This window comes from Balaenoptera musculus, chromosome 2, assembly GCF_009873245.2.
Source record: "Balaenoptera musculus isolate JJ_BM4_2016_0621 chromosome 2, mBalMus1.pri.v3, whole genome shotgun sequence".
Taxonomy (NCBI): Eukaryota; Metazoa; Chordata; class Mammalia; order Artiodactyla; family Balaenopteridae; genus Balaenoptera; species Balaenoptera musculus.
In genome coordinates this window covers 38,781,067-39,067,516 of record NC_045786.1, presented here as the reverse complement: position 1 = coordinate 39,067,516, position 286,450 = coordinate 38,781,067, and the positions used below count along the sequence as shown (strand labels likewise).

Genomic DNA, 286,450 nt, shown 5'->3' with positions numbered 1-286,450 from the left:
CCCAGGCTCCCTGACTCCCAGCCCAAGGGTCCTTCCAGGGCTTCAGGCTTCCTTGAAAGGAGAGGCACCAGGATTCCCAGAGGAAAAGTTTTCCCAAAGGAAATCCCTAACCCGACTTCTTGCTTCTGGCTCTGGGGTTTGGATGCCCCCAGGGGAGAGAAAAGCTGTGGAGGCCCCCCTACCTCCCAGATGGGCCCCGAGGTGAGGCTCAGTCCCCAGAGGGCAGCGTGTGCTGTGGCCCCAGCCCCTCTCCCGGGCTCCCTGCCTCCTGCCCAGCCAGCTTCCCAGTGGAGGGAAGCACAGTCACGTGGGAAGCACATGGGTTGATGCTCTAGAGAGACCCCAGCTTCAGTCAGCCGACTTGGCTTGAGTGTCTCCCTCTGTGGGCACAGGGTCCCCGGCCATCAAAGGGGCTGAGAAGGGGACTGAGATCCCATAGGCAGGGTGTCCAGCCCGGGGCTGGGGGTGATGGGGGCCCATAAACAGCAGCATCACCACTGATCCTAATAAAACAGCTGCTCCTGCTGCCCCTCTAGACTCCTAACCTACCTGGGTCCCCACACACCTGGGGTCATGCTGCCTGGGTTTCCCTCTCTCCTCCTCACTCTCCTGTGAGATCCTTGGGGTCAGGGCTACTCCACCACTCATCTCATTATTCCCAGAACTTGCCACAGGCCCTGGTGCTCTGCCAGGGAGTGAGGAGGTGGATGGAGTGATGGAAGGGAGGAAGGACGGAGGGAAGAATCCATTCTTACCTGGCACTGGAATAAGAGGTCTCGTGTCTGACCTAAACATCCTTTCCTCCTTAAGCTGCCCCACCTGACAGAGCTCCTCTCCTTCCCTCAGCGAGCACACATCACACAGCCCAGCACAGCATGAGGACCAAGTAACACAGTGGCTGACGTTTCTCAAGGGCTCGCTCGACACCAGGCACAGTTCTAGGTGTTTCACACGTATGATCTCATGTATAGAAGATGCTATTATTCTGCTCATTTATGATGAGGAAGCTGAGGTACAGGGAGGTTGAGTAACTTGACCAAAGTCATACAGAGATTAAGTGTTAAGTCTGGGACTGGAATCACATTAGGGGAGAAGATGCTTGGGAATTCCTCACCGTGGAGGGGAACTGACAAATCCAATCTCCTTCTGTAGCAGCCCAAGTCCCATCCCTGGCTTGGAGAGGAAAGTATCCCAGGACAGTGGGTGAGTGAGGGTCAGCACTCAGGGAGCCTGGCTTTCAGCCCCAGACACTGGAAAAGGGAATTTAACCAATATTTATTGGCATCTGCTATGTGCAGTGCATGTTGTAGCTTCTCCTAGTTTAAAACAAAACAAAAGCAAACCCTCGATTCTACATCCTCCCAGCTATTGTCCTTTGCACCCTTTCTCCACAAGCATCCTGAACACGATCTACACGCCCCTCTCTCCATTTCCCCTCCTCCCATTTGCTCTAAGCCCGGCTCTGACTTCTGTTCCCACCTCTCCATGGAAACCGTTCTCACCAGGTCACCAGTGAGCACCATGCTGGCAACTCAAGATGTACTTCCCTTCTCATCACTAGACCTCTCAGCATCATTCACCTGAGTCAGGAAACCCTTCTCTGGAGTGATTTTCCTCCTGCTGCTCAGCCTCTCCTCTGTCTTTCTCCCCCTCCTCCTCCTCCTCTCCCATCGTCTGAGTGTCTCAGGTCCTCAGGACTTGGGCCCAGGCCACCTCTTCTTTGTGTGCCTTCTTGTCCTCGTCCAGTCCAGTGGCTTTAAGAGTCCACTCAGTCGACAAATGTTATTGTGCCCCGAGTGTGTGCCAGGCACTGTTCTAGGCACTGGACAGAGAGCAGAACAGAACCAATAGTTCTGCCCTCATGGAGCTTACACTCTAGTACAGGAGATGGAGAATATGCAAACCATATATATTATATCAGGTCTCTGCGTGATAAATGCCATGAAAAAAGGAAAACAAGTGAAGAGAGAGTTATTGGAGTGTGGAGGGTGGGCAAGGCGGCTATTTATGTGGGTGGACAGGGCAGGCTGCTCTACTGATGTGACATTTAAGATACTGAATGAAGTGAGTATGATGACAGTTACCCTATTTGTGCTTCCAGATCTGATCTCTGTTGAGATCCAGAGTCATATCCAACTGCCTCCTGATCTCTCCCCCTGGATGTCTCAGGACACCTCACACTCACCATGTCCAATCCCATCTCTTGAATCGCCCTGCCCCTGACAACACACACTGATCCTTCCTCACCTTCCATCTCAGTCAATGGCACCACTTTCACATATGCTCTTCACAAAATACTTGTGAATCCACCCACTCTTCTTCATCTCTAGAGTCACCACCTGGTCCAGATCCATCCATCCCTCTCACCTGGACGCCTGCCATAAGCCTCCAGCTGATGCCTCTATCTCCATTCTTTCCCTCAATTTCTGCTTGGAGTAAACTCAAACTAAGAGACCTTCGAAGGCTTCTCTCTGCTCCCTTAGGATGAAACACAAACACCGAAATGTCACCTCCAAAGCGCTGCAAGCTCAGACCCCTTTCTACCTCTCCAGACTCATCACCTCCCTCCCTCCCTCCAGCCGCTGAGAACTTCTTCCAATTCCTCTTTGTCATCTCAGAGCCTTTGCAAATGCAGCTCTCACTACTTGGAATGTTCTACTGTGAATAATAACGTTATTTTAAATGGAATATTTAAAGAACAAAACGAGCTCCTCACCATTAAAAATACCATCGCACAAATTTTAAATTCGATAAAAATATTGGGAGACGAAGTTTAGTCCATCTTTCAGAAAATAGACTGAGATGTTTAGAGATAGAAAATAAGACAGAACAGATAAGAAAATTAGACGCTCTAGGAATTTCATAGCTAACAATTAGGATTTCTAGAGAGAAGAAAGAAAACAGAGGAAAATTTCTCAGAGTTGAAGGGTATGAGTTCCTAAGACTCACTGCATGCTTGGGAAGAGGTCTCAAGTAAGACCGACTGGAAGACACATCACTGTGGAAATTAAATCACTGGGTGTAAAGAGAATACCCTAGACAGCCAAAGCAGTGTAATAAGGTACACATTGAAGACCAGGAGTCAGAAAGACATCAGACTTCTTAAGGCTGGAAGCTTGAAGACAATGATGTCATGTCTCAAAATTCTGAAGGAAAATTATTTACCTGCTAAAATGCCATAACTAACCAAACTACAGGTCCAATATGAAGACAAAATAAAGATTGTGTAAAAATTCTACACTTTCAAAAACTTATCTGCCATATTTCTTGTTAAAAAAGCTATTGGAGGATGTGGTCCACCCAAATGCAGGAGGAAACCAAAAAAAGAGAAGAACCAGTATGACAGGCAAAGGATGCTCCAGGGAGGATGGGGAAGGGATGTCTCCAGGTGACAGTGTATATTGAGTCCAGAGAAGAGACAACTCAGACTGCAGCAGGATTCCAGGGAGACCTGGATATCTCTAAATGAAAAAGGGAACCACACCGAAAGGAGATCTGTAGTTCTATTGGTTAGTCAATATCAGGCACATAGAAAACTAAGCAAAATAAAATATGAGATGATTATTAATGCTAAGAAACAAAGAATGTACAAGAATAGTAGAAATACACCCTTTTGTCAATATTTCTGTAGTCATACAAATATAAACATTGAGCATTGATTTAACCCTGCAAAATCATGATATAACTATTTTGAGAAGATAGAGAAAGGGGGGACTCCCCTGGTGGTCCAGTGATTAAGACTTTGCCTTCCAGTGCAGGGGGTGTGGGTTTGATCCCTGGTCTGGGAGCTAAGATCCCACATGCCTCCCGGCCAAAAAAACCAAAACATAAAACAGAAGCAATATTGTAACAAATTCAATGAAGACTTTATAAATGTCCACATCAAAAAAAAATCTTAAAAAAAAAAAGATAGAGAAAGGGTGTGCATACCTCTTACCTTTACATTTCATAGGAAGGAGTCAGGAAATAATATTCCAAATAGGAAAAGAAATAAACAACAGTATAAGCATGCTATATTGAAATATAGAGGTAACTATCATAAAAGAGAATTGAGTTGAAAATGCTTACCTTCGGGTAGCAGTTGTTGAGGATGGGGGGATTTGGCCAGGGGAGCATTGGTTTTCTATTGTAAGCCTTGGTATGTTACTTACTTTAAAAAAATGGTTTGGGTATTATTTTTAGAAGAACTTAAATAAAATGCAATGGGAGAGATAGGTAAATTGGACTGGAAAGAGAAACACAGGGAGCTTCAACTGTATTATTAATTGTTTAGGTGATAGGCGCACAAGTGTTTGTTATATTATTTATATGCCTCTCAATACCTAAAATATTCTATAATTATTTTTAAACAGCAACAGCAAAGTGATGCTATTCAGAGAGGGTAACTGAAGGTCCAGGGTTGTGGAGTTTAGGAGATGGGATAGAGCATAAATACAGAAGTTAACCATGGATAGAAGGAAGGACAGTTATGACTACACCAAAAGAAGAGGGGTTAGAAAAGGTGGAGATACAGAGATATTTTGAACTATAGTTGGGAGAAGTTGAGAAATTACAAATCCCATTGCAGGAAATAGAGCTGTAGTTCTGGTTTTCAGCTGAAGATATAGGAGCTATGGGAATATATTAGTCTCCTAAGGCTGCTGAAACAAGTTACCATAACCTTGATGGCTTAAAATGACAGAAAGTTATTCTCTCACAGTTCAGGAGGCCAGATATCTGAACTCCTGCTGTCAGCTGGGCCACACTCCTCTGGAGGCCCTGGGGAAGAATCTATTCCTTGCTCTTCTAGCTGAGGGTCACTGCTGGCATCCCACCGTGTTCCAGGACTTCTGGCAGCATCACTCCCGTCTCTGCCTCTGTCTTCGCACAGCTTTCTTTGTGTGTGTTGGTCTATAACCTCCATCTGCCTCTCTTTGTTTTATTTATTTATTTATTGGCTGCACTGCTCTGCATGCGGGATCTTTGTTCCCGACCAGGGATTGAACCCGTGCCCTCTGCAGTGGAAGCGTGGATTCTTAACCATTGGACCACCAGGGAAGTCCTGCCTCTCTTTGATAAGAATACTTATGATCCAATTTAGGGCCCACCCAGAAATCCAGGATTAGCTTCTTATCTCAAGACCTTTAACTTAATTAGATCCGCAAAGGTCTTTTTCCCAAATAAAGTAACATTCACAGGGTACAAGAATTTGACATGGAAATCTCTCCGGGGAATATTTTTCAGCCTACAAGAGGGACAGATGGAATTTAAGGAAACAGTAATTTTCTCACTATTCCCCAGGGGAAATTCAGTAAGAAATCAACAAAAGCAGAAAAGAAGTTGCTGAATAAAAACGAAAATGAAACTGACTTGAATCAACGAGCATGAATTTTGTAGTGGACTCTTTCAACAAAGTTGGTAGGCTCAATTTTGTGTCAAAAATCTCCTTTTCTGTGATTCCCTTATCACTTTGACTAGCCAAAAGCCTGAAACGTTTGTGTTGATTGTGTAATTTTCAGGTGTGGCAGGGAATGAAACAATGTGGAGAAAGATACTTTGGGTAAATGTAAATCAACTAAAGCCTGGGTTACAAATTTAAATTCTGACAAATAGAATTTGAGGTAACAAACATCATAAGGAACTAGGAGGTATTTTATGAATTGATAAAATGAACATCGATCAAGACGATGTAACAAACACAAACATATATGTATCTAACAATATAGCCTTAGAATATATGCAGCAGGGCAGTCCAGTAGAAATTTCTGCAATTATAGAAATGTTCTGTACCTGCCCTGTCCAATACAGTAGCTGCTAACAACATGTGGGTATAGAGTGCTTGAAATGTTGCTGGTGAAACTGAGGGGTTGAATTTTTAATTCCATTTGATTTTAATTAGTTAAAAATTTAAATAGCCACACATATCTACTGGCTGCTATATTGCACAGTGTGGATAAAATAAGAACTGAGAGAATAATGAGGAGATATACATAAAGCAGTGATAACAGTTGGAAACATTAATGTACTTCTCTCAGAATTGGGTTGATGAAGAAAACAAGAAGGATAACTCTGAGGTGGTAGCAGCAGGTTCCTCCACAATAACAGCTTTTACCATCTTCTTTATTTCCTGTTTTGACCCAAAAAGAGCTGAATGTTCACACTATTTGATAACAAATAAAGATATTCGCTATTTACTAACCGATTTCATCCACTATCCTCATGATTCATGTTTTATCATGTTGGGGGCATTAAAAAATATTTTTCCCCTTTGGACCTTGAGTCAGTATTTGGATATTCCATTGGGTTGAAGTCAAGCAATAGTAGATGGCCTTCTGCAAATTCATCATCTAGGTTCCCCTGACCCTTGGTTCCTCTCGAGCTATGACCATATCTCTCCTTCCCCTTACAGCCAGTAGCTACCCCAGGAGAAGCATATATTTACTGTCTTCCCTTCTCCTTCTCCCTCTCCAATACACTGGCTTCTGTCCTGAGAACTTCATGAAAAAACTCTAAGCAAGGCTCTCAATGATCTTCAAATGGTCAAATCCAAAGAACCCTTTTCAGTGCTTATCTCATGAGATCTCTGCTTATCTCTGCAGCATTTAAACATGTTGACCACACCCTCCTGGCACTCTCTTCTCTATTATTTTTTTTATGACATGAGCCTCTCCTGATTCTTTCCAGCTCACTGCCTACTTCTTTGCAGATTCCTCTTCTGCCTGCCACTTAAATATCACTGTTTCCTCCGTACTTTCTTCTCAGCCATCTCTGCTTCTCACTCTGCCTAGTCTCCCTGGGAATTTATACTTATGTCCATAACTTCAATTACCCCTTTAAGGAATGACTCACTAGCCTCTTTCTTAAACTCCTAACCTGTCCAGTTGGATTATCCACAGGCACTTCAAACTCAGCAAGTCACACAATTCTACCTGGAATCATCATTCCCATTTTACCTTCCTCATGTACTTCTCTCTTGGTTTCATGACTTGATACACCCATCCAGTCACTTAAGCCAGAATCCAGGGCTTTCCTTAGCTCCTCTGTCTCTCTTTCACTCCCCATATCCAATCATTCTCCAAATACCTCCTGCAGTTACTCTCAGTAACTGCAGGAGGTATTTGGAGTTATTCTCGTCTTCACTGCTCATGATCTCATCATCACTCTCCTGGATTTTATTTAAATTTTCTTCCACTGGCACCTTATTTACAGTCTTGCTTTCCTTCATTCCTTATTCCACTTTGTCTTCCTAAAAGTCAAAAACTTGTTATTCTTCTGCTCAAAATATCTTTCAAAGTCAAGTCTAGTGGATAGTTGTGTAACAACTATCCACTAGACTTGGATAATTTTAATTCTTTTTTTCTTTTAGAAATAACACTTCATCATTTCTTTGTGATCTACTCCTCTATAATACGCAGACCTGATGGGTATTATCAAGAATCAAGAGTTTCTGGCCTTCTTAAGCTACACCAATTGGTCCCTGTATCCAAGAGGTTTGAACACTGTGGATTCATTCAAGCCTGCAAAATGTTGCTCATTTATCCCATCAGCAGCACTCTGACAAAGCAGGTGTTCTCACTGCCTAGACCCTTAGTACTTCCTCAAGTTACCATATATTCTCCAAATAAATCAATTTTCTGATGAAATCAGCAAACATCAATTTCTGTTTCTTACAACCTGGCAGCCTGCTCCAAAATCCAAACTCATTAATAAGGCAGGCCAGGCCCCTCAGTAAGTGGCCTCCACCTTCTTCTCCTGCATCACCTCCTGTCATGGTCTCCCTCACCATTCACTCCAGCCTCCAGAATAACACTCGCACCCGTAACACTATACACCTAGAAAATTCCTCCCCCTCCTCTCCAAGTCTCAACTTGTGCCACTTCCTCTGTAAAGCCTCTCCTGCCACCCCCAGACACTCCACCTTCCCTGGCCCCTTGAGTAACTTTCGATCATGTTTTACTGAAACTGCCCCCTTACAGGTCTAATCTGCACCCCCTCCCACCCCTTGAACTGAGACCAGAGCACAGCCTGACATGTGGTAGTACTCTGCTCAGTCAATGCTACTCTAAGCCTCAGTTTCTTCATCCAGAAAATGGGGATAATAGCATTTGTGTTTAGACATGAAGGCTCTTGATTACACCCTGCAGAGAATATCTCTGGCAACTTAAGCAAAGAACAACTGTACTAGAAGGATGTTGAGTAGATTCAAGAATTATTAGGGAGGGACCATGCTTAGATCAGGCTCCCTCCGACCAGGAAGAAGGGCTGCTGGGCAGCCAGGGCACAGCCAAGGGCAGCTGGTCCAGGCACCATGGCCGCTGGAAGAAGCACACACTGGATGCTACTGTAGGCTCAAGTCGAATGAATTCCGATCTGACCTGGTGTCTGTGTGACCCCTGCTCCTTAGGTGTGTGTCCAGGCCCCATTGGTGGGGCAGGACAAATGTTTATCTGGCCTTTTAAGTTTCTTATTGACAGTGAGGCCCGGTCACTCACCAAAACTCACGCATCCTCAAATATGGGGGGAGTTCAGGTTCTCAGTGGTTCCCCTCCTTGGAGATATACATCACACAAGGTCATGGGGTTGTTAGGATGATTGAATGAGATAAAACATGATCCAATGATTCTCAAACATTTCCCCTAAAGGCAGAAGGGATGGAATGTATCCAGGTCAGGAGGTCCAGCCTGGATCCTGAGGCTGTAAGCTTGTGTAATATTCATTCAACAAACACCTCAATGTGCCAGGCCCTCTTCTCAGCACTGGGAATACATCAGTGAACAAAGGAGAAGATACCCCTACTTGGTGGATCTATATTCTAGTGTTTATATTTGAAGACTCATGTTTCACTTGAAAATGAATGTGAAGTTTTGCATTCTATTTGGTAATAGGACCCTTACAATATACCGATAACATATCAGGCTTGTTTCAATACAAAAGTAATGACTTCCTGCTAATGGGCTGGTGGCTGAGCTGTCCTATTTGCTTGAAGATACAGACAACTGTGTCTTTATGTGCCTATATTTGAGCAAGTTCTGGTTGACACCAAGAACAAAGCTTAACTGTGTGGGAGGGGAGAAGAGAAAGTTGAGGTGCCAATGCCCTTGGGAAGGGGGCAGATAGTGAGACATGATGGAGGGATCTGGGGCCCTGCCAGACTCTGCCAGTGTTCAAGAAGAGAATATTCTGGAAGTGCCTCCTTCTGCCTGAAGCACCAGAAGAACCACAAGCTCTTTCTTTTAAGGGATTTGCATAAGGAGTGGTCCCAGACTAGCAACAAGAGTGTTACTGGGGCACAGTGGTCAGGGCTGATGGGCAGCTGGCCCCAGCTCAGCACGGACTTGGACCACTGCGGTCACCAGGTGGCCTGAGGGATGCCGTACTGCTGGCAGCAGTGGGCAGCTGGGAGCCCGAGGGACAGGCGGGCTGCAGCCGGGACAAGGGGAGTGACTTCCCTTGGCAGTAGTGCTAAGAGGGTGTCATTGGCCCTGAGGCTTGTCAGGGCCAATGTAAGGAGGGAAGGAGGCCCAGAGAGACCCACACTCCCACCCCATGAGCAGCCTGGTTGCCCAGATGGGTGGTTTTGGAGAACTTTGTTTCCTGAGGAAGCTCACTCTCCTTCCAGGCAAAGCACTGGACCGTTTATGGGAAACAGATGCTGGTTGGAGTGGGGTTGAGGGGATGGGCTTGATCTGAGCACCCGCCCCCCATCTCCCCACCCCTGGTCAGAAGCAGACCCAGAAAAGGCCAACTAGGATGAACCCTCACCAGCCCAGCTGTCTCTGGAAGAGACCTCAGATTACAGCTCACATGTTTTGTCAGCTAAGAAAGGGTCCATGAGGACTTGGGCTGCAGCTGGGCTGTTGTTGACACAATTATGAGGTCACACGTGTCGTGCTCGCTGCAGGTCAAGCACTGCTCTGGATTCATTTATTCCTCCCAGCAGCCCTATGAACTATGTACTCACTGTCCCCATTTTCACAGGCACAGAGAGGTTAGCTGGCCTAAGATCACACAGGTAGTAAGTGGCAGAGCTGGGATTTGAACCCAGCCATGTGGGTTCAGGATCTGAAACTCTGCTTGGCGTTGGCCTTGCAAGTTATACTCAAGAGGGAGAGAATAGCCAATATTTCCTCAGCACCCACAGTCTGACTAGGTGACTATAACCTCTATTTCATTTCATCTTCAGGGATATTATTGTTGTCATCCCTGTTTTAGAGGTGATGAAACTGAGGCTCAGAGAGTACATTACATCATTTGCTCAAGGTCACACAGTTACTCCCTGACAGAGCCTGGATTTGAATACAAGTCTGTCTCACTGCAGAGCTCAGCTCATAATGGTACCTCAGTAAATGCTGAGCCCCTTCCCTCTTCTCTTGGGTCCAGGAATCATCTCCTGGACACCATCTGTCCTGCTCTGGCTGCAGTGCCCCATCCCAGCCAGACCACTGCCTCCTGGTGAGCCAGACAGAAAATGCCATAGAGAGCGTGGAGACCTCACACGGGGACTGACTGGAGCCTTGCCACCCTCTTTCGGGCCACCCACCTCCCTAGAGAGACCCGAGAACAGGAGCCAGCCACAGACCAGGGCCACATGGGTTGGCAGCCAGTGGCGTGTCCCTGGGGTGGGCAGCCAGGTGCCCGAGGCAGCATGAGAGAAGAAGCCAGCTCCGTGATTTTTCCAAGAAGCTGGTCCAGAGCCAGAGAACGGGAATGTTCATGCCCTGGACTCTGTTCTGGAAGCAGTGCAGGCCACAGTCTGGGGCTGGTGTGACCTGGAGTCACCCCTGTGTGGAAGAGGCTCTGGCTGGCCGGCTGATGAGGACAGCCTCAGGCCGCTGCCCTGGGAGACAGCAAGCCCAGGCCAGGCAGGGAGCAAGGGAGGGGCCTGAGGACTGGGTACCGGGGGGCTTCTCCATCAACTGTGTGTGCTAAGGAGCTGTGGGAGGTGCGAGCCACCCAGCAGGTGGGCTTGGGGGCCATGGCTCTCCCTCCCCAGACCCCCGCGCCCAAGGTGCCTCTCATCCCTCTGCCTTTTGAGACAGGGATGTGCGGACATCTCTTAGCTCCTCCCCCAGCCTGTCCATCAAAGCTGCACGGAATATGGAGACCATCTGGCCAACTATCCCTCCCCTGACCCTTCTTCTCCACTTGGCATATCTTCATACTTAAATTTTGTTTTCTTACATAGGTAATATATTTACATGGTTGAAAATCAAAATGCTCTAAAAAGACATATATTGAGGAATGTCATTTCTCCCTGAGACTCCATCCACTCTCCCCTCAGCTCCCTTCCCCCACCAGGACCAGGTAACTGCTCCACTGCACTCACGGGAGTCCTTCCCGCGCTTCTTGATGCAAACCAATTGTATACAGATGTATTTATTTGTATTTCTCCCCATTTCATTACATCAAATAGCATACTAGACATCATTCTGTATCTTACTGTTTTTACTTAATATACCTTGGATATATTTCCTCATCATTACTTTGAGAGTATCCTCTTTTTTCCAGCTGTATAGTACTCCCTCTTCTGTCTGTACCATGGTTTATGAACCAGCATCCTAAAGATGAGCACATAGTTGTGTCCAACCTGTTCAATCTTATTTTCAAATGAGATCTTGGGCGGAGCTTGATTCACGCCAGGCTGCTCGGGGTAGAGAAGGTGCTGGGTGAGGCCAACACCCTACTTGCTACCCCACTGCCTCACCAGAACCCTAGCACTCCAGACCACGATTTTAGCCCAATCTGCTCACCTTATGGGTGGGAAACTGAGGCTCAGAGCAGGGAGTAGACTCATCTGTGGTCATGAGTTACGCTGTGGCAGAATTGGAACTAGAAACCAGATCTCTTGGGCTCTTCCCTCCAGACTACTCACGGTTCATCCCCAGGGGGACCAGACCAGGGCAGTGGCACCACTTGACTGGAGTCAGAGTAGATGTGACTGTGGACCCAGCTGTGAACCCCAGATCTGCCTCTCTCTCGCTCTGGCCTTCCAACTCCTCTTTCATTATTTGGAATCAGCCCCTTTGTACTCCCAGCAGGAAAGAGCTCAGGGAAGAGGCAGGGTTGGGAGGGGACCAGGGGTCTCTGGCACCCCCTCCCCCATCTTGGAGATGAGGAAACTGACTCACCCAGCAGTGAGTGACCTCCTCAGGGTGACGTGGCAGGTTTGTGGCAGAACTAGGGTGGGTGGGGCACACGCCCAGCCTGGAGGACGCTGCTGCCACACTTGTAACAGGCAGCGTGGGGCAGTGGAAAGGCAGCCGGCCTGGGAACCAGGAAACCTGGGTCCTGTTTTTGATTCTGGCAGACACAGGGTGACTCTGGACAAGTCCTGCCCCCTCCCTGGGGTCCAGCTGCACTTCCTCTATGACAACAGGGTTGGACTAAGCAGAGGACCTTTACACTTTCTTTTGAGCTCCATAGTGAGGGGACTGGACCTTGCCTTGGAACTGTGACAAATTAAATTGTAACCTTTAATCCCTACCAAAGAGGAAGGATGGGGCAGCTGCTTTCATGAACCATGAGACTTGGACAATGAGTGCTTCAGCTGAGCCCATTCTGGGCAATTCTTGTACTAAACCACAGAGGCATTTCCATCCTCCTGGGAAGTGAAGTCCCAGGGTTGTGTTCAGTTTGATTTGGGAAATATAAGAATATGAAATTACTTGCACCAAGACTTGTGGATCAATGTACACTTGCTTTCCCAATGAAAAAAAATTAATCAATAGTCAATCTAAGAAAGAAATGGAAATTTTATTCCCACCAACCTGAGGATTATAACTTGGGACACAGTCTTTCAGAAAGCTCTAAGAACTGTTCCGAAGAGGTACGGGGTAGGTAGCCAGTATGCGTGTGATTTTGGTGAGGGGTGCATGCAATCAAGCACACATTTCGTTAGAAGGTCACTGTTATTTGCTAGGAACAGATACGTTAGTTACTGGCGTTCCTGTTTTTCTAACTATGGGAAGATGCAGGAAACTGGGTTCATAAAAAATTTCTCCTGCGAATATCTAACTGAGGGCCAGTTCTGCTAGTTTTCCCAGAGCGTAGAGTGCCTCATCCCGATCTTAGCCCTGAATTCCTTTCAGGGTGGATTGCAGGTCAGCGACTGCAGTGGCTAATGACTTGATTCTTGCAGAACTGGGTGGTGGGCAACATTTTTATTTCACAATCCTCTCCCTTTTGGCCTTAATTTTGACCAGGATTTGGGAGGCATTTCATCGCAAATTTGTCCCAAGGCGCTAGGAATGCCCATTTCAGGGCACTCAAGGTGCTGTTACTCACCTAGTCCTGCTAACAGTAGCCAAAATCCTCTGGACCAGCTGTCTTACTAGTCTGTCAGCTCCAGGAAATGGTTCCCTCCTGTTGCTTCTTCCCATATCTAGAGTCACACTATTACAATCATGGATCTTATAGACTATACATCAGGTCAATCGTTTCAACTCACTTGGTCATCATTATTTTTCTCATAGGCTCAGTTACACATTTGGTAATGCAAGAAATAATAACCTTGTAAAATAGGCAGAATACAGGTAATACAGCCAGTGATATTAATAAAGTCATAAGTAAGCATTGTTATCTTCTAAGGAGTTCATGGCTGGCACCAGAAGAAGAAAAATTCATCTTTATGGTGGAGCAGGTATTTCTTCCCTTGGGGAGGTCGGGTTAACACAGAATGCAGATGCACAATGCACACTAGAGGGGAGGGAGGAGGCCAAATGGGCAGAGAACATTTTTATGTTACATTTTTCTGGTCTTGCCTAAAAATAGCAATTTTACTTCATTACTTCTTAAGATTTTCTTGCCATGGGGACCACCTCCTGGGAGCCCTCCCCATCCACCCAACCTGCCACTGGGTGAAGAACTCATGCTTCACCCCAGGACTGGAGTGAGTGGCAGCCTTGGTGGGGGGGGTCCTTCCCCTGCCTCTCCCCCAGAGCTCTGCTTGCCTGGCCCCTCTGGCCCTGGTGACACAAGGATGCTGGGCTCTGAACATCCTGGCTGGGAGTAAGAGAGGAAGAAGGCTTATGATGCGTTTCTGACCACCAGTTACCGTAAAGGGCTGCTGGTCTGAATGCACAGGAGCACAGAGGCACACACACACACACACTCAGCATGCACACAAACACACACCTTTAAAGAGAGGCACCAGGAGCTGGCAGGGCTCCTTTAAGAGCTAGGGGACCAGATACGGGGCACTGGGGTGGGGCGCACCTCTCGTTTCCTAAGGCTGGGCCATTCCCTAGGATTTGGCTGTGGTGGTGGTGGGCAGGCTGGAGGGGTGGGGCGTGGTGGGGGAGAGACTGAGGGAGGGGTGCCTTGAGAGGGTGCTTTGGGTAAGGAGGGAAACCTGCTTGGCAGCGTCTGAGTTCTAGGCAAATTTGGCGCGATTAGGATCTGTGGATTTTGTGGGTTTTCTTACTTTTATCTTTAAAAGGTTTAAAAACTAGCATTATAGATGTGGTAGAAGGGACAAAGCTTCTCTCCGTGATTGACAGCAGGGGCTGATGGGGACCAGAAACTCCAGGAACTTTTAAAAAATTATGCACATTTATATAGATGCCATTATCCATGAGTCCCAGAGAAGCAGGATGCAGCAGCAAGAAGCAACTGGCACACAGAAGCACACGTGTGTGCACCACACGCAGTCACTGCAGTGTCTTTGACTATGGCAGCAGCAGTCTCCACCCCATTCAAACCACTCCACCAAAAATAAAATGAGAAGAAACTTTCCTTCAGAATAAGGCCACCCAGTAATTTGTGACCTCCTAACCAGGAAAAAAAAAAAACAAACCCAGTCTAACATCAGCTTTAAGGCCGGCAGTGGCCACGTTCTTCTCCCCGCACAGGCAGGACGTGCTGTTTTGAACACTGAGGCAGGAGGGCCACATCGCTGCCCCTCACAAACACTGCAGACGGTTGTCTTCAAGACCGTGCAGTTCTCTGCCAGCTCCTCTTTTGATTCCGCAGAGCGTAGTTGGGATGGAAGGCATCCACCCCTGGCTTCCTCTAAGAAGGTCTCTAGGCAGTGGGTTTAAGTAAGCCTGCAAAAATTCTGGAGCCAATTTCAGCTGGGGCTGAGTACCGGCTAGGGCCTAGGGATCCAGGGTCTCTGCTTTAATCCTCCTGTCACTGGAAATCACTGGCCTCCAGAGATTTTTTTTTTTCTCCACTGGGAGAAAGGGGTTCAAATCCCTAGCTACCCACGCCACTCCCCCTAAACCTATACACATACACCAACGAAGGCACCGCCAGGGGCACAGGCATGCTTTGGCTGTGAGGCCCCTCCGGAGGCCCGGGGTGTGAACAGCTGCACAGAGGGCTGTGTGATGTGGAGTCAGCACCTTAGGAGGTGGGAGGGGGGCGGTGGGCAGAGGAGGAAGAAGCTCAGGGTCCCGATGGGTCAGAAGAAGGAAAAGGGGAAGAGGCGGTCAGGACACGGGAGACGAGAAAACAAAGATGACCAGAAAAGGGCCAAAAAGCAGAAAATGTAGAAAAGATGAGAGCAGCAAGAGAAAGAGGCAAAACAGGATCTGGGCAACCACACAAAACAGGAAGGAGACAGAGCGGAAGGAGGGGAGGAAACAGGAAAGAGAGTGAGATGAATGGGGAAGGATGTGAGCAGGGAGAGAGGGGACAGGATGAGGACACCAGGGGACAGAAGAACTCAGAGAAAAGTGGGAATTGGGAGCCCCTGGGATGATCCTCAGTGCCTGACAAAAACGAGGCGGGCCCAGTACGCTGTGTCGGCCACGTAAGTCAGGAGGTTGATGGCTGTCAGGATGGCCACAGCCAGGTGTTGGTCGTAGATGCACATCGTGGAGGGGAGCTCATCACTGCAGCTCACATCGCTGGACCGCTGGGGCTGGCCACCGAACTTCTTGCTGAACTGGTACAGCAGCCAGAGGACCAGGGCACTGGCATAGAGGAGGACAGAGAGCAGACTCAGCCCCAACAGGAAAATGCAGAAGATGGGCTGCCTATTGTCGCAGTCAACCAAGCTCAGCAGGAGGGCCATGGTCCCCAGGAGGAAGCAGATGGGGTACACGGCCATGCACCACACCAGGGCCGGCTGGGGCTAGCACAGGTGGGGGCTGCAGATGAAGGCGAAGATGACACTGGCCACGAAATTCTGCAGAAGCTTGAGCAGGCTATGCATGGTACCCATTAAACTGGTGAGCTCACCTGGCAGGTAACAGGCCCAGGTCCAGACCACTTCGGTGGCATAAGCCATAGCAGCGATGCAGGAGAATGCGGTGGCAGCGATGGCGTGGTCCCGGGTGGGGCCCTGAGGCAAGAACTGGATGTAGGTGATGGCAAAGACGATGGAGGCCGAGAGGCAGAAGAGGGTGGCGTGGCGGGCATGGTTGATGGAAAAGTTGTACCAGTAGAGGGGGAAGCAGGACTGGAGCCCACATAACTCAACTATGAGGATGATGAGGGCCACGACGAAGCAGAAGCACCAGATGAACAGGTACCAATTACTTATGGCCCCGCTCCAGGTGCCCACGCGGGCCACCAGGGAGAAGGCCACACAGGTGGAGAGCAGCTGCAGGAAGCGGAAGAGTCTCAGGATTCAAAACCGGGGAGCCCAGACTGGAGGACGATGATTTGGAGGGCGTGGTAGTGGACATGGTCAAGAGGGTCTCCTCAAAGGCATGGCAGTGGTCTTCGCTGAGGACCCATCAGAGAAAGATCCGGCTCTGGAGGGGATTAAGTCACACGCCTGGAGAAGGCTCAGGGGCCTGTGGTGGCTGAGGCTCAGGATGTGTGGAGTTTGAACCAATGGCTCAGACACTTGGGTAACAGCACAGCCGCTCCAGAATGATTCTCCCCACACATCAACCTTGGCCTTGTCAGGAGACTGTCTTATCACAAAGCTCACAGCTGGGCTGGGTCTGGCCTCAAACCCATGAACATTTTTTTTTTTATCTCTTTGAGCTGTGGGCCATTATCTACAGAGACAAAGGGTACAATGGTCCTTATCTGCAATCCCACCCCTACAAGTCAATGAAAATGGAAAAGAATACTTAAAAAGTTGTTTGATAGGGCTTCCCTGGTGGCGCAGTGGTTGAGAATCTGCCTGCTAATGCAAGGGACACAGGTTCGGGCCCTGGTCTGGGAAGATCCCACATGCCACGGAGCAGCTAGGCCCGTGCGTGAGCCACAATTACTGAGCCTGCGCGTCTGGAGCCTATGCTCCGCAGCGGGAGAGGCCGCGATAGTGAGAGGCCCGCGCACCGCGATGAAGAGTGACCCCCGGTTGCCACAACTGGAGAAAGCCCTCGCACAGAAACGAAGACCCAACACAGCCAAAAATAAAAAAATAAATAAATAAATTAAAAAAAAAATTGTTTGATAACAAGGTTTAACCAGAAAGGACCTGAGACAATTTATGGTCTTTGCTTAATTCATTAGTGCGAATGTTCAAAAGTTCAGTTGCAGAAACACTAACATGTTTGATTACAAGGCACTTTCAGATCCCAGTGGGATGTTATGTCATATAGGGTATATGTACCAAGTCACCTGTCTGAAGCTGCAAAATTGTGAATTCTGGAGCATACCTGATCCGAAGGGTTTCAGAAATGGATTGTGGATTGTACCACTTAACCCCATTCTACAGGAGACAAGACTAAGGCTCAGGGAATTAAGTCCCTTCTCTAAGGTGGCATGGTTAGGAAGTGGGAACCCCAGATAAAAATACCAAAGCCATGGGTTTGAACCCTTTGCTCTACAACCCAGCATTTCAGCAGGGCCCGTTGGTGGGAGCCCAGGACCAAAGCTTGGGCTCTGGGAAGCCAGGACATGCCTTCAGGGCCATGGCCTCCTTCCACAGCAACCCGAAGAGACATGTGTCCCGGCCTTTCCTCCCTGCAGCCATCACTAGAAGGAGCTGCCATCTGAGGAGACACAGCCCCACCCGGAGGAGGGCAGCTTCAGGGGTGAACAGGGATTAGCCATGGGGTGAGAGCAAGGCAGTGGGGACAAGATGATATGGGAAGAAAGAACTGTTTTGAATCCTCCCACAGTTTTGCCTTAACATGTGACTCTTCCCCATTTGAGAAGGGAGAGAGGCACCAACCCAGCATTACTCCAAGGTGGAACATCATGGAGGAACCACAGAATAGATAACATAATGTTTGGCTTTTAAGCTCCAAAGCTGCCATCCAGGTGCTAGTCTGGAAAGTTCTACAAGTAGTACTACTCGAGCGAGGATTTTTCTGGTCTGGGAGACCGGTTAGCAGCTTCCAAGCCGGGAAGAAGGGAGTGGAAATGGACAAGGATGTTGTGTCTGGATGCTGATGCGGAGCCTTTCAGGGCATCCCAGGGAGGGGGTGGAGGATGGACGGATTATAAGCCCCCTCTTAAGGGCAGGAGCTGAAAGAGGAGGCACCTGCTGGACCTCTGGGAGGTGACAGCCCTGAGGATGCACTTGGGACTGGGGCGGGGGCGGCAGAGTGGAGATGAGCTGGGGAGGATTCCGGGGTCCGAGTGGCCCCGAGGCAGCCCGGTAGGTGTCTTCTGACCCAGAAGGGACGCAGGCATGGAGCCCACCTTCTCCATGGAGGAGGGGCTGGAGTGGAACTGAGGGAGGGAGGACGGGGGCCTAAAGGGGTTTCAGGGTTGGGACAGGGGACACGTGGCAAGCATGGCAGGGACCATGGAGACCAGGGAATTGCCCAGGTCACCTGCCCAAGACGGTCCCGCCAGCAGGGCTGCAGTCCTGCCTCACACAGGGCCTCCTGCAAGGGTCCCAGGGTGTGGGAGACTGAGAGCTCCGCCCCAGCCTGCTCCCTCCTCAGGGACAGCTGCCCTGTTTCAAAGGGACAATTGGCCGAGAGGCGCCCCCAGGGCTTAAGGGTCAGCACCCTGAGCCCGCAGCCAGCTTCCTGCCATCAGGGGCCTTGTCACCTTTGCTGATAATAAACCCTGGGGAAAGCTGTGGCTGGAAAGAGAAACACAGAGCAAACCCCGAGAACCTACCTGGACTCACACGGCTCCTTCAGCCCCAGTTGCCAGTGGAGCCCTGGAGCCTGCTGGCCTTCCAGTGGGCACTGCCAGGGGTGGGGTGTGGGCAAGAGGCACTGGATTTAAGGGAGGCTGGGGGTGTCACTCTGTCCCTGAGTTTCTTCCCAACTACTTCCCAAACTGACCCTGCGATTTACACCTAAGGCTAAATGACAGCTTTGGATGCATTTAACGCCACAGAGGGAGGGCTTGGAGAAGGAGAGGCATGGGGGTTCCAGCTGTGTGGCCCTGGGTAAGGCATGTGCCCTCTCTGGGTCTCAGTTCCCCCATCTGTAAAGCAAGAGGTTTGCCCGAGTTTCCCCAAAAGCCCCTCCTCCACTCTAACCTGTGAGCGTGGAAATGGTGCCCCCATCAGAGCACATCCTACATGTGGCTGAGCCCTGCCTGCCCAGCAGCCAGGCATGCTGGACTCACAAGACCGTGAGCCGGGAAAGTCACGGCTGGGAGAAAGGAAGGAAGGAGGAGGGGAGATGGACACTCGGAGTTACAGGGAGCCTGTGGGGCCTGGAGGAGACACTTCATAGCTGGATGATCCTGGGCAAGTTACTTCACAGAGTCTCAGTTTCCCCATCCGTGCAGTGGGCTTAATACCTACTTTGTGTCAATTAAATGTCTGAAAGAAAGTGAAGGGCTTATCAGAGGGCCTGGCACATGGCCCGCTCAGTTCATGCCAGCTGCCTGTTCCCCTCAAACAGGACCCAGAAGGCCCTGACCCCACTCTGGACATTAGCACATGCAAGCTTGATTTGCTCCAGATCAGGGGTTGCAAGCCAGTTCGTACTGGAGGTGGCCCGGGGATGTGTTTGTTTTTCCTTCACAGTGTTTTCAGGAAGAGATGGTGTAAAATCGGTATTATTTCTTCTCTAAGTGTTTGGTAGCTGCAGGTTTTAATGTCACATGAAAATCCAGATTTTCAGCTCCTTTTGAAGCGTCAGGAGATCTGGTGTCACTGCGCTGCGTTCCTTAGGAGGGGGGGTAGCTGGAGCTGAGCAGCTTCTACGCCCTTTACGTTATAATGTTTTTCCTTCTTCATCTCTGTTTAGTATTTTCTATATTTTCTTATTCTCATGTATAAGTGACATAAAGCAGGACTCTGATCATATCTCACGTGCCTGGTTTCCCCCCTTCAGCGTGGCCAGGCTTCCTGCCTGCTCACAGGCGCGTCCACCCCCGCCCCCCACCCAGGGAGCATCCACATCCTCAACCTCAGATAAAACCTTCAACACATTTCACGTGCTCTGAAACCATATTTAGACGTGTGTGTACATATATGCATACGTTTGTAGGGCGTATCTGTAGATTTTTTTCCCCCGATTATAATCATGAGACCATGTCATGCACACTGCATTGTGCTTTTCTACCATCCCCCGACAGATGCAGCTGGTCTTCTCCACTGGGCCTTGGTCCTCTCCATCTCCTTTACTTATCTCCTTCCTTCCCAGCTCCTGTGGGCATTTGGACTGACCACCCTTCTCTAATCAGGGAATCTTACTCTGTGAGTCTCAGACACTGGGTGACCACAGGATTATGACAAGGGGTCCCTTGGATCAATGTGCCCATGTGCTCTACAGCAGGAGGTCGGCAAGCTTTTCTGGAAACTTTTAAAAAAATATGACAAAGATTATATTTTTCATTTCTGGAAATTAATCTTGTTCTCCTAGGGCTACTGCAACAAATTATCACAAGCCTGGTGGCTTAAAACTACAGAAATTTATTCTCTCACAGCTTTGGAGGCCAGAATTTTGAAATCAAGTTGTCAGCAGGGCTTTACTGTCTCTGACGCCCCAGGGGAATGTCCTTCCTTTCCTCTTTTAGCTTCTGGAGGCCCCTTAGCTTGTGGCACTGTTACCGAACTCAGGCTCGGCGGCTCGTCAATCAAGAAGTCAAATACTGAGAGACAAGAGTTGGGCTTTGCCTAGAACGAGGTGCCGTTCATCTCTGTCAACATAATCGTCACCAACGCCTGTGCATCAGCCCATGTTGGGCAGTGACTTGAAAAAAATACTAATGAACGTCTCCACCATTTTTTGTGGATCATCTCAGTATGGAGGATTGGCGTTTTTACAGCTTAGTAGGTCTGAGGTGGAAAACGGAGTATAAGACTAATAACAGCCAACTGGCTGTCCTTGTGCATTCAGACCTCCTGCAGGGAACTGTCTTAGTGGAAATCCACCCCCCCCACCCCTCCGCCTCCCCCTGTAGGGGACACACTCTGGCCAAACTGAGCGCCCTGTGGGGTCTTAAAGGGAGAGACTACTCCAGACCTCGTTTCTTCCTTATGCTGTGAGGGCGCTGAGGCTCTGCCCGGTGCACTAGAACTCTTCCTCCTTCCAGAGACCGGGGGGAGGGACCCCGGGCAGCCCCTGCTTCAGGCATCAGGATAGGAACCACAGCAGCTGGGGTGGATTCAATTCCCTAAGAAGCTGACCCCCTCTTCTTCCTCCCTTGCCTGCAAAGACCCATCTGTAAAGGGGGTGGGCTTTTCACAGTGTAGTTTCCCTTTTTTAAGGGCAGTTTTCCCTTTTTTTTAAGGGCATTAATTTAGTGCCCTTGTTGGAAGAACCCTTATTATGGAGCAACAGGAAGGCCTGCACATGGAATTTCCTCCCACTTACCAGATCTTTGACAAAACAGTTCTAACTGCAAAATAGTGGAGTCATTTAGAGACCCATTCAGGGGTCACCGTTCTTCAGAATCGAAAACATACATGGGCCAGGCTCCATTAAAACAAAAAAATCAGGCTTCCCTGGTGGCGCAGTGGTTGAGAATCTGCCTGCCAATGCAGGGGACACGGGTTCGAGCCCTGGTCTGGGAAGATCCCACATGCCGCGGAGCAACTGGGCCCGTGAGCCACAATTACTGAGCCTGCGCGTCTGGAGCCTGTGCTCCGCAACAAGAGGCCGCGATAGTGAGGCCCGCGCACCGCGATGAAGAGTGGCCCCCGCTTGCCGCAACTAGAGAAAGCCCTCGCACAGAAACGAAGACCCAACACAGCCAAAAATAAATAAATTAATTAATTAAAAAAACAAACAAACAAAAAAATTAAAAAAAAATTTTTTTTTCTTCGTTATAAGGTCACAGCTACAGTTTTGCCAGGCTGCCAAGATACGTCCTAGTGGACTTCTAGAAGGGACGGATGTAGACCCCACTTCACTGGCTCCCCAGAACAGATTTCAAAACAAACAAACAAATTCTCCCTCGGGGAGATACTGGTGCAGAGTCATAAACAAGCCATTACCCACTCCTGCAGTGTCCAAACTGATCCCAAAGTCCCAAAGGGCAAAGAATATGCCCAAACGGGTGGGAAGGGGGCTCCGGGGTGCACAGCCCTGCACTCACTCAAGAGCTCGGCTGCTCCTTCGGAGGCCAGTTTCCTTCTCTCAACAGAAAGCAGAAGCAGGCTGTCAGCAAGGAGTGGGGAAAGACAGAGAAAGTTCTGGAAACGAACAAGTTCGGCAGCTTCTGGCACATGCCTGTAGATCCTGGCCAGAAGTAGCTTGGCGCCCTGACCTTCCCAGCTGCACTCCCCTCCTCACCCCAGGACGAGGTGGAGGGGCCGGAGCCTCGGGGACCTGACGCCTGCCCGGCTGCATGACATTGTCACCCAGCTCAGGCTCGGCTGTCGCTGAAGAAGCCAACACTGAGAGATAAGTGTTGGGTAGAAGAAAAGTAGGTTTATCTTAAGGAAGCCGGCAGCCAGGGGAGAAGGGGGTTTACTGCGCAAAAGAACCAACTCCTTACATGCAAGTTTCAGCCGGATTTATACAAGAAGGGAAGCAGGAAACGCTGCAGCCTGCGCGCTGGGGGTGCCCTGCTCTTCTCTTTTGGAGACCTTTACATTAACCGCGAGGCGCCTTGCTGGCTTTTAAACTTGAGTCTGGTCCTTACATTGTCCAGATCAGAGGGTCAGTGTTCTAGGGGTCAGTGGTCATATATTTCTGGAGAAAGAAGAACAAAGACAGAGCAAAGCAGGCAAAGCAAAACAGGAAGCAGTCCATCAAACCCCAGAGCTGTGTTTAACTATTCACAAGGCTTTGGTTGTAAAACAAGCAAGGTTACACCACCGGTGACGGTGACCTGCCTGACCATCACCATTACCACGTGCTCATCATCCTCAGACCTGGGCTCCGTGCCCATCGTGGGCTTCCCCCTCCACCTGCTGCGGCTGCTCTCCACTTGCGTGCCCTTCTTGCTGGTGGCCAGTGAGGACACTCTGAAGGGTGACGTAATTAACTGGTGCATGTTCATCGGTGCTTCTGCTTCACTGTGTCCCACATCATCTTCATGGTGGAGTTTTGTGGGCTCCAGTCCCGCCTCCCTTGCTCCTGGGACGGCTCCTCTATTCCCACGCCGTTTACTTCGCCATCGTCTGCCTCTCAGCCTCCGTCATCTTCCGCATCACCTACATCCAGTTCTTGTCTCCAGGCCCAGCCGGGACCACGCCATCGCCGCCACTACATTCGCCTTCATGGCTGCTGTGCTTTACGCCACGGAAGTGGCCTGGGTCTGTGTCTGGCCTGGCGATATATCTAACTGTGTGCGCACGTTGCCAGGCGTGCTCAGGAGGCTGGAGAACTATGTGGCCTGTGTCATTTTCGTCTTCTTCGGCAGCCCCTACCTGTACCAGTCCCAGCCGGCCCTGGTGTGGTATGTGGCCGTGTACCCCATCTGCTTCCTCCTGGGGGCCATGAACTTCATGGTGAAGGGGTCTGACTGCGACGAAGATAAAAAGCTGCCTGTCCGCTTTCCCCGTTTCCTGTCGGGGAAGACTGTGCTCTCCATCTTCTTCTACACCACTGCCTGGTCCTCTGGCCTCTCTACAAGTTCAATGAGAAGTTTGGTGTCCAGCCCCAGCGGTCCAGCAATGGGAGCTGCAGAGACGGACTCACCTCCTTGGTGTGCATGTGGGACCAACGACTGGCTGTGACCATCTTGACAGCCATCAACCTGCTGATTTATGCAGCCGACATGGCATACTTGGCCCAAGAGGCTTTTGTAGGGACTAAGGATCAACCCAGGGGCTCCAGATTCCTCTTCTAACTGGAAGTTTCTACACGGAGTTCTGATGTGCCCTTCCTGGCTCCCTCTCTCCCTTCTCACATCCTTCCCCATTCATCTCGCTCTCTTTGCTGTTTCCTTCCCTCCTTCCACTCTGTCTCCTTCCTGTTTTGTGTGGTTGCCCAGATCCTGTTTTGCCTCTTTCTCTTGCTGCTCTCATCTTTTCTACATTTTCTACTTTGGGGCCCCTTCTGGTCATCTTTGTTTTCTCGTCTCCTGTGTCCTGACCGCCTCTTCCCCTTTTCCTTCTTCTGATCCATCGGGACCCTGAGCTTCTTCCTCCTCTGCCCACCGCCCCCCTCCCACCTCCTAAGGTGCTGACTCCACATCACACAGCCCTCTGTGCAGCTGTTCACACCCCGGGCCTCCGGAGGGGCCTCACAGCCAAAGCATGCCTGTGCCCCTGGCGGTGCCTTTGTTGGTGTGTGTGTGTGAAGGTTTGGGGTGTGGGGTGGGTAGCTAGGCACTGGGCCTCCTTTCTTCCAGTGGATGGGGGTGTACAGTGCACCTCCCCTTTAAGTTAAAAAAAAACCCTCTGGATGTCAGTAATTTCCAGTGGGCGGGAGGATTAAAGCAGTGACCTTAGATTCTAAGGCCCCACCTGGTGCTCAGCCCCACCTGAGACTGGCTCTAGAATTTTTCCAGGCTTACAAAAACCCACTGCCTAGAGGTCACCTTAAAGGTAGTTGGTATGCCTTCCAACCCAGCTACTCTCTGGGGAATCAAAACAAGGACCTGGCAAAAAAATCACAGGGTCTTGGAGACAAATGTCTGCAGTGTTTGTGAGGGGCAGCGATGTGACCCTCCTGCCTCAGTGTTCAAAATAACATGTCCTGCCTGTGCGGGGAGAAGAAAACAGCCACTGCCAGCCTTAACGGTGATATTAGCCTGGGTGTTTTATTTTTCTTTTCTTTTTTCAGAAAAATGGTGAAGATAACACTATTTACTTATGACCTGATTAACGTCACAGGCTCTATTATTTGTACTCGGCCTTTTTTACAAGATTATTGTTTCTTGCATTAACAAATGTGTGACTGAGCCTCTGATAAAAATAATGATGACCAGGAGGGCAAATGAGGGTCAGGAGGGCAAAAATTACTGGGTGATCCTTTTTGTAACAGGGAAGCTTCTTTTCAAATTTTCTTGGGCAGGTGGGTTGGGGGGTGGGCGTTGCTGCGGCCACAGTCAAACTGCACTGCTTGAATGTGTTTCTCTGTGCCTCTTGCTTTCTGCTTCTCTGGGACTCATGAATAATGTGACCTATAAAATGTATATAATTTTTAAAAAATTCCCCAGGACTTCCGTTTCCCATCAGCTCCTTCTTCCAGTAATAGAAAAAAATCTTGTCCCTTATCCCAAATCCATAATGTTCTTTTTTTTTTTTTTTTTAACTTTTAAATAAAAAGAAAGAAAAAACACAAACGCCACAAAATCACCAAATCCTAATTGCCTCAAATTTGCCTAGAGCTCAGAGGCAGCCCAGCTGATTTCCCTCCTCGCCCAAACCGCCCTTTCTCTGCCACCATCATTCCACCATCTCCTGCCCTCACCTCAGCCAGAGCCTATGGAGTGGCCCAGCCTTAGGAAAGGAGAGGTCAGGCCCCACCCCAATGTCCAATATCCTGTCCCCTAGCTCTTAAAGGGGCCCTGCCAGCTCCTGGATGCCTCTGTTTAAAGGTGTGTGTCTGTGTGCATGCTGTGTGTGTGGGCACACGTGCGTGTGTCTGTGTGCATGCGTGCATTGAGACCAGCAGCCCTTTGTGGTAACTGGTGACCTGGAAGTCACACCAAGACTTCTTCCTCGATTAAGCTCAGCCACAAAGGCTCAGAGCCCAGGATCCTTGTGTCACCAGGGCCAGAGGGGCCAGGCAAGCAGAGCTCTGGGGGAGAAACAGGGGAAGGACCCTCACTGCTGCCACTCACTCCAGTCCTGGGGTGAAGCATGTGATCTTCACCCAGTGGCAGGTTAGGTGGAGGGGGAGGGCTCCCAGGAGGCGATACCTATGGCAGAAAAATCTTAAGAAGCAATGAAATAAAATTCATATTTTAAGGCAAGACAAGAAAAACTTCAACATAAAAATTTTCTCTGCCCATTTGGGCCTCCTCCCTCCCTTCTGGTGTGCATTGTGCATCTGCACTGTGCCTTAACCAGACCTCCCCAAGGGCAGAAATACCTGCTCCACCGTAAAGATGAATTTTTCTTTTTCTGGCCCCAGTCACATAACTCCTTAGAAGATAACACTACTTACTTATGACCTGATTAATGTCACAGGCTATATTATTTGCACTCTGCCTTTTTTACAAGATTATTTTTTCTCGCATTAACAAATGTGTGACTGAGCCTCCGATAAAAATTATGATGACCAGGTGAGTTGAAACGATTGACCTGATGTATAGTCTATAAGAGCCATGACTGTAATAGTGTGACTCTAGATATGGGAAGAAGCAACAGGAGGGAACCATTTCCTGGAGCTGACAGACTCGTAAGACACGTGGTCCAGAGGCACTTGGCTACTGTTACCAGGACTAGATGAGTAATAGCACATTGACTGGTCTATCAATGAAATCCTCAGCTGACCTGGGAATCAGCATTCCTGGGACAAAATGGTCAGGAAATGCCTCGCAAACCTTGGTCGAAATTAAGACCAAAATGGAGGGGATTGTGTAATAAAGAATGTTGCCCACCGAATGTAAATTGATACAGCCACTATGGAGAACACTATGGCGGTCCCTTAAAAAACTAAAAATAGAATTACCATATGATCCAGCAATCCCACTACTGGGCATACACCCAGAGAAAACCATAAGTCAAAAAGACACATGCACCCCAATGTTCATTGCAGCACTATTTACAATAGCCAGGTCATGGAAGCAACCTAAATGCCCACCGACAGACGAATGGATAAAGAAGATATGGTACATATATACAATGGAATATTATTCAGCCATAAAAAGGAACGAAATTGGGTCATTTGTAGTGACGTGGATGGACCTAGAGACTGTCATACAGAGTGAACTAAGTCAGAAAGAGAAAAACAAATATCATATATTACTGCATATATGTGGAATCCAGAAAAATGGTACAGATGAACTGGTTTGCAAGGCAGAAATAGAGACACAGATGTAGAGAACAAACGTATGGACACCAAGGGGGGAAAGCAGTGGAGGGGTGGTGGTGGTGGAATGAATTGGGAGGTTGGGATTGACATATACACACTAATATGTATAAAATAGATAATTAATAAGAACCTGCTGTATAAAAATAAATTAATTAAATTAAATTAAAAAAAAAAAAGGAATGTTGCCCACCACCCAGCTCTACAAGAATCAAGTCATTTGCCACTGCAGTCACTGACCTACAATCCACCCTAAAGGGAATTCAGGACAAGTATCAGAATCAAACACTTTGTGATCTGGGAAAACTGGCAGAACTGGCCCTCAGATAGTTAGACATTTTCATCAGATATTTTTATGAACCTAGTTTCTTGCATCTTCCCATACTTAGAAAAACACTAAAACCGTTAACTAAGATATCTGCTTCTTGCAAACAACAGTAACCTTCTACCAAGCTGTGTGCTTGGTTGCATGTAACCCTTCCCCCAAGTCACATACATACTGGCCTCCCCCCTTACCTCTTCAGAACAGTTCTCAGAGCTTCCTGAGAGACTGTCTCCCCATTTACAATCCTCAGGTTAGCTAGAATAAAATTTTCCATTTCTTTCTTAGGTTGACTATTGACTAATTTTTAATCCACAGAAGCAAGTATGCATTGACCTCCCCAAGTCTGGGTGCAAGAATCTCATATTCTTATATTTTCCTGAATGAAATTGAACTCAACCCTGGGAGCACATTTCCCAGGAGGTTGGCAATGCCTCTGTGGTTTAGTAAAAGAATTGCCAAGGAAAGGGCTCACTTGAGGTGCCCATTACTCAAGCCTCATGGTTCATGAGGGTGGCTACTCCACCCTTCCTTTTTGGTGGAAGTTAAAGGTCATTTGTCACAATTCCAAGGCAAGGTCTAGTCCACTCACTTTGGCGTTCAAAAGAAAGCTTAAAGGTCCTCTGCTTAGTCCAACCCTCTTGCCATAGAGGAGGTGCGGCTGGACCCCAGGGAGAGGGCAGGACTTGTCCAGAGTCACCCTGTGTCTGGCAGAATCAAAGACAGGACCCAGGTTTCCTGGTTCCCAGGCCGGCTGCCTTTCCACTGCCCCACGCTGCCTGTTACAAGTGTGGTAGCAGCGTCCTCCAGGCTGGGCTTGTGCCCCATCCACCCTAGTTCTGCCACAAACCTGCCACGTCACCCTGAGGAGGTCACTCACTGCTGGGTGAGTCAGTTTCCTCATCTCCAAGATGGGGGAGGGGGTGCCAGAGACCCCTGGTCCCCTCCCAACCCTGCCTCTTCCCTGAGCTCTTTCCTGCTGGGAGTACAAAGGGGCTGATTCCAAATAATGAAAGAGGAGTTGGAAGGCCAGAGCGAGAGAGAGGCAGATCTGGGGTTCACAGCTGGGTCCACAGTCACATCTGCTCTGACTCCAGTCAAGTGGCGCCACTGCCCTGGTCTGGTCCCCCTGGGGATGAACCGTGAGTAGTCTGGAGGGAAGAGCCCAAGAGATCTGGTTTCTAGTTCCAATTCTGCCCCAGGGTAACTCATGACCACAGATGAGTCTAGTCCCTGCTCTGAGCCTCAGTTTCCCACCCATAAGGTGAGCAGATTGGGCTAAAATCGTGGTCTGGAGCGCTAGGGTTCTGGTGAGGCAGTGGGGTAGCAAGTAGGGTGTTGGCCTCACTCAGCACCTTCTCTACCTTGAGCAGTCTGGCGCGAATCAAGCTCCGCCCAAGATCTCATTTCAAAATAAGATTGGACACAGCCATTGCTCATCTTTAGGATGCTGGTTCATAAACCATGGTACAGACAGAAGAGGCAGTACTATGCAGCTGGAAAAAAGAGGATGCTCTCCAAATATTGATAAGGAAATATCTCCGGGATATATTTACTCAAAACAGTAAGATACAATACAATGTCTAGTATGCTATTTTTATGTAATAAAAGGGGGAGAAATAAAAATAAATATACCTGTATATGCTTGATTTGCATCAGGAAGCATGGGAAGGACTCCCATGAGTGCAGTGGGGAGTTACCTGGTCCTGGGCGGGGAGGAGAGCTGAGGGGAGAGTGGATGGAGCCCCAGGCAGAGGCCAGGTTTCTCAATGTGTGGCTTTTTAGGACATTTTAATTTTGAGCCACGTAAATATATTACCATTATAAGAAAATAAAATTTGTTTGAAAAATATACCACTAGGATAAGAAGGGTCAGGGGAAGGAGAGTTGGCCAGTTGGTCTCCATATTCCCTGCAACCTTGATGGACAGGCTGGGGGAGGAGCTAAGAGATGCCCGCATATGCCTATCTCCAAAGGCAGAGGGATGGGAGGTGACTTGGGCCCAGGGGTCTGGGGAGGGGGTTCTGTGGCACCCAAGCCCACATGCTGAGTGGCCAGGGCCTCCCGCTGCCTTTTAGCATACACAGTTGTTGGAGAAGCCCCCCGGTGCCCAAGCCTCAAGCCCTTTCCTTGCACCCTGCCTGGCCTGGGCTTGCTGTCTCCCGGGGCAGCGGCCAGAGGCAGCTCTCATCAGCTGGCCAGCCAGAGCGTGCTCTGTGCAGGGACGACTGCAGCTGACGCCAGCCCTAGACTGTGGCCTGAGCTGCTGAACAGAACCGGGTGGAGAGGTTCCCATTCTCTGGCTCTGGAACAGCTTCTTGGAAAAATCACGGAGCTGGCTTTCCTCAATCCACCTCTGAGTGGAGAGAAGAGGGTCTGTTCTGTCCTGTGGCCTTGGGCTCCTGGTTGCCCTCCTCAGGACCAGCTGCTGGCTGCCAATCCATGTCGCCCTGTCTGTGCAGCTGGCATCTGTCCGAAGGTGCCTGTAGAGATGCATGTGGTCAGAGGAGAGTCGGCCATGCTTCATCAGCCCGTCTGAGGTCTCCACACTCTGGAGTTTTCTGGCTGGCTTGCCAACAGGAAGTGGTCTGACTGAGATGGGATCGCTGCTGCAGGACCTCTGGGTGGGGCACTGCAGCCAGACCAGGACACACAGGAGCCAGGAGATGACTCCTGGACCCAAGAGAAGAGGGAAAGGGCTCAGCATTTACTGAGGTTTTATTATGTGCTGAGATTTGTAGTGAGACAGACTTGTATTCATATCCAGGCTCTGTCAGGTGTTGCTCTGTGACCGTGAGCAGAATACACAATGTAGTCTCTGAGTCTCAGTTTCGTCATCTATAAAATGTGAATGACAATAATAATATCCCTGAAGATGAAATGAAATTAGGTATTAAATCACATGGTAAGATAGCTGGTGTTGAAACAATATTGGCTGCTCTCTTCTTCTTGGGTATAAGGTACAAAGTCAATACCAAGCAGGGTTTAAGATCCTGAAGCCACATGCCTGGGTTCAAATCCCAGCTCGATCACTTACTACCTGTGTGATCTTGAGCCAGTTAACCTCTCTGTGCCTGTGAAAATGGGGACAGTGAGTACATAGTTCATAGGGCTGCTGGGAGGAACAAATGAATCCAGAGCAATGCTTGACCTGAAGTGAGCATGACACATGTGACCTCTCATAATTGTGTCAACGACAGCCCAGCTGCAGCCCAAGTCCTCATGGACCCCCTTTCTTAGCTGACAAAACGTGCGAGCTGTAATCTGAGGTCTCTTCTGGAGCCAGGCTGGGCTGGTGAGGGTCTGTCCTAGTTGGTCTTTTCTGGGTCTGCTTCTGACCAGGGGTGGGGAGATGGGGGGCGGGTGCTCAGATCAAGCCCATCCCCTCAACCCCACTCCAACCAGCATCTGTTTCCCATAAACGGTCCAGTGCTTTGCCTGGAAGGAGAGTGAGCTTCCTCAGGAAACAAAGTTCTCCAAAACCACCCATCTGGGCAACCAGGCTGCTCATGGGGTGGGAGTGTGGGTCTCTCTGGGCCTCCTTCCCTCCTTACATTGGCCCTGACAAGCCTCAGGGCCAATGACACCCTCTTAGCACTACTGCCAAGGGAAGTCACTCCCCTTGTCCCGGTTGCAGCCCGCCTGTCCCTCGGGCTCCCAGCTGCCCACTGCTGCCAGCAGCACGGCATCCCTCAGGCCACCTGGTGACCGCAGTGGTCCAAGTCTGTGCTGAGCTGGGGCCAGCTGCCCATCAGCCCAGACCACTGTGCCCCAGTAACACATTGCTGCTAGTCTGGGATCATTCCTTGTTTGAATCCCTTAAAAGAAAGCCTGTGGTTCTTTCTGCTGCAGCAGGCAGAAGGAGGCACTTCCAGAATATTCTGTTCCTGGACCCTGGCAGAGGCTTCCATCATCTCTCTCACTCTCTGCCCCCTTCCCACAGGGCCCTGGCACCCCAGCTTTCTCTTCTCCCCTCCCACACACTCGTTTGAAGCTTTATTCTTGGTGTCAACCAGTACTTGCTCAGATATAGACACATAAAGACACAGTTTTCTGTATCTTCATGCAAATGGGGCAGCACAGCCAGTAGACCATGAGTAGGAAGCCATCACTATCGTATTGAAACAAACCCTGATATGTTATGGGTGTATTATTATGTCCGTGTTACAAAGTAAAATGCAAAACTCTACATTCACTTTCAAGTGAAACATGAGGCTTCAAAGATAAACACTAGAATACAGATCCACCAAGCAGAGGTATCTTCTCCTTTGTTCACTGAGGTATTTCCAGTGCTGAGAAGAGGGCCTGTCACATTGAGGTGTTTGCTGAATGAACATTACACGAGCTTACAGTCTCAAGATCCAGGCTGGACCTCCTGACCTGGATACATTCCATCCCTTCTGCCTTTAGGGGAAATATTTGAGAATCACTGGGTCATGTTATATACCATTTACTCCCCCTAACACTCCATGGCCTTGTGTGATGGACACCTCCATGGAGCGGAACCACTGAGAACCTGAACTTCCCACCATATTTGAGGATGTCCCCACCGTGTGAGTCTTGGTGAGAGACTGGGCCTCACCCTCAATAAGAAACTTAAAAGGCCAGGTAAATATTTGACCTGCCACACAAGTGGGACCTGGACACACACCTAAGGAGCAAGTGATAGACAGACACCAGGTCAGATCAGAATTCCTTCTGCTGGGGCCCGCAGTAGCATCCAGTGTGTGCTTCCAATGGCCACGGTGCCTGGACCAGCTGCCCTTGGTTGTGCCCTGGCTGCCCAGCACCCCTCCTTCCTGGTCTGAGCCTGTTCTGAGCCTGGTCCCTCCCTAATAATTTTTCAAGCTACTCAGAATCCTTCTCGTACTGTTGTTCTCTGCATAAGTTACCAGAGATGTTTTCTGCAGCGTGAAATCAAGAACCTTCATGTCTGAAAGTAGATGCTATTATCTCCATTTTCTGGATGAGGAAACTGAGGTCTAGAGTGGCATTGACTGAACAGAGTACTACCATGTGCCAGGCTGTTCTCTGGTCTCAGTTCAGGGATGGGGGGCAGGTTAGGCATGTAAGGGGAAAGGCCCTGAGTTGACAAAGAGGAATTGGAAGAGTTCTCAGTGGCTGGAGGGAGGGAAGTGATTAGGCTGTAGAGGTAGAAAGGGCTCAGAGCTGGCAGGGCTTTGGCGGTGATGTTTCGGAGTTTGTGTTTCATCCTAAGAGAAGCCGTCCAACTATCTTAGATTGAGTTCATTCCAAAGCAGACATTGAGGGAAAGCATGGAAATAGAGGAATCAGCTAGAAGCTTATGGCAGGAGTGCAGGTGAGGGGATGGATGGATCTGGACCAGGTGGCGGCTCTAGAGAGGAAGAAGAGTGGGTGGATTCACAAGTGTGTTGTGAAGAGCATCTGTGAAAGTGGTGCCATTGACCGAGATGGAAAGATGAGGAAGGATCAGTGTGTGTTGTCGGGGGCAGGGCGATTCAAGAGATGGGATTGGACATGGTGAGTGTGAGGTGTCCTGAGACATCCAAGGGGAGAGATCAGGAGGCAGTTGGATATGACTCTGGATCTCAACGGAGATCAGCTCTGGAAGCACAAATAGGGGAACTGTCATCATACTCACTTCATTCAGTATCTTCTTAAATGTCACATCAGTAGAGCAGCCTTCCCTGTCCACCCATATAAATAGCCGCCTTGCCCACCCTCCACACTCCAATAACCCTCTCTTCACCTGTTTTCCCTTTTTCATGGCATTTATCACGCAGAGACCTGATATAATATATATGGTTTGCATATCCTCCATCTCCTGTACTAGAGTGTAAGCTCCATGAGGGCAGAGCTATTGGTTCTGTTCTGCTCTCTGTCCAGTGCCTAGAACAGTGCCTGGCACACACTCGGGGCACAGTAACATTTGTCGACTGAGTGGACTCTTAAAGCCACTGGACTGGATGAGGACAAGAAGGCACACAAAGAAGAGGTGGCCTGGGCCCAAGTCCTGAGGACCTGAGACACTCAGACGATGGGAGAGGAGGAGGAGGAGGGGGAGAAAGACAGAGGAGAGGCTGAGCAGCAGGAGGAAAATCACTCCAGAGAAGGGTTTCCTGACTCAGGTGAATGATGCTGAGAGGTCTAGTGATGAGAAGGGAAGTACATCTTGAGTTGCCAGCATGGTGCTCACTGGTGACCTGGTGAGAGCGGTGTCCATGGAGAGGTGGGAACAGAAGTCAGAGCCGGGCTTAGAGCAAATGGGAGGAGGGGAAATGGAGAGAGGGGCGTGTAGATCGTGTTCAGGATGCTTGTGGAGAAAGCATGCAAAGGACAATAGCTGGGAGGATGTAGAATCGAGGGTTTGCTTTTGTTTTGTTTGAAACTAGGAGAAGCTACAACATGCACTGCACATAGCAGATGCCAATAAATATTGGTTAAATTCCCTTTTCCAGTGTCTGGTGCTGAAAGCCAGGCTCCCTGAGTGCTGACCCTCACTCACCCATTGTCCTGGGATACTTTCCTCTCCAAGCCAGGGATGGGACTTGTGCTGCTACAGAAGGAGATTGGATTTGTCAGTTCCCCTCCACGGTGAGGAATTCCCAAACATCTTCTCCCCTAATGTGATTCCAGTCCCAGACTTAACACTTAATCTCTGTATGACTTTGGTCAAGTTACTCAACCTCCCTGTACCTCAGCTTCCTCATCATAAATGAGCAGAATAATAGCATCTTCTATACATGAGATCATACATGGGAAGCACCTAGAACTGTGCCTGGTGCCGAGCAAGCCCTTGAAAAATGTCGGCCACTGTGTTACTTGGTCCTCATGCTGCGCTGGGCTGTGTGATGTGTGCTCGCTGAGGGAAGGAGAGGAGCTCTGTCAGGTGGGGCAGCTTAAGGAGGAAAGGATGTTTAGGTCAGACACGGGACCTCTTATTCCAGTGCCGGGTGAGAATGGATTCATCCCTCCGTCCTTCCTTCCTTCCATCACTCCATCCATCTCCTCACTCCCTGGCAGAGCACCAGGGCCTGTGGCAAGTTCTGGAAATAATGAGATGAGCGGTGGAGCAGCCCTGACCTCAAGGATCTCACAGGAGAGTGAGGAGGAGAGAGAGAGGGAAACCCAGCCAGCAGCCTGGGGGACAGCTAGCTCTTCTTCCGCCTTGACTCCCCAGGGCCCAAGCTAGCCCTCAGCACACAGGAGATGCTCCACAAATAAGTACTGAGTGAAGGACAGCTTCATCATCACACTTTGGCTATTGTCTCTCGAGCACTTGCTGTGAGCCAGGCACTGGTAAGTCATTTCATCCCCACAACCACTCTCTGAGGAGGCCCCTGAGAGTGCCATGCTGGAGGGGTGTAAAGCCTGGAGAGTGTCTCCGAGATTCTGCTTGCCTGAGACAGGCTCAGAGAGGTGAAGAGGTGGGAGCGTTGGGAACAGAAGTCAGAGCCGGGGTTAGAGCAAATGAAAGGAGAGAAAATGGAGGGGGGTGTGTAGATGGTGTTCAGGATGCTTGTGGAGAAAGCGTGCAAAGGACAATAGCTGGGAGGGCGTAGAATCGAGGGTTTTCTCTTGTTTTTTTGTTTTTTTTTTTTCAGGTTTAAAAATACAATTTATTCATGATCCTTTTTGTACAATACAGCATGCATTCCTAATTATAAAGGAAACTTGAAAATAATGTGATACTTTATTTTCCAAATCTAAATATTTTTTTAAAAAGTCTTTGCATCAGTTTGAATATATGAACACTGAGGAACTTAGACGAAATAAAAATCTACTGATAGGGCTTCCCTGGTGGCGCAGTGGTTGAGAATCTGCCTACTAATGCAGGGGACACGGGTTCGAGCCCTGATCTGGGAAGATCCCACGTGCCGCGGAGCAACTGGGCCCGTGAGCCACAACTACTGAGCCTGCGCGTCTGGAGCCTGTGCTCTGCAACAAGAGAGGCCACGATAGTGAGAGACCCGCGCACCACGATGAAGAGTGGCCCCCACTTGCCGCAACTAGAGAAAGCCCTAGCACAGAAACGAAGACCCAACATAGCAATCAATCAATCAATCAATCAATCTTAAAAAAAAAACTACTGATAATTGTTAGTACAATTATATACAACTATCTTAAATAACATTACATAAAACATTTTTATTTAGAAATACAACATTTGTTTTCCTTTCTTGTATTAAACAATTTTATCTAGGCTCTTGACTTGCAGTACTGGCATCAATCATATAGCCAATTTTTGCATCATCTAACACAGTTTTTGCATTTAAAAATATACATATAGTTCTGTTTCCTTATGATGCTTTCACAAAGAAATCAAATCCTAAACCACATATCTAAATGTTACTAAAATTTATACCAGTTCCCCAAGCCTCCCAGTACTTAGTTGGCATGTGTTTGGTACATACACATCAGTTTGTTGCTTTTAAAGGTGAAATTTTAGAGACTTATTTACCATCATATAGAGACAATTACAATTGTAAACTTCATGTTAAATGTTTTATCTAATTTGATAGTGTTTCCATCAGCTGAGTCTTCTAATCATAGATATGTTGGGAAATATTTAAAACAGGCTCTGGCAGTGACGGGAAGTTCAAATCCTGATTTGTACTGTTTTCCAATTTCCAAAGAGTAAATACTCCTACTCTGGTTAATTTTAAACTACCAACGTGAAGTCAACTGTCTTGCAAACTTCCTGAAATTTTAACAGTGGGCCCTCCTGAGCCAGCGTGAGCCAAACCCACAACACCAATAAAAAACCACAAACATCTTTCTACCTACAAATCTGGTTCTTTTCCACTTAGCACTCCCAGGTGCTTGTCTTTAATCTGGGTTACTCCACAGTCTCCATCTTTACTGGCTGCTTCTCTTCAATACAAACTCACTTATATTTACTAAAATCTCTCACTCAGTCCCAGCTTAGGCTCATTTTAACAAAAATAATTTTCATAATATTGACAGTGACAATATTCAACCTCATGTTAATTCCAAAGCTTAGTGAAAGTTTTGTTCTAATCATTTACATTGCTCTCTGGTCACTAATTACCATGCCATGGCCAAATTTGAAGGTTCCTTTGCAGTTTTCCCAACTCATTTTATGAGACCAGTGTTATCCTGACACCAAAGACAGTACAAAAAAACAAACGGACCCCTCTGCAAAAAACCACTATGCAAAGTTGATTTAACATTTGAAAATCAAATTAAATCCACAATTCCAACATGCTAAAGAAAATTATTTGAGAAAATCCAGCACGATAAAAACTCTCAGAAAGTTACAGAGGAATTACCTCAACTTGATAAAGAAAATCTACAAAAAACAAACAAAAAAACCACTAAAACCAACATCCTACTTAATAGCAAAAGACACAAAGCTTTCCCTCTAAAACTGGAAACAAGGCAAGGACGGGGTCTCACAACTCTCATTCTCCTCACTACAGGAAGTTCCAGCTACTACAATAGGCAAGAAAAAGACATAAAAGGCACAAAGATAGCAAAGGAAAAAATAAAACTCTCCTTTGCAGGTGTCCATGATTATCTATGTAGACCAACCCAAGTAATTACCAAAAGAAAAAAACAAGAACAAGTAAGCGAGCTCTGTGAGGTCACACAATACAAGATAAACACACAAAAATCAATCGCATTTCTATATATTAACATAAAACAATGAAGAAAATAACGTTCTTATATTTTAGAGATAAGTACTGATATATTTACAAACAAAATAACAATTTCTGATATTCATTTGAAAACAATTTGCTGAGGAGGACGGGGTAGGGATATACATAAAGCAAGATTGGTCCTAGGCTGCTAGTAGCTGAAGTTGGATAATATAGAAATCTTTATAAGCACTAACCTCTCTTGTTCCGCTGTTCTCTAAGCGTGGTCCTTGCACCAGCAGCACCGTCCTCCCTGCGGAACTTGTTAGAAGAGCAAATGCTCCGCCCCCAACCTATTTATTTTGAATCAAAGGCTCTGCACGTGACGCCCATTACTCTGGGACTTAACAAGCCCTTCAGGTGATTCTGATCCAGGCTAATGATTTCAAACCGCAGCACGTCAACTGCTCTCACCTGAAGATGTTACCGAACCAAACTTGGGTCCGCCAGCCCACGTGCTGTAAAGCCAATCTACTGACCCTGGTTTCTGGTGAAGGAAAGTGCAGCGTTCACTGAAGGGCATCAAGCAAGGAGGCCAGGACAGCTAGTGCTTAAAAGACCCAAATTCCCCGAAGGCTTTCAGGGAAAAGATTTTAAAGACAGGGTGAGGGAGGGGGGTTTGGGGGTGTGTGATCCGCTCATGGACATTCTTCTGATAGGCTGGTGGTGAGGTAATCAGGAGTCAAGATCATCAAACTTTAGGTTCCAACCGGTCTGGGGTCTCCGTGCTTGTGAGCAGCAGACAGTTAACCTCTTCCACCTGGCGGGGGTTTCAGTATCATGTGACAGAAAGACTGCTTGGTGCTGGATGTGTCATCAAATGAAGCTGGATGTCTGCCATCATAAAACTGATGTAGATTCCTGTAGTTTCTCTCTCTTCCTCTTCTTTTTCTTACCCTTTCAAAAGACAGCAGTGTGTGTGGTGAGTCTGGCCTCCAGCCGCTGGGCCCGACGCTGACGCCCCCGCTCCCGCTCCCGCCTCAGAGCCTCTTGTTTTGTTTTAAACTGAGAGATGCTACAGTATGCCTGGCACATAGCAGATGCCAAAGGACAAAGAGCTTTACCTAAGGACAAAGAGCTTTTTATTGGCAGAATCTGACCAAAAATTCTGATCCTTTTGGTTCTTGGCCTGGCCTGTGGACCCGAGATGAAATGATTTTCCACCAGAATTTCAGACTCAGTAGTGACTTTATCCTAATGCTGAGTGCTGTGAACTGAATGTTTGTGTCCCTCCAAAATTCATACATTCAAGCCTAACTTCCCAATGTGAGGGTATTTGGAGGTGGGGCTTTTAGGAGGAAATTAGGTCATGAGGGTGGAGCCCACATGAATGGGATTAGTGCCCTTATAAGAAGAAATAGGAGAGATGATCTCTCTGTCTCCACCATGGGGAGGACACAGCAGGAAGATAGCTGCTTGTAAACCAGGCAGACAGCCCTCCCCACACACTGGATCTGCTGGCACTTTGATCTTGAACTTCCCAGACTCCAGAACTGTGAGAAGAAAATGTCTGTTGTTTAAGCTGCCCAGCCTAGGGTGTTTTGTTATAGCAGCCCAAACTGGCAAAACCCGGGGTCCTAGCAATACACCAGGAGGCACAATTTGTGTAGTTGGAGTGTTTTTTTCCAATCACAGCCTCAGGGGCAGGCATGACAGAGCTGGGATAAAGGTGTCATCTTCCACCAAGCATTTCCAGGCCTGGTGCCCTCCCCCACCCTCACTGGCCACCAGTCCTCAGCCCCCATCCCCGCCCCCACCCCGAGCAAAGCCGTGGTGCATCTTCGTTCAAGGCTGCCTTTCACTGGGCGCCCCTCTGTGCCTGGCCCTTTACTTCATTGTCTCTGACCCTCACACTAACCCTGAGAGGGTTATTATTATCCCCAGTCTACAGATCAGGAACCAGAACCTCAGCGGGGCTAGTACTCATGACCTCCCAGCCCAGAAACCACTGCACCGGGGCCTGGCCTCCAGCCCTTGGCCAGCCAGGTCTTGCCCTTCCCTCAGCTGCACCTCCGGCCAGTCTCTGGTATCCTTTCAAATGGTCTCCTGGGCTTCCAATTATTAAAAATCTACCGCTCCTTTCTGTAGACTCTAGTTGAGTCCAGAATGCAGTTAGCTCTGAACCACCAGGCCCTGCCAGCTTCCCATCAGCGCGAGTTCTTCCTCCAGACGGAGCGTCTTGGGTGGGGGTCCGTCAAGCAGAACTGCTCCCGCCTGCACTGGAGGACACCTCGGGAGCAGGGCTGGGACTGGCTGGCAGGGCGGGGTCTGTATCCCTCTCCCTCTGTCCGAGCCCTGAACACTGGGGGATGGGCAGGGCAATGAAGAGGTGAGGATGTCCAGTCTTGAGCGAGACACCAGCTTAGTGCCCTAAACTCAGGTCCCCAGCTGCATCCCCTGGGCTCCCCAGCACCTGGGAACAGAGGCCAGAGGTTCTGCCAGGAAACACAGCACATCGCTTGAACTCAGGGTGCTGGGCCCAGACCAGCGTTTGCCTTTTCCTCCACGTCTCAGCAAAGCTACTCAAACCCTCTCAGCCCCCAGCAGGAAAAGCATATGTTCTTTCCATATAGAGGAGAAATTGCTCCACGAGAGAGTAAGGTTCTTGGGCGCAGAGCCAGGCTCAGCCCGCAGCGCGCTGGGCAGGAAGCAGGCAGCATTCGTACCACTCCTGGAACCAGACTGGGCTGCATCCTCACCTCCCAAGATCTTTGGATGCGGCCGGGCTCTGGGGAGCAGGGGCGGGATGTGTACCTGAAGACAGTTAGCAGGTCAGGGTAGAGAATTCTTTCCCTGCATAGGAGCTCTTTTCTCCATTCGGGCTGGGCTGTGGGCAGAGGAGAGAGGGAAGGAGGGAAGGAGGGAAGGCTACGGGGTTTGAGAGGGGCGGGCGCCCTTTCCAATCCCTTCCTCATTCCAGCTGCAAACAGGTCTGAGTCAGAGGTGACCCAGGTGAGCTCAGAGAGGCAGGGCCACTTTAGACTGTCCTTTCCAAACACCCCAGATTCCCCTTGATGCCTTCAGGGTGACGGGGCAGGAGGTGATCGCGTCCCTGTGGCGTAGTTCATTCTGCCAGAGCCCCGTGAACGTACAGGTCTTTTCCAAAGCCAGCCCTGGGCTGGAGGGCACTGCTGGTTCCCTGGGCTCAACTGAGTCCTGGTGTCTTTTGGACTCATTTGTTAAGCATCCACTGAGAATGGGGCTGGGGAATTGGGCAGAGAAGGGACGGGGAGGCCAGTGTTGGGGTGGGTGGAGGGGCTGAGGGGAAATTGGGCAGGCTCCACATAAGGGAAAACATTGAAGAAATTGGGGATGTTTAACCTGGAAAGTCGGAGACTCAGTGTTGAGACGGGAGACATGAAGATGATGTGAAGATTGGTGACAGGTCACCATGTAGAAGTGACACTGGATTTATCCTAGTTGGAAGCTTCAGTGGGGAAGCTCTGCATGTATAGATCAGGGACCTCAACCCTCCCTCTGAGCAGTGCTTAGGAGACAGTGAATCATCTGTCCTTGGACATATCCAGGCCAAGGGTCCGTGGCCCCCAGGTGAAAGGAGTCAGGTGGAAGGTGGGAGGTGGAGTAGGGCTCAGGCCTCAACCTGGTGGCCTGTGGTCCAGAGACAGCCCTGAAGATGTTCCCATGGGCCAGGGTTTCTGCACAGCCAAGGTCAGCTGGGCCAAGTGGCAACCACCCAGCGCAGCCGGGCCTGAGTTCCTAGTTCTGACAAATATCAGGCCTGGGTCACTCACTTGTTCCTGGACGGGCCCCTTAGGCATTTGAGTTGTGAGCCCTGACCACACTCATCACCCTCCGCGTCTCTAGGTTCACCCACAGGCCCACCTGGGGCAGGAAGGGAGGCGGCAGGACCTTCCCACGGGCTCAGGTGGGAGCACATGGCATGAGTGCCCGGCCATGACTGTGATGCCAGATGGACCCCACCCGGCTCGAGACCCCCCACTGCCCGCTCCTCCTCCCCATCCCCACGCTGCCATCCTGCCAGGGTCTATCATGATCTCAGGGATTTGTTGTTTCCACCCAGGACAACAGAGTCACACATGGGGCCTCCTGCCCTGGAGCAGAGACAGTCTCCAGGGTGTTGAGGGACCGGGAAGGGCACCAGGGCAGGTGCTCTGTGAGCTGAGATGAGGGACAACATAAGGACGTGTGTCCTCCCTCTGGCCCAGGAGGATGGCCCAGGGCAGGATGCCAGCAGCAGTGGGGCAGAGGGAAGGTGAGGGGTGGATCGGGGGGCAAAGGGGACTGGACACTAACCGGGGGAAGCACAGTGGGGCAGCTAAAGGGATTGGGAAGAAGAGACCGGAAGGCAAAGCGGTGCTGAGAAGCCCAGCTCTTCCTTCTCCCTCTTGCCTGGGATGGACCCTGACCTACGCTTTTCAGATCTGAGGGCAGAAGACCAGGAGGGAGTGGTCTTCATGGGGAGGAGATTCCAGCTGATGCCTGACCAGACTGGGGCAGATTTCACCATGGCCCCATTTGTTTCCATGATAGCTATGGGAGTTGGGACTAATATCCCCATTTTACAGAGGAGGAGACTGAGGTGGGACTTGCCCAGGGATGAGTAGAGCCGCTAGGTAACAGCAGGGCTCCTGGGTGTGTCCCAGGTCTCCATTCTGAGGCGCTGCTCTGGGCCACCAGGAGAGGGTCTGCTGGGGAGGACAGAGCTTGGGCTCAGGAGCCAGGCTTGGTTTCCTAAAGGTAATATGGGAAATAAACCAGCCCCAGGCAGGGTCACTGGAGGACAGTGTACGATGATGTGTTTGAAGCACTGATCACAGAACTAGTCACAAAGCAGGTACTCAACAAACATCACCTTCCCTGCTTCCCTCCTTCACAACCTCGGTGAATAAAGCCAGCATTTGCAGGCATCAACCCCAGGTGTGTGGGGACCCAGGTAGGTCAGGAGTCTAGAGGGGCAGCAGGAGCAGCTGTTTTATTAGGATCAGTGGTGATGCTGCTGTTTGTGGGCCCCCACCACCCCCAGCCCCGGGCTGGACACCCTGCCTATGGGATCTCAGTCCCCTTCTCAGCCCCTTTGATGGCCGGGGACCCTGTGCCCACAGAGGGAGACACTCAAGCCAGGTCGGCTGACTGAAGCTGGGGTCTCTCTAGAGCATCAACCCATGTGCTTCCCACGTGACTGTGCTTCCCTCCACTGGGAAGGTGGCTGGGCAGGAGGCAGGGAGCCCGGGAGAGGGGCTGGGACCACAGCACACGCTGCCCTCTGGGGACTGACCCTCACTTCGGGGCCCACCTGGGAGGTAGGGGGGCCTCCCCAGCTTTTCTCTCCCCTGGGGGCATCCAAACCCCAGAGCCAGAAGCAGGAGGTCTGGTTAGAGATTTTCTTTGGGAAAACTTTTCCTCTGGGAATCCTGGTGCCTCTCCTTTCAAGGAAGCCTGAAGCCCTGGAAGGAACCTTGGGCTGGGAGTCAGGGAGCCTGGGGTCACCTTCCAGGCCAGGCTGTACCACTGCTCCCAGCCCCCACTGAGCCTCAGCTCAGTGGCTGAGTGAGGGCATCTAGAGGGTCCCTGGAGCAGCCGCCTAACCATGTTAAAGACCCAGCCCCTCACACCTCCTGACAGAGTGTCCCTCCCGCTGGTTCTGACTGCAAGGCAGCCTGGGGGCGAGACAGCCCAAGGGCTCCACCTGGTGGCCACGCAGCTCCAGACAGGCAGCCAGCCCTCCCTACCACCCCCCTCCACCAGCTTCCAAGGTTCATAAAAATAATAAGAGCAGAAGTCAAGACCCTAAACCCTAGACCCAGGGCAGGAGAGAGACCGGAGAGGTCAGGCTGTGCCTCCCCGCCCTCCCAGACCAGGTGCCCAGAGGTCAGTGTTGCAAATGGGAGGCTGCCATTGTAAAGATGTCTGACTGAAAAGTACTGGAGTTTGGGGTCGGATGGGCCTGGATTTGAATCCCTGGGGCTCTTAACCTCACCTGGAGCCCCCTTCCATACAGTGGGCTATTTAGGACACATCCTGCAAGGCTGTGGCCTCTCTCTGTATGAACAGGCAGCCAAGGGAGATGGCCCTACACCACTTCCCAAGGGGCGAGGCTGGGCCGGTGATAGGTGTCCGCCTGGTGGTGCTCAGTCCTTAGGCCGGTGGCTCATCCGTGGCTGCACATTATAGTCACCTGTTGCTTCTCAAAGCATGAGCTCCCTGCCTCCTGCACAGCCAGCTTCTCAGTGGAGGGAAGCACAGTCACGTGGGAAGCACATGGGTTGATCCTCCAGAGGGACCCCAGCTTCAGTCAGCTGACCTGGCTTGAGTGTCTCCCTCTGTGAGCTCAGCAGACCCACTCCCAGTGGCCCAGAGCAGCGCCTCAGAGAGCAGACCTGGGACACACCCAGGAGCCCTGCTGTTACCTAGCGGCTCTACTCATCCCTGGGCAAGTCCCACCTCAGTCTCCTCCTCTGTAAAATGGGGATATTAGTCCCAACTCCTCTAGCCATCATGGAAACAAATGGGGCCCCAGTGAAATCTGCCCTAGTCTGGTCAGGCTTCAGCTGGAATCTCCTCCCCATGGAGACTACTCTCTCCTGGTCTTCTGCCCTCAGTTCTGAAAAGCACAGATCAGGGTCCATCCCAGTCAAGAGGGAGAAGGAAGAGCTGGGCTTCTCAGCACCGCTTTGCTTTCCAGTCTCTTCTTCCCAATCCCTTTAGCTGCCCCACTGTGCTTCCCCCGGTTAGTGTCCAGTCCCCTTTGCCCCCCGATCCACCCCTCACCTTCCCTCTGCCCCACTGCTGCTGGCATCCTGCCCTGGGCCGTCCTCCTGGGCCAGGGGGAGGACACACGTCCTTATGTTGTCCCTCATCTCAGCTCACAGAGCACCTGCCCTGGTGCCCTTCCTGGTCCCTCAACACCCTGGAGACTGTCTCTGCTCCAGGGCAGGAGGCCCCATGTGTGACTCTGCTGCCCTGGGTGGAAACAACCAATCCCTGAGACCATGATAGACCCTGGCAGGATGGCAGCATGGGGATGGGGAGGAGGAGCGGGCAGTGGGGGGTCTCGAGCCGAGTGGGGTCCATCTGGCATCACAGTCATGGCCGGGCACTCATGCCATGTGCTCCCACCTGAGCCCGTGGGAAGGTCCTGCCGCCTCCCTTCCTGCCCCAGGTGGGCCTGCGGGTGAACCTAGAGAGGCAGAGGGTGATGAGTGTGGTCAGGGCTCACAACCCAAATGCCTAAGGGGCCCGTCCGGGAACAAGTGAGTGACCCAGGCCTGATATTTGTCAGAACTAGGAACTCAGGCCCGGCTGCACTGGGCAGTTGCCACTCGGCCCAGCTGACCTTGGCTGTGCAGAAACCCTGGCCCATGGGAACATCTTCAGGGCTGTCTCTGGACCACAGGCCACCAGGTTGAGGCCTGAGCCCTACTCCACCTCCCACCTTCCACCTGACTCCTTTCACCTGGGGGCCACGGACCCTTGGCCTGGATATGTCCAAGGACAGATGATTCACTGTCTCCTAAGCACTGCTCAGAGGGAGGGTTGAGGTCCCTGATCTATACATGCAGGGCTTCCCCACTGAAGCTTCCAACTAGGATAAATCCAATGTCACTTCTACGTGGTGACCTGTCACCCATCTTCACATCATCTTCATGTCTCCCATCTCAACCCTGAGTCTCCGACTTTCCAGGTTAAACATCCCCAATTTCTTCAATGTTTTCCCTTATGTGGAGCCTGCCCAATTTCCCCTCGGCCCCTCCACCCACCCCAACACTGGCCTCCCCGTCCCTTCTCTGCCCAATTCCCCAGCCCCATTCTCAGTGGATGCTTAACAAATGAGTCCAATAGACACCAGGACTCAGTTGAGCCCAGGGAACCAGCAGTGCCCTCCAGTCCAGGGCTGGCTTTGGAAAGACCTGTACGTTCACGGGGCTCTGGCAGAATGGACTATGCCACAGGGACACGATCACCTTCTGCCCCGTCACCCTGAAGGCATCAAGGGGAATCTGGGGTGTTTGGAAAGGACAGTCTAAAGTGGCCCTGCCTCTCTGAGCTCACCTGGGTCACCTCTGACTCAGACCTGTTTGCAGCTGGAATGAGGAAGGGATTGGAAAGGGCGCCCGCCTCTCTCAAACCCCGTAGCCTTCCCTCCTTCCCTCCCTCCTCCGCCCACAGCCCAGCCCGAATAGAGAAAAGAGCTTCTATGCAGGGAAAGAATTCTCTACCCTGACCTGCTAACTGTCTTCAGGTACACATCCCGCCCCTGCTCCCCAGAGCCCGGCCGCATCCAAAGATCTTGGGAGGTGAGGATGCAGCCCAGTCTGGTTCCAGGAGTGGTACGAATGCTGCCTGCTTCCTGCCCAGCGCGCTGCGGGCTGAGCCTGGCTCTGCGCCCAAGAACCTTACTCTCTCGTGGAGCAATTTCTCCTCTATATGGAAAGAACATATGCTTTTCCTGCTGGGGGCTGAGAGGGTTTGAGTAGCTTTGCTGAGACGTGGAGGAAAAGGCAAACGCTGGTCTGGGCCCAGCACCCTGAGTTCAAGCGATGTGCTGTGTTTCCTGGCAGAACCTCTGGCCTCTGTTCCCAGGTGCTGGGGAGCCCAGGGGATGCAGTTGGGGACCTGAGTTTAGGGCACTAAGCTGGTGTCTCGCTCAAGACTGGACATCCTCACCTCTTCATTGCCCTGCCCATCCCCCAGTGTTCAGGGCTCGGACAGAGGGAGAGGGATACAGACCCCGCCCTGCCAGCCAGTCCCAGCCCTGCTCCCGAGGTGTCCTCCAGTGCAGGCGGGAGCAGTTCTGCTTGACGGACCCCCACCCAAGACCCTCCATCTGGAGGAAGAACTCGCGCTGATGGGGAGCTGGCAGGGCCTGGTGGTTCAGAGCTAACTGCATTCGGGACTCATTGGAGTCTATGGAAAGGAGGGGCTGACTTTTAATAAAAATTCTTTCTATGTGAGCTGGCATCTTTCCTCTAAGGGAAGGAAAGGGCTGGAAGACAGCGACCACGGCTGAAGCTCCCCTGCCATTTGGAAGCCCCAGGAGCCTGGCCCGAGGTGCAGCCGAGGGAAGGGCGGGACCTGGTGGGCAGAGGGCTGGAGGCCAGGCCCCGCTCAGTGGTTTCCGGGCTGGGAGGTCCTGAGCGCTAGTCCTGCTGAGGTTCTGGTTCCTGATCTGTAGACTGGGGGTAATAATAACCCTTCCAGTGTTAGTGTGAGGGTCAGAGACAATGAAGTGGAGGGGCGGTCACAGAGGCTTGCCCAGTGAAAGGTAGCCTTGAACAAAGATGCACTTGTGATCCACTCATCCCTCTCACCTGGACACCTACCATAAGCTTCCAGCTGATGCCTCTATTTCCATCCTTTCCCTCAATTTCTCTTTGGACTGAAAAACTAAGATACCTTTGACGGCTTCTCTTAGGATGAAACACAAACTCCAAAGCGTCACCTCCAAAGCCCAGTACGCTCCGAGCCCTTTCTACTCCTACAGCCTAATCATTTCCCTCTCTCCAGCCACTGAGAGCTCTTCCAATTCCTCTTTGTCATCTCAGGGCCTTTCCCCTTACATGCCTAACCTGCCCCCCATCCCTGAACTGAGACCAGAGCACAGCCTGGCACAATTAGTACTGAGCTCAAGCAATGCTACTGTAAGCCTCAGTTTCCTCATCCAGAAAATGGAAATAATAGCACTTGCTTTTAGACATGAAGATTCTTGATTACTCCCTGCAGAAAACCTCTCTGGCAAGAGAACAACTATACTAGAAGGATGCTGGGTAGCTTGGAGAATTATTAGGGAGGGACCAGCCCGAGAACAGGCTCAGAGCAGGAAGGAGTGGTGCTGGGCAGGCTGGTCCAGGCACCTTGGCCATTGGAAGCACACACTGGATGCTAGCGACTTCAAGCCCCAGCGGAAGGAATTCTGATGTGACCTGGTGTCTGTGTGTCGCCTGTTCCTTAGGTGTGTGTCCAGGCCCCACTTGTGGGTCAGGTCAAATATTTGTCTGGCCTTTTAAGTTTCTTATTAGGGTGAGGCCCAGTCTCTCACCAAGACTCACAAGAGGGAGGCATCCTCAAATACGGTGGGGAATTCAGGTTCTCAATGGGTCCGTGCAGGGAGCTGTGCATCACACAGTACCTTGGAGTTGTTAGGAGGATGAAATGAAATAACACACAAATCACTGATTCTCAAACATTTTCCCTAAAGGCAGAAGGGCTGGAATGTATAGGTCAGGAGGTCCAGCCTGGATCCTCAGGCTGTGCTCTTGTGCTATATACAGTCAGCAAACATCTGCCATGTTCCAGGCCCTCTTCTCAGCACTGAGACTATATTAATGAACAAAAGAGACAATACCCCTACTTGGTGGATCTATATTCTAGTGTTTATCTTTGAAGTCTCCTGTTTTACTTGAAAGTAAATGTAGAGTTTTGCATTCTATTTTATAAGAGGGCCATGATAATATACTCATAACATATCAGGCTTACTACAAGACAAAAGTTATGGCTTCCTACTAATGGGCTGCTGGCTGACCTGCCCTATTTACTTGAAGATATAGAAAACATTGTCTTTATGTGCCTATATTTGAGCAAGTTCTGGTTGACAACAGGAACAAAGCTTAAACTGAATTTGGGGGGAAGAAGAAAGCTGGGGTGCCAGGGTGCTGTAGTAGGGGGCAGAGGGTGAAAGAAATGATGGAGGGATCTGGGGCCCTGCCAGCCTCTGCCAGGGTCCAGGAACAGAATATTCTGGAAGTGCCTCCTTCTGCCCAAAGCACCAGAAAGAACCACAAGCTCTTTCTTTTTGCATAAGGAGTGGTCCCAGACAAGAAACAAGAGTGTTACTGGGGCCAGTGATCTGGGCTGATGGGCAGCTGGCCCCAGCTCAGCATGGACTTGGACCACTGCGGTCACCAGGTGGCCTGAGGGATGCCGTGCTGCTGGCAGCAGTGGGCAGCTGGGAGCCCGAGGGACAGGCGGGCTGCAGCCGGGACAAGGGGAGTGACTTCCCTTGGCAGTAGTGCTAAGAGGGTGTCATTGGCCCTGAGGCTTGTCAGGGCCAATGTAAGGAGGGAAGGAGGCCCAGAGAGACCCACACTCCCACCCCATGAGCAGCCTGGTTGCCCAGATGGGTGGTTTTGGAGACCTTTGTTTCCTGAGGAAGCTCATTCTCCTTCCAGGCAAAGCACTGGACAGTTTTATGGGACACAGATGCTGGTTGGAGTGGAGGTGAGGGGATGGGCTTGATCTGAGCATCCGCCCCTCATCTCGCCACCCCTGGTCAGAAGCAGACCCAGAAAAGACCAACTAGGATGAACCCTCACCAGCCCAGCTGTCTCTGGAAGAGACCTCAGATTACAGCTCGCACGTTTTGTCAGCTAAGAAAGGGGGTCCATGAGGACTTGGGCTGCAGCTGGGCTGTTGTTGATACAATTGTGAGGTCACACGTGTCGTGCTCACTGCAGGTCAAGCACTGCTCTGGATTCATTTATTCCTCCCAGCAGCCCTATGAACTATGTACTCACTGTTCCCATTTTCACAGGCACAGAGAGGTTAGCTGGCCTAAGATCACACAGGTAGTAAGTGATCGAGCTGGGATTTGAACCCAGGCATGTGGGTTTGGATCTTAAACTCTGCTTGGCATTGACCTTGAAATTTATACCCAAAGGGATAGAGTAGCCAATACTTTTTCGTACAGAATGTCTGATTAGGTGACTTATTACCTCTATTTCATTTCATCTTCAGGGATACTATTATTGTCATCCCCATTTTATAGGTGATGAAACTGAGGCTCAGAGAGTACATTATGTAATTTAAACAAGGTCACACAGCTACTCCCTGACAGAGCCTGGGTTTGAATACAGGTCTGTCTCCTTGCAAAGCTCAGCAGGTAATAGAACCTCGGTAAATGCTGAGCCCTTTCCCTCTTCTCTTGGTTCCAGGAGTCATCTCCTTGCTCCTGTGTGTCCTGCTGTGACTGCAGTGTCCCACCCAGAGGTCCTGCAGCAGCGCTCCCATCTCAGCCAGACCACTTCCTATTGGCAAGCCGGCCAGAAAATGCCAGAAGGAGTGTGGAGACTTTAGGCAGGGGCTGATTGGAACCTCGCCATCCTCTTTCCACCCACCCGCTTCTGCACAGGGGCCTTCAGACAGGAGCCAGCCACACAGACAAGGGCCGTGTGGATTGGCAGCCAGCACTGCTGCCCCCAACCAGGGCAGAGAGCCAGGTGCCCGAGGCCGCAGGAGAAAAGGGTCCCTCTTTTCTCCACTCAAAGGTAAATTGAGGAAGGCCGGCTCCGTGATTTTTCCAAGAAGCTGGTCCAGAGCCAGAAAATGGGAACATCTGTGCCCTGGACTCTGTTTTGGACGCGGCTCAGGCCACAGTCTGGGGCTGGCGTCAGCTGGAGTCATCCCTGTGTGGAGGAGGCTCTACCCACTGGGTGGGGCGGCTCTGGCCGCTGCCCCGCAGACAGGGAGCCCAGGCCAGGCAGAGAGCTAGGAAAGCGCCTGAGCCTTGGAACCGGGGGGCTTGTCCATCAGCTGTGTGTGCTAAAGGGCTGGAGGAGGCCCTAACCACCCAGCAGGTGGACTTGGGTGCCACAGCTCCCCTGCCCCAGACCCCTGGACCTAAGGGGCCTCCCATCCCTCTGCCTTTGCAGACAGGCATGTGTGGGTATCCTTCAGCTCCTCCCCCAGCCTGTCCATCAAGGCTGCAGGGAATATGGAGACCATCTGGCCAACTATCCTTTCCCTGACCCTTCTTCTCCACATGGTATATTTTTCAAACTTAAATTTTGTTGTCTTAAAAAGTAGTTTCCTTACATGTTTCAAAATCAAAATGCTCTAAAAAGCCGTACAGTGAGAAACCTGGCTTCTACCTGGGGCTCCATCCACTCTCCCCTCAGCTCCCCTCTCCCATCAGTACCAGGTAACTGCTCCACGGCACTCACGGGAGTCCTTCCCGTGCTCCTTGATGCAGATCAAGTTTATATAGGTTAATTTTTTTTCTCCCCATTTTGTTACATAAAAATAGCATACTATACATCATTCTGAGTCTTAATGTTCTTACTCAGTATATCCTGGAGATATTTCCTTATCAATATTTGGAGAGCATCCTCTTTTTTCCAGCTGTATAGTACTCCCTCTTCTGTCTGTACCATGGTTTATGAACCAGCATCATAAAGATGAGCAATGGTTGTGTCCAATCTTATTTTCAAATGAGATCTTGGGCGGAGCTTGATTCGCGCCAGGCTGCTCGGGTTAGAGAAGGTGCTGGGTGAGGCCAACACCCTACTTGCTACCCCACTGCCTCACCAGAACCCTAGCGCTCCAGACCACGATTTTAGCCCAATCTGCTCACCTCATGAGTGGGAAACTGAGGCTCAGAGCAGGGACTAGACTCATCTGTGGTCATGAGTTACCGTGGGGCAGAATTGGAACTAGAAACCAGATCTCTTGGGCTCTGCCCTCCAGACTACTCACGGTTCATCCCCAGGGGGACCAGACCAGGGCAGTGGCGCCACTTCACCAGAGGCAGGACCACGTGTGACTGTGGACCCAGCTGAGGACCCTGGATCTGCCTCTCTCTCACTCTGGACTTCCGTTTCCTCTTGCCCTGCTTGGGATCAGCCCCTCTGTATCCCAGCAGAAAGGACTTAGCGTTCCCTAAAGGAAACGCAAGCTCCCCAAACAGGGTGAGAGCGTTTGGGCTGCTGAGCTGGACTCTGAAGAAGTGGAAAGTCAACAATGTGCAGGAACAAGGGCATCTGGGGGACCTCAGACTGTGGAGGCACCTGGAGACAGTTTGTGTTTTTGAAAAGAATCACTGGACAGTCTGACCACCGGTAAGTGACTGAGGAAACTCATGTTGTGAAAGAGAAGTATGTTTACCGCCAAGCAGGAGGTGGTGAAGGAGGGTCTGTCTAATCAGGAAGGATGTAACCAATAAACAGTATGCAGCAGCCAAGAGGGAAACAAGTAGAGATGGTGGACAGAGGGGAGGGAGCCGGCTTCCACCTCCACGTCTGAGTCTCCCAGACTGGCACAGTCCAGGGGCACCGGGAAGAGGCAGGGTTGGGAGGGGACCAGGGGTCTCTGGCACCCCCTCCCCCATCTTGGAGATGAGGAAACTGACTCACCCACAAGTGAGTGACCTCCTCGGGGTGACGTGGCAAGTTTGTGGCAGAACTAGGGTGGATGGGGCATAAGCCCAGCCTGGAGGACGCTGCTGCCACACTTGTAACAGGTAGCGTGGGGCAGTGGAAAGGCAGCCGGCCTGGGAACCAGGAAACCTGGGTCCTGTCTTTGACTCTGCCATACACGGGGAGACTCTGGCCAAATCCTGCCCCCTCCCTGGGGTCCAGCTGCACCTTCTCTGTGACAAGAGGGTTGAACTAAGCAGAGGACCTTTAAATTTTCTTTTGAGGTCCATAGTGAGAGGACTGGACCTTGCCTTGGAATTGTGACAAATGACCCTTAACCCCCACCAAATAAAAGGGATGGAGTAGCTGCCCTCATGAACCACGAGGCTTGGACAATGAGCGCCTCGGGTGAGCACATCCGTGGCAATTCTTTTTTTTTTTTTTTAATTAATTAATTAATTAATTTATGGCTGTGTTGGGTCTTCGTTTCTACGCGGGGGCTTTCTCTAGTTGTGGGAAGCGGGGGCCACTCTTCATCGCGGTGCGCGGGCCTCTCACTATCGCGGCCTCTCTTGTTGCGGAGCACAGGCTCCAGACGCGCAGGCTCAGTAGTTGTGGCTCACGGGCCCAGTTGCTCCGCGGCACGTGGGATCTTCCCAGACCAGGGCTCGAACCCGTATCCCCTGCATTGGCAGGCAGATTCTCAACCACTGTGCCACCAGGGAAGCCCATCTTGGCAATTCTTTTACTAAACCACAGAGACCTTTCCATCCTCCTGGGCAGTGAGGTCCCAGGGCTATGTTCAATTTGATTCAGGAAAATAGAAGAATATGATATTCCTGCACACAGACTGGGGGGAGGTCAATGCATACTAGCTTTTGTTGATGAAAAATTAATCCATAGTCAATCTAAGAAAGAAATGGAAAATTTTATTTGAGCCAACCTGGGGAATATGACCCAAGAGACAGTCTCTCAGAAAGCTCTGAGAACTGTTCCGAACAGGTAAGGCAGGAGCTCAGTATGTATGTGATTTGGGGGAAGGAGTACATGCAACCAATCACACATCTTGGCAAAGTTACTGCTCTTCGAAAGGACCAGAGACTATAATTAATGGTTTTAGTGCTTTTCTAAGTATGGGAAGATGCAAGAAACTGGGTTCATAAAAATATCTCCTGAAAAACTCTGGCTATCTGATGGCCAGTTCTGCCAGCGTTCCCAGATCACTGTGTCTCATCCTGATGTCCGACCTAAATTCCCTTCAGGGTGGACTGTAGGTCAGCGACTGCAGTGGCTAATGACTTGATTCTTGTAGAACTGGGTGGTGGGTAACATTTTTTATTTCACAATCCTCTCCCTTTCGGCCTTAATTTTGACCAGGGTTTGGGAGGCATTTCATCGCAAATTTGTCCCAAGGCGCTAGGAATGCCCATTTCAGGGCACTCAAGGTGCTGTTACTCACCTAGTCCTGCTAACAGTAGCCAAAATCCTCTGCACCAGCTGTCTTACTAGTCTGTCAGCTCCAGGAAATGGTTCCACCCTGTTGCTTCTTTCCAAATCTAGAGTGTCACTATTATAATCATGGATCTTATAGACTATACATGGGTTGGATCATTTCAAGTCACCTGGTCATCATTATTTTTATCAGAGGCTCAATCACACATTTGTTAATGCAAGAAACAATTATCTTGTAAAAAAGGCAGAGTGCAAATAATATAGCTAGTGACATTAATGAGGTCATAAGTAAGTAGTGTTATCTTCTAAGGAGTTACATGGCTGAGGCCAGAAGAAGAAAATTGCTCTTTATGGCGGAGCAGGTATTTCTGCCCACAGGGAGGTTTGGTTAACACATAATGCAGATGCACAATGCACACCAGAAGGGAGGGAGGAGGCCCAAATGGGCAGAGAAAATTTTTATGTTGAAATTTTTCTTGTCTTGCCTTAAAATATGAATTTTATTGCATTGCTTCTTAAGATTTGCCTGTCATGGGGACCCCCTCCTGGGAGCCCTCCCCCTCCACCTAACCTGCCACTAGGTGAAGATCACATGCTTCACCCCAGTACAGGAGTGAGTGGCAGCAGTGTGGGTCCTTCCCCTGCCCCTCCCCCAACAGCTCTGCTTGTCTGGCCCCTCTGGGCCTGGTGACTCAAAAGATGCTGAGGCTTTGCGGCTGAGAACAGGAGAGGAAGAAGGCTTTGGTGTCTTCACAACCACCAGTTACTGTAAAGGGCCGATGGTGCCACGGACATACATGCACATACACAGGCAAACACGCACACTGAGCAGGCAGACAGGCACACACCTTTAAAGAGAGGCATCCAGGGGCTGACAGAGGCCTTTGAAGAGTTAGCGGACAGGATGTTGGGCATTGGGATGGGGCCCGACCTCTAGTTTCCCAGGGATGGGCCACTCCCTAAGCTCTGGCTCAGGTGCGGGTGTGGAGACAGTGGGAGGGGCTCCCATAGAAGGTGGTTTGGGGGAGGAGGGAAATCTGTTGGGCCTCCTGTGAGATCTAGGCAAATTTGGGTCAATTAGAATCTGTTGATTTGGGGGTTTTTTTTTTGGTTTTTGTTTTGTTCATCTTTATATTGAGGTTAAAAAAAATTACATTACGTATGTGAGAAGGGACAAGGCTTTTCTCTATGATTGACAGCAGGGGCTGATGCAAACCAGAAGCTCCTGGAAATAAGATATATATATATACATTTATACATTCATATAGATCACCTTATTCATGAGTCCCAGAGAAGCACAAAGCAGCAGAGAAAGCAACTGGCACCCAAAAGCACACCTCTGTGTGCGCCACCCAGTCAAGCGATGCAATTCCTTTCACTACGGCAGAAGCGATCCCCACCCTCCAAAGCCACCCCTCTGAAAAAAACAAAAAATGAAAAGAAACTTCCCCTTTAGGAACAGGGCTATTCACAAATTTTTGCCCTCCTGACCAGAAAAAAGAAAAGAAAAGAAAAACAACAGCAAAAAACCAACCTAACATCACCTTTAAGGCTGGCAGTGACCATTTTCTTTTCCCTGCAGAGGCAGGACGTGCTGTTGGTTTTTTTAAAATAAATTTATTTATTTATTTGCTTTTATTTTTGGCTGTGTTGGGTCTTCGGTGCTGCGCATGGGCTCTCACTAGTTGTGGCGAGCGGGGGCTACTCTTTGTTGCGGTGCGCAGGCTTCTCATTGCAGTGGCTTCTCTTGTTGTGGAGCACAGGCTCTAGGCACGTGGGCTTCAGTAGTTGTGGCGCACGGGCTCAGTAGTTGTGGCTCGCGTGCTCTAGGCGCATGGGCTTCAGTAGTTGTGGTGCACGGGCTTAGTTGCTCCGCGGCATGTGGGATCTTCCCAGACCAGGGCTCGAACCCGTGTCCCCTGCCTTGGCAGGCGGATTCTTAACCACTGCGCCACCAGGGAAGCCCCAGACATGCTGTTTCGAACACTGAGGCAGGAGAGCAGTGTTTTGAACACTGGCCCTCACAAATACTTCAGACAGTTGTCTTCAAGACCCTGTGGTTCTTCACCAACTCCTTTTTTGACTCCTCTGAGAGTAGCTGGAATGAAAGACATCCACCCTTTGCTTCCTCTAAGTGGCCTCTAGGCAGTGGGTTTTAGTAAGCCTGCAAAAATTCTGGAGCCAATCTCATGTGGCGCTGAGCACGAGGGGGGGCCTAGTGGTCCAAGTCTGCTTTAAGTCTCCCGCCCACTGGGAACTATTGACCTCCAGAGGTTTTTTTTTTTTTAACTTAAAGGGGAGGTGCACTGTACACCCCCCTCCACTGGAGGAAAGGAGGCCCAGTGCCTAGCTACCCACCCCACACCCCAAACCTTCACACACACACACCAACGAAGGCACCGCCAGGGGCACAGGCATGCTTTGGCTGTGGGGCCCCTCCGGAGGCCCGGGGTGTGAACAGCTGCACAGAGGGCTGTGTGATGTGGAGTCAGCACCTTAGGAGGTGGGAGGGGGGCGGTGGGCAGAGGAGGAAGAAGCTCAGGGTCCCGATGGGTCAGAAGAAGGAAAAGGGGAAGAGGCAGTCAGGACACGGGAGACGAGAAAACAAAGATGACCAGAAAAGGGCCAAAAAGCAGAAAATGTAGAAAATAAGAGAGTGAAAAGAGAAAGAGGCAAAACAGGATCTGGGCAACCACACAAAACAGGAAGGAGACAGAGCGGAAGGAGGGGAGGAAACAGAAAAGAGAGCGAGATGAATGGGGAAGGATGTGAGAAGGGAGAGAGGGAGCCAGGAAGATGATATCAGAGGATGTCAGAGCTTGGTGTAGAAACTTCCATTGACAAGAGGGAATTGGGAAGCCCTGTGCAGAGCCTCAGAACCTGATAAAAAAAACCGGCGGGCCAAATCCACCAGGGCAGCCACATAAATCAGCGGGTTGATGGCTGTCAAGATGGCCATAGGCAGCCATGGTTCCCAGACGCACACATAGGAGGTGAGTCTATCACGGCAACTCACATCACTGGATCGCCGGGGCTGCCTGCCGAACTTCTTGACGAACTGGTAGAGCGGCCAGAGGACCACAGCGGAGGTGTAGAGGAGGACGGAGAGCAGGGTCAGCCCCAAATGGAAAATGGGGGCGGGGATAGAAGACTGCTGTTCCAGTTGCACCAGTTCAGCAAGATGGCCGTGGCTGCCAGGAGGAAGCAGATGGGGCACACGGCCACGCATCACACCAGGGCCGGCTGCTGCTGATACAGGTGGGGGCTGCAGATGAAAGCGAAGATGACACAGGCCATGAAGATCTCCAGCCTGTTGAGCAGGCCTGGCAAGGTGAGCGTATAGCAGGAGAACTCGCCAGTCAGGGCACAGGTCCAGGCCGCTTGGGTGGTATGAGCCACAGAAACCATCCAAGAGAATGCAGTGGCAGCGATGGCGTGGTCCCGAAAGGGGCTGTGAGGCAAGAACTGGATGTAGGTGATGGCAAAGAGGATGGAGGCCGAGAGGCGTAAGAGGGTGGCATGGCAGGCACAGGTGACGAGAAGGCTGTCCCAGAAGAGGTGGAGGCGGGACTGGAGCCCACGTAACCCAACTATGAAGATGTTAAGGTCACGATGAAGCAGAAGAACCAAACATGGACCAGTCACCCAGGTGCCCACACTGGCCACCAGGGAGACGGCCACACAGGTGGAGAGCAGCTGTAGCAGGCTGAGAAAGTAGCCCATGATGGTCAAAGAGCTGCGGACGATCACGTGGAGGTCGTGATGGTCGTGCAGGTCTATGTCCCCGATATGGCAGTGGTCTTTGCTGAGGACCCACCAGTGAAAAATCCAGCTCTGGAGTCAGACTCCTGGAAAAGGCTCAGGGGCCTGTGACGGCTGAGGCTCAGGATCAGTGGAGTTTGAACCAATGGCCCAGACACTTGGGTAACAGCACAGCTACTCCAGAATGATTCTCCCCACCCATCACCCTTGGCCTTCTCAGGAGACTTGTCTTATCCCAAAGCTCACAGCCATGTTTGGTCTGCCCTCAAACCATGAACATTTGTTTAATCTCTTTGAGCTGCGGGCCATTATCTACACAGACAGGATGCTTAGGATGGTCCTTATCTACAATCCCAACCCTTCAAGGCTCTGAAAATGGAACAAGAATTTTTTAAAAATTCATTTGGTAACAAAATTTGACCTGCACAGACGTGAGATAATTTATGTTTTTTATTTATTTCACTTAGTGTGCATGCTCAAAAGCTCGGTGGCAGAAACACTAATGTGTTTGATTACAAGGTGCTTTCAGACTCCGGTGGGGTGTTATATCCTATAGAGTAGATACACCATGTTGCATGATTGAAGCTGAAAAATTCTGAATTCTGGATCATATCTGACCTGAAGTGTTTCAGAAAAAGGATCGTGGATTGTACTGCTAACCGCGTTTTACAGATGAGAAAACTAAGGCTCAGGGACTTCAGCACTTCCCTAAGATTTCATGGCTAGAAAGTGGGAGCCCCAGATAAAAGTGCCATAGCTGTGAGTTTGAACCCTTTGCTCTACAGCCCAGCATTTCAGCAGGGCATGTGGGTGGGAGCCCAGGACTAAAACTCAGGCTCTGGGACCCAGGACACACCTTCAGGGCCATGGCCTCCTTCCACAGCAACCTGAAGAGACATGTGTCCCGGCCTTTCCTCCCTGCAGCCATCACTAGAAGGAGCTGCCGTCTGAGGTGACCCAGCCCCACCCGGTGACCCAGCAGCTTCAGGGGTGAACAGAGATAAGCCATGGCGTAAGAGCAAGGCAGCAGGGACAAGATGATATGGGAAGTAGGAACTGTTTGAATCCCACTCCCCACCCCCCAATTTTGCCTTAACACGTGACTCTTCTCCATTTGGGAAAAAAGACACCAACCCAGCATTACTCCAAGGTGGAGCATTCTGGGGGAACCACAGAATAAATTAACATATATTTGGCTTTTAAACTCTAAAGCTGCCATCCAGGTGCGAGTCTGGAAGGATCTAGCAATAGTCCTACCTGAGCGAGGATTTTTCTGGCCTGGGAGACCGGTTAGCAGCTTCCAAGCTGGGAAGAAGGGAGTGGAAATGGACAAGGATGTTGTGTCTGGATGCTGATGCGGAGCCTTTCAGGGCATCCCAGGGAGGGGGTGGAGGATGGACGGATGATAGGCCCCCTCTTAAGGGCAGGAGCTGAAAGAGGAGGCACCTGCTGGACCTCTGGGAGGTGACAGCCCTGAGGATGCACTTGGGACTGGGGCGGGGGTGGCAGAGTGGAGATGAGCTGGGGAGGATTCCGGGGTCCGAGTGGCCCCGAGGCAGCCCGGTAGGTGTCTTCTGACCCAGAAGGGACGCAGGCATGGAGCCCACCTTCCCCATGGAGGAGGGGCTGGAGTGGAACTGAGGGAGGGAGGACGGGGGCCTAAAGGGGTTTCAGGGTTGGGACAGGGGACACGTGGCAAGCGTGGCAGGGACCATGGAGACCAGGGAATTGCCCAGGACACCTGCCCAAGACGGTCCCGCCAGCAGGGCTGCAGTCCTGCCTCACACAGGGCCTCCTGCAAGGGTCCCAGGGTGTGGGGGACTGAGAGCTCCTCCCCAGCCTGCTCCCTCCTCAGGGACAGCTGCCCTGTTTCAAAGGGACTATTGGCCGAGAGGCGCCCCCAGGGCTTAAGGGTCAGCACCCTGAGCCCGCAGCCAGCTTCCTGCCATCAGGGGCCTTGTCACCTTTGCTGATAATAAACCCTGGGAAAAGCTGAGGCTGGAAAGAGAAACACAGAGCAAACCCCGAGAACTTACCTGGACTCACAAGGCTCCTTCAGCCCAGTTGCCAGTGGAGCCCTGGAGCCTGCTGGCCTTCCAGTGGGCACTGCCAGGGGTGGGGGGAGGGGCACTGGCTCTAAGGGAAGCTGGGGGTGTCATGCTGTCTGTCCCCGAATTTGTTCCCAACTTACCTCCACAAAGTGACTGTGCGATTTACACTTAAAGCTAAATGGCAACTTTGGATCAGTTTAATGCCACAGAAGCAGAACTTGGAGAAAGAGAGGCATGGGGGTTCCAGCTGTGTGACCCTGGGTAAGGCATGTGCCCTCTCTGGGCTGCAATACCTCCACCTGTAAAGCAACAGGTTTGCCTGAGTTTCCCACCAGCACCTCCTCCATTCTAATTTGTGAGCGTGGAAATGGTGCCTCCGTCAGAGCACATCCTAGATGTGGCTGAGCCCTGCCTGCCCAGCAGCCGGGCATGTTGACGTGATCTTGTGTCACTGGGCTATGTTCCCTTGAGGGTGGTGGGGTGGGGGCTGGAGCTGAGCAGCTGCTACCCCCTTTACTTTATGTTGCTTTTCATTCTTCATCTCTGTTTCGTATTTTCTATATTTTCTTATTCTCATGTATAATGGACATAAAGCAGGACTCTGATCACATCACATGTGCCCAGTTTCCTCTCTTTGGCGTGGCCAGGCTTCCTGCCTGCTGACAAGCGCGTCCACCCCCCCATCCAGGGAGCATCCATATGTCCTCAACCTCAGATACAGTCTTCAACACATTTCACGTGCTCTGAAACCATATTTAGACATGTGTGTACATATATGCACCCATGTTTGCAGGGGTATCTGTAAATTTTTTTCCTATTTTATAAACATGAGACCGTGTCATGCACAGTGCATCTTGCTTTTCTACTATCCTTCGACAGATGCAGGTGGTCCTCTCCAGTGGGCCTTAGTCGTCTCCATCCCCTTTACTTACCTCCTTCCACCCTGGCTCCTGTGGGCCTTTAGACCGACCACCCATCTCTAGATCAGTGGATCCTACCCTGTGAGTCTCACACATTGGGGCACCACAGGATTAGGACAAGGGGTCCTTGGATCCACGTGACCACCACGCTCTGGAACCAGAGGTGGGCAAGCTTTTCTGGAAATTTCTAAAAATATGACAAAGACTCTATTTTCTATTTTTTTATTCATCTTTGTTTCCTAGGGCTACTGCAACAAGTTACCACGAGCTTGGTGGTTTAAAACAACAGAAATGTATTCTCTCACAGTCCTGGAGCCCAGAAGTGTGAAATCAAGGGGTTAGGAGGGCCATGCTGCTTCTGATACTCCAGGGGAGGGTCGTTCCTTTGCTCTTTTAGCTGCTGGAGGCCCCTTAGCTTGTGGCCGCTTAACTGCATCTCTGCCTCCACCTTCACGTGCTCATCTTCTCTCAACTCTGTGTGTGCAAATCTCTCTGTCCTTCGTCTTATAAAGACTCCAGTCACTGGATTGTGGGCCCACCCTCCATCCAGGATGATTTCCATCTCAAGATTCTTAAATAATCATTTCTACAAAGACCCTATTTCTAAATAAGGCCACATTCTGAGGTTCTGAGTAGACTTGAATTTTAGGAGGACATTCTTCAACCCATTAGGGTTCTCTCTTCTATCTTCCTGTCCTCTCTTCATGGTGTCTTTTTCGAATGTGCTTAATTGTATTAAGCGTATTTGTTTGTTTTCTCTTTCAGATTGGTGTCTGTTCACTGGAGTTCTTGTGACTCACAGTGGATTGTTCCCTTGTGTACTTTGTCATTAAACTCAGAGCCCCCTTTTAGAGGACCCCTTTTTCCTGGGAGGATCCTGCTGCCTGGGTTAGGAGCTTCACCCAGAATAACTGCGCTTGCTCCTGCTCAGGACCCTCCAGGCCAGTCGTCTGCTGGGCACTGATTGAGTTAATTTCCCAGGTTAGAGTTGTTGGACCTCAGAGATCATGCACATTTGGGCCCACTTCACAAGAACTGAAGCCCTGAGATTTTGATTTCTTCTGTGGAGACCTAAAAAAAAAAATCCAAACCTCCTGTGGAGGTGGATATCAGCCTTGACATTTCCTCTTGCTAAAGGACATGGTTTTCCTTGTCTACCCTTGCTCTGAGGCTGCAGGCCACGTGGTCCTGGCTTTTCCAAAAGTGTCTCAGCTCCAACTCCTTACCTTGTGCCACCCCACAGCTTCATTCCTGACCCAAGTGGGCATATATACCGGCCTCCAGTTGGCCACGCTCAATTCTCCCTTCTCCTTCCCCCTCCCACACACAAGCCGCAGTCACATCAACTCCACCACTGAAGATTCATGAGATCCTTGAGCAAATCATAAAACCCAAAACTCTTCCTCTCTTCTTTGCCTTGTTAACCTTTATTTGTCTTTTAAGACTTGACCCTTAATCACCTCCTCCAGGAAGCCTAACTGGATTCCACCAACTCCATCTCCCATTGCTCCCAGACTGACACTTCTGTGAAGGAGCCTGGTATGGGCAGTTCACCACAAGCTCCTGGGTCTTACCTGAGCACAACAAGTGAGGCAGGGAGTAAGGGAGGTATTTCAGGTGCAGCAGACAGGGTCCAAAGTGGATGGGCCTGAACACCTGAGAAATAAGTTGGATTTTAGCTATAAGTGATGATGCCTCACTGACATTCTGTAAGGAAGGGGCTGATCAATCACATTCCCACTTTGGAACTGTCACTCTGGCCGTTAGGAGGAAAACAGAATGGAGGCCGGCCAAGAAGCCGGGTGGCCAGTTTCCGGGCTAATTCCACAGTCGAGGTGTGTAATGATGGACCTTGAGCAAAGACACTTTCAGAGGTGGAAAATGGGGGCAGACTTATGAAATACTCAGGGAACAAACATTCAACTGGTCTTGATGATGGGGAGGGGCCAAGGGCGCCAGACATTTGATGCCCCCCAGGGCAGCTGTAGCCTCACATCTCCCTCCTGCTCCCTTAACCATCTCAGACCCCATGCCAGGTGCTCCCAGCGCCCCCGCCCCTCCCTCTGGGCACCCGGGCACTGAGTGCTTTGGGAAGGGAGTCTAGGAAAGGGATCCCACCAGCCAGAGCATCAGGGAGGCAGCCTGGGCTCCTGTCTCTGCATCTCCTTGAGGAGCCTCCCAATAAATGTGCTCAACCTTCCCACCTGCACCTGGATGCTTGGCTTGTGTGTTTCAAGATGGTTTGAATTTTTTCGAAAAATTAAAATTCTCGGTCAGCCTAGCCAATCCTCGTGAAGGACCACACAGTGAAACATGACAAGGGTCTTTCACAGGCTCGACTGCACGGAGCTGGCCAGGCAGCTAGAGGCAGCTCCTGATGAATCAGCCTCTGCTAGAACGTCAGTGACTCCAAACCTCGCTCTGCCCCTGGGAGTCTGACTGAACAGTGACAGGAGCGTTTATGATGAAATGTGGAAAGAGAGTTTGCGTCGTCTTGGATGACAAGACCTCCATGATTGATGGTTTGTTTTTTTTTTAAGTAATAGAAACATGTATTTCTTTGTAATTTATCTCAACATAAAAACTTATTTTTATATTATTATAATTGTGCTACATGTGATTTGTCTTTTAAGTATTCTACTCACTTTCCCATGTTACTGTGTAGCACTTTTAACTACATTTTATTTTTTAAAAAACAATTTTATTGAGGTATAATTGACATGTAAACATATGTAAATATTTAATGTACACAACTCTATGAGTTTGGGGATAAATATACACCCATGAAACCATCACCACTATCAAGGCCATAAACATATTCATCGCCTCCAAAGTTTCCTCCCACCCCCTTTATTGTAATAATTATCATTTTGTGTGCATGTGATAAGAACACCCCCTTCCCCCAATGATTACTGATTTCAGTTGTTCATTTGTCCAAAATGTACTGTGCCCACACCATGCCCAGGACTGACTTGGCCCCTTGTCACAGAGGTGACAGCAGAGACTAGACATCTGTCCGCGTGGAGCCTCCGGTGGGAGCGTCAGATGACAAACCCATAAACTTGTTAAATACTCTAACAAGAAAACTTCAGGTAGTGACCAGCACGATGAAGAGAACAAACAGGGTCTTAGGATGGAGCCTGATGGGCAGATGTACTTTTGGAAGATCCTTCTACACAGGTGACGTTTCAGCAGAGATCTGAAGACTGATAAAGAGGTGGCCATGTCCCGGGCAAAGGAACAGCTTGTGCAAAGGCGTTGAGGAGGGATCAAGATGCCATCGTGAGATTATGTGTAAGAGAGCTGTGGGATCTGGAGAGTCAAGTATCCAAGGAGCAATGAGCGTTGGAGACTGAATGTCACAGGAAACGTGTGAGCCGCCATGTGTGGCTCCACAGCCCATCAACACAGGCAGCCAGGACCGTGGCAGGTCTGGAGATGGGGGCACCATTGAGGTGTGCATGAGAGAACTGTGGAGGCTCTATTCATTTCTGTCCTAAACAACTATTTACCATGCGTTTACTGTGTGTTGGGCACTGCAGATCCCACAGCAAAGCCCAGTTCCTGCCCTGAAGGAGCACCTGACTTAATGCAGAGACATTCAGTCTAGAGCACGGGGGGCCAGGAAACACAAGGACACTTGAGAACTTTTCAGAGAACTCTCCAGCTGAACAGGGATTGAAATTCTCTGTGCAAGTCCAGAGAGCAGGGCAAGTGGGCTTTGCACCCGCTAAGGAATGAAAGCTGCCCCAAAGGAGATGGACCACCGTGGGAGGTGATTTTGTTAGAGCCTTTCAAGCCAAGCTGTTGAACCAGTCTGGGGGCAGTGGGGGGGGGCAGGGAGATGTGACGGATGGTTCCCAAAGGGTATCCCATGGAACACTAGCCCATGATGTTCCATGAAAAAAAAGAGTTCCCTGATCACATAAGTTTGGGAATCACTTACTGCTATATACCTCTTTTGGTAATTTTGTAATGCATACTAATCTATACAAGGTCCTAAGAAGTCCTGCAATAAAGAAATCTGTTTAACTTTTTAACCCAGCTTTAGGTGAATTTGGCCAAATAAATTTTTCTTGTCTCATCTTAAAATATGAATTTTATTTCATTCCTTCTTAAGATTTGCCTGCTTCTTGCTTCATCCCAATACAGGAGTGAGTGGCAGCAGTGCAGGTCCTTCCCCTGCCTCTTCCCCACAGCTCTGCTTGCCTGGCTTCTCTGGCCCTGGTGACACTAGGATGCTGGACTCTGAGCCTTTGTGGCTGAAAACAGGAGAGGAAGAAGGCTTGGGGTGACTTCCCTGCCAACAGTTATATAAAGGGCTGCTGGTCTTAATGCATGCCTGCCCACTGACACCACACACAACTACACACTCAGTATGCACAAAGCACACACCTTTAAAGAGAGGCATCCAGGAGCTGGCAAGGCCCCTTTAAAAGCTAGGCTGCTTCTGATTTCTAGTCAAATTTGGGGCAATTAGGATCTGTGGATTTTGTTGGTTTCATTTTTGTTTTCTTTTTTTCTTTTATCTTTGTATTGAGGTTTTAAAAAAAAGAACGTTATGGATGTGGAAGAAAGGACAAGATTTCTCTCTATGATTGACAGCAGGGGCTGACGGGGACCAGAAGCTCCAGGTAATTAAAAGAAAAAGAAAAAAATATATATATATATATTTCTACATTTATATAGGTCACTTTATGCATGAGTCCCAGAGAAGCAGGAAGCAGCAACAAAAAGCCACTGACATACAGAAACACGTGTGTGCACCACATACTCAAGCACTGCAATTCCTTTGACTGCAGCAGCTGAAATCCCCACCCATTCAACCCACTTTCCCCCCCAAAATAGAAAAGAAACTCCGCCTTTAAGAACAGGGCCGTCTAGTGGGAAGCTGCTGCATAGCACAGGGAGATCAGCTTGATACCTTGTGATGACCTAGAGGGGTGGGATAGGGAGGGTGGGAGGGAGGCTCAAGAGGGAGGAGATATGGGGATATATGTATACATAGAGCTGATTCACTTGGTTTGTTGTACAGCAGAAACTAACACAACATTGTAAAGCCATTATACTCCAATAAAGATATTTTTAAAAAAAGAAAAAAAAATCCAAAGACAAACAATTAAACTCAATCTTATCTTTGTTAGAAAAAAAAAAGAACAGGGCCATCCAGTAATTTTTGCCCTCCTGACCAGAAAAAAAAAAGAAAAAAAATTCCAGGCTAACATCGGCTTTAAGGCCGGCAGTGTCCATGTTCTTCTCCCCGCACAGGCAGGACGTGCTGTTTTGAACTCTGAGGCAGGAGGGCCACATCGCTGCCCCTCACAAACACTGCAGACAGTTGTCTTCAAGACCGTGCAGTTTTTTGCCAGCTCCTATTTTGATCCCCCAGAGAGTAGTTCAGATGGAAGGCATTCAGCCCCTGCGTCCTTTAAGGTGACCTCTAGGAGGCGGGTTTTAGTAAGCCGGGAAAAATTCTGGAGCCAGTGTCGGGCAGGGCTGAGCACCAGCTGGGGCCTAGGGACCCAGGGTCTCTGCTTTAAGCCTCCTGACTGCCGGAAATTATTGCCCTCCAGAGATTTTTTTTTTTTTTAAATAAAGGGGAGGTGCATTGTACACCCCCCTCCACTGGGAGGAAGTGAGGCCCAATCCCTACCTACTCACCAGCACACCCCAAACCCATATACACACACCAACGAAGGCGCCGCCAGGGGCACAGGCATGCTTTGGCTGTGAGGTCCCTCCGGAGGCCCGGGGTGTGAACAGCTGCACAGAGGGCTGTGTGATGTGGAGTCAGCACCTTAGGAGGTGGGAGGGGGGCGGTGAGCAGAGGAGGAAGAAGCTCAGGGTCCCGATGGGTCAGAAGAAGGAAAAGGGGAACAGGCGGTCAGGACACGGGAGACGAGAAAACAAAGATGACCAGAAGGGGCCCCAAAGCAGAAAATGTAGAAAAGATGAGAGCAGCAAGAGAAAGAGGCAAAACAGGATCTGGGCAACCACACAAAACAGGAAGGAGACAGAGCGGAAGGAGGGGAGGAAACAGAAAAGAGAGCGAGATGAATGGGGAAGGATGTGAGAAGGGAGAGAGGGGAGCCAGGAAGAGCACGTCAGAGGACGTCAGGGCTTGGAAACGAACTTCAGGTGAGAAGAGGAATCAGGAGCCCCTGGGCAAAGCCTCAGCCCCTGACAAAATCCAGATGGGCCGAGAACACCAGGTCAGTCACATAAATCAGCAGGTTGATGGCTGTCAGACTGGCCACAGCCAGTCGTTGGTTCCAGGTACACACCAAGGAGGTGAGTCTATCGCTGCAGCTCACGTCGCTGGACCTCTGGGGCTGGCCGCCGAACTTCTGGTTGAACTGGTAGAGCGGCCAGAGGACCAGAGCAGTGGCGTAGAGGAGGACGGAGAGCAGGGTGAGCACAACCTGGAAAATGGGGAAGGGGACGGGCAGCCTGTTGTCACACTTGCCCAGGTTCAGCAGGAGGGCCACAGATGACAGGAGGAAGCAGATGGAGTACACGGCCACGCACCACACCAGGGCCGGCTGCTGCAGGTACAGGTAGGGACTGCTGATGAAGACGAAGATGACACAGGCCACGGTGGTCTCCAGCCCCTTGAGCAGGCCTGGCACGGTGGCCATATAGCCTGTGATCACGTTGGGCTGGGCCCTAGTCCAGGCCACTTCCATGGCATAAGCCACAAAAGCGAGGCAGGAGAATGCAGTGGAGGTGACAGCGCGGTCCCGGTAGCGGCTGTCGGGCAAGAACTGAATGTAGGTGGTGGGGTAGATGATGGAGGCTGAGAGGCAGAGGAGGGCAGAGTAGCAGTTGCAGGTGATGAGAAAGTTGTCCCAGGAGAAGGGGAAGTGATCCTCGAGCTCACATAACTCGACTATGAGGGTGATGAGGGTCACGACGAAGCAGAAGCACCAGATGAACATGGACCAGTTACCTATGGGCCCCTGCCAGGTGCCCACGCTGGCCCCCAGGGAGAAGGCCACGCAGGTGGAGAGCAGCTGCAGCCGTCGGAGGCAGCAACCCATAATGGTTGGGGATCCCAGGCCTGAGGACGATTAGGTGGTGGTCCTTCTGGTCCTACTGGTCACCGCCACCAATATGGCAGTGGTCTTCACCGAGGACCCACCAGAGAAAGATTCAGCTCAGGAGGAGGACTGATCAGATGCCTGGAAAGGCTCAGGGGTCTGTGATGGCTGAGGCTCAAGATCTCTGGAGTTCGAACCAATTGTCCACACACTTGGGTAACGGCACAGCTGCTCCAGAATGATTCTCCCCACCCATCACCCTTGGCCTTCTCAGGAGACTTGTCTTATCCCAAGGTTCACAGCTGTGTTTGGTCTGGCATCAAACCATGCACATTTTTTTTACCTCTTTGTGCTGCATGCCATTATCTACAGAGACACAGGGTAGCCTGACCCTTATCTGTAACCACAACCCTTCAAGGCTCTGAAAATTGAACAAGAATTTTTTAAAAAATTGTTTGGTAACAAAATTTGAACTGAACAGACACAAGACAATTTATGGTCTTTATTTTATGTAGTGTGACTGCTCAAAAGTTCTGTGGCAGAAACACTAATGTGTTTGATTACAAGGTGCTTTCAGACCCCAGTGGGTGTTATGTCCTATAGAGTGGATACACCAAGTTACATGATTGAAGCTGAAAAATTCTGAATTCTGGAGCATATCTGACCCCAAGGATTTCAGAAAAGGGACTGTGGATTGTACTGCTAACCCCATTTTACAGATGAGAAAACTAAGGCTAGGGGAATTAAGTCTTTCCCTAAGGTGGCATGGCTAGGGGGTGGGAACCCCAGATACAAATGCCAAAGCCATGGGTTTGAACCCTTTGCTCTGCAGCCCAGAATTTCAGCAGGGTCCGTGGGTGGGAGCCCAGGACCAAAGCTCAGGCTCTGGGAACCCAGGACACACCTTCAGGGCCATGGGCTCCTTCCACAGCAACCCGAAGAGACACGTGTCCCGGCCTTTCCTCCCTGCAGCCATCACTAGAAGGAGCTGCCATCTGAGGTGACACAGCCCCACCCAGAAGAGGGATAAGCCATGGGGTGAGAGCAAGGCAGCGGGGACAAGATGAAATGGGTAGTAGGAACTGTTTTGAATTCCCTCCCCCCAATTTTGCCTTAAAATGTGACTCTTCCCCACTTGGATAGGGAGACACCAACCCAGCATTACTCCAAGGTGAAACATCCTGGGGGAACCACAGAATAAATTAACATAATGTTTGGCTCTTAAACTCCAAAGCTTCCATCCAGGTGTGAGTCTGGAAAGATCTAGGAGTAGTACTACCTGAGCGAGGATTTTTCTGGCCTGGGAGATTGGTGATTAGCGTCCAAGCCGGGAAGAAGGGAGTGGAAATGGACAAGGATGTTGTGTCTGGATGCTGATGCGGAGCCTTTCAGGGCATTCCAGGGAGGGGGTGGAGGATGGACGGATTATAAGCCCCCTCTTAAGGGCAGGAGCTGAAAGAGGAGGCACCTGCTGGACCTCTGGCAGGTGACGGCCCTGAGGATGCACCCGGGACTGGGGCGGGGGCCGGGGTGGCAGAGCGGGGATGACTGGGGAGGATTCTGGGGTCCGAGTGGCCCCGAGGCAGCCCGGTAGGTGTCTTCTGACCCAGAAGGGATGCAGGCATGGAGCCCACCTTCTCCATGGAGGAGGGGCCTGGAGTGGAACTGAAGAGGCCCCGTAGAAGCCTCTACATGTCTGAAATGCTAGGAATTGTGAGCTCCGAGGAGTGTCCCTCAACAGCAAAACGCCATCTTCACCATCTCTCCTTATAGCCCAGTGTTTGGCTCCTTTGTGTCGCCGTGGAGTCCCCCAGAGCACCACACACCCTGGGAACATCCTTACAGACACAACAGAGCCAGCCTGCCCTCTGGGACACAGTGTGGTATAAAGGACTCAGGCCAGAACTATTACTCAGACACACCACCAATCTGAAGGCCAGAATAGCAGCAATTATTTAAGTATTCTTGGAAATGCCAAAATTTTCTTTCTTTTACTTTGTACTAATTTTTTCCTCTGGGCTTCAGAACAGACCTGCATGGTCAGCACAGCACAATGTCCCTCACTCCGTCTTCCCTTCCCTCAAACACACACACACACACACACACACACACACACACACACACACACAGGCAGAAGAGAAACCCATGCAGGCAGGGTCTTCTGTGAGTTCATAGAGAGCCCCTCACCCAGGGAACTGGAGCCCCTCCTCTGCGACACCTGGTCAGTGTGGTGGAACCTAGTTCGCCTGTGAGATGCAGCAGGTGGAGAAGCCAAGGTTGGTGGAGGGGGGAGGGTGCTGGGGACGCAGCTGGAGAAAAGGCTCCTCTCCAAACAGGTCAGAGCCCTGGAGAAGCAGCCCAGCACATTTAGCTCGGGACAGTTTCTTTGCCCACAGTGGATGCAGAGAGCCCCTCGATGTCCTCGGCCAGTAGGCGGCGCCCTTGCATCTGGTACCCAGCTTGGTGGAGACAGAAGCTGCCACCTCTACCTGCGCCCTGTCCCGCAGGTGCCTCTCCCATAGTGGCCCCCGATGACCGGTAGCTGCCACCTAGAACGAGCTGCTCCCTCCATCACCAACCACACAAGTGAGGGCTCAGCTGGTGACCGTCGACACGTCACCAAGGCTTTTTTACCTGGGGTCTCCCCCTCACTCACCCATTTTCTAGTAATTGTGCCCAGAGCACCCGAGCTAATTGAAACAAGACTTGGACTTTTGCGTTAAAGTAGCCTTCAGCTGGGAGGCAAGGGCTGCTTCTGGAAAATGTTAATGCTTTCCTGTTGGATGCCGATCCTGCTTGGAACTAAGCTTCAAACAAAACCTCATCTGTAAAATAAGGGGGTTGAATCATCCTGAAGAGCCATTCTGGCTTGGACGTTTATGCTACTGTGAACAAAATTCCAATTGAATCCTGGGTCGGGGAGCCAAGGGCTACTTCTAGTTGGCAGTGGTGTTGTCACAAATAAAGTGGTTGTGAATCAGTTTTTATTTTAGGCCTTGCAGCTGATAGATTAATTTCTATTTTGTGAGCCATACTCTGAATAATTCCAAGAAAATCTCTCCATCAGAGGCTCTACTGACATCAACACCACCATATAGCAGGCCCCCGGTGTGCAAACCTCAGGCTGAATCACTTTTCGAAGACTTGGCTCCAGGTGAAAAAAAAAAGATTGTTTATGCTTGGGACCCCTAGTTGCCGTGGAGACAGAGTTTCTCCCTCTCTATCCACCTTCAGGGGGTGTGAGCTTCAGAGGGTTTCCCACCTACCCGTGCCCAGAACTGAATTTAAGAGGTCCAATCTTGGGTCAGGCAAATCCATCATCCCTGAAGAGATGCTGAAGACAGACAAAGCTCTGTGTTCTGGACAGCCGGACAACCTGAATTTGGGGGTGGGGTGTGGCCTTCACTGCTATATAATTTTGGCTTGGAGGTTTATTGTTTGTTTGTTTACTTAATTATTTAATTATTTCTTATGGGGTTTCTCCATGTAGGTACAGTCTTGCTGAGACCTCCTAAGCTCTTTATTTGGAAAAGAAAAAGATCCTTTTTTTTTTTTTTTTAAAGAGAGAGTAGAGAGGTTTATAATCATTTCAGATGGGAGACCAGAACTGCTGAATAGAGAACTGTGTTTAGAGGAGATCAGCTGGGAATGGGACGAAGCACAGCGAAGAGCAGCAGATGGTTTCTAAACTGACAAAGCAAACAGCTTTCTCTTTACTCCAGTTCTAACTTCTTTAGCATCCTGGAATCTCCACACTGAAAGAGACCTCCAAAGTCACCTGGTCTTTCCTCCATCCTTGGCAATTGTCACCCACTGTCTGTTTCCCAGGGCCGTCAACTCGATATTCTTATAACTCGGTGGAAACAAATCTTCTGAAGTTCTTCGAATGAGCTGAAATCAGCCTCCCCGTAACTTCCATCCACTAGTCACAGGTTTGTTCTCAAGAGGCCCGTGCAGAGAAGAAAGTATCAACTTTAGTCCAAGTTAGCTTGGACTACACCATTCGCAGCAGCTACCAGGTCATCTCCTCTTCTGGATAATACCCCTAGTTCTTTTAACCACTCCTCATTTTCAGTCATTTCCAGACCCTTCACCCTCCTGGCCACTCGCCTCTGGATGCTTTCCAAGCTGTCAGCTTACCTTTTACACTGTGACTGAGACTCTGTGCTGATGCTCCCAGATTCTCTGTTGATTGGCTGACGGATGTAGGGACATCCTGAAACTGCAAAGCCACATGCAGATGTCTCACCAGAAACTGGCTACAGGGACATGTCCTGTCATCAAGAACAATCTCGGAGTAGCTGGCAAACACTATGGCATATTTTCTACCATGAGAACCACATGCTACATATCTTTAAATGTGTCTCTAGAGAATCAGAGTATAGTTGAAAGTGATTTATTTTTCCTCCAATGAAAGCTTAGTATCAGTCTTCTAAGATCCTACCTCTGATCATAGAAGAAAGGCTTTGGAGCTGTGACAATAGATGGCCCAGTCTCTAACCTCAAGGAGATTAAATGGAAGGGTCTTCAAAAGCTTAATTGGCCCAGGTATGCTAGCTCTAAGCAACTTTGGAAGAATTCTGCTTGTGATTGAAAAAAAAAAAAGCATAGTCATAGATGATTGGAGATGGAAGGAATCTTAGGAAGCTTGAATTGATGTCCCTTGGTTTATAGATGTGCAAACTGAGCTCCAGAATTTGTAGCTCATCCACCTACCCGTCTATCCTTCCATCCATCCACACAACAAATGTATTTATTTAACAGCCACAATTTGCAAGGTAGTATATTTGAGGGGAGTCCAAAGTGAACAACAATACCAGATAAGGAGTGGGAAGTAACCTCATTGGTGTATGGATAAACAGCTCTTATTGAATGATCTGGCCAAGGTAATCCAGTTGGTTGGTGTCAGAGCCAGGAATAGAAACCAGGTCTTCTGACATCTGGCACGGGGTTTTTCCCAAAGCACATGCTATCACTAGTAAATGACTAGATGGTAGGTGATAGAGCATCTGCTCTATTTCAGGGGACTCCGTCCTGATGGAATCCTATTTAGACATTTCAGGCAATATGTCTGTAATTGGTGAATGTGCTGGTTGCACAGAATGCTTCACCACTGAAAAGCACGGTGCAGAAGCTAGAGACAAAAACTATTCCTGTCCATCTTCCAGAAGCATAGACAATCCCTCCTTAGCCCCTTCATTCATGACTCCCCCTTGCCAACAGTTCACCAAAATTCTCTCCCAGGATCCACCAGAGAGCAAATCCAAATTGTTTTCCTTAGCTTTCCTGCTCTTTGAGCTCCACAAGATTGGATGTTATTGGCTTTCCGGAAACATCCTCCTCCCTTGGTTCCCAGACGCTTCTCTCTCCACTGTCCCCTTGCTGACTATCCCTTGTCAGTCCCTTAACCATGAACATTTTCAGGAATATTGCCTTGTACATTATAGCTACTGCATAAATACATTTGTTGAGTGGGATGGATAGATGGATGGACGGATGGATGGATGGATGGATGGATGGCCAGGTGAATGAATGACAAATTCTGGAGCCCAGTTTGCCCATTTATAAACCAAGCAATATTGACTCAAGCTTCCTAAGGTTCCTCATTCTTCATATTTTGCCGTAATGTCTCTCCTTTGAGGACTGACTCCTTCATAGAACCTCTGCTATCATCTCTATGTATGAAGCTTCCAAATCTACATCCCCATCTTGACAAGTATCCCTTGTTCCACTTGGCTCTCCTTCTGTTGCTTCAAACTCAACAGGTCTCAGATCAAGCCATCCTTGCCTGACCCCCACTATACTCCATGCCAAACATCCATCTCTTTTCCACCACCCTAACCAGCAGCCCTCCCTTCCAGACTTATTCTCTTAGTTCATCAGGCTCAAAACATTGAGATAAAATTTAGTTTTCTTCTCCTGTTAAATAAGAGAATCCTCTACGGAAAGTCATTAGATATTCTTCTCTCAAATCAGTTTAATTTTATCCATCCATCTGTCCATGAATCCATCCTTCATCCTTTGAGAACATCCCAGCTTACTCTGGGATGACTAGGTCATGTTTCAGGGAAGCCAGATCCTTGTCCTGCAAGCTCGGGGTAATGTCACATCTCAGCCAGAGTTGCTGGTATATGCATCCCTCAGGCATTTAAGCTATGCCCGGCCAGATGCTCCACTCACCTTCTTTTCACCCTTGAGTACAAGACCAAGGCCAAGAGCACGTGCAGGGCCACCCTGGCACACAGAGATGCCTCCCGATCAGGAAGTCTTGCTGGAGAGCAATTGGCCCTCTTACTCCTCTGGGAGGGGAGCCTCTCCAGTGGCACAATGGGCCATAAGCTGAAATCAGACCTTAGTTTAGAATAGGCAGCTGGGAGCTCAGGGCTCCCCAGAGTAGAGCAGTGACCCCTCTAGTGCAGCCCACTCCTAACTCCCTCCCTCCTTAGCCTCATTTCCCCACCACCCACTTCTGCTCCAAATGCCAGTATCAAGTCCTCCTCTATGATTGTTTGCAAAGAGGGGGAGGGATGAAGGGGGCTGTATGTTAGTCAAACATCTTTAACCTCCCCAAGAGCATAGATGCAAATGCCCAGGAGAAACGCACTTTGGGGCAGTGTTGGGGCACACAGAGTGGCTAGGATCCAGGCATGACGTCCCAGGTACCCATGTAAAGATATTTTCAGTCTGACCACAGATAACCTGCATCCAGATTTCTAGACTCACAGGAAATTGGAGCTTCAAGGGCCCTCAGCGACCAACCAGTGCAATTCCCCCTTGTGCAGATGGGAAGACCAAGGCTCAGTGACCTCCCAAGGTCACTCAGTGAGGCACAGACAGAACTGGAGCTAGAAGGCAGAGGGCCAGTCCAATAGGCAGGATAGTGACAGAGAGCTACCCTCTCACTGAGATAAGACCCCACGGCAGCTGGGGGTTCTGGGTTCTGCCCCTTAAACTTTGAGCGAGAAGGGTTCTGTTAGTGGAGCCAGGTGGATGGTGTGAGCCCAGAAAGGCAGTAGAGAAGTGGGGTGGGGGTCTGAGTGGGGTGGGGAGCACATCCAGTGAGGGGCGACCCATGCTCGGCCTGGGAGCCCAGCACAGCGGGAGAGGGCGAGAATGGCCCCGCAAGGACTTGAACTTCACGTTCCCCACCAGGGGCCTGATCACCTGGGGAGCCAGCCAATTTCACAGAAGGACCCCCTTCCTGCCCTCCCTGCCTATTCACGGGGCTGGCTGGCCAAGAGGCAGCCCTTCCACACACGGCTCCCATGGCTGCCGGGGACTCAGGCACCCTGCCTGCTCACCTCACCCCTCATGTCCAGACGTGCTCAGGATGCACGCCGTCTTTGCCAAGGGCCCTCAGAGGTCCAGACCATCCAGATCCACTTCCAGGGACTGAGGCTCCCAGGGTATCGAAAGATAAAGAAATGCCAAACAGGGTTACAAAAATTGAGTTGTGTTAAAAACATTTCCTGTGAACAAATTAACACTCTTTACACACACACACACACATACCCCAAACATAATGCAACATAATCGTGCTATTCACAAAATAATCACAGAAATTATACAAACATTCAGAGGCCCCCTTGGCAACGTGGCCCAGCAACGAACACGGATTTAAAGTTGTGTGGCGAAGGCCTCCTTCAGCAAATCTCTGTGACTGGACGTGAAACCTCCCTCAAAGGTACGTAACATCTCAGGTCGAGACAGGGACCAAACGGCTCTTGTGTCTGAGCCCCAGTCCCTGAAGTGTGCAGCTGACGGACTCTACCTGAAGGTGAGCCGCAGCCCCTCGGGGACTGGGCCTGTACTGGTTGCCTGTCACGCTCACGTCCACACGCAGCCCCAAGCCTGCACCTCAGGGAGAGAGGGCGGGAAAGCAGGCCGCCCCCAGGGACAGCGCAGGAGCCTGGGCTGCTGGTGGGCAGCCGGGCCTGGCTGAATGAGGCCTTTTCATAACACACCACCCAGGAGGGGGATGTAATCCCTCCCTAGCCACACAGAGCCCTCCCAACCCAGGCAGCACAGTGCACTGTTCACACAGCTCAGGAAACAAAATAAATATGTTCTCCCCCAAAGACCCCACAATGGGCCTTTTTCATGGCAGAGATTCAGGAACAGCCCCCCCTCTCCACCCGGCCGACAGCCTACTGGTCCCTATAGCCTTTGCCTGACCCTTTCTAGACTCAGGGTCCACCTGGCCCAGCCTGCCCACTTTCTGTCAAGGCCTTGTATGGGCAGTGGCCCCAAGGGTAGGTATTGGGCACAGTCTGCAAGCATCCAGGGAAAGGAAGGAGGCAGGAGCGGGACCTAACATTTGTTGATTTCCTACTATGTGTCAGGCAGGCAAGAGACTCAGTGAGGACACCCCTTCTTGATGGATTAAAGCCGCCCGCAGATTAGATTGCACAGGGCTGAGGAGGGGGGCAGCTACCAAAGTTACTCTTGAGATTCCTGGTCAACCATGCAAAGCTCCAGGCCAAACTACATAGTTGGGGGAGCCACCCAGTGTTCTCTGACCCCTCCATCACACCCGGCCCTGAACTATCCCATGCCCGCATGTCCTATGGGAGGCTCACTTTCAGGGGGATGTCAACCAGCCCTGAAAAGACTTCTCTGGTACTTTGCCCCACCCCCCAGTCACAGCTAAACCAAATCATCTGTGACTCCCCAACATGCTCACCTGCCTTGGATGGTGCACTTCCCTCTGTCTGGAATGCCATCTTCCTTTCCACTCTCCTCTCTCTAAAACCATGGGGAATAGTAAAAATAAATAGATAACATTCAGTGAGTGTTTACTCTGGGCCAAGCGCTTATTGGAACGCAAGCGTCACCTCCTACAGGAAGCCTTCCCTGACTTTACCCAGCATTGTGACCATCTGTCCAAGAGTCTCTCTCCCCAACTGGATGGGGAGGGCCTAGAGGTCAGGGCCTTGCACCCCATCTCTGAGTGTGTGGTTCCTTTCCCAGAGGTGACCCCTAAAGGTTGGGTGAGTGTGGTGCCTGTAGAGTACCTCATACTAGTACAAGCCCTGAGCCACAGAGTATAATGGTTATAGTCTAGGAGTCAGCATCCCAGCTGTGAGGCCTGGGCAAATAATTTAACCATCTAAGCTCTATTTTTTGCTTTATTTGTATTTTTTGTTGTTGTTGTTGTTTTTAGTTTTTAATTTCAAGCACAGAGAGTTGGGTTAATTATGTCCTTTAGCTCAAGGTATATGATCACCATTAGTTAATGCAAAGCCCCTTCTTATTTTATTTCTTTTTTATAGCTTTAATTGACATAGAATAATATTTAAAGTGTGCAGTTTGATGAGCTTTGGCATGTTCATACACCCGAAGAACCATCACCGTGATCCAGGTAATGAACAAATTCATCACCCCCACAAGCCACAAGTTTCTTTGTGCCCTTTGGTAATCTCTCCCTCCCACCTCTCCCCTCCTCCTATCCCCAACTCTGGGGGCAACCACTCATCTGCTTTCTGTCATTATAGATTAGCTTGTGTTTTCTAGAAATGTACATAAATGGAATCATACTGTCTGGATTTTGTCATTCAGCATAATTATTTTGCAAGTCATCCATATTGTTGTGTGTATCAATGGTTTTTCCTCTTTAATTGTTGAGTAGCATTCTACTGTATGGTTATAGTACAATTTGTTCATCCATTTATCTGTTGATGGACATTGGAGTTGTTCCCAGTTTTTGGCTATTACAAATAAAGCTTCTGTGAACATGTATATAGAAAACTTTGTGTGGACATATACTTTCATTTCTCTCTCGAAGTAGAATGGCTGGCTCATATTCTATTTTATTTTTCTCCTTCATTCCCAATCTTTACTCTCACTCTCCCTTAAGCACCCACTCTGATATTCAACATATTCCCTTAACTATGAACATATCCTCATAAAATGCTCAGAGCTGTCATGTGTGCGGTCAGGGGGCAGTAAACTTATGTACATAGTGCTATACTGTAAATCTAGTTGTTTCTTACTTGTTTCACTTGATCTTATTTTGTGAGCTCCATTATGCCTACTCTGCAGTTAGAAGTTTGTTGCTTCTAACTACCACGCAGCATTCATAGTGTGTCCCTACCACCTTACTTATCCCTCCCTCTGATGAACACCAAGGTTGCGCCCAAGGCAGAACTTCCATAAATAATGTCGCGGTGAACATGTCATCCTTCCAGTCCCCTTGCCAATCTGCACAAGCACTGAGTTGGATCTCCGGGTCCCAAGGTATGCACTTACTTCGCATCACCCAGGGCTGCTGGCTTCACTGCTTCTGCACTGCCTGAGCCAACTAGTTACCTGCCTGCCCTCCAGCAGTGCTCCGGCCCCCGCCTCCCCACATCCGGCCAACGCTGAGTACCCGTCCACTTTGCTAATCTTTTCCATTCTGATGGGTGTCGAGTGATATCATGTTTCAATGCATATCCATCTTATTACTAATGAGACTGAGCATCTTTTGAAATACTTGTTAGCTCTTAGGACTTCTCTTTCTGTGAATTACCAATTTGTATCCTTTACCTGTCAGACTTTGTGTTTCCTAGCTTTTCCTTATTGATAGGCAGGAGCTCTTTGTTTCGCTTTGTTTGAATTGAGATATAACTTTCAAAAAGTAAAGTGCACACATCTTTAGTGTGGAATTTGATTAGTTTTTGCACATGTTTACACTGGTGTAACCATTGCCCAGATCAAGATTTAGAATATTTCCAGCCCTCACAAAGATTCCCTGTGTCCCCCTAAGTCAGTAACCTCTTAAGGGAGCCACTATTCTGGCCTCTATCACCTTAGTTTTCCTGTCCCGAAACTTCATGTAAATGGAATTAAACGGTACGTACTTTTTGCACTGAATATTATCCGTGCGACCCATCTGTGTTGTTGTCTGCAGCATTAGGTCATTCTTTTTCATTGCTGCATAATATTCCACCATGTGCCTATACCACAATTTATTCACCCTTTTTCTTGTTGCTGGAAATTTGGATTGTTTCCATTCTGGGGCTATTACACATGAATAAAGCATCTATAAACATTCTTGAACATGCCTTTTGATGGATATAAGCACTCAGTGCAGTTGGGAGAGGAATTGTTGCATCATTGGGAATTTTGCAGGTTTAGCTTTAATGGACAACTGCCAAACATTTTCCAAAATGTTTGTACCAATTTACACTCCTACCAGTGGTGTATGAAAGTTCCAGTGGCTCCTCATCCCTGACAATGCTTGATATTTTCAGTCTTTTTAATTGTAGCCATTCTGGTGGGCTTTGTAAGAGAGATCTATATATCCTAAGAGATTCACTTCTTTAGGGTTTTATATACCGTCTTGAAAATGTAATTTCACCCATCTGTTTAGTCCACCATGTATGGTATTTGTCTCCTCATCTGTAAATGGCAATAATACCACCCACCTTCAAAACCTGGCACACAATGGGTGCTCAATTCATGTTACTATACATTTCTGTCTCCACCGTTCGACGGGTGTTCTTCCAGGGCAGGGACTGGATCTTAATTTGTGTAGCAACCAGGGCTCCAGCTCCGGGCCAGCAAGGAGTGGTTTTTCAATAAAGTTTGTAGATTAAGTGACCGAGCCTCCCAGAAGCAATCTCCAGGCTGCAATTCAAGGATCTGAGGGAGGGAACGAGGGGCTTGTGGCAGTGAAGTTGGAAGAAGCATTTCCCTTTCAGGCATCCCGTGGGTGGGGCGGGCCCCCTCCTCCAGGCGTCGGGCCGTGGACTTAGCGAGGAGGGATGGGGGCGGGTGGGAGCCGGGGCTGAGAGGTGGCAGTTTTTCCTCTTGAGCCCTCGCTGCCCGGGTGGGCGGCGCGGAGCCGGCCAGCTGCCTTCTGCCCCTCTGCCGCTCCCTTTTTTCCAAAGGCTCTGCCCAGAGGAGCAGGAGGAATGGAAGGAGAAAGAGGCGGCGGCGGCGGCAGAGGCGGAGGAGGAGGAGGGCGCTAGCCTCGCCCCCGCGCGGCCGCCCGAGCCTCCCTCGGGTTCTCGCTGTCCTGGGCGGGCGCTGCTGGACCACGCCGAGCCGCCGCTGGCAGCCGGACCGAGGCGCCTCGCCGCCTCGCCGCCTCGCCGCCTCGTCGCTTCGCCACCTGGCTGCCGCGGCGGCCGCCGCCCCCTCCGCCTGCAGAGCCGCCCGCAGGCCAGGCTGGGCAGCCACAGGGGCGCCGCCAACGCGGGCATCACCCTCCCCGGGGGCAAACAGCACTTCTTCGCCAGAGGGTTCGCCAATCCCGCACTGAACCCTTATAGACTCGCAATTAGAGTTTATTCCACCCCTCCCTTTACCCACTAGGGCCTGAGGACCGGGGAGGCGAAGCAATTGGTCCAAGGTCGCTTGGTGAATTAGGAACAGTCAGTACTAGGCTCTAACCCCATTCCCTGTCCGCCCTTGCGTCTGCCCTGTGGCCAACACACAGGCATTTCACTCAAGTACGCCTCCCAAATCCCTCTTGACTCCCGCAGGCTCCTCTCTCTCTGCGTACTCCGAGTGAAAGCCAGGTCCTGTGTATCACCTAGGGGCTGGCAACACCCCTCGTGGGTCTCCTGCCTTCCCTCTTGTCCCCCGAACATCCCATTCTCCGTCCAGCAGCCAAAGTGATCTTTTAGAACAGGAATCTGATCACCACTCTCCCCTGTTTGAAAGCCCCGATGTCTCCCAGTACGCTGGGAATACAGGCGAAAGCCAACGCCACAGCCCCAGGCCCCTGCTTTTACTCCCCTCCACCTCTTATGCTCAGCCCCCTGACCTGAGCTCCAACCTGCCGAGTTATTTCCACCCCAGGGTCTTTGCACTTGCTCTTCGCTCTTCCCCAAGCACTCCTCCTCTCGGGGTTCTTAACCGGGGCGGCGGGGGGGGGCGGTCCATGGATTGAGGTGGATTTCAATTTAATTGTTTTCCTATGTAACCCTGTGTAATACATTTTATGTGTTTAAAAACATCATTTGGGGAAGGGGTCCATAGGCTTCACCGGACTGTCCCAGTGCCCGTGGCACAGAAGAGTTTAGGAACCCCTAGACCTTTGCATGTCTGGCTCTTCCTTGTCCTTCAAGTTCCAGCTCAAGGTCACCTCCTCAGGGAGGCCTTCCCCGGTTATGTCAGCTAAGGCTGCTCCCTTCCTCATCTGGTCATTGGTCAGCACAGTGTTTCTCAAAGTGTGGTCCCTGGACCCACAGCAGCAGCATCACTCGGGAATTTGTTCAAAATGCATGTTCTTAGGACCCAAGAAACTCTGGGATGGGGCCCAGCATTCTGTTTTAACAAGCCCTCAAAGATGATTCGGATGTTGGATTCTCAAGTCGGAAAACCGCTGGCCCAGCATGTTACCCCTGTGCTCTCACAGTTTTCACCATCCAGCCAAGGCAAGTTGGAACCTGGGGGCCTGAAAAGAGGAAGGACAATGGGGGAAAAGGTGGAAGGGGAGCTGGCTGAGTAATGAGGTGGAGCTACATCAGACCTACAGCCCACAGAGAGTCAGGCTGTCTTGGGGAAGAGGCACGGTTTGACTTCAGCCAGAGTAGGGCTTGCAGAGCCTGGTCTGTCTCCTGTTGGCTGGCCCAGGTCACCATCGAGCTGGAGAGGAGAAGGAGGTACACATTCTTGTGTTTCACAAGTGACAGGAGAGGAGTTTGCATTCCCCTGGGCACTCATAGCTCGGCCCTGGTCTGAACATTAACCAGTATCCCTGAGGTCCCATTTGGAACTAGCCACAGTGACTCCCAACTCATACCAGCCTGGTCTCCTGGCCTCTGCTCCAGTGGCCACAGGAAGTTCCAGGGCAATCCCAGGGTCCTCCCATCCTGAGCTGTTTCCTGTGCATATTCCAGGAGGGCCAGATGTTCCTGCAACCTGAGTCTGAGCCTTTCTTCAGACTGGAGAGCTGGTTTTGCCAGTCCCTGGAAGCTGCCTGTTGCTTCCTGCAGACCAGCTGGGTGCAGCCTGCAGTCTCTGGCTCTGGTGTTGTAAAAGGGGAGTTACGGCCCTGTTCCTTTTGGCCACTGGTCTCTGGCCTCCGTGCAATTCCCAGGCCCCCGGGGGGAAACCAGACACTTTTAATTGACTTCCCCAATCTGATGATAGAGTATTGGGTATCAATAGACCGCAGGCAAGCTATTTTCATCCATGATTTCAGATGGCAGCAGAAGCCCAGGCTACCACGATCCTGCCACATCACCTCACGGGATGAGCTCACCCCTTCTGCTAGCACAGCAGCATTTGCTGTGGCCAGCCAGTCTGATTCGGGACCTCCCAGGGAAAGTTCTAGGAAGTGGGGTGTAAGCAATTACAGCAGTGTGGCGGAACCAGAGTCTGTTGGAGAACAGCCTGGAGTCAGGAGACCTGGGCCTTCTCCCAGCTCAGCCCCTTCCTAGCTGGGGACATTAGGCAGATGACTTGTCGGATCTATGCCTCAGTTTCCTTGCCTGCCAAGAGGAAGTGGAAGTAGATGACAACGCTGGCTCTGGATATTCTACAATGAAGCCTGAGTGCTTTTTTTTCACGCTGTCTTATTTCAGAGTCCTGAGTCTTGCTAGCTGTCATCAAGATAAGAATCACCAACTTGACAACATTCAGGGGTCCTGGGTTTGGTTCCAACTTCCCCACTTGCATGCTCTTCCTGAACCTTGGCCAACCCTCCTGGGCACAGGATTAGAGAGATCATCTCCAAAGCGTTTAGGGCACCTCACAGGCATATTCCTACACTCTGGGTCCAGTGTGAGCAAGCATAAATTGAGGAGGTGGTGATATGACCAGTATGCTGTGGCCACTTCTTCTCCTCACAACCCCTTGCCAGACTGCTGCACTAGACCTTTCACTCAGCATTGCCTATCTGATCTACATGGTGCCCTTTCCCCACCAGTCTGTGAGTTCAAAGGCAGGGAGGGAATCCAATCACCTCTGTGTCTTCAGGACACAGTGGGCACTTAAGGAACAGTCATGGAACAAATGAATGAATAAGCGAATAAATGGATGGATGGATGGATGGATGGATGAATGGATGGGTGGATGAATGAAAGAAAGAAGGCAACTCATGAGAGGCATGCTTGCTTAATACACTGTGTGTATGTGTGTGTTGTTGCTAGGTGGGGGAGAGGACAGGATTAGTCACAGTGAGCTAGGAGGGGACTTGATGGTTCTGCCTGGAAGCCTTCCCCCTCAGTCACAGTCTGCAGACGCAAGAACAGAGAGAAGCTTTCCTCCGCGAGAAAAACCATAGAATCATGGAATGTTGGCTCCAAGCAAAAACCACAGGTCACTTAATCCGCACCCCTCCAATGGGGAAGCAAAAGGCCCAGACAGGTTTAGTTCCTGCCTGTACACTGAGCTCATCATGGAAACTGTTGTTTTTTCCATGAAAAATGAGCCAGTGGGCAGGGAAGAAGGGGCACAAGAGGAGTCAGTATTAAATAGAAAACTGTTAATCACAGAGAAAGCCTGTGCCTTCCCCAGGGCCTGACCAGCCCAGGGCAGGGGGCTTACAAAGCAAAGTGGGCTTGCCAAGCTCCAGGGGTGCCAGCTCGCCTGGGCTGGGCCATCAGGCATTATGGAACCAAGCCAGAGGCTCCAAGAAACACCTAAGCTGGCCTCGTGTTCATCCTGGAACACGGTTTCCTGCTATTTCCTTATAGAGGGAGGTTTTTGCTGAGCACAGGGTTTTCTGCATTTTCCATCCCTTGGCTATTAGAGAAAAACAGGAGACAAAATATAAAGTCCTTCCCCGAGGTTGCCAGAAATCTCCCAGTTTTGAAGCATGAAGAGCTTAAGCTCTGTCCTGTAGTCCCTAGAGGCCTGGTGCATGAAGCAACAGGAGCTGATCCCAAGGTGCAATCTGCTCACACAGGCTGCTCCCCTCGGGCCTGGCAGGGAGCAGAGTGCTGAGCCCTTATGCTGCGGCTGAGGCAGCCTCCTGAGCTTCCACGGCTCCAGGAGGAGAGATGGCAAGAGGACAGGGAGACCAGCACAGGAGCATTAGGAGTCCTGGAGGAAGGAGCTCTAATCAGAAGGTTTAAGTCGGCTTTGGAGAAGATGATACAGGCCCTACTAAATTCACCACTGAAATTCTCATCTTTGTCTTAGTGCCATGTCTCCAGAAAGCCCGGCTTAGGGAAGAAGGACAGTTGTCTTTAAGGCATTCCTGTGGGGTGAGTACCTTGGGAAGCCAGAGAATCCCTGCAGGGGTGGAGGATGGGTCAGGAAAGGTCTGGAGCACAGGACCTCCATAGGAGGGCAAGCCTGCGGGACATCAGCTCTTGGGGTCCCAGGAGAGCTGGGGGGTGGAGGCAAGGGGCCTGCCTGGACCTCCACCTAAGGATAGGAGCAGAAAGACCTCACAGGAATATGCCCACACTCTGGGTCCAGAGGGAGCTTAAGTTGAGGAAGTGGACCTATGTCTAGGTTATCCTCACATCTGCCCCTTCCAGGCCCATCCTCAGGCCCTCAGGCCCCTCACCTACACATGTGGGAGGCGGTACAGACACTGTGATGATCCAGAGTCGGCAGCCTGCCGTCAAGGTCAGCACTGCCCCTTGTAACCTGTGTGACTCAGGCAGTACCTGATTCCTCTCTCGGCCTCTGTCACTTCATCTGTGAAATGGAAGTAATGCCAGCACCTCCATGCCTGGGTTGACGTGAGAGTTGAGATAAAGCAGCAAAGCGAGGAACACAGCTCCAGTGCTAGACAATTGTGAGTTGTTAGGGAACTAACCGATGCTTCTGGGGCTGAATAAGGACAAGCACAGCCCATTCAGCTGGACACCTCTGGAGTATGCTCATCTGCAGGCTGCGAGTCAGGCACAGCAGAGGGAAGACGCAGGGCGCTACAGCGTGGGTGAGAAAAGAGCCCTGCCCCACGGGGTGGATTGTAAAGTATGGACCTAATGGAAGGACAGCTGTTCTAAGAGCAGAGACTGGAGGTGGTGTTCAGGGAATGCTGCCTGGAGGGGGCGCTAGTTTCTCAGGAGGGGCTTGGTTCTGAGACTACAGGAAGCAGGGTCGTGACAACCAGCATCATCCCAGGCCTTGTGTTCCTGCAGGACCTCATGGAGATGAGTAGCCCTGACCCTGTCAACCCCTGGTCCTTACAAGGGGTGCTGATGTCTGGTTGCCAAATGGATGAAACTCAGGGACTTTGGAACATGGGAGGAACTAGTTCCAATGTCCCCTCCCTCTTCTGGGTGACTTCCCTGAAGCTCCCAAACCCCTGTGCTCCCGAGCGCCTCATCCTTAAGCTTCTACACACCACGCACCACAGTCGCTGGGCACTACGTTTTGGTTGCCCCCACCGGACTGAGTTCCCCGAGGGCAGGAACTGTGTCATCCCCAAGTCCAGCTCAGCCTCTTGGTGCACCAGCACAGCAGGGGCACACACACATAAGGTTTTTTTGAAAGAAGTTAGAGTTTTGACATTTCTAAAAAAGGCATCAAAGGCCCTATTATAGGGCAAATGAAAATTTTGTTGGCCTCCCTTACACTCCTATTGGTTTAGTGTGGCTTTCATATTGATTACATATGGGGCATATTCTTCTAGGCCCATAGCAACTTTCAAAGTCTCTACCCAGCCCTGCTTATGAAACTTGCTTCTGCTTTTTGGTTTCTCAAAACAGCACCTGCCGAGTTCGGTGTTAGCTATGTTTGCCAGCAAACAATAAGCCCCAACATGACTTCTCTCAGAGTTTTGTTGGTTTAAAAAAATGTATATATATATATATATATATATATATATATATATATATATATATATATATATATATATGGTTAAACACATCATTGCTTAAAAGAAAACCCATGATTAAGAAGAGCATTTTGAAGTCAGATCTGGGTTTGAGTCCTGTCTCACCACTCAACCAAATGAGTGCTTGAACAAATTGCTTAATGTACTTGATACAACACAACCCCCGTAAGCCCTTTGCTTCTTCATCTAATGATTTATTTGGTATTTATTGGTGCCTACTGTGTGTAGGCACTGTTCTAGGTGCCTGTTCTAGTGCACAAAACAAGCTCCTAGTGGTACTTATATTCATTAAGGATAGTGGGGAGACAATAAACAATAGACATAATCAATAAGTAAAGTGTATGTTAAGTTAGAGGGTGACAAGGTCTATAGAGAAAAGAAAAAGTGGCAAAGGATAAAGCAATGGGGTGCTGAGGGCAGGGGGGAGGGGCAAGCTGCAGAATTAAATGTTTTTGAATATAAAACATTTGACATGATGGTTAAGAGCATGGATTCTGGAGCCAGACCTGGGTTTAAATCCCAGCATGTGCTAGCTGTGTGACCTTGAGCAAGCTACTTAACCTCTCTGTGCTTCAGTTTCCTCATCTGTAGAAACGGGCCCATGTTCCTCCCTGTGCCCCTCTGGCTCATGGGGCTTGTTCGCGCCCAAAGTCTGAGACAGATTAGAGGCGACACAACCCAGAGGTCACTTACGTCGAGCTGTGGATGCTACCCGCATTGTTTGGCCAGGACGGCAAGATGCTGACGCCTTCTACATGTGGTTCAGGGTCTTCCTCATGATCAACGCGGTCCCAGGATGCAGAGTCTTGGATCTTCATCATCGAATCGCCCTTTTACCAGTATGTTATGACGCTCCTCATTGTGGCAACATCTTTCTAGTTTCGTACCCTCGGAAATCGAGCGAGCGCTCTGGACCAGATGGCTGCTAAATTCTGCGTAGGCCTGGGGGTGCTTCATTTAAGGCTGGGGCCAGTCCAGAATCCCTTATCCAGATGACTGCTGGTGGCAGACCCAGGACTAGGATGGTGTTTCTCGCAGGAGTGCTGACCTGGAGGTTGGGAGGCTAAGGCTCCAGCCAGTTTTGTTTGTGCCATGAAATATGCGGTTGAGGATGGGAGTGGGGAAAACCGTTCTTAATTCTGTCACGTTCAAGTGATTGCAAGCTTGACCTTTTAAGGAAAGTTTCAGTGGTTTTATAATAAATGATTTTCATTGAAAAATAATACTAATAACAATAACTAGCCACCTCACAGGCGATTATTATAAGAACTAAATGAGTGAGGTACATGTAAAGCGCTTGGAACAGAGCTGGCCCATAGTGAAAGCTGTATTCCTGCTGAATATAAGCAGTAGGAAGCACTGGTTAAATGCCAGTGTTTAAATAATCCCTGAATCCTAGGACTCACCTTCTTTCTCTGGGCCCCCTTAGGTTGTGGGCATGGGAAAGGGTAGGCAAGGTCCCCCTCAGCCTCTTCAGCTCAAGACTCAGCAGGAATCCCCTTCCTTTGCTTGGCAGTAAAGGGTGAGGGCAAGCCCACTAGCTCTAGACCAAGCGGATTCGGGCTTGAAACCCATTTCCACCACCGGCTAGCTGTGTGACCTTGGGCAACTCGCCTGATCTCTGCAAGCCTTGATTCCTCCTCTCTAACGTGGGAATAATAATTATTGATTATTTATCATGACCCAGGCACTGTTCTAACTGCTTTGCAAATATCACCTCACGTCATCCTTGCCACCACCTTATGAGCTGGTTCTTTTGTTATCCTCTTTTACAGGCGAGGAAACTGAGGCACAGAGAGGTAAGACGTTTCCCTGGTGGAGCCAGGATTGCAACCCCCGTCTGCCTGACCCCAGAGCTCCCCACCCCCTGCCCCTCCCTGTAGCGACACCCAGGCTGGATGTGTAACACACACACTCCAAGCTCAGAGCTTGACACCTGGCACTGCCCTTCCCTTCCTCAGTTCCTTCCCTACGAGTGGCTGGTTAGAAGTGGGTAGTTTGGGCCCAGGGGTCCTTTGCCTCTTGTCTGTATTTTAAAAGTTCTTTCCGCCCAGGCAGAGAGGAGTCATCATAGGCTCCAAGTTTGCAGTTGGACTATATTTCATACCCGGTACCTCCCCCAAGAAAGCAGGTCTCTGCTATTTGGTAACATCAAAATAATTAAATTTTAAACATCTCTATTTGGCCAAAGCTCAGCCCTCGAAGGGGGATCTGGCTAAACCATGTTTCAGAAAGAAAAAATTTAAAAATCTAATAGACTAGGTTGTTTGTTTGTTCGTTTTAATGAAGAGACTCAGAGAGGCTAAAATGTCTGGGGATGGATGGGGACAGCAGGGAAGTGGGATTCACTCTTCAGAGAGAATCCCAGGGGGGCCACATGGACAATCAGAAGTAAACCGACTTGTGCTTATTCCAGTGTGTAGGTCTTTAAATAGACCCTGGGTGCATTTCTGTAAATGTGGGACAAGGTGTCCCTTCTGAAGGCTGTTTATGGGACTTGGTAGTTCTGGCCGTCAATGGGCTGCTTTGTTGTGTGTCTGCTTGAGCAGCCACAGCGGATGCCGAGTGGCTCCAAAGCTCATGCTCCCTCCGCCACTTCCCTTAAGCAAACTCCAGAAGCAACAGTCACCCTGGGAGTGAGGATTGCACAAGAGCGGATGGGACCCAGGCTGTGGCACCAGGACCTTCCAGGGCTCCCCAACAAGGACCGCCCTCCTGGGCCTCCTCTGAAGTGTTCCAGAGTGGCTCTGGTGGGACCCAAGATAAAGCCTCAGCCCCTTGGTCCCTCAGTTCCCTGCCTTAAGAGGCTCACCTTGCTCCTTGATCCCTAACACAGTACACTTTCCACCGCAGGGAGACAGAGTACAGGGGGCCCACCACAGAAGGTCGCGAGGAGTTCAGCCCTGCCAGCCAGGGGACAGGCGAATGTCTATTAGTTCAGTCTTTTCTCCGTCCGTTCAGTCACCCACACTCTAAGCTACCATTGTGCCTTAGGAACAAATAATCCATAATCACAATCACAATAGCTAAATCTATTGGACGTTTACTGTGTACCTGGCCCCGTGCTAAACTCCTACATACCTTCTTTCTTTAATCCTCAGAACGACTCTGAGTGTATCATCCTCACTTTATTTAGTTAGTTTTTTACATACTATCAATAGAGTATATATGTCAGTCCCAATTTCCCAGTTCATCCCACCCTATCCTCACTTTATTCTTCCCCATTTACAGGCAAGAAAACTGAGACTCAAGTTCCTGCCAAGGAGGCCAAGGTCCTGCAGCAGTTAGTCAAGAGCAGACCAGTACTCTAACCCAGGTATGTTCAATTCCAAAGCACGTAGTCTTTACCATTAAACTCTCCTGCCTTGATGATGCACTGTACACCACCCCTGGCCCCCAGAGCTCAGCCTGGTGGGAAAGATATGCAAGGAAACAGACCATTACAGAAGACCTATAGGAATACTAGCTCAGGCGAGAAGGGCTAGTCCAAACAGGGCAAGTAGGTCATAAAGAACTTAAGAGATGGTCTTTGAGTTCAGTCTTTAAAAAAAAAAGTAAAAGTTAGCCAGATGGCGGAAGGGGATCTGCTCCCTGACTGAACTGAAAGATTCTTCAGAATGGGAGGAGGTGAGAGTGTGTGCATGTGTGTGTGTGTACGTGTGTGTGTGTGTGTTTCAGTCTGACTGCTGATTTAGGGAACAAGGAGGCAAGGCTTGGCACTAGAGACTTCAGTAGATATGGGGGTCTTGCCATTGGTGTCAGCTACTGACCTCGATAATTTAATAGCCACCCATATTTACTGAGAGCCTACGTTAGTGATATCTTACACGTCACTATAGCTTTGAGGGTGTCAAAGCTCATTTGATCCCCACCATGATGCGACCCAGACACGTTGTTTTTCAGATGGGGAAACTGAGGCTCAGTGAGATTAAAACACTTGTCAATGTGCATGTCACTGACTCAATTCCTGGGACTTAAAGACTTTCAGGGTAGATGAGACATGCCTTTAAGAGAATCTATGGCAGCCACTAATCCAATTCATGACTCCCCTCCAAACGTCCCTCCAAAGTAGTTGCTACCTTTTGTTTGGACACACTTAATGGAAGGTAACTCATTATCTTCTAAAACACCTCATCTGTCCTCAGAGAGATTTCACAATTACTGACAAGTTCTTCCTTTTTTTTTTGATGTAAATTTACTTATTTTATTTATTTATTTTTGGCTGCATTGGGTCTTTGTTGCTGCACACGGGCTCTCTCTAGTTGCAGCGAGTGGGGGGCTACTCTTCATTGTGGTGCGTGGGCTTCTCATTGTGGTGGCTTCTCCTGTGGCGGAGCACGGGCTCTAGGCACGCAGCCTTCAGTAGTTGTGGCACGCAGGCTCAGTAGTTGTAGCTGGCAGGCTCTAGAGCGCAGGCTCAGTAGCCGTGGCGCACGGGCTTTGTTGCTCTGCGGCATGTGGGATCTTCCTGGACCAGGGCTCGAACCCATGTCCCCTGCATTGGCAGGTGGATTCTTAACCACTGCGCCACCAGGGAAGTCTCTCTTCCTTATTTTGAGGATAACTGTCTCCAGGTTCTTTGATCCATCACTCCAGTTCCCTCGGGGGGCCCTAGAGAGCAGCATCACTCTCTTCCAGAGGTCAGCCCTTCAACATTTTGGAAGAGACCCCTGGGTCTTAGCCAGGAGGCCTCAGGCATATGGTGAGGTTGCCCATGGAGGCCTTTGTCCCACTGCCCTGCTCCCTCTGGTCCTGCCCGGTGTGTCTGACATCAGGCCAACACATGTCTGCTTCCAGCACTCGAGGAGGGGGGCACTGTTTGCAGATCCCAGAGCCTCTGCCTGGTGGCCCAGCCCCAGGGGCACTTGCCCAACCAGGTCCTCGGACTTGCTCCAGCCAGTGTGGTCCTCTCCCTCGTGCCAGCGTTGTCTGCTGCTAGCTCTGCTCTTCTCTCCCTTTCCCTGTGCTAGTGAGAGAGGGTTAGGAACGAGGCGGCAGCAAAATGCCCTACTGTTCAGGCCTGCAACCCACTGGCGTGACTCTCTCGCGGAACGTGTGGACCCCTGACTTACCGGGGCCCGCCCTGGGTAAACGTCTCGTGCTGGGAGACCACGAGCTGTCCTTTCAGAACATACATTTCCGTGAGGCCCAGGTTTGGTTCCCAGAACAGCAATAAAGGAAGGACCCACACCTTCCCTCAGCACCTCTTGCTCAGCCAGTGTTGACAGAAGAGCCACGTGACACAAGAGTGAGTAAGGCAGGGGCCTGGAATGAGTAAGAGAGGGAGCAGAAAGCCACGTTCCCTTGCTGGTCATCACCTGGGACAACGCCGGGTGTTGTCCGCACACCCCTTCCCCTGCTTCCCATTGCGGGGCCGTGGTTTTCCAGCGGAAGCTTGTGTGTTGTTGGGTTGAATCCTGCTCAGTCCCCCACCCACTAAGGGCCTGCCCCCAGGAGAACGTCTCCTGCCTGGGCTCAGAGGGCAGCAGCTAAAGACACCCTCCCTGGCGTCTTCCTCTCCCTCCCTCCTCTGCCCAGCCCCTTGGTCAGATCGTGGTAGTGCAGGGAGGCCTCTGCATCTGGAATCTTCCAGCCCTCCTGTTCCCTTGGCTGAGTGTATTTGTCTTGGCCACCTTCACCTGGGCTTTTTGAAACAGACTTTCTTTCCTTTGCTTTCCCCCAGCAGCTGGCCTCCGCAGCATGGCTCACAGAGTAAGCCTTGTTTTCAGGGAGCCACAGAACCCCCCGCTCTACGAGGCAGCCCACCCGTGTCTGCACCCTCACAGCCGCATTTCGCTGAGGCCACCGAGAGCAGCCATGGACAGAGGACTGCGAGAGTCAGGGCCTGAGACCAGAGAGCCAGGATGGGGGACAGAGAGGCCGAAGTTATCGGGAGCGGGAAGAGATGAGCCAGTGCACATCACAGCAGGCACACGGCTCCGTTACATTGAGATGTGTTGGAGGAAAACAGGGATCGAATGGAGAAAGTCAAGTCCCAAAACCACAAGGGGGGAGCCAAGCTAGTCTAGAGGGAGACCCTAGGAAGAAGGGACCTGCATTCAGGTCCCCATCTGCCCCTTATTATCTATAAGGGCCCCTGTGCCCTATTCCTAATCTGTAACGTGGGCACAATAATAATATTCTACTTGCTCCAGGGTAAGGAACTGGACTTCTTGAGGCACTTTCCAGTTGGAAAACCTATGACTTAATAGTTTTTTTTAAATGCCAACAAAAGGTTATTTGTGTGCAAACAGAACATTGACATAAGGAGGTGTGCCTGGGTCAGGGGTGGGGAGCAGTTTTCTGCCTCGTGAATTTCAGATCACTGGTAAGGACTAAATCAGTCTGATCACAGCCAGTCTTCCTTGGGCAGATGGTTTCTGAATGGAGGGGCCTTTATGGTTCTGAGTCCACTGCCCCTCCCAGGAACACAGGGGAGAGGGCAGACGTTCCCCTGAAGCCCCCAGCCTTGGCCTGACCTTCTGCTCCCTCTTCCTGCTCTGCTAATGCCTCCCTGCCCCGGACTCTGTCCACGGCCAGCTGGCCCACGGAGCAAGCTTGGTGCCCCGGATTGACTCCTCTGCTCCGAGAGCAGTTCTGGGCTTGCTCTGGAGGTGTGTGCTGTCACAAGCCCGTGCCTGAGGCTCAGGAAGCCTGGGGCTGGCGGGAAGGTCCTGTCCACTCCGTCTCCCATGCCATGGAGGGAGGGATGGCCCCTCATCCTCAAGGTCCAACCCCCCACTGCACCTTGGGGTGCCCTCCTGGTCAAAGAATTCCCTTCCAGGTGTACCTGCACCCTGCCCCGCCTCCCTCCAAGGTGGGCACCATTTCCCATTGCATCTCTGCAGGGCTCAGGTATTTCTCTGTGTGGGTCCCTGGCCCTTGCTGTGACCTCTGACTAAAAGTGCTGACGGCCCAGCTGTCCTCCTCACAGCTTCACAGCTGCTGGCCCTCGTTCAGACCAAAGAATCCCATCTCCTTGACACCTCCTCCTGCCCATCCTGCATCCTCTTCATTCCACACTGCCCTTCTCTTCTCTTGGTCGGTTCTAATAGGCGTTGTCTATTTCTTGCCATTTGATCTACAGTAAATTCTCATTATTCTCTGTAGTTATGTTCCGTAAGGTCGCTGTGAACACTGAATTAGCAAATACTGAAACATTGCTCCTCGGGGAAGTATGGGGTTAGGCTCCTGCCAGCCTCTGGTCACAACATTTTCATCGACCATCAGTACGTAACCTTGCTTTATGTGCGTTCCTGTTTAAGGGCATCTTATTTAATAGATGTAGTTGATTCATTAGCATTGAATCCACAGTCAACAGCACTATGACTCATGGTTGAACTAAGCTTATCTAAAGCATGTATTTTCTCCATAAGGCACATCACAGCCTTCTTGCTCCTAGGAAGGCTAGACAGCACTTCAGTGCTATGCTTGGGGGCCATCCTAAACAGCAAAATCACCCACACAAAGTACAGATATGTAAAAAACGTGTCACTAAATAGAGCAAAAAAGGCCGCTTATTTATAGTATGAGAGCTGAGATAAGAAGGCAGGGCATCACCTTGTCCCACCTCAGTAAGAACACGTGGGTAGGCAAATTCCAGAAAATGTAACCCATGAATACAGAGGATCATTGTGTGCTGCTCTGGCACTCCCCACTCCCTTTCTGCACCAAATCTTCCTGGATCCTCTCTGCTATGTCCCACCTTAAGTCTGTTCTAGCCTCACTTTTTCACACAACAAATACTTATTGAGCAACAAGTACACATCGGGCAGTGTGTTAAGGACTTTCCGACTCCAAAATAAGGATCGGATCCTGTCCTCCAGTAGCTTATAGTCTAGGTTAGGGTTATCACACAGTTTCTGTAAAGGATCAAACAGTAATTATTTGCAGCTTTGCGGGCTTTGTGGTCTCTGTCACAGCCATCTAACTGCTGCCATAGGCCACAGGTAAATGAAGAACTGTTACACAAAACAGGTGTCCCTCCACTGACTCTGGACTAGAAGAGTCTTGTCTCCTGTCTCTGCTGTCTCCTGCTTCTTTCCCCCTGGGCTCATCACTTTCCCCGAGAATCATCCGTTTTTGCCTGCCTCTGCTGGAAATCCTCCCCCAACGATGCCTGGGACTCAAGAGCAGGGTTCAGGACTCCTCTGTTCTCTGCCATGTCAGGGTCTAGCACAGCAGGGGACATTCATTTGCTGGATAGACAAACAAGTACATAGATTAGTGTCTTATATTTATGACCGCACAGGACCCAACTATTGACACCAGCACACTTTTAAAGTATTTCAAGCCAACTCCATGATTTTATTTATTTATTATTTTTTTAAAATGAGGTATCCTAGTATTTTCTTTTAACTTTCTTTTATTTTTGGCCACGTTGGGTCTTCGCTGCTGAACGCGGGCTTTCTCTAGTTGCGGCGAGCAGGAGCTACTCTTTGTTGCGGTGCGTGGGCTTCTCATTGTGGTGGCTTCTCTTGTTGCGGAGCACGGGCTCTAGGCATGCAGGCTTCAGTGGTTGTGGCATGTAGGCTCAGTAGTTGTGGCTCGCGGGCCCTGGAGCACAGGCTCAGTAGTTGTGGCACACAGGCTTAGCTGCTCCTCGGCATACGGGATCTTCCCGGACCAGGGCTCGAACCCGTGTTGCCTGCATTGGCAGACGGATTCTTAACCACTGCGCCACCAGGGAAGTCCTCCACGATTATATTTAAAAACAGACACCTCTGGGGCCCTGTCTGGAAGCAGCCCTGAAAAAACACAAGCACTTCTTCAGGGATGAGGTATCTGCTAGCCCTCCATCCGCACATTTTCCTCAGGGAAGGGTCCCGAAGGGCACCATGGGCATACAATTGAGACAGTGAAAGGGGGATCCTCCTCCTTATTTTATCCTCTTTTTCCTCCTCATTGTTTTTTCTCTACTTCTTTTTCTTCCCCTTCCCCTCCCCAGGGAAAGCCACGTAGGCAGGAGGCTGCTGAGGGTTGCCTCTGGCCTAGGGTTTCAGGGAGCAGGGGGGCAGAAGTCCCTGATTCTGGGTTGTCCCACCCAGCTCTTCCTCACCCAGTGGGCATAACATTCCCTTGCACTTGGCTGGAGACTCCTGGGATTATATCTCCTGGAGACTCAGCACAGCTGCAGGCAGCTGGATTCAGATCCAAGGGAGGGCAAGGACTCCCAATAAAGGCCTGTCACCAACATAAAGCAATGACCCCTACCCACCCACCCCCCGCCAGGGAAGGAGATACTAGGGGATGGGCCAAATGAGTCAGGAAGAAAGTTAATTCCCAGCCCCCACTTAAATCCCACTGCACAGATCTGCCTCTGTGGTTAAAGGCAGTCCCAATCCTGGAGCCCCGTGGCTCTGGCCCCGTGAATGTGTGTGTGTGCACACACACGCACGTACAAACGTGGTCTCATGGTCTGCAGGGCAGAAAAGGAATCTCAAGTTGGTTTAGGGTTTCTTCTCAATATGTCACTTCTACCTATAAAGTCTCCACCCAATAGGGAAAGATTGAGAAAATCTGGGACATGAATCCAGGGGCTCAGGGGTTGAGGGGAACCATGGGTTGGTGTGAAGATGAGTCATCTTTCACACTTGCTCATGAGCCTTCCACAGGTCCGTACAAAATGCAGCCTCACATCACCCTTCAAGGCTGGGCTCCATAAGGGGAGCCCAAAGGGGGCTGGCCCAACACCACACAGAGGACAGAAACCCGAAAAGATAGAGAAGATGGGAGGGGACACAATGGAACAAGCTCTGGCTGAGGGCCCTTCACACCTGCACCTCTGGAGGTAGCTCCCATATGATGGCAGCCTCAGGGACCACAGCAGACAGGGGAGGACCCATGAAGATGCTGTGTGGATCCAGGCCCTCCTGGAACAGAAGGCCAGGACTACTCAAAGACCATGTGAACACTGAGGTCTACAACAACCCCATGTCTGAGGAATGGAAGCACGGGAGGGGCACACGGTGACTAGTTATGAAGACTCGGGCAGCACTGAGTTAGGCAGATGTGGCTGTGTGACCTGGGCCCATCCAAGCTCCAAACTCTTCATCCGTACCATGCACTAACACCAGCATCTCCCTCACAGGTTTGTTGGGAGGATTAATTACATAAGGCTTAGCACAGTGCTTGCCATGTAGTAAGTCTGCAAAATCTTAGCAGCCGTGATGACAAAAATAATAATGATGATCCTAAAACTCTTTTTAGCTTTTGGGAATAAAAAATTTGATCCAAGTTTTCATTTTTACAGTCCCCTTTCTTGTCAGCTCTAGTTGTCTCTTCTATAAGATGAGATGGCTCAGCCCAATGAACCCTAAGATTGCTTCTAGAAATAATGATTTAGGACTCTAGGAGTTTCCACATTCTGGGACTCTACAGAAAGTAATTAATGCCCTGATACAGTACGGGAAAGATCCAATTGTCCCGAGACTGCTCAGAGCAGAAATGGAAATAACCCAGCTAAAACAGAAACAGGTTGTATTACTCTGGATTTTTAACAGCCTCCTACCTGATGCCTCATCTCCTCTCTTGACCTTCATTGCCGGGGTGATTATGCTGAGAAAATAAGTGTCTTGCAAAGCAGCCTATCCCGCCAATACGCTCCCAGCGGTGGTGACCCACTGTTCTGACTTTTATCACCGTGCATTAGTTTTGCCTCATATAAATGGAACCAAACTGTGTGCATTCTTTTGTCTGTCTTCTTTTCCTCCACATGTTTTTGAGAGTCATTCATGTCGTTGTGCTTATCCATAGTTCATTCTTCTTATTTCTGGGTAGTATTCCATTGTATAGAGGTACCACAGTTTGTCTCTCCATTCATGGACACTTGGGCTGTTTTCATTGTAGGACTATGATGAATAAAGCTGCTATGATTTACCACAAAAGCTCCATTGCTCTTCAATGGGAGAAAAATGTCTTGCAATAAATGATGGTGGAGCCATTGGATATCTACTTGGAAAAAAATTAACCTTTACCCTTAACTTACACTTCACACAAAAATTAATTCAAAGTGGATCACAGGCCTTAATTAGGAAAGTAAAACAATCTTTTATGAGAAAGCATAAGACAATATCTTCACGACCTTGGGAAGGGCAAGAATGTCTTAAAGAGGACACAAAAGGCATTAAGCATTAAAAAATTTAAAAAGTGGACTTCATTTCAATCAATAACCTGTTCATCAAAAGACACTATTAAGAAAACAAATAGATAAGCCAAAGACTGAGAGATGTTTGCAATACATATATCTGACAAAGAAGTCTTATTTAGAATGTTTACTTTTAAAACTCCACAAGTCAGTGATAAGGAGAGAAACAACTCAATTAAAAAATAGGGAAAATATTTGAACAGGAACTTTAAAAAAGATATCCAAAATGGCTACTTTGAAAAAATCCCCAACATCAAATACTTGTCAGAGAAATGTAAATAATAACACAATGAGACACTCCTACGTACCCACCAGAAAGACTGAAATTAAAAAGATGGGCAATCCCAAGTATTGGGGAGGATGTGGAGAAACGGAACCCTCAGACACTGCTGGTGGGAGGGTAAGTTGTTTCAGCTGCTTTGGAAAAACATTTGGTAGAATCCACTAAAGGTAAATAGCACTCCATGACCCAGCAATTCCACCTCTAGATGTAGAGCCAACAGAAAGGAGTATAAATATTCACCAAAAGACATGAAAAAGAACGTCCAGAGCAATTTTATTCGCAATATCCAGCATACTTGAAAGTATAAAATAGAAATGTCTTCTAAGCTGACTTTAGTCTTAGGTTCAAGAGGACACAGAGCACCAGAAAGGACTATGCAGGAGGCTGCACATCTTGGTCCAGGAAGGAGACTGGTAACAAAAGGGAATGAAAGCAGGTGGTCCCTGGAAGGGCACTGCTTAGATCTGCTTAGATGATGAAGCTAGAGGTGGGGGTGGTCCTGATCTGAGCTACCTAAGGGAGCCCTGTCAAGCTATATATGAGCTTGAGAGCAGCAGTCCATCAACTGGGCCCTGACATTGCCCCTTGCTTAAACGGAGTGTATGTACCCTGTTGGAAAGGACAGGGGAAAGACGAAAGCTCTGCCAGAGAGGCCAGGGAGAATGAAATCTTTGAGGGGAAACTTCTCCCTTTTATGTGTCATGAGTAGGCACCCACCATCCAATGAGACTCTTGAACACTGGGATCCAGTTCACTGGTCCGAAGCCACAGTGGAGCTGGTTCTGCTTCCAGAGAGCTGGACCTTCAGCCACCTCGCTGCCCTCTATGCTGCTCAGCTCCTCTCCTCCCACAGACACAGCCAGGGAAGGACGGTGTGGGCTGGGGATCCTGGAAACCCCTGGGCCAGGAGCACGTGTCCACCCATGTTGATTGTGCGCGTCCAACAGGACACCTTTTCTGAAAGCAGAAATAACCTCATCCAAACACAGAATGGAAGAGATGTTTGACAAGGAGATACACAAGCATTTCCTGGGGCAGGCACTATAGCTTTAGAAGCCACAGGGAAAGGACACACACGGGGCTTGGTCCTGAGTGACCTGGATCTTACACAGGAAATATCTGGGTAAACCTCTCACCTCTGCACACATACTAGATTAAACTGTACCTCCTGGTGATAGGGTCAGAACCAAAAAAAAGCTGTCATTTTTAGTAAGAGGAACTATTGGAAAATATTGTTAGGGAAAAATATAAATAAATAGAAAACTTTTCTGCTTTAAGAGTAACTAGTCCACGGGAAGCCACAAGACTATTTAAAATGTCATATTGAAAGTCCAGGAAAGATTTGGAGCTAGGGCTCCAAAATAGCTGCTAAATAATGAACCTGTTTGGCTGGGCTGGTGAAACTGCAGATCTTCGTAGAGGAAAAGGTATGTTTTCAAAAATGGTAAGTGGGTCTGAGGAAGCATAGGAACCCAGAAGCCCCCCACCCTAGAGAGGCAGCTGGTGCTCCCCAGGCAGGGCGCTGAGTCTAACCAACCCAGACGCCTGCACCGCTTCCTGATCCGCCCAAGCCCCTGGTGTTTTCCTCCTCTGTTCGTTCTAAAAGGCAAGCTCCTCTCTGTAGAAGCATGAATTCTCTCATCCACAAGCCTCTCTTTTATGAGCTGTATTAATAACGTTTATAGGTCAAAAACATAATTGAAGGAACTTCTTACAGGAGATATCTCAAACCAATAGTACAAGCTATTTCAAGTCAGAGATGAAGCCATGGCCCCTCCCCTTGTGGAGATCTCAGTTTAGGGGGTGATAATGGGGGCACTTAACCTGACAGTTACAGTGGAGTGTGATAAATGCTCTAATTGATGGAGTATAGGGGGCTTTGGGAGCCCAGTGGAAGGCATCTAGTCCCCTCTGGGGTATCACGGAAGACTTCTAGGGACCCAGTGCCTGAACTGGGTCTTGAGCCTGAAGAAGAAGAGAAGGAAGGGCATTCCAAGAGGAGAAGCCTCAAGTGCAAAGGCACAGAGCTGTGATTGTTTGGCAGATGGCAGGGGCCTGAGGGAGGGAAGCAGGATGGTGAGAGAGGCCAAATCTGAGAAAGAATTGTATGCCCTGCTCCTCTTCTGAATTTACCCTGAAGGCACATACATAGGAATCGGATGAGTAACTGACAGTATGCTTTTCATGAAGTGGAGCCCCGTTCGACTCACTCCCATTCCCCAACGATAAAGGCATTATTACACACGGGGAAAGAGTGATTAAGCCCATCAGAGCACCCAGGAACTGAGACTGAAAAGAGATTTACATATTTGTCTTGTTCATTCTCAAGAGCACTGAGAAGAAGAGAGAAAGTGTTCATGTCATGAAGAATGTGAAGAAGGTTCAGCACGTCAAAATGGTGGAAGCAGGGAGTAACCCCAACAAGCTTAGAAAGGGATGCTTTGGGGGGGAAAAAAAAACAGGAAGCAGTACTTTGCCCAGGAAGCTGCAAACATCTGGAATTAATCCACCCTAGAGATGGTAGGGAGGCAAACAAAAATTGGTTCAAGGAGGGTTTTGATAATTTCAGGGGTGGGAGAGTCACAGTGATTATTAAGGGAAGCTGGGGATGTTTGGCACTTACGCCGAACCACCTGAGGTTGGAGCCTTGGGGCACCAGCATGCTTTCCCAGCAAGCCTGCAGACAGGGCAGACCAAGGGTTGGGCTGGACTGACCACTCACCCAACCCAGCTTGGCACCGCTCCTGCTTCCTGCATCACTGACCTCAAGCCTGGGGGACCCTGGTTCTGATAATGATAGGGAAGCAGGACTCAGAGTGGGAGCTGCTGAGCCGGTGGCGCCACCCTCTGAACCGATCACATGCTCTCTTCCCCCACTACTCACATATGTGCCAAGCTCTAGTGCCCAAGAAAGGCTGTGAATGTCCTTGTCCATGGGCTTGAGCGCTATCTGACTTTACTTTCTTAATACAAGTCTCCTTGTCTCAGCAGGAAGAGGCTCATGTTTACACGGATATCATTTACGGGCAAGGGCCAGATATGAGGTTTCTATGTTCAGTGTCGAAGGTAGGGACATGGAAACAGTTAAGAAAAATCTGATAATAATGAGGAGGAGGCACTAAGGATAGAGGCGAAAGAAATAAAGAGCAGTGGTCATAATGGTGGCGTTGATGAGTGAGAATAAGACATGGAAGTAACAGTGGAGAAGACAGAAGTGGAAGCGCTAATAATGGAGGTGGTGACGGTAGAAGTGGGAGGGAAGATAATGGAGCAGTAGTGGGGGTGAAGAAGGAGATGAAGTCAGTGGAAGCAAAATTAGAGGTGGTGATAATTGTGTTGGAGGAAGTGACAGTGAAGGTAACAGAGCATTGGTGGTGGAAGTGGTAGTGGAAGTTGTGAACCAGTGATGGTACAGGTGATGTAGGAGATGAAGATAAAGGTAGAGGTGCTGGTGGTGGTGATGATAGTGGTGTTAGTTAGTGAAGGTGAGGAACAGGGATGGTGGAGGTGACGAAGGCACTGGAGGTGGTGGTGGAGGTGATGATTAATGGAAGCAATCACTGCAGTGAAGGTGAGGAATAAAGAAGAAGGAAGTCAGTTGTGAGCTGCAGCAGTCAGGGAGGGATTCCTGGAATGTGTGAGTCTTGAACCAGAATTTACAGACTTGTAAAATTTAGAGAGGAGAGAGTAGGACATTCCAAGCCAGGGATACGTTAGTGAGAATTTGCAGGGGAAGAATACATAGGTTGTATTTGTGGGGCAGTGAGGGGAGGGTGAACACTGGGCTGGTGTGGGAAATGAAGTGGAGCAAGGAGAGAACGCCTAGGCGGAGAAGCTCAGACTCTGGGTGGAGAGCCCCAGGAGCCTTGAGCAAGGGTGGACTGTTAGGAAAGAAGGTGTGCTGTGGACAGTCTGGAAATGGAGAGCAGCCAGCTGGAGGTGGGGCATACAGCTCGGAGACTGTGGAACCCCCGGGAGCGCAGTGAAGAGGCGCCACGTGCCAGCAGTGCAGGAGGGTGGCTCAAGCTGGGAGGCTCATTTTACCCTAAATCTTAGCTGATATGTGCCTTCTTTCCTGAGGTCCAGGTTCCAGGCACCAGCCCTCCCTTAACGCCCGAGGAATCAGGATGCATTTTGTCTGGTCCGACCCTTTGTCAGGCCAGACTGCAGTGGTGTACTGCGGCCAACTCGCATGGGCCTATGAGAGCTGTTTTTATGAGAACGTCTTCTCAACTTTGAGTTCAGTAACATCACGTTGGTAGTTTTAAATCAGCCATGGTGAGCGTACTGATACGACGGAGATTGGCAAATGCTACAAACTGGCTTTTCTTTTCCCGGCGATCCAGTTGTTAAACATTTAACAACACACCAATGATTGCACCCCAGGAACCCCAACATGAGCAGGAATGATACTCCCCATGCTAGGCCTGGGAGCATAGTGCATCCCTGCATTCTAATGTCATCTATGGTATGTTTCAAACCTAGCCTGTATTACAGTAATTTTGAACCCCCAATAGGCAGGGAAACTCATTAGGCCTGTATTTTTTTCCCCCAAATTTTTATTATGAAAAAATTACAAATGTGCAGAAAAGTTGAAAAAATAGTACAATGAATATGTATATACTCTATGAATACACACTCAAATTTCCCTCAGTTGCCCCAAGAACGACTTTTTCTGTTTTCTCTCCCAAACAAGGATCCAATTAAAGTTCCCCCATTGCATATGGCTGTTTTGCTCTTTAGTCTCTTTTAATCTAGAGCAGGGAATCTAGATTTTTCAGCAAAGGGCCAGATAGTATTTAAATATTTTATGTTTTTCAGGCCAAGAAGCAAAATCAAGGTAGGTACTTAGATTAACAACCATTTAAAAATATAAAAGCCATTCTTAGATTGTAGCTGTTAAAAAAAAAAAAAAAGCAGCAGTGGGCTAGATTTGTCCTGTGGGCCATAGGTTGCCAACGTCTGATCTAGAGCACTCTCTCCACATTTTGTCCCCCGTGACCAAGGATGTATGACTTGTGCAATTGTATTCAGGAGGACCCAGTGCTTGGTTTGATATCCTGCTATTGCTCTCCTGAAATTCTTAATTTCTCCTGAAATTTTATCTTTTTTTTTTTTTTTAAATTTTTATTTATTTATTTATTTATTTATGGCTGTGTTGGGTCCTCGTTTCCGTGCGAGGGCTTTCTCTAGTTGCGGCAAGTGGGGGCCACGCTTCATCGCGGTGCGCGGGCCTCTCACTATCGTGGCCTCTCTTGTTGCAGAGCACAGGCTCCAGATGCGCAGGTTCAGTAATTGTGGCTCACGGGCCCAGTTGCTCCGCGGCATGTGGGATCTTCCCAGACCAGGGCTCGAACCCGTGTCCCCTATATTGGCAGGCAGATTCTCAACCACTGTGCCACCATGGAAGTCCCTGAAATTTTATCTTTGAACTCGTGTTTTATAAGTGAAGTCTGAGAGGACAATGTGTATGAGCAGAGGAAAAATGCACAATATGTGTGTCTGCTGTCATTCTGCCACCCTTCTGCGTATAGTCCCCAGTAGCCCACAAGCACACAATTCCAGTGAACCCATAATGTATGTTACATCTACGACAGAGTAAGTGGGGCACTTTCGTTCAAACCAGAGGCTTTCTTCAGATGCAGAACAAAGGCAAGAGGGTTCTAAGAAACACACATGACCAAGGAATCCTATCATATCCTTCCTTACTCACCTTAATTCCTTGTAACATGCTTTCCTGTAACTTACCTGAAAATGATGACATATAAGCAAAGGGAAAGACAGAGCAATCTTTTCCTTCCAAGACTTCCTTATTTATAAGTACATGGAAGGTAGAGAGTGTTGGCAAAGTGTATCAAGAAGCAAAATAGAGACTTCCCTGGTGGTCCCGTGGTAAAGAATCCGCCTTCCAATGAAGGGGACATGGGTTCGATCCCTGGTCAGGGAACTAAGATCCCACATGCCGCAGGGCAACTAAGTCTGCGTGCCACAACTACTGAGTTCACGTGCCTCAACAAAGATCCCGTGTGCCGCAACTAAGACCTGATGCAGCCAAAAAAAAAAAAAAAAAGAAATGAAATAAAAGCAGCTGTTATTTTTGTGCTGCAATCCCACTCTTCTGGTAATAACCAAATACACATGTATGTACAAACTATGAACTACAAGTTGTATCATTTTGGTGATTCCACATATGAATTAAGTACTTTTTAATTTGTGGTTAAAAGTGGCATTGCACAAAATAAAGATGGACGGGAAAATTCATGCTAATAATGCTCATTCCTCTTTACTTAAAATGTCATTAGGGCTTCCCTGGTGGCGCAGTGGTTGGGAATCCGCCTGCCAATGCAGGGGACACGGGTTCGAGCCCTGGTCCTGGAAGATCCCACATGCCGCGGAGCGGCTGGGCCCGTGAGCCACAGTTACTGAGCCTGCGCGTCTGGAGCCTGTGCTCCGCGACGGGAGAGGCCACGATAGTGAGAGGCCCGCGCACTGCGATGAAGAGTGGCCCCCACTTGCCACAACTGGAGAAAGCCCTCGCACAGAAACGAAGACCCAACACAGCCAAAAATAAATAAATAAATAAATTTAAAAAAAAATCATATATTTAAAAAAAAAAGTCATTAAATAGCAAATTTTAAATATGACCAATCAAGAGAGAAACCATAGAAGAAGGAAAAAACTTTATATTACAGTGTCCTTAAAAGCATTTTGTTCTTGCCCTTTGAACAAGGGGCCTCACATGTCCCTTTGCACTGGACCCCATAAATTATGTAGCCAGACCCATAATATTGGCTCTTTGAAGAGTCTAGGCTTTGTAGAAGTTCCCACATTGCCTGACTGTGTCCACATGGTGTTGTGTCACTTGTTCTTCAATCTCCATATTTCTTACAAACTAGAAGTGAGGATTAGATGCTTGAGCAGATTCAGGTTAAACAAATTTTGGTAATAATTCAGGTTAAACAAGTTTCCTAAGTGATTTTGTGTTCTTTACATTGCATCACACCAGAAGGCATATATTATCAGGTTGCCTCATTCTGAGTGATGCTATTTGATCTTCGGATTATGGTGATGACCTCCAGGTATTTCCATCCTAAAGGTATGTTTTTCTCTTTGAAATAAGTAATTTTGTGGAGTGCTATTTTGACATTGGGCAGTTCCCCACTGACCTTTCACCTAATGATTTTGGCATCCATTGCTGATCTTTGCCTATATCAATTGCTACATTGGAGCTTGTGAAATGTTTTTCTAATTCTATCACTCTTTTTACATGTACAAGTAGACTTTCTTCAGTTTAAAAGAGACAGAGCTTTCCCTCCTCCCTGCTCACTCGCTCACGCATGCTCTCTCTCTCTCTCCCTCTCTCTCTCTCTATTTGCGGCGGGGGGGAGTTTCTTAGGACTCTTTAATTCTTAGTATTACAATTAATGACCATCATTATTCTTATGATTTGGCTCAAATTGGGCCACATTTATTTAGAAGAAGGCCCTTCAATTTGGTTCCTGTGTTCTTTTGACATAACTTCCATTCATCTTTGAGTGCTGCCTTGCTTTCTGACACAAAAGATGTTCCAGGCTGATCTTGTACTTTCCTTGCTCCAGAGCTGGGCTCAGCCAAGATCCAAGGCACCACAGTGTTTAAAAACCAAGATCTGGGCATTAGGTATGCTCATCGCCACTGGGGTGTCACTGCTTTAAGTGCTTTAAGGACGTAGATAGAAAATAAACCTTTAAAAGCCATGCATCTATATTACAATTTTTAATGCAAATTTAATACTGCAAGTTTTTTTCTAATTTCTTTTATTTTTATATTTGTATCTCTTTTCTCTTATATTGAAAATCTTGGTTCCTAATAAAATTAATATATTTTCTTTTTTGCTTTATTTCACAAAAATAAAATCGTTTCAAAATTACAGTACTATTACTACTTCTAACAATAAGACTATTAAGTGAAATTTTAACTTTCTTTGCAGTTGTTTTTCTCCTTAAAATATATTCTACTCTAGTCAGAAATCTATGTTAAAAAGTTGTTTGAAATAATTATTTTCTCCATGAAGTAATATTATCAATTTAACATGGAGTTAGGTTCATCTGTTTCTGTTTCTGTTCAGTTTTAGAGTGTATTTTTTCCTTTTATTTAACTTTGCTTTCAAATACATAAAACATTTACATAGTTCAAAAGTTAAAAGTATATGAAATGATGTACTCAGAAAAGTCTATCATCCTTATCTTCTCTACCCGGTTCATCAACAGCCCATCCCCACTGAATATGTAATTATCTTCTCTAGTTTCTGTTTTGCAAACAGTATCTAATTATTATTTTCATTTCTTTCTTACGCAAAAGGTAACACTATATATTCTGTTTGGCCTCCTGCTTTCTTCACTTAACAGTATATCCTAGAAATCAACATACATGTATTCATAGAGATTTTTCCTCATTCTTTTTTAGACCTGCCTGGTATTCACTACCTGGACATACCAGAGTTTATTCAACGAGCCCCCTTTTGATGGACATTTGGGTTCTTCCTATCTTTTGTTTTTACAAATAATGCCACAGTGAATAACCATGTACTTATTTGTTGAGCTGTATCTTCAGGGTAGATTCCAGGCGAGTGTCAGGTCAAAGGGTAACTACATGTGCCACTTAGCTAGGTACTGCCAACTTCCCCTCCATTCTGCCCTCGCATAGCGATGCACAAGACAGCACAGCCTCAGAGTGAATTGTCAATTTAATAAGTGAGAAATGATAGTTCAATGAAGTTTTAATGTGCATTTCTGTGATTGCTTATAAGACTGAACACAGTTTCATACGTTTAAGAGCCATTTGCCTTTCTTTTATCTATGAACTGTCTGCGCGTGTCATTTACCCATTTGCCTGTTAGGTTTTTTGCACTTTTTCTTCTCAATTTCAAAGAGCTCTTTATATGGCATCACTTTACCTGTGATATAGATTGCAAATATTTCCCCCCAGTGTGTCATTTGTCTTTTGACTCTATGCTGTGTCCTGAGGGTGTTTGTTCTTTGGGGAAGGAGGAAGGTAAGAGGAAAAAGCCAGCGGTACTTCCCCAGCTGTGTCCTCAGGATTTTAGGCCACTTCTCTCCCTTAACAGGCCAAAAAACATCCCGAATCAGGTGTGTAAATGCCCAGGAGTTCGTGAGACAGGGAGCCATGGAGATCAGCCACCATGAGCGTGGGGATGGCTACCACACTTCCTGCCCTCAAGAGCTCCGGGAGCCAACAGTTGGAGGTGAGGCAGCCCTCAGGGAGAGGCCAGGGGTCAGGCCCAGCCAGGCTGGGTTTGTACAGACGCTGTGAAATTCCTCCTGAGCTCAGCAGGACGTGGCATTTGGACTCTGGGTGAGCAGAGCATTCCAGACCCCACCCAGAATGAGGCGTGAGGGAGGCCAGTCATGAGAGGGAAGGGGCAGGACCCTGAGTCAGTCCTTCTGAGTATGACCCCCGCTGTCTCACCCAGGCTGTGAGGCCTTCCCGCACCTGGAAGAAGAGAAAAACACCCAAGATCCCCATTCTAGGACTTGGGGGAAGTTAGGACTCCCAGCTGCCTTCCTTTGTGTTCGCAAAACATGAAAACTAATACTACAACTGATAATAGTAAGTGTTAATATATACTGGCACTTACACAACTCATAGTTTGAACTCTGAAATTTCCATTTTTGTGGGCCAAAAATCGTTGAATATCAGCCATTTCATGCGGCTCAACTGAAAGTGTACCGGGAATGTTCTAGGTGCTTTTTATATCTCATTTCATTTGATTCTTCTAATTCTACAAGGTAAATACTCATCTGAGGAAACCGAGGCTCAGAGAAGCAAGACTTGCAGTCAGCACCTGCCTCCTCTCTTGTCTGATCTGTCTGAGAGATTTCTCCCAAACCAGAGCTCATTCACTGCCAGAAACTAAAAAAAGCCAGGGAATTCACACCCCCTCGGGCAACCCTCAACCAACAGAAGCCGGGGGTGGATGGATTCATGCTCCAACCTCCTGTCCTGGGCAGCAGAGAACAGCACAAGTCTGAGGCATGTTCCACGTGGTTTCTCAGAGGGCCGGCAGTGAGATGGAACCTCAGTTGCCCAATCTGTAACCTGCCTATTAATATACCTTTATGGGACTTCCCTGGTGGCGCAGTGGTTAAGAATCCACCTGCCAATGCAGGGGACACGGGTTCGAGCCCTCGTCCGGGAAGATCCCACATGCCACGGAGCAACAAAGCCCGTGTGCCACAACTACTGAGCCTGCGCTCTAGAGCCCGCGAGCCACAACTACTGAAGCCCGCGAGCTTAGAGTCCGTGCTCCGCAACAAGAGAAGCCACCGTAATGAGAAGCCCGCGCACCGCAGGGAAGAGTAGACCCCGCTCACCGCAACTAGAGAAAAGCCCGTGCGCGGCAACGAAGACCCAACGCAGCCAAAAATAAATAAATAAATAAATAAATTTTAAAAAATGTACCTTTATGGACTTTCCTCTTTTCCTTGTCTTACTTTCCCCACTCTCTTGCTAGGATGACCTGTCAAATAAACTGCCTGCACCCCAGTACTTGCCTCGTGGTATGCTCTGGGGGGAGCTCAGAAGACATTTGGTTTCTAGTTCTGACTCTACTTGTTAATGACATGGCACTTGCTCTGGGTCTCAGTTTCCCTGCTGGAAAATGGGGCTATCATCTCTGCACACCACATGGTGGAGAATAGGTATGAGACAATGATTTCATTGAGACAACGCCCGTGAGAGTGTCCTGCACGGCAGAGGGGCCAACATGAAGGATGTGTAGTATCACTATTAATTTTGCCAGAGAGACAGCAAATTGGGAGCCAGGGAATAAACATATTCAAGTACATCAGCAAAAATTAAAATAATGGGCATTTTCCCTTCCCTTTCAGTCCTTCCTTCAGGATTGGAAGTGGTCAGTTCCTTGGGTTCTTGTGCCAACTTCTGACCTAGCCAGTTGTTTTCTGCATTTTTAATAGGCCCATGATGGTCAGGATCATGGCAACTTTAGTCCCACCAACCTATGAGTGGGAGTGTTGTCCTTCTGAATAATCTCTTTAAGAAGAGAAAGGAGGATTGATATTCATTGAGTGGCTTCTCTGCTAAAGGCTTTACATAAATTATCCTTTTTAGTACTCATAATAGCACTGCCAAATTGGTCTCAATAGCTCCCCTTTACAGATAAGGAAACCGATGCCCAGAGGTTAGTGCCTAAGGTCTGTCACTCAGTAAGAAGTGGCAGAGCAGGGGTGCAAACCCAAGTCTGTCCGCCTCCCAAAGCGCATGTTCCCCTAAGATTGGATATGCTCCCCCCAGGAAGTCCCACTGTAACTCCCTGGAAGGGCTGTGATGATAAAGCAAGATAATTAATCCATGTAAAGTTCTTAGCCTCATGCCTAGTACATTAAGAGTGTTCAGTAAACACTGGCAATTGCTATCCTTTCCAGGAAAGCCCTGGCTGATTCCCCATCCCTCCTGTGGTTAGGGCTCCCTCCTCTCTGCTCCCCCAGCATCCCCAAGCTGCCTGTCATTGTGCTTAACCCCTGGGCATTGTCATTTTCTGCTACCTTATACCAGGCATGAGCTGTGCTCCCTGAGGGCTGGCATCATTCCCAGACCATGTGGGTCAGGGGGCCTCTTAGAAGGATGACCGGTTGGTCACTGGGCTGGCCAACCTGCTGATTACCCCTAGCAAACCATGAACACTTTCAGGATATTCTCATCCCCGAGCAACAAGAACAATGCCTGGTTCATAGTAAGCAATGGGTGAATGAGCTCCGAATGACTACTAGTTATTTTTAATTGGAAAACACCCACCATCTTCACTGAGAAAATTCAGGATCATGTGGAGAAGGGGCTGGGAGTAGTTCCTCAAATAGTGGTGGCCTCACTGGATATGTGAGTATCCAGCCTCCTCAGGGAGCAAACTTATTTGCATGGATAAATTCTGATCTGTGGTTTTCCAAATCAGTGCTTCTTTGTGTCCTTCATCGTGCTATGCACACAGTAGGAGCTCAATAAATAGGTGTTTATTTATTGAAGTACTCCAGAGCCCCTGAATTCACAAACAGAAACCAGAATCTGAGTCTCCTCCCTTGTGGGCCAGGCCTTGGTCCATCTGGGCAGACAGATGATCATTCACCAGCCTGCTCCCTCTGGAATACTGTCCTGGCTCCAAGCAGGGCTGCTGAAAAGGGACCATTCTCTCATCTCAGAAGGGCCTCAGACACTTCACGGTGGGGATTCTTTTCTCAACTGCCTCACTTGACCTTTGGGCCTAACAGGCAGTGGGCAAAGCCCAGGGAGGCCTGCAACAAGTGGCCTTCCTTCCACCAACCTACGACCTACTCTGCTCTCTTGGACTCTCAATTTGGCACTTTTGGGGGCTTCCTGGAAACCCAGAAGATCATAGAAGACTGCAACATTTCTCTCCTTTCCTCCGGGTTGGGTGCTGGTCTCCATCAGAAGTTAGGAGGCTCCTTCTTATGGCCACAGCACCTGAGCCACTACCCTGTCCCTTTCCCTGTCTCCCTCCAACATGGCAAGGGTTCATGGCATTCAGTTATCCTAAATTGTATCAAAAGTCCCGACTGACCAGCGTGAGGATTTCAGTGAGCCTGGACAATCACAGCACACCATCCCCCGGGACTGTGGCCCCATCTCTGCTGACTGGCGCGCTCGTGCTGGGGAAGGGAAGGTGCTGCTGGTCACCGTCCCAGGAACTCATGCTCCAGCGAGTCAGCCGGGGGGGTGGGGTGGGCGGGGGGTGGCTAGAGGAGAAGGTGGGGCACCATACGAACGTGTGTGGGGGGAAGAGAGAACGATCTAACAGGAGACAGTCTGGGGTCTCCTGAGAGGTCCATGTCAACTGGTCTCAACTCTTGCTTTTGGTATCTCACCCCAAACTTCTAGCATTTTCATAACATCGTTTACTAGAGACCACACAGGGCACAGCACTGTGATTCCTAAGGTCTATGTAATAGTCAAGGGTTTAGGTTCTGGGGACTGGGAGGCCTGTGTTCAAATTCTCGTTTACCAGGTGACCTTGGCCAAGTCAGGAACTATTCTTAGTGTCAGTTTTCTCATCTGTCAAGGTAATAATACTTCTTACCTTGTAGGATTGGGATAAGGAAAGCTCAGGACCTAGCACATAGTGAATGCTGAGCAAGCGTCAGTTACCATGGTTATCAAGTGCTAAGACAGAGGGGCACACAGGCAGCAACACATTGTCCTATTTGCCTGAAGCTAGGGGCAGGTGAGAAACATCATGTGAGATGGCACTGACAAGAACAGACTGGAAGTTATGCTAAAGCTGTGGGCCGTGGGAAGTTTATACGTAATTCAGTGGTCATGGGAGCCATTGAACAAGGTGAAAATGGACAGTTTATAGACAGAGGAAGATTCAGCCTATGGTCTTGTCACCAATGTCCTTGTGTTCAGATCTTGCCTAGCACACTCCCCCCAAACTCCCACCCTCATCCCCAGCCTACACAGCAAACGGGTCAGCCTTGCACTTGAGGATCACAGCTTTCTTCTTTCCCGCCCTCTGGATGTGACCATGAAATCTTGCTTGAATTTGCTGAGTAAAAATAACAGGACTCAGTGAGAAATAGCAGGTCTGCACTTGTTTCTAACCAGACCCTGGTTTGATTTAATGCTGATCTAGTGTGGTGCCTAGTTTTCACACATGTTTCTTCTCACTTCCCTGGAATTTCCTCTTTTTATTTTTTTTTTTAACTCCCCACAGTGCTCTTTGCCAGTCACCAATAAGCGGCTCCTTAGCAAAAAGCTGCACAGGACTGGCAGTCCGTCCTGTGGACCTGTTATGTTGAATCTGTAGGTAGGGGAAGCTAAGGCCAGCAGGGAGTGATCTGTCAAAGTCAATGTAATCGTGGTGAAGGAACAGGTTTTGGAGTCAGGCCACAGCACCCCTGAGGGCAGAGACTAGGTCTGCCTTGTTCTCTGATGTATTCCCAGCACCTGGAATAGTGGCTGGCACACAGCAGGTGCTCAATAAATGTATGCTAAGTAGAGACGTGAGTGGAGGGATGGACGCCCATCATCATGAGAGACGCAAGTGTAAGGAATGCCATGCAGGCTCAGGGGACTCCGGCTCAGGAGTGCCTTGCTGCCATTTCCCAGGCTTTGGAAAAGATCAGTCACTCCTGGTGTATGGTGGGCAGTGGGTGATAAGGGTGTACTGAAAGGACGGGGCAGGTAGGCAGGGCTGTGCTGGCAGATCCACCTCTGAGGATGAGTTTGGCCAAGGCACGCTCAGAGTCGTATGCTCTGTCAAAACAGCCCAGGGGAAGGCACCCAGCGCCTGTGTCCGCCTCCACCCCACTACCACCCCAGCACCCCCATCATGCCCACTGAAAGGTGACGGTGACAAGGGCATCTTTACTGCCTCCGTAGGTGGCGAATGCCTATGACTCACAGCTCGAGAAACCCCACCGGCTGGGTTCAGTCAGGGCCTGGGCCTGGCCTTCCTTGGCAGAGCAGAGCCCAAGGCTGGGGCCCAGGATCCCTGGCAGAGCGTGTCTACCCCACCCCCCCGCGCCCCCCCGCCACCCCCGCGCCAACCCCCTCCAGGAGTCTGCGGCAGGCAGCACGTCCCCTTCCCGGCGTGGTCAGGACACTCGGCTCCGAGCGCGGGCCAGAGAGGACCCCGGGAGGTCTGGGCCCAGGGCATGCATCCGAGGCCGCCAAACAAGGGCGGGCTTTGTGCCGCGGGCAGGCGGCAGAACGGCTAGTCCCCGTGCCCCTCCCGGCCCCGGTCCCGCCGCTACCCGCCGGATTCCTGCGGCCGCAGCGCCTTGGCAGCTCCGCGGCGGCGGCGGCGGCGGGCGGGCAGGCGGCGACTTTAGCCTCGGCCCTTCTCCCTCCCCTCCCACTTCTGGAGAAAAGTTCCAGAGCACAGAGAAGCGCCCAGACCTCCGGGGGACGCAAAGCTGCCACGGAGTCAAGGGATCGCAGCGATTTGAGCACAAGCTGGCTTTTCACCGAGCAGGCGCTAAGGCAAACACAGGGCCGGCCCACTTGGCTGCTCTCTGCACTAGAAGGGCGGAAAGTACATCCAGTGCGGGGGAAGGGGGGTGTCCAAGGGCTCCTCCCTCCTAGCCCCCAGGCCTGCTTCCCCAAGACCCTCTGGAGTAGCGGCGGGTCTGCAAAACGGAGACACCGAGTGTCTTGCTCTCTCTGAGCCGTGCCTGGTCCTGCTGCGGGGAATCTGAGTGCAGAGTCCACTACACGGACAGCAGGTGGCAGGGAGGAAGGTTTCCCGGGCTCTCACCCCAAGATCCCAGTCCCAAGCCACACCCACCCAGTGCTCCCAGGACCCGGGCAGCAGCCTACCCGAGCCTCTGCCTCTCTCTTGCACCTGACTGGGGTTCTGCCTGAAGCCTGACCACCCCTACTCCCGGGGGTGTCAGTGTGACCTTGGGAAGGGAGTTGTTGGAATGGTCTCTGAGCATTCTTATACTCTGCTGGAAAACGTCCACACAAAAGAGTGTGATACTTCAGGAGGCAAGGCCTTTAAAAATGGTTCTTCCTTCTGATCAGCAATTTCAAGGAATTTATCCTAAGGGAGGAGTTATATCTGGGCACAAAGATGTTCACTGCGACATTACTTATAATAACAAAGCAATTGGAAACAAATTCATGGCCAACAGTAGACTTTATATAGACATCACATGGCATAGACATGAGAAAAATTGTCACGATATATTTAAGTGGAGAAAATGTAAGATACAAAACTGGATGTTTTCAGTTTAAGAGCTCTGATAGGTCGGGAGTAAACCAGTGTTCTGAATATTCAGAGCTGAGAGCTAAAATAAAGTGAATCCAGGATTTCCAAATATACACCCATGCAGAATAACATATAGCACAGGGTTTTCTTGACCACCAAATGAAATCACACTAGCCAGCATTCACCAAATGCTTATGATGTAGAGGGAAATTTTTAAAAACAAGATAAAAATGATAGAAAAAGTGAAGAGGGGGTAAAAAAAAGCACAGGAAAAGCAAGGTGAAGAGAAAGCATACAGTAAGATGGTAAAAATAATAACTATATTAGGAATTATTACAAATGGTAAAAGTCTAAAATCAACACTTAAAAGTTTGCCAAATTTGGTTTTAAAAATGTGTGCCCAAATCAAAAAGTGATAGAAATTTATAAATTCACAACTATATGTTCAAGATTTACAGGAGAAACAGTCAAAATATGAAGCAGAAAGGTTGAAAATAAGACTGAAAAAGATATACCAAGAAATACTAATCCCACCACCCCCCCAAAAAAAACCCAGCTGCTATGGCTATATTAAACTTTAAAGAGAAAAAGCATTATTGAGAATATCAATAACTGCATAATTATAAAAGGAGTAATTCACCAGACAGCTATAACAACTATAATAACATAAGTTGAGTGTCCAAATTTATAAAACAATAAGTGATAGAATTACAAGGAGAAATTTATAAATCCTCAATAATAATGGCAGATTTATTATACTTCTTTCAGTAACTGATATATCAAGCAGACAAAAATTTAGTGAGGACAGTATATTTAAATAATACAATTAAGTTTAATCTATGAACATGTATAGAACTATGTATCCAACACTTAGAAATATTTTTCAGGAACACATACCACATTTGCAAACATTTATTATTTACCAGGCACGAAGCAAATCGTGATAAAAACCAGAATCAGCTGCATATAAACCATATGCCCTGAATGTAATGCAATTAAGATAGAAACCAAGAATCAAAAGATGACTAAATGTAATGCTGTAAATTTTTTAGAAATTTTGAAACAAACTTCTGGATGGATTACAGAAAAATTAAAATGGGAAATTAGACATTATTTAAAATTGAATGACATTGAAAATATTATGTACCAAAACTTATGGGATGCCTTTCTCCTTCACTTCCCTTCCTGACCCATTCACTTTTAAGCTCTCAGGTGGACAAAGCAAGATAGGTGCCCACTGAGAGGGGTAACCTGGAACCCGTGTCACAGCCCAAGTGGAATGAGGAGCACGCAGGGGGGCGGTGTGGCGTGGGGAGTAAGAGCCTCAGCCAGGAGAGGAGGGCGTCTGTGCAAGGAAGCAGCCTGGTGTGGGGTGCTGAAGCCCAAAGCTGGTGAGGACTGCATCCACCAGGCTAGGGGCTGCCTGATGGGAGGTGCCGGAGTCCCAGCAGGCTGAGGAGGGCAGCCACACAGAGCGGCAGACTAGTGCCAGGTGTCAGAGCCCAAGCTGGGTAAGGAGGGTACCCACAAGACCTCACACGAATGCTTCCAATTCCAATCCAACATCAAGGGTTCATTCTAGTTATCTGCCTCTCCATTGATGTAACTCCTTTGCCAATAGTGAGAAATCTGGCTCCCATTATCCTTGACATAGTGACACATTTGATCCATCCCTCTTGAAACCAACCTCCTGCTACTGCTGCCACCTCTGTCCTAAGCAGACAGATATCCTTCTTACCCTGGTTGGTCTCTGATGCTCCATGACAAATTTTTTATACTTTACTTGAAACTTTTCTATAAGTTGGAGATTATGTTTAAAAATTCATTTTAGGGCTTCCCTGGTGGCGCAGTGGTTAAGAAGCTGCCTGCCAATGCAAGGGACACGGGTTCGATCCCTGGCTCGGGAAGATCCCACATGCCGCGGAGCAACTAAGCCCGCGCGCCACAACTACTGAGCCTGAGCTCTAGAGCCCGCAAGCCACAACTACTGAGCCCACGTGCCACAACTACTGAAGCCTGCGTGCCTAGAGCCCGTGCTCCACAACAAGAGAAGCCAAGACAATGAGAAGCCTCCACTCGCCACAACTAGAGAAAGCCTGTGCTCAACAATGAAGACCCAACACAGCCATAAATAAATAAATAAATAAATTTATTTATTTTTTTAAAAATTCATTTTAAAAACCTTACAGGATGCAGCTAAAGCAGTACAGGGAGATTTTGTAGACTTAAATGCTTATATAAGAAAAGCAGACTGAAAACTAATCAGCAAAGTACCCAAGACATTTAAGAAAGGAAAACAGAGTAAACCTGAAGGAAGGAAATAATAAAGATAAGTGTTGGCAATGTCATAAGTTCATGTCAACGCTTCTACATCTATGGAGAGAGTGTAACTGGATACAACCAATTTGGAAAACAATTTTCCTCACCGAGTAAAGTTTAAGATGAGGGGAAAAAAAAGATGTGCTTAACCTATGACCCAACAATCCCACTCTCAGAAACTTCTCCACATGCCCCCAAGGGACAGTACAAGAATGCTGTTTCAGTGTTGTTTGTAACACACACACACAAAAAGAAAACAAATGAAATGTCCCTTGATAGAATGTGTAAATAAATCATGAGCTATTCATAAAATGAAATACCGTGGATCAGTAAATGAATGAACTACAGCTACACTCATCACCACAGATGAATTTCAAAACCATAGCAATGAGCAACAATAACTAGTGACAGAAGAATTCATATTTCTGAAAATATTTCAAGAAAATGTAGAATAACATATTTATCCTATGTTTGGGGTTGGGAAGAATGTCCTAAATAAGACATAAAAGACATGTAAACCATAATGTGAAAGACTGATAAAAATGATAATATTAAAATTAAAACTTCCTATATGACAAGACACTATTTAAAAAAAGAGAGAAAGACAAGACACAGGCTGGGAGAAGATATTTGCAGCAGATTTAACTGACATGGATTGGTCCCAGAATTTGTAAAAGACTTCTTAAATATCAACAAAAGTCAAGCTCAATAGTAAAGAATGAGCAAAGGATATGGAGATCCAATTTAAAGAAGAGGAAGGTGGAATGACTAACAAACTTGATAAGACGCTCTGCTCTACGCTCTGGAGATGGGGGCATGCAAATTAAAACTCTAATCTTACACCTCAGCTCCCCGCCCCGGGGCGCTCCACACCATGCTCACCAACCTGCCGCTGTCACCATTCATCTGAACCACTCATCTTCAGTGCTGACCACACCTTGATGCTCTCAACTGCCCCTGCTAGGTGCCAGAGCTCACCTCCTAGGTGCCCGGTGGTACACTCTCTTAGAGCTGTTCAAGTCCCCAGGGGTTAGACACGCACAGCCCCTTCTTCCCCAGTCCACATATACATTTCCAGGGGGATCGGGCTCAGGCAAGTTCAAGTCACAGCCAAATACTGTGAGTAATGAAATGCTGGTCCCCTTCAATCCTCAACCCCTCTGCTGAGTCAGTCTCACCATGGCTTGTCCTCCTTTCCCTGTGGTGTCCTCCTTTCTCTTCCAGGTTCTCAAATATTCATCCCCCTTGCAATTAAGTGTCTGTTGGCTTCTCCACCCCATTCCTGTGTGTCTGAACCCCTAAGTGTGGACACAGTTTGGGATCATTCCCAGTACGCTACCCAGTCCCCATTAATATCAATGAGTGCAAAACATATTTCATAGTAGTATTTTTTTTTTCTGAGATAGGTAACAATTGCTAATTTTTTCCTCAAGGTAGAAAGTAAAAACAAAGATTCTTGGAGTAACCAAGCTATGGTGACGTCTCAAGCATGCCCTCCTGCTGAGAGGCCTTTACTTCAGCCTCAGTATAACTAAGCATACCTGCCATGCCTGCATTATGCCTTTAGTAAGAAATTCAGGGATAACAATAAAATCACTCAAGAAACACATGCTTCTTTCTTATCTGGCTGTAAACGAAGCCATGTCATGGAATTGGCAAGAATCAGCTGCCATGTCTCAGGAACACAGAAGCTTCGCAGTCATCCAGTTCAAGCTTAACCCTCTACGACTAATGACCTGGGGCCAATGAACTCTGCTTAATCTCTCCAGGGGATAGAGAGGTAGTCTGACAATACCAAGCATGGGTATCCCCAGCACAGAGCAGGAGACATGGCCAGCCACTGGACTCAATCAATATCTGCTGAGCAAATAAGTGCATTTTTCATTTACTGAAATATTTATTAAAAGCTTCATTTGAATGTGGTCTTTGACCTGTAAGCTTTATTTTGTGACTTGGAATGATATTTCTATATATTTACATGAGGGTTACATTTAGAATCTAACCACCCTCAGAAAAATAGCTTTTTGTGAATCTAAAAATTCTCAAGCTTGTTGTTTCAATGACTGGAAACAACGTTTTTCTAAATGGTTTCTTTAAAAGCAGGCATAAATCAGCACCACTTTTATTGGCTACAAAAATACTGATGCAACTAAAGGATTAAAAGTTATTTGCAGATGGTAGCAGGCTAAATTTGTCCTTAAAATCTACTCATGTCACCAAATATGGGTTTCTCTATAGTACTGAAAAATAAAGTTATTTTTAAATATAATGTAACCCAAATGTCAACGGTCCTCTCGTCCTTCCTCATTCTTTCCCCTTCTACGAACTCTTCAGCAGTAGCTGAGAATAAAATTTCTTCATGTGGTTACAATAATATTGCATGAAATTTGGAAAAAAAAAATTACTGAACCATTGTAAGCATTTCTGTGGTTTTCTTTCTTACCTCCTTACTTTCTTTCCTTCCTTCTTTCTTTCTTTTCTTTGTTTTTTTGTTGCTGTTGTTAATTTGCAAATATATTTGTATGTTTGTTACATGGTTTGTAATACATGTACATACATGATACATGCATTTTTGTGCCTCGTTCTGGAAAATGCCCCATCCCCAGCTTGCAGTGTCAAGTCTAGTTCCTTCCATCTTGTCTCTCTGAAATCTCTTCAAGGGCAGGGATCATATCTTTGCCTCTCTATAATCCTCTTGAGGGCACAGCACCTGGCACATTGCCATGTGCTCTCAATAGTATTCACTAAAATTCTCAATAATATTCACTGAAATCACCAAAGAGCAAAGAACACTCTAAGTCTTCAGAATTATGACTTACTGTGCTATGCATAGATCTCATAGCATTATTATGTGGAAGATACTGTTATTTTTCTCACTCAATAAGTGAAAAAAATTCAGATTCAGAGAGCTTAAATAACCTTCCCCAGGTCACACAGTGACCTGATAAATGGTGCAGCTAGGATTCACTCACAGGTCTAAAGTGTTGCAACCCCAAACTCCTGACCAGCTTGTATGATGAGTGTCTAGCAAATATAGAACCTTTAATGATGCCTCTATTCCAAAGTTGGAGAGCTTCCATCGTTAGAGAAAACCAAGTGTGCCTTTTGGTAGTCACTGGCTTTGACTACCAAAGTAGTCACATCTACCTTGATCTTCTCTATCCAAGGCTAGTTATCACTGTGTTTTTCAACCTTTCCTTCATATAGCAAGACTTCTAGCCTTTCTATCATTATTGATCTCTTCCAGAGGTGTTTTAGTCTGTGCATATATTTCTTCAAATAGGGTGCCAAAGACAAACAACAATCCAAAAATAAATTAAGAAAATAATCTCATTTACAATAGCTTCAAAAAAGATCAAAATACTTAGGAATAAATTTAACTATGGAGGCAAAAGACTTGTACACGGAAAACTACAAAACGTTGCTGAAATATATTAAAGAAGACACAAATAAACAGAAAGACATAACATGTTAATGGACTGGAAGATTTAATATTGTTAAAACGTCCATACCATCCAAAGCAACTTACAGATTCAATGCAATTCCTATCAAAATCCTGATGGCATTTTTTACACAAATAGAAAAAGCAATCCTAAAATTCACATGCAACCACAAAGGAATCTGAATAGCCAAAACAATCTTGAGAAAGAAGAACAAAGCTGAAGGCCTCACACGTCCTGATTTCAAAACATATTACAAAGCTACTCTAATCAAAACAGTACGGTACTGGCATAAAGACAAACATGTATACCAATGGAGCAGAGCAGAGAGCCCAGAAATAAGCCCACGCATATACTATCAACTGATTTTCAACAAGGGTGCCAAGAATACCCAATGGGGAAAAGGTAATCTCTTCAACAAGTGGTGCTAGAAAAACTGAATATCCACATGTAAAAGAATAATATTGTACCCTTATCTTACACAAAACAAAAATCAACTCAAAATGAATTAAAGATTTAAACATAAGACCTGAAGCTATAAAACTCCTAGAAGAAACCATAGAGGACAAGTTTCATGACGTTGGTCTTGGCAATGACTTCTTGGATATGACACCAAAAGCACAGGCAATAAAAGCAAAAAAAGACAAGTGGGGCTACATCAAACTAAAGAGCTTGTGCACACCAAGGAAACCATCAATAGAGGGAAAAGGTAACCTACAAAATGGGAGGAAATATTTGGAAACCATATATCTGGTAAGGGATTAATATCTGGAATATATAAAGAACTCCTAAAACTGAATAACAAAAAACAAATAACCCAATTAAAAATTGGGCAAAGGATTTGAATAGATACTTCTCCAAAGAAGACATACAAATGGCCAAAAGGCATATGAAAAAATGCTCAACATCACAAATCATCAGGGAAATGAAAATCAAAACCATAATGAAATATCACTTCACACCTGTAAGGATGGCTATTACTGAAAAGAAAAAAACAACGTAGAAAATAACATGTGTTGATGAGGTTGTGGAGAAATTGGAAACTTTGTGCACTGAATGTTAGGAATGTAAAGTGGTGCAGCAGCTATGGAAAACATTATGAAGTCCCATTTCTGGATATTTATCAAAAAGAATTGAAATCAGGATTCCATAAAGATATTTTCATTCCCATGTTCAATGCAGGATTATTCACAATATCCAAGAGACTAAAGCAACCTAAATATCCATTGAGGGATGAATGGATAAAGAAATGGATAAAGAAAATGTGGTATATACGTACAATGGAATATTATCCAGCTGTAAGCAAACAACAAAAAAGCAAAACAAACAGAAACAACAACAAAAACCTTCTGTCATATGCATCCATGGATGAAGCTTGTGGACATTATGTTAACTGAAATAAGCCAGTCACTGAAGGACAAATACTGCATGATTCCACTTATATGCAGTGTCTAAAGTAATCAAACTCATGGAAGCACAGGGTAAAAGGGTAGTTGCCAGGGACCGAGGGGAGAGGGAAATAGGGAGTTGCTGTTCAATGGGTATAAAGTTTCAGTCATCTAAGATTAAAAAATGTCCTAGAAATTTGCTGAACATTGTGCTTATAGTTAACAATACTGCATTGCATGCTTGGAATTTTGTGAAGATGGTAGATCTCATGTTATGGATATATGGGTATATTCAGCACTTTGGCCCTTTGACTTGAGAATTAAAAGTTCCTCTTTTCTTGCAGAAAAAGACTAATTGTTCTGCAGCCATAGTAAAAACTAAGCACCACAAAGACTTTAAAACCTGTTCCATTCACGGGCTTCACACCAGAATCCAAGCTTCTGAGAGTCAGCCAATCAATGAATGACCCACACTTCCAGATAGCCAGCCAATCAGAAACAGTCCTATGCTTCTGTCAGCCAATCAGTAATAGTTGCACTTCAGTAACCACACCTCCACAGCTAAAGGTCCACCAGCCCCTAACATCCTCACTCCTCAAATTCCAGCTAATCCTTGAATTCCTTTGCTTTGTTTAGGAAGACTGTCTCAAGTTTTCCCTTCCTTCACAGAAAATAGATTCTGTTTCTTGTTTCAAGTTTTCAGGAGTGCCCTCTTGCCTTGGCATACCTACTAATTCCATTTTCTGGGAGTTTATCCTCAGAAAATAACCAGGAATATGTGCAAAGATTTAGAATTAAAGATGACATTGTTTAATATGGAGAAGCAGCTTGTGTGCAAAAGCATTTTTAGTTCTAAATTTTGATTCCTTCATCAAATGGAATAAATGTTAAATAGTCATTAAAAATCATATTATAGCAGATTATTTTATTGATATGGTATTGATATTTTATTGATATGTTCAAGATATGTTATGGGAAAAAGCATATTACAATGCAGTATTTACCATATAACCCCAATTCTGTAAACTACTTAAGTATATATTTATACAAATAAAAGACAAGAAGGATATATATGAAGCCATTAATTATTATTATAGATGGCAGGATTATAGGCAATTTTCCTTTTCTCAATTTCAGCATTTTTCCCACTTTTCTGTATGGAAAATGTATTACTTTTGTAATTTAAGAGAAAAAGAGTGTTTGTTTTTTAAGTGGTATCCAGAACAGAGTACAATCTTCTGATAAGTGCAGAGAGCAAGACAGTACAAACAAATGCCCCCTTGATGATGCCAGACACTAACTCTGATCATATAACACTGCAGCTGCCTAATGCTGTAGGCACATCTTGAGTTCAAAGTTAATTACATCCTCCTTGTCCTTTCCTCTTGGATATGCCCAACCATGATCTCAAATGCAACTTGTTAAAACAGAGTTCATTTTCCTCTGGTTTCCCATCTGTGCCCAACCCTCCCACCCTCGCCCATCTCTCTCTCTCTCTCACACACACACACACACACACACACTCCTTTCACCAAAGCAAGCTCTCCTTCAGTCCACAATCCTGAATCCTCCCAAGCCTTCAGGCTCTTCCTCTCCTTGCACCCAGTCCATCACCAAGCTTTCCAGATCTTCCTCCAGAACACTCTGTGCATTTGCCCCCTTCTGCCAACACTCCACTTCAGTTTTTCCTATCTGATAAGATGTCTCAGACTGTCAACGTGAGAACCAAACCTTCCCCACAAATCAGTTTTGAATTATACATTGACATTTAAGAATTGAAAAACAACATAAAAATATAGATTTCTGGCCTCTCATTTAAAAAAAAAAAGGCTATGCTGATGCTGAGAAATATCTACCCCTTTAGACACAGATGATCCTTTCCAGTTTTCCACAGTCTCCAGCATTCCCTATTGCAGCTCTAACACTAAGAGTTCCAGGGATCATCTAATATCAAAATTACTTGGTTTTCTTGCACAGTCCCTGTGAGCATTTGAGTGTGTGACTCCAACCTAGATTACTTGCAAGGAATTTTACTTTTAAAAGCCTTCAAAATCTTTTTAGAGTAGGAACATCTTCTATACATTTTTTAAAATGTATTTTCTCTTTGCTCGAATCAATTCCAAAATGATAAATCACCTAAGAATTGGTAAGGTAGAAAAATGCATCCCGACTTTCTCTTTTCACCTTCAAGCAAACAGGAAAAGGAAGACTGAGTTGACCACATAATGAAACATTTTGTTTCTTAAGTTGTCCTAGCTTGAAATGATCTAAATTTATTTTTAAAAACCATACATTTCAGCTTTTACCTATATGTTGGTATTTTAAAAGAATTACGCATTTTATGGAAGGAAATAAAGTACACTTGTTGCTTTCATTGACATTCACGTCTTATTTTTGGTGATGGTTGTTGTCCTAAATAGGCAATTGTGGCAAAAAAGAAGAAAAAGCAACTTTCAAATAACCACTATTTCTCACCTCTCAAAAATTGCCTTAGAAGGCCCTTATGGAGAAAGAAGACATTCAGTTTTCTGATGCAGATGCAAAATGAAGCTGAAAAGCTATCAAAACTAATTACTGCTTAAAATTCCCAGGTATATCTTCAGAATAGGAAGCCTATCTATCTCTTATACTGTAAGAAAATGTAATAAGAAGCAAGTATGTCATTTTAGTAGGGAAAAACGATTAAAATGAGCTTTCTCAAAGAGATATTTCTGTTGTGGTTTGAATTACCTTGATTGGCTTTGAATCGATACAACCTTGGAAACTGTGGTGTGTTCTGATCAAAAGACTGTCTCTTAAATCTAATAATAAAATAATAGAATTATTAGAATTCTGTGACCTCTACTGTGGGTTGGACAGGAAGAGAGAAAAGTGACCTGCAGAGCCAGCTCATAGATTTGTGCCCCAAAGGGCAGGTGGCAAGAAAAGATATGATGCTGTCTTCTGCATCCCTGTCAACTCTCCCTCCCACTGTGAATTAATGTAACTGGAGCCATCTTCAGACGACCTCTGCTCTCACTTGGTCCTCACCTTGAGACAAGTCTAGATGTCACACCCCCCCCCAAAAAAATAAGCCCAACTACAAAAGCATTAAAAAGTAATTATAAATTTACTAGAGGTCCCTGGGGACAGAAAGAAGAAAGTCACATCGTATCATGTCCCACCCAACATAACTTTCTCAAGTCCCTCTTAATCACTTCCATTTTCTCTTTCTGGCCAGTCCCTTTTTAGGGCTACTTAGTACCTCTTCTCACCCTTCCCTCTCACCACCCTGGCTACCTCCCCACTCCTGGACCATTTCTTCTGGATCCTACAACATCAGCTTTTCTCAACACTGGCTGCACCTCATGATCCCCTGGGGAGCTTATAAAGCAAACCACTGCCAGATTCCCACCTCCAGAGATGCTGACTCAACTTTTCCTGGAGTAGAATCTGGGCCTATTATTGTTTCAAAGCTACCAGGTGCCTCTAATATGCTGCCTGCACCTCTGCTCCCCACTTTTTCTGTGTGGAGTATCTCAATTTTTCTGATATACATCCTTATCCTTCACCCAACCCTCTGGAGGAGGCCACAGGGATGTTTTCTTCTGTTCACATTAATAACCTGGCATCTAGTTGACAATTCAGTCTCATGTAAGCTTAAGCCATGAGGATTCATCCCAGAGCCTAAAAATTGTTTAAAACTTCTTTACCTTGGACTTCCCTGGTGGCGCAGTGGTTAAGAATCCACCTACCAATGCAGGGGACACGGGTTCGATCCCTGGTCCGGGAAGATCCCACATGCTGCGGAGCAACAAAGCCCGCGTGCCACAACTACTGAGCCTGTGCTTTAGAGCCCGTTAGCACAACTACTGAAGCCCGTGCACCTAGAGGTCCTACTCCGCAACAAGAGAAGCCACCGCAATGAGAAGCCCGTGCACCGCAACAAAGAGTAGCCCCCACTTGCCGCAACTAGAGAAAGCCTGTGCACAGCAACGAAGACCAAACGCAGCCAAAAATAAATAAAATAAATAAATTTAAAAAAAAAATTTTTACCTTTGGTAAAGGTAACAAGGAGTCCACCATAAGACACAATCATAAATGCATGCTAAGCTTTCATTATAAGGATGTTCAGTTTATAACAGTAAAAATATACTATCTACAGTAGGTTGGGCTAAATAAATTATAGCATATTTCTATGGTGGAATAGTATGCATTACTAAAATAACAATATTTTGTGAAGGAAACTAGCATAATGTAAAAATTTAGCCTAATTTTTTTATTTTAAAAAACCTTCAATTGGCAGAGATTTGAATTATACAATGAATATCAATATGTCCTTTACCTAGATTCACCTATTGTTAATATTTGCCACTTTTCTCTCTCTCCCCCATTATATTTAAAACTGCGTGTGTTGTTGTTTGGGAGTTTTGGTGAGGGGGGACGTTCTTTGTCTTTTTTTTGTTTTGCAGAATCCTTTGAAAGTCAACTGCAGACACTGTCACTCAACTCTTAAGCACTGCAGCACACAACGCCTCTTCTAAGAACTAGCACTCTATCCTACATGAACCATATTACCATTATGTCACCCAAGACATCAAGATTGATATAATAATATGATCTACTTTAGAGCCCATATTCGATTTTTTCCAGTTGCCCCCAAAATGACCTTTATAGCTGTTTTTCTTAAACCCAGCCTCCAGTCAAGGATCATGTGTTGCACCTAGCTGTCACATCTCTTTAGTCTCCTTTTAATCTACAGTCCCCACCCCTTTTTTATTTTTTCTTTCATGACACTGACTTTTTTTTCAGAGCTCAGGCTTGTTTTGCCAAAAATCCCACAATCTGGATATTCGATGGTCTCTTCGTGATTAGGTTTACGTTACACATTTTTGACAAATATACCACCCAGGCAATGTTGTGTTCTGCCCCCTGTATCACATCAAGAGGTCCATCATGTCGAGTTGTTCCATTTTTGGGGATGACACATTTGATCCCTTGCCTGAGGTGATTGCTGCCAGACGTCTTCAGTGTAAAGGTACTTTTATCCCTTCGCAAGTAATGAGTAAGCTGTGGGGCGAATATCCTTCCCCTAACAACCTTTCTCCCAATGCATCCATTGTGATCTTACCTGAATCAAGTATTACAAGGATGGTTGCCAAGTGGTTCAGAACATAATATTAAACGAAAAAATTTCGGGCACACATCTCACCCCATACGATCTCAACCAGGGGTATGCTGGAGCTGACTCTTACTGGCCTGCATAGGCCAATTGTTACGTCTTCAAAAATTTTGAAAGTCACTTGTTAAACTACTGGTTGCTTGAAATCAATCATGGTGGAGTATTTATAAGATAGATATTGGCTAATGCTATAAACCAGGAATTTTTTTGAGAACTTTCTTAACAGCACACCCCTGAAATATATGAAACGCATATACATGCTTAAAAAAAAAAAACTGAGAAAATATACCATAGTGAGATTTAAGTGAGATTACAAATGATTTTTACTTTTTGACTTTGTCCTTTTCTATATTTCCCAAGATTTCCATAATAAGCATGTATTATTGCTTTTGTAATCAGGGGGGAAAAAAAACCCTCTAAAGTTGTTTGTCTGTTTTAAAGTGCACCAGTCCCTATATCTATGATGAGGGTTAGGGTTCATTTCCTCTTTAGTGACTCCTTGGGCACAGAAGTTCAGAGGACCTCAAAGTTACCCAGAAGAAATGCTTGAACCTACTGCCGAGCTCTAATTTCACAGCCCCAAACTCTAAGCAGACAATCAAAATACAATCTGGAAATCAGTCTAACGGAGAGAGAGGTGCAGGTTGCAGCCTGGGGATCCCCCTGGAGTGACACAACCAGTCCTGTGGGTCTGGGAGTGAGGCGAAGGTGTTCTAAAGCAGACTGCAGATTTTTAGAAACAAGGAGCCAGGGGCCCACTTCGTTAAAGACTAAATCAGGACCTTCTGGCTAAGATCCAGCCTCATCTAGTGGTCTCTAGTTAAGAAACACTGACACCAAAGTGTGCAAATTTGGACAGAAGGGGGGTTTTTGGGTAGAGGCCCCCATGGCTCAGTCTTTGGTTACTGCCATCGATTGCTCTTCCTACAGGGGCAGGAACTGTGGACTTAGTGATCTGGGTGTCCTAGATACATGTTCGCAAGGCTTTTGTAACAGGCAGAGCAGTCCTTGTGTATATTGATTGCTAATGTCTCAAAGGCATGGTAGAGTCCACACATCCGAGGGAGGGGCCAGCCATGCCTGCTTCTTATTTATGTCCATTTAAAATCTAAGCACTTTGGCCTACATTATCACATCCTGATCCTCACTACACTTCAAAGTCAGTAGGTCACGCTGCATTATGCATTTTCAAAGGAGAAATGATTTAATGCTTAGAGAAAGAAAATGAGTTGCCCCAGGGCCCACAGTCTGGGAGTTATGCTAAGAGTGGCCCTAGGCTCTGAGGCTGGGAGGTAAATGGACCTCAGGGTTTCTTTACATTCAGTTTGTCAGGGGAGGAAGGTACAAAGGGATATAGAGGAAAAGGCCTGCCCAAGATGTGTGCCTTTGCTGGAGCATCCTGGAGAACTGGGGTGACTGGATAAAGTCAGAGCCATAAATGGAAAGCAGATCACCTACCTGGTTCTAGATCCAGCTCTACTACTGGCCAGTGTGATCCTGCGCAAATCCCCTCCCGCTTCTCCCATCCCAGACCTCCTATTCTTTAATACAGGAAGAACTAAGTGGACAATTTCTAAGGTACAGGCTGCCTCTAGGATATAGATTCTTTCTGTTCATCTTCATTGTATTTGGATTCCTATGGTTTATGCTTTGGGAAAGCAAATCAATTTGATTTCTTATTGTAAATACTTCATCTTCCTTCATATAAATACTGGTGAATATGAAGTTATATGTCCCCAGAGGGACTTTATTTTCCACGCCAAACCACAGTGCCTGTTACATGACCCAAAAAAGTGGCAGCTTTAATCTCCTGATGAGAGCTATTAGAGATATATGCAGAGGGCAGGGGAGGCACTAAGCCAGACAGTATCAGGATATCATCCCAAACTTCAGGCTTTGAATCATCTTCCGAGTGGGTTTCCAAGGCTGTAAGTGAGCCCAAGGACCCAACACCCTATAAGAATAATGTTTATTAAGCATTTATTATGTGCCAGTTTCCATACATTTGCTTATTTAATCCTTGTAACATCTCTATAAAGTTACTGTTGTTCCCATTTCAAACATGAGGGAAATGAGGCACAGATAGGGTAGGTAACTTGTGCCAGGTCACACAGCAAGTAAGTGGCAGGGCTGGGATCCAAACCCAAGCATTCTGCCTCCAGGCTGGTTTATCACAACACATGTTGGCTCAATTTATAATCAATAAAATCAGGAAATTTTACTATGGGATGAGCATATTGCCACTGTGCTTATATAATATTTTGAAATGTCAACTGTGGTTTTTTTCCTTTGAATCTTGTATTTCTTTGGACCCCATGGCCCTTTCCCTATTCCAGCAGACATAGCATGTGGGATCTTTTGCCTCAGAGAAGGGATAATGAAGCAGAATGATAGAGGAAAATAAGAAAATGAGTCTTTTCCTGGCTTCTGAGTTGAGGCCCTAGAGGTAATGGGAAGGATTTTAGCAGAGGCAATCAGTTTGGGAGAATGTTCAATGTCAAAGCAAGGCTTGGAGCCCAGGGCTGGATGAGGCCCATGATTATGGGTAAGAGACTGGATGGGAAGTGAAGAGCATTGAAATGCAGGTGTGTCCACGGGCAGTGGAGCCTGTTCTGCCCCACCCCTGGTAAAATGGGGGTGACAGAGCCAGATGGGTTCAGAAAATCTGAGAGCAGTGGAGAGACGGCAACAACCCAAAGTAGAAATAACTGGGTGGGGTATGCAGGCAGGCGGGTCTCAGTAAGACCACCAAGTTCCCGTGGCCCAGCAGAGCAGGCAGGCACCTGTGTGTGCCAGGATGGCCCTGAAGGACAAGGAGAGTTATCCAACCTGAAGGGTCTCTCATACGGGGACAGGAATGACATAGGAATGTGTCGCTGCCCTAACCCCAGCCCCTTGACACCACAACCCAAGGGGGAAGTGAGAGAAACCACAGGATGACTGAGAGTGTTTCCACCATGAAGGAGAATCAGGACTTAGAGCAGAGATTAGTCTCAAAAAGATAAAGTTACTCTTTTTTTTTGCACATTGGATTTTGTGGATTGAAATTTGCATGTTCTTTTATACCACAGGATTTTGAAAGCATGAAATATGGATCCTGTTTCCAAGTTACTATCAGCCCAGGCAGGAGACAACTGTGTCATAACAGCCAGAACCCAGGGTGTGTGAGGTCATAAGACCTGATCTCAGGACCAGTTGACCCACTTTCCAAAACAATCTAAGCTGTGGGGTCCTTCATCTGTAAACTTGGCACATGGCACTAACTCACTAGGTATCAGGTATATTAATAAAAGGCATGTGAAGAAATTTTGATCATTATTATTGTTACCAAGACACATAAAATGATTACAGAACTCAAGACAGGATATCATTTTGTGGTGCACAGTGAGGGCAAATGAGGTCCAAGAAGGACTGGAATATGTCATCAGGTATGAAGTGGGAATTTAAAATGCCCTCTTCACCCCCTTCCAAATTATTGTGACTGCACAGAGTCTTTCCCTGTGTAGAAAAGGTTGCCACACGCTGTTTAAGTCACAACCATTTATCCTGGTCAGCACTCTTCACAGCCTGGCCCTAGCTTGTTCCTGCTTTTCCTCGCAAACCAGCTCCTTACTGCCTGTGGGCCTGAGCTTGGGCTCCCTCAGTCAACCGCACACTTCCCGCATTTACCCGGGTCCAGGGGCCCAAACCCCCAGGCCCAGCCCAGTGCCAGGAACAGAGAGGATATAAACTCAACCCTTATCTTGAGCTAAATGGGGCTCTTGCTTCTAGACCCACTCCCAGCTCCATTTCTTCTGTGAGACCCTCCTCACTTCTCCGCTTTGCCTTCCATTGGGAGGATTTGTTGCCTCATTTGTGACCTTATCTGGACTCTTGTCATTGGAACCTTTGTCACAGCTCTGTCTACCTCCCAGACCAGGCAGCATCCTTGTGTCCTCACACGGCATGGCACAGACCCTCCCATTTAGAAGGTGCTTGAGAAAGAAAACAATGAAGGGCTGACTGTAAAACACACGTGGTTTTTTTAACCATAGTTCAAGGACGTGTTCTTGGCAAATATTCCAACAGTGACAAAGGGGATAAATGTAAAAAGCAAAATTCCCCCGACTCTTCTCTCTCAGGCCCAAGAGGTGGTCGCTGTTGTCATTTTCTTGTGTATCCTTCCGGAAATGGTCTTGTATTTTTGTGTAAGCCCCTTGTACCCAATGAATGAAGACAGATAACGAAGACAAATTAACATGGGGGGAGGGGAGTGCAGGCCAGGGATCTGAATGGATCCTTTGCCCATTATAGCTGACACTATAAATGCTCTATCTCGGATCCCCTTTATTTGGTCTGTGAGTCCTCTCCAGCTTCTATGTGCTTTGCTTTTAAAGGCTTGCATCTGTGTTCTTCAGAGGGCTGCTCTGGGCTGCTGGAGACATTTCCCCTCCAAACTACTCACTGCTGCAAAGCAGGAAGTGCCCAGGAGTTGATATCCACCACTCCCCCCTGCGCCCCACCCTCCACCTCCCCCACTTGTTTCTCCTGGGAGAATTTTCTTAATAAATCACTTGCCCACAAATCCTCACCTCAGGGTCTGCTTCTGCGAAACCAGACTAAATTACTCAGCGCTATAGACTGAATGTCTGTGTCCCCCAAAATATAGGATGTATATGTAGAAATCATAACCCCTAAGGGGATGGGTATTAGGAGGTGGGACCCTTGGGAGGTGCTTAGGTCATGAGGGTGGAACCCTCGTAAATGTGATTAGTGCCAGATAACTCCAGATAACTCCCTTGCCCCTTCTGCCATGTGAGGACACTACAAAAAGATAGCCATCTATGAACCAGGAAGCAGGTCCTCACCAGACACAGAATCTGCCAATGCCTTGATCTTGGACTTCCCAGCCTCCAGAACTGTGAGAAACAAACGTTTGTTGTTTAAGCCACCCAACCTACGGTAGTTTGTTCTGGCAGCCCAAACAGACTAAGACACTAGAAAGCTTTTATTCTAGTAGTGGAGATAGACAATAAACAAGAGAAAAAAAGTAAAAAATATGTAGTATGTAATGCAAAGTAGAAAATAAAGCAAGGAAAGGAGGAATGTAGTATTTAGAGGAGAGTTGGATTTTAGACAGAGTGATCTGAGTAGGTGGTATTTGAATGCAAATCTCAAAAGAGAGAGGGTGAGCAATGGAGACAGAGCTCTGAGCAACAACACATGCAAAGGCCCTGTGGCAGGTGTGTGCCTGGTATATTCCAGGAACATCATGGAGGCCAGAGCAGCTGGAATGGAGTAAGGAAGAGAGTAATGGAGATGAAGACAGAGAAGGAAAGTAGAGCCAGTGAAGGGGGGAGATGATAAATGGTTTTGAGTAAAGAAATGTCATGATCTGATGTGGGTTTTAATACTGGCTTCCATGTGAAGACTAAAGGGGGACAAAATAGAAGAAGAGAGACCTGTTAGGAGGCTGTTGGCAGTAACTCAAAGGGAACATGATAATGGTGGGGACCACGGTGGTAATGATGGAAGTGGTGAGAAGTGGTTGGATTCTGGATACATTTTGAAGACAGAGTCAAAAAGATTTCCTGACATATTAAAGATGAGGTGTGGAAGAAAGAGGTGTCAAAGTTGACTCCAAGATTTCATGCCTCAGATACTGGAAGGATGAAGTTACCTCTAACGGAGATGGGGAAGATTCTAGAAGGTGCAGATTTGTGAGAGAGGATCAGGAGCTCATTTTTGGACACCATATACTGAGATGCCAATTAGACACCCAAGTGGAGATGTCAAGTAGGCGGTGGAATAAATAAGTTTAGAGTTAAGGAAAGGCTCCTGTTCTACCTAAGAGTTGTGGCTTACCTGTAAAATCTGTGCCCAAATTTGAGGATGCAAAGCATCCATTCTGCAGGAAAAAGAACCCCCCCTTGAGACAATGGGCTCTGACAAGAAGCACAAGGCCAGCCAAAGCATCCCACCACCCAGCATCAGCCAGGGAGGATGGGGGATGCCTCACAACACAGCTTAATTTGCAAAAACCTCTCACAAGTGGGCAAGATGGAAATTTATTGAGTGTTAAGCATCAACCACCAGGAAAGAGACTTTCTGCTGTGTTTTCTCCTGAGGCCTTTTGCCAAGGTTGCTGAGGCCACCCACACCCCCTAGATCACATTGTCACCCAGATGCTGCTGCTGAATGCAATGCTCAGACAAGTCAGCCTGGCCTTTTTGCTCAAAGAGGTTCTATGTCTATCAGCAAATATTTATTGGGGACCTAATATGGGCCAAATACTGATCTAGGCACTAGGCATAAAGCAGTGGACTAAACAGACAAATATTCCTGCCCTCATGGAGCTTACATTCTATTGTGTGCAGCAGGGAAAGAAGAAGAGACAGACAATTAACAAAATAAGTAAATGAAATATGTGGCGTGTCAAGTGTCAATAATTGCAATGGAGAAAAATAGAGTAAGGAAGAGGAAATACCAGTATGGAAATGTGCTGCAGTTTTTTGCAGGGAAGTCAGGAAAGCCTGACTGAAAAGGTAACAGATGAGAAAGATCTTGGAGGGGAATGAAGGAGGGAGGGTGTGTGTTCAGTGAAAGGGTAATCCAAGAAGAAGAGCCAGCAGGTGCAAAGGCCCTGAGGTGGAAGCAGGGTTGAAAAGAAACAAACTCATGTTCTCAGAGCCTTGTCCCGGACAGGCCTACTCTTAAACCAGACTGAAGACAAGAAGTCGTTTTCAGCTTCTGAGCAGCTTTCTGAGCCTTCTGAGCAGCTCCCCTCCTCAGACTGATCAATTATTCCTTTTCCTGAATCAGCTGGGTATGTATCCAGGGGAGAAATGTCCTTTCTGGCCTGCTCCCACCTCAATCCCATCCTTGTAGGGACTCCTCTCCTGATGTCTGCCCTACAGAGGTGAGTGGTGGCAAATGCTCTCCTGGGACTCCTGACTTTGAATTGACCCCAGGGTCACTGTGTTGGGCAGTGGACGCTCGCAGAACATAGGCCCTGTCCCAGGTGCCAGCGAGTACCCACAACGGGAGGACTTCAGTTCCCTCAGCCATCTGGCTGCTCTGTCCCACATACTCCCTGTTTAAAACCAGGCCTCGAAGCCTCAGCAGAAGCCAGCAAGGGAGACTCTGGAGAGGAGCCGGGTGTGTGGAGGCGAGGCTTGCCTCCAACCTCACCTCCCCATTCTCCTTCCCCCCACTTCATCCTCTTCCTCATCCTTCACAGTCCCACTGGCAGGCCACCCCCTTCAGAAAGCCTCCTCCTAGCTGAAGGAAATTCTCTCTTCTTTGGATTGACACAGCAATTGCTCTCTCTCCGAAGCAGAAGCCACAGCCTACTGTATTCCAGTTGGTTGAGCCAGTTTCCCCGCTAAACTGAGGCTCCTTGAGGCAGGAATTGGACTTGAGGCTCCTTGAGGCAGGACAGGCCCTTGCAGGGGGCTCTAATTCAATAAAGGCTTCTTGGATTGACTTGTGACAGGCTACTTAAACACCTTCCTCCCGAGCCCCAAGGCTCCATTCCTCAAGACCCAATATCCAACCTCTCCCTGGTGGGGTAAGGCCTACAGGGCATCCTGGGGTATAGTGGCCCCAATCTCCTTGGGAAACCTCCAGAAGATCTGCAGCTCAGAGACCCAGGGTACTATGGGTCAGAGGGTGAGGCCACAGCTTTAAACACAGAATAGGCTATAATAATAAAAAGATTAAGCATGAGTGTTTTTTCTCAAAACACAAGACTATGCCCATCTTTGGCATCAGAGCCGATCTGAGCTTTTCGCTGGTGTTGATTGGGCTCAGCTCAGGAGGCACAGCATGCTTTACAACTGTTTATAGGAAAAAGGGGAAAAGCTCAGAGGAGCCAAAGAAAGGCCTACTGTTGGGAGGCCAGATGGACTGAGGTGCCCAACTGGGGGAAGGTCAGCATCTGTGGTCAGCCCTAGGCCAGGGCAATAAGGTCACAGAGAGGAGCTTTTTCCTCAGGTAAACAATACCAGGCGTTTGCAGCTGAAGAGGTACTTTTGTAACCAATACTATTCAAATGTTAACCCTGTAATAAGGAGGTGGATGGAATGCGGGACCCAGGGTGCAGCAGAGAAGGGTCATTTGGCTTGAACTTCAAATTTCACAAAGTGCTTCAAACTCAGACTTTTGAAATTCTCCCCAGTAAGGCTTTTTTGTACAGTCACAGATATCAGCTGCCAGGATGGATGGAAAAGGATGATCATCACTTGGTTTCAATGTCCCAGGACAGAGCCACCAAGCACTGTGAAATAATATGGTTTTATAAATCCCATTATTCACTTGCAAGTAGCTCAATTCTACTATATTGCATTTTTATAAAAACATCAATTTATGTCAATATTTTAAATACAACACAACTTCAAGAAGCAAAGCCACCGTAGTAGCAATGAGCATGCCTAATGCTCAGATCTTGGTTTCTAATATTCTTCTCCACTAAAAGAATCAAGGTTCCTTAAAGAAAAGTCTCGTTCCAGGCCTGGGGCAGGGTTGGTACAAGATGAGCCTGGCACATCTTGTTATGCTGGAAAGTAAGTGCTCAAAAAATGATGCGCACGTGTCAAAAGGACATGGGACCCAGCTTGAAGGACCAGCCACTGACTAAATCTAGAACAATTTGAGCATCAAAGTAATTAAGTACAGTGTGTTACAATTAAGTAGTCATGAATTATAAACCATTGGGAAAAAATGGGAATTCATGTCCATGCTGATAATAAATAGGTACATAAATAAGTAGGGGGCAGGAAGGACTCTTGGTTAAAATACAATATGAGAGTCAACTATTAAATGTGGTGGGAGTACGGGAACTGGAAAATCATCATTTTGCCGCCATGATGGTAAAGACAGGCAAGAAGCATTAGTGGATGCTGAATCCAGGGGGAAATTTTGATGAGGAACAGGATATTTACACGGTCTTAAAGTGTTCCCCATAGTTGCAAGGGAGAAAATAATTATACAACAATGAAAAAGTTAGAGAACACCTAGACTGAGGGATCAAAATTAGCATCATCAATGAGAGACAGAGGGGTATCATGTACCTCCACATGTGATATGCTGAGGAAGGACATATTATCACCTGTGCAGTATTCCAGCCAAGAATACAAACACCAGTCTAATCATCAAGAAACATTAGGCAAACACAAAGTGAGGCACATTCAATTAAAAGAAGGGGAGGGCAAGCTGTATTCCTTCAAAAATGCCAATGTCATGCACGACAAAGAAAGCTGTGGAATGTTCCAGATTAAAGAAAGCTAAAGAGACATGACATTTAGGCCTTGACCCTAGGCTGGATCCTATATGGGAGGGGGGAAAATGTTATTAAGAACATTATTGGGTTAACTGAAAAAATTGGAATACAAATACTAGATTTTATAAAAGTATTGTATCAATGTTAAATTAATGAAGTTTATAACTGTACTATGGTTATGTACAAGAATATTCCTATTCTTAGGAAATACACACTGAACTGTGTAGGGGTAAAGAGCCAAAAGGTAGTGGGTTGGCCAAAAAGTTTGTTCGAGTTTTCCCATATGATGGAACAGAAAGCCCGAATGAATTTTTTGGCCAGCCCAATATATAACTTACCCTTGAATGGCTCAGAAAAGAAAATAGATAGATAGGTGATAGATGGATAGATAGATAGAGAGAGAGAGAGATGATAAAGGAGAGAAAAGGGGGGAAGCAAATGATAAAGCAAATGGGTAAGATGGTAACAGGAGGTGAATCTGGGTAAAGGGTTATAAGTATGTTTGTACCAGTTTTATTTTTGTATGCTGTCTGTAAGTTTGGAATTATTTCCAAATAAAAAGTTTTAAAAATTTGCCACAGTTTCTATAACTATGTTCTGGAATTTGTTTATTTTTAATATAGCAGAAGTCTCCAAAAATACAGAAGAGGCCCAGATCTCTCTCGATCTTTCAATCCCAAGAAGCTCTCACCTTACACCTTGTCCTCTCTCTCCATAGAAGGGGAGGGGCAGAGACTCCTTGGGGAGACTGGGCCATCTCAAGCACCAGAAGAAAGACAGAGGCTCAGTTGGCCCCATCTGGATTTTGATAAGTTGGAGACACCCAAGATTTTGCTAAAGTTCTTAACCTAGAATTCTTACATATCACTAGGCACCTCTGCATCGCCGGGTCCCTGCTGCCTCCCTCTGTAAGCTTTCCCAGGCAAGATCGTCCTCTCCACAGCTCCGTTTACAGGGAGCTGACTCCCCGGTTTGTGTATCTAGCCCCAGCCTCTTCTCTGAACTTCAGACCCTCATATCCAACTACCTCCTTGAAAACTACATCTCAGAGGTAGCCCAAAGTCATCATTCCCAGATGCAAACTCTCATCTTCTCAGCTGAAGCTCATCCTTCTCCAGGGCTCCCTCTCATAGAAAAAGCACCACACAGGTGCCAAAGCCAGGCCCTGCCTCCTAAACATCTGCCCAAGCCATCCACTTCTCTCCATCTCCACGTCAACACTGCAACAACCTCCCAGCTGTCCACATTCACCCTCACGTCCATCCTCCAGCAACAGCCAGAGGGGTCTTTCCAAACTGAAAATCATCAAGTCCCCTCCCTCTCTAAAACCGTCCCTCTGATTACTCTTGGGATAAAATCCAAAGACTGGAACAAGATCTACAAAACCTCGCTCGAATGGTTGATTCCAAGAGCTTCATCTCACATTCCCTCCACGGCAGTTCTGTACACCCACTGACAGACCATGTCCAAGCGCCTGGCATGCTCCTTGTTCGCCAGCATCTTTCCAGGGGCTATTCTCTGCATCTGGAAGATTCTCCTCCTCCCCCTGCCTCTCCCCCACCCGCCACCCAGCTAACCTCCATTCATCCTTCGACTCCAAGCTGCCTTCTCCTCTTGTGTGCTCAGTGTTCTCTGCACTAATTAACTGACATAGAGCACGCTGGCCACTATAGCTGTATCTGGGTTGACTGGTTTGGAAAAAGAGAATTTTGTGGGAAAGGATGTGGCTTTAGAAGTGGGGAAAACTGGATAAAAAATATGGGGTGGTCAGAGAGAAATGGTCTCCCAGAAGCAGATACAAGACAGGCCTTCCAGAAGGGCTTGGTCAATCCTGTCCTCCCCAAAGCTTCCCAACCAAACTGTCACCGGCAAAGTCCATTAACAATTCTCAGTGAAAAAACAAAGAATCTGGGTAATAAAATAAAGTCTAACCTTTTTGTGTGTGTGTGTGCTTGGTCTAGTCACAGGGTACAGTGTGCAGAGGCCTGGCACCTGGCACTTCAGACCAGAATTCCTAGTGTGAAATGGCCACACCCAACACTTCAGCTCCATGGGTGGTGTGCAAAAACTCTGTGCACAATACCTCAATTCAAGATGGCAGCATTTGGCCATGTGCTGGAACTCCAACCTCCTTTCCGCCGACAAAAGCCCTATAAAGCAGCCCTGCCAAAAGCTTTTCAGGGATAGCATGAACTCTAGAGTGCGAGCTCGCACCTCTCTATTCTTTGATCAAAGAATAAAGCTGCTTTCCTTTACTTCTGAACCTAACTCAGTCTCATTCTATTGCCCCGAGCGACACCAGAAGAAGGACCCTGTTGGAAACCGACTCAGGAGAGTTGGTAACAAAACCTGTCTTAAAAGGAAGAAATGAGCCGTCAACCCAAAGGGACTTCAGAATCAGAACAACAAGGAAACTGTGGGTCCTACTGACCTGAGTGAAATCGCACCCCTTGTGGGCTTTCTCTAGCCTGTGATGCTCTCCGGGGCCACGTGGGGCTGCAGGGCAGGGAGGAGCCAGGCCAGGGGCAGCATGGAGGGCGGGACCTGGAAGTTTGGCCCTGAGTGTGAGAGTGAGTAGGGGTGCAGGACCCAGAGGACAGAGCCCTGGTGGAATTTCAAAAGGTCCTTCAAAGTCCTCAGAGCTTTAACCCAGCATTTCTCAGAGTGCGGCAGTGTAATTTCCCAACGTGGTCACAGCAGTCTCTCCCATCCCACTTGCTCTTCTTTTTTTTTTTTTTTTTTTTTTAATTTTTTTTATAGAGACTGCAGCTTTAAATTTATTTTATTTTTATTTATTTATGGCTGTGTTGAGTCTTCGTTTCTGTGCAAGGGCTTTCTCTAGTTGCGGCAAGCGGGGGCCACTCTTCATCACGGTGCGCGGGCCTCTCACTATCGCGGCCTCTCTTGTTGCGGAGCACAGGCTCCAGAGGCGCAGGCTCAGTAATTGTGGCTCACGGGCCCAGTTGCTCCGCGGCATGTGGGATCTTCCCAGACCAGGGCTCGAACCCGTGTCCCCTGCATGGGCAGGCAGATTCTCAACCACTGCGCCACCAGGGAAGCCCCCACTTGCTCTTCTTAATGTGACCTTGACACCCAGGGCTGTCATAAAAGACATGTAGTTGCTGCATGGGCCTCTTGGAACACTCGCCTGGGAGCCCTAAGCCACCAGGTAAGAAGTCCGACTACCCGGAGGCCGCTAAGCCCAAGACACGTGGATGAGACACGCAGAGGTGTTCCAGCTCCCAGCCCTGGCTGAGGTCCCAGCCACAGCCAGCCTCAACTGCCAGGCGCATGAGTGAAGACAGCCTCCAGCCATAGTCACCCCCAGCCTTCAAGGCCTTTCAGACAAGGCCCCAAACAGCATGGAGAAGAGACAAGCCATCCCTCCTGTGTTCTGTTCGAGTTTCTGACCCACAGAATCTGGGAGCATAATAAAATGGTTGTTTTATGCCACTAAGTTTTGACTTGGTTTATTACTCATCAAAAGTAACTGAATACACACGATGTTAATAGACATTATGCAAAATAGGGTGGGGGGGTCCCTATAATTAAATGTTTTGGAAAGTGCTCTGTTACACAAATTCCAAGTGAAACAGGGTTTTATTTTTCTACAGGACTCCTCCCTCACAGTCTTTAATACACAATACGCACTGTGAATCTCCGAGAGGGAGATATGGTATTTGGTGTTCCCAAAACATATTTTTTTAAATGAGCTGTCATCCTGCAAAAGGCTGAGGGTCCAGCCCTAATGGGATGGAGAATCCATGTGAGGCCCAGAAAGGTCCAGAGACCCCTCCAGTCATAGGCAGAGTCAGGACTGGAAGCCAGGTCACCTGGCGCCTGGCTTAGGGCTGGTTCCACGGTGCTAGGCTGCTCCCACGGGGCCAGCTCGGGGTTGGGCACGTGGGCTGTGCAGACTCAAGTGGAAGTGTGCGGTCCATCTGTCTCCCCATCCCTTCAGCCTCTCCTGTGGCCTGCACCTCTCGCCCCTGCCTCCTTCTCACCCCTTGCCTGCTCCCACCACCTCTTCCTCCTGTGAGGACGCCTGTCCTCCTCCACAGGCAGCTGGGAGATGGGAAAGGAGAGGCAGGGCTGGGGGGACGCACAGTCCTCACCCCACCACACCCCGGGCACGCACCACACAGCCCACACACTGCCACCTCCACAGCCGACCTCAGCCCCTCACAGCTGGGCCTGCCTCCGTGAAAGCTGCCTCTCTGCCCTGAACACTGCCTGTTGTCCCATCCACGCAGCCTGGGGCTTCTCCTCCTGCTTCCAGCCCCTGCTGGAAGAGGAACACAGCCCTGCCTTGTCCCTCCTCTTGATATTTCCAGTAAAAGCACCTCGAGCACAATCTCGCTGCCACAGCCCTAATTATGTGTGAAATCATTTTTTTTTTAGCTCGAAACCAAAGCAAACAAGCGCACACAGAGAAGCCCATTCTCTGCGGCCCAGGAGGAGCAGCCTCGCTCCTGTTGGGTTACCTCAGGCCTGCACAGAGACCCTGCTGTGTTTCGCAATCTGCCCGCCTGGCCAAGGTGCCTCCCAGGCCTGACCAGGGAAGCAGTCCACCCGCTCAGGGGAAAGAGTTTGTTTCAAACTGAAACTGGGTTTCAGTTTGTTCTGCACTCTCCACGCAGGCTTCCAGGAGCCTCACACAGGCCTGGTATACTGTGAGGCCACAGGAAAGGCCTCTTTAAAAAAAGTGGGTTCTCGGGAGCAACGTGGGGCAGAGCGCTTTCCCCAGAAGACAAGGAACTGTTTTCCTGATCCTGTCAAATAATTACGCACCTTGGTTAAATTTTTATCATTTTATTTTATTTTACTATTTTGATTTATTTTAGGGTTTCAAGTAGCCAAAAGAAGATTATACGCATCCTTGTCCCCGCATGGCCACTTTCTCTTGCTTCCATTTCTTCCTCTTCTCCCCAGATCCTCACTCCCAAGCTTCTCCATTGACAACTGCATTCAAATTTGTTTAATATGCATTTTTTATATGTATGCACCTTTGAAAAGATAATACTATGGTAAGTGTTTGTGATTTTAATTTCTGTAAGCGGTACTGTTAGAGATTCACTCTATTTCTAACTTTTTCATCGTGGTCCTATATTTGGAAAGTGTATAGTGTTGCTATTTAGCCCTTCTACATACGACCAGTACTGCATAACAGCCCACCACACACCCCCACCACCTTGGTGCATTTGCCTGTTGATGGATACCTGGGCTGTCTCCAACTCCTAGCTACCACAAATAATGTAATGATGGACTGCCATGTACATGTCCCTTTATGGATCTTTGCAAGAAATTCTGGGACTTACATGTCCAGGATTTGGATTGCTGACTTGCAAGATACACATTCACTTGGTCACTAAGCATTGCTGGATTGGTTTCCTGAATGCCTGTAACCAGTTTACACTTTCACCAATAAGGCATCAGGGTTCCTGTTTCCTCACCATCTGACCAGCACTTGATATTATTCAACTTTCTAATGATTGCCAATATTTGCATTCAAAATGCTATTGCTTTTTAAAATTATTTTTCTTATGGCTACTGAGGTAAAGTATCTCTTCAAAAAGTTCAGGTTCCACTTTCTGTAAATTGCCCCTTAATATCTTTTCTTAACCATTTTTCTAAGTTACACACACACACACACACACACACACACACCTCTGCTGGAATTGTGATTGGAACTGCATTGGATATAGATTAATTAAAGGACAATTTACATCATTACTGTGTTAAGTTATACCATCCATAATCATGATCTACCACTGTGAAACAGAAATATAATGTGAGCCACATATGTAATTTTAACAATTTAGTAGCAATATTTTTTTAAGAAGTATAAAGAAATAGGTGAAATTAATTTAACCCAATATATCCAAAATATCATCATTTCAACATGTGATCAATATAAAGAAACTAATGAAATCCTTTACATTCTTTTGTTATACTAAGTCTTTGAAATAAGTCTTTGAAATTCAGTGCTTACACTTATGCCACATTTCAGTTGGAACTAGCCACATTTTAAGTGCTCACATGTAGCTAGTGGCTATGGATTGGATAGCATGAGTCTATCTCTTCATTTATTCATGTATTCATTTAAGATCTTAATTTTAAAATTGTATTTATAAATATCTCAAGCATTTTTTTGTCATTAAAATTTTTGTTACTATTGCAAATGTTATCCCATTTTCTGGTTGGTTTTTCCTGGAGTACAGAAATGTTGCTGATTTTTTTCAAGTTGATCTTGAATCTGGTAGATCTGTTCAACTGTCTTAGTAGTGCCAGAGGTTTGTTGATTCTGCTGGGTTTTTATGTAATTGATCATCTTATTTATAAATGATGACTGTTTTAATTCTTCCCTCCTAATTGTTCTCCCTATTATTTTCTTTTCTTGTCTTATTGCACTCACAGCACCTAAATTGCTGTGTCAAATAGCAAGCATCCTTGTCTAATTCCTATTATGAAAGGAATGCCTGTAAAATTTCTCTTTAAGTACGATATTTTTGGTAGATATCCTTTATCAAGGGAGTTTCTGTCCATTCTTAATTTTCTAAGAATTTTAAAAGTCATAATTAGGTGTGCACTTTATCAAAAATCATGTATATATCTATTGCACAAAACAGATAAGATTGTCTCTTTGTCTTTGGTGTGTTTTTTCTCCTCTATTCATTAACATGGTGAATTGCATTGACTTTTTTCCCTGATGCTGAGCCATTCTTGCTTTCCTGGGATAAACTCTACTTCATTGTGATTTTTTAAAAATACATATTTAGATCAGTTCAATTAATGTCTCACTTAGGATTTTCACAGTTATGTTTATAAATTAAACAGGCTTATAATTTTCTTTTCTTGTGATGTCTTTTATCAGTTTTGAAATCAAGATTTATGCTAACCTCATGAAATCATTTTATTCATTTCATTCCTATTTTCTGGAAAACTTGTATAAGATAGGGATTATTTGTCCCTTAAATGGTTCATATAATTAACTGATCTTAGGGCTTTTTGATGTAGGGAAGTGTTTGGTTACTACTCTAATTTTTTTTTATTGGTTTATGTGGGTTTTCTGTTGCTTTTTGTGAAAATTCGGTCGAGCTGACTTCCACTTATGTCTCATGGCACAGAACTGGGTCCCAAGGCCACTTCACTTGGAATGGAGATTACGAGAGTAACAATTTAATGTTTCAACCTCTATAAAGAAAAGCAACAAGGAAAAAGGGGTTAGGAATAACACTTTATCTGTCACAGTCTCTGGAAGACAACATATTGCTTAATCTTGTTTTGTTTTCACTTTGTCATCCAATCTGATCAGTGAGTTTAACTCACATTTATTTTAATTGCTGGTATATTGGGACTTATTTCAGCCATCTCACTTTGTGTTTTACTGTATTTACCATCTTATTTTGTATTTATTCTATGTGTTTTCTCTCTTTGTCCTACTTTCCATTGCATGAATCAGATTTTCTTATGCTAGATTGAAAGTTGTATATTCTATTTTTATTCTTCTAGTTGTTTCCCCTAACTTTTTAAGTATGATACTTATGTTTACTTTTCATTGTCAATTTCTTTTCCCTTGGCACTCACTCACCTCTTTCCAGTCTCTACATCTCCTCAACATCATCCCCACCCTGCCACACTGGTATCACCCAGAATTTGTTCTTGATTGTCACAAACAATTTTTATCCCTTTATTTAAAATTTTATTTTTAGAGAATGACAAATCTTAGTAAGTTATTTACAAGTCCTTCTTTCCCATGCCTCATTGCTTCCTGATGAGAAATCTGATGTCAGTATAATTCTTATATTTGTACATGATCTGCTTTTTCTTCTGCTTTTTCTGAAAGTAAACTTTCAGAATTTTCTCCTGTGTTTGGTGTTCTGAGACTTCTCTGTAATGCCTCTAACTTGAGTATTTGTTTGTCTTGAGTCAATGTGCCCCATTTAATACTCTATGAACTTTAAAAATTCAATTTATTTCTTTCAAGTCTATGAAATTCGTACTCACTATTTCCTCTTTTCCATACACTTTTTTCTATCTTTCTGGAAATCTTATTTAACGATCACTACTAAGTACCAAGTACTTTTCTAGGTGATGAGGTTACAGTGCTGAACAAAGCAAAGCCCTCATGGAACTTGCATTATGGTGGGGGGAAATAGGCAACAAACAAATTCCTGTGTAATATGTCAAAGATGAAAATGCCATGGAAAAAAATTAAGCAGGATAAAAGGGGTAGGAGGTGTCAGGTGGGGCTGGGGGTAATGGGAAGGCGTCTCTGTGCAAACGCCTAAAAGAACTAAGGGAGCATTAGTTAGAACTAAGCCATGCAGACATCTAGAAGAGCACTAGACAAAGGCCTTGGGACAAGAGCATGCTTGGCTTGTTTGAGGAGCAGAGGGCAACCAGGGAAGATGGAATGAGTAAGGAAGGGACAGGGCAGCAGGGAGAGGTATCTGGGAGCCAGATCAGGTACATCCTTGTGGTCATAGTAAGGACTTGGGCCTTTATCCTGAGAGAAGGATAGCCATCAAAAGGTTTTGACCAGAAGAGTGACATGATCTGGATTTCTTTTTAAAAAACTTATCCTGAAGGAGAAAAAAAAAAAAAAAAAAAAAAAAAGACTTACCCTGGCTGCCTGTGAATAACATGGGGAGCAAGGGGGACAGAAAAATTAAGAAACTGTTACAATAATCCAAGTGAGAAATGATGGTGCCTTGGACTGGAGTGGGGAGGGTGGAGGTGGTAGAAGAAGGTCAGATGCTGGATATATTTTAACAGGAGAGCTAATGGAATTTTCTGACATATTCGATATGGAGTGTGAAAGGAAGACACGAATCAGCAAAATTCAAAGGCATGAAATGTCTGGAACAGTTCCAGGCATTACATTCAATCCCAACAATGTCCAGTAGAGGAAGAGATTATCTCTTGCATTTCTCTCTTAAGGACTAGGAAACCTTCCCAGAAACCACCCAGCAGAATTCTCTTCATGTTTCACTGGCCAGAATTATGTCACATAACTATGCCTAAACCAATCACTGGCAAGGGGACTAACATTATCTTAGACCAGCGGTTCTTCAAATGTGATCCTTTTTTTAAAATTATTTTATTTTATTTTTATTCTTATTTTTGGCTGCATTGGGTCTTCGTTGTGGTGCGTGGGCCTCTCATTGCAGTGTCTTCTCTTGTTGCAGAGCACAGGGTCTAGGTGTGCGGGCTTCAGTAGCTGTGGCATGTGGGCTCAGTAGTTGTGGCACGCAGGCTTCAGTAGTTATGGCACGTGGGCTCAGTAGTTGTGGCACACAGTCTTCAGTAATTATGGCATGCGGGCTCAGTAGTTGTGGCTCGAGGGCTCTAGAGCACAGGCTCAGTAGCTGTGGCACACAGCCTTAGTTGCTCTGCAGCATGTGGGACCCCTTTAAATGGGTCTGTAAGACTAAGAACAATTTTCATAATAATGTAAGACTTCATATGTCTTGTTCATGTTCATTCTTTCCTGAGTATATAGTAGATTTTTCCGGAGGCTACATGATATATAACGATATATAATGTCAGACAGTTCATGAAATGTATACATGTGTATTCCTCTGTTTTCTAGAATTTTCTAAGAAAAGTAAGCTTAGGGCATAAATATCAATACATGTATTTTCAGAGATTAACTCAATTTGTTCTCAGTTCTTCTACTGTGCTTTTACTGGCTATCTTTAGTTATACCTGCTGTATTCTGTGACCTCATTATCATCCAACAAACCATTATTTTGAAATCCCAAAGTTTCTTTTGCACCTACACAGAAATGTAAGAAGTACAATTTGTTGCTCGTTTTGAAATACTATTCGCTAAACGTTCAAAAACTTTTCTTAATTTTTAAATTGGATCTCAAACTCTTACTTTAGAATTTAATAATATCTTATTCTGAAATTTATAAATTTATTTATAATATATATCTTCTTACATTTAAGAGTCAATCATTAGCTTTAAAAGGGGTGCTTAAATCTACAGATTCAATGCAATCCCTATCAAACTACCACTGGCATTTTTCACAGAACTAGAACAAAAAATTTCACAATTTGTATGGAAACACAAAAGACCCCGAATAGCCAAAGCAATCTTGAGAACGAAAAATGGAGCTGGGGGAATCAGGCTCCCTGACTTCAGACTATACTACAAAGCTTCAGTAATCAAGACAGTTTGGTACTGGCACAAAAACAGAAATATAGATCAATGGAACAGGATAGAAAGCCCAGAGATAAACACACACACATATGGTCACCTTATCTTTGATAAAGGAGGCAAGCATATACAGTGGAGAAAAGACAGCCTCTTCAATAAGTGGTGCTGGGAAAATTGGACAGCTACATGTAAAAGTATGAAATTAGAACACTCCCTGACACCATGCACAAAAATAAACTCCAAATGGATTAAAGACCTAAGTGTAAGGCCAGACACTATCAAACTCTTAGAGGAAAACATAGGCAGAACACTCTATGACATACATCACAGCAAGATTCTTTTTGACCCAGCTCCCAGAGAAATGGAAATAAGAACACAAATAAACAAATGGGACCTAATGAAACTTAAAAGCTTTTGCACAGCAAAGGAAACCATAAACAAGACGAAAAGACAACCATCAGAATGGGAGAAAATATTTGCAAATGAAGCAACTGACAAAGGATTAATCTCCAAGATTTACAAGCAGCTCATGCAGCTCAATAACAAAAAAACGAACAACCCAATCCAAAAATGGGCAGAAGACCTAAATAGACATTTCTCCAAAGAAGATATACAGATGGCCTACAGACACATGAAAGAATGCTCAACATCATTAATCATTAGAGAAATGCAAATCAAAACTACAATGAGATATCATCTCACACCGGTCAGAATGGCCATCATCAAAAAATCTAGAAACAATAAATGCTGGAGAGGGTGTGGAGGAAAGGGAACACTCTTGCACTGTTGGTGGGAATGTAAATTGATACAGCCACTATGGAGAACAGTATGGAGGTTCCTTAAAAAACTACAAATAGAACTACCATACGACCCAGCAATCCCACTACTGGGTATATACCCTGAGAAAACCATAGGTCAAAAAGTGTTATGTACCACAATGTTCATTGCAGCTCTATTTACAATAGCCAGGACATGGAAGCAACCTAAATGTCCATCGACAGATGAATGGATAAAGAAGATGTGGCACATATATACAATGGAATATTACTCAGCCATAAAAAGAAATGAAATGGAGGTATTTGTAATGAGGTGGATGGAGTTAGAGTCTGTCATACAGAGTGAAGTAAGTCAGAAAGAGAAAAACAAATACAGTATGCTAACACATATATACGGAATCTAAGGAAAAAAAAAAAAAAAGGCCATGAAGAACCTAGTGGCAAGACGGGAATAAAGACAAAGACCTACTAGAGAATGGACTTGAGGATATGCGGAGGGGGTGGGGTGAGATGGGACAGGGTAAGAGAGTGTCATGGACATATATACACTACCAAATGTAAAATAGATAGCTAGTGGGAAGCAGCCGCATAGCACAGGGAGATCAGCTCAGTGCTTTGTGACCACCTAGAGGGGTGGGATGGGGAGGGTGGGAGGGAGGGAGATGCAAGAGGGAAGAGAAATGGGAACCTATTGTATATGTATAACTGATTCACTTTGTTATAAAGCAGAAGCTAACACACTATTGTAAGGCAATTATACTTCAATAAAGATGTCTAAAGAAAAAAAAAAAAAAAAAAAAAAAAAAAAAAGGGGTGCTTAGAAGGCTCACTTTCTCAACCCATCGCTAAATCTAAAGATCCTGAAGAAGATGAAAGTGATATGTCAGAGAGTTGGCTGACTACTGATAGGAGGAATCTACTGCAAAGAAATTGGGAGGAACCGTGAACAAGAAGCAAAAATAGGACGAAAGCAATCTCTCCCTCAGCTTTACAGAAATTAATTATTTACCTCATTGTGCCTTACGCAACAGAACATTTCTGAATGGCGTTATGGTGCCCAGAGCCAGTTCTGGCAGGAGGCTAGTGAGGTTCCCAGGGTGCAGAGTGTCAGGAGGCACTCGCGCTCAGGCTCCTGCAAGTGCAGGGAGGCAGAGTGGGCACCTCCTTATACCCTGTGCCCTCGGCTCTCGCTTGCCTCACCCCTGTTCCAGCCCTGATGGGGCCATTTGAGTTGTGGCATCATTTTAAAACCAGAGTTTAAAGAAAAAGGAATTAAATATTTTAAATGTTTTAAACGTAGACGTTATGAGCTGTTAAAAAGCCAGAAATGGTTTGCTACAGCTCTTCCAACTAGAAGTGAAAAAGCCACAGAAGCATCTGACAGAATAAGTCATCAAACTGCATTAATCGAAAGACTAACAAAAGTCTTGTCCAGTGGACACTGCTGAATGCCTACTGAATGAAAACTCAGTAAAAAAAAAAAAAATCACAGCACTGCCATTTCCCAGTGATACGACAACTGGTTGAATTAACAATTTACTTGTCAACATGAAGACTGAATTGATCTCTCGTTGGCAGAATTGTACATTTGTCTTATAAATGGACAAATGCACAGGGGTGGCTGTGTCAGCTGCTTTGTTTGTATTTGTTCAAGATCAGCACTAGCTAATCATCAAAGAAGATCTTTTATGTGAATGCTCAGCAACAGATGAGTGGTGCTGAAATATTCAGCGTTGAAGAACTTTTTTTGAATCTTACGGTTTATCTTAAGGTTTATCAACCATGTTGACATTTGCACTGGTGAAGCAAAAGCAGTGGTGGGTTAAACTGCTGAGGTCTTAGCACCCAAGCAGTGGCAAACAGTAGTATCATTGTATACTTTGGTATCATGCTCTCCCAGTTAAAAAAAAAGCCAGTTTCACTTTAGGATGTCCTTGATGAAGCAGTAAGAATTATTAATTTTATAAAATCTCAACACCTAAACATGTCTTTTTTAACATAATATTTTAATATCCTGTGATGAAATGAAAATTATGCATAAAGCATAAAAGCAAACAGCGTGTCTGATGTATGAAAATGGTTGTCTAGAGAAAAAGCATTTGTACAATTGAGTTGTAAACTAAACTAGCCACTTTTTTCAGAGAACATTATTTTTACGTGGAACAACAATTGCCAAACTATAGTTATTCAAACTTGTGTATCTGGCAGATATTTTCTCGAAAATGAACAAAGTGAGCCTGTCATTTCAAGGAAAACAACTGACAGTGTTTGTGGCCAATGACGAAATTCAAGCTTTCAAACGAAAATTCAAATTTTGGAAAACTTGTGTCTGACATCATGACTTTGGCAGCTTCCCAATAAAAGCTTTTTGGTGGTGATGTTAACAAATATGATTTTATTTTTTACGCTGTATAACAAAATGTGTCAACATTTGGAGTATGTGCATACTCAGTAAACCAGTATTTTCCAAATATCACAGATGGGTAGATGATCCACCCAAAGCACAAGGTACACCAATAGATTTTCCTGCAACAGGGTATGAAAAGTTCTTTGACCTCATTTCAGATAGCAAATTACAACTAACTTTTTCAAAACTACCTCTTGTTGAGTTTTGGTGTAGTATCAAAGAAAAATATCCAATTATATGAAAGAGCTATTCAAATACTCCTTTTTTCTTTCTTTCCTTTCTCCCCCAGCCTGATTGAGGTATGACTGACAAATAAAAATTGTATACATTTAGGTTGTACAACATGATATTTTGGTACAGGTGTTACATTGTGAAATGATTATCACAACCAAGCTAATTAGCACATCCATTAACTCACACAGCTATCTTGTGTGTGTGTGTGGTGAGATTTACTCTCTTAGCAAGTTTCAACTATACAACACATGAATACTCCTCTCTTTTACAACTAGATAGTCCCATGAAATATTTTTATGTTAGAAAATATACTAATTTGTCATTAAAAATATGTTAACATGTAATGGGTCTACTGTTTTGGTTTTTTTTTTTAATAACAGAGTGGGGGTTTCTTTGTTGTTTGTTTTTATAAATTTATTTATTTATTTATTTTTGGCTCAATTGGGTCTTCTCTGCTGCTCACAGGTTTTCTCTAGTTGCGGCGAGCAGGGGCTACTCTTCGTTGCGGTGCGTGGGCTTCTCATTGTGGTGGCTTTTCTTGTTGCGGAGCACGGGCTCTAGGTACGTGGGCTTCAGTAGTTGTGGCACGTGGGCTCAGCAGTTGTGGCTCACCGGCTCTAGAGCACAGGCTTAATAGTTGTGGCACACGGGCTTAGTTGCTCCGTGGCATGTGGGATCTTCCCAGACCAGGGCTCAAACCCGTGTCCCCTGCATTGGCAGGCAGATTCTTAACCACTGCGCCACCAGGGAAGTCCTCTACTGCTATTTTTTAAATGAATTAATAAATAATTTTTAAATTCTCAGCTTTAATTTCTAATCTGGTAAAATCAATTGATATAACACATAAATAAAATCTCGTTAGAGGTCCTCAATTTTTAACAGTCCTGAGAACTGCTGGTTTAAACCCAATCAGGATTCACCCTCTGGGATCCAAGGGTTGTCCACCCTTCCCAGAGGCACATGGCTGCCTTGATGTGAAGGGGGCCTGAAAACCCTCAAGGTCCCCTGAGGAAGGAGGAGTGAAGGTGGGTAAGTGACCACCTGATCTGCTACAGTGGCTGCCGAGTGAATGATGACCTGGACCAGGGACTCCTGAGGCACCTCTGGCCAGCAGGGCTGCGTTAAGGCCAGTCCACGCTGTGGCAGACGGTTGGAGTGAGAGACAGGGGACCTTTCTCCTGTAGAACAAGAAGGCTTTGTGAGGCACGAGGCCTCTGCTCTGCAGTGCTTCATGACCTCTTCTGTGAACGGGCAACCCCCTGGCTGTGGAGACCCTTCTTTATGGAGTGCAACTCTGTATTTTGACTTTCCATACAACATCCCCTCATCCCATCTTTTCACCATATTTGCAAAGTGAAAAGCCACAGCCAACAATTTAGTTCTCCTGCCTAAACATACAATCCTATCACTTACCCATTCAAAATTCTGAAAACTCCAGTGTGTACAGAATAAAGCCCAAATTTTTACCATGCACTTAAAAGATTTCCACATTGTGGCCCCAGACCATCTTTCCAGACTTTCAGAGTAAGTTTAACCTAGTGGTTAAGAGCATGCACTTAGGAGCCAGGCTGTCAGGGTTCAAGATCCAGGCCTACCAACCACTTACCAACCGAGCGCCCTGAGAGTGCTATGCCGGAGAATGTTTAACAACTGGCTCTCGGGGTGGGCTTGACGCCCTGATTTGTGGCATTTGCCAGTTTCCATGGTGTTGATACTTCCACTATGGCCAGTTTCAAACCACCAATATGACATCACTAAATTTAGAGTTGGGAAGAGATGCTTATAATTTGCTCCCAAGAGCCAGTGCAAGCCAGCCCCAGCACCCCTCCGGACCTTGGGTAAGTTACCTTCTCACTCTGAGACAGCTTCCCCATCTGTACAATGGGGATAACGAGTGCCCGGCTATGGCGTTGTCGTAAGCATCAGATTGGATGGGGTAATGGTTCTCAATCATTAGCATGCATCAGAACCATCTAGAGGGCTTGTTAAAACACAGATTGCTGGGCCCCGCTCCCACAGTTTTTGATGCCATGAGTCTGAGTGGGGCTCAAGAATTTTCATTTCTAACAAATTCCCAGGTGATAACATTTTGAGAACTACTAGTTTGGTGCCTATAAAAGACTGAACCCAGTCCTAGCACAGAGATGCCCAAGCACAGAATTAGCTCTCCTTTGTCTGATGCATCCCCACTCATCCCCCGTCATAGCCACACTGGGCCGCCCATCTTTCCCTGAACCCACAGTACACTTTCCAATCTCTGTACATTTGCTTCCTCCTTTTCCCTGCACCTAAATGTCATTCTCTCTGCACCACTAACCTTTCCCATTGAAATCTTAATTCAGCTTAAATACCACCTCCCTGCTAAAGCCTTCCCTGAATCTTCTACTTAGAAATAATTGTTCTTAACCTGTCCTCTCTCAAATTTGCAGTTGCTCTTATTCTTCTCATCAAAGTTTGCCTCAAACTGGAATGACTGCCTCAATACCATCTCTCTTACTCAAGTGTAAGTACCTGGTGTGCAAAATACTGTCACATCCATCCCTGTCACCCTAGCCCAGCACCTTATATATAGAAGGAAACTCCAATCGCCTCTCAGTGGACAAGCCTCTTGCTAGCAAAGGAAGGTGTCCTGTTCAGGGATATGTGACCCATCCCCAAATTACAGGCTTCCTCATGTTCAGCAGAGTTGTGCTAAGGGAGCTCCCAGGCACCCTCTGGGGTTGAATGAATGATACATACATAGAAAATGTAGCAAACAAATAAAAATATTCTTAAGTCGAGGAGAAATAAGTTCTGTAAGAAAAGAAAATATACGACTGTATTCTACATGGCTCAGCTGTGAAGCTCCACTGTCATAGTAATGCTCTTACTGACTTGTCCAAAATTATGATTTAACTCTATCAGGAGGATGATGGGGACAGAAAGTGTGCACATTTTGGGAGATGGTGGTGAAAGAGAGCTAAATCTTCATTTCCAACACAATGAGAAGTCAATAGGTAACGCCTAGAACCTAAAAACCAAGAAGTATCGTTATGTTCCTATTACTTAAGGATATAGAGATGAATTCCAAATGAAAAAGATAAAAGAATTGAAGTGGTTGCCTCCAGGGAGCAAAAAACAAAGAGAGGCAGGGTCTGATTTGAGAGGTAGAGTAAGAAGCCTTAAAGTATAATTGACTCTTTAAGCTGTATTCACACACAGACACACACATACATCTGTGAAAAAACAAAAACTAAATGTTTTTTAAAGTGACAAAGAGGAACCTATGACACAGTTATAATAAGCAAAACAGTGTGGCACTGTCATAAAGATAGACTAATGGAATAGAATAGAGACCCCAGAAATAAGCCCTTGAATATATGGTCAAATGATTTTCAACAAGGGTGCCATGCAGTGGAGGCCATTCCATGAAAACAGGACAGTCGCTTCAACAAATGGTATTAGGAAAGCTGGACATCCACAAGCAAAAGAATGAATTTTGAACAGTTTGTAACTGGCTTTGAACAGAAGGATAACGGCACCTAGGACCCAGCTTGGGGAATGTCTACATTTAATGGCTTGTGAGAAAAGAATGAGTCTACAAAGAATACTGAGGAGGAGTGAGCAGAGAGGTGGAAGGAAGTCAGGAGAGAGCAGGGAGGGGGACCTGAAGAAGGGAGTGGTCAGCTGTGCCTCCTGCTGTTGACAGGTCAGGAGGTCAGTCAAACAGAGAGTACAAAATCCAACAGATTTGGTTACATGGGAGTTAACAGGTAACATCAGCCAAAGCTGATGGAGGTGAAAGCCAGTGGTTGAAAATACAAAAGAGAGAAGGGATCACCAATGGGAGGTCCTGAGAAGATAGTGGGGTTGGGGGATGCATGGGGTCTCCGAGGTGAGCTGGAGGATTGGCCTCAGAGAGGGGGAAGGAGGTTCCACTATGGCAACAGGAAGATCAGGGGAAGGATGAGTGAGGACACTGCTGGGTTTGGAAGTTGCAGAATTTTAATCTACAGCTTCAATTTTCTCTATAAAATACAGGATGGGTGCAGGAGTGTGGGGGGCTGGCAAGAGAGTTACTGAAATAATAGGTTGAGTAAGAGGGAAGGAGAGGGTGAAGACTAGAAGAAAGGCGAGATCCCACTGAGGATGTAGCAGGATGGGGGCCAAAGGTGGCCGGAAGGAGAAGGCATCGTGGTAGGAAAGCAGGAGCCACAACTACTGCTTGGGGGTTTGTGGGGATGACAAGTCCAAGATGAGAATCAGGGCTGAGTCGTGAGGTGGGACAGAAGAAACCTAAAGAATGAGCCTAAAGCCCCTAGACCAACCAGCTCTCCTGAGTCACTGCCCTGCTCCGCCAGTAATCACCAACCCGTGGTATCATGGCAGCGTGCAAAGGACTGAAAACACAGAGCCAGACAAAGCCTATGTCCTTTGCAGCCTGTTCCCCAGCCTGAGGGAGTATGTTTTGCACCCAAAAGGTGATATTAGGGTGGACACTGGAAGAGCATCAGTTACAGCTGAAATAGAAATTTAAAGAAAGTGGGGGGAGGGACTTCCCTGGTGGTCCAGTGGTAAAGAATCTGCCTTCCAATGCAGGGGACAAGGGTTCGATCCCTGGTCAGGGAACTAAGATCCCACACGCCACAGGGCAACTAGGCCGGTGCGCCACAACTACAAAGAACATGTGCCCTGGAGCCCACGCACCACAACTAGAGAGAAGCCCTTGAGCCACAACGAAAGATCCTGCATGCCGCAACGAAGATCCCGCATGTCGCAACTAAGACCCAACACAGCCAAAAATAAATAAGTTAATTAATTAATTAAATACTTTTAAAAAAAAGAAAGTGGGGTGATACCCCTATAATTTTAATCAAAAACAAAATAGACTGTGCCATGTTTCATCCAGGGAGGCATGTCGACTAAGGTTGGCTCCAGACCCCCCAGCTCTGCCTCACCTCGTCTCAATGGTGTTGTCCTTTTAGATAGAGCAGCTGCTTTCACACTTAGCAGTGTGTTGGAATCACCTGGGGAACTTTACAGATACTGTAACCCCCGATCCCACCTCCAGGGATCCTGGCTGAATTGCTCTGGGATAGAGCCAGGGCTCCAGGAGATTTCAAAGTTCTCCAGGTGATACCTGTGTGCAGCCAGGGCTGAGAACCACTGCTTCTGACCAATTTCAGAGCTAAAGCAGCTGTGCCCCAGCACCCAGGCTACCTCCACTTCCAGGGCAACAGCCAGTTGCTGGAGTTTCTGGACCATTCTATGGAACAGCAAACAGGCTCCCCTCTCCTTACAGAACTGCAGGGCTCTAGCCCAGACCAGAAAGAAAACCATGTAAAGCTGAGCTTGGTTAATGCCTCCAGGGCCTGGGTGCCCGGTCTATTGAGCTGGGTTTGCACATTCTGAGCAATCAGGCTGGACAACGTGCCCAGAAGCACTGATCAGGTGGAGGAGGCGGGGAAGAAAGGCCAAATGGCTTCAGGTCTGGTGTGAAATTGGGCAAGAGGGACAGTCAACCCTACTAGGAGAAGTGACCCAGACGGCAAACAAACAGGGCAGGGTGGACCGAGACCAAGTTATGCGGACAGCTCAGCAGTCACAGAATCCACCAGACCCAACAGAGCTGCCTTCTCTCAGCACCTCCAGAGACCAAAACTTTCCACTAGGGACAGAGCACTTGGAGACAGCGTGACGTAGCCGTCCCAAGACAAAGCCAGAAAGTTCACAAGTGTAGGGAACGTGACATGCAGTCTTAACCTCAAGAAGGAATTCACGCTCAGACGCTAACCAGCACGGGGGTGTAGCTAGGCCTCATGGGGGTCTTTGCAGGACAAAGAGAGGCTCCCTGTATCTCCAAACTGCAGCATCCACAGTGGCACCCAGGACCACCAGATTCACCCACTCTTCCCACAAGGCTCTGTCGGACCCATCTGCACACACGGGGCTGCACTGGCCTGTTTGCTTGTTCAAACAAACCTTGTTCACTGAGGCACACCAGAGCCCAGCAGAAGAGCCAGTCGTTATGTGTCTAAGAAACACACGAATGAAAAGGAGAGGATGTATCCATTGTTCTTAAGCAAAGAATCAATAGCTCTTAGTCGGGCAAGTTTTCTTCTGGGGACTTACTCTAGACCTGCTAAATCAGGGCCTTTGAAGGTGGAGCCCTGGCATTGGGTGATTATCATTTCTATTCCTAATTAGGAACCAATGCCCTATGATCCAAGGGTCTCATACTTTAGCCAGTACAAGAATCACCAAAGGTGCTCGGTAAAAATGCAGATTTGAACCACAAACCATTTGGGAAAAGAAATCTAAAAAGTAATATCATCAAGTAGCTTCAAAAACACATGACCCGTCCATGGATGAATGGGTAAACAACCTACAAGCTGATTTTCAACAAAAGGGCCAAAGTAATTCAACGGGGATAAACTAGTCTTTTCAACAAATGGTGCTGAAAAATCTGAATATCTGTAAGAAAAAAAGTTAATCTTAGCTCTTACCTCACATCACACAAAAAATAACTCAAGATGTATCACAGACCTAAACATAAAAGTTAAAACTATAAAACTTCTGGAAGAAAACAGGAGAATATTTTTCTGACCTTGGTAGGCAAAGATTTCTTAGGTGGGACGCAAAAAACACTAACTCTACAGGGAAAAAACTGGAAATCTGAACTTTATCAAAATTAAAGACTTCCACTCTTTGAAATTCACTGTCAAGGAAATGAAAAGGAAAGCCATAGACTGGGAGAAAATATTTGCAATATTTATATTCAACAAAGGACTTGTAAAGTTCAGTAAGAACTCTTAAAGTTCACTAAGAAATTAAACAACACCTCCTACACACACAATGGGCAAAAGATTTGCACAGGCATTTCAGAAAGATATACAAATGACCAATAAGCACACCAAAAAATGCTTATTTAGGGAGATGCAAATTGAAACCACAGTGAAGTACCTCTATACATTCATTTAAATAACTAAAATCTGAAAGACTGATGTACAAAAATTGGAATGATACAGAGATTAGCACAGCCCCTGTGAAAGGATGGCATGCAAATTTGGGAAGCATTCCATATTTTTTGACCATAACATTTGAAGAATTATGTTGGTTTTTAACACAAAATTTAAGAAAATAAAAACGAAAGATTTCAAGTCTACAACTTTACACTTCACTAAATATCTACACTTTACACTAAATATCATTTGGTTCATATTTAGATATTTCTATAGTTAAAACTACTAGTATTTTCAATCTTCCGGTAATATTAAAGTATCACCTTTGTACATTACTTATCATGAACTTTTTAACTTTTTTTTTTTGGAAAAAAAGAAGCATTTTTTTAACAAGTAAGTGTTTTTCAGAATTTATGTGTGTACTACATATATTCAGTATATTTATTATATATAGTACATATATATTTATTAAATATAACCTATAACTAACTCTAGTATAAATATGTATATTTATTATAGATTATATATAATATATAGATCATAACTTTTTAATTAAAGTTGAATTATATATTTTTATTTATTATATATACATATACATATATAATAAATAAAAGACTGACAAAATCAAGTGTTGGTGAGAACGTGAAGTAACTGGAACTCTCGTACATTGTTCATGGGAATCCAAAATGGTACAACCACTTTGGGAAAGAACTTGATAGTTTCCTCTTAAGTTAAACATATACTTATAGTATAACCCAAGAATTCCACCCCTTGATATTTGCCCAAGAGAAATAAAATACATGTATACACACATACACACACACACACACATACACGCACACACACACACACAAACTTGTTCATAACAGCTTTATTCATAATACTCTGAATCTAGAAACTATTCAAATATTCATCAATAGGTAAAATGAATAAACAAACTGTGGAATAGCCATACAGTGAAATACTACTAAAAATAAGAAAAATGAACTATGAACACAAATATCATGGAGGAATATTAAAATCAAGCTGAGCAAAAGAAATTAGACACAAAAAATTGCATACTACATGCATTAATTTCTTAGAGCTGCTGTGAAAAATTACACAACCTTGGTGGCTTAAAACAACAGAAATTTATTCTCTCAGAGTTCTGGATGCCAGAAGACTGAAATCGAGATGTCAGCATGGCTGCACTCCCTTTGGAGGCTCTGGGAGAGATTCCATTCCTTGTCTCTTCCAGCTTCTGGTGGCTGCCAGTATTCCTTGGCTTATGGCCACATCACTCTAATCTTTGCCTCCGTCTTCACACTGATTTCCCCCTGTGTGTGTGTGGTGTTCAATCTCCCTCTACTTCTCTCTTATAAAAACATTTATGATGGCACTTAGGACCCACCCAGATAATCCAGAAGTATTTCCTCATCTCAAAATCATTAACTTAATCCCATCTGCAGAGACACTTTTTCCAAATAAGGTAACATTTACAGGTTCCAAGGATTAGGACACATCTTTGGGACTACCATTCAACCTACCACATCACATGTTTCCATTTATATGAAATTCTGGAACGAATCTCTGGAAACAAATAGAAGTGGTCATCTGGAGCCAAGTGGGGTAGTTGATTGACTGCAAGGGGGCAAAAGAGAACTTTCTGGTGTGAAATAAATGCTCTATATCATAATGGAGATGATGGTTACATGACTGTGTAAATTTACCAAAACTCATCAAACTTTATTACAATGGGTACATTTTGTTATACATAAATTATGCTTCATTAACATTAATTTTTTTTTGATGTGGACCATTTTTAAAGTCTTCATTGAATTTGTTACAATATTGTTTCTGTTTTGTGTTTTGGTTTTTTGGCCACGAGCCATGTGGGATCTTAGCTCCCTGACCAGGGATCAAACCCGCACCCCCTGCACTGGAAGGCAAAGTCTTAACCACTAGACAGCCAGGGAAGTCCCAACAGTAATTTTAAAAGAAAGCAAAAAAGTGAATATTTGGGGGGCAACCTTGGAAGTCAGATTTGGCAAGTCTGGGGTGAATTCTAAACAAACAGCCCAAGTACCTGGAAGGCAGGTGGTCCTGGAACGTCCCTGGAGAAGCAGCACTCTGGAAGACGGGGAAAGGACCCACCACATCCTGCTGCCTTCCCCTTGGCTTCTCAGATACCTGAGAGCCAGGTGCTGAGCTGGGATTCCCCTGCGGTGGGGTCCTGTCCACAGGGAGATCAGGCTGTTGGGAGAGACAGCCGTAACTAACTCGAGCACAAGGCACCTATGACAAGAACTGACAGATATAGAATGATAGAAGAAGGTATATTTTGACCCTAGATTATGGTAGAACTCTCTAGATGGGGTGGCATTTGAGCTGGGCCCTGACAACGGGGCAGGGTTTTTACATGCAGAAATATCAATGCCAGTTTCCTCTTGCTCAGAACCCCTTAGTGTGTCCTGGGTCCTCTTGGGCCCTTCCCCATTCGAGTCAAGCTTACTCAGGGTGGCCTCTCCAGGCATTCTATTCTGCCTCCTGTCTTTTGCCCATGCTATGCCATGTGCCAGTCATGCCAATGCCTTCCCTAGATTCTTCACCAACAAAGCCCCAACGACAAGACATGACCTTCAATAAGGTCCCTGTTGTAGACAAGCTGTCTGGTTGTCCTTCTCTTGACTCCTCCACCCCAGGTTCCAATCCACAGCTCCAGCCAGGCGTTCATGTTCCCAGGGCTCTACTTCTTTGACTTGAATCATTGGTCCCTTCCTGCATCTGCTCTAGCTCTGGTTCCCCATGAAGCCTTTACCTGCCTCCAGGTGAGCCCTATCTTACATAGCGCAGGGGTGCTATGGATGGTTAGGCCTTCTTCTATGACCTGGCTCCTGATCCCCACCTCCACTCCCCATTCCTGGCTCTTCCTAGGCCACAGTATTTCAACTCCTAGATTCTCACGGATGGACCCAGGCCAAGGCCCCATGGCTTCCCTGGACCAAAAATGAAGCAATTTGAGGCTTCTCAGGCCTTAGTCCCAGCACAAACCCATGGATTTTGTTCTGTGTGCCTTGCCTAAGGAGACAGCTTGGAATCTCGTAGCCTATATCCTCCCCTTGTCCCAATAAGCCAGGAAGCTTCTCCCTCCTTTGCTGAGTGAGGAAGGGCAGGCTTCCTGGAGCCAGGGCCAAGCTGAGACTAGGAAAGCAGAGCCCTGTGGCTCCAGGTGTGCCTCCCTGCATCCTTGCTCTCACCACACAAGATGCTCCATTCTTTTCTTATAATCATTCCTTGTTTGTATCATTTTTAGGTGTCATCAGAGCTCCTCACTGACCAGCTGAGCAGATAAGCCTGCAAGAGGTCCCCAAATAGGAACAGCTGGCAAGACCACAACCAACTCCAGTGATGCCTCCACCTTTTGGAGAGCCAAATGGCCTCCAAGATCTGGTCCCAGAAGACAAGGAAGAAAGCCATGGGGAAGGAAAGGGGCGTTCTGCAGAACTAACAATCCTAGAGTGAAGAGGAGCCCTCACCCTGGCAAGCACACTGAACCCACCACCTTGTGTCAAAGACTTGAACACATCTTAAGTGGGGCCTCCAGGTCCCAAATGCCCAGGTAAGGAACACAAGGAGAAGGCTGCCTTCCTTTCTTTCCAGATGAGTGGGTCTAGACCACAGGCAAATGGGCACTAAATGGGGTTCCACCAAATGTCCAAGACCCTTGTCAGAGTATGAAGGCTGTTCTGGCAACAAGGATCCAATAATGGGGCCATCCAGGCTGCACCCCCAGCCACCCATGCACCATATCACCCTTACCTACTCTGGGAGATATTCTGACCCCTAAAGAAGGGATCCCAGTGACCGAAATAGCCAGGTGGAATCCAAACCTTATTCGACCACTGAGATACTGACTAGAGACAGTAATCATGCCTTTCACAGTATTCCAGCTTTTCATCCACCTGGCACATAGGATTACACTTCCTCTCCCACAGTAGCTGGATGGGGTCACATGACTAGTTCTAGCCAGTAAGTTGTAACCAGAAGTGACATGTGCCAGTTCTGGGCTGGAGCATTTAACTACTGATACACAACATTCCAGGGCTCTCTTTCCCCCTCTGCCATGGAAACCTGCAATGTTCCAGATGGTGGCTGTTCCATCAGCCTGACCTGGAGGATGACGACCTGGTGCAAAGCTCCCAACTATCCACAGTGGACGTGGGCCAGAACTAAATCTTTGTTATTTCAACTCACTGAGATTTGGGGACTGTTGTTACTGAAGCATAACCCAGCCTATCCTGACTGAAACATGGGCCAAAGGCCAACCAGCACAGCACAAGGTCAATATCACTATTCCCAGTGACCCATGCTGCTTTGCTTCCCCATCATCCACTTTTAATTTGGGGTCCAAGTCAACACCTCAGTCCTAACACAATGAAAGAGTAAGGATGTCACAGAATCCTGCCCAGCTTGAAGACTCCAAATCTATAATCTTCTCTGAGTCAAAGATGCCAGCTCTTCCGGATTTGGTAGATTCTGGTTCAGTGTTAGAGTCAGGGTTAGGCAGCTACAGGTGGCAAACTTTAGGCTGCCAAGCAAATGGCAGAAGTTGAACCATGACATATGAACTGACGTCTGACGTCAGACTCCGGAGCTCAAACACTTCTTGCCAGGTTTGACTTAAGAAAAACTAACTTTACATCTTCTGTGGTTTCATCTTGGAAAAGGAGAACTCCCATCTGTGGGTCCTGACTTGACGGGCCTGCTGGGTCGTCATCTTCAGCTTCACGTCCTAATGCATCCTAGAGGTACTCCTCTTCTCCCATCAATTGTCTAACATGCTATCTCACGCGATTTGTAGCTTCTAGTCATGTTTGCTCCCCACCCTTGCCAGCTCAAGCCTCAGCCCATGGCCTTGGCCTGTCATCACCCTTCTCTCCTGTCATCACCCTTCTCTCCTGTCATTTAGACTTCTCCTAACCTCACCATGCCCAGGAAATTCTCCTGGCTGATAGAGGCTGGCTGATCGGTACAGAGGCCTTACCCTACACACCCTTAGAGATTATATACCTTACACATCTTTACTGTCTTATATAGCTCTAATTTGACCCTTTCAACTAAGTGGACAGGGAGGGGGAAAGGATACGTGAATGTTTATGAGCCCCTGCAATGAGCTAGTTGCTCTCCTTCACTCACTCCTCATTCAAGCAGGATGGTAAGGCACAATCTCTGGGACCTAATTGTCTGGCATTGAGTCTCTGCTCTGCCGTTCACTAGCTATGATTTGCAGCAAGGGGCTTGACCTCTCCGGGCCTCAGTTTCTTTTTTTGTAAAACAAGAATAAGTTGTGAGGGCCATTAACAAACAGTAAGATTACTATGGTTACTAAATGAGTTACTAGACATAAAATGCTTAGAACAGTGCCTAACACAGAGTGCTCAATGCATGTGAGTTATTATGATTCACTTCTAGATTCTCTAAATGTGCCAGACACAGCAGATACAAAGGAGAGCAAACTAGACCTACTCATTCATTCAACAAATATCGATTGGGAGGTTGCAACGCCCCACACTGAGATGGGAGCTGACAATATGTGTCCCTACCCTCCTGAAGCTCAGAGTCTGGTAAGAGAGGGCGGTGGACACTACACAAGTAAACAGCTCAAAATACACACCAGCAAGGCATGGTCTAGACCGGGAAGGGAAGGAATGAGATGTCGTAATAGAAACTGGGGGAGGCAGAGAAGTTGGGTGGTCAGGCAAGTCCTCTCTGATATTTAAAGTACAACCTGAGGGACTTCCCTGGTGGCGCAGTGGTTAAGAACCCGCGTACCAATGCAGGGGACATGGGTTCAAGCCCTGGTCTGGGAAGATCCCACATGCCGCAGAGCAACTAAGCCTGTGTGCCACAACTACTGAGCCCACGCGCCACAACTACTGAAGCCCACGTGCCTAGAGCCTGTGCTTGGCAATAAAAGAAGCCACCGCAATGAGAAGCCCGCACTCGGCGACGACGAGTAGCCCCTGCTCACCGCAGCTAGAGAAAGTCCGCGTGCAGCAATGAAGACCCAACGTAGCCAAAAATAAATCAATCTATAAAAAAAAATAATAAAGTACAACCTGAAGATGAAATGGAGCCAAAACACAGAGGGGAAGAGTAAGGTGACTTGTGGGGCGATGAGGTGAGGGAGGCAGGGCCAGGTCGCTCAAGCTCTGTTGGCCGTGGTGTCCTGAATGCAACCAGAAGCCACTGGATGGTTGTAAGCAGAGAAGCAGCAGGATCCCATCTGCATCCTTCTATGGGAATATTGCAATTCCTCTTTTACTGAGGAGGAAACTGAGGTCCAAGGTCACATCGTTGGTAAACAGTACAGCTGGACCTAGAACAGGTCTCATAAGGCCAAGCTCAGGGAACTTGCCAGTTCGCCCTGCACTGCTCACTCACCCCTGTCCCATACAGCGGAATCAAGTGTACAAGGTAAGAGCTTGTTACCTCTAAAAGCCCTTCACCTGCTCGTGGGGTCATGGTGCCTGCCTTGGGGGCCTGGTGACAGTTTTCACACCAGTGGCTTCTGCAAACGAGCTGCTTCCCCGCACTTCTTGCCACCACTTTTTCCATCCCCCACAGTCACCAGAGTTGACACCCAAGCCAATAACCACAGGTAAAGGTGTTTCTCCCTGGGACACAGAGTTAAACACACAACCACAGAGATGCGTCTTGGGCCCGGAATGGAAGGGGCCAAGGTGCCAGGGATGACAAATCCCCCAGGAATCCAGCTCCAAGCTCCCCCGAGAGAAACCCCTTCCCAAAATAGGCAGAGGGGTCAGGAACACTCGTGCAAACAGCTGATCCACAAAACCCCACTGTGCCCACGGCTTTCCCCCCCTCAGCCCTTTCTATTTTTATCAGGAGGGCGAGAGGGGGTGGCCAGGTGGGGCTACACGGCTGTTTATGTCTGAAATTTGAAAAGATGCACAGTGTACTTGGGAGAAGGCGTTTGCAGTTAAAGGAATTTCAGAGGAGGATTTCAAACCCAGCGGGGTGAATAGGGGCCTTGTGCTCTGGCTTTTGACTCTGGAAAAGCCACGTTTCCATCTAAGGCATGCAGAGGGGCCAGTGATGGGGAGAAAATTTACGGGTGTGAGATTTGGACAGGCAGTGGGACCCAGCTCACCTGGGCACAGGCAACAACTGATTTGCAGACTGAGGGTACTTGGGGAGGAAGCCCTCTGCCCCTCCAGTGTAATTTCTATTTATTTATCCCCCAGATAATTCATAGACTTTCCTTGCCCTCTTAGTCTCCCCTGATTCACCCCACTCAATGCTAACCATTCTCTCCTCTGCATCTGTCATTTATCACCTCTCAATCAGGGAGTTTTATTGAGTATTAATTTTCTCATATATACATATTTGCTTATTATGGCTTTAAGTCACTCTCATTTGTCAATTTTCTGTTTTTGAATTAAATTGTAAGTGTCCCTTTGGTAGCTGTATGGCTACTATTCCTTTGACACACACACACATACACACACACGCATACACACACACACACACACACACACACACACACACACACACAACTTAGGACCTGGTCGACCATTTTACTCTGTAGGCACAATAGTGGGACTCAATGGTCCTATTCCTTCAATTGTGGAAGATGGGAGGCAAGAAAGAACAACAATTAAACGACACCACCCCCTAAGCTGAATGAATTTTACCATGTCTCTTTTCTTCATCTCTCAAACTGGTTCTGACACAACTCTGTGGAGAACTTCTAGCCTGAACTATACATGCCCTTATTAAGCCAGGGATCCTCAAGAAGCCTGGGGTGACTTTTGCAGGACTGGACTTCTGACTTGATCTGGGACCTAAGGTGGACTTGATGCCATGGTTCCATGGTGAGATCTGGCCAGAGTATATAAGAAGGTCATAGCTGTTGATCTCATTTATTTGGGCCTAGGAGTAAGTGCCACGAAGCATCAGATTCATATTGTATTTGTGCTTATAGATGCAAAAATGCAATAGTCATTCAAAAAATGAATTTAAAAATTCATTAGCTACAAAGTCCTAATAGCCACAAGATGCAGCTGTCATGCAATCAAACCCTAGTTTTGTCTACGGCTGATGGAAGCTCACCGCTTGATACTTGTCCACATTTCTTCTTCTCTAGAACCCCCTTACATGCATCGCTTTTCCTTGGTGCGTCAGGGTCTCTGGCATTCCTTTCCTGTTTCTGCGCATCCTTGCATTTCTCTCCAACAGCCTCTCTTCCTCCCCCTTTTCTGCCCTTCTACTCTCTCCCTTAATTAGTTACAGTATGAAATTAAAGTATATTTTAGCATTTGTTGACTGGAATTTAATGTTCCCTGATCTTATATTGAAAGCAGACGTGTGTAATCTCAGACCGAGCATTTATTTCCCCAAGCCCCAGCCCCACATTCCTCTCCGCCTGCTGGCCACCTCCCTCTGGATGTCCCTCCACCTCGGAAAACCCAACTTGGCTACAATGGGGACTCCCTGTCTTTCCTCCCCAAGCCAGCTGCCCTTCCCGACTGCCCAGCTCTTGACAGGGACTCCCCATTCCCAGTCATTCAGCTTCAGAAAGTTGAGACCATTCCTTTTTTTTTTCTTTCTTTTTTTTTTTAAGTTCCCCATGGGGTCTTAACCACTGGACCACCAGGGAAGTCCCGAGGCCATTCTTCATTCTCGCTTCTCTCTCTCTCCCTCAAGATCCAGTGTCTCTGATTCTTCCTTTCAGATGTCCTTTCCTGTCCATTCTCACTGCCATCACCATAGGTATTTATCCAACCACCCATAGATGAATTTTGCTTATCCTTCAGTGTTTTGACATGTACTGTAACTTTTCAAATTAATCATAATTTGATATTCCATAAAAATCTAGATATTTGGCTTCTCAAGGAAAACAACAATAATAACTACGATTACTACTACTACTACTACTACATGACCCAGCAACATTGAGCCTGAACTCCTGAATGGCGACATTTAGTTGGAGCTGGCTAGTGGCTGTCCCTTTGGGTGGGCCACACCCTCTCCAGTTTGCCTCTGGTTTGAGTGAAAGAAGCCAGACAAAAAAGAGTGCTCATGTGAAGATCACATTTCTGTCAAGTAAAAAATAAACAAAACTGGTCTGTCAGTGAGGTTAGAACAGTGATCTTCCTGGGGCGGGGACCGAGGGGGGAAGGGGGCAGGAGACGGCGTACTCACTAGAACACGCACAACGGAACCTTCTAAAGAGCTGAAAATGTTCTACATCCTGATTTGGTTGTGATTAGAATGGTGTTTGTCGATGTAAAAAAATTACGTAGAATAAATTGCATACTTAAGATGCACTTTATTCTATGTAAATTATATTTCAAAAGAAAGAAAGGGAGGGGGGAAAATGGTACAGTGCCTAGTCTGGTACCAAGCACACAGGTGCTCAATAAATGACTGATATTGACATATTCTTTAAGTATGAGAGCTCTGAAGCCAGGTGGCCTGGATTAGATGCCTGGTTCTACCATCTAGCAACTACATGAACTTGAGCAGCTTACTAAACTTCCCTGTCCTCAGTTTCTTCATCAGTGAAATGGAGGCAACAAGACCTCACAGGATCATTGTGAGGTTTAACAAAGCACTTAGCACAGGGCCTGGCACATGGTAAGTACCTAGTAAATACTACTGTGAAATAAAGAAAATTCTGACGCCTGCTACAATGTGGATGAACCTTAAAGACATTAGGCTAAATGAACAAGCTGTCAATAAAGGACTAATACCGTGTGATTACAGTTATACGAGGTACCTAGAGTAGTTAAACTCAGAGACAGAAAGTAGAGTGGTGGTTGCCAGGCGCTGGAGGGAGAGAGGGCATGGGGAGTTTACTATTTAATGGGTACAGAGTTCCAGTTTGTGAAGATGAAAGAGTTCTGGAGATGGATGGTGGGGATGGATGCACAACAATGTGCATGTACTTAATACCACTGAACTAAACACTAAAAACTGTTAAAATGATGAATTTTATGTTCCTTATATTTTACCACAATAATAAATATTAAATATTATAAATAACAAGTAAACAAACCAATAAATATTACCACGATGATGAAGCTGTGCTAGCCCATGAAGAAACTGAAATCCCGTTTTTTTAAACTTGGGATTTTTGAGACCAGTCAGAGAACCCTCCAGCATTTTTAATGCCTATTTTTATGACTCTTTCAAGATTAAAATGCTAACAAGTAAATGTCCTAAGAATAAAAGACAATCTACTTAAATAAGATTTTTTCTCATATTCTGAGTTTTCTTATATATTCTGGGTTTTCTCCTCTTGAAGGAATACACATTAAAAAACCAAATAGATCAAGAGAAACAACGAAAATGTCAAGATGACTGTTCTCCAGCACCGTATATCAAATGAGTACCAAGTTTTGTGGGGAAAAGTCATGCCTGTGTCTTAGCAGATCATTTTCAAACTATGGAGTTGCTGTCTGTCCCTCTTATATTTCATTTCTAGCAAGCATTTGTTTGTGGGGTACCATATTTGTTCATTTTATACATATTTTGTATCTGTACTATAATGTGTAAAAATCTAGGAAAAATTTTCCAGAATGACACACTGTTTATCAGTGAAAGAAAATGAAAACATCAAGCCCAGTGTGACAAGGGCTGGGCGCTCAGTCCTCAAAGACTCTGATGGCTGGAATAAAGGGAAGAGCAGAGAAAAGCCAGCTCAGGCCCGGGTGTGGGAGGTGCCCCATAGGATGCAGAGTGGGGAAGAGAAAAGATGGGGAGGCTTTCAGGAGCTTTGGGGCCTGAAGTTACCTAGCGAAGCATCCTTCTACACCTCTTCTTACCCCAGACCTGCTTGAAAAGTGTTTTTGTAATTGGTGACATGATGACGACTATGATGGTAGAAACCAACACGGTAACACCCCACTTGGCATCACTCCCTGCATGTTCTCGGTGATAAAACACAACTGAGGGACTTCCCTGGCAGTCCAGTGGTTAAGACTCCACGCTTCCACTGCAGGGGTCACGGGTTCGATCCCTGATCAGGAAACTTAAGATCCCGCATGCCGCGCAGCACGGCCAAAAAATTAAAACAAAACAAAACAAACAGACAAACAAAAAACACAAGTGAGTCACGAGTAAAATGCTTGCCCTGATTTCCTCTTTTATAAATGGCAGGGTTTATTGAAAATAGAATCTGCAATGAATTCGGGGGGAAAAAAATCAAACTGAATCTTCAAGAAATGAACGTTTCCTTAAACGTGCCTTTCAACTTCTATGTCTTAAATGACACAGCACTTTCCTGTTACTGTACATCATTATTCCACACAGTCCTGTGTGGAATTGTGTTTCATTAACATACTCCATGCTCTTTATTATTAGAACATTTCCCTCTGAGTTTGTCATTCGCACGGTGTTAAAGAAATAAAATGGCACTTTTCAAATGTTCCACTAGTTCTCAGAAGACTCCACTCCCCGGCCCAGTTCTGCAATAAGAAGGCTTTTCTCTATCATGTTTCTATGGCCCTTTGCTTCCAGAAAGGATCACAGCGTTTTCTACACACATTACATATAGTATTAATCATTGCCAAACTCCTATGAGGTATTTTTAGCTTCTTTACAAACCCAGAAACCAGCATACAGAAGAGAATGCACTTATTCAGGGACATCAAACTGCAAAGAAGGGCAGCAGGGAAGAAAACTAACCACCTTGCACCTCGAGCCAGATCATTTGCTAGGTGCTGACATCTAGCTCATTCTAATTCTCATAACAATTCCATAAGGTAGATCCATTTTTCAGATGAGAACACCAAGACCCAGAGAGGTTACAAAACTTGCCCAAGATCTCTGTGCCAGACATGGGATTCACATCCAATGCTCTTGAACATACAGGGAACCTTCCCTCCTCAACCCTGTTTTGTTGCTTGAGATACACAGGAAGCCCTTTTGTGGTGGCCAGCATGAAAACAGTTTGATGGTTTCAACTGTCCACAAGTTTCAATATCAACCAAAAGCATAAGCTCAAAGACTCACCAATCTTTGGTGGCGCCAGTAGGAGCAGAATGCCCAAATGGTGAGAGGGAAAGGTTGTCTTGGCTCTGCCCTGGTCAGTCCATGGCTGAGCTTGGGCATCCAATGCTGGGAATTACACATTTGAGGGGCATCCACAAACACGAGTTTCCAGAGAGTGAGGAAGCCAGAAGGAAGCTCCTTTGGGAAATATTTGAAGGACCTGAGGGCATTCTGCTGTGAGGAGAGACATAGAGGGATGATATGAAAAGTCCCTTGGGCTAAATGAAGCCTATCCTGCAGAAATTGAGACAGATGTGTTGTCCCAGAGAGCAGGCTAGACCACTTACTCATACAGGGGTATTGGAAAGATGCTTCAGAGGAATTCTGAAAACACCTTACACTTGGACTTAGTGAGGCATTTACATGGTATCACCATGTAAGGGACAATAACATGATGATACAGTTAGATGGACTGGGAGACTGGCCATCCTCTAACAGTCAGTTTAGTGGAGAGTAGAAGCCAGTCTCCAAGATGCCTCTCGGCAATCCCCATGCCCTGGTATTCACACCCTTGTATGTCCCTTCCCACACTAATACAGGGCTGGCCCTATGTGACCAATAGACTACAGTGGACATGACCATGTGTGACTTCCAAAGCTAGGACATAAAAGCATTGTGGTTTCCCCTTGGGCTCTTGTATCACTCACTGTGGTGGAAGCAAGGTGTCATGCCATGAGGCAGCTCCACCAGCAGGCCCTGTATGGAGAAGATCTGAAGCCACCGGCCAATAGCAAACACCGACTCGCCAGCCATGTGAGTAAGCCACCTCCGACCTGGATCCTCAAGCCTCGGTCTAGCCTTCAGATGATGGGGCTGCAGCTGACATCTGACTGCAACCCCATGAGACAGCCCAAGCCAGAACTGCCTGGGCGAGCTTCTCCCAAATTCCTGACCCATAGAAACCACGAGAGATAGTAAATGACTCTTAAGCCAGTAAGTTTTGGGGTGATGTGACACACAGCCATAATTACCGGGATATGGAACCATGGCATCCTAGCAGGGCTGTCTCCAGTGCCCTGCCCTAGAACTCAGTCCCAGGCTGAGTGAAGACCCAGAAAAAGTTGTCCTCAACATTCCCTAAGAGCCCTTCCTAGTTCAGAGATTCTCCTGTTCTGTAATGAGTAAACCTGGTGCCAGCACAGTGCTTCTCAAACATCAGCAGGTATAGAAAACACCTGGGGGATCTTATTAAAATGCAGATTCTGAGTCTGGGGTGGGCCTGAGAGTCTGCATTTCCAACAAGCTCCCGGCTGACTGTGCTAGTCTGTAGACTACTCTTGAGCAGTGAGAGGTTAGAACTTGCCCATGACAGCAGACCAGGTCAGGCAGCCTGGAAAAGGCAGTGGGCAGCTACAAAGTATTTGAGCAGAGGAGAGGTGACCAGGATCAGAAATACTACACAAGGAGTTCCCTTGTGTAGACTCCTGCATTGAATAGGGGAACGTCCATATGCCACCAAGGGCTTTCAGACACTCATGTCCTTTGATTCTCTCAACACAGTCTTTAAAGTATCCAAATGCTTTCCCATCATGCTGGGTTTTCTGCAGCCTGTAAAGGTAGGCAGTGTGGAGTCATGCCAACCTGCACTCATTCACTACCTGGGTGGACTCTTAGTCTCAGTTTCTTAGTGTGTAAAATGGGAATAAGAGCCACCTGCCAGGCCGTGGTATCAAGCAGTGTCTGGCACACAATAGGTGCCTATTATATGCTTCTTAGTTTCATTACAAACTAGATGATCAATAAACATTCACTCCCTTCATTACAAAGATTAATTACCTAATTAATATTTGTCCTTAAATTGAATTGTCCTTCACTAACCTCACATGTCCTGGGATATATGTCAGATATGGCCCCATTTCACAGGTGAGGGTGCGGTTTGTTCTCACCAAGAGCATCTGATGAATGAATACTGACATGAGAATTCATGACCCTCCTGTTGGAATTTTAAAGATTGTTTTTTTCTAGAAGTGTCATTTCCCCTGGTCCTGACATTAGGGCCAGTAACTAATAAGATTTCATCCCATTTCTTTGAAAGTCGCTGTTTCCGCCTAAGGGGCTCTGGTCACTGTCCTGTCAGCAGTGCCCAAAGTGCTCTGCAACTTAGAGACCTGACTCGGAGAAGCCAACAGACTCAGGTAGAACACTGGTGAAACCAGAACCGCCAACCGATGGAACACCTTAACCCCAGCTCCCCAGACCAGCGGGTGGAGTGGGCACCACGCCCTCCCTAGGCTTCACTGTCCTGTGCAGGGAAGGGGTGGGGGGCAGCTCCAGAGAATGTGCTGGGCCAGGGCCAGTCCTGTCCCGCAGGAGAGATGGCCGGTAAAATACCCACACAGTTCCAGAGGACTCACGCTGGGGAAAGTGAGGCACTCTGGCTCCTTTTAACCAAGGAAAAGCTGGGTCTGTTATCTCTGTAATGGGCAGCCCGCAAAGATCCCACTTCTTGTCCTTCTCCATTCAGTCCCCACCCAATGAGGGGTCTAGCGGCTTCTACCACACTGACCAAGGCCACTAAATCTTAGTGTCAATCACCAGCAGCTTCCTCCATAAGGACCCTGAAGGCCACCAGCCAGCCTGGGTCCCCCAAAGTGCTAAGGTTGAACCAGAAGCTTGTGTAGCAGCAGAGAGTATGACCTTGGGTTTGAATTCAAACCCCACCTTGAGTGGTAACTACATTACCCTCTGAGCCTCAGTTTTCACATCTTTTTTTTTTTTTTTTTTTTGCAAGGGGAGATTAGTTGTAATATTTACATATATTTACCTCATTGGGCTCTTTGAGAAAATTAAATGAGACATTAATGTGTATTAAGCAACCAGCTCAGAAGGTCTTCAAAACCTGTTCTTTTATTCTTTTGCGTGGAAACAAAATTAAGGAGGGTGGTCTCTGCAGCTACTGGAGAATTCCTGCTTCATTTGAGATGTCCTTGGTCTCTCCTAGATTTTGAAAACCCTCAGCCTTTGGTCTTGAGGCTCCCAGCCCCCAGCACGCCTCCCGCTGTCCTCTAACTTCCTCCCCACCGCCACCCCCAGCCCCGCTCCGCACTCCCCTGCCATCTCGCCGCACCCCATCCCCAAAAACTTTCAGCCAGCTCTTCAGGAAGGTCTTCCGAACTGTGGCCTGGGAGCAGGGGGCCGCGCCCCTCCCGATCGCATCTTGAGGGGCGTCAGCTGCAGACCCCCGCGCAGGCGCCGGGGAGCCCTGTCCGGCCGCGGCGGCTGCGGAGCCGGGCCCGCAGGGGCTGCCAGTGCGGGTACAGCCCTCCCGGGCCCCTCCGACTGCGGAGCGGCCGACCGCATTGCAGACGCGGGCCCTCCAGCCCTTCCCGCGCCGCCGTCCTCCCGCGGGCGCCGGGGCTGCCGGGGCCGCGCCGCGGCGGGGAGCGCTCCTCTCGCGCCCTGCGCGCCCGGCGGCTTCCCTAGCCGCGCGCCGGTCCGGGGCTGGGGACCAGCGCGCTCCAGACGCCTCTGCCTTCCCCTCCCCTTGTCGGCCGCCCCTCGGGTCCCCCGGGGGTGGGGTTTCCCTTCGCGCTCGCCCCCTCCCGCCCCCCTCCTGGGCCTTCCCCTCCCCCGCCCGCCCCTATGTATGTGTCACCGCGCGCCGTGCCCGCCCGCCCACCTACCTTCCCGCTGCTCCAGAGGGGCCTCGCAGAGCTGAGGACGCGCGCGGCGCTGCTCAAGTCTCTCTCTCAGCACCCTCGCCGGCCGGCATCTGACACGGGTGCCAGGGGGCTCCGGGCGCCTTTCAGTGTCCCTTCCCTAGGCCGGCCGGGACTCCGCAACCCAGACGCTGCCGCTGCGGCCACCGCCCGTGGGGACCTGCGGACAGGACGCCGGCAGGAGGAGGGGTGCGCAGCGCCCTCCCAGAGCGTCTCCCCCTCTGCGCGGCGAGACCCGGGCCTCCTGGCCCCAGGAGACCCCGCTGCCTCGCCAAGTGTACGGGACTGAAGTTCTTGGAGAAGGGAGCCCAACTCTTCAAGGTAACCGTCTCCTGCCCTCCAGAGAGAGGCTCTCCCAGGGCGCCCGGCGAGCCGGGAGCGGTGCTGTGGCTGCCCCCTCTGTGCTGGAGGCTGCGCTGCCTCCGTCTCCCCCCACCCCCCGGGGAGGTGTGTGCTGGGGGCCCCCGACGTCCCCCGGCTGCGTCCGCAGTGGACTTGAGCAAACTTTCTGGCTGTTGCAGACTCAGAGTGAATGGGGCGAAGGGACATGTGAGGAGGGGCTCTTGTCTCCCGGTCCCCAGAATTAAGGGACCCACTTTTCAAGCCCCAGGGTCTGGGAGGAGCCATAGTGGACAGAGTAGCAGCTCCGGAGTCAGGAAACTGTGGGTCCAAATCCCGCTGTGCTATTTTTGAGCTGGGGGAGTTGCTTCATCTTCCTGAGCCTTGGCCTGCCCTCTGTCAGTGGGGAAGGAGGAGGCCTCTTCAGCAGCAGAGTGGCTGAGGAATAAACGAAATGACACGGCAGTGTGTCAGATACCCAGCAGGTGCCTAAGTAGAGGCTGAGAGAACCCTTTGGTCCCACTTCCGTGGCCACTGGGCACCCGGAGGGGTGGGGGAAAGCCAGGAGGAATTGGCAGAGCTTGGGACAGGGCTCCTGAGCTGCCAGCAAGGGAGACAAGAGCAGCGCTCTGAACATGCCACCAAGAAGGGGCATTTCTCAAGGAAGAGGAGGGGAGGGGAGGACACATGGCCATGGGTTGCCTTTCCATCTCTGGATCCCTCTGCCGAAGAAGCCAGTGATGGTGGAGCAGGAACCCTTTCTACCCCTGGGGTTGGGTAGGCAGTTGTCAATGCCAATGGAACCCACATTCTAGGCTAAGCAAACTGTAGGGGTGAGAGTCATCTCCTATTGGGGGACAGGATCCAACCCAAACTTTTTCATCATTCTCCTCCTTGCAGTCATAGTGGGGTTCTGATGGGGTTCTTCTAGGGTTTCACCACTAAGGAGCCCAGGTCTCTGCATGTTGATTGATGCGTAAATTCCAGTTCTGCGGGGGTGGCTGGCTACCAGGAAGGAAGGGAGGAAGATGCAAAGCTGAACTGGGTTAGTGTGGCATTTTGGTTCCTGGATGCTGCCGTGGGCGGGTAGCTGACAGTCTGAAACACATTCATCTCATCTCATGCTAAGTGAAAGTGAACCTAGAACGGTGTGATGATTCACTAAAGGTTGCACTGTGACTTAGGGGTAGGGGTAGGACTAGAATCTAGGTTTTCTGAGGCCATAGTTGATCACTAGTCCTGATTGAAGGGTCCGGAGGTCTGGGATCAAATCCTCCTCTCTCTTCCTTGCCTTCTGGGCTGCCAAGGAGAAGGGGCAAAGGGGCTTAGGAGGCTCTGTGAAGATCCATGTTGGCGTGTTGGCCTGTCAGTCACTGAGCCAGGAAGAGACTACTCAGGAATGGAAAAGCAATGGGGGAGAAAAGCCAAAGGCTTGTTAGGGGTGGGAGTGTGGGGTTGGGGAGACGCTTCTAACCTGAAAGAAAAAATTACAGAACAAAAGATCTCTCCAGTTTAAGAAGTTTTGGATGGAGGAATTATCAAAAGGAAGAAAGTCTCTCTCAGAGAAATGCTGGAATTCTTCAGGTTACATCAAGTTGTGTTTAAATTAGATGTATTTCTGTGCAGTTTCTAGCTAAACGCCTGGTATATTCATTCATTCATTCTCTGACATCTACTAAGCACCACTTAGGTGCCAGGCTCTGTGCTCAGTGCTGGCCCATAGCGGGTCCTCAATAAACGGAAGCTGTGATGTGACCCAAGCAAAGCTCTTAGCACAGTGTCTGCCACTGGACAAGTACTCAAAGCTGTTCGATATTATTATTATTACTGATTTTAATCTTAAGTAGAAGTTTTTCTTTCCTAGAATTTTCAGTGAAAATCATACTTAAATTGGCATTATTCCTTTATTATCTGAAAGCCCTATGATCAACACAAGAGCAAAGAATCCAGAGGGGAAAACAGCGTATATTCTTACTTCTTTGGAGGAAGTCTGTGCGCTTGAGGGGTGAGCTCCTGCGCTGTCTGGTGTGAGCCACATCTGTCCCCACGCCCTTCCTCACACCCAGGCACACATTTTGCCCCTGTCACCCTCTCACACACACACTCCTATCCCAGGCAGCCCGTACCCCCGCCTGCCAAGATGGGGCACTCTCCATCCTCACAGACCCAGAATGGCCTGTCAGACTCCCCAGTCGGAGAGGGAGTCCAAGAGAGAGCTCACCTGCTGAGCTGGTGGGGAAGAGCCATGTGGGTGGGCAGCCTGCCGGCCAAGGTAGACCCGGGTTCAAATCCCGGCTCGGCCAACTACTAGCTACATGACTTTGTCAAGGTTTCCTAGGCCCCTTTGTCAAGGTTTCTAGGCCCCTTTGGGGTCCCAGTTCTGTCTTAGTAAAAGACCGTGTGTCCAACTTTTGGTGTGGATTTTTTTAGTGATCCCTTCTAGAACTTGGTCTCCCCAAGGTCCTTCTTGTTGGATACTAGGAAGACCTCAGCTGAGCCAGGGGAAGCCCGCAGGACCCGCAGGACCCTGTTCGGAGTGTCATTTTTAGTCCACTCCCACATGAACATCTAGAACAGGAGTGGTCCAACTGCCGGTTTTGAAACCAATTTCGTGGAGGTTTAATGAAATAGGAAAGAATAATCTCATAGTGCCTCCCATGTCGTAAAGGTAAGTATTGCTTTTGGAAACTTTTCTTTCTGATACATACTTATGCAGGTCTACATAAGTATATATATGTTGATAATATATATGTATACACACAAATAGACACAAATTTGTTATTTGTATAATGTATTTCTTACTGCGGGTTGTGATCAAAAGAATTTGAAAGACTCTGATCCTGATGATATTTCTGTCTCTGAGAAATTCCTGCCTCGTGGCTCCAGCTGGCGGGCGCTGGGGCATCCTTGCTGCCCCTATAGGAACAAAACCCTTTAAGTATCATGGGAGTAGAGGCAGCAAGGGATGGAAACTGGAGGTGGGAGTGAAGGGCAAGTTCAAGGAGGAGGGTATGCCTGCTTACAAGTGGAGCAGGAGAAGGGACAGGGCTAATGGACTGCCCTGGTAAAGGGGGTCTGTGGATGGGAACACATCTTGAAATGGGAGCTGGGAGCCGTCCTCTCCTGCTGTCACCAGGCTGCCTCTGGGCCATGCTTTGGGTCCTGATGGGAGCTTTACTACCACCCTCCTTCCTTAAGAAAGCCCTGTTCCAGGGGGCAAAGGTTGGGCTGTCTGTGTGGCATCTCCCCTGGGGCGGCTGCTCTCCTTCCCCTGAACTAACAGGACAACCCCCTCCCTGGCAGGGGGTCTGGGCCCCTGGGCACGGTGGGAGCTGGAGTGGAGACTGCAGAGGATGGGCTGCTGGGGGTGGGCAAGGGTAAGGGTAGAGGGAGGGAGTGGGATTGAGGCAAAGGGAGGACCAGAGAGATGAGAATTTGTAGGGAAAACGGTAAAACGGTTCCTTTTTTCAAAAGTTGAATCCAGGGCAAGAACGGAAACGTAGAGTTTACTTTTAAAAACTCAGAGCCTTCTTGTAAGCGGCCGAGTATGTGTGTGTGTATGAGTGTGTGTATGTGTGTGCTGGGAGGGCGGCCCTGTGGGCTGGCCTGGGCGTGTAAGAGGCGACTTTTCTCCCTCTCAATGGCCTTACAGTGTATCCTAAAGAAGCTTTTTGTTAAACTCATGAATAGGTGGATTTGGGGTGTGTGATGCTGGGCACCGTGATTTGGATATTTGGTTACCTTTGAGGTTACATGTTTTTCCTTTTAAGACACACACCCAAAAAAGGAGCCACCTCTGCTGCATACGGTCTTGGGGCAGGAGGGAGGGGGGGGGCACTTCCCGTCTCTCTGTAATTGATTTGACTTGAGGAGCAAGAGGAGGAAGGAGAAACTCAAGACTGGGCAGATCTCAATGTCCAGCCGGGGAGACGGCCCCTCTCCTCAACCCCTGGACTCTGGGCCTCTGAGGTGGAACATGGCAGTTCCCAGACCACAGATGTCCAGGGCTTCAGGGCCAGTGAGGACCCTTATTTAAGAGATGGCAAAGGGGACCAAGGCCTAGAGAGGAAAAGGTATTGTGCTCCAGGCCAGCCCAGTGCAGGTCAGTGAGGATCTGGAAGGGAAACTAGGCCTTCAGGCCCTCATCCTGAAACATACCATGTCCGTGGAAACTACTTGTTCATTCATTCATTCATTCATTCATTCTTCTTTCAGCAGCACTTGTCACATGCCAGGCATGGCACTAGGTGTGGGTAACACAGCAGTGAATAAAACAATTCACTCTTCCTGCCCTCCAGCCACTCATGGTCTAATGGGGAAGACAGGTTATAATCAACTTGACCCTGACCCTTCATTTCTATAGAGCAGTGGTTCTCAACTGGGGAGCTATTTTGCCCCCCAGGGAACATTTGGTCGTGCCTGTAGACAATTTTTGTTGTCACCGTGGGACAACAGAAGGGCGATACTACTGGCATCTAGTGGGTAGAGACCAGGGATGCTGCTAAACATTTACAATGCACGGGACAGTGCCTTCTCCTCAACAAGAGAGAATTATACAGCCCAAAATGCCCCTAGTGCCAAGATTAAGAAACTCTGCTCCAGATCTTCATTTAGTCATTGGGTCAGGTCATGCCCAACTGTGTGTAACAGCAGGAAGGTAAGCTGCAGGTAGGAGGGCAAGAAGGGAGAGTTTGGCAGTCAATAAAGAGGAGACAACAAATGAAGAAAGAGCCAGGGGCACAGAGGTAAAGTAGAGAGAACTTGGACTTTGGTGGCCCAGATACAGGTTGAAATCCGAACTATGAGCACTTAGACAAGTCATCTTCTCTTAGCCTCAGTTTCTGCACCTGTGAAATTGGGCTTGTGGGACAGTTGAGAGAATTCAAGATAAAGCAAATAAAGGACTTGACACAAAGTAGACCTACAATAAAATAGCAGCTGTTCGGATTATCTGAGGTTTTTAAAGGGCCCACTATGGAAAGTTACAGTATCAGCAGGTACGGACATGTGATCATGAGGTCAAAGAAGGTTGCTGTTTGGGACACGGTTGCCGCAATAATGCCTTCTGCTTCTGGGGGTGCAGGGTCAGCACCTCCTCACACACACAGCTCCCAGCAAGGGGTGAGAAGATGGGAGAAGGGTTAGCTTCAGCAAGAAGCCCAATGTGTGCATCCTCCAGTGTGTGCAGGGGGAAGAGCACTGACTTGGAGTCACATGAACTGGGCACTGACTGGCTGTGTGATGTGGGGAAATTGTTTCACCTCTCTGAGCCTCAGGTTCCTTATCTGTAAAATGGAGATACTAAGCCCTGCCCTCACAGATCGAGATCCAGGGAGAAATTACTGTCCGGGATGTTGCCTTCTGGGGGTGCCTGTGAAGCCCAAGCAGGACTCTCTTGTATCTGGTGTGCATTGTGCCCAAGCCAGTGCTGGGCACAGACAGTCTGAATGAATGAATGAACAAACCAGTGGACCACTGCACTATAAATTCCTTTCAATTCTTGACAAGGAAAGTGCCAGCAACACCCAAACAGGCATCCTCCACTTTGCCACTCTATCCCAAGAAAGCCAGAAGCCAGGACCTCAGGTTCCCAGTGCCTGCTAGGGTCAGGTTACCGCACCAGGCAGCAGCGCCCTCTAGAGGGAACTGCAGATACAGCCATTGAGCTGTGACAGTCCCAAGAGCGGGATCCCCATGGGGGGAGGGAGGTAGGAATGGGACATCAGAACTGAGGAAGCTGCTGAATAGAGGACCAAATCAGGATCGGGAACCTGGAGACTTATCTCAGTGCAGGCACGTCATCGAATACCTCCATTTTCCTTTCTTTAAAATGGAACCATTACTCAACGACATGGAGTTGAAATCACAACAAATTAAGGCCTAACTGAAAGCCACTAGCCAAATGGGTGGACTTGGGAAATCAGCAAACTTCCCTGAACCTTCTCAGAATCGTGAAGCATTAGAGCACAGGGGGACTAAGGAGACGTTTAAGTCACCTGGCTCCTTCATCATGCAGGTGAAGAGACTGAGTCCCAGAGAGGGGAGGGCCCTGGACGGGGAGGGCACAGGCTGCTGTTGGCAGAGCCACGGCTTTAACCAGGCTGCTAAGGCTCCTCCCTCCACAGCATATGTCACATCCAAACCAGTTATTACTGGAGGTGCTAGGTCACAGAAACACTGTGCCATCCCATCCAACTGTGGAAGCATTTTGTCCTGGGACCACCCATTGCCCACCCTTGGGCCACCTTCTGACTCTGTCCTTCCAGGGTCCTTGCTGGCCCCAGGGTTGCTTTTGGGAAGAAAACCCTTTAGAAGAGAAATGTCCAAGGCAAGGAGGGAGCCCAGACTCCCATCTCTCTCAGGAAACCTGGGCTTCCTTGTCCTGGCCACCACCCTGGGTCATATGTAGGGGTATTTTCCCCAACAAACCCTGGATCTTCCCTGACCTTCCCCCTGCTACTTCCCTTCCCCATCAAGGGTGCTCCCTTCCTCCTCCCCTCACTTTGACCTGCTTATTCAGATGGTTCAGGGGAACACCTGGATTTTAGGATGACTCAGGGATGTAGCAGATGTTTGCCAGTTTTACGAGGCGCTGAAAAAGGGGCCTGGAAGGCTGTCACCAGAGGTAACCTCTGTCCCTAGAATCAGAAACATTCAAGGAGCTTTTGAGAAACAAGGGTTCCCAGGCCTCATGTGCCCCCAGAGATTGTTGGTAGTGGGGGGCAGGTTAGTAATCTGTGTTTTTCAAGATCTCCCCAGGTGATTCTAATGCAGTCCTGATTCTGAACCCCTAGTTTAAAGGCCAAAACAGTTCCTCTTGTTGCATTTGGTTCTAAGCCCCTCCCTCTAGCCCTGCCTCTCAAGGTGACTTGTCCTCCCTTCCCTGCAGACAGAACTACAGCCTCTCGCCTCACCTTTGTCCTTTACGGGAGTGAGAAAGTGGAAGCCTGCCTCCCCTCTCCTGCCTGAGACAGGGGCCCTTCTTCCATAACACAATTGTCCTTGACCCTGGATTAAAGTACATTCGTCCCAAGAGGCAGAAAAAGCTAGGCAAGGGTTCCCCAAAGTAGAACATTCCTTCCAGGGACGTCAATAGCATTGCATGTAAAAAGGATCTCATCCCTAAGGGTTAAACAGAATAAAAAGTGCCCCTTTCTTGCAGGACTTCTCAATATGCTAAGGGGCATTGGAAATCTCCATCAAGTTCCTCACATTGAATGTGACCAGAGAACTCTTCTTCCCTAGGGCAGAGTGAGGGACTCAGTCTAGAGCTGCTGATCTAGGCAGTCAGCCAGGTCTGATGCTGCAGCAGGAATGAGGCTGCTGCACCAGGGCCCCAGGGCCAACCCGGGACAAGGGAGACCCCACCAAGCAGAGCTTAAAACCCTAAACTGCAAACGCAGTCACTGACCCGACAAGCCCTCTCCACCCCCAGGGTGAGGCTGGACCCAACCTCTCCTTTCCCACCTCCTACCTGCTACCTTCCGTTTAAAGGTTGGTCATGTTGGAAGCTCATTTTAGTTCCTTATTTTCCTGGATTTAAAAGAAGAATGAGGAGAGAGGTAGAACATTCAGTGTGGTTTTCCGGAGGGTGGGGCCCTGGCTCCTTGGCTGAGTCCTGCCTCGGAACACTTTCTCTCTCCAGACCTGGCTGCCCTGCCGGCTCCACACACACCCCTCCTACCCCATTGGCTGCAGGCCTAACGCTGTGTGCGCTACTGGCTGTCCGACTCCAGGGGGCACCAGTCTCCCAGAAGTCTCAGTGAGTAGCATCCCCAGGGGGGAATGGCAGCCCCAGAGCTGAGCAAAGAGGTGCCCTGCCTACCTACCTGTCTCTGTCCCCTGTCCTCACCACTCCATCGGTGGGCATCACCCCCACCCAGGCCCACACAGCCCAGCCAGGGGGCTTCTTCAGCCCTTTCCTCAGCCCTTAATTCCCCTTAGGGCAGCCTCATTCTGGGATTCCTACTTGCTTCCTAAGCCCAGCCTGCAGTGGCTTCTGCTGTAACTTGCTTTGGTGATGTTTTAAGAGACAGGGTCCCCCTGGTGTGAGGGAACCTGATTGCTTAGATTGTCTTCAAACCCATCCCTGGGGGAGAGGACTGCTATGTAGCCGGGTTGGGGATTGGAGTGGCTGTGTTAGTCAAGGAAGCTCCTAGCACTGACTCAGAGCCTTGGCCTCCTACTGCCCCCTCGACCCACCTCGGCCTCCATCGCTCTTCTCTCAGGAGCTCCCTCTGCCCTCTCAGTGCCTGGGGGCGCCCGGGCTTTACCCACGGGGGTCAGCAAGACTCTTATATACACCAGATAAGGCTCAGGCAACTTCGATGGCTGGAAACTGGCAACTAGTCCGGACTACTCCTCAGTCACTGCAAGTACCCTGTGCGATGACCTACCCTTAGTTGCAGGCAGCAATTACGCCCTCCTCAGCCCTCTGGGGATTGCAGAGGCTCTTAGAAGGCCGTAGAGATGTGATCCTCTAACACTAAGAATAAAGCCCAATCCCCTTCTTTGGCCCAAGGCCCTCAGGAGCTGGTCTCCCCGCCGTCTCAGCATCCATGATTCACTCTCCCCTCACCCACCACCCTCCGGCCACTGGCCTCCCACCTCGTTCCCACCTCAGGGCCTTTGCCCGCGTGGTCTCCCCTGCCTGGATGTCCTTCCCACATGACTTTGCGTGGGTGGTTCATTCTGGTCATTCAGGTCCAAATGTCACCTCCTCGGTGAAGCCTTTAAATTGGTCCCCCAATTTCAAGAAGATGAACACCTCCACCCCAACGCCCCAGCAATCCTTTGTTGCATTTTCTCTGTAGCTTATCACTATCTAAAAGTTTCTGCTTGGTTGTTTTCCTTGGTGGTTGTCTGCCCCCTTCCCAGCCCCTCCAAGAACAAAAGCTGCATGGGACAGGAGCCCTGTCTGTCTTGATCGTCTTCTATCTCCAACACCTAGAAAATGCTTAGCATGCAGTAGGTGCTCCGTCAAAGTCTGCTGAGTGACTTCAATCCAGTGCTTTTCAAACCATGCTCCACAGGGAGTTGGCATGGGGGGCGGGTGTCTCTGACCCCCCTCAGGGGCCACAGAAGTGAGTTGAGAGGGGCAGTGATTGTGAGGGTCTGTGTCAGGTTCTATGAGAACAACTCTGATTTTATGTCTTTTGAAAGCCATTGTGTGGTGCATCTTTCTCTTGTCATAGATATGAAAGCTGGGACCTAGAAAAGAGTATGTCCTGGCTACAGGTGTGGCTGTTAGAGCTGGAACTAGGGCCCAGTCTCCCAGCTCCCAGTGCTCTATCTCCTGAACATGGCGGCTGTCTAAGAACAGTCCCCACTGGCCCAGACACCTCAGTAGCCCCATCCCACCCCGGCCAGGGCCCAGGGACTCTGCATAGTCACCTGGGCCAGCTGATGTTCTGCCATCAGCGGGACCCAGCTGAGGAGAGGAATGGCCACTTCCCTTCCAAGCTTTCCTTAGTAGTTCATGATGACTCGAATGTCTTGGGGAGCAGCTGCTTCTAGAAATAAATTTACATTTTTAAGTTCTACCACCTTTGGAGCTTCAAATTCTATCATTGGGCCACCCAACATGGGCCATGGGCTGTCTTTCATCTCATTTCCTGTACATCTTTCAAGCTGCAGGGTCCCAGCACTACCCATGACATGGTAGGAGGTAGGCCAGGCACCGGGGAGAGGACAGAGAAAAAGACGAGGTTTCCTTGGCCTCAGAGCTCAGCGTCTTCATGATTCTGAAGACCTCAGTGGGCAGCTCTTCTGTGCCTTCACTGTCCACACTGAGCAACATTACCCCCGCCCAGCTCTGCACCTGTCCTCTCAGGCCCCGTCCACTCTGGGCCTTCCTTGAACTACAGCTCCACCTTGTCTTTCTTTTGTGGTGGAGAGTCCAGCGCATTGTCACCTACATTTTATTCCCAGTTCCCTTCCTGATGACATCTAGCACTTGGACTCACCAAGAAATCCATCAGGCCACTGTCTTCCAGGGGTGGAGTCAGGTCAAAGGGCTCCAGGCCCAGTTTGACCAATTCGCCAGTGGTGTGACCTTGCCATAGTTGATTAGTCTTGCATGTCTCAGTTTTCTTATCTGCAAATTGGGTATAATGACTCTCCCCTCATAAGTTTATTGGGAGGATAAAGCAAGATAACATAGCTAAACCAAGGTACGTAGCACGGAGCAAGTGCTCTCGAAACACTCTCGAAGCTGTTCATCGTGAATATCCCCGGGCCCATTCCTGGTGTCTCAGAACCTGACGTTTTGTAGCAGTGGGTTGGATGATCATGTGACTGCCTCCTCTTGCCCAAACTGAAGTTCCTCAGCTGCTTTCCTGCCCACTTATGCTCTTAAGGTAGTCATACAAGCTTGGAGCAGGCAGGGACCTGAGGGATGCAACAAGAGCCTTATGTTCCCTGCCACCTTGAAGCTAGCACAAGTCTCCCGACACACCTGGAAACTGCAGCAAGCCTACTGTACCATTGTAATGAGCTCATCTTAACTTGATTATATCTGCAAAGATTCTATTTCCAGATAAGGTCACATTCACAGGTACTGGGGCTTAGAGCTTCAACATCTCTTTTGGGGTGGGGGGAGAGACAAAATTCAACCTATAGCATCCTTTATTGACTTGCTGTCATATTTTAGATCTATGCTTCATTTGTAAGATATAAAGGAAGTTCTATCAGGGAAGGCAGATTAAATAAATGATATATCTTCCAATAGGTCAGTGCGTGTAAGCTAACCAGAGACTGGGCAAGTTGAGTACAAAGGATATAAATGCCCTCCCATGACCTGAACCAAACTCCCCAGGTACACACACTTCATGCTGAGTCAGCAGGAAGCTCTATGAAGTAGGTCTAATTATCCCTATTTTATAGATAGTGAAACTGAGGCAAAGTTGGTAAGTGGTAGGGTCAGGACTTGCACTCATGACTATCTGATTATAAAGTTCATGGTCTCCTGGCTATTCCGTGCACTATGCCCCGAGAGAAGATGAATTTCCCAGACCAGACCCTGACATCTAGCATAAGAAAGAGAAGCACCGGGGCTTGTTACCCAGTCTGGGGCCTGTCCTTCAGGGGGGGTGTGTAAAGCCCTGTTTATTCCTGCACACCATGCCCTTGAACTTCATGGGGATTCCTTGGCTCGGAGTCAGGGCCACCTTCAGGAGAGGGAGCCATGAGCTGGAAAGACCTTGGGCCCAGAGTCTGTTGAACACTCACTGTGACAGAAGAAAATTCTGTTTCCCAGCAGGTTTCCAAGACTTCTAACACATAGAGAACTGTCTCCCTCCTCCCTTCTTCCCTGAGACACTCCTCCCCACCTCCCCACACCAACCCTAATTGGCTGTCACCTTGGTCACTGGGGAATCCGTTGGCTTTGACCCACAAACTCCAGTTCTCCTAACGGCCTGGCAGGATTGGAGCTTATTTTCTAGTGCGATTGTCTTGAATGTAGATTTTTTTAAAGGATATAAAATTTCATTTTATCTTTAAAAACACTTTTCCTTTAAAAAATAATAAAGAACAGCATAGAAAGTTTAGGAAATAAAAATGCTCAAAATGGAAAAAATTAAAATCTACTATAAACTCTCCTCCCAACAATGACCAGAGTTAAATTTCTATATATTTTTCTGGTCTTTTTTCTGTGAATAGGTATACGTAAGAACAGAATGGAATTGCATTCTACATATTATTTTGCAACTTGCTTTTTGAGCTTTATGATATAGGGTGAACATGTTTCCAAGTCAGTAAATAGTTTTCCATAATTGGACTATTCTACGTGCCAGGCTCTCTATTGGACACAGTAGGGAATACAAAAGGAGAAATTAAAAGTTTTCCCTGACTTTCCGGAAAGCCCACAAGCTAGGTCGGAGAAAGTGATGTCTTCTCGTCATGTGATGCAGAGAGCCCTAGTTCCTTGCCCTCTTACAGCTGATTGTGCAGCTGTGAGTGAATTTTTCCATCAAGGGAAATTGGCATCAGGCTCTCCTGGGTTGGAGGCTCAGCTACAGTGCAGTGGCGGTCACTGGGAGAGAGCATGCTTTAGTAAGAAATTCTGCAGGCATTCCGCTGATGGGTCTGTGTTCCCAGTGAGCCAGAGACACGGGGCTCAAATTTGCTGCTCCCAGAGTTGGCCTCTGTTCCCTCGTTTCTCTCAGAGTGAGAGCATTTTGAGGAACCACACTTGTATCTAGTGTTTCATGACATGTATTTCTCATCCAACATGGCCCTCCTAACAAGCAATTCATCTGCTGCTCAGATAAACAAACAACAGTCCCACCCAGTAATGGAAGAAAGATGATTGTGTTCAAATCTTTAGGAGAGAATGTGGGGGGCCTCCGCCATGACACCTTCCTAAGAGATTTTCAAGGCGAGTTTTGATCATACCTGGTTTCCATCTTGTGTGCGGCTTTAGAGCCCAACCCCATGAAGATGCAGCTCCTCTCTGGGGTATGTGAAGGCGTCCCAGGATGCTGGAGGCCAGGTGGTACCCGGGAGAGCCCTGAGTATGTGAAGGCCTCCTTGGATATACAAAACAGTCCAGAAAAACATGGAACCTGTCCAATAGAAATAGCATGCAAAGATCTCTAGATATTTTTCCAGTTACGGATATATATTTGCCTCCTCAAAAGGAAAGACAGTAGTCCAGTTCGTAGAGACGGAGAGTAGAATGGTGGTTGCCAGGGGCTGGGGGAGGGAAGAGGAGGGGAAATGGGAGTTATTGTTTAATGGGTACAGAATTTCAGTTTTGCAAGATGAAAAGTGTTCTAAAGATGGATAGTGGTGATGGTTAAGAAACAATGTGAATGCACTTAATGCCACTGAACTGTAAAATATATGAACTTGAAAATAGTTAAGATGGTAAATGTTATGTTATGTGTATTTTATCACAACTTTTTAAAAAAGATCAGTTTGTTAAAAAGGGAAAGGTAGCTTTCTTGTGAGGACAATGTCGTTGAAGAAACCCTGACTGGGAGCAGCTGGGAGGCAGCAGATGGCATGAATCCCTAGAAGGCGCTTTCATGAAGCTCGCTGCTCTGGCATCCTGTCGGGAGGCTGTTGGGCACCATAATCCTGACAGCCTTGCAGGGCACAGTCACACAGCCAGGAACAGCTGGCAGAGAACTGGGGACACGCCAGGGACAGCTGGAAAAGGAGGAAACGGGAACGGAGTGGGGGCAACACCATCTCATGTCGATGTTTGCACCTCTTCGCCGACTATTCTCAAACAAGTCAGGAGTCAGAGAGGTCTGTGAGGGGCTCAGAGAGCAAGCTCTCTGCCTCTCGTGGGGTGTTATTCTACAGCACCGAGGTGCCTTGGTGCTTCGAGTCAAAATGCGAAGCCTCCCCGTGTAGGAGGCACACAACCAATGTCCGTTCTTTGAATCGTGCTTTTAAGCTGATGCCACAGATTGTCAAAGGTCTTTGGGTGACAAGACCAAACCCGTGACAGGCTGCATCCTCAGCATCCTGGCACGGGCATGGGAAGCAGAGAATTGGTTAGGAGCACTGGTTTTGGAGTCAGACTAAACTGGGTTTGAATTCTGGCTCAGCCACTCCCTGGCTGTGGGATTTACGGTAAGTCATTTACCCATGCTGAGCCTCGGTATCCTTTCTAAAAATGGGACTAGTAACGGTGCCCCTCCCAGGACGATTGTGAGCCTTGAATGACATGATTTGTTTGTTCACACTGCTGCTGCGCACCATGCCCGGCCTGGGCTCAACCTTCAACAGACAGCCATTTTTAGAGGAAGTAGTTATGGTAGGTGCTCGTGGGTGAGGGAGACCCAAGGATGGGCAAGCCCAGTGTACGCCCTAGTGGGTGAAATCTCCCTGCAGAGGCAGACAAATGCTCTAGGAGCATGTGCTCCTGCTGTAATGGAGGAGGTGAACCTGATCACCATGGGAACTTCACAGAACAAGGATCAGCCAGCAGAGATAGCGGGGGCTGTGATTTCCTCCTGACACACACCTTAGATCGGGTCATTCCCCAAACCCCCGCGAGCCCCCCATCACCTACAGAATAAAGCCAAACTCATTTGTCCAGTCATGGAGGTTCCTCAGAATCTGGCCCAGCTTTGTTTCTAACTTTATTTGATCCTTCACCAGTTGGATCCACTCCTTTCGCCATGCCTTCATTCATATGATCCCTTCCTCCTAGAATGCCCTCTCCCTACCTCCACATGCCCATAGTGTCCTCATCTTTCAAGGCTCAGCTCAAAAGCCACCTCTTCTTCAAAGCTCTCTCAGGTCCTCCCAACAGGAGTGATTTCTATATCGTAGCTTCTGGAGCCCTCTCATTGAGAGAGGCTCCCCTCTTGTATTGTAGGATTTATTCCCACATCTTATCTCCCACAGTGAGCCCCAGGGGTGGATTCACACTGGTCCTTCCTTAAATCCCCCTCATCACCTGCTGCAGAGTTTTCCACGTGGTGGGTGTTTGACAGAGGAAACGAGAGAGGGAGGAGGGCCAAGAAGTCCTTGGAACTTTTCCAGATGAAAGGCAATTATTCCTTCCACATGAGGGCCAAAAAAAGAAGGCTCAGCTCTTCAGAGCACATGCGCCAAGAAGGGAAAGCGGTGTCACTGGAGGACGGCTGTGGGAAGAAGAGGGCTTGTCCACTGTCTACTCAACCCACACTGAACCACCCTGGGCAGGACAAACTAACCTGATGGAGCAGAAAGGTGCAGTTTCAGGAGGTCTCGAAGACCTCCTCCTGGTCCAGTAATTCACTAGAAGGACTCAAAGAACTCAGCAAAGCTGCTATGCTCACAAGTTATGGTTTATTATAGCAAACGAATACAGATCAAAATCAGCAAAGGGAAGAGGCACGCAGGACAGGGTCCCAGAGAGACCGGGCATGAGCATCCAGATGTGCTCGCCCAGGGCGTTATGTGGACAACGCTTACTTCTCCCAGCAACAATGGGTTACAACATGCACAGAGTGTTGCCAGCTAGGAAAGATCACTTGAGCCTGGCTGTCCAGGGTTTTCACTGGAGGTTGGTCATATAGACATGGCTGACCACCCACATGGCTGACCTTAGTCTCCAGCCCCTCCAGAGGTCAAGTTGATATCACATGACCCAAGACCCCCCACCGTAAATCACACTGTTAGCATAGACTATCCAGCATGGCCCAAGGCCCCCAGCTAAATAAGGGCTTAGAGATTACCTTCTGGGAGCCGGGTCCACAGCTTCCATTGGCTCTCAAAGAGAAGCGTGACCCAAAAGGAGCTAAGTGGATGTTCTCTATGAAGTCTTCTCAGTCCTGGAAGCAGGGCATGCAAACTAGAGTCAAAAGAATGAGGTTTGATTCCAAATGACTAGACCCCAGGACTAAACTCCAAGAACGTGCATCTGCCCCTAGAGTTTAAGGGGTTGGGCTAGTTGCCCCTTGTTTCCTTTCAGCTGCATCCCAAGCACCCGGCCCTCTGCTTTGTTCAGGAATTTGGCTGTAACCCCAAATGCCTGGTGGCCCTTTCTGGCAAGGACCCTCGGCTTCTAGAAACCTTTACTGAAGATCATTTTTGAAACCTGGGCTCAGTTTCCACCCAGAGAGGTCACCAAGGGGTCATGCTGGGTCCCCTAGCCCCTTCCCAAACTCCTTCAGGAAGGAGCACTCTGTCCTGCCAGGTTGGTGGTCAGCGCCAAGTTGAGGGAACTCAGTTCTTGGCCCAAGATTCCTGCCCCAGGAAAGGTGCTTGTGCCTGATGGAAAGTTTGGGCTGAAGGACACTCTTTTCCAAACTCCCAGGTCTGATATTTACCCAACGTCTGAAATTAATGCAGAGAAAACCTCCAAAGTGCCCGGGCTGGAATGGAAGGCTGAGAACAGGAAGGGGCATGTCCCAAGTACCAGGTTTTTTTCCACAAAGAGAGCAGGGCAAAGCTCAGTGTCCCCGGGTGAGTGAATCAGGAGCCATTAATCTTGCCATGTACCACTCTCCACTTTAAACTGGTTTTACAAGGAAATTGCAATTGGGAGTGGGGAGAGGTGGGAATAATGGGGAAAGGTTGGTGGTGTTGAGCTGAATTCTTCCCTCTGGTGCCCACCCTGGTCCAGTCATAGGCTTCGGGGCCAGGTTCGGCTGCTTCCTTCCCACCCTAGGAAGTTCCATCATGGCTGGCCTTCCTTCCCAGCTCTGGACTTGGCCCACTCCCAGCACCTTAGAAAAGCAGGCTTCATCAGACTGCCAGCATGACTCTGAGTTCTGTTTTGTCCCTGGATGCTATCTCCTGGGTCACCCACCACTCCCTGCTTGGTGGTCCCTGGGCCCATCCTGACCACTCCTGGTCCTCTCTTAACAGGAGAGGAGGGTGGATGAATCTTTCCAGAGGCCATGGCATGCTCTAGGCTACCCTGTTAGCCGCATTTGGAGTTACCCTTCCTTCTAGAGCTTCTAACATATTCCAGGACTGCGGAGGCAAGAATGCTTTGAAATCACTTGCAACAGTTATGATCAGTCTTAAGCTTAACACTCCTTCCATTTCCGAACTTAATCCAGAAAGAACATTGCCCATTCATGAAGCACCATTCATTCATTTATTCAGCAAATATTTGTTGAACACCTGCTATGTGACAGGCACTGTTCCAGGCACCTGAAGTGTTGTAGAGTAGTAAGCGAAGCAGACAAAAGTCCCTGCCCTCATGGAGTGTATATTCTAGGGGGGGAAACAGACAATAAACAAACAAACAGTACATGGCAATAATTTCTAATAATGATAATGATATAAATAAACAATAATAGGGTGACATGATAGGGAGGCACTGGGTAGGGGTGAGGGAACAGGGTGGCCAGGGAAGGGACCTTTGAACTGAGGCTGAAATGATGAAAAGTGGCCAACTAGGGAAAGATCCAGAAAAGTGTACCAGGAAGAAGGAAGAGCAGGTACAAAAGCCCTTAGAGGGAAACACATTTTTATGTTCAAGAAACAACTAGAATGTGGCTGGGAATAGAGGTAGGATGAGGTGTGAGCAGGAGTGAGGGCATATCATGTAGGAACTTACAGGCCATGGGCACGGGCTGGACTTCATTCCAAGGACATTCGTCCTGTTCTGCCATGACATATAGGCCAAGATCCCTTTTGCTTTAGCTGTCCCTCCTGACCTGAGCTCAGCATCCCTGACTCATTCAAGATTCCAGTGTGATACAAGCTCCCTTCCTCCATCTCCTCCTGCCACCCCACCCAACAGGATCAGACTACTCAGGGGACATAAAGACTTCTGTTTGATGATTTAAAGGAAATTAGAAGTTTAGAGCAATTTGTCGTGGGAATCATCATTCCCTGCCTCTCCTCCTAACTGGAAATTAGCCATTTCCAGAGGCCTCATTCATGGATATTCTGGCCAGAGCTGCCAAGAAACTTCCCTGAGCTCACCCAGGTAGCAAGTGATGAGTCAACGGTACGAATTCAGGTTGTATTTTTAAGGTACCCACCTTCTCCCAAACCATATTGTCTCCCTGGAAACTGAGAAGAGGCCATTTGAGGAAATTGCATGGGGTTCAAAGTGGACCCCAGAGAGAAGATGAAGAACAGAATATCTCTTGTCACAATAGATCCAGGTCAAACAGTTATTACTAGCAAGGACCTTTATTGGTGGGTGAAGGGAATCACGACAGAAAGGCCAGAGAGAGGAGAAATTGATGTTTTCTAAAGTCTTTTATGTGCTCTGTGCCCTGAACCAGGGTCTACTCCTTCCAGTTTCCCATTGTTCCCATCACCCACCTCCGCAGGGAGGGCCTTTACCTTCAAACCTGCATAGACCTTCAGCAAACCAAGGCCAGTGCTGTTTTTGTTGTGGGACCAGCATCCTCCTGGCCCCTGGTAAGGACAGTGAGTTTGGCCACAGATTGACGTTGGCAGAAATAGCTCATTGGGCTGATGTCTGAAGCTGAAATTCAGTAAGGGCTTCCTTCCCTTGACTCACCTCTCCCTGCAAGGAGTTGGCCAGTTCTTCTAGCCGGTGGAGGCAAGAGTCCTCACGTGGCAGGGTGGGACATTAGAAAGGTCCAGAACACCCAGCCCAAGGGGGGGGTCTACTGACTTTTCTGGTGAGTTGGCTGATAGGAGGCCAATTATTCATGAGTAAGTGATGTTCGTGCCTTTGCAGACACTGGCTGAGACATGGCCCATTCCATCAAGAATGACTTGATTGGAGCTCTTTTAAAAACCAGCCCTGAAGACCCCTGGAAGGAAGTTAACACGGACTGCCTGCAGCCCAGTAGAGCAGAATTGGATTTGTGCAGTGGCCCTCTTTTTTGGACCCCTCAGGCAATTTGCCTGAAGGACTTTGGGGAAGAGCCACCATGTTGGGCTGCAGGGGCCATTCCTCCATTGGACTTCTAGGCACGCAGGGAAAGACAGGACTCGGAGCTCTGGCCGGGGACCTCCCTGCTGATGGAAGGTCCAAGAGTGGGTCAGGACTCTTACTTGGGAATTCACCTCCTCCAGACTGGACCCTGTGTTAATCTTTGTCAAGATCCCCCCAGCCCTGCCCATATTCCAGGTGCTCTGTAGTCCTGGGCAGAGCTGGAGTAAATGTGGATTTCCCTCTGATGAACTAATTAGGGATTCATTTTACCCTCTACCAATCCCTAAAACCCTCTGGATCTGAAATTCAATGAGAACATCCCCTATCTTCCCCTTAAGTTAAATATGTTTGTTGACTGAAGAGTGGAATGAATGAGTAAAACTAATGAATGTAGAGGGGCTGGGAATGTTGAGAAGAAACATGGAATTTATAGCCATAAGACCTGGGTTCCAAGCCGAGTTCAGCCACTTACTGTCTGTGTGACTTTTGGCAAGTTGCTTAACCTCTCTGAGCAGTCATCTCACAATCTGTAAAGTGAGGATAACAAAACCAATCTTTGAAAGGTTTTTTCAAGCATGGCGTTATGTACCATTATGATCAGAGTACAGTTCCTGGCACGTAGTAGACCCTTCATAAAGGTAGTCTTCAGAGGGTCCCTGAAACCACTGTATAAGCTGATTCTGACTGTAAGATACTCACTGTTGCCTGAGGGTGGAACGGGGAGGGCTGCCTTCAGTCAGTGAACATGGAGAAGCTCTGAAAGTGACAGATCTTGTGTCACTGCAGGCGACACCAGCAGCATTAGGATCTTACAGTCCAGAATTTTACTTGAACCCACATCCTGTGCCCAGGCTTGGGGCGAATGCAGGAATGAGCCTAGGTTAACCAAGTTGGTGGGGGAGGGGGTCCCATGGTTTGTTACCATTGCAGATCAAAAGACCATCCGCATGGGGCATCATTTAAATTAGATCGAGGCATAAACTGTATTTGGGTGTAACTTCTTATCAAGTCAGCACGTGTTGGTTGTGGGGCTACTATGTGCAGAGCCCTGTCCTCGGCCACCACGGCAGGTGTTCAGTGCGTCTACACTAGACTGAATGCCGTGATGGGTGTACACGATGCAGCTGTTCTCTTCTCCCTCCTCAATGAGGGTGGGTTCAGTTGGACAAGACTTAGGAAAGGAGACAAAATTTACTGAGAGCCACACAGTTGTCTCTCGTTTAATCCCCACGAAAGCCCTATGCGATGGATCCTATTTGATCAGCACTTTAGAAGTAAGGAAATCGATCCTTCAAGAGGTTAAATAATTGGGCCAAGGTTGTATGTTCACATATAAGTATCAGGACTGCAATTTAACAGCATCTATGTGACTCCAAAGCCATCTTCTTCTCACTACACAGCCCTGCCCTCCACCCACGCCATTCCACCCAGCCATCCGCCCACCCACACACCCGCATAAGTGCTTGGCCTGGTAGTTTAAACCAGCGGTGGGAAAGAAGTCACAAGCTGGGATGTATTTGTTAATAATTGGTGGTAACAACAAGGAATGACAAGAACGTGGGCAGAAAGGAGATGGTTTCAGGCCAGGGTACCTGGAAGTTCCCAGGAGGTAGTATTTGCACTGCGTTCAGAGAAGGCTATGATTAGGTCCGATGTAGAGCTGTTCTACAGATGTAGAGTCTTCTGGAAAGAACAAACTGTGTGAGCAAAAGGAAGGATGGGAAAGTGCAGGGCCAGACCCAAGCCAAGGGCGCTGCTGGGAGATGAGCCCATGGCCACATTAGCAGAGATACCAGGTATGACAACATCTGGACCTGTGTCATTTCTTGATTTCTTTATTTTTTCTCCCAATTCCACCACTTGAGCCTTGCTCCTCCCCTTAGAGCCTCCCCTAATTCCTCTGAGACCTAGGCAGGACCTTCACAACCTCACAGCTCCCCTCTTTGCATCCCGCTGCCCCTCACTTCTTCCCCAGCACATTGAGGGCACAAGGGACATCTTTCCAAGTGGGCTTGGACCTTCCCAGATATGCTGATCTTGGTGCAGGGGCAAGTGACAGATGAGCTGGTTCTTAACCATGGGGGAGGCTGTGATGTGACTGTGAGATGTGACTCATTCTGACCCCGTATCAAATGAGTCTCTCTTCTGCACTGTGTGGAGCTGGCATTTAGAATCTCAGAGAACTCCAGGGACAATTCTCCCACTCTGCCCCGTGTCAAAGATGGAAAATCTGACGCTCGGAGGCAGGGTCAAGGTTAGGATCCAGCGCCCACTCACTGATGTCTGCTATCTCTGCGTATAGGTTTGTCTCCATCTGCTAGGCTATAAGCAACTCAGAGGAAAACCCTTCCTCCCCACCTCATTGTGCCCTTCTGTCTAAGCACAGTGCTGCTTGAGGCCAATCCTAGACAAAACTATGGGCTTGAAAGGTCGATCTACAGCCCCCCACCCACTGCCAGCCACCTTTTTCAGAGGACCCACTTAATTGCCAAGAAAACAGGAAAACATTTGCAGAATTTACTATGCTTTGGTGATGACCAAGCAAGTAACACAATAAGAATAAGGAACTCAACTATGTAGAAAAAGATATAGATGAAGAGAGAATACAGAAAAAGGAGAGAAGAGAAAGAGGAGGAAATACAAAAACAGTATTAGCATCCATGAAAATTACCTTCACAGTGTTCCTGGGGTGAAGCTTGCATTCTGAATACAGTTTGCAGTTAGGAAAACTGAGGGCTTGCATATGTTCTCCTGGAATCAGTTTCCTGGCTCCCCTTTTGCACACCGCTCCCCACCATGTCTATTTAGAATATGTGGAAAATTAGCTGCAGTTGGGGTCACTCTGGCCAGATGTGTCCTTGGTGTGGGATCCCTACCACTTCCCCTGTGCTGGGTTTAAAACTCCAATCTCAAGTGCATATGCCACCATTTGTATGCATGGATCCATGAGTGGTAAGAGAAGAGGCACCACTGGGAAGTTAGCCTGCAAATAAATGATGTGCCGGAGGCTGGTGGCTAGGGGAATGGCTGACCTTGGTCCTCTAGAATCCCTCCTCAGGACTTAAGTCACAGACACAGAGCCCCTTGGGTACTGGCAAATTTTACTGGTCAGCCAGTCTACTAAATTCCAGCATCCACCCATTCGTTTAACAAGTAGGTGTCAAATACCATTTTTTGTCGTTCCTGACCCCCAACCCACTCCCCACCTGACCCGCACTGTGTGAATTAACACAGGAGGACTTTTTTTTTTTTCACTTAAGGCTTGATTTTAACTTTAAGGAGGTCACAGTCTGCATGATGAGGCCAAGCTAACATATGTAAAACAACAGAGAAAAATAAGTGCCAAAGTGGCTGTACAGGCAGTCACAGTTGGGAGAGCTGAACTGAGGGGCAGGGCCTGATGAGGCTTCATGGAGGACACAGGGGCCCTGCAGGGTCAGGGAAGGGGGAGTGAATGCATTCACTTAACCAGCAAACATTTGCTGAGTCCACACTAATGTGGCTGTCAGGCTGGGCCTGGGAATATGACATGGAGATGACTGTGACCCCACCCTGCCCTCAGGCTGGCAAACTGGCCTCGGTTTCAGGGTCAGCTTCAGAACTCATGCAGGACAGCAAAATGAAGGAAGAATAAGGCTTCATTAGGAAAGGAGAAGTGCTCATTACCCTTCCGCCGGCCGCCTTCTTTATTTAGTATTAGTAACTTCCAATAGTGTGCTGGTAAGCCTACTCTCAAAAAAGGAAAGAAAAAAAAGAAAAGCCCTTGTTTGTAGTGTTTCCTGATTTCCATGGTATAATACTCCCATCGTGACCAATTTCAAGCACTGGCTCTCGCTGGAGCCCTGGGAAGGGAAGACCCTGAGGGGGTCACACTCCTGAGCTGCACCCGGACTATGACCTTTCCAAAGTCACACACTGTACTGATGCACTAGCATTAATCATTACTGCTGTGCGCATCACAAGCAAGCAATATATGTCTCTAGCTGAGATTCATTGACTGCAAAATGGTCTACCTCAAAGGGCTGTGCCCCTCATGGGTGCTCAACAAATGTGGGCCTCCAGCCCAACCCTCCTCCCTCAGAGGCCTGGGGTTGAAGGAGGTGACTTCTAAGGTGCTTGGGCTTCCATTTGTTCATTCATTCATTAATTCATTCAGTAGATATTTCCTAATTGCCCTCTATCTGTTTGGGATACTCTGCTGGGGGTCAGGCAGACAGTGAGGAACAAGCCGACAAGGTCACCGCCTTGTGGAGCTCACGAACCTGGCATTAAGACAGCCAGTCCTGAGAACTCGGGACCAGAACGCTGGTCCTGGCTCCATCTCCAGCTTACTGTGTGGCCTTGAGCAAATCACTTACCTCCTTGGGCCTCAGTCTCTTCACCTGTAAAATGGAAGGGTTGAACTTGATGTTCACTAATGTCTATCCTAGCTTTGACCTTCTGTGGCTCCAGGGAGGGAGGAGAAGCCACATGAGGAACATTTGAAGGAACTAGGAATGTCTCCATAGGAGAACAGCAGATGGGAGAGCAGATTAGACCCCTAAGGATCTGGCATGAGTCCCATAAAAGAGGAGTGGGCTTGTTTAGTGTGGTCCCTGAGGGTAGAACTCATGGGTGGAAATTGTAATAGGGGTGGGTCACCTTGACTCCGTCGTGAAATATATTGAGCACAACTGGAGCTGTGCAGCCATGGGTGGGTCACCCCGTGAAGGAATGAGCACTTCCTGTTCGATTAGAGGCTGAAGACCACCTGTCCCGGCCACATAGAAAGGATTTCCGGCAGTGAGGTCATGATTGTAAAACCCCAAAGCCATCAGTTCTGAAGGAACCAAAAGCAGTCATTTGGTCCACCGTGCTATGTGGAAGAAGCAAACAGGATGCAAAAAGATTACAACTCCATGAAACGCAAGTAGATGCCTAAGGAAAAAGACCAGAAGGAAAACTATCAAAACACGAATAATGGTTGGATTAGGATTGAGGATTATGGTGATTTATTTTCTCTAGTTCCTTATTTTCCAAATGTTTGGTAGGGTGGTGATGTTGTTTTTGAAACAAACGCAGTTTTATTCTTTATGGAAAGTCATCTAGTCCAACCCTCATCCCAGGGCAAGAAGCCTCCCTGTAACCGCTAAACTCTCTCCAGTCCCCACGTTCTGAGGGGCTCACCCGGGCCTGACACCAGGGAGGTGGGAGGAGAGTGGCGCTGATGGACGCCTGCTGAGTGCCAGACCCTGGGCTGGGTACCAAGCCAGAGACGCAGCCCCCGCGCTCCAGAAGCGGGGCCTGCCTGGCACATTATCCTACTCGGTCTCTGAAACAGCAGTGGAGGTGGGTCCTGTTTCATTAAAGCAGGAGGTGGCCGAGCCAGGACTGGGACCCGGGCCTGGGGGTCTCCACTGCACGTTGCTGGAATAGGAATTCAGGGCAAGCAGGCAAGCTGCCCATTCAATCCCATAATCTGATGGAATAAAGGTCAAAGGCCCAGCGGGATTGGCAACCATGGGACAGAGTCTAGCTGATGGGGAGGTGGAGTGTTTTCCTGTGTTCAGCTATGGGTCTCTCTCTCTCTCTCTCTCTCTCTCTCACACACACACACACACACACACACACACATGCAGCCTCAGTCAGGTTCAAAGCACTAGCAAGCTTATTTTCTCCCATCAAGCCTCCTAATAATTCTCTCCTAAAAAAGCCGATTCCTTGATGATGAACCCAACCTCACACACACGGATCCCACGGAAGCTCCACTCACACACCCCGGTCTTCACCCAGCATCCACTTCCCACCCTCCAGGCTCCTCTTTCCCTCCATTTCAGACGCCCCCTTCCCCCTTCCTCAGTCCCAGCTACCCAATCCCCTCACCACACCTAACTCTGCCTCCCATGGAGAAAGGCCTCCCTGTTGACGGGACTGGCAAAGTCCATCTCCTCACATAAAGGCTCAGTGAGTCCTGGAGACACTTGGAACCCAGACAGAATGGAATTTCTCCCTATTTTCTTTACAGCTCAGAAAACACACGCAAATACAAGAGCATATTTATTGCGATATTTCTATCCCAAAGTTTGTCTTAAAAAAAAGAAGAAGAAATAAAATTAGTTTCTCTGCCCACACCCCGCCTCCCCCATGCCCACTCCCTGCCCTTTTCATTCCTGGCTGAGGCCAGGGAGAAAAACAGAGCGGGCCCAAGCCCCACAGAGAACCATTGCCTCCCGGACAATGTCAGGCTTGTTCAGAGAGTGAGGAAAGAAGCACAACTCTGAAAACATACACAGAACTTCCCCGTGAAGGGTGTTCTGAGGGAAGAAGAACAGGCGGCCTTGTGTCTGGACACGGTTTCCCTGAGGCTCTGGGAAGAGGGGGGCCCGCAAGTCTAGCCCCCTCCTCACAGTGGAGGAGACACCTGACCGTTTTAGCCTCCGGGGGAATATTTCTCGGCCATGGCGGATCACACTGGACCTGAGAGAGCCAGAACCTGGAGCCCCAGAGATTTTTCTTTTTGAAGACAGCCTCTAAGGAGAAAAATCCCTAAGAAGAAGCAAGGGGCTGCTTCTTAAGCCTTTGGGATTTCCCAGACTTCCTACTTATTTTCTGCCTCATGGCTCCATCTCTGGGCCCCCAGCAGCACCCATACAGACGGCCCTTCATCCCTCAGGCGCCCAATGTATGTGGAATGAATGAAGGATAGCAGTGGAAAGATCACTCAAACGACAGACTGAGGTCACCCAAGAGGGTCCCCAGGGTCCTGGGCCCTGCCCGCCCCTCCCGCACAGATTCCAGAGATGGGGACCACGGGATGCCCTCATCCTCACAACCATCCGGCCCCAGCTGATGGTGACTGAGCCAATAGCGACGCCTGCTGGGCCATCAGACGCCGACAGAGTCAAGGTCAGGGACACTGGCCGCAGCTTCAGTTGGGCATTACTCTCAGCCTCTGAAAGCTCCCTTCTTGTCTTTAGTTCCAGGCTTCCTCCCTCCTTCCGGCGGAGCATGAAAACACTCATTAAACCAAGACTAAACGCTCACAGACTGAGAGGAGGGCAGGGAAGGCGCCAGTGCAGGTCCATCCAACAGAACAGCTCAGTAAACATCCTCGGGCACGTGTCATGGGGTGCAAGTCACAGGTGTCGGCAGTGTGACTGCACACCCTCTAGCCGGCAGTGCCACATCCTGGCTGCACGTTAGAACCTTCTGGGGAGCTTTTAAAACGTCTGAGGAACAGGCTGAAGCCCAGGTGATCTCAACGTGCAGCCAAAGTTGAGAACCACTGCTCTGGTTGATCTCTTGCAAATTCAGATGGGTCTTCTTGGGGTCTACCTGCACTGGCCCACTTGGAGTCAGGGTCCCAGTAATGCAAGGATGCCCTTCAAAGATTAGTGTACTTAGCGTGACAGTTTTCCAGCAGATGGCAATAAGGAAAGTTTGTTTCTCTAATTCACATGAAGTCATTGTTTGGGCCAGCGGGAGGGCTCCAGGGATCCTGGGCTCTCATTTCTCTCCTAAATTATTAATCTGTCCATCCCACAGAGCTCTCTGGGTGAGCGTCCTTCCCCTGACTTGAACCAGGCCCCTGAATTGTGCCCCAAATCTTGCAGCATACTCCATCCTAAAACGCACAAGATTCCTGAATTTGAAATTGGTGACAGGTCCAGATTTCATCAGGGAGGTTGGGTAACTCATGTCACTTTTCTGGGCCTGGGGAATTGTGTTAGTCAGGGTTCTCCAGAGAGATAGAACCATTTGGATGTGTGTATACATATAGAAAGAGATTTATTCTAAGGAATTGGCTCACATGATTACTGAGGTTTTTGGCAAGCTAGAGACCCAGGAGAGCCAGGGTGTTGTTCCAGCCTGAGTCTGAAGCCTTGAGACCCAGGAAGAACCAATGTTTCAGTTCGAGTCTGAAGGCAGTTTGAAGGTCATCAGGCAGGAGAAATTATCTCTTATTCGGGGGAGGTTCAGCCGTTTTGTTTGACTCAGGCCTTCAACTGATTGGGCGAGGCTCACCCCCATTAGCCGGGCAATCTGCTCTACTCAGTCTGCCAATTTAAAAGTTAATCTCATCCTTGGGACTTCCCTCACAGTCCAGTGCTTAAGACTTCGCCTTCCAATGCAGGGGGTGTGGGTTCGATCCCCGGTCGGGGAGCTAAGATCCCACATGCCTCACAGCCAAAAAACCAAAACATAAAAAGCAGAAGCAATATTGTAACAAATTCAGTAAAGACTAAAAAATGGTCCACATCAAAAAAAAAAAATCTTAAAAAAAAATATTAATCTCATCCCAAAACACCCTCATAGACCCACCCAGAATAACGTTTGACCAAATATTTGAGCCCAGTCAAGTTGACATAAAATCAACCATTGCAGGGATCCTTTAGGATGAGCCTTTGTTGGTCAGAAGATGAGAGGTTCCCTAGAAAAGGTAGGAGGAGGTTTCCAACCTCATACCAGTAATTAAACTGAGAAATCCATGAAGGTTTTGTGAGGAGGGGATTCTTGGAGAAGATATCTCTCAAGTCACGTGCAGCATCCTTACCGGTTTTTTTTTTTTTTTTCACTTTTATTGGAGTATAGTTGATTTACAATGTTGCGTTAGTTTCTGCTGTACAGCAAAGTGAATCAGTTATACGTATACATATATCCACTCTTTTTTTAGATTCTTTTCCCATATAGGTCATTACAGAGTACCGACAGAGTTCCCTGTGCTTATACAGTATAGCCTCCTTATCCTGATGCAATTTCAGATACACAGACCAGGAGTTTATCACACTTGTCATGTGACACATGACCCTCAACCTCGCTGTATCTGAACCTCCGAATAACTCCTCTCTTCCAGGTGAACTATGACCACTTTACTCTTCGTGTTTGTGACTCTGAGAGTCATCGCGGCAGCCATCTCAGTAGAAGTTTCAGGTGAGGACATTCCCACTCATGTCTCGTCTACCCAGCAGGCGCCGGGGACTGGACTCTGGGGATGGGGGAACCGAACCTAGGCCTGCTGGCCCTGGAGCTTACTCTGGGCCATCACTCTAGAGGCCCCTCTTACCCTCCTCCAGCCCCAAAGCTCCCTAAAGAATGAGGAATCTGTAGGGCCAGTGAGATGTGTCCGCTCAGATCTATGCTCCCTCTGGGTACCCAGAATGCCCAGAATTCCCTGCCCAGCTGGACCCAAGTCACTTCCAGGGCTGCACGGTTAGCTCCTCTGGGTCCATCCTCCCATGGAGGAACCACGCCTCCAGTCTGAGAGGGGAAGGGGTGGCTGTTTGAGTGTAGACAGAGCTGGGATGTGAGGGCTGGGGTACACACAGACCCCTCAAAGTGCAGAGCTGTGGTGGGAAGAGAAGGGGCCCTGATTTCCCCTCCTCCAGCTTGGCCAACACATCTCAATGCAAAACTCTAAGGAATCCAAGAATTCTAAATTTGAATCTGGCTTTTCATTTTGAAAAGTATCACTGTCAAATAAGAAGATAGAACATGTTTTACTGAACAATCTGTTGGCTTGATTTATAGCTTTTAAATATTTAGACCTATGGTCCATGGGTCTCCATCTGCACTCTTGCTCTGGGACCCACAAATATCCACCCCTGGCTGTAACCTGGGGTGGTTTGCCCACACAGGCCACGCAGCTCACGAGGGTTAGTTGAGAGCTTTAAAAACTTAAAGCCAGGCGCTGCTGTCACTTCCAGCTGTCCCCAGAGAGCCACCACCACTAAAACCACACTGTGTCATGTGCTAGGGCTGAGTATCAGAGGGAGGTTTCTGTGAAGGGCCTGGTGGTGACCGGCCAGGACATCAAAAGGTGACAGTTCACCCCAAACATTCCTGGCTCCCCTTTCCCTGCCTTGTTATGTATCTGCCACCCACAAATACCTGAAACATTTTTATTTTCAACCTCTAGGTTCTCCTGGAAAAAAAGGTTCAATAAATGTATGAATCTCCATGAAAGGTGCTATTTTTTCAAAGGCTCTTTCTTTCCAATTCCAGGAAGATCTTTGACTTCTAACGGGGTTTGGCAGACACGCTGCATCTTCCCTATCAATGCTCTCCATGTGTTTTTGTGGAGTCTAATCATATCCCACCCCACCCCAGTCTGACCCTTTGCAGACTTAAATGTCTGGTCCTCTCTGATGCTTCTCCAGCTAGGCTCCCGATCCCCCAACAGCAGAAGAGAATGATTCATCCTTCTGCAAGGTCAGGATGGAGCCTGAAGCAGACCTCCTTAAGTATTTGATATTTTTATATCTTAGCTTTAAAAGTTGTGTGGATTTTTTTTCCTCCCTATAATAATTTTTTCTATCCCCAGATAATTGTTTACCAATTTTTGAGTCAAGCTGTCACTCCAGGAAGATGGGTTCTGTTTATCCTATGGCTTGGCATCGCTTTGGGTACCCCAGTTTGAGAAACAGAGAGGTGGTCTCCACTCTGAAGCTTCCCCTGCCCTTCTCTGCAGCCATTTCTGGCTCCATAGTTCCTGTCTTGAGGCACAGAGACCAGAGGTCTTGAGAAAGCTGCTCTGGAAAGGGAATTCCATATGGCACAGGATAGACACCAGCACACTTGTGGGACTTTGTCATTTGCAGAAGCACTGACAGGGAGGCTGGGTGGTCCTCTCTGGGCACTAACAGGTCTGTCTCCCACCCCCGTGTCTCCCACACAGACCCTGACAGCTCGCTGAGTGTCAGCATCCCTGAACCGTCCCCGCTGCGGGTCCCCCTGGGGAGCTCCCTCACCATCCCCTGCTACTTCATCGACCCCATGCACCCCGTGACCACCGCCCCCTCCACCGCCCCCCTCACCCCAAGAATCAAGTGGAGCTGCATTTCCAAGGAGAAGGAGCTGGTGCTGCTGGTGGCGACTGAAGGGCAGGTGCGGGTTAACAGTGCCTACCAAGACAGGGTCACGCTACCCAACTACCCGGCCATCCCCAGCGATGCCACCCTGGAAATCCAGAACCTGAGCTCCAATGACTCTGGGATCTATCGCTGCGAGGTGACACACGGCATCGAGGACAGCGAGGCCACCCTGGAGGTCGTGGTGAAAGGTGAGAGCCTCCTCCCACAGGGGCCCTGCTTCACCTACAGGAAGAACCAGAATGGCATCCTCTCTCGGGCCAGGCTGTCTGGCTTTCAAATCCTGGCTCCTCCCCCTGATGGTTTGCACCTCAGTCAAGTTGCTTAACTTCAGTTGCTTCCCCTGTAACACAGAGCTGGTAACATCAATCTCTCTGGAATTTAAATGAATTAAATTCTTCAGGGCCACAGTTGCACGTAAATGACAGTCTATTCTTTCCATCAATACTGTGATTCGGTTGCCTTGTGATCATCCCCATTTTACAGACAAGCAAACTGAGGTTAAGTGACTTGCCTGAAGTTTCCCTGGAAGTGAGCCAGAGCAGTCTCCTGACTCTCTACCCAGGTGTCTTTTCCCTCCCCCACCTCCAGTTCCAGAAGCCAAAGAAAGGGATGAGGACTCCCTGGTTCCCTTGCTCTAGATGGACCAAGGAATATGGTTGTCCTTGGTTGGCTCTAGGACTTCAGTCAGCACCAGATTTTTCCTGCTGGGAGACTCTGCCAAAGACGGTCCACTCCTGCCTGTGCCTTAAACAGGATTCCCACTAGGAGGCCCCTGGGCTGAGGGTACATGGAGCTCTAAGTGTCTCTTTCTGCAAAGCAAATATAGGGTCCTGGAATGACAAGAAAAAATTATAAGGAGGCAGATTTTAGTTCAAGTCAAAGAACTTTCTGATTATCAGAAATATCACAGGTTTCCAAAAAGATGCCTTGTGAGGTAGTGAGCTCCCCGTTACCGGAGGTGTTCCAGGAAAGGCAAAAGGACCACATGGAAATGTGGAGACAGGAGCCACCCATCAGCTAGGGGCGCGACCAGATGTCTCTACATCCCCTAGACTCCTGCCCTAATTCTGCAAGGGCCTGGGTGACGGGAGGCTGTGCCTGACCTGCTCTCTTGCCGTCGCGTGTCTTGCAGGCATCGTGTTCCATTACAGAGCCATCTCCACACGCTACACCCTGGACTTCGACAGGGCGCAGCGGGCCTGCCTGCAGAACAGCGCCATCATCGCCACGCCCGAGCAGCTGCAGGCCGCCTATGAGGACGGCTTCCACCAGTGCGACGCCGGATGGCTGGCAGACCAGACTGTCAGGTGAGCCCCAGGCCACCATCGGAGTAGGGTGGATGATGGGCTGGAACGTTGACCAGCACTGAGCTGGTGCCAGCCTGACACAGAGCCCAACCTCAGCTGGGGCTGAAGGGATGCCTTGACCAGTTCTAGGTCAGGCCCCGATGACCTGTCCCAAATCCTTGGTCTTCTGTCCTGCGGTGGAGTGCGTGACCACTAGCAACTTTGCGCTACATGAGCATTTTCTCCATGCAAATTACACATGATTATTCTTCCTACTCATTTTTCCCTTTGCCATGATTTCTTCACTTACATCTTTTTAAAACTTTGTTGTTTATATATTTTTGTAAACCACTTCACATTCAGTTTGTCTTTAATAAGGCAAGACATACGTAAATTAAGCTTCTTGGTGCATTTTTCCCTGAGCACAGCTGCTGAGGAATAGGTTGCACAACAGGACAGTCAGAGCCCTGCCTTCAAGGGACTGCAATTGTGTGATCAAGCCTGTAAAAGCAAGATGAGACAATTCATTGGGGATGGATCAGAGCTCTAAATGCAAAAGCCAGAACCACAAAGCCACAAGGAGAAAACAAAGGGAAATACCTTTGTAATCTTGGGGTAGGCAGAAGATCTTAGGACACAAAACCCATTAGCCATTTTTTTAAAGCAAGATAAGACAACAGCCTAGCATAGTGCAAGAGCCCACACCTCAGCCTCAGAAAGAGCTGGGCTCAAATCCCAACTCTAACACTTGGAAGCTGTGTGACCTGGAACAAATTGCTTAACCTCTCTGGGCCCCAGTTTCTTCCAGTTTAAAATAGAGTCGTTATAGCACCTCATTTGGTTGATGTGAGACTCGAATGGTACAGAGCAGGGGTCAGCAAACTATGGCTCATGGGTCAAATCCAACCCACCCCTTGTTTCTGTAAACAAAGTTTTATGGGAACACAGCCACTCCTGTTATTTTGTCTGTGGTTGCTTCATTCTCACTACAATGGCAAGGTCACAATGAAGATCCTATGGCCTGTAAGACCTAAAATATTTACTATGTGCCCTTTTACAGAAAAGATTTGCAAGCTCCTGATAGAACATGTTTGGTACCAATAAATATTCAGTAAAGGGATCCTCCTTTAATCACCAGTAACGGTGAAAACATATATCTTAATAAAGCTGGGGGAAAAGCTGTAGAAACAAGTAGCCCACAGATCTAGGCAGATCTCAGCAAACACATCAGTAAGTCACCGTTTCCTCCCACAAGGGAGGAGGATACAACGGCACGGGCCCCTGGCCCCCTCCATCCCCTGACTGTCACATCCCTACTTTGGGTTCCTGGCAGGTACCCCATCCACACTCCAAGGGAAGGCTGCTATGGGGACAAGGATGAGTTTCCCGGCGTAAGAACCTACGGCATCCGTGACACCAATGAAACCTATGACGTGTACTGCTTCGCAGAGGAGATGGAGGGTGAGGCCACCCACACCCCTCCCAAGAGCCGGCTCCCCAACCCCTTCATCCTGCTGACCCTCAGGATCACAGGGGCCTCCTCCTGGGCAGGGCGTTAACCCAGGACATCACACCCTCAACACCCCCTTGCTCCCGGCCCCGGCCCCTCCCCCCTCCCCCACTCCCAGCCTCATCGTGCCCAGCGTGGGTGGGGGAGGGAAGAGTTCAGGAAGGAAGGGTCTGGCCTCCTCTCTCTCCACTTTGGAAAGGGCCTCAGTGGCCCCAGGTACCTGCAAACTGGGCCATCACTGGGCCCAAGAATATTTATAGCTGGTCTCTCACCTGCGACTCTTCCTCCCAGCCAGGACCCCCGCTGCTTGACCAGCCCATCGCTGTCCCAAGCTCCACTGCACAATTAAAGCCCAGCTCAGCCTTGTCACCCTCACAAAGGACCCCCTCCCACCCAGGCCACTCCAGGGGGAGCCTATCAGAAATGTCATTCCCAGGAGAGCTGGCCTCCCAGCCACCCTCTCTCAGCTTTTGTGCTGCCAGTCCCCAGCCCTATCCAGGCCACCCCAATGGGCTAGTTCTGGAGAGCACCAGGGGCAGCGAGAAGGAACCTATAGTCTTTCTCTGGTTTGTAAAGGGAGTTAAGTTTGGTCACAGTCAGAGCTGAGCAAGTTACCCAGGCAAGTGGATGGCACCCCTTCCCCCATCAGCACTCATTCACCCATTTTGGCATTGCAAACTCTGCACCTCCACCCCTACCCCAAGATCACGGCTGCACCCAGGCAGGAGAAGTGCTGACAACCTGGCCCACTGTGAGGCAGGGAACGTCCCCAGCGTCCTCACCACCGTGACCCCTTTCCTCATTCTCACCCCAGGGCCCAAGCCGGTAGATTAAGTAACGAATATTTGTGTTCCCACTTTGGGCTAATTAAAGACACTGATTAGGGCCAACCAGAGCTGCCACTGAGCAGGGACAACCAGAACAACCCCCGGCAGCGATGTCCACCACCCTATCCCTCCCTGCAGCACAACCTTGTTAGGTTTTCAAAAACAGTAAAAAAGAGCCCACAGGCCCCCACCATTGCCCTTATGGACACTTCGGGGCCTAGAGACCCCAATTTGGGAAACACTGCTATTAGGGTCAAAGTCTGATGCCTGCTTTTCCCATCAGAATTTGGAATTGTAAAAAGGATTGCTCTAGCGACTTCCCTGGTGGTCCAGTGGTTAAGACTCTGCACTCCAATGCAGGAGCTGTGGGTTCGATCCCTGGTCAGGGAACTAGATCCCACATGCCTCAACAAAGATCCCACGTGCCGCAACTAAGACCTGGCACAGCCAAATAAATAAATTTTTTTTAAAAAGTCAGTTTAAAAAAAAAAACAAAAAAGGATCGTTCCAGTGGGCAATGCTTGACTCATAGGAGAGATGCCCCGGTGGCAGGAAGTTCCATAGCAAAGTGTGGGGGGAAGATGCTTTCCGGCAGGAGTTTCCTCCCGGGCCTCACATTTGCTCTGCACTTTCCTCACTTCTTTGTCTTTTTGGCAGCTTCTTTATTGGTCCCTGTTTTAGGAAACTGACATCACCCCACCTAAAAGCCCATAGGAAGTGGAGGGCAGGATCTGAAATACAGACATGTGGGACCAGGGCTTTGAGAAGTTAGAGGCCAAACCCCGAGGAACCACATGGATCTCCCTGGGGACACGGGGCAGGCGTGGGAGGGAGCTCCTCACCCTGCCGGCTGTGTCTTTCGCAGGCGAGGTCTTTTATGCAACATCCCCAGAGAGGTTCACCTTCCAGGAGGCAGCCAATGAGTGCCGGCGGCTGGGCGCCCGGCTGGCCACCACGGGCCAGCTCTACCTGGCCTGGCAGAGTGGCATGGACATGTGCAGCGCCGGCTGGCTGGCCGACCGCAGCGTGCGCTACCCCATCTCCAAGGCCCGGCCCAACTGCGGGGGCAACCTCTTGGGCGTGAGGACCGTCTACCTGCACGCCAACCAGACGGGATACCCCGACCCCTCATCCCGCTACGACGCCATCTGCTACACAGGTGCGCTTGGGCTGGAGGCCGGAAGGGGGATCGTGCCACCGAAATTGGGGCCCAGAGGATGAGATCTTAGAGTGGGGGGCTGGTTTCTACCCCCTCCAAAGGGCCACTGGGTACCTGAACCCCTTGTCTTAGCACCCTCTATTTTCACGGGTTCCTAGGGGAGCTAAGGTAGAAGCACTGGAGGCTGCAGCGTACCCAGCCCTAAAACTAAAACTGAACTAAAACTTTTAAAAATGTTTTTATCTTATATTTTACACAGTCTAGGTTATACTTACAATTAAGTGCTAATTATTGAAGGGGAAAAAAAAAACAATGAATAATTTGGAGTTGAGTAAATTTTATGACAAAACCGGTGCTAGCACAACAGCATAGCTCATTTCATGTGTAACTTCCACAGCCTGATCTTCCAGGAAGAGGGTTACTTGTGCAAAAATAATTAGGATTTCCCCCAAAACTCCTCTTAACCTTTCAATATTCCTACCACCCTGTTTGAAGTTCTAGCATCCTCATGGTTGCTCTCTTTGTTAATTACTAAATGGCCTCTTTCTGCCATTTGTTCATGACTGAGGCAGGCGGTTCTCTCATGGCACCTTCATCAACTTCATAAGCCCCTGCATCCTTGGGAAGATTTTTCCATTTCTCTTTGTAGCTGATTTACATTGTCCGGTTGGCTAGTTATAACATCAGATGGTCAACAGATACTCACAAGATAGGTAAGGAGACAACTGGCTGGCATTAATCAGGAAGGGATGTTGGAACAAGATGGCTTTACAAGCAGTGAGCTGATTGGTCAGTCTTGTGCTCTGGTGACTGCATTCTCTTGCAGTCTGGAAACCGTGGGCACCCCTATAATAAATACTCAAATCGTTGAGGACCCCTGCAATGGGCCTGGCCAGGTACCAGGCACACAGTAGGTGCTTTCCTTCCTTAGCAGAGGAGGAGACGATCTGCTACTCATGTCCCCCAAGCCAGCCCCAGGCTGAGCAATAATGCCTGTCTTTAACCCCCGGCCCCAGGTGAAGACTTTGTGGACATCCCAGAAGATTTCTTCGGGGTGGGTGGTGAGGAGGACATCACCATCCAGACGGTGACCTGGCCTGATGTGGAGCTGCCTTTGCCCCGAAACATCACCGAGGGTGAAGCCCGAGGCAGCGTGATCCTCACGGTGAAACCCGTCTTTGACGTCACCCCTACCGCCCTGGAGCCCGAGGAGCCCTTCACTTCTGCCCCCGAAGTAGGGGCCACCGCCTTCTCTGAGGCCGAGAACAGGACTGAAGAGGCTACCCGGCCCTGGGCCTTTCCCGAGGAGTCCACATCTGGCCTGGGCGCTCCGACAGCCTTCACCAGCGAGGACCTCGTCGTGCAGGTGACCGCAGCCCCAGGTGCAACCGAGGTCCCTGGGCAGCCACGACTGCCAGGGGGTAAGTGCCCGCCCCCTCAGGGGGCTGCATCGGGGGTAGGTGGAAAGGGCTTGGCCTGGGGGTCTTCTATACCTTTAGCTTAACCTGGGACCTGGGACAAGCCTCCCTCCTCTCAGACTTGACTCTCCTCATTTGTGAAACAAGGGGGATGGGCCAGACCAGTGATACCCACGCTCTTTTGTGTGTCTATGGCTCTTTTGCCACAAAGCATTTCCTTCCAATGAAGTCATAGGTGGTATATATCAACAGGTAGAGGTGAAGTGTGATGGAGAATGGGGGCTCTTTTTCCCAGGGGCCCTCCTAGCCCCATCACGCACTTCCGCAGAATAGAACCGCTTGAGATTGGCTGCACTGGGTGACCCCTGGGCCTCTCACAGCACTGACCCTCCAGGACAGGGGTCAGCAAACTGGCCCGTGGACCAAATCCAGCCCATCCTCTGTTTTTATATGGCCCATGAACTAAGAGTTAAGAACCTTTTTAAATACTTGAGGGGAAAAGTCAAAAGAAGAAGAATATTTTGTGACATATAATGAAAATTATATAAAATTCAAATTTTAATGTCCACAAATAAAGTTTGATTGGAACAAAACCACACCCATTTGGTAACATGTTGTCTGTGGCCATTTAGAGCTATCATGGTAGGATTAAGTAGTTGTGCAGAAACCATTTAGCCCACAAAGCCTAAAATGTGTTCTGTCTGGCCCTTTTCAGAAAACGTTTGCCACCCCAGTTCTGGGATGATGGTGTTTTAGGTGCTTAATAAGTGTCTGGATGATTGGGATGTCACATCACATAAAGCCCAGCTGGTCCGCAGACTCAAGTCTGTGATCAGGAAGGACGTATTGGGGTGGCCTCCTTAAGGACCTTGGTGGTGTCCCCTCCTGGAGGAGGGGCAAATGGACACTGCCATCCACCATCACACCCACGATGCCACCAAGTGAGATTTCAGCCTGAATTGCCCAGATTAATACAGTACGTTGAGAAGGAAGAATTGTTTGGAAGTTTTGGAGTAACACCAACAATAGCTGAGTCCCAGGGTTGGCCCAGGGCTGGAGAGACCCTCACTCTCTCCACGTGGCCACCACATGGGAAGGTGCCAATGGACACATGAACATCTAACCCAGAACAGGACAAGAACAGGGGCAGACTCAGACTGGGGATCCACAGCTGTGACATAAACTGGCCAGTCACCCAGGGGAGTGTCAAAAGCAAATGTGTGTCCAGCTGAATGCAATGGGGGAGGCAGAGTAAGTAGGGGCTCCAGGATAAGCTACGTGGACCCCAGACCCTTTGGGAATCTGGCAAAAGCTATGAGTTCACTCCCCAGAAATACACCCGGTGCACCCACACAAACTCTTGCAGCCACTTTCAGGAGGACCACCCACCCACTGAACCCTGGAACCTGGGCCAAGTGGAAGAAATGCAGTGGTTGATTTCTTCCTTATCCTTCTCTATATTTTCCAAATGCTCTGTAATGATTGTTTATTCTTTCCATAATAAGAGAAAATGCATTTGTTTTAAAGAGTAACGGGAAAAATGAGCAGCCTAGGAGTGGGGAACCCAGAAAGGAGGGTTGGGAAGACTTACGGCAGAAGAGTCCTAGAAGGCTCTCTCAAGGAGGTGGCTTTCAGGAGTGGTTTGAACAAGCAGAGAGGACTAGCTTGACTAGGAATCAGATCGGGAGTAGGAAAGGAAGGAGGGGATGAAGGGAGGTCATTCCTCAAGGAGCCAGGGCTCCCTCCACACCTGCAGAGCCTTGAGAACCAGGCACCATGGTCACTGGCATTGTGGCACCTGGTCCGTGCCTTGAGCCTGACCTGTCTCTCTTTCTCTCCCTCTCCTCCCCACCCAGGAGTTGTGTTCCACTACCGCCCGGGCTCCTCCCGCTACTCACTGACCTTTGAGGAGGCCCAGCAGGCCTGCCTGAGCACCGGGGCCGTCATCGCCTCACCCAAACAGCTCCAGGCCGCCTATGAAGCAGGCTACGAGCAGTGTGACGCCGGCTGGCTGCAGGACCAGACCGTCAGGTGACAGACTAACTGGGCTCCCCTCTTAACCCAAACCCAACCATGAGAGGTCAGGCTTGGGGAGCCAGAGCGGGCACCCACCACACTGCATGCCCATTAATTAGTGGTTTCTGGCTAATCCCTTAATTTCTCCCTCAGAATCAAGGCATATTCTGAGACAGTGGGGATGGGCCTCAGGTGACATTAACTCCTTGGCCATTTCACCTGAAGAGACATAGAGAGAGCTGCTTGTCAAGCCCCGCAGTCCTCCCCAGCTTGGCCCTTCCATGCCGTGGGCTTTCTTCTGAAGCCAGGAATCCCCCAGGGGCCCCCAGACCCTTCCCCCAGCCACACAGGGAATGTGCTGCATGAGAGGTTCCTTCCTGGTTTGAATCCCACTGGACAGCAGAAGACACACCCTGCCCAAGTCCCCAAGTGACCTGCCGGCCACACTCTGAGGCCCTGCATCCCCAGCCCCCAGAACAGGCCTTCATCCGCCCCTCCCATCCTCCTCTGCAGATACCCCATTGTGAGCCCACGGACCCCGTGTGTGGGTGACAAGGACAGCAGCCCGGGGGTCCGGACCTATGGCGTGCGACCACCATCAGAAACCTACGATGTCTACTGCTACGTGGACAGACTCGATGGTACAGACCACGTTCTCACATTTCGGTCTCTAGACAGGCAGGGGGCTGACGGGGTGACACAGAGAAGAGGGAATTACCATCAACTTAATCCGATTCCCACCTGGGCGGGGAGCAGGGGAAGGATCCTGTTTAAGAAAGAAGGGCTTCCCAGCCGGTCTCTCAGGTCAGGCCCCTCCTCTCCCTCCCAGATGGTTCATGTGGATTCCCCAGCATTGCAGGGGAGCATTGGTTTCTTGTAAAAGCAATAAGTTCTATGAATAAATGAATTAATTTACTTACACCAAAAAGTATTATATATACCTTCTGCCCCATGGAGAATCCCAATGCCCATGAACAAATCAAAGGCTCTGAGAAGTCCTGCAGTAAAAACAATCTCTTTAACTCTGCTTAACCAAGCATCGCCCAAGCTTAGTTAAACACAGACCCTTTGTTTGGTCTTATTTCATTTCTTTTCATTTCAATTAAAATCACCAAATTACCGTTCCAGTGAACCCAATTTTGGAAATGCTCGTATTCAGGAAAGATCTCAACATTGCCACTCACTTGTTTTGGGAACTGGACAAGTTACTTAACCTCTCTAGGCCTCAGTTTCCTCATCTATAAAATGTGGCTGATTTATGCTTATGCCAGAGACTTTTTTGAGTATTAAATAAGACGTGCATGAAAAGTGTCTGGTATAAGCAGGTTTTCGGTAAATGTGAACTTCCTTCCCCCAAATCAGACAGAGACCCGGGTATTGTTCTGGGTATTGGGACCCCAACCCACAACAGTGGCTACAGGCCCCGCCTCCTGCCCTCGATGAGCTCACAGGGTGGGGATGACAGTGGGGCGGGTGGGTTGGCAGGTCCACAGCATTCAGTGCTCAGTGATTAAGTGCTGTGGTTTAGGGGAGCACGGGTGCCCAAGGGAGTTCTTCTCTTAGCCAGAGGAGGGGGTGCCTAAGTGTGACTGGAGAATCCGGAAAGGAGGGAAGGAGGGGAGGTTCCTTCCATGGAGAGACACCAACTCGCTTAGTTCAGCTGCCCTGCCCCTGGGTGAGCAGAGGCTGCTCTGGCCATGAGGGTGGAGGGTCACACCTGCCATCTGCCTCTGCCCCCAGGGGAGGTGTTCTTCGCCACACGTCTGGAGCAGTTCACCTTCCAGGAAGCACAGGAGTTCTGTGAATCCCAAAACGCCACACTGGCCACCACGGGCCAGCTCTATGCTGCCTGGAGCCAAGGCCTGGACAAGTGCTACGCTGGCTGGCTATCTGACGGCAGCCTCCGCTACCCCATCGTCACCCCAAGGCCTGCCTGCGGCGGGGACAAGCCAGGTGTGAGAACCGTCTATCTCTACCCCAACCAGACAGGCCTCCTGGACCCGCTGTCCCGGCACCACGCCTTCTGCTTCCGAGGTATGTGCCTTCACCTCTCCTCCGGCACCCCTTCTGTCTGGGGTGGTGACTCCCCTGGCTCACCCCTCCTGACCTCCGTCCATCCATCACAGCAAAGAGGAAAAAGTCAGTTTTTCGGGGCAGGGGCAGCTCTGGAGCTAGCATGACCTTAGGCTTTGACCCCAAGGCAAGCACATCCTTCTAAAATGCTCCCAGAGACACATAGAGAGAAATGAGTAAGAACTTGGGCTCTAAGATCAGGCAGACCTGAATTTTAATCATGGCTCCGCTGCTTAGTAGCTGTGTGACCTTGTGCAAGTCACTTAACCTCTCTGTTCCTCTGCTTCATCTATAAAATAGTGATACAATAGTTCCTACCTCAAAGAGTTGCTGGAAGGATTAACAAGGGTAGTGCACACAGAATGCTTGGCATAGTGCCTAGGACATAGTAAATGCTCAATAAATGTTACCTTTATTATTATAAATAAATAACACACACACATGTATATACATATACTGTTTTAATTTGTCCACCTTTGTCAAATTTTCACCTTCTAAATATTTCTGTGATGAGTTTAGTCAAATTATTATTCTTCACCAAGCACCAAAAATTCACATTTTAAATTGACCCATGCTGGGTACTTGATGCCATGTTACCAGAGTTCTGAGAGTGACGTCATCAAACAACTCAGTGGGCATGGCCAGGGCATGGCCAAGGTCTTGCTGGGTTCTGATTGGATGAGTTCTCACAGGGTCCACGGGTCTAGATGCACTGCCTAGAATGTAGATTGTAGTAATGGCTTTTGCCATATTTTACATATTACACATCAAAACTCAGTATATTTGTAACTGCCCGTGAATCTGTAATTATTTCAAAATAAAGTTAATTTTTAAAAAACCCTGAGTGCCCTAAAGTTTCCCAGACTTTCAGGTCCCCTTTTAAAACCTAATTCAAAGAAAGTTCAGTCCCACTCTGCCAGCCTAAGAAAGCCAATCCCCTCCCAGAGGATTTGATGAGGCTCTTACCCCAGTACCCTTCTCCCTGCTCTGGGAAGTAGAAGCCAAGCCAGTTAGCCTCCCAGTAAATTCCTCCCATGCATCTCCACCATCCATTCCCAACCCTCTGTAAACTCAGCCTCTTATATAACTGCAAAGAAGTTTGGCTTCCTTCCCAATCGAGCCCACTAAACCAGAACAATTACCCCCAGTCAATGAATCCTGCCTTCAGCCATCAGTGCCAGGATGGCTTCATGCATTTTAAATAGCACTCTCCTGATTTTGATCCAGACACACTTGGAATATAATTTCTGTCCCCAAGAAAGGCAGCATCATTGCAGTACTTGAGAGCAGAGAGTCTGGCACCAGATACTTGGATCCAAAGACTAGATCTATCACTTAGAAGCCACTGACACTGGACAAGTCACTTAACTCTGTGCCTTAGTTTCCCTATCTGTAAATGAGATAATAGTATCTGTTTCACATGGTCATTGTGGGATAAAATGATTTTATATACATAACACCTTTAAACAACTCCTGGCAGGTATAAGAGATTCTGCAGAAGAGGTGCCCCAGACCACCCTGAAATAAAGTGCCGCTGGTGTGTACATATCGATACAGCTGATGCAAAAGGCTCTTATTAATTGAGGACAAGAGCCATCCTACTGGACTGGGCGGGGCGGTGGGAGGCCGAGGACAAGTAAGGTTTGTGCACAGGCCTGGCCCACCTCAGAATCCCGTAGTTCCCCTCAAGAAGGGCCAGCCTGGGTCGGGTCACTGGTAAGAAGGAACCCTCACCACCCACATGCCCTTTAGGTGTCTCGGCGGCGCCCTCTCCAGGAGAAGAGGAGGGTAGCGCACCCACAGAGCGCCCTGAGGTGGAAGACTGGATCGCTACTGAAGTGGGGCCCAGCGTGGCTGCGGTCCCTGTTGGGGAGGAGACGACTGCAATCCCAGAATTCACCCCTGAGCCAGAAAACCAGACGGAATGGGAGCCCGCCTACACGCCAGCAGGCACTTCCCCACTGCCAGGTCTGTGTGGCTTGGGCTCCGGGGCACGTCCCGATGCATCACACGCCTGGCAGCCTAGGGTGTGCCCTGGGTGCGGGGAGGGCAGGGTTGTCTCTCCCTGGGACTTGTGCTCTGTTTCCCCAGCCCTTACACTAGCTAAGTGTGCCGCTGTGGGCAACTTCGGGAGAGAAAGGGCAGCTTTGTTCATAAAACACACCTCTTTCCCTCTCTCTCTGTCTCTGTCTTTCTCTCTCTCTCTCTGTCTCTCTCTCTCCGCACTGTCTTCCAGCTACACACCCCAAATGCCCAGCACTGTATCAGTCAGAAAGCTCTCACTCTGTGCTCCTGCATTTACAAGCCTCTTCTCTAACCTCTTAAAAACTCTCTTGCAGGAGGAGCTCCAGTAGAGGGGAAAGGGCCTGGGAGGGGGTGGCTGTGGGCAGTCTGACTGTGACCTGTCTCCTTGCCCTGCTTCTCCTTCCGTGTCCCTCTTCTGGGCCAGGCGTCCCCAGTCAGAACTTGCTGAGCAACATCTGTTATGATTAAATCAGATGGGACTTGATGGGATGAAATCTGAAGACCCCAAACCCTATTGGAAAAAGCGTTTTGTAGCCATAAGGTTTGGGAAATCCTGGCTTACAGGAAGATACAGATTTCCCCCACTGCAGACCTTATCAGAGCCTTGGATATGCTAATATGCACTGTAAGGCAGAGGGGGGCAATGTATTCAGTGTGTGCCAAATGAATCTGATCACAGGGTCTTTTTTTTTTTTCACGGAGCATTTTCTCTTTTAAAAAATTATTTATTTGTTTGTTTATTTATTTATTTATTTATTTATTTATTTATTTATTTATTTATTTATTTAGGCTGCTTTGGGTCTTCGTTGCTGCACATGGGCTTTCTCTAGTTGTGGCGAGCGGGGGCTGCTCTTCGTTGCAGTGTGTGGGCTTCTCAGGGCTTCTCACTGCGGTGGCTTCTCTTGTTGCAGAGCACGGGCTGTAGGTGCACGGGCTTCAGTAGTTGTGGCTCGTGGGCTCTAGAGCGCAGGCTCAGTTGTTGTGGAGCACGGGCTTAGTTGCTCTGCAGCAATGTGGGATCTTCCCGGACCAGGGCTCGAACCCATGTCCCCTACGTTGGCAGGTAGATTCTTAACCACTGCGCCACCAGGGAAGCCCCTTCACGGAGCATTTTTAACATGGCCCCCTTTGGGTAAGGCTAAATTAGAGCAGTGCACAGTAACCTGTGTGCACCTTTTAGAGTCAGCTCGCCCAGGCGTACATGCATTTGAAGAAAGGAATATATCAAAGCTTCCCACTAATTTATCCAGTCATTCAGTGCACAGTTCCCAAGCAATTTGGCCACACCAAGTGCTCCTCTGGGTGCTGGAAATGCAAAACCAGAAGGTGAAGGTGCATCAGTGGAGCAGGTGGGATTCTAACCCCGAGACCTCACCCAACAGCCACACCTGCTTGAGGCCTTTTCCTTGACCTTCACCAGGACAAGAATAACCAGGTCCTCTTTGGCATGAGTATATGGCTTGGCACAGGACTCAGGCAGCCACTAATGGGAGTTATCCATGGGAGGGGACTCCAATGGCCCCATAGAAATGTTCTCCAATGTTTCTTCAGTTCCCCACCACCTCGCTGATTTGAGGCTTATCGGGGAACCATCTCTACTGCTATTAACTCTGTATCTTTTTCTTTAAATTGACTTCCTTTTGAAAAGAAACGTAGATGTATTTCAAAGAGAAACGTTATATCATGTCTGTAAGTGGCTATTTTCTGATATGTGGTGTGTATATTTATATTGGGTTGGCCAAAAAGTTCATTCGGGTTTTTCCATAGCCTCTTACGGAAAAACCCAAATGAACTTTTGGCCAACCCAATACACATATGTGTGTGTGTGTGTATATATCCATCTAAAATCGTCTTGCATGTCACCACTTCTATATCGAACTCCCCACCCCCCTCCAGGATTCTCCTTTAAGTGAGAGTAGGCTATAAACCTGCCCACTGGGACCCAGTACCCTCTGTGCTCATGTTCTCTGCCTGGGAAATTAGCCCAAAAATACATGCAAGGTATAATCCCAGCTAGTTATTTTTAAATGCCAAAGGAAACAAGACAGAAAGAAAATAATGTAACCATGATTATTTAGGATGGTGGGGTTTTCTTTTCTTTTCTTTTTTTTCTATATTTTCCAAATCCTCTGTAATAGGGCTCTGAGAATTGAAAAAGTTGATGTATTTTTGCAAACATCACCTGGCCCTCTCAGCCTCAGAGGGGTGGGTTCCGATGAATAATTCCCACTTTCAAGGAGTATCAGCATGGTAGGGAGAGCTTATTAAAACACATAGTGCCATGTCCCGCCCCAGAATTCCTAAGTCAGTGGAGCTGGGGTAGGATCTGAGAATTCGCTTTTCTGTCAAGCTCCCAGGTGGTGCTTGTGCTGATGGTCCGGAGACCACACTTTAAAAATCATGGTTTTAGATAAATGAGGTAATAATGTGGAAGTACTTGAAAGGTGACCTTGGCTGTCTTCAGTGGCAGCCAGTCCCCCACATTCTGTGACTAGTGTGAATGGCGCCCCCTAGGGTCTCACAAAGCATAGCCTGAGGGTGGCGGGGAGTTTCCTGGTCCCCATCCTTCCCAAGAGGCTGTGCGAGGTTCCATTAGCAAATGCCTGGACACATCTCTGAGTTCTTGAGAGAAAAGTTTTACTGTGGAAGGAATGGAGTTCAGCTTCTCTGCATGAGCTTAAAATGGGGCAGAGTTACTAAATCCACACCTCATCTTTCTTCTTCCTTTCCTCCAGAGATCCCTCCTACGTGGCTTCCCACTAGCGCAGCAACAGAGGAGAGCACAGAAGGCCCTTCTGCAACGGAAGTGCCCTCAGCCTCGGAGGAGCCATTGCCCTCAGAAAAGCCGTTGCCCTCAGAAGAACCATTCCCCTCAGAGGAGCCATTCCCCTCAGAGGAACCATCCACAATTACAGCTCCAGTGCCCAGCAGGACTGAGCTGCCAGGCTCTGGGGAGGTATCTGGGGTGCCTGAAGTCAGTGGTGACTTCACAGGCAGTGGAGAAATTTCAGGACACCTAGAGTCCAGTGGGCAGCCCTCAGGGGAAATTGCAAGTGGACTGCCCTCTGAAGACCTTGACTTCAGTGGGCTCACCTCTACAGTGGGCTCAGGCCTGCCTGTGGAAAGCGGACTGGCTTCAGGAGATGAAGATAGAATTACGTGGACCAGCACTCCTGAAGTTGACAGGTTGCCCTCTGGAGGTGAGGTCCCAGAGGGCTCTGTCTCTGGAGTAGGGGACCTCAGTGGACTGCCTTCTGGAGAAGGTCCAGAAGTCTCTGCCTCTGGAGTAGGGGACATCAGTGGACTTCCTTCTGGAAGAGAGGACCTAGAGACCTCTGTCTCTGGAGTAGAGGACCTCAGTGGACTTCCTTCTGGAGAAGGTCCAGAAGTCTCTGCCTCTGGAGTAGGGGACCTCAGTGGACTTCCTTCTGGAGGAGAGGACCTCAGTGGACTTCCTTCTGGAGAAGGTCCAGAAGCCTCTGCCTCTGGAATAGAGGATCTCAGCAGACTTCCTTCTGGAGAAGGTCCAGAAGCCTCTGCCTCTGGAGTAGAGGACCTTAGTGGACTTCCTTCTGGAAGAGAGGGTCTAGAGACCTCTGCCTCTGGGGTAGGGGACCTCAGTGGGCTTCCTTCTGGAGAAGGTCCAGAAGCCTCTGCCTCTGGAGTAGGGGACATCAGTGGACTTCCTTCTGGAGGAGAGGGTCTAGAGACCTCTGTCTCTGGAGTAGAGGACCTCAGTGGACTTCCTTCTGTAGGTGAGGATCATCTAGAGACCTCTGCTTCTGGAGCTGAGGATCTTAGTGGGTTGACTTCTGGAAAAGAAGACTTGATTGGGTCAGCTTCTGGAGTCTTGGACCTTGGCAGAATACCTTCTGGAACTCTAGGAAGTGGGCAAGCTCCAGAAGCAAGTGGCCTTCCCTCTGGATTTAGTGGTGAGTATTCTGGGGTGGACCTTGGAAGTGGCCCATCTTCTGGCCTTCCTGACTTCAGTGGACTTCCATCTGGGTTCCCAACTGTCTCCCTAGTGGATACTACATTGGTGGAAGTGGTCACACCCACCACTGCAGGCGAACTAGAAGGAAGGGGAACCATTGGCATCAGTGGTGCTGGAGAAACATCTGGGCTGCCCTTCAGTGAGTTGGACATTAGTGGAGGAGCAAGCGGACTCTCTTCAGGAGCTGAACTCAGTGGCCAGGCATCTGGGTCTCCTGACATCAGTGGGGAAACATCTGGACTCTTTGGTGTCAGTGGACAGCCATCAGGGTTTCCTGACATTAGTGGGGGAACATCTGGGCTTTTTGAAGTCAGTGGGCAGCCATCAGGGTTTTCTGGGGAAACATCTGGTGTGACTGAGCTTAGTGGACTGTCCTCCGGACAACCAGAAATCAGTGGAGAAGCTTCTGGAGTTCTTTCTGGCATTGGTCCACCATTTGGCATAACCGACCTGAGTGGAGAAACGTCCGGGATCCCTGATCTCAGTGGGCAGCCATCGGGGTTACCAGGGTTCAGTGGGACAACATCCGGAATCCCTGACCTGGTTTCCAGTGCCATGAGTGGCAGTGGTGAATCTTCTGGCATTACATTCGTGGACACCAGTTTGGTTGAAGTGACCCCAACTACATTTAAAGAAGAAGAAGGTTTAGGGTCCGTGGAACTCAGTGGCCTCCCTTCAGGAGAGGCAGATCTCTCAGGCACATCTGGGATAGTAGATGTCAGTGGACTATCTTCTGGAGTAATTGACTCCAGTGGGTTTACACCCCAGCCTCCAGAATTCAGTGGCCTGCCAAGCAGAGTAGCTGAGGTCAGTGGAGAGTCCTCTGGAGCTGAGAGTGGGAGCAGCCTGCCCTCCGGAGAATATGACGGCCGTGGACTTCCATCTGGTTTCTCCACTGTCTCTCTTGTAGACAGAACTTTGGTGGAATCTGTAACCCAGGCTCCAACAGCCCAAGAAGCAGGAGAAGGGCCTTCGGGCATTTTGGAACTTAGTGGTGCCCCTTCTGGGGCACCAGACATGTCTGGAGACCATTCAGGACTTTTGGACCTAAGTGGACTTCAGTCTGGACTGGTAGAGCCCAGTGCAGAGCCATCCAGTACTCCATATTTTAGTGGGGACTTTTCTGGCACCACTGATGTAAGCGGAGAATCCTCTGCACCCACGAGCACCAGTGGGGAGGCCTCAGGACTTCCAGAAGTTACTTTAATCACTTCTGAGTTCGTGGAGGGTGTTACTGAACCAACTGTTTCCCAGGAACTGGGCCAAAGACCCCCTGTAACATACACCCCCCAGCGTTTTGAGTCCAGTGGAGAAGCCTCTGCCTCTGGGGATGCACCAAGGTTCCCCGGGTCTGGAGTAGAAGCATCATCAGTCCCAGAATCTAGCAGCGAGACGTCCGCCTATCCTGAGGCTGAGGTGGGAGCATCTGCTGCCCCCGAGGCCAGCGGAGGCACTTCCAGATCCCCTGATCTGAGTGAAACCACCTCCGCCTTCCATGAAGCTGATCTGGAGGGAGCCTCAGGCCTGGGAGTGAGAGGTAGCACCTCAGCCTTTCAGGAAGGCCCCAGGGAGGGCTCGGCTGCCCCGGAAGTGAGTGGAGAGTCGACCACCACCGATGATGTGGGCACAGAGGCATCAGGTTCACCTTCGGCTACTCCCGTGGCTTCTGGAGACAGGACTGAAATCAGCAGAGACCTGTCTGGTCACACCTCGGGGTTGGATGTTGTCATCAGCACCACCATCCCGGAATCCAAGTGGACTCAGCAGACCCAGAGCCCTGCAGAGGTGCATCCAGAAATCGAGTCCTCAAGCCCCGTGCACTCAGGAGAAGAGACCCAAACAGCCGAAATACCCACCTCCCCAACTGATGCTTCCATCCCAACCTCTCCAGGAGGGACAGATGAATCAGAGGCAACCATGACAGGTATTGTTGGGATTATTTTCCTTTAAATGGGTTTGGGTAGTTCAGACTGTAGCCGTGTAGATTCAAGTTCTGAGCACAGATGAGCTACGCAGCCTCAAGCAAGTTTCTTAACCTCTCTGAGCGTCATCTGTAGAACGGGAATAGTACCAAGGAAGATTAAGCAAGATATAAATATGTAGAGAACAAGCGTCATACTTTGCACACAGGGCACATTTGTAGATGCATGATTATTATTGTTACAGTGGAGTTACATGACACAAACATTTATATGTGAATTCAACTGTCTGTACTTGGCACGGGAAGCACTATTTAGATAGTGCTGGAAATTCTGCTCATGCCCCTTTCCCATGGAGTGAGTGTGAGATGAGAGAATGAATCTGCTGATGACATTTATGCCCCAGTATTTGCTTTGTGCAGGGTTTCACCCTGCACAGTTCAAGGAACTGTGAAGCGTCATTTTGGCTGTGTCCTGCCTTTAGACCCTGCCTCCCCACCCTCACCCTGTGCAGGTGAATCCTCTGTACTATAGTGATGGCCTCACCTTGACACAAACCTGGCACTGGGCACCAGAGGCTGATGATTTTCCTTTGCTTTTTGTGTGGGATCCCTTGCCTCCCCCTGTGTACTGAGAGACCTTCCCCAGTCAGAGAGCCCCCAACCGCTCCCAGATGCTGGGGCTCAGGAGGGCCAGAGACCTCAGAAGCGTGTTGACCCAGAACCAGCCTTGTGGGCTTCTGGGGCCTCAGGCCTCACCCTCGAGGTCGTAGAGGCTGCGCTGTACCCCAGGCAGCTACATTCTTGATGCTCAGCCTCTCCCTGGGGGTTGCAGACCCCACCACCTGTGCCAAGGAGCCCTGCGGTGTTGCGACCTGCCAGGAGACGGAGGGACACGTCATATGCCTGTGCCCCCCCGGCCACACTGGCAAGCACTGAGACATAGGTAAGACCCTCATAGGCCATGGGGGGTGCAGGCAGAGGGGTTGGGAGGAGGCAACCAAAGTCAGTTGGGGCTCAGGCTTCTCACACTGGGAAGGAGAGTACACGGTGACGTGTTGGGTAGCAGGCACAGGGTAAACACAGCACGTCTTTCTAGAGCGTCCGGTCTACATGGCGGTTTAGGAGCAAAAAGTCAAGTAATTAAACTGAGAAGTAGTTCGTTTTTTTTTGTCAAGCCAATGATTGTTTTATGAGTAGAATGCAAAACGTGCTGGAATTTTGAAGATAAAACTTGAGACTTCAAAGAAATGTTGAGCTAGGGCGTGTGTTGAGGAGACCCCGTCACGCCCCGCAGTTCCCGGGAGGGAATCTCCATGGGGGCTGTCTTGCATCATGCAGAGTGGAGCCCTCCAAGAAAGCCCCTATGTTCCCCTCCACGCTTGCGTCTGGGTGGGGTTTGGGTCCCCTTCTTGCCCTGAAGGAGATGACACAGACAGAGCTTGTCACTCCCAGCTCCAGGATTCATGGCTGCAGGTCAGCTGTGACCCAGCAGTGCCCCACCCCTGGGCACCCACCACCCTGGGGCCCCTGTTTGCCCAAGCAGCTTGTGGGATGAGTGAGGAGCCTGGGGGATCCTCTGATTGGAGGTGGCCCTGAAAACAAGATGATTAGAATCTACCTGTCGCTCCCTAAACACCTTGAGGCCTGTGGCCATGAGGACATCTCAGCTCATTAACATCACCACCCTTGAGAAAAGAAACGCCCAGTCCCCTCCAAGCTCAGATTCTTGGGTTAGCTCTCTGTGCTGCTCCCAGGCCCTTAGCCCCGCCCTGTCTGAAGTCAGGCATCAGAGACCCAAGGCCTTCCCTAAAAGGGCTTCATACCTAGGACACATGCAAAATAACTTTACATCAAACACAAAGAATCATTCTGTGTTTATAGACATTAATATATATGCAAAATAACACCTCATAATACATTATATACTCATAATATAAAGACGCTGTATCCTTGGCACTTAGACAGGAGATATATATGTTTATATAAACAGGCACTAGGGTGAATACCTATTCACTCTCTTCCGATTTGGGGTCAGCCTCTGCCCACGTGTGGGGGGCCGTGACTGAGAACACTATGGGCCTCTGTGGCCAGAGAAGGTAGGCTCTCCTAGGAAGGTCCTGGCCTTTCTACCGAGGGGACAGTGTTCCCACTGAGCCATAGTGACCCCAGGGGCTATAGTCATACCCCTCTTTCATCCATCCCCAAGGAGAAGGCAGAGCACTGCCTCTGTCCTGGGAGAGCCCGCCCCTGATGAAAACTTGGGGAGACCTTGTGCGCTTTCCAGCACACAAAGTCTTCAGTCGGCAGTGGGAGTGGCTCTGTCTGTCCCGTGAGCAGTGCCCCTGGGGGGCATCGTGCCAGGTGTGCAGACACGTCCCCCCCTGGGTCTGGGTGTGCAGGTAGAGAGCAGCAGGGGACCCATCTTGGGTGAAGTGTTGTGGAGCTCAGCTCTGTCGGCCAGCTCAGCCTGGGTCAGCGAGGAACAGACTCAGAGCCCGACAGGACTTCCGGGGTGGGGACAGCCGCCAGGACCAGAACCCCCTTGCCCTCTTTTGGTATCTTCTGACACCTCTCTCCATTCTTAGCAACTGCTTCCCCAACCTGATGCTTGAAGCAAAAATGTGACACTGGTATCAGAAGTCACACAGCAAGGCTCATGTCCTGGCACCTCTGAAATTAGAAGTAGGTGACAATGGCCCTTAGCTAATCTGCTATAAGGACAGCTTTTCTCTAATTGTGTATATTTCCAAAGGGCTTTCTTTCCCACAATTTCTTCCTAGGCAGCTCTGAGAGCTTGTAATCATCCCCATTTGAAACTGCAGCACAGAGAGGTTAAGTGATTTGCCTAACTTCACTGAGCAAGTCCAATCAAGAACTGAGGTGTTTGCTGTTTAACACACTCGGTTAAATAGGAAGCCTTCTCTTGAACATAACAACCGGTTGTCGGTCTTAAAGAGCTAGAAGCCAGACTTCAGGGGAACCAGAATGAAGAACAGCTGTAGAATTGGAGTTGGTCCAACTAGACACTCACAGACAAGCCCTCACTACCTCATTTGTAAATAGGGTCAAAGGTAGTGGTTCTCAGCTTTAAAAAAATTCTGATGCCTGGGTCCCACCCCCGCAGATTCTGATTGGAATGGTCCTGTGGCCTTGGCACTGGGGTTTTTTAAACTCCCAAGTGACTCCAGTGTGCAGGCAGAGCTGAGAAACACTGCTATGAGGATTAAGATCGTCTGTGTACATCTGACCAGTTCCCCTTCCCCATCTCTCAAGCCACTGATTACAAAAAGCTTTGTCATCTCTAAAGGGCAAGTGGTAAGAGTCATCCACATGCAAAATCTGGGGTCTCATTGCCCATGACTCTACCCCTGGTGTCCCAAGTCGCTCCTGTTCAATTCAAGCTCAAGATTTGGTGCTTCCAAAAGGACTGCAGAAGGTGTCCAGTATCCACAGATCACCCACCTGTCATCTGGCTCTAGAACTGGGAACCACAGGTTGTTAAAAGACCGTATAGATCAGTGTCATCTTGTTTAGTCAGCGTTCCACAAATAAGTTCTTGATAAATTATTAATCTCTACTCTTTACATCAAAATAAATATGTTTAATGAATACTTAGATTCTTTAGCAATTAAAAGCAGGACTGGGGACTTCCCTGGTGGTCCAGTGGTTATGACTCTGCGCTTCCCACTGCAGGGGGTCAGGGAACTAAGATTCCGCATGCCTAGCAATGTGGCCAAAAAAAAAAAAAGCAGGACTATCCTATTCGGATCCACTTAAAAAGCAGAAGCATCCTCCCCACCTCCATTGCTAATACAGTACTTCCTGTGGGGATTAGATTTCTGATTCTGAGGTTTCAATCCTGGCTACTCCTTAGAATCACCTGGGACGTTTTTAAAAGGCACTATACCTGGGCCCCGCCCTGAGCTATTCTGATTCACTTGGTCTGGGGTGGGACTCTGGTGCTGTTGGTAATTTTTTTTAATCTAAAGATTATACCACAGTGATTCTAATGGGCAGCTAAATTTGAGAAATCAGATCTCACGTCCAATTTCCCAGCAATCACTGGCATTGCCTGGATTTCTCTAAACTCCTTGGTTAGAAGGGCATGAACTTAAAATTTAATCAGCCTCTTTTCTGTTTAACTGACATCTTTTACTTTGTGGGCTTGGGGTTCTGATCTATGACCTGACCCTGTCTCTCCCCCTAGTGGGGTGATATTTGAATTCCAGTGACACCTTATCCCTGGGAGGTGGGGGGAAGTGCTTTCCAAGCAAGTGAAAATACAGGGTTACAAGTGAAAATACAAATTACACCTTCTTGACTTGACTTAACCAAGAAGTCCATGGGCAGATTTTAACAGGCAACTAATTGAATTTAGCAGGATATTAAAGTTACATTCAAGATCAAACTTTAAAAACATCAACAACTTGATAGTATAAATAACTATAACATACTTTTAATCTAATCATGTTTGTTTTTAAAGCAAATTGGAACTGATAAATATGCTCTTGTAATCCTTCTGTCGATTGTGATACACCAGAAAGTGAGCGTACGTATTCAATTCTGTTCATCCTGATTGATCCTAGGTCTTTGCAGGGTGCAGAGCATCTACTGAGCTAAGAAATTGTCTCTGTGCTTCTTGAGGAGATTTTCCCCCTATCCTTGTCCAGGATAGTCATGTCCAGGGTCACCACATACAGCTGCACAGGTTGTACACTGAACAACTTGAGGGGTACCATTCATACCATGCTATTTACGAGTGGCAACCCCTTTGGTTGGGTATCACTTGAGTAAAAGCGCCTGCTGTCACTTCATTCAACCTTTCCTATGAACAAAATAAGCTCTAACTTGGAAATCCTGGGCTCTGACCCAGGCAACAGCTGGACAAGACCTCTTCAGGGTGGAGACCTGTGGTCTCCAATTCAGACGCCGAAGTGATTATTTGCAAGTATCTTTATTTCCCTCACCTTTACCAGGGTTCTCAGTTATTTTCTCCCTTAAGTTAGAGATATCACTAGAGGGCCTTGTTCAGGAACAAACCATCCCTTTTGGTTAGAGTAGAGAGAAGAGGACTCAAAGTCCCTGCTTAGTGATGACCGGTGAGCCCTTGGCTGGGGAAGCAGAAATGGTAATGAGATGCTGAGATACAGGACTCCAGCGTCTCTCTCTCTCTCCATGTGGAACAGAGGCCCAGCTTTCATCCTCATGGTCTAATTCTCTCCTCCATCTTCTCCAATCTGTCTCCCCCACTTACCAGCATGGGCAGGTCACTTCATTTGTTTTCTTATCTGTAAAATGGCCCAGCAACGTCCATGCCATAGGGCCGCTGGGAGGTTAAGTGTGTGTGAGACATAGTGTCTGGCTCAGAGAAGATTTTTGGGAGATATTGGCTCCCTCTCTTTCCTCTCTTCTTTCACACCGTCTGCCCGTTGCCCAAAGCCCTTCCAGTCCTCCATCTGCTGTCACCTTGTCTGGGGTACCCAAAGTACAGCAGGGCCCAGCCCAACTCTTCTCATAGTTCCAGAAGACAAGCAATGTTCTAATTGCCTTCACAGAAAGAGGTGGGCTGGAAGAGTGGCTCTTCCAGCCAGTGGAAGGGGAGAGGACGCACCACAAGCCTGAGAAGGCCCCACACAGGATCCTCAGCCCTCTCCCTACTGCTGAAGCCCTCTCTAAGCTGCCCCAGTGCCACTCACAGGCTCTGGTCTTCAGGATTATGGCCCTTCCTTTCCTCCTCATCTGTGAATCCAGGGCCCTGCATAAAACAGCTTCTGAGCCCGGGAACCTGGTTCCTTGGGTTTCAGTCCCTGCAGACTTCTCAGATCCTGTGCCCTGGCCAAACACCAAAGGAAAACTGTCCCGGACCTCATGCTGCCTTGCGGGGGCGAGTGATGTGAAATAAGCTTCTGGTACCACCGGAAGCTACCTGGCCCGACCTCCCTCTGGGCCTCCGCCCTCCCGCCCTCTCCCACGTGGGTTGGCCAGAGGCCCCAGGGTTGATGTCTGGCTCTTCTCCCCACGGGCCACTCCTGTCCCCTGCTCTGTACAACTGCTTTAGCGCCTACATTTGCTTAATACCCCCTTGCCCAGTGCTTCCCATCTTCCATAATGACGCTAATGGACGAAAGACAACAGTAGCTTTTCTGAAGCAGGAGAACCTCCCCCAGCTTCCGCCCACCGGCCTGACCTATTGCTGCTACTGCTGCTGCTGGGAATCCTGGTGCATGCTGGGAATCCAAGTGCATGCTGGGATTTCAGTCCGTTCCTCCATGCATTTTGGTTTTGCTTGGAACAGTTTCAAACTTGGAACTGTTGGTTTCTAGCCCATGGTGTACACTCCCTGAAATAAAGTCAAGAACTTCGTGGGAAGAGAGACATACCTGAGGACTTGAGATTTTCAGGCCTCCCATTGCACAAACCCAGCTCTGGTCTAGATAACATCGGCTATGCACTAGTGAAAAGGATCCAGAAGAAAGTGCTTTTATCTTCTTATCAGAGGATTGACTTTAAGATCTAGTCTGTTCTTATGAGAAGTAAGAACTAAGTCCTGGAACATATTCAGGGAGCTGCCTACGTGGAGACCACCCACAGACACGCCAGGTCCTGAAGATTGTATGAACATAGCTGTACGTATCATGCTGCCCCCATAAGCCAGTGGAACCCTTTCATTCCAGAATTTTATTAATCCCCTGGGAAGAGGAGCTTCACAATACCTTTTATCATGTTCCCAGAGGAAGTAACCCAGCCGGTGTTTTTGGAGAACGAAGACAAAGAGAGTAGAAGGACCCTGTAGGTCTCTGGCTTCTCTGAAAGTGCAGAAAGACCAGATTAGGAGTTTCAGTTCTCACCTTGGCTAATGGATGAAAATTTGAGGCAAAGGCCAATGACTTACCAATGTAAGTCCCACAAAGAAGTTGGATCACAGAGAACATCCTGGACCAGAAGAACAGAAGGAAAGAAGAGTCTTCTGGGGAACAGAGGCTGATGGGGACCTGCCGGTATCCCAGGCTGGTGCTGGTGGATGGCCACTTACTAAACGCCTCGCTGGCTTTAAACACTGGTCTCCCACTGGCCAGGATGCAGCCCTTCTAGAAATCATGACTCATTGGAGATGTCCATTTCTGAGGCCTTAAACTGGAAGGAGGTTACATGGGGAAATATTAAGCTGGGTTTCTGTCCCTTCCCCCAAGATAACAATGTTGGCTTCATCTTTATAAGATACTCTAGAATCTTATTTACTGAAGACAAAGAAGGTGTCTGCAACCAAAAAACAGACAAAAAAATCTAACAAGTCTCATGCAGATATCCCACACTGCCATTTTCTCATGATCCTATACTCTGTGAACCACTTCTAGCTTCTTTGTTCTAGTACTGCACGGCCTTGTCCTCTTTCCTTGGTTCATAACTACAGAAGAAGCTAGGAAAAGAAAGAGGTCAAACCAAGCTTCAAGAACTGGAATTCCAGTGTCCTTGCTCACCGCCATGTTTGAGAGCCAATTCAGACCTCAAGGCCTCTTGAAATATTCACAAGAGAAGACGTCCTGGAGGAACTCCAAGCTCACTCTCACAGTAGGCATTTGCCCTCAGAAGCAGCAGATCCCTTCACCCACTGGGAAACCTGGCTCCAGTGCTCCAAGCTTGCCCATCCAGAACCACACACATCCAAGAAAACCCTTGTTGGATCTTTGGCTCAGCACTCCACGATGGCGGCAGCAGCAGCAGCAGCAACAGTTCTTAGGAAATCCCGGGCTCTGGAGAGCAGCAGGGCTGGCCACGCATAAAGAAGCTGCAATGCAATTGTGAAGCTGGAGTTGCCGGCAGGAGTCCTAATGGTGGCCCTTGGTTTCTTGCAGACATTGACGAGTGCCTCTCAAGCCCTTGTCTGAATGGAGCCACCTGCGTGGATGCCATCGACTCTTTCACATGCTTATGCCTTCCCAGCTACCAAGGGGACCTGTGTGAGATCGGTACGACCGTCTCGGCTTCAGCTAATGTTACTAACTGCTGCACCCCCTCTTCCTCCCTCATCCTTCCCTGCTAACCACAGGTTCTAGGCCCTGTGGGGCCCCCAAGATCCATCCAGACAGCCCCTTCAGGGGCCACAAGTGAGAAGTCGGCCCCACTCATTCTCACTCCTTCTCTTGCTGTTCCCTGCGGAAACCCTCCTCTGGGGCACTGGCTGATTTGACTGCAGAAGAGACATGCAGGCCGGGCCAGCCTGCACTTTGGAAGGTGGGGCTCTGGGGGAACTTTCAAACACTAACCTGCTCCAGGGCTTCCAGATGCCACCAGCAAAGTTGGTGCATGCATCAGACTAAGAAGACAGAGCCAATTCCATGCATTTGTCTTGAAGGACACTATGGGTGGGAGTCATTGGTTCTTGCTCCGGATGAGAGCCCCGGATCTTCCCAGCATGGCCATGGGCATGTGTCTGCCTGCCGTATTGCCCACGGGACCTCTGTGGCCCCTCCATGGCCTTGGGAGCCACCGTGCCACACTGGTCAAGCTGCCTTCCTCTTCTTCTCTGGCAAGAGCTATGGTCTGTCTGTCTGAGAGCTCCCGTGTCACCAGCATGCTCAAGTCATGCATGCACAAGGACAGCTGTATGTCACCTTGTCCTCATTGCCACCGTGACAGCTGCCACGTCAGTGCCACTCCGGTCCATGCTTCCTTGCTCCCTCCCTTGTGCAAGGCAAAAGGCTGGCCAGAGAGAACAGAGCCTCGCTGCAAGGGCTCTGAGCTTCCTCTCTTGGGCCTTGCCAACCCCTCAGTTTCTGCACCTGGGCCAGGCCCTGCAAAGGGGAGCTGTGGGCCAGGAACTTCCTGAGGCCAGACTGAGCCCACAGTCTTCTCACCTTCAGTGTTTCCTAATCTCCCCATCTCAGGGCCACCCCAACTCAGAAAGGGGGAGATGGAGCTTGCAGTTGCTAGTAGCAATGGTCCGTGCAGAACTGGAAGTGTTTAGGGGCTCAAAACCATTTTCAATGAACTCTCAATTTAGACATCCCAGAAACTTCCAGACAGCAACTGAAACTCCTAATCAGAGTGGGAAGGTAGTTTTGGATTGCATGTTCCTTGGAGGCACTGCCAAGGTTACAGACTGGTGGAGGAACTTCTGGAAGAAAAGACTTGGCCTGGACCCTCCTTCCCTGCAGCCTCCCATTCTCCACCTTCACCCCAAGACTCTAAGAAATTGGTGCATGGGGTCTTGTCTGGGGTGGGGGTGGAGAGTTACAAGGATTTCCTCCCCAGGATGCCAGAGTATTTGCCACAGGGAGAAGGGCATGGAATGTCCACGCAGACAACAGCTCTTGGGTGTCAGACTGGGCTCTGCACTCTGATGGAGCAGAGAGAGGGTGCCAGAGCCCCCGAACTGGGCCCTGGGCCTGGGTGCCCAACTGAGCAGGGCTGCATCTCTTCTCCTGCTCCAATCCTGAGCGCTCACCACCCCAAGCGTGCTTCAAGCCTTGGCTCTGGCCCTGCTCCTTCTTGCAGCCTTCCTGGAATTCTGTTGCTGTTGCCCCAGAGCCTCCATCCTGCATGGCCCTGGCCCCTCCCAGCACAGCTGCTGCCTCCAACTTTGCCCACCCAGCTCAGCCCTCAGGCACTCAGGTGGCCCAAGAATGGACCCCACAATCAGCCCTGGGATGATATGCCTCTGGCCTCCTCAGGTGCTCAGCTACCTCTGAAGTCTCTCTGCCTTTCTTTCCAAACCCGTGGGGAAGGCACTGGTAGCAGGGGACTGGCAGCATCCTCCTAAGCCTTCCTGCTGCGCTGCCTCTTTCTTCAAAGGCTGCTGGCCGCAAACTCTTCTCTCTCTCTGCTCTGCCCAAGCGTCTGTCTTCCAACCCTGCCCAGCATCCACCCCTTCAGCTTAAGCATCCTTCCCTTCAGGTACTGGTCCTTTCGTCCTGGAACAGCCAGACCAGGGAGGCTGCCATACAGCCTGAAGGGTTCATGGCCCTACACTCAGCCCCAGGGCCCTAGGGACAGCCCTTCACCTGTGAGGCACGAGGGGAAGAAAGAAAAGAGGGTCTTGGAATTCCCTCTGTCCAGTGCTGTGCTGGCAGATGTTTAACAACTGACTCTCAGAGAGGAAGGAGGATCCCTGATTTGTAGCATCTGCCAATTTCTGGGGTATAACACTCTCACAAGGGCCAGTTAAAGCTACCAATGTAATGTCACTAAAGACCGAGTTGGGGGTCTTCCCTGGCGGTCCAGTGGTTAAGACTCCGTGCTTCCACTGCAGGGGGCACGAGTTCAATCCCTGGTCAGGGAACTAAGATCCCGCATGCCGCACGGAGCAGCCAAAAATAGTTAAATAAATTAATTAATTAAATAAAATTAAATTAAAAAATAAAGGCCGAGTTGGGAAGACACACTCCTAATGGCTTTCCCAAGCCTGAAGGAGCCAGTTCCAGCACGCACCTGCCTCTGTCTGTCCCTCTAGGCTGCTCCAAGAGCTCCACATCAGTCCCTTCTGCTGAACTCAGAATCCGTTACCAGTGTAGACTTGGGAGGAGAGAAGCCCTTCCCCTCTTCTCATCTGCCACCAAGAAATAAAATGAAAAGCCAGGGTCCCTGGGTCGTGGACCCTGAGGCAGTATCGTGTGCTCTGCTAGAGCCAGCTCTGATAGGATAGACTTAGAGTTCTGTGTCTTCTCTGGACCCAAAGCAGGCATTTCTGCTCCTCTGTCCCCACCCAAGTTTCCATTTCATGCCCCCAGCACTGCCGGCTGCTGCCCCCTTCACACACTTCCCCGCAGCTCCCTGTCTCCCTGGAGCCCCTCAGAGCCTCTGAGCCATGTTTTTCCTTAAGCCTCAACACCTCCTACCTTCCCACCTCTTTTTACCTGGCTGCTGAGCTCTGCCAGCCCTGCAGAGCAGACTTCAACAGGAGAAAAGCTTTGGGGGTGGGGAGCAATATCAGGAAAAGAAAGGGTCCCCGGCATTTCCCAGAGGCTCCTGGGGCAGGAGGGGGCAGGGCCAGGCCTCTTGGCTTCCAACTTGAGCCCCGATCCAGTCGGGCCTCTCCCTTCCTTTGGGGAGTGACACGGAAGGCAGGGTGAACGCAGGAATCCCTGCCCCGAGACTGGCAGCAGACGCCATCCCCAGTCGGCCTCCAGGCCCTCTCCTCAAGCCCCTGACCTGTGTTGCAGACCAGAAGCTGTGTGAGAAGGGCTGGACCAAGTTCCAGGGCCACTGTTACCGCCACTTCCCCGACCGGGCGACCTGGGTGGACGCCGAGGGCCAGTGCCGGAAGCAGCAGTCCCACCTGAGCAGCATCGTCACCCCTGAGGAGCAGGAGTTTGTCAACAGTGAGTGCGGCCAGGCCTCAGGGGCCCAAGCGGAGAATGGTCACATGGGCGAAGGATCTCCCTTGGCAGCAGTCAGCGGACTTGGGCCCAGTGAGGCGGCAGGGGTCGGGGGCAGGGAGGGAGGGAAGGGCATTTCCGCAGCCTGAGGGGCCAAGGGCTCTGGCTGCAGCCAGGACAGCCCACTGTCTGTCAGAGTCAGCCCTGGATTAACCCCGACTCTGTCATCAGTCCATGTCAGCTCAGGGAGATGGTCCAAATGCACTCCAAACATGCAGGTGCTAAGACCCTTGTCAGGACCCTGGAGGCAGGTGTCACGCTCCTAGGAGCCCACCCAGCTCCTGCCACCCCTCCATCCCCTCTGTCTCTACGAGCTCAAGTTTCTCAGACACCTTCAGGGCGCCCCATACCCACGTCCTCTCTCCAGACAATGCTCAGGACTATCAGTGGATCGGCCTGAATGACAAGACCATCGAAGGAGACTTCCGCTGGTCAGATGGACACTCCTTGGTGAGTTCTGCTGGGGGCACCCGGGATAGTTGGCGGCCCAGAGGAGATGAATAAAGACCCCCAGAGAGAGACACATTCAAATCACATGCAAACATTCACTGAGCAGCTTCTGGACCGGGAGCCCTGAGATCAGAGATTGTGTCTCGTTCTTGTCCCTTTAGAGACCAGCCCAGGGCTGGACAACTGAATAATGCCATGAAAGGAAGGGTGAGGGATGAGGAAGGCAATGAATGAAGGAAGGCAAACCACCAAGAGGGAACATGGAAGCTTTAGAGTGGTTCCTTGCCCACAGAGGACTCGAGTCCACTCAAGGAGACAGACAGACAGATAGAAAGCAACATAGATGCCAGCTGAACAGTACACATAGTAAATGATGGAGGTCAGCAAAGGACCTCAGGGAAGTCTCCCTGGAAGAGGCAAATATGAACAGGGTCATGTGGGAGGGGAGCAGTTACATTAGAGGAAAGGGGACTTGTTTGTCCCTGAGTCAGGCTAGAGGGAGAAGCCTGGGAAGGCAGAGTCTGGACTTGGGAGCCATATGTCTACCTCCCAGTCCTGCCCAAGCAGGCAGCCTGGGTGACGAGCCCCGTTGGCCCATATGGAAGAGGAGAGTGTCGTCAGCTCATTAACAGGGACTGCGAGTGCTGGGGGCTCTGAGTTCCTGACAAGGACCACAGCCAGGCGGTGTGAGCAGCTCTTTGGAGGGCCCGTGGGTTCCATGGCACCTGGGACCACCCTGACCAGACTCCCAGCAGTCTTTGCGCCACCACCAGGAAGGGGCTTGTGGGGAGGGAAAGCAGGGGTCCAGCCAAGCTGTACTGCTGCTGCCCCCTCCTCACCCCTTCCCCACTCCCACCCACAGCAATTTGAGAACTGGCGCCCCAACCAGCCTGACAACTTCTTTGCCACTGGGGAGGACTGCGTGGTGATGATCTGGCATGAGAAGGGCGAGTGGAATGACGTTCCCTGCAATTACCAGCTGCCCTTCACGTGTAAAAAGGGCACAGGTAAGCAGCAGCCTGGGAGGGATAAGCAGCGTGGAGAGAATCAAGACTCCAGGCTCCTGCTGTGTGACCTGGGGCGAGTCACCCGGACTCCTGGCTGTTGAGGTCACCTCACCTGCCCAACTAGCAGACTGGAGCTGACCTGGGGGGCCACTCCCAATGCCAGCATCCCAGAGCTGATGGAAAGGGCCAGCCCACTAGGGACAGGGAGAGGGTGAAGGTCACAGGAGGACAGACCCCCTCCACACGTACAGTGCCTTGGACATCAGCACAGAAAGTCACCCACAATCACACATAGGTTGGGAGCCTCCCTGTCTGGGGTTCCCAAGCCCATCAGTCGCAGAGTCGGAGTTGTCAGCCTTGATCATCAGCTTTAAGTCTGTGGACATCTAGGTGCGAGTAGGACACTCCCCACCTGTTCCTGCTCCTGGCCTCGTTCCCCTCCCTTGCCCCCGAGGTCTCCTTTAGTTCCCACTTTCCCCTGCATCACTGTTTTCATAGAGAAGTCACAGACAGTCTGCCCGGCTCTCGCCCTCTTTCCCCACCTTTCTCCCTTTTACTCCCTTACTGCTGCTCTAAATCATCGAGGAACTCAAATGTTAGAACCAGTGTTTTCCAGATTCTTAGTGCGGCATGAAAGCACCCCTTCCCCAGCAGTCAGGGCTCACGGCTGGGTGTTCAGGCTCTGTGCCCCTTCCTTGGGCTCTGAGCCCATCTCCTCACAGCCAGAGGGGGGCATACTGGCTCATGACCAGCATGGGGCATCACGGGAGACCCTCTGAGAGCCCTTTCTGAAGGGTGTTTGCCCCTCAGTGGCCTGCGGAGAGCCCCCCGTGGTGGAGCACGCCAGGATCTTCGGGCAGAAGAAGGACCGGTACGAGATCAATTCCCTGGTGCGGTACCAGTGCACCGAGGGCTTTGTCCAGCGCCATGTGCCCACCATCCGGTGCCAGCCCAGCGGGCACTGGGAGGAGCCTCGGATCACCTGCACAGACCGTGAGCATCGCCCCACACAGCGTTAGATACCGCCAACACGTCCTCCTCCCTGTCCCCCGCTGTCTGCACCGTCCGTGGGCTCAATCACAGATGTCCGCTGCCCCCAGGGAGGGGGCTTACTTGCACTGAGAAGGTGAAGATGAAAGTGGGTGGCCCACTTTCCTTTTCAACACCAGCCCCGAAGCCCCGAAGCCCAAGGTGGTTCCAAGAAAAATCAAAACCAAGAAGTGGGTAAAGCCTCAGGCTGCCTTCATGAGCCCATGGTTTCTGCAGGGAGCGGAGCCAGCGGAGAAGAGGCAGGACGGGGAGAGGTTGGGCTGGCCCACTTTCTTCCCAGGATTCACCCAGATGTTTCCATCTCCCTTTCACCCCAGCCTCCACCTACAAGCGCAGACTACAGAAGCGGAGCTCACGGCCCCTGCGGAGGAGCCGCCCCAGCACGGCCCACTGAGACGAGCTTCCAGGACGTGCCCAGGATGCTGAGCCCAGGAGCCTTGCCAGGCTGACATCCCACAGGGATGGTGTCCTCTCCTTGTCGCTTTCTGTCATATAAGGAATTCCATTAAAGAAGGAAAAAAAATAAATCCCACATTGTGTATGCACCCACCCACCCCCTCAAATCGCCAAAACTGCATCTAATTTTCCTCCCAAATGCCAAAGCAAAGCAAACGTATTGTAACCCGTGGACTGAGTTTAGAGACGTTTCTTCAATCTCCCGTTGTGCCTTTCCAGGGACCAGCGCAGGGACAGGGGGAGAAGGGGAGGGGTTAAGTTAAATAAAGAAGGTAATTTTTTGTTTCCTGACTTATCCAAGAGCAGTGCAATCGTTGGTTCTTTCACCTCCAGGGAGAGCTAGGGAGGAGGGAGGAAGGGGCAGAGGCCTGAGGGCATGAAGAGTGCGGAACCGCAGCTGAATGTATGGGATGAGACGGAGTAGGAGGGCCGCGCCATCTGTGCGGGGGAGGAGCCTGGGGGAGAGGGGGTGGCTTCCGGCCGCAGGTGAGCGGGCAGGAGAGAGCCATTGAGGGATCTTCCAAAGCGTGGGCGTCGGGTTCCCTCCGAGGGTCCCTCTTCCTCTCACCCGGGTCTGCCACCCTAGCAGGTGTCGGTCTCGATCTCGGCAGGGCTGGGCGGGGGGCATTTCCTTCCCGGTGGGAGTGCCGCCCAACCCTCCCCCCTCCCTCCCCCACCCCCGGGACCGTGCAGGCACCAGGGTTCCGTGCACCTATTTATATTTTTGAAAACTAAAGATTATGATAATTATAATGATAATAAAGACATTGGAAGAGATCTATTTCTTTTCTTTTCCCTTCTTTTCTTAATTTAAAGAGAAGGCAACCATGGTCCAGGGTCTACTGAAGGGGCTCTTAGGTATGGGGGCAGTGGGGACACATTTTGATCAAATGACCCCGAATTCTTGCAAATCCTGTCTGATCAGAAAGCCTAGGACAGTCATACTTGTGGTGCTTTATTTTCACAAGTGTACCTGTGCGTATGATGGATTCTGTGTGTGTGTGTGTGTGTGTGTGTGTGTGTGTGTGTGTGTGTGAGAGAGAGAGAGAGAGAGAGAGAGACAGCCAACGGGTGCTGTGTATGGATTTGCCAGTTGGCATGCTGTCAAAGAACAACTCAAGTGAGACATCTGGCCACTATCCAGAGTTTGGTCCTTTGATTTACACTGTTTGCTCACATAGGAAGAGTCGATTGGTAGAGAGAGTCCAAGAACAGAAGCAAAATCAGGATTTATAAGAGGGAAGAAAAAAATTGCAGACAGCCTAGGAACAGTGAATCTTGCGTATACATTTCTGAGGTCAAATGGTTAGCTAGCCGCTAGCACAAAGGTCTGGGCATCCTGCCCTTAAGTAGGCTGTAGGATATCAACGAAAACGATTTCGACTGTTCATGGATTTCCCTCAACAGACCTTGAGTCGAGCTGGAGTGTGCATGCCAGGCAGTGACCCTCCGCCAGCCTCCTCCTTAGAAGGCCAGGTCGGCGCCACCCTCTCATCACACTTGCTCAGCGGGCATTGATTCTGTGTTTATGAAGGTGTCTGGGTGTTGGTTAGTGTGTGCCAGTGTGAGTCTGCTAGTGTCTCTTTGGGTGTGTACGTGTGTAGCTGAGTATTTGTTGGTGAATATTTTTGTGTACCCAGGTTACCTACAGCTCTGGAAAGGATCAGTGGACAAAAGCAGAGGATGCAGCAATGGTCACATAGTAGGAACGCAATAATCATGCAATTTGTTAATTAATTAACTGATTCATTGGGAACACGATTGTGTCAGTGGTTTTCAATCTTGAGCCTGCATCAGCATTGAGAGGGCTTGTGCTGGGTCCCACTCCAGAGTTTCTGACTCAGCAGGTCAGGGGTGGGGTCCAGAAATTTGCATTTCGAACACGTTCCCAGGTGAAGCTGGTGGTGCTGGCCACACTTTGAGAAGCACTGGGCTACGTGAAGGATAGAGTGAATTACTGATTGTGGGTGACAGAGGTGTGTCTGTGCAGAGGCAAAAGGTCTGGTTTCCTGAGGCTGACATGGAGGGGGTGGGGGTACAGAGGGTGAGGCACAGAGAGGGCTGGTCTCCAAGATCCTCTGCAGGGCACAGCTTCCTCTGGTCTCCCGAGAGGTACCTCCCACTCTTGTGCTGTGTCCGCACAGACTCACAGCCGGGAGTAGGATGGTGGGAGAGCGAGCCAGCGCCTCCAGCTGCTAGGCCAGTCCCCGAGGCAGGGTGTCCCCAGGGCAGGCAAGGCCAGACCAAGGCAGCCCAAAGGTGCAGCCCATGGCATTTCCCACCCACTCCAGTGGACAGACCCAGTCGACCTTTGAAGTGTGGGACAGAACTGTCCCCCATTCCCACTGGGCAGGGAGCTGGGCCCTAAGACTAAATGAGATAAAGAGTGAGACCCAGAGCAGGGACTCGGGGTGGAGGAAGGGGTCACAGCACCATTTATTGTCCAAAAAAAGTACACACACCTGAGGGCTGCTCCCCAAATAGGGAAAAATGAGAACAAAATATGGACTCTCTGGAACTAAGAAAAGGAAAAAATGTGGAGGAAAGTCTCTCTCTTCCCTGGGATGTCACACAGAAGGCCAGGGACCCGCTTTCAGCCCTCGCTCCTCCGCCATGCTGATGAGGGCCAGCTGCTTGCCAAAGAAGCACGAGAGGGCAGGAGGCTGCAAGGCCCAAAGCCCAGCTCCAGAGCCGCCCTGGATGCCCTCTCCTCCCTCAGGCTGAGGCGGAGGGAGGATTGCAGCCACCACGCCCTGGCATCTCGTGCCACTGCCAGCTCTGGGCGCCAGCCTCCCAGGGGCAGGGAAAGGGGCTGGACTCAGCAATGGCAGAGAGCCCTTGTGAGCCCATGAACCTCAAATGTCCTGGAGAGGGGCAGGAGGATTCATGGAGGGGGAGAGCCTTGGGGTGTCTACCTGAGTAAAGGGAAGATTTGGGATCTGTGGGATTTACAAAAAAAATAGTATTTAAAAAAATTTTAAGTTGAGAAGTATAAAAACAAAATGAAAATTGCCCCAACCTGCAAGGGAAAATGAACTACTCAATAAATACAGCCCGTGAGGGGATGGGGTAGGCGTGAGTACAGAGCTGGAGCCCGGGCGCTAGCGCGGCCGGTAGCAATAGACGCCATACTTGCGGCTATGTGGGTCTGGGAAACCGAAGCTTCGGACCCCAGGCTCCAGGGACCCACAGTTGTGACGTGCGTGAGCCACAGGGTAGCGGGCACTGCCATCTGCCAGCCAACCAGCGTCGCAACGGTCCAGGCCGTGGAACTTCCAGGCGGCAAAGAGCTGGCCCACCTTGGCGATCTGGGCATCGTCTTCCTGGCAGGCCTCCTTTGCCTCTGCCAGTGTCAGCTTCTCAGGGTGCTCCAGGTAGTACACCTCCCCTGTGGGATGTGGGGCGTGAGAGCTGGGCAGTGGAGTGGGCAGCCAGAGAAGACAACGGGGCCTGGAGCAATGCCAGCCCATCCAGACCCCACCAACCAGCCCCCAAAGACCTGACAGCTCTCTGAGCCTAGGGAAATGCCAGGCTGTGGGCATCTGCAGTGGATACTGTTGGGGGATAACTTCCCAGTCCTCATCCCCTCTCCAAGAGTGCCATCCTACCTGCCATGGGGCTGGGGTTCCTCCAGTCATATCAGTACTCCACCCTAGCCCTCCCTAATTACACCCTGGGTTGGTGCCCCACCTCTGCTGGACCAATCAGAGTCTCTCATTCATTCAGACATTTACTGAGCACCTACTATGTGCCAGGCACTTTTCTAAGTGCTTGGGATATGGCACGGAACCAGTTTGTTTTTATTCATTTATCTTCCCATGAAATGAGCTCCTTTGTGAGGACAGATTGTGTTTTATTTGTCTATGATGACCAGTGCCTAGCCTTGGCCCCAGCACATAGTGGGCACTCAGGAAATGTTTGATGAATGACTAAACCAATGATTGGTGTGAAGCAACAGCAGCAAAGCACTCAAAACTCAGCTGGGGGACTTCCCTGGTGGTCCAGTAGTTAAGACTCCGCACTCCCAATGCAGGGGGCATGGGTTCAATCCCTGGTTGGGGAGCTAAGATCCCACATGCTGCAAGGCGTGGCCAAAATAAATAAATAAAATAAAGAGCATCCCTAATGAACACCAGGAAACTTAAAAAAAAAAAAAAAAAAAACTCAGCTGGACATGGCTTCAACATGTGCGGGAGCTCCAGGCCTCCAGATGAAGGTGCCAGCAGGGTGGGCAGAGAGGTCTGAAAGCTCCCCAGATGCTGCCCTTCCACCCGCAGGCCTGTGCTCAGCCATTCCACTCACCCCTGAGGGCAGCAGCAAAGCAGAACACATCATAGCGGTGCAGGCGGCGGTGGCGTGGGCCGTAGCTGCGCACGCCAGGTGCCAGGCCCAGGCCACCGCAGGGGTGTCGGGCCTGCGTGATGGGGTACTGCACAGAGGCGTCCTGCAGCCAGCCCGCGTTGCACCAGTCCAGGCCTTCCTCCCAGGCCCGGAACAGCTGCTCAAAGGAGGCCACCACCGCGTCCTGTTCCTCGCAGGCCCACTGGGCCTCGTGGAAGTTGAACTGGTAGCGCCCTTGGGGGTGTTGGTAAGGGAAGACCACACCTGGGGAGGGAGGAAAAAGCAGCTTGAATGGGTGGGCCGGGCCCAGCTGATTGGAGACCCAAATCTACTGGGACAGATGCTCCCCTCAACACACACACACACACACACACACACACACACACACAAAATCCTTCAGAAAAACTCTGTAAACCTGTCATCTCCTGTCCAATATCCAAATCTGAGGCAGAGCCTATATCTGCTTTACACCTCCCTCCCAGAGCTAGACTGGTACACAGCAGTACTCAGAAAACTATTAGCTTGTTAAGGTAATGAATTAATCAGCTAACTAATATCCCCAACTACAGAATGAGACTAAGCCCTAATTCACAGGGCTGTTGCAAGAACCCCAGTGCTATGGTCTCGATGTGTTCCCCCAAATTCAGATGTTTAAATCCTAACGCCCAATGTGATGGTATTAGGAGGTGGGGTCTTTGGGAGGTGATTAGGTCAGGAGGGTGGAGTCCTCATGAATGGGGTTAGTGCCCTTTTAAAAGAGACTCCAGAGACCACCCCCCACCCCCAGCCCCTTCCACCATGTGAGGACACAGCGAGAAGTCTGCAATTTAGCAGAGGGCCCTCACTTGACCATGCTGGCACTCTGATCTGGGACTTCCAGCCTCCAGAAATGCGAGAAATGAATTGCTGCTGTTGTTTATGTTGCCCACACTGCGGTATTTTATTACAGCAGCCTGAGCTAAGACACCAGTGAGGAGGTACTGCCATCTACAGGAGACGGTGCACTGCTGGGCTCTGGCTCTCCCTGTCGGTAGCTGAGATCTCATCATCTACATTAACACTAACATTAATGTAGAAGCTTCTTAGGAGAATACAAGTTTCCATGTGGGACAGATGGAATTCAGGGGAAGAGGAGGGATGGTAAAAGGTCTTAATAAAGGGGAGGTTCAAGGTCAGGGAGGTCCTGGGCAGGGGGCTTCCCTTTGTGGTGCCAGAGGCTTGTAGGTACCACAGGCTCCCTCAAAAGTCACCATTCATGTTTGAAACTTTACCATAATAAAAAAATTTTTAAACACCCTAGATCCAGTTTCTACCAAGTCAGATGAAACCTTAAGGAGAGGCGGTGTCCCTAGTGCCTGGGACTGGCACTGTTTAGAAGCAGGGCCTGGAGTCCTCAGAATCTCCTTCCTGTGGCCAGGGGCCTGGGAACATCTGGGCCCGAAATCCCCAATATCACCTGGTTCAGGAAGCCAGGCCCCTGGGCAGAGCCAGGTTGAGGGGGCAGAGAGGCCCCTGGGCCTCGACAATCAGCGCACAACCTCCATGTGTGTTTGCAGGGGGCTTATTTCATGCCTGGTTCCGTCCCAAATTCCCAGCCCTTCCAGCCGCAGGAACACGGTGAGGGCTCCCTGTTTCTCTAGGCTGCTTCTGTGGTCCCCAGACAAATGGCTCTCACAGGCTCCCTCCCATCCCCCACCATCCCCAACATCATGGGCCACCACTGGGCCACCACCTAAGCCACGTGGACTGGGGATGCGGCTGCTGATGGCAAAGATCTGCACTGATTGATAGGCCCTTGACTCACATCTATCCTCATCTCCTCGAAGGAGGTAAAGGAGGAACTACCCTTGTTCTTCATTTTACATGTGAGGGGACTGCAGCTCTGGGGGTGAAGCACTGACCTAGGGTACCACAGCTGGGATGGGAAGGACATTGAGTCAGGTCACCCTTCTCTACATACCCCCCAGCTGCCTCCCTAACAGGTAGGAGATATATGAGGACACACAGCCCCATCCTAGGGACAGAGAAGGTGGGAGTCATGTAGAGATCACAACAGGGACCCATACATAAGATCTAGTGTGTAGAGTTTGGCTGGCTTGCACAGCACTGGTTTGCTTTTTTTTTCAGTTAGATTTCACATAAAAATATAAGCTTCTCTTTTCAAATCAGAAAATCTGGCTGCACTAGGCCTGCTTCTGATGTGGCATCATCAGCTGGGCCTGAATAGAGCGGCTCCTTTCAGATGGGATGAGGGCTCAGGAGTGTGCCCCAGTCCCCACCACTCCCTATCACTCACCCTGGGCTGCCTCATTTGCTTGTGTTGCCTGCCAACCCTGCTTGAATCTCAGTTCTGTCTCCATCAGCTGTGTGCCCCGCTCTTGTCCCCCTCTCTCTGAACAGGATGTGAGCAAGAGGGAGTAGAGAGTAGTGGATTCTGGAGCCTGACTGCCTGAGGTCAAACCTCTACTCGGCCATTTATGAGCTGTGTGACCTTAGGTAAGTGACTTGACCTCTCTGTGCCTCAGTTTTTTCAGCTGTACAATAGGGGTTAGAATAAGAGCAGCTTCCTCCTGAGGTTGTTCTGAGGATTAAATGTTTATCTGCCGAAAGCACAGAGGTTTGGATGCTTTCTCAGGGCCCTCTCCCCGTAGCTCCCAGGACCCAGCCCCCACTGGGGTCTCACCCCGCAGCTCCAGCTCCACCAGGCCACTCTCATCCTCCAGCCCATCAATGACCTCGCAGCGGTAGCGCCCATAGTCCTCCAGCCTCAGGTCCCGGATCTCCAGTGACACTTCACGCTCCCTCTCCTGCCACAGATGCACCCGGCCTCGGTAGTCTCCAAAGGCGCGGTGCCTCAGCCCAATCGCCACCAGCACGTCCTGCTCTGGGGCCCCATTCTCCGACAGTTTCCACCATTTGATGCGTACGGGCCGAGGAGAGACCAGGGCCGGCTCGTAGTGGTAGCGGCAGGGCAGGGTCACGTTGGCCCCACGGTAGGAGAACAGGATCTCCTCAGGCGTCTCTACCACCAGCTTCACTCCATTGAAGATGCCTGGGGGGAGAGGCGGGTGCAGATGGGGACCTGCTGCAGCACGTCTGTACCCCTGCAAAGGCCCACCCCACCCTCACTCCCAGCTCCCGCCAGGCCCAGGAGTTCTAGATTGCAAGAATGGCCGCAGTGCTGCACCCCTCCCTGTATCCACACACTCTGCAACGCAACTTTACATCTCCTTCCATCAGGAGATGACTCTATGCCCCCCACCCGACCCCGCCACCTTGAATCCTTGCTGGCCCTGCCACTTGCTTTGACCAAATGAATGTGGTGGAAGTGACCGTTCCGTGGTGCTTGCTCTGAGCCGAGGCTCCAGGAGGCCCTGCTGAGGCTACTCTTTCTCCCGGAACCTTGCCAACCACCATCAGAACAAGGCTGGTCTCACCTGCTGGGTGAGAACATGCAGAGAGCAGAGACAAGCCATCTCAGCCGAGGCCATCCTAGACCAACAAGCCCCCAGCTGATCTGCCTGCCAACCTCAGGCACGATCAATTAAGTGAGCACAGCCAAGACTGAAGAGATGGAGCCCAGCCCAAAACGCTGACCAAAATGGAATCATGAGCAAAATACATGGCTGTTGTCTTAAGTCACTAGGTTTGTTCGGTATAAGAAGCAAACTGGAGGACTTCCCTGGTGGTCCAGCGGTAAAGAATCCGCCTTCCAATGCCGGGGACACCGGATCGATCCCTGGTCGGGGAACTAAGATCCCACATGCCGCAGGGCAACTAAGCTCGCGCACCACAGCTACAGAGCCCACGTGCTCTGGAGCCCTAGCACCGCAACTAGAGAGAAGCCCCGGCACTGCAAGGAAGATCCCACGTGCCACAACTAAGACCCGATGCAGCCAAAAATAAAAAAAGATAAAATAAAAATAGAAAATATTTTTTTTTTAAAAAAAGAAGCAAACTGGTGTAGCAGGCAGCAAGAGCACCCCCAGATGCTCTTGCTGGGACTCTAATCCCCCTGAGTCTCCTTCCCTAACACACTGGCCACAGGAGACCACAGCCTGCCCTTCACTCTCTGTCCACTGTCCACCACGACTCTTCCCAAACACCCGGAAACACAGGTAAGATGAGGCCAGGACTTCTAGAGATTATAGTCAGGGCTCAGGGGGACAAACAAACACAGAGCCTCCCATGCACCACAAGAACCAGGTTTATGGGCTAAGGCTGGCCCATCTCTAACGTGAGCCCCTCTATAGGGGCCTCATGGTCTCATGACCTTGGGTCTGGACTCGAGACGTACACAGGGTGTGGGCAGGGGGTATAGCCTCGGGGGTAAGCAGGAGACAGGGAGGCTCCCTGCAGAGGAGCTCATGCTGAAAAACAGCTACACCTAACAAGGCCTCGCCTATGCCAGGGTTCCTGTGAGGATCATACGAGGTAACGTATGTAAGGCACCTAGAAGCATGCCTGACACATAGTAGGTGTGTAAAACCACTGATAAAAAGTCACCTGCCCAAAGCCACGTAGCCAGTAAGTGGCAAAACTGAGATTCAGACTCACATCTCCCTAACCCCAAACCCCCTTTCCACTGGGGAGACCTGGGGAGGTCATGTTTAAGCAGAATCTTGGAAAATCCGGCAGGACTTTGGGGAAGGTATAAAAAGCAAAAATGACTGTCCTACAGTGCACTTGGCTCCACATCTGAGGGGCCAGCAAACACGGAGTAACAGAACCCCCTCTTCTGCTCATCTTAGAAACGAGGCTGGACCACTGCACAGCTGGGGGAGGGGCTGCTGGCTTCATACCCTCGCCCCTGTCCCAACCTGGAACCTGCACATCACAGCAGGGGCCAGGAGAGGTCTTCGTCACCTGGCCGAGCCAGAAGTCGACCCAGGAGGCCACCCACCTTCGCCGTGGCCCTTGCCCGCGTTCCAGCCGTTGGGACTATTGGAGTAGTAGAAGCCATTGTAGAAGGGCAGGCCCGAGACGCAGCACAGCGGAAGCAGCAGGACCAGGAGCGGCAGGTCCATGACGTCATGCACGCGGCAGCGCCCAGGCGTCCCGGGGAAGGCTGGGGGCTGGGGCAAACTGGGAAGAGGAGAAAAACAAGCCAGTGAGGGAAGCCCTGAGGCGGGGGGCCGGGGACCCCTGGGTTCCAGCACCCACTCATTCACTCGATCGACAGGAAATTGTAGAGCATCTTCTGTGTGCCAGGCACCGTTCTCGAGGCCAAGGAGACAGTGGTGATGAGCTAGACAAGGTCCCTGCTCTCAGGGGACTGCACCCTGCAGGCAAGATGGGCAACAAGCAAGCCAACAAGTCCTACACAGGAGTTAGGAGGCAGCAAAAAGACCATGGAGAAAATTAAGCAGGATGAGATGACAGTATCACCATTTTTCAAACACCGGGATTGAACTGGAAAAGCTGTGAGCAGCATTTTTTAAAGACATCCAAGAGACTAGACTAGACTAGAAAACATCAGGTTGCATTCACGGTTAGCGAAGATGAGTCCTGCACTGCAGAGTTTTTGTTTCAGTCCAGAAACATCTGTGGGGATGAGGTGGGGTGGGGGGGTCACAGTGTGAAATTATTTCTTATCCTGGGTCAAGGTAAAAAAAAAAAAAAATTTAATACCATGCTAGAATACTTCTGGGGGGCTATTCCAGGTTCAGTGGACATGCAAATAAAATAGGCAGCTGGCCCATGGGCTGTAGTTTGTTGATTCTATTTTTTTGTATTGCATCAAAATATGATATCTTTTTAAACTTTATTTTATTTTTGGCTGCGTTGGGCCTTTGTTGCTGCGCACAGGCTTTCTCTAGTTGCGGCGAGCGGGGGCTACTCTTCGTTGCAACGTGCAGGCTTCTCATTGTGGTGGCTTCTCTTGTTGCGGAACACGGGCTCTAGGCATGCGGGCTTCAGTAGTTGTGACTCGTGGGCTCTAGAGCGCAGGCTCAGTAGTTGTGGCGCATGGACTGAGTTGCTCCGCAGCGCGTGGGCTCTTCCCAGACCAGGGCTCGAACTTGTGTCCCCTGCATTGGCAGGCGGATTCTTAACCACTGCACCACCAGGGAAGTCCCAAAATATTATATCTTGATTATTGAGTTTTTTGCACATACACTCGCCTCCCTTAAATTTGCACATGAAGCTAATGCCTCACTCACCTTCCCCCATCCCTGCCCTGCTCATTGCCATTTACTGAGTACTCTCAACAATTAAAAGGCCGGGTCATACCTTGGAGGAGCTCAGTCCAGGGAAGGGGCAGAGTCATAGGCAGGAGATATCGTCTGGTGAGTACAAAGATAAGGTACAGAAAACTAGACTGAAGACACAGGAGGTAGCCAGGTGGAAAAGGACAGCAGGGTTTGCCCAGCAGGGGGCGCGCAGCAAGTGCAAAGGTGCAGAGGCCAGAGAGCACGTGGAGGGCTGGGGTGTGCTGCCAGTTGTCCATTTGTGACCCCCCCACTCCCTGGTCCATCTCTGCTCTTTTCTGCCCTGCACTGATCACTTCTCCCAGGCCCCCAGGCCCTCTGGCTTCCAGCTAGATTCAGCCAACAGGAGGCACACACAGGAGATGGGCAGGAGGGGAGAGAGGTTGTGTCTCTGTAGTACCCGTGTCCCGTCAGGATCACAGCTCGGCCGGGCGGCTCCTCTCCCCAACACCGCTCTCATGGCTCTGTAACACTTTTTCCTCCCCTTTCCCCTCGAGGCCAGGGGGACACCGACTGCCATTGCTTGTCTCTGCGCCCCAACTCCCTAGTTTGTTGCCTTTACCCTCCTCTCTAAATGTCATCGCATCATTAGAATCTCTTTATTGGAAACATCTAGGGTGAATTCTGCTTCCTGCCAAGGCCCTGGCTGATATAGGGGAAAGGAGGGGAGAGGGGTCGGCAGGACCAGAGTCTAGATGCTCTTGTGTGTCAGACCCAGCAGCCTGTCCTTTGTCCCCAAAGCCCTAGGGTGCCAGTAATGGCTTTAAGCAGGGGAGCCACAGGATCAGACCTACATCTTAGAAACATCCCTCTGGGGGCTGAGTGGAAAGTAGGGCAGCAAGACCAGAGTTGACAGCAGGCATTTGGAAGTATGACTATGATTATCATGCAGCAACGTGGAAAGTGCTTAGGGTATCAGTTAGAATAGACAAGGCAGAACACAGACTTGCCACTCTGCTGTGATTGTAAGTGTGTGGCCCTAAGAATGCCTGTGAACAGGAACCAGAAGGGGAGGGAGCAGCAAAAGGAGAGAAAGGGAGAGGAAGGGAGGGAGGAAAAAGAAAAGAAATGCATTGGCCTGTAAGGGTGGTGGGATTGTGGAGGTAACATTCTTGTTTCCAGAACAGTTAGGAGCTCTTGCTGGAGAGGAAGGAATGGATGTGAAGGAAGTTGAGGGGTAGAATCCACTGTTCCCTTAGGCCTCTTTGCAGAGAGCCCAAGGCCCAGACTTGCCCTCTGTGCCTTGCACAACAGGAGGACACCGTGAGCCTTGCTTCTTGTCCAAGAGGAATCCCCAGGTGACACCCACAAAGCCTCTTGGTGACTTGGATCTGGGCAGCCTAAGCACAAACAACCTAATACAGAAGTTCGGACCCCTGATAATGCATTTTTCTGTTATATGTATGCTGTGCAGTTAATAAAAAAAAAAAGAATTTGGAAATATGAAAAAAAAAAAGAAGTTTGGAGCAGGAAGCTCTGGGTTCAAGTCCCATCTCCACTACTTAATAGCTGTGTCGTTCTAGGCAGGATTCCTCATTTGTGAAATGGAGATCATAAAACTCACCATGGTATATTTTTCACTAATATGTTCTACTTTTCTCCCATAGTGAGAAAGTTCTACATAAGTGTGTGACCAGTCAACTGAAGGCTGTATTTCCAGCCTCCCTTGCAGCTAGGAGAGGCCATGTGACTCAGTGCTGGCCAATGGGAGTGAGCAAAAATAATACATGCCACATGCAGGTCTTACACTGAAAACAATCTGGGAGAGCTTTCCTTGGTATTCTTTCCCCCAACCTGTTGGCAGCCAGAGTAGCCACCTTAGACTCAGAGATGGAAACCACAGGCTTAATGACAGAGCCACCCCACCAGCCCTGGACCTCCCCCACCTACACTGTGTCATGAGAGAAAAACAAAGTCCTATTGTATTTAAGCCACCACATTTGAGTCTCTTCATGAACGTAGCTTAGCCACACTTGGCCTAAGAAATAACTCCACAGGATTGCTATGATCAGCATAAAGATATTAACAGCTGACTTTAATGAGCACTTACTATCCCACTTAATTCTCACCACAACCTCTAGAGGTGGGACCTATTGGTATCACCATTTTACAGATGGGAAAATCAAGGCACAGAAAGATTAAATAATCTGCCCAAGGTCATCCAGCTAGGAAACAGCAAAGCCAGGATTTGAACGCACTCCAGCTCCAAAGCCTGGAACCACAATATCAAACTAGGGAAAGTGATGTGTATAAAGCACATAGTCCAGTCCCTGGCACAGAGCAGGTCCTCGTAGGAGTTAGTTCCCTTTCCCTTCCTTGGGTTTCCATGTTTAGAATGCAGAGAAAAGTGGAATGAGGATGGAGAGGCTGGATGTCCCAGGGTCCGCCCTGTCCCTGGGCACCCAGGGCCTCCTGGAGCAGAGGGGTTCCCCAGCCTCCACCTGCAACGTTTCCAGCCTCTTTCCAGCACCTCATCTAGTACAGATGCTCCCCAGTGAGAAACAGCTTCCCCAGGATGAGCAAATGCAGGCATTTCTGCCACAAAGTGATCTTTGTCTGCCTGGAAAAAAAAAAATGTGTATTTTTATAAAATCATGCATTAAAAAATAACAAGGTTAGGGGAAAAATAAGTTTGGGGCAGACTACTCAAAACGTATGCAACTTTATAACCAGAGCACTAACAAAAATAATAGTAATCCTAAAAAAAAAAACAAAAAAAACACCAGCATCGTTAACACTCCACTGACACTGGCACCCACGTCCCATCAATCAGTCCTCTGCAGACTTCACCCACCACTGGGGCAAGTGCTTCTTCCTTCAACATGCAGGTCCTTGGGGGCATTGGATTCCAATTTTGGTAAATTCCAATGGATTTACCAAAATTAAAAATCTGACACAGGGTGAAGTCACCTTCTTCAATGTTTTGTTTTGTTTTGTTTCGTTTCGTTTTAACACAGAGGAAATGTCTTTGTAACTTCTTCAGCTGGTTCCAACTTTTATCAGAAAACTTTACGCTAAGTTCTGTTAAGCAGCTAAACCAGCTGTACAGGCATTCCTCCGTCACCAAATCTATTGCATCCTTGAGTTGGGATGGCAGGAGTTTGGATATTGAGAATTTGGGGGATCCAGATAGGGAGGGATGCTGTGTTATTCAAATCTATTTTGAATAAAAAGCTATTCCTGTGTTGGACAGTGAATAGCAAACATTTGGATAGCGAGGGACATCTGTATTAAAGAAAGGCACTTTCTACAGGACTGGCAGCATTTATCATAAGGAATTAATACATTGCTAAGGTTTGCTCTATAATTATGAGAACTCTTGTTTCAGTCACTCCAATACATTAGCGAGCTGGAAAAAAATCACCACCAGACCAATGCGATTCCATGTTTTACTGACGTTGTTCCCCCAGGGTTCTTACCAACCATGGATGAGGTAATTCACAGTTCAGAAACACGTGCTGAGGCAGAACAGACCGTTGCACCTTCTGGTGTCTCCAGAACCAGAGTTCTGCCTTCCAGAACCGCAGAGCTTAAGTCTCTGAGGCACCCTTTCCCAGCCTCAGAGACCCTGGCACACACTCACAACCTTGAGCCTGGGCACCACAATTTCTCCCCGGCTTTTAAAGGGCTTCCATATCCAACAGCTCCCTTGATCCTCCCAAGAGCTCCCCACCCCCACCCTGATCAGCAAGGAGAATTTCATTCTCCCCAATTAATCCACAAGTGAACAGAGACACCGAGGCATGAAGCAACTGTCTAAAGGTGAAACGGCCTGGAGGTGGTAGAGGCAGGACTCTGTTGAACTCTTTTTAGCCAATCTCCATAACAATCTGTCATAAGGGCTGCCTTCTACTTGTCAACACACTTTCATGAACATCATTGCTTATAGGCCTCACAATGTCAGAATTATTATCCCCATTGTACAGACCAGGAAACTGAGGTTCAGAAATGCTAGGTTGCTTGGCCAAGGTTACCCAGGTAATAGATGAAGGAGCTGGGACTTGACCGCATTCACTCAACAGATATTTATCATGCATTTACCATGTGCCAGGCATGGTTCTAGGCACTGGGATTACAAACCAGGGGTCCTTGTGGGGTTTACACTCTAGTGAGGGAGACAGACAATAAACACGATGTGGGATAATGTGATGTGAATGAACATGTGGCACATGATAGAAGAGGATAAAGCAGGGGGTGGGGGGTTCCTGTCAACAGGATGGGTCAGGAAGGCCTCCCTGAGAAGGGGATGGGCAGTGAAGGCATGAGCTTTGAAAATCCCAGGGAAAAGCTTTGCAAGAAGAGGGAACAGCAAGGGCAAAAGCCTACGGCAGGAACAGCTTGAAGGCCAGTAAGGCTGGAGCCCAGAGATAGAGAAAAGGAGGGTGGCAGGAAATGAGGTCCAAGTAGCAGTCACAGGTCCCAGGCTGTAGCCCTGAAGGGAAGTTATGGAAGAGTTTTCCACAGAGGAGTGTCATGAATCTGATTTACATTCTAAAAGGATCATTCTGGCTATCTTTGTACCTCAGTCAAGTGCATGTCCTCATCCTGGTTCTTCCTTTCCAGCTACAAACAGCCCTAGTTCTCTCCATTACTTCTCCGGTCTGAGCACCCACCTTGGTTTACTCCCTGGCTTATTAACACAGCTGCAAATGGAGAGGTGTGATCTGGTTAACATCCCTCTGGGATGTCAACCCAGCAGTCAAGCAACCTTAGAATAGGTCGGGGGATGCCAGGAAAAACAAAATGAGTCTGAAGAAAAGATCAGCCTGTGTCCAGGAGCTACAACCCTCCTTAAGAGGAGTGACCCTGGGCAAGTCATCTGACTCATCTGAACAGAAGTTTCCTTGTCTCCAGAGAATACTAACAGAATACTAACAGGCTCAGGGGCTGAGGACAAGGACCACCCTGAATGTCAAGGCTAAAACACAGAACAGAGTCCTGGGTGTGAATCAGGGGTGGCAATTGCTGCCTAGTTGCTGCCCTGCCCCGGGCTAATCCCCAACCACAACCACTAAGGGGAGCAATGGACGGCCTCTGCTCCCTGAGGCTGGCTACCCTGGCTATCAGCCCCTCAGGACCACCACAGAGATGTCACCAGCTGGAAGGCCCATGTTCAAGTCCAGCCCAGTCACCTTGGCAGTGAGTGGCTCCAGCTGATTTGGGGTACCCAGACTTGGGCACAGAGGTCTGGGCCCAGCATTAGGGCTGGACACACCTGCATCCTGCTGTGTGACCTTGGGCAAGTTACTCAACCTCTCTGGGCCTCCACTTCCTCCCCTGCAAAAAATAATAATAGTAGCACCTCCCTATGGGTCTGTGGTGAGAATTATAAAGATAAATTTTGTTCAGCCCCTGACACACAGCAGGTGCTCAACAAATAGTAGCTAATACATATTGGCGGAAGACATAGTGACAGGCTTCAGGCTCTAGAATCAGATTGGCCACCTGGAATCAGTTCTGGTTCCACCCACTTACTAACAGTCTGTTGCTGGGAAAGTCCCGGAGCCTCAGTTTTCTCATCTGTAAAGTGGCAGTCAACAATAATACCAACCAGAAAAGCTTTTTGTGAAGATTAAGGAAGAGAATGGCTACTGAGCACTTTGATAACTGCCTGGAGGGGGCAAGCACTCAAAAAATATTAGCTATGATTACTACTGTTAACAGTTTACAAAGTGAGTCTCACAAGATTTCAGTAGATTGTTCTGTCTCACTGTCTAGAAGAGAAGCAGCCACTGTTGGGGAAACTGAGGCCAAGGGAGGTGAAGACCCAAGGCTTTATCTTCAGAAAATAGGTTAGAGAAAATTCAGGTCTCCTGACGGCCCATCCCTTGCTTTTCCTAGCACCACTTGCCTTGGGACCCCTCCACACACCAGAATAAGCTGAGCCCTGACTTGGAAGGAAGACGGAGCTCCACGGGACCACCCCGACTACACAACTGGGGAGTACAGGTCTCCCAAACACCAGCAGAGGGCGGCATTGCCCCCCAGGTCTCCAGCTGACCCGGCTCCCCGAGAGGAATTTGACTTCGGTGCCCCGTGTTTGGGCAAGGCTTACAAGGGCCTTTGAAACCTGCGGTTCCCGGAAAGTGGAAGCTGGAGGTGTTTCCTACCAGCATTCCCAGCCCACTGGCCCATGCAAGGCCGCGGGAAAGGGGCCAGGGCGCCTCTCAATCACCTCCCCCCGCTGCAGAGGGCAAAGGAACTCCGGAGGTCAGCGCTGGACGCCAAGGCCCAGACCGGGTCACAGGCTGCTGGAGACCACCCAGCGAGCTGGTGACAGAGCTGGGACCAAGTGCCCGGAGCTGTTTCCTTCCTGGCTGCTCAAAAGCCCTAAATTCCTCCCTGAGCGATCCCATCTCCCACCCAGGGCTCTACCCTCCGCCCTCCCTGCCCCTCTGCTGTCCCTAAGACAGAAACCCCAGTGAACCCGGACCTGAAACCGACGGGCAGCCATTGCGTTTGCCCTGGGATGGCCAGAGCAGGCCGGCAGAGGCCGAGAGGCGCAGGTCCGCCTGCCCGCTGCCTCAAGAGTTGTCCCCAGCCCCTGCCAGGGTTACCGCGGACCCCGGAAGCATCGGACAGATGCCCCGGGGCAGAGCCTGGCGGGCGTTGCGCTGTGCTGGAGGCTGCAGGACGGCGGCAGGATGAGACGGGAAGGGACCCGGTGGCTCCCGGTGGGAAAGAGGGGACCCGGGTAGTGGTCTCAGAGGCCACTGGTTTCCCTCGGCATTTGCCTCCTCGCGAACAAGGGTCTATGCACAAGGGTCCCACGCAAGTCAGCCCGCGCCCCGCGCTGCTCTCAACCCACTGGCGCCGGGGGAGCCCCCCCCCCACCGGCTCTGGCGATCACAACCCAGCTCCGCTCCGGCCTCACGGTGCCCAGCTCACTCCTCCGGCCGGTTCCCCAACCCTGCCCCGGGAGGCGTGGGGCCTGCAGGAGACCCAAAGCGGGAAAGGAGGAACCGGCCCACAGGGGGCCCCAGGAGCCCGGCCACCTCTGAGCCACGTACCGTCCCCAGGCAGCTCCTCGACGGCTCGAGCGCTCCAGGCTGCGGGCTGACCGGGTCCGAGGAAGCAGGCGGATTTGGGGATCTTGAATGGCCAGAAAGGAAGCGGCGGCGAACAAATCCCCGCGCTCCCGCCGGGCCAGCCCCTTAAAGGAACACACGCCCCTTTCCCTCCCTCGGGCTGGGCCCAAAGGGAGGAGGTGCTATACACTTGGGCTGTCTCCAGACTCGGCTGGAAACCACCCAACCCGCAGAGCTGCTGGCCGCGCTGTGAAGGGAGTATCCAGGAGTTGAGGCTGTCACATCTGGGGGAAGGAAGTGGGGGAGGATGGAAGAGGAGCGTTTGTAAAGGGAGGGGCTCATTAGAACGCTCTGGTTTACCAAAAGCATTGGGACTAAGCAGGAGGAGCCCCTCTCCACACTGCAGGTGGACTATGGCTGCCCCCCACCTGCAGGAGAGGGAGGGGTGAGCGTTCTGTATACCCGCCTTTCCCCCTATAGAAGGCAAGGGGGCGCTGACATCCCTCCTGCCCCTGAGTTTGACCTTCAGGAAATCACCAGTCAGCCTCTTAACTCAGTGTCAGGCTCAGGGATCTAGTAGGGGGGTTTGAATGAGCCCTGGGAGGAGGGGGAGCACAGGATGGGGGATGGTGATCCCAGCAGCCCACAGGGGCGGTCAGAAGCCTTTCTGACTGGTCCTCCAACAGGGGTGACCCTACCTTAGAATCCTGACATCTGTCAGCACAGCCATCCAGCAGCCACCTCCCAGGATGCCTCTGTTTGGACAGGGTGTTTTCTTTCCCCTCCAGACAAACAGGAGGCCTGGCCTGGACAGCCCCTTCGTTTCCTCAGCAGCAAAGCCCTAGGAGGTCCTTCAGCCTTGGCCAAGTGGTCACTGAACCCAGAGCCTCTTCCTAAATACACCTTGACAGCCTGTGTGTGTGTGTGTATGTGTGTACACGCATGCACGCTTTACATACACACAGCCAGGAGCAAATCAGAGCACAAAGAGCTGTGCTGGACAAGGCTAAATTGCACAAAGTGAATGCCAGCTTGATGAGCAAAAGGGAGCCAATGTAAGTTCCTCCATAAGGAACAGAGACCAGTCTGTGCACTGGATGCAGGACGGATTGGAGGGGGAAATAGGACACGAGTTCCAATTAGGAAAGTTGCAAGCTTTTCTAACAACAATGACCAAAGTTTTTGAGGCCTCTGATGGGCCAGGCTTTACATCAGTGCTTATGTACATTCTCTCCATCAGTCTCAAGGCCATGGAGTCGGTTCTATTATTTCCACCTTACAGATAGGGAACTGAGACCCAGAGAGATTTAAGTAAATTGCCCAAGGTCACTCAGAGCCAAGATTTGAACCCAGGTTCTCCAACTTGAGGCCTTGCACTCCCAATCACTCCACTATATTTAAGCCAGGAACGGAAAGGAATCTAGACTCCTGGGAGAGGCGGGTCAACAGATGCCAGTGCTGACAGCCACACGTGTAGGGAGAGGGATGGACAGCAGAGAAGGTCAGTTTTGTAACAGCTAAGCAAGTTTAATGTCCCAGCCACTGGCAGGGCTGGCCAGCAGGTGGAATCTCAGAGCTGGCTCTCGGGACTGCAGTCAGGAATAAAAAAGTAAATTTGTGGAGGTGATAGTGAACACTGTGGAAGTGGAGCAGGCTGCCCAGGGAGAGGAGCCAAAGACAGAAGGGGTCAGGAGGGAGGGGGCCCAGGTCCAGGGTCCCAGGAAGGGGACTTTCAGAAGGCTATGGCCAACACATCCAAGGCTGCAAAGATGAGCAGGAAGAAGGGACTGAGAGGTGGCTTAGGCAATTCCATAGTCACCTTGGATCTCCTGGGCCGGGTGGGGGGCTTGTGACACCAGCCCACCCAGCCAACCAGCCAATGAGACTGGCCCACAGAAAATATTCAACGCCACAAAGAGGGACAAATTGACAGATGAAAGTGACGCTTGGAAGTGACGCTTGGTTTCCCCTTCTGCAAGTGGGACTCCTGCATTCTAACAAGGCTCGAGCTGCAGTTACTTACTGGGGAGGCATCCAAGAGCAGAGATGCAGGAGGGAAAAAGCTGTTTCTCCCACTGTCTGCTAAGTCCCCAGGAGAGGCCTGAACAGGTTGGGTGGTAGGAAATGCTCCCAGGAGGGAGTCCTAAAGCCAGCAACCACCCAGAAAGACTGACTTCAAACCCAACCCATGCAGCTCCACGGAGGAGAGCTCTGAAACAGGAAGGAGTGAGCCAATAGACCCCCAGAGGTGGGGAGCCCTACAAACCCAGTTCATTCAGAGACCACAGCCTGGGCCTTTTATTCCATCCCTGCCCAGCCAGGAAGCCCTGGCAACAGGAGCTCTTGGGGGGGAGCCACTTCCAGACTAATTTCTCTGATGAACTTCCAACAATGCCACACCCTCCCTTTGGCAGCCACATGGCCAGATCTGCTGCCTAGAGGTGCCTATGTGTACAAAGGCATGGCTCCCAAAGTCTGTTCCGGAAAATCCATCTTGTGTCCCAAGGCGTTGAATACTAGGGTGGTTTCATATGCCCCTTCCCAGCTAGTCAGTCCCTCTTTTATCTGCAAGCCCCACTTCCAGATCACTGGCCTGCACTGCCTCCCACTGGCCACTTCCTGATGGCCCCTGCATGATGTGAGGGGGTCGGGGGAGAGGGGTACCCCTGGAGCTCTCCTCCCAGCCCTGGAGTGGAGTTGCCAGTGGCCTCTCAGGAACCAGTGTGCTGGGCCAGGAACGCCCCGCCCACTTGGCAGAGCCCTGGCCCCTCCCATCCCACACTGCACCCCGCCCTGGGGCTCCTGCAGCTCTGAAAGCAGCCCAGGTTCACTGAGTTTCTAATAGTTTCTCCAGCCCACCACTCCAGTTGCAGAGAAAATGGCAATTGCCGCAGGGGAAAACCAGCAGCCTCTGCCTGTCTTCCTGGCGTGGGAAGGGAGCAAAGGCATTTGTGAAGACAGCCTCTGCACAGGCCCCGCCCCAGGCACTCACCTGGCAGCAGCTATGGCCCTGGGGCTGCATGGGTCTGGAGGAGGAGAATTGAGGGGAAGAGTCCTGGCCCCTCCGGTGGGAACCACCCCCAGTAGTCTCCTCCCTCTCTGTAGTCGGGCAGGTGACACAAGAATGCCGGGGCTTGGGGAGGACTCAGGGTGGGGACACCAGCCCAAGTCAAAGCCCATTTTGACGGAGCAATGATGAACCACAGCGAGAGTTCAGGGGGTGATATAAATATATTTTGGAAGCTGCCTGTGTACTCTGGGGTGAAGAAGCAGCACAGAGGGCCCCCCAGGCCCAGCCACCTCCTCCCCCATCTCTCCACAGATCCACCCCACCCGCGTCTGTTTCTCTCTAGGCTTCAGGATGAGGGTCAAGAGGGGTCTCCAGGGAGATGAGGGGGAAGTGTCGGGGGGCTAGGTGGCAGCAGCAGAGTGGCAGCATCATGCCCCAGGGCTGAGGGGCAGGAGACCAGCACTCTCCAGCTTGGGGCCTCAGGGCCTATTCCTCCAGGGCCTTGGGAATGTGGGGTGTGGGAGGGGCGCTAGGGAGGACCCACGCGCCCTACTTCGCCCTTCCCTGTCCATCCCAGACCTACTCAACTCCCACGTGCCTAAGAAAATGGGATGGCATGAGGGGTGGGCACCAGGGGCATGTGGGAGGGGGAGGGGGAGGAGGAAGGGAGGGAGGGAGGAGGTGGAGGGAAGGAGGGAGGGAGAGACGACTGAAACCCCCACCTCCAGGCCAGCTACAATCAGGAGGGCGGGTGGAGAAGGCAGCAGGTCCCCAGGAGGCCAGGAGGACCAGAAAAGGGGCAGGTGCCCCCACGGCCCTTGCGGTCACTGCAGCCGGGCCTACCACTAACAGCCCAGCAGCTCCACGCGAAGGGTGATGCGGTTGTGCCAGGCCACAGGCAGGATGCGCACAAAGCGAGCCAGGAAAGGCACCTCAAACATGTTCTTCTTGTGGGAATTATTGTCCATGTTGCCAGGGAAGATCTGGAGACAGAGAGGGGGTCAGGAGGGCCCCAGAGCCAGCCTTCCTCCCCTCAGGGCCCCAGATCCCACTCGCAGGGCACCCCTGGAGTGGGGAGGGAAGGACAGCTGGACACACACTCACCTTGCTTTCCACGGCACCCTGGTCCCTGTACTCAGTCCAGTTCACACCATCATCACCATAGGCCACCTTGTAGGCTGCCACATACTGGATGTGGCCAAAGTCTCGGGCCCCCTGGGTGATGATGCCGGTCACTTGCTTCTGAGAGCCCAGGTCAATCTACAGGAAAAAAAAAATCCACCCCATCTTCTTTGCTTGGACCATCTCCAGTAAGGTGGGAAAAGGCAGACACACTGGGGCATACAATCTAGTTTTGGGAAAACTACTTCACTTGGCAGAGCCTCAGTTTTCCATCTATAAAATGGGCATAAATAATCCCACCTACTTTGTCAGACACTGTTAAGCACTCTTCTGCAATGAAGCTCAGATTTCAGAGCCTGGGCTCCAGCCAACTCACTGCCAACTCCTCATAGGATAGGAACAGGGACAGGGGAGGCCACAGCCTATAGGGACATGAACTGCTCCTGAGGCCCCTGCAGGGCTGTCCACAGCCTGACATTGGTCCTGAGGGACTCCAAAGGCAGGCAGCTCCTCACGGAACCCAGCCCCACAGGCTAATGTGCTTGTTGGGGCCTAGAGATGCCCCTCCTGCCCCCCGGTTCCCTGCCCATCCCAGGGAGCCTGCCAGCTGCCCCTGGGCAGGCAGTGCCAAGACCCAGGCTGCAAACCCAACTCACTGCCAACAAGCGGGTGAGCCCCAGGCAAATCCTCACCCTGCCGGGACCCAGTTTCCTCATCTATAAAATGAGTGGATGCTCTGGTTTTCCATGACTCTCCTGCGCTTCCCAATTTCAATGAAATCCAAGGGCTGTCACATGGTGTGTTCTCAGACGGCAAGTTAGAGAGCATGCTCTGAGTGCAGGCAGAGAAATCCTGAGGTGTCCCTCCTCCGTCCTGCCCTGCTGTACGTGGGCTCAGCCTTATCACCCTGTGGCAGCCAATGGAGGTGGCCCTATCCCTACACACACACCACACACACACACACACACACACACACACACACTCACCACCTGGGGCTGGGGGCCTTGGTGGAAGCATCACTGAGCTCCCCTACCATCCCCCCCTCTGGAGTTACAGAATCAGGAGAAAGGTGGGGATATGAGAGGAAGAAGGAGCAAAGCCGAACACAAACAAGGCCGTGCTGAAACTCCCTCTTGGGGAGCAGAAGCCTGGGTTGGGCCAGGGTCATAGATCCAACAGCCCCACCCAAACCCACCCAACGCCAGCCTACCCCAGCCCTGCACCCCAGGGGGAGCCTGACCCACCTGCAGCCACTCAGAGGCACTGTTGGTCTGGGCGGTCCAGGCGTTGAACTTGCCCTGATTATCCAGCCGTGCAAAGGAGGGATACCAGCTAAAGGCACTGAGGCCCCAGGTTTTGTAGAAGCTGGAGGCTGTGATCTGCTTGCTGGGGATGGTGTTGTTCTTCAGGCCTAGGGGTTCAGCGCATCCTGCCAACAAGGGGGGTGCTGTCACCCAGATCTGGGGTCCACAGCCTCCCAGAGGTGTGAGCGTGAGGTGGTGAAGGGGAAAGAACTCTGTGGCTCCTGACCGACCTCTGGCATCCTCTTGGACAACAGACGGAAGATCCTTCCACCTTTTAGGGCCAACCGTTCTATTTGCTTACCGACAGCCCCACCTACTCCTCATCTCAGCTCCCACCCCGCGCCCCTCACTTGCTCTGCACAGGTCACCCACCGCTCTTCTCCCTCTGCACCAGGGCAGGCCCTGATCTACCACCTCCACCCTCCTTCAAGGCCTGACTCATGGGACACCTCCTCCAAGAAGCCTGCCCTGACCACCTCACTTGGGTGGGACTTCTCCCTCCTCTGGACTCACAGCACTTCCTCTGTCACTCCTACAGTACAGCTGCTATTCACACCGCTGAGTCCTGGGATAACCGTCAAGATTGCTAATAACAACCATCTCACTGACTCAGTGCCGACTTCAGTCATTTAATCTACCACACAAAAACCGGAACGAAGAGGATATTTGTAACCCCATTCCACAGATGAGAAAACTGAGGCTGGGAGACATTAAGCACTGTGCGCAAGTCTCACACACACACACACTCCTAATCACCACGTCACACTGTGACACTATCTCCACCATTCCTGCACCCACCCAGAGCCGTGAAGGCCTGCCTGGTGGTGACCCAGCGATGAGGAGGACAACATTCCTGCTCTCTAGCAGGTGGAAGCCGAAAAGTCAGAACTCCTGGGGCTCAGGAACGACCCTGTATCCCTGCCCCACAGCCCCTCCCAGAGGGCCTTCACACACTCACTACCTGGCATGCTGTCAGAGAGGCCTGGGAGGGCTACCTGAGAAGCTGGCCTTGGTTTCACTCAGGCCTGCTCCAAACACTCAGGAATGTGCCGGGCTGTTCTGCACCTGCAGGTGGCCAGAACAGTTGGGAACGGGCAGGAGACAAAACTCCCAAAAGAACGAAGGGCATGTCTCACACGTGGCAGAATCACCACTGCACAACTGCCTGTTCCTTTGCAAAATCAGAAGTGGGAGAGTGGGCTTGGAAAGTCATGGCTCCATCTGGGAGCTGACTATAGTACCCAGTGCTTTACCTCACTGTCTCCCCACACGCTTGCTCCCTTGCCACTAAAGAATTTGCCTCCAGAGTGTGCTGATGCCGACCAATCGTACCATCTCCTCGTGACGGTGGTGCACCAGGTAACCTCCACCCTGCTCCCACAGAGAGAGGCTGCTGGGCTGGGAGGTGGCTCATCCCACGGCTCCAGACCTGGAGGGCCATGAGCCCGGCACAAGCCTGGGGCACTCTGCAGAGGATGCCAAGGCATCATTTGCCCACGGTGAACCCTTCTACAGATCATCTGCTTCCAGCAGTTCATGCCCCCATCACTTACAGCATGTCAGACAGCTTTCCACATAAAATGCAACTGGGCAGGGCACCAAGCCGAGAGCAGGACTGTCAGCTCCACCACTTGCTATGTGACCCTGGGGAGTCCCTCCCCTCTCTGGTCCTCAGACTCCCCATCTATAAAATGAGGTGCCAGAGCAGTGCTTCTCACAGCTCACCTGGGGACCTTGTTAATATGAGGATTCTGTCTCAGAAAGTCAAGGGTGGGGCTGGGAGTTTGCATTTCTGCAAGCTCCCAGGTGATGCTCATCCCGCTGGTCCATGGAGCTCACTTTAGTAGAAGGCTCTAATCTGTACAATCCATTGACTCCACCACCCTGATCCAAGCCACCTTATCTTCCCACATGTCTCCCCCCTCACTCACAATGGCCCTCTGCCCCCATTCTCCCTATACAGCCTAAGGGATCTCTTCTAGACCCAACTCTAATCGTGTCCTATTAGCACTCTCTCCACAATGGCTGCCCCTTGTTCTCAGGATAAAGACCTGAATCCTTAAAATGGTCTACATGGCCCCTGTCTGGTCTGTCTCTGCCCACCTCTCCAGCCTCATCACCCACCAAGCTACCCCCTCATTCTCTAGGCTCCAGCTCCACTGGCCTCCCTTCTATCCTTTACATGCCCCAGGGCCTTTGCATATGTCAATTCCTTGCCTGGGATGCCCTTTCCAAGTTCTTCACACGGCTTGATCTCCATCATTCAAGCCTCTACTCAAACGCCATCCCAACACAGCAGTCCCCATGCCATTCCCTCTCTTCACCCCAAGTCACCCTCATCACATCTCCCTCTCATGTTTCCTTCATAGTTCTTACTGCTATCTGAACTTTCTTTTATTTGCTCGTTGTCTCACATCAGCCTCCCTCATTAGAATGCAATTTCCATGAGGTCAGGGATCTCACCTATATTGCTCCCTAGAGCCAGGCACTCAGAAGGAGCTTAATAAATATCTTAATAAATGTCTACTGAGTTAAATAACTAATCAATTCACCAAGGACACCTTGCCTGCTGGTGAAGAGGAATCCTGGTGCAGGGCATACCCAGAAATGTCCAGACCTCAGCCCCACGCATGTGCACACAGGCACACACCAACACTCTCCAGGTGACCGGAATGCCTACAAGGGAAAGGAGATGGTCCAGTCCTTGAGGGAAGCAGACAAAAAAACTTCACTTCCTCGGCTCGCCAGACTCACCTTCTCTCGGCCTTGGAGGTAACCGGCTGTGACAGGCCTACGCCGGCAATTAGCCAAAGGCTTCAAACTATGACAGTGAGTAGTGAGGGACTCCAGGGAGAGGAGCCCAGGGTGGGGGGCCCCAGGCCTGTCTCTGTCCTTTACCAACTGCCTGAATTTCCTTTTAGCAAAAGGCAAAGTCTTTAACTTCCCACTTAAAACAGTTAGGCTTGGGGGACTTCCCTGGTGGTCCCGTGGTTAAGACTCCGTGCTCCCAATGCAGGGGACCTGGGTTCGATCCCTAGTCGGGGAACTAGATCCCACATGCATGCTGCAACTAAGGATCCCGCATGCTGCAACTAAGGATCCCACATGACGCAACTAAGACCTGGCACAGCCAAAATAAATAAATAAATAAAATTTTTTTTTTTTTTTAAAAGAACAATTAGGCTCAAAAAGCAGTGACCCTGGGAGCAAGAATATTCTGGCTCAAGTTCATACTTAAAAAAAAGACTAAACCCAGACAGTCACTGAACTGAGCTCTGAGTGGTATTGGGCAGTAACTAAAACGGGATAACAGAAAGAGGTGCCACAGAGGGTGGAAGGGGGAGCAGAGGGTGGGTCTTGGGTTAAGACAAGAAAGACAGAGAGCCACCTCTACTCTGCAGCTCTGCCTAGTGAGCCCTACAGTTCTGCCGGTGGCCAGCAGGTGGCACTGTGGCTGCAAAAAGAGGGAAATATCAGACCTCAGAGAAGGCAAGGCTGGGCTGAGCTGGGCAGAGACAAGGCCCTCAGCCCAAGCTCTGCACCCTGACCTCACCAGTGGTGAGATTTTTTATGACTCAGCAGAAACCTTTCCCTTTCTGGTCCCCCGTCCCTCCATCTGAGAATCTCTCCGGAAAGGGCAACAAGAATCACCATCCCCAGGGGACTTCCCTGGCGGTCCAGTGGTTAAGACTTCACCTTCCAATGCAGGGGGTACAGGTTCGATCCCTGGTCAGGGAGCTAAGATCCCATATGCCTCTCAGCCAAAAAACCAAAACATAAAACAGAAGCAATACTGTAACAAAATCAATAAAAACTTTAAAAATTGTCCTCATCAAAAAAATCTTCAAAAAAAAAACCACCATCTCCAGCCCTATGACCCTAGAAGTCCCCATGTTTCTCTTGAATGCAGGCTACAGGTCTGGGGGAAGAAACAGTGGATGGGTAGGTGTCAGAAGCCCAGGGATTCAGACCAACTTTTAATACCTACCAGCTGTGTGCCCCTGATAAACAATTTATCTGGGCCTTATTTTCCTCATTCATTCATTCACTCACCCATCCATCAATATTTATTGAGTGCCTATGAGCCAGGCTCTGTTATAGGCACTGGGAATGCAGCAGTGAACAAAACAAACTCCTTGCCCTCGTGGAACTGACATCTGCAAAACAGAACTAATGCTACATGTTCTAGAAGCTCAAGGAACCAATCAGAGTAAGTGAAAATATTTTGAAAATTGAAGTGGTGTCTTTTTTTCCTCTACCAACCAGCAAAGAGCAAACACCTGGGCAGGACTGCTGATGGCCAGGTGATCCCTCTCGTGGCCATCTCCTGTGAGAGCCCAGGTTCCTGGGCCTTGCTGCCACCCTACTCAGCTCAGCTTGGCTGAGAAAAGAGGGGGCAGGGAGAGCCATCGCCGAAGATTACAGAGCCTCCAGCACTCACCATTCAACTCACAGCCAAGGAGCTCAAAGCGAAGGGTGCAGCCCCGGTGGCAGATCACGGGCACCAGTCTCACATACTGCACCTCCAGAGGGGTTTCAAACAGGTTGACCTTCAGGCCGCTGTTGTCCACATTACCCATAAATATCTAGGAGGGAAGAGGCAGATTGGAGGAGTGGGTCAGTGTGGGCAGTCCCACTTCCTGGAGTGGTCTCCCCTTCCTCTTTGGGCCTGGAGGCAGAGGTGGGCTTAGCAGAGCCAGGAGGGGCTCAGCCCTTCCTCTGACCACCCCACAGCCCTCAACACAGATTCCCCTTTTCAGATCTTCCTTGGTCACCACGGGGCCTGGGCATAAACCCCTGTCTTTCGCACAGGGCCACCTATGATCTATAGGGTGCCTCTGTGCAAATTAGGAAAAGGTACTGCTTTCTCAAAAGACTTTTTTATAACAATTTTCCCACAGATAGAAGTACACAAACATGACGTGAATGGTGCTGACTTAGTAATGACACCCTTGAGCGGTGTACAACCTGTATGACTGTACATGGTATCCCTGACGGCTCTGAATGCATCCCATATCCACCACTACCGCCACCCTCAACAAGTCATTGAAACTTTTTGAGTCTCACTATTCTTATCTATAAAGTGGGGCTATTACTTTTAACCACAGAGCACGGGCACAATCTGGGTTTCCCAATTTCTTCAAACCAAGACACACCTGAAAACCCACCTCATGGCCAATCAGCCAGGGCACCCTCACCTCAATGGGGGCCCTCAAACAGCGCTGGAGCCCCAGGGGTTGCTGACCACAGCCCTTCTTTAGGGCTCACAACAAACCTCACCTTATCTCCTGACTCCCCTGCACCCTGGATGAACTGGAACTTGCGCCCATTGGTGCTGTAGGCCACCTTGAAAGTCTTCAGGTACTCGGCACTGCCTGCGCGGCTAGCACCCTGCGTCACCACGCCCGTCACCCGCATCTTCCGCATCAGGTTCACCTGGACCAGGACAGGAAGGACAGAACCCCTATCTCCCAGATTCTTTTCACCCCCATCACTCCCCCAGCCCAGAAGGAGAACAGCCCAAGCAGGACAAATAAGGGAGGCTTTCTCATCTGGCCCTCTCCAGGCTTTGGACCCAGTGCTCAGGGAAGCACACAAGGACAAGCTTCCAGAGGCCTCGTACAGTGCAAAGAGCCCCTCTACAGCCTAGCGTTCACTCCCCCTCATCCTGCCCACGCACTCCAGGGCCCCCAAAGCTGCCCTCTACTTAAAGATACTTCACCCGTGGGAACCTGCTACCATGCTACCTGGACCCCGGTTATGAACCCTCCCGTGGTGACCCCCAAATGCAGGCGCACTCATCCCGCCTTCTCCATTCCCATCACGCTACGCACCCCTGAGCCGTCCCTTCCATACCTGGATCCAGGGGTTTCTGTCGTAGTTGCTGGACGTCCATGCGTTGACAATGCCCGTGAGGTGCAGGCGGGCCAGATCCGGGGCCCAGCGCTGCAAACCCATGAAACCAAAGTGCATGGACGAGGCGGAGATCTGGGAGTCGGCGATAGCGCCCGTCTCCATGCCCAGCGGCGAGATGCAGACTGAGGGGGGAGGGGGCAGTCAGAGGGCCACCCGAGCAGGCGGGGCCCAGAGGACACAAGAACAAGACAGCGTGGCCTCTGCCGGGGACCCAGAGCAGAGACCATGAAGGGACAATGAGGGCTAAGGAGGAGGTACCAAGACAAGGTGCACAGTGAGGAAGAGAGGGGCCGGGCAGAGTCACTGGGGGTTGGGACCCTGGGCTGCCAGAAGGTTCTAGGGCAGGCCGGCACTCATGGTACTGCCATGACTGGCAGCTGATGTCCCCCACCAGGCTGCAGTAGGTGGTCTCGTTTTTACAGGATATGGAGCAGCAATTATTCGAAGGGGGGGGGGGCTGCTGAGCGAATACCAGTGTGGCCTCCTCTTCCTTTGTGTCCCTGCCCCATCAGGAGGACCACCACATCCAGCCCAGTCCCTGGCTCCCCCAGGAGGACGGCCTTGGAAGAAGCAATGCCTCAGACAGCAATGAACAGTACTCGTACTGCACATAAAGCAAGAAGCACATCTGCCTGGAGTTTTCTAGAATCCCACTGGCAGGAGTTTTCTGGATGGGGTGTGAGTGCCATTCTGTTTTCCCTCATATCCTTTGCCCCTTCTAGCTACTGGTCCTGACCCAGCCATCTGGGAAGCTGCCCCTGGCCAAGCGATGTGGTCCTTGGGGGCCGAGCCTGTGTGCCTGGGGCTCAGCTCCCAAGCAGAGAACCCGGGACAGATCCACTCTTATTCCAACACCCCAGGCTCACGCCGAGCTCGGTGTCTGACATTCTCGCAGGGAGAGTGAGGCACAAGGGAGGCCATACACCCAAGATCAGAGCCCGCCACTGGCTGAGCAGAGACCTGAACCCAGGTCTGCTCTGTCCTCACAGAGCCCATGCCCACACCCAGAGGCCCCAAACGTGCATTCTTTGGGCCTGTGGGGTCCTGGTGGGCTCCAAGGAAACACACCATGTAACAGATAAGGAGGGGCTGCAAAGGTCTCTCTGGGGTTGTTCCTCCAGCTTTGTGGTCGCCTCCTGCCTTCTGCCCCAGGTGCTGCCATATCCAGCCCGGGACAGACCCCAGGCCGAGGAGCGGAAGGAGGCTAGATGAGTAATCCCCACTCAGGCACACCCAGGGTTACCTGGGCTCCCAGCACGGTAATTAGTGGGCCCACCTGGCCCCACCCAGGGCTCCGTGGGCCTTGGCGACCCCGCTCCCCCGCATTCCTCCACCCAGTATCTCAGACACATCGGCCTCAGCCCAGGGCCCAGGGCCCAGGCCCTCGGGGCTGTCTCCTCTAAGATGAAGGGCGTCACAGGCACTTCATCTGCTCTCCCCCAGAAGCCGGCTCCCACGGGGCTGGCCCTGCCCTCCCTCCTCCTCCTGGAGCCCAGCCCCACATCTGCCGACAGCAGGACCGCTTGCCCCCTGCCCGCAGTGCTCACCGACAGACCCACCGGACTGCAGATGTCTGGCACCACCACCCCAACTCCCCCCACCCCTGCGCCTAGACATGGCCTCGCCTGCCCCACAGCAGGTGAGGAAGAGTCCTGGTTTGTGGGAGGGACCCCAGCCAGGCCAGGAGGGAGACGGCGTGCACAGACATTGCTGGCCAGGTCTGCCGGGTACCCGCCCAGCGCCGTTCTGTGGCCGCGTGGATGACCAAGCAGGCCAGGCGGGTCAGCCCCTCTGCACACGCAGGGCCTCTGAGCACCTGACCGTGAGGGGATGACCCAGCCTGCCCAGGCCTCTCCCTCTTCCCAGAGCTCTGTGATGAAGCCAGAGGTCAAACCTGGGCCAGAACTGTCAGACCCTGAGGCTCAAACCTTATTAACTAACCTCCTGGGCCCCAAAAGATTAAGAATCTGTTGGTTTTCCCCTCTTGGTAGAAAAATGCCAAGACTTTACCCTAATGCTGTGTGTCTGGTTCATGGTGACAGAAAATAACACTCCCACGACCTCTGGGGTTACCACCAGCCCTCACTCCCCTGCAGGGACATCAGGCCTGGCCTGCAGTCCCAGGAGAGAGGGCCAGGCAGGAAGAAGCCTGGGGAGGGACAACAGGGTCCCGCGCCCCTCCCCACACACCACCCTGGCCTAACTGAGGCTCTGTCCCCTGCCTCAGTGCACCCTGACGCAGGAATAAGGCTGGCACACTGCCTGGGCTGCCAGGACTGTGGCTCAGGGTCTGCCCCCTGGAACAGGCACCCCCAGATACTCACCGATCTCACAGTGGATGCCTGTGTAGCCATGAGGGCACTTGCAGATGTACTGGGTGAAGACATCCCCTCGGTGGAAGTCGTCAATCACATGGCATTCGGCATCACTGTGGCAGGGATTTGGGAAACAGGGACCTGGGGAGAGGGAGGCAGGTGAGATGGGCAGGTGATGAGGAAGGAGCTGGGGACAGGCAGCAGCAGATGGGCCAAGCCCAAAAGGACCCTCCGCCCAAACTCGGCCCACTGCCCGCCTCCCCCAACCATCTCATCCCTCCCCCCTCCCAATCTGCCCGATGGGGCCTGGGCCAGCCTGGAGCCAAGAAGGGTCACGGGTAGGCGAGTCAGCCCAAGTGAAGGAAGCACCCAGCTTCCCAAGTGGCCTGGGAGCTTCCAGGGAAAAGCTGGTGGGCAACAGGAGGGGTGCTGGGGACCAGTGTCCACTTCGGGAGGAGCTCAGCCCAGCAGCCTGGGCTGCAACTGGGAGCCAGTGGGAAGCAGCAGGCATGGCCCAGGGCGGGTACCTCTCTCAGTCTCATTGCATATGAGGCCTGTGAAGCCTTCAGGGCAGAGGCAGTGGAAGGGGGGTTTTCTGTCCTGGTCCAACAAGCAGGTCCCACCATGCAGGCACTGGCTGGAGTCACAGAAGTCACCTGCAATGACAGTTCTGAGTCAGGAACAAGTTGTTCATCGAGTAAATATCTGGGGGGCCAACTACCATGTATGTCCTGGGCCCCTGAGACAGAGAAATCAGATGCAGTCCAGGCCTCAAGAAGCCAGAGGAAAGAGGCGGACAAGTCACCATGTAATGAAGACGGACGGACCATGAGCTCTGACAGAAGCCTGCATGAGGGGCCCCCGGAGGATGGTTTCTGCCAGGGAGCAGGAAGTTTCAGAGGTGGGGACATCTGAGCTAGTTTAAAAGTCAGAGAGGGAGGGACTTCCCTGGCCGTCCAGTGGTTAAGACTCTGTGCTTCCAATGCAGGGGGCACAGGTTCGATCCCTGGTCAGGGAACTAAGATCCCACATGCCCTGTAGCATGGCCAAAAAAAAAAAAAAGTCAGAGTGGGAGGGTGTCGGGCTGGGGAATGAGGAAAGAACTTTCTTCAGAAAAGCAGAAGCACAGAGGACATGGTATGCTGGAGAACAGTAAGACATTGCTGAAAAGGGAGACTGGTAGGGACTCTTAAGAATGACAAGTTTAGACTTTTCATCCTGCAGAACAGGGTTCTTAACCTTCCTTTAGTCTCCCCACCATTGTCCCCCACGAAAAAAAGTCAGAGATTCTCAAGCATGAGGTGGGAGTGGGGAAGCCATTTCTTAGTTGGGGATGGAGAATGTCAAGAAAAGGCCATCTGCAGAGATGTGGATGGGCTGCCCAGGGTGGGGAGGCATCCTGTAGCTACACAAAGATCCCTCTGGCTCTGTGTGGAAATATGACTGGAGCAGGTGAGGTAGGAAACCAGGAGAGCATCAAGGAGGCTGTCACAGGCTCCTGGTAAGACAGGAAGTCAGGCGAAGGGGTGAGGAGGAAGGACAGATTTGAGAAAAACTGGACGACTAGAGGTGGGAAGAGGGCTAGAGAGGACATCACAGCTTCTGGCTGGGGGCCTGGCTGACACATGTGCACTGTTAGCCTGTCCCCGATCCCTTGATTCGAGTGAACTTCAGCTCACTAGGTCAGCCAGGCCTGCGGAGCACCTTCTAGCTGACCTTGGCATCCCAGAAGGGCTGCCTCAGACCCCACACCCAAACCCGTCATTTGGGGTAAAACATGAGACATCTTTTTTCCTCCCTGCAGAGTCAAGCCATCCCAGGCTGGAGGCCCTCCTGAGATCCCAAAGCCCCAAAGACCTGGGCCGGGGCTCCAGCGAAGGGAACACTGTTAATGAGCGATGGAGGCCTCAGAGCTCCACCTCAGAGTGGGCCTCGGGAGCTTAAGGCGGCTCCCAATGAGCTATTAGTCATTGGCTTTAAATAGCAGGTTAATCCCCTCCCTGACCTGACAGGCGGCGGGCACTGCCACGGCAGAGGCTTGAGAATGGCCAGAGCCCTGGGCTTCTGACCTGGCAAGGTCCAACTCCCCTCTCTCCCCCTCCCAAAGTGCCCTCTCCCTGTACTGCTCCAGGGCAAAGCAGGTGAGTGGGAAAAAGGGAAAGGGGAAGGTCTCCCCTACCTGGCAGGCCCTTGACTGACTCACCTGCGCACTGCAGCTGTGGTACTTCCCCCTTCCCACAAAGCCAGGTCACCCTACACAAAACCACCTTTGGGATTTCAGGGTCCTGCCCTCTTTGGGAGAGTTCCCCAGGGACATTTTGCCAGGGCTCAGGCTCTGGGGTCAGAGAGGAGTGGCAAGGGACTTTTAAGACCCAGCCAGCTCTCCATGTCTCGGGGGAGCTTGGAGTGGCCTTAGGCTTCCACTCCAGGCCTGGTGGTCAGACTGGCACCGGATGGCAGAGCCAGGGCTCAGCTGGGACCCACCCCCGCCCCCAACTTGCTTCAGCCAATCCTATTTCTATGAGAAAATGATGGAGGGAGTGCCTGAAGAGTCTTTGCCATCTCCTCCCACCCCGTGGGCACCCTTTCCTCAGCCCACTGTGAAACGAATGGGGCATCCCCATGACCAGCTGGACCAGCAGGCCCAGCTGCCAGCAGGATGTATCCTAGGCGGGGGAGGAGGACCAAGGAAGATAAAGCAGCAGCCCAAGGCCGCAGGGGGACGGGGGTAGTCAGGAGCCGCCACCTCAGGAGGGAGCCCTTTTCCAAGTCCCTCCCCAGGCTCCTCGCCCCCTCTGGGGTCCCACCTGGAGGCCCTTCCATTCCACCGACTCCCCAGCCCTTCGCTTATCTGACCAGACACCTACTTTTAAGCAGAGGATAAAATTCCAGCGAACTGACCAGCCGCCAGGGCTGGGAAGGGAGTTACCAGGGAAAGTTGGCTGGAGAAGACTTATCAATACAAGAGTCCTAGAAACTTCCTGGTGGAAGGAACGCGCGAGTCAGACACAGTTCAGTGGCCTCATTTTACAGATGGGAAAAGAGAGGCCCTACACAGCGGATTCCTTTGTTCTGTGTAAGCCACATCCCTGGGGGAGGCTGGGCTGTCACCCAGTGTCCCGAGTCCCCGCCCAGCGCTCAAGCCTCTATCACCGGCCAAAACCCCTCCGGCGCGGATACAGCAGGAGAGGCCGAGAGCATCCCCGCCTCCCTCCCGGGCGCAGCCGGAGAGGTCGCCCCTCCGCTCGGCGCCGGCTCTTTGACCAAGTTTGTAAACAGTGGAAGTAGAGGGAGGGCGCGGCGGCGAACTTCCGAGCGGCGCGGAGAGGAGGGGCGAGTGCGAGAGGGCGGCGCGATCGACTCACCGGAGAAGGCGAAGAGTCCTGAGGCGCAGAGGAGCGCGCCGCAGAGCGCGGCCAGCAGACGGGGACCCGGCATGGTGTGGGGATGCGGGCCCGAGACCCGGTGCTTGGGCTGTTCAGACCCGGCGGTTCTCACTCCTTCTCCTGGACGGGAATAAATCAGGCAGCGCAGCACCTCCCACTGGGCCACGTGCTCCGCCCAGGCCCGCCAGAGGCGGACTCGGGGCGGGGCTCCGCGGCTGGGAGAGAATGGGGGGGAACCGAGGGCTTCGCGGCCACCCACTCCAGCCCCGGCCACGCCCGGCGTCCCGCGTGGTGCTGGTGACCAGGCCCTGAGTCCTGAGTCGACTGGGCTAGAAAGGGCTCAGAAGGAGTTGTTTGTTCTTTGCTTTTTGTTTTTTAAACTGTTGGCTTCAGAAAATATGCTAAACCTTATTCATAACAAGAAAAACGCAAATTACGAGTACCATGTTTCAGTTATCAGATTGGCAAGTATCAAATTATTAGCGCACCATTAGTGCGAGGCTACGGGAACAGGCTCAAGCATGCATTGTTGGAGAAAATGTAAACTGGTTCAAGTTATCAAGAGAGCTGTGTGGTAGTATCTATGAAAATGACAAATGCTGAGACAGTAAGACCTAGCAATTCCACTTATAGGAATTCACTCTACCAAAACTCACACGTACAAAATGACATATACACAACGATATCATAGTATATCATAGCAGCATCCTTTGAAACGGTAAGAGACTTTAAAAAAAAAGGAATCAGCATACTTTTTCTGTAAAGGGCCAAATAGAAAATACTTGAGGATTTTCAGGCCATAAAATCTCTGGGGCAACTATTCACCTCTGCCCTTGTAGCAGGAAAGCACCTCAATATTCCAGGAAATGAGCATAGCGGTTGCTAAAGGAGAAGGTAACCAGGGTGTCAGGGTGGGAAGAGACTTGTTTGTCATGGTTGACTTTTTCCTAAATGATTCTTTTTTATCGTGTGCAGGTATTACCTATTTACAAAAAATAATAATAATAGTTTTAATAATAGTGTTCTAGTCAGACTAGACACAGGAAAAAAAAAAAAAAAAAAAAAGCAGCCAGATATCTCCCCTACCACGTATGTTGATACCTAGGTTAGGACTAGAGTCAGACATAACTACTGGCCAGAGGCCTTTCTTAAAACTATTCAGAAGGAAAAACACTACCTATGATCAACTCAATAGCCACAGAAAAAGCATTTGGTAAAAAACCCCTTCATGATAAAACGATCAACAAACCAAGAGTAAAAGGGAGCTTTCTCACCTGATATAGAATATCTATGAAAAACTTACAACTAATATCATGCTTAATGGTGAAAGACTGAATGTTTCCCCTGCAATCAGCAACAAGATAAAGATATCTGCTCTCACCCCTTCTATTCAACACTGCAATGGAGGTTCTAGCCAGGACAATTAGGCAGGAAGTAGAAATAAAAGACATCCAGGTTGGAAAGGAAGAAGTAACACTATGTCTCTATTCACAGATGACACACTCATACATAGAAAAATCTAAAGAATCCACACACCAAAAAAAAAAAAAAAAAGTCTATTAAAACCAATAAATGAGTTGAGCGAGGTCACAGGATACAAGGTTAATATACAAAAATCTTGTGTAGTTTTTACACTGGAAATGAACAATACAAAAATGTGATTAGAGTTCAGTGGGATGGTATCTCCTTGGCCTGACTACTTTCTTACCCAGTACTAGATAATTTCAGGTCTTAGCTAGTGCTACAAAGACAACACAACAATATGATGTGATTTGAATAAGGAGGAGGAAAAGGGGACATGTTTAAACAGGGTGGCCCAGAAAGGCCTCTTTAAAAAGGTAACTTTCACACTGACCCTGAATAAGAAGCCAGCCTTAGAAGGATCTGAGGAAGCAAAAGTTCTGAGAAAGGAACAGAACAGGGAGCTCAGAAATCGACCCCAATGTATACACTGATGTGGTCAACTGAATTTTGACAAAGGTGCCATGGCAATACAATGGAAAAAGGATGGTTTTTTCAATTAATGGCACTGGAAGAATCAGATGTCTATATGCCAAAAAAAAAATAAAAACAGTTAAACTTCACATCTTATACAAAATTTAACTCAAAATGGATCATAGACCTAACTCGAAAACCGAAAACTATAAAACTTCTAGAAGAAAGTCTGCATGACTTCTGTTTGGGTGATGAGTTTGAAATGCAATACTAAAAGCAGGATTCATGAAAGAAAAATTGATAAATTGGACTTCATCAAAAGTAAAGAGTTTGCTCTGTGAAAACACTGTTAAGAGAATTAAAGACAAGCCACACACTAAGAAAACATTTGCAAATCACATATGTTGTAAAGAACATGTATCCAGAATAAAGAACTGTTAAAACTCAAAAATAAGAAAACACACAATCCAGCTTTTTATTTTTGTTTATTTATTTATTTATTTTTCACCTATTCACTAAAATGTATTTGTAATTCTAAAATCAATACTTATGGAAAATTCACAGACATGCACAGAGTGGTGAAAAATTTAAGCTGCCTGACGTGCACGTTTCCAACTGAGGCTGAGCAAGATAACTCTGCTTTCTTGTCTCAGTTCTCATCCTGTAAACAAGTGTCTTGTCTACAGTCTATTTAGTGTTGTTTTTTTTCACATTTTTGTGCTTTTTGTTGATCATTTTGCTGTTAAAATGCTCCCCAACATAGCGCTGAAGCGCTGTCAAGTGTTCCTAAGCGCAAGATGGCTGTGATGAGCCCTGCAGGGAAAATACACGTTTTAGATAAGCTTCATTCAGGTATGAATCATGGTGCTGTTGGCTGTGAGTTCAGTGTCAATCAATCAACAGCCTGGTCCATCCAGAAAAAAGGAGAGGAAATTCACCAGTCTGTACATGAGGCCACTCAGAAGGTTTTAAAGCTAACATTTACAGTGCTACGGAAAAAGATGGAAAAGTAACGATATAGATTTGTGGATTCATGTGCTGATGACCGATAAAAAATGCGACAATCCAGCTTTTTAAATGGGCAAAAAATCTAAACTGGCAAAGGAGATAAATGGATGGCAAATAAGCATATGAAGAGTTGCTCAACGTAATTTGTCACTAAGAAAATAAAAATGCAAACAACCATTTAATATCACTGCAGACCTACTGGAATGGCTAAAATCCAAAAACACTTGATCATACCAAATGCTGTCAATGATGCAGAGCAATAGGAACTCTCATTCACTGCCCGTGAGGATGCAAGATGGTACAGCCATTTTGGAAGACAGTTTGGTGGTTTCTTATAAAGTTTAATATAGACTTACCATATGACCCAGGAGCAGTTACACTCTAGATGCTTACCCAAGTGAATTAAAACATATGTCAACATGAAAACCTGTACACAAATGTTTACAGCAGCTTCATTCATAGTCATCAAAAACTGGAAGCAACCAAGATGTCCTTCAGTAGGTGAAATGGCAAACTGTGGTGTAACCATATGATGGAATAGTTATCTGTGATAAAAAGTACTGAGATATTGATTCACACGACAACGTGGATGAATCTTAAATGCATTTTGCTAAGATAGAGAAGACAGACCAAAAAAGCTAAATGTTATATGATTTCATTCACGTAACATTCCGGGAAAAGTAAAACTATAGAGATGGAAAATGGATGAGTGGTTGCCAGGGGTTTGGGGAAGCAGGAGTGGTTAACCGCAAGGGGGAAGTATGGGGGAGTTTTTAGGTGATGGAATATTCTGTATAATACTAGGATGGTAGATACATGATGCTACCCAACTGCCAAATCCATAGACACTACAGCACAAAGAGTGAAATTTAACATATGCAAATTTTAAAAAATCAACCGGGATGCTGCAGGGCACCAGATTGTGACAAAAGAATCTAACTTTATTGCAAATGTATGACAAAACGCTAGTGAGAGTTGTTATATGAGGAGAGAAGTGGAGTGGAGAGGAACTGACCTAAGTAACTTTGGAAAACAGTGTTTTGACTGGAAACTATAAACTGAAGACAAATGGAACTGTACATAATCCCTGAAACCTAGTCAGTAAAGTCAATAAAAGTCACTAAAATTGTTTTTCATGGGGATTCTGGTTAACATGTGCATGTATGCTGGGACTTAAACAAGTAAGTAAATGGATGGTTGACGGTAGGAGTCAGACTTCTCACTGTTGGAGAAGGAAGTTATAGATAAGCAAGGGAGGAGGCTGGAATAATCCACATGGTACTAGATTAATCAGAGAGTCCAGTAGGACTTCGTGTTTAACTTAACCTAGATACAAATGGGTAGGTACAGAAATTATTATAGATAAGTGTGTATACAAGGGTTATAATACATATGTTTATTTCCTAGCTCTGTCTGTTGAGAGGGACTAGAAACAGTGACACCCCAGTAGCAATGAGCACCTCAGTGCTCAGACCTTGGTCTCTAATACCATTCGCCAATAAAAGGGATGAGAGTTCCTTGGAGAAATGGCTGGTTCTAGGACAGGGAGAATATAAGATGAGCCTGGAGCATCCAGAAAGTGCTCAAATGCTCTCCAATGACAGCAGCTATGTATGCATTGGGAGATGGATTGGTGTTGTAGGCGGTGGGCTCCCTGTGGCTGGAGAGATTTAAGCAAAGGGCATGTGTCAGGGGGACAGTGTTTGAGAGGCACAGTGAGGACAGGTGATCTCTGAGGTCTATGCTCTCTCTAAGGTGCCGGTTTACAATTACGTATTTGTCAACACTGCCCAACTCCATCCAGGTGAAGAAGGAAGAGTTTGCCTGGTCCAGCCCCTCCTCTTCGGCTCTCCAGCATCTGTGAATGCAGGCATCACATGGGCTGGAGCATAATAGCACAGCACTCCCATCCTCACACTCTCCAAATGCACACTCCCTTTCCTAGACCACATGCTCAAAGCACACATCATGATCTGTGAGCAAATATCTCAGCCCAGGGAATGAACAACCTCCTTTTGTTTTTAAGCCAAAGGCCAAGGGCCGGGGGCCAGTGCTGGGGAATAAATATGCTTTCAGTTTAAAAATGTAAAAGTGTTTTCTCTCTGAAACCAAATGGGTGGGCCAAATTCTGAGGTTCCTTTATGTGATTTTCCTCACTTCTGTTGGGACTTCTGTTGACCACTGTGCTCACTAATTTCCCTGGCGACTCCCTCCACCCTAACTAATTTCCCCTTCTCTGAACTCCTGAAGCCCTGACGCTCCGAGCAGCCAATGGTCTCCTGTGCACAGTTGAGTGGCGCCCTGTGATGCCTCCCCACCTGGTTTGTCTGCTCCTCTGAGACAGGCAGTTGGGTGTTTTACAAAAAGATTTAGACCTGGGACCTGGATTTGAGCCCCAGCTTCCCATCTTACCTGCCTGGTGACTCTACCAAGCTGCTAATCAGGCACATTTATTTTCTTCATTCAAAGTTTGCTTCCTTTCCTCCTTCCCAGGAGGTCAGTGGCTGAAAGGAAGTTGCCTTGCTGGTCCAGAGCAGTTCTAGGAGTGAGCATCTTGTGTGGAAAAGAAATACACCCACACCGGGGTTGGGGATTTGGTCTGCAGAGCAGAAAGGACGTGGAAGAAATGCCTTAGAAAGATCTATTTTTATAGGGCTCTGCTCAAAGCCAGCCAGACATCTGGACAACCCATCTCATGCCTGCGTCCAGAGCAAGGCCATTTCCGGAAGAACATCAAGTCCTTTCTTGGAAATCAACCCAGGGAGAGTTGAAGCCAGAGCCCCAGGTTGGGCAGGGTCAAGGAGTGGTTAGTAAAGCACGGGCCCAGGAGGGTTTGTCACTGGCTAACCTCATCCCCCCACCCCCAAGCAACACTCTCTCATCCTCCAGCTGAAAGGACCTCCCTTTAAGGGTATGGGTGCCTTGTCTCTGACCTGTCTTCTTTCTCCTACTACTACCTCCTTTTCAAGTCAGCAGCCCCAGGAGAATTTGTCAGACACTCATTTTGCCATTTCTCCCAAGAAAAAGTCAACCTTCTTGTTAAAAAAAATGAGACAACAGGTCCAAAATGGAATCACTTGTGTTAAAGCCCAATGTTAGCAAACCAAGACTTAATACCTAACCTAATTGCAGTTACAACCTCCCCCAGGAATGTAATCTTTAACCAACCTGAAATTACCTGGTCAGCACTAATGAGATATTCTGTTCCCCTTAGGAGGGCAACCTTGCCTGAAACAATGCATTTTTTGCTATTAATTTCCTTTTTCTGCCCCCTCTCTGCCTTTAAAAATCTTTCCTTTTCTCCAGCTCAGCAGAGCTCCTTTCTACTTGCTACCTGGGATGCTGCCCAATTTATGAATCGTTCAATAAAGCCAATCAGATCTTTAAAATTTACTTGGTTGAGTTTTGTTATTTAACTCTCAATGAACTGAGTAGCAGACTTAAAATTTCTAATTGCTTGCTCCAAACCTACTACTCTGTAGCTCTGGCCCCAAAGCCTCTTAGAACTCAACTCCCAAGTCCTAGCAGATGTCAGATAAACTTTTGTAAAGTTGCCGAGTGAAGAAGTTGGTCTACCCAGTCTTTGCCAGATGCTAAGTATGCCACTGAGACCAGAGGGACCCCAGCTTGGCTGTATGGGGCAACCTTCTCACCAGAGAGGGGAATTTGGACCACATCTCCTGCCCCAATCCCCAGTGTCATACATGCTTGGCCATCAGTCAACATCCTCCCTACCTAATCCCTACTGTGTTCATTCAGTCATTCAAAAATATTTATTGAGCAACTGCCAAGCCAGGTGGTGTGAGGGCCCATTCAGAACCTCAGAGTTGGTATAGAGATTATTTTAAGCTTAAGACATCTGAAACTCAATAGATGCAGAAAGAAGCCTTCTCGGAGCTTCCCTATATGACTAAAAGCAGAAAATTTTGAGAAATGAGGATTGCCATAAATGCCCTCTTTGGGGTGGGTCTGCTCCCAGGAAGAAATCAAGAGTAAACCTACCATAAACCCCTCTCTGGAGGAGTTTTACGGCTCTGAAGAAGACAGAAAGACCACTCACACCTTTTTAGACAAATATTATCACAAACATTCTTATGTCCCCTTAGTTCTCCTAGAGAAGCCTATTCCTTCCATAGGAGCCTTTTTTCCCTCTTCCCTTTCCCCTGCTAAGTTAATACACAACCACTAATTCTAAGCCCCCTTCGAGTTACTCACCACTGAGCACTCCTGTGTGTAAATAAATTCTTGTTAATCTGTCTTTTGTCAGTTTAATTCACAGGCCCTCAGAAACAGATCATAAGAGGATAGAGGAAAAGTTTTTTTCCTTGTCAACAATGGTTTGTAATGAATCTTGTTTTACCCTCCAGTTCTCAACAAGACCTGGAGCTCCTAAAGCCCTTACCTAGCACTGCCAATCTCTTGATCCTAAGACATCAAATCCTTCTCAGGGGACTCTTGGTGGGGGGGTGTGTGCCAGTTCCTAGCCTTGCACCCCTCCCATCCTCACTCTCCAAGTGTTTGCTAATCTCAGCGAAGGAACTCCCTGAGACACGGACCTGGAGCCAGAATCTACTCCTTCCCCAGCATTTCCACAGGTCTAAGCTATTTGTCTTTCTAAAATTAAGATTCTAGAGTCTATTTGTCTTTCTAGAATCTAGAATATTGATTAATGCCCTGGGGACTCCTGACAGTGTGGTGGCCTTTGGCTGGGGAAGCTTTGGCCCACCAAGCCCAGACCCCTTCAAGGTCTCACCAGCAAGGCGACTTGCAGAAAAGCCTCTTCATTTTCCCACTAATCCAGTGCATCATTGCTGAATCAGATACTCCCAGGTTTCCAAAGGGCAAACATTCGTTCTCAGAAATAGCACCACCCAACCCTTAAGGAGGACAAAACAATGTCCCTAAGGGCCCTCAGATACTGAGTTAGAACTTCACACCACCCCGCCCCCAGCCCCTTGGGCTGCCAGGACGCGAAAGCGCCCCAGCCAGAACAGACTCCTTAAAGGCTGCACTCAGCGACGCACACAAAGAGCCGGCTGGAGCTCTGAAATGACCACTTGCAAAGGCGCAATTGCATCCTTAACGGAGGGTGGCCCTCCTCCTCCTTCGCCGCTCTATCTCCGGGGGGGGGGGGGGGGGGTGAGGGGGTGGGGAGATCATTCTTCCGGTGATCTTCGTGTTTGGGAATGTAAAGCTGAGATGTCGTAAGGCATCCAGGAAGTTGGCAATAAAGCTCCTGAGAGCCATTTGATCCATACAGATAGATGTGAAAATCATCAGCTCTAAGGTGGCAACCCAGGGTGTGAAAATGGGGACGTTCACTTGGGGGCAGACGCAGGAAGAAGGCAGAACCTGTGTGCTTTCACCTGCCCAGCTCTGCAAAGATGCTCTCCCTCACCTCAGCCCAGCTTCCCCAGATACTTGGAGAAGAAGGGGCAGGAGGAAATTAAGAGGTTTTGAGCGCCTGCTGGCCCCAAGGCAACATTAGCACATGAGAAGGCCATGGAATTCTGAGTCCTCCAAAGTGAGATGGAACCGTGGCTCTGCCATTTTTGTGGTGGGGTAACCAGGACCAGCTACATGATGCGCAGGGTCTAGTAGCCTGCTGGAGGCCCCGTCAGATTCATCAAGGTGAGAGTCAGCTGTTCAGGCAGACCTTTCGCATCACCTCTAAACTTGACTTTGCTGCCTTATTATATTTACTAAAAGACCTCTTTTCTATTAGGAGGGGAGGGACTCCTCAAATTACTAGCCACAGTTGATCCAGATTACTTATCCACCCTTGCAAAGTGACCCTGGAAAGTTACAGATGATTCATTGAATTCTCCATCCTCATGCTGAGCATTTAGTAACTGCCAGGCTGGTGCTGAGTGCCAAAGGGACATAAAGGTGACCAGAAGGGGCTCAAAGCCAAGTGGGAAAGCAAGCTTATCCAAGGCTAACAAGGCAGATGGTGATAGGGGCCCCGTGACACATTCTAGCAAAGACTACAGTGGCTCTCAGAGACCGGACAAACAGCTGGAATCGCACACCGCACTCTCCATGTCTGTCTCCATAAGGCCTCCCAGCTGCAGCTCTAAAGCCTTTCAACGCCAGGGATGTCAGCAGAACTCTGAGAACCCATTTCCTCTTTGAAGTAGCAAGTGGATGCCCACTAGTTGCCAGACCTCCCTGATGAATGTGGAGGGAGGAGTGTCCCAAAGCCCTCCCCCTTCAGAGTCAGCACTGGCGCATGGCTCCTGTGTCCTCAGAGTGACAGTCTCCAGTTGGCTTCCCCAGCACTTCCGAGAGAATTCTTGCAAACCTGCTGTCCTGCCATCCCCCCTCCCCCCACCAGAGAATCGACAGGCTCTTTCTTGCCCACACCAATCACCCTGACCATTTTCCCCACTGCTGCTACTGAAATCTCCGGCCTGCGTTACCGCAAGCTGCCACCAGCAGCCCCTTGAAGTGGGCTCGGACCACATCGTGCTGCTCAGTTGTCAGGGGGCAGGCCCTATACTCCAAACACTGGGTGCCCCTCCTTGCCATCCGTCAAAGGACAGACTCACTGCTGAAGATGCCTAGGGGTATGTCTCCCTAATGCCAGTTTAAGCGCCCGCTTCCCCCAGGGGGCGAGTGTGGACCCCAGGCAACACAAAGCCCTCTCCTCTCCCCACCCTCCAGCAGGCCCCTCTATTTCTGCTCTTCCAGCCAAACTTCTCCCATAGAGACTCGGGCTGTAGCCTGCCCCCGTCCCTGCTTCACCTGGGCTCCCTCGCAGTCATCAGATCTCCTTATTGTGCCCATTTCACAGTTGGGAGGATGCGACCCAGACAAACCTCCCACCTGCTGTTTGCTTGGGCACACAGCTGCTGCGTGTTTTGCTTGGAAGCCCAGGCTCTGAGGGCAAAAAGAATAGATCCTGGTTTGCGACACTGGCTCTCCTGGGAAGAAACCTCATCAGAACCGTCAGCGGTGGGCAGCTCCCAGGCTCCAGCCTGGCCACCCTCCCTCAGCCAGCGAGCTTGGACGGGAGCAGACTCCCCGGGAAGCAAGTGCACCGGAAGGAAGCCGCCTGCAGCCTCCCAGTGGACCTTTCAGACTGAGTGTTGTTGAGGAGCAGAGAGCCTGGGGGACAGCAGGTGACAGAGAGGCCACCAATGGGGCTCTTTGTAGGGAAAAGCAGAAAAACACACTTAACTACCAATGACATTTCCTCATCAGCTGGGCTAGCCAGCTCTCTCTGGCCTCCTACCCCCATGCCAACCCCAGAAGTCCAGTTGGCGCAGACCATGGGCACGGAGAGTTCCTTCCCAGCACAGCAATTAGATCCAGACATGGAGCAGATGCACATTCCCAGGGAGGCCAGGTCCCCAGGCCTTGGCAGGGACCCCCGTGGCTGTCCATCGCCAGCAAGGCCGTCAAAAGGAGGTGAGGCGTGGGAGCCGGGCCCTTGGAGGGGCCACCACAGGACCCGCCGAACTGCCATCAGGTCTTGGCAGGAAGAGAAAACTTTTTTGCTCTTATAGAGAGCAGAGAGAAAGGCAGCATGGCCGGACAGACCAACTTCTGCCAGTCTTCAGGGGACGGAGAACAAAACCTTTTTATTTCCAGGTCCTAGAACCTTCTGCCAGGCTGGGCCATTGGTTGGTTCTTTCCCAGCTCTCTTGGCACCGGGAGGTGTGGCAATCAGAGCTGCCCAGGCCCATTGAGGAAAATCCCTGAATAGGCACACCCAGGAGGCCCAGGCCAGTGGGTGCTCCCTCCCAGAATCAGCACCTCACAGGCTTTGCATTCTGAGAGACCTGATTAGCTATCCAGGCTCCGTAACCCCGGGAACCTCAGGGTCCTCTTATTTAAAATAATGAGGAGAGGGTATATTGCAAAGTAAAGGAGGCGAGGTGCAGACTGCATGGATACTGGAGCAGGCGGGGGAGGGGACATGATATTTACACACGTTTGCTTGTGTGTGCATGAAGCGACTCTGGAAGGATAAACAAAAAATTGCCGCCAGGAAAGGAAATTGGGTGGCTGAGGATCAGGGGAGGGAGGGAGACTTTTCAGAGTGTACTTTTTGGAACTTTAAAGTTTTGAATTGCTTCAATTACTATATATTAAAAAATAGAATTTGAATTAGAAAACAAAACCCAAGGGTAGCAGTGAGTACCTCGCTGGATTGCTGCGAGGATGAAGTGAGTTAACATAAATAAAATGCCAGCAGGATGCCCAGTGCGTGACAGGAAGTGGTGTTAGACTTTGGGGTTTACAAAGCACACGCACGCACACACACACGCATGTGCACTGGCTCGCACTGCTGAACAGGGAACAGTGCAGAGCAGGCACGGGCGGGACCCTGAGGTCCAGAAGGGACCTGTCCAAGGTCTCACAGCTAAAAGTGATGGATGGTAGATCTTGGACTGGAATCCTGTTCCCAGGGGCCTGGGAACCTTTGTAGAAACTAGAAAAACTATTAAGATCTTTGGAGACACCAGCACCAAGTAAAAGTCAGACCCTTCCATGATGACCTGGCTTTCAAGGTCGGCCTTCAGAAGAGCAAGGGGCCCAGACCCTGGCTGATCAAGGCAGGACTTTGGGCTGGGGCCTAACAGCAATGAGGTTGGATCCAGAATCTAGCCTCCTGCCAGACCAGGTTCACTCCAGAGGCCCATTTACAGAGGGAACACGTTTCTATCTGTGGTTTCTCCTCCCAACTCCAAGTTCGGCATCAGCTGGAGATGAACCTTTTCAAAATGCCCACACTCCCTTCCCCACTTCTCCACTGACATTGCATGCCCAGTTAGTTCTAGCCATTCAGCTGTGCCTTGGGGACATCAAGAGGTCTAAGGCACCTCTTAGAGCTTCTAGCTTAATCTGAAGATAGGTCAGGAACAAAGAGGTTAAGCGCAGACTGGTATATGTTCTTGGAGTCCTGGCCCTGCTGCTTCCCAGCTATGTGGCCTCAAGTCAGATACTACACTGCTTTCAGCTTCCGCTTCCTTGTCTGGAAAATGGATTTGATAAAAGCAGCTGCCTGGCTTGTTTTGAGGATTAAATGAGATAATCCATAGAAGGGATGTAAACTGTCCATAGGAAGCACCTGACCCATAGCTCTATCAGCTACTATTGTTTTGCAAGAGAGAAGGGGAGAAGAGGCATTTCAAGACAGAAAGGACCAAAGGTTGGATGAGTGGTGTAAGTCTATACTGCATAGTTGGGATTCCCAGGGGTGATTTAGCCCCATGAGGAGGTGGATCTTAAATTGAGCCTTGAAGCAGAGAAAAAAAGGAGAGGGCCTTCCACGAAGGAGGATCAGTGACAGCAAAGATATGAGTTGAGAATGAGTTTGGCGTATTCGGCTGGGGAGACCAAGGCAGCAGGCTCTGTCTTTGGGGAATTGGCCCCTCATCCTCCAGATGAGAGTACTGGGGTCTAAAGCCAGCCTCTGCAGTCCTCCCCTAGCAGCATCCAGGATGGGCCAGAGGTCACCCAGAGTTCTTGCTCGCAACTCATTGGTGTCAGTTTACCTCTTCCCTCTGGGTCCAGCTGCTCAAATTCAGAGTCAGGATGTTCCATTCCCACTCCTGGGCAAGACCAAGGCAATGGGTACAGGTGGCCTGATCCTGTGCCCACTGCCCTCGCATTGACTCTACCCCACACAGGAGCATGGCTTCACAGTGGCCAGACTCTTCCCTGGTTGGGCACTCAATAAAACTGAGCAACATCTTTTCACAAGAATTATATGCTCCTTATCAGGACTTTAGAAAATATGGAAGCATTTTAAGAAGGAAAGAAACAATATCTTAATCCTCTAACCCAGAAAGAACCATATCATCATTCGGCCACCTGTGTTCTTTTCATCTTTGTCCTATGGATGCAATTTTGACAAAGTTAAAAATTGTGCCATGTGTGATAGGCAGCCTTCTAAAATGGCCCTCATTGACCCCCACCTCTGGGTGGTCACACCCTTGTGTAATCTCCTCCGCTTGGGTGTGCACTGGATCTGGTGACTTGCTTATAATGAATATAGTATGACAAAAGTGATAGAATGTCATTTTCTTTCTTTATTTATTTTTTTATTTTATTTTTTTATTTTGGCCGCACCACTCGGCTTGTGGGATCTTAGCTCCCCAACCAGGGACTGAACCCGCACCCTCAGCAGTGAAAGCATGGAGTCCTAACCACTGGACCGCCAGGGAATTCCCAGAATGTCATTTTCAAGGTTAGGTTATAAAGGACTGAATTGCATCTTGCTGGCATTCTCTCTCTCTGGCTCTTCTCATATGCTTGCCCTGATAGAGAGGGCCACCCAGCAAGGAACTGAGGGCAGCCTCATCCCAACAGCCTTGAGGTCCTGAATCCTGCCGATAGCCATGTGAGTGAGCTTGGAAGTAGATCCTGCCACGGTTGAGTCTTCAGGTGAGACCACAGCCCTGATTGACACTTTGTAGCTTCTCAAGAAACTCAGAAGCAGAGGACCCAGCTAAGCTGTGCTCAGATTCCCAACCCACACAAACTGTGAGATAATAAATGTTTGTGTTGTTTTAAACCACTATGTTTTATAATAATGTGTTATGCCTTGATATATAACTAATAAACTACATATATAATTTTATAAACTATTTTTAAAGCCTAAACTAATGATGTAAGTATTCTCCTATGTTATCATAACTCTGTAAACATCACGTCTGCTTGTTGTCCAATTCTTCATCCATGATTTGTTTAACCATTCTGCTATTGTGTAACATTTGAATTATTTTCCAGTTTTTACTCTGTAGTTGACATTTTTATGCATAAAGCATCGTCCTTAATGATTTCTTCAGAGCAGATTACCATAAGAATGATTGGGTCAAAGAGTATGACACAGGGACTTCCCTGGCTGTCCAGTGGTTAAGACTTCATCTTCCAGTGCAGTGGGTGAGGGTTCGATCCCTGGTTGGGGAGCTAAGATCCCACATACCTCGTGCCCAAAAAAGAAAAACAAAACATAAAACAGAAGCAATATTGTAACAAATTCAATAAAGACTTTAAAAATGGTCCACATCAAAAAAAAAATCTTAAAAACAAAAAAGAATATGATACATATCATTTAACAAGATAAGTTCTGATAAACTCACCACCCTATCACCCTATCTCTTTAAGGTACAGTTTATTCTCTTTTAAACCCTGGATCTTGACAAAGTTGCCATAAGTTCAGGCTGAGACCCAAGGTTTTGGCTGGGGTTATAAGTTAAGGTCTTAGAGAAGCCATAAAACAAGAGGTTCAGGTTCAGTTGTTTTGTTTTGTTTTTTTCAAGAGCACTTGGTACTGAAGATGACCGAAGGTCACCTTCTAGGTTCTGTTTACCACAAACTCCAACTGTATGTCTCAGCAAACCAGTCTCTTAGGGTTCGCATCTACGGCTGTGTGACCTCGGGCAAATTACTTAACTGCTCTGTGCCTCAATGTCCTCAGATACAAAAGTGGGGAGTAAAAATAACTCGTACATCACAGGGTTGTGGTGAGAATTAAATGATTTAAAATATGTAAAGTGCTTAGAACAGTACTGGCACATACGCGATGCTACGTGTATGTGTTCTCATTTGCAGGGAAGGGCAGTGTGATGGTGAAGAGTCAGGCAGAGCTGGCTTTATATTCCCCCTTTGCTGATTACAGGCTGTGTGACCTTGGGCAAATAGCCTCTTGTAGATTTAATTTCTGCATTTGCAAAGCTAACGAAGCTTTGCAACCCTTCATTTGTCAAGGTTCTGGACCTAATTTTGTATTTATTACTATATAATTGCAATTTAATTTTTTTAAAGAGGGCCCCCCAATTTTATAAGCCTCAGAGCCTCACAAACCTGGATCCATGCCTAAGAAGGGCAGTAAAGTAATAGCACGCACAGCACGAGGTGGTCGTAAAGATTAACAAGGTAATGTATTTAATGACTTAAAATCAAGTCTGACAATAGAAAGCCCTGACTGTGTGTAGCAGCTGCTTCCAATTTCCATTTGGAAATTCCCTGAATTTCAGCCTCCTCCTCCCCCAAGAACAAAGCCACCACAACTGAACACAGCTGGAGGCCGCGTTTCCGGCCAGGGCCTCGTGTGTCGCCTGCCTGCCTAGGAGATGAGCAGACAAGACTGAGGTCCCTGAATCAGCCGGCCTCGGGCGTACCAGGTCAGAACTCACCCTCTGTCCCTGCGCAGTGTGGGCTGAACGTCCTCACTGTCCCCAAAGGCCCTGAAAGCAGCAGCCCCGGACCTGGGCCCTGAGAGAAGAGCTCCTCGGAACATCTCCCTGTGGCCAGATGTTCCATGATGCTGGCAGACCTGACCCGAGTCCGGAGGTCGACTGAAATTCTGGGTCAATCCCTGGTTCCCTGGGAAGGGGTGTCCTCTGGGGATAGAAGCGTGGGCCCCCACATCCTTTCCAAAGCTGCAGAGCCCTCCCTAGTCTCAACATAAGGCCCGAAGGGGTCTGTGGCCCAGCACACCCTGGACTGCAGTTCACACCACCTAGCAAACAAGATCATAGCTAACCCTTATATAATAGTGGCTAACTCACCGAGCACTTAGCAAGAGTTCTGTGTTTTAAGTGTCGTATTAGTTTCCTGTGACTGCATAAATAAATAAATAAATAAATAAATAAATAAATGTAAATAAATAAATAACAAGCCACAAACTTGGTGGTTTAAAACAACAGAAATGTATTCTCTCACAGTTCTGGAAGCCAGAATGCAAAATCAAGGTGTTGGTCGGGCCATGCTCCCTCCAAAGGCTCAAGGTTGAGAGTGCATCCTCGCCTCTCCCGGCTTCTGGTGGCTCCAGGCGTTCCTTGGGTTGTGGCTGCATCACTGCAAGCTCTGCCTCCGTGTTCACATGGCTTTTTCCCTGTGTGTTTCTGCCTCTTCTGTCTCTTATAAGGACACTTGTTATTGGATTTAGGGCCCCTGTGGATAATCTGGGATGATCTCATCTTAAGATCCTTACCTTAAATACATCTGCAAAGACCCTTTTTCCAAATAAGGTCACATTCACAGGTTCTGGGGGTTAGGACGTGCACATGTATATTACATGTATTAAGGCTTATCAACCTCACGACAACCCTGTGAAGATGTGCTCATTTTTCTAGATGGAGAACACAGGCACAGACAGTTTAAGGAAGCTCACCCAGATCACACAGCTAGGAGGTGGTGCAGACCACATTTGAACCCAGATGTTAGCAATCACTATACTATGTTGCCTCTCCTGTAGGTCCCAGGACCTCAGACACATGATCCTCCAACAGTGACTGAAGGGCAGGGACATAGTAAGCCAAAGCTTGTGAAATAACCTCGCAACCCCATACACACCTAGACATTTTTATTGAACAACTGAAGTCATATTAAAATGGACAATGTAGGTAGCCAATGGCAGGGGTTCAAATAAAAGGATAAGTGTCCTTTCATTCACATTTTTTATCCAGAACAGTGCCTAGAATATAATAAGCACTGAATGCATGCTGGCTGTTACCATTATTGTTGTCCAAACTCCCAGGAGCCAGAGGCAGGAAGGGGGTGCAGGCAGGCCCATGGGGGAGATAGTCTCATAGCCCTGGCCTGGCAGGCAACTCTGCTAGCAGTATGACCTGGCACCCGTGTCCTGAAAAGTTGCTTGCTATCACTCTACACGTATTCTATGGGGAACTGACATTAAAATTAGGATTCGAACTACATATCAAAAATCAAACCAGAATTCCTCAATAAGTTAAGCAGAGAAATATCATACAATCCAGCAATCCCACTCCTAGATGTATTCCCAAAAGAATGGAAAACAGGTGTCAAACAAAGACACGTACACAGATGTTCATAGCAGCACTATTCACAATAGAGGTGGAATAGAACCCAAATGTTTATCACCTGATAAATGGATAAACAAAATGTGGTATATTCATGCAATGGAATATTATTCAGCGATAAAAGGGAGTGTAGTACTGATACACGCTGAAACATAGATGACCCTTACAAATACTATGCTAAGTGAAAGAAGCCAGACACAAGTAGCCACATATTGTATGAGTCTGTTTATATGAAATATCCAGAACAGGAAAATCCATAGAGAAAAAAAGCAAAGTACTGGTTGTCGGGGACTAGGGGACACAGGAATGAGGAGAGACTCCTTAAGAGATAAAAGGTTTCCATTTGGAGGGAAGAAATGCTCTGGAACTAGACAGTGGTGATGGTTGCACAGCATTGTGAATGTACTAACTCCTACCGAGCTGAACACCTTAAAATGGTTAAAATAGCGAATTTTATGTTATGCATATTTTACCAAAACAAACAAAAAATATCAAACCAGCATCACTATTCTGCTCCTTCTACTCAGAAGTGTAATTGGTGGCTATGCCTTTCCAAGCCTAGATGACAGGACGTTACCTTGCTTTTGTTTTTTGTAAACATCCAAATGACTTAGTTTTCTTTTCTTTTTCTTTCTTTTCTTTTTTAAGAAAGTCATGGAAGGAAGAACCAAAGAAAGTCAGTGTCACTCATAGTAAAACCCCTGGTGATAACGTAAGACAATAATGAGGAGGTTTGAGAGCAGAAGTAAACACCAGTAAAAGGAACAGTGGCTGATGGGGTGTGGGAGGGGAGGACGCAGGAGAGGGGCGGCCCAGCAGTGAGTCAGCCTGGAGGCTCAGCATCCCTCCACCCGCCGGCCCCTAGTGGAGGCCGGGCTCACAAGAGGGACACGCCTGGTAAACCGGTCAGGATCCAAGGGTCCCTGGAATCCCTTCCTGCACCTGTTCTCTCCCTCCCTATGGCCCCTCCTCCACTTCCAGCCTCCCTTGCTCAAGAATCCAGCCTCTTGCCATCTTAAACCAGAGCCTGCGTGAAGAACCCATCTCTCCCAAAGGCAGGCATTTCACACCCAGCTCTGTCCACCCCTCCTGCTTGTGTGGTCCCTTCCAAGCATGCCCACCTGATCTCCAGCTGCACCCACACTTTCTAGACCAAAGAGATCCCCCAAAAGTAAGGATTCCAACCCGGTGATGCTGGGTGAGAGAGTGGCAAGGGCACTGACACCCGGGCTCACATCCCCCCCTCCCGTGTGTGACCTTGATGGTGTGACCTGGGTGAGTCACACATATTCCTCTCTCAGCGCCATAAAATGGAGGAAGTGACACCACCCGGCCCACCTTACCTGAGTGTCATGAAGATGAAGTGAGTTGCTGTGTGGGAAAGTGTCTTACAAATGAAAAGGTGTGTGTGACAAAGACACATTGTGGTAATAGATTCCCAGCCTGACATGACACATCCACCTCCCACAGTGACCTGGAAATACTCGGGGACCCTCTCCTGTACCCCAGGTGCTTCTGTACATCCCAGGCCATGGCTCATCGAGGCTTCCTCAGTGCCTGGTTGGACAGTGTCTGGAGCACATCCTCTGACAGCCACCTCCATGGGACCCAGCTCCCCCACTCCTCCCAACTTCCTGCTGATACCCAGCCCCAGGACCAGAGCCACCCGGGAGGCAGCTCTCTGATGGCCCAAACCCAGGCAGGGCTGAGTGTCCGCACAGAGAGAGAGATCCACTTCCCAAAGAAAGGGCTCAGAATCGCTGTCTTGGGACTTCCCTGGTGGCGCAGTGGTTAAGAATCCACCTGCCAATGCAGGGGACACGGGTTTGAGCCCTGGTCCGGGAAGATCCCACATGCCACGGAGTAACTAAGCCTGTGCGCCACAACCACGGAGCCCGTGCGCCACAACTACTGAAGCCCTCGTGCTCTAGGGCCCACATGCTGCAACTACTGAACCCACGTACTGCAACTACTGGAGCCCGTGCTCTGCAACAAGAGAAGCCACCGCAATGAGAAGCCTGCGCACGGCACGCAGAGTAGCCCTGCTCGCCACAACTAGAGAAAGCCTGCATGCAGCAACAAAGATCCAAAGCAGCCAAAAATAAATTAAAAATTTTTTTTAATTCTTTAAAAAAAAAAAAAAGAATCCCTGCCTCACACAATGCTTCAAAGAAAAAAAAAGGGGTTCTATGGTTGGAAAAGAAATTCTGCCAACCCAGGTCTAACCTTCCCCTCTTTCCCTTCCTGACTCATCAAGGAAACACTCAGGAACCTGTGGAATTTGGACAACACAGTGGCTAAGGGCATAGTTGGTGTTTTTTTTTTTTTAAGGCAATTTTCATATACACACAATTGAAGTGAATAATAAAATTAAACCCTTTGGATAGATCATCCACTTTCAACAATTATCAACATTTAAGAACCTGAGAAAGCAGGGATCTGGGAATCAAGTCGATGTTGGAATCCCAGTCACACCAAAAATTAATGCTGGGACCCTGGGCGAGTTGTTCAATCTCTCTGAGCCTGTTTCGTCATGCACTAAGTGGAACTATTACCTCACACCTAAAGGGATTGTTCCAGAGTAAATGAAATAAGGTAGCTCTAAGGCACTAGCCGAATGCTCCCCCACTCCCATCCCCAAGGTAAGCGCTCAATCAATAGTGATAATCATTGCTAGAGGTAATGTGATATAGGCTGAGTGTGGGTTCTGGAGCCTGACTGTCAGGGTTCAAATCTCAGCTCTCACTGCCTTCTAGCTGTGTGACCTTAGACAAGTTCCTGAGCCTCTCTGTGCCCCAGTGTTTTCATAGCAGTATCTACCTTATGGGCGTTTTGTTAGGTAAGTACATTTAGAGCATTGGGAATAGTGCTTGGCAGGTAGTAAGGGCTCAATAAAGATAGGCTTTGTTACTGTTAACACAACCTGTTGAATTTTATTTAATTTGGCATTTCCTACATTCCATTCCCACCTGCAAGCATTCACCTTCTGAAGTGGAATCTCAGAGCACCATCTTTGGGAAAATCTGGATGAAGGAAATAGAAGTAAAGTCTCAGAGTCTCACTTCCCCCAGACCACAACATTGACACTTCTGCCATTTCCCCACCAGAAATGCCAGACCCGTAGGCCCAAGAGTTAGTGTGCTGATTTGCTTGCTGGGTATGTGGGTCATAGATTATTCACAGGACATCCAAACATGCTTTTCCATTGAGCTGACACAATCTTGGAAAGCTGGAGTCACAAATCAGGAGACGCATCACGGTGCCCTTCCCCACCACTAGGTAAACAAAAGGAGGAATCTCAGATCTTGAAGACCTCTACACTGCTGCCTGGCCCTTCACTGGGAGCCCTGTCGCCTGGAAGTCCTGGAGTGGGATCCATGGATGAGTCCACCTTGTTATTCTTCTCTCATTGAGCAAACACAGACCCAGTACCCACTGGATGCTGGGTCCCCGGGGTGACGGGATGCAGCGTGCTCAGTTTTCCCTGGGAGACCTCAGGCTGGTCATGTACCATATCTGGGCTTTCTTTTTTCAATAGGCTGCACCCAGATGATACCCAGAGTCCCTTCCAATCTTGCTTTTTATGATTATATAATTCTGCTTTTGACCTGAAATTCTGCTATTCTAACAATCTGATTCTTTTACCAAAACAAGGGGCAGGGGTGAGGGGGAAACGATAAATAGAGAAATCGGGGCCTGTGGCTTCCAAAGAGTGTGGTTCTCCTCTCCGTCTGCATCTGCCCACACTGCCTCCTGCATCCAGATGTTTACAGCAGTCCAAACCACAGCACTTCCTGA

At 49.1% G+C, this 286,450-nt stretch overlaps 6 protein-coding genes and 1 pseudogene across 9 annotated transcripts; 2 read left to right on the top strand and 5 right to left on the bottom strand.

Annotated features, from left to right (window-relative positions):
- Positions 1-15,685: 15,685 nt before the first annotated feature.
- LOC118889807 (myeloid-associated differentiation marker-like) lies at positions 15,686-23,454 on the bottom strand. The gene is given in 5 exon segments (XM_036841981.1): positions 15,686-16,553; positions 16,555-16,653; positions 18,374-18,564; positions 18,669-18,793; positions 23,415-23,454. Coding segments are annotated over 5 exon segments (1,323 nt in total).
- A 32,066-nt stretch (positions 23,455-55,520) lies between these two features.
- On the bottom strand, positions 55,521-57,479 carry LOC118889806 (myeloid-associated differentiation marker-like). Its single transcript, XM_036841980.1, is given in 3 exon segments — positions 55,521-55,855; positions 55,858-56,542; positions 57,327-57,479. Coding segments are annotated over 3 exon segments (1,173 nt in total).
- An 8,135-nt stretch (positions 57,480-65,614) lies between these two features.
- On the bottom strand, positions 65,615-85,036 carry LOC118889805 (myeloid-associated differentiation marker-like). Its single transcript, XM_036841978.1, is given in 4 exon segments — positions 65,615-66,565; positions 78,479-78,784; positions 79,814-79,868; positions 84,909-85,036. Coding segments are annotated over 4 exon segments (1,440 nt in total).
- Positions 85,037-153,508: 68,472 nt separating this feature from the next.
- Positions 153,509-153,608, top strand: LOC118891407 (annotated as a pseudogene).
- A 15,563-nt stretch (positions 153,609-169,171) lies between these two features.
- ACAN (aggrecan) lies at positions 169,172-231,885 on the top strand. 3 transcript variants are annotated; one of them, XM_036843478.1, is made up of 18 exons: positions 169,172-169,522; positions 196,696-196,772; positions 198,517-198,900; positions 199,845-200,019; positions 201,332-201,459; positions 203,201-203,494; positions 204,511-204,915; positions 206,769-206,943; positions 207,442-207,569; positions 208,669-208,962; positions 210,754-210,969; positions 213,762-216,944; positions 224,795-224,908; positions 228,101-228,259; positions 228,684-228,766; positions 229,629-229,773; positions 230,584-230,766; positions 231,141-231,885. In XM_036843478.1, the coding sequence occupies exons 2-18, from the start codon at positions 196,703-196,705 to the stop codon at positions 231,215-231,217; spliced, it is 6,213 nt and encodes a 2,070-aa protein (XP_036699373.1). In that variant the 5' UTR covers positions 169,172-169,522; positions 196,696-196,702; the 3' UTR covers positions 231,218-231,885. The 3 variants fall into 3 exon arrangements, with proteins under 3 accessions (XP_036699373.1, XP_036699375.1, XP_036699374.1); XM_036843480.1 differs by lacking the exon at positions 203,201-203,494; XM_036843479.1 differs by lacking the exon at positions 224,795-224,908.
- Positions 231,886-232,981: 1,096 nt separating this feature from the next.
- Positions 232,982-248,969, bottom strand: HAPLN3 (hyaluronan and proteoglycan link protein 3). Of its 2 annotated transcripts, XM_036843483.1 has the most exons (6): positions 248,840-248,969; positions 240,524-240,705; positions 238,304-238,672; positions 235,582-235,884; positions 234,412-234,667; positions 232,982-233,212 (listed from the first exon to the last, which is right to left on the bottom strand). In XM_036843483.1, the coding sequence occupies exons 2-6, from the start codon at positions 240,645-240,647 to the stop codon at positions 233,128-233,130; spliced, it is 1,137 nt and encodes a 378-aa protein (XP_036699378.1). In that variant the 5' UTR covers positions 240,648-240,705; positions 248,840-248,969; the 3' UTR covers positions 232,982-233,127. The 2 variants fall into 2 exon arrangements, with proteins under 2 accessions (XP_036699378.1, XP_036699379.1); XM_036843484.1 differs by having other exon boundaries at positions 232,982-234,667.
- A 3,107-nt stretch (positions 248,970-252,076) lies between these two features.
- On the bottom strand, positions 252,077-266,054 carry MFGE8 (milk fat globule EGF and factor V/VIII domain containing). The gene is made up of 9 exons (XM_036844235.1): positions 265,890-266,054; positions 263,052-263,180; positions 262,534-262,665; positions 260,150-260,331; positions 259,574-259,729; positions 258,735-258,879; positions 254,234-254,418; positions 252,972-253,127; positions 252,077-252,850 (listed from the first exon to the last, which is right to left on the bottom strand). Exons 1-9 carry the CDS (start codon positions 265,960-265,962, stop codon positions 252,713-252,715), a joined length of 1,296 nt encoding a protein of 431 aa, XP_036700130.1. The 5' UTR covers positions 265,963-266,054; the 3' UTR covers positions 252,077-252,712.
- Between the last annotated feature and the right edge of the window lie 20,396 nt (positions 266,055-286,450).

Coding starts and splice junctions, on each gene's coding strand:
- ACAN (XM_036843478.1), top strand. CDS start 196,703: ATGACCACTTTACTCTTCGTGTTTGTGACTCTGAGAGTCATCGCGGCA. Junction 198,901..199,844: donor CCTGGAGGTCGTGGTGAAAG/GTGAGAGCCTCC, acceptor CGTGTCTTGCAG/GCATCGTGTTCCATTACAGA. Junction 204,916..206,768: donor GCAGCCACGACTGCCAGGGG/GTAAGTGCCCGC, acceptor CTCCCCACCCAG/GAGTTGTGTTCCACTACCGC.
- HAPLN3 (XM_036843483.1), bottom strand. CDS start 240,647: ATGGACCTGCCGCTCCTGGTCCTGCTGCTTCCGCTGTGCTGCGTCTCG. Junction 234,668..235,581: donor CTTTGCTGCTGCCCTCAGGG/GTGAGTGGAATG, acceptor CACATCCCACAG/GGGAGGTGTACTACCTGGAG. Junction 233,213..234,411: donor CCAGACCCACATAGCCGCAA/GTATGGCGTCTA, acceptor TCCTTCACGTAG/CCCAGTGCTTCTCAAAGTGT.
- MFGE8 (XM_036844235.1), bottom strand. CDS start 265,962: ATGCCGGGTCCCCGTCTGCTGGCCGCGCTCTGCGGCGCGCTCCTCTGC. Junction 253,128..254,233: donor GTGCCTCTGAGTGGCTGCAG/GTGGGTCAGGCT, acceptor TTTTTCCTGTAG/ATTGACCTGGGCTCTCAGAA. Junction 252,851..252,971: donor AGGGTGCCGTGGAAAGCAAG/GTGAGTGTGTGT, acceptor CTCTGTCTCCAG/ATCTTCCCTGGCAACATGGA.